Source organism: Megascapheus bottae, chromosome 5 (genome assembly GCF_031878675.1).
Source record: "Megascapheus bottae isolate mThoBot1 chromosome 5, mThoBot2.hap1, whole genome shotgun sequence".
NCBI classification, from domain to species: Eukaryota; Metazoa; Chordata; class Mammalia; order Rodentia; family Geomyidae; genus Megascapheus; species Megascapheus bottae.
Genome location: NC_143513.1, coordinates 64984868 through 65273225, shown reverse-complemented (window position 1 = coordinate 65273225; position 288358 = coordinate 64984868). Strand labels below are relative to the sequence as shown.

General features: G+C 35.6%; 1 pseudogene; it reads left to right on the top strand.

Moving 5' to 3' along the window:
* Nucleotides 1–145121: 145121 nt before the first annotated feature.
* Nucleotides 145122–146085, top strand: LOC150063525 (large ribosomal subunit protein uL6-like; annotated as a pseudogene).
* Nucleotides 146086–288358: the final 142273 nt, after the last annotated feature.

The window sequence follows — 288358 nt, the reverse complement described above, 5'->3', positions numbered from 1 at the left end:
TCCAAAATCTAGGGCATACTAAATCCACTAGCACAGCAATGTTCATTGCAGCATTATTCACCATAGCAAAGACATGGAACCAACCTAGATGTCCCTCAGTTTATGAGTGGATCAACAAGTTGTGGTATTTGTACACAATGGAATTCTATGCTGCTGTCAGAAAAAATGGCATCGACCCATTTGTTAGGAAATGGAAAGACTTAGAAAAAATCATATTAAGTGAAGTTAGCCAGACTCAAAGGAACTTAGGCTCAATGGTTTCCCTCCTTTGTCATAACCAGTAGAAACCTTGGGCTCTACTAGCAGAGATCTGCAATAGAGCAAAACCTTGATATATAAGGCCAGATAGTATGAAGCTAATTGAAAGGACCTCTAGGATACTCAAACAAAAGCCATATAATGAATGATTGTTGTCCTTAATGTACTATGTTATCTTTCATCTCCTTTGCTGTCTCTTGGGTATCTCATATTGTTACAGTATCTCACTTTGTTATCTGATATATTGAATTTATTTGTATTTGGTTATTTGAAATTTGATAGCGAAGTGGGGAAAACCAAGACGGGGGGGTGGGTGGTGGTTGGGGGGGGAGGGTGATGTGTACCAAGACATGAGAAATGGTATCAATGTATGTGAATTAATGCACCTTCTATCTGGCAAATATCATGTAACCCTTTTATTAATTACAATAAAAAATTATAAAAAAAAGAAAAGGCACAGCTATGAAAATCAAAGCCTGAGTTTGTGTAAACAATAAGAAACACTTGATGGGTCAAGTCATAGAGCATTTGTCTTGCAAGTTCAGTCTCCACTACTACCCAAAACAAACAAACAAATGAAAGAGAGAGAATAGTGAGATTTTGATCATGGCAATTTGAGAACGCTAGATCTAGGATGGAAATAATCATAATTGTGGGTCATTTTAAATATTAACAGAAAAATATAAAATAAACACCTAAAAAAGCTCCTCTTGAGGTTAGCATATGGCTTGAATAAAATAATTCCAAAAAAAGCATAAAACAATATTGCTACAAAAACTTCCTTGTTAATAGTTACTTTGAAACCACAGGAAAATCAACTAACTATTAATAGAATTTATGATAGAACTAGAGCAGATGGCTAGAGTTAAAACAAAACAACCAGGGAAAGAAAATACAAAGTTTAGTCACCATAATCCACTGTAATTCCTGCTTTAGAAGTAAACTATTGCTCAGATTATCAAGTCATTACACACACAAACAAACAAGGCTATGGAAGTATAAAAAAAGCAATATGAAAATAGTCCTGCATTTTATTACCTAAAATTTCCAATTTTAAACAAAAAAAATTTTGCAGAGAAAGAAGAAATTGTTACACAGATTCAGGAAAAAGGCAATGAAAAAGAAATTAAACTATCCCTATTCGCAGATGACATGATCCTCTACTTTAGTGACCCAACAAACTCCACTCCCAAACTTCTAGAATTAATAAACTATTTTAGCAAAGTGGCAGGATACAAAATTAACCTTCAGAAGTCAGTAGCCTTCTTGTACACCAACAATACACAAACAGAAGGCCACATCAAGAAAATGATCCCATTCGCAATAGCCCCCAATAAAATACTTAAGAATACACTTAACCAAAGATGTAAAGGAATTATTCAATGAAAATCCCCATCAAAATCCCAAAGACATTCTTTACGGAAATAGAAGCTAGAATCCACAAATTCATATGGAACAAGAAGACTTAGAATAGCCAAAACAATTCTAGGCAAAAAGAGCAATGCTGGTGATATTATAATACCAGACTTCAAATTCTACTATAGAGCCATAATAACAAAAACTGCTTGGTATTGGCACAAAAACAGACCAGAAGATCAGTAGAACAGAAGACCCAGAAATAGAACCACATACCTATAGTCAACTTGTATTTGACAAAGGAGCCAAAGATATACAATGGAATAAACACAGCCTATTTAATTATTGCAAAACTAGCTAACATACCAAAAGGATTCATCCCATTCAAGGAGGGTAAATGAGTAGACAATCATGCCCAGACACATTACCGTAAATAATAGAAAAACAAAATAAAAATTCTGCAATAACAAGAAACCATAACTTCTTCAATTTTGAGTAAGCCCCTATATGATTAACTGCAAGTTTCTATTTAGAGTTCACTGCCAGTTCTTTCTACATAATTAATTGCAGACCAGTACAGGCTGCACACAGGTTCTTTCTTGGGAAAAGGACAATGCAAAAAAAGAGAGCATAAGAATTAGATATTTTATATAACCAGTTTTCAACCATTAAATTTGAGCAAATAAAAAGGATTACCAGAGCGTAAATCATAAGTGCCACAAGGAACTCATACATCCCTCTATACATCTGAGAACTTTAGTGATGATAGAACTGTCAATATGAAGCCATAATCAGGTGTAGTGTATTACACATCTGTATTAACAATTCTTGAATGGTTGAGATACAAGGATACAGAGTTTGAAGCCTGATTGCCATGTGTATGAAGATGCTGTATAAAAAGAAAATCACAAATGGATGAATGAATGAAGAAAAGTTATAATAATGATTTTTCACTGTATGATAACTATAGGATTAAAGATTCTAGAGAATGAAAATGTTGTCACATGAAATAGTTACATAAAATCAGTAATTCCCATAACATTGATTAAAAAATATTAATGTGGTCCAAGAAAATAGAATAGTCCTTTTCCCTTGTATGTTTTGGCATTGTGTTCCATTATTTTTACATTCATTCATTTATTCATATTGATAATTATAGAACCATAATAGTCAAGCAATTGAAGATATTTTGTCATTATATAACTATTATTAAGCAATTAATATCTGATAAATGTATCTTAAAACTGACATTCAAATTGTCTATTCTCTAAGAGAATGGAGAATTGGCACATGGAAAGAATTTACTTTAAACATAAGACAAAGCCTGGGCATGGTGGCTCACGCTTGTAATTCTAGCTACTCAGGAGGCTGAGATCTGAGAATCAAGGTTCAAAGCCAGCGTTGGCAAAAAAGGACCTGAGACTCTTACCTCCAATTAACCCCTAGAAAATGGGAAGTGGGACTTGGCACAAGGGTAGGGTGGTAGCCCTGAGCTGGAGAGCTCAGGAATATTGCCCAAGCCAAGCTCAAGCCCCGTGACCCACAAAAACCAAAAGAAGATAAGACAAATCATTTTTATAATACTGGTGGTTTAAGTAACTGTACCAGGCACTTAATCAATTTCTATTCGTGAAAAATATCTAATGACTAGCACTAACTGTCTTCATAATTATTTATGAAATGTTTTGAATCTTGAAAAATATTCAAGGTAAGATTATAGCTGCTTGCTATATGTAAAGCTAAACCACATGACTATATTTAGAAACTGCTTTGTTGGATACCAGCTCTTTTGCACAACTACTTAAAGATAATAAAACTGTAAAAATAAATTTGAATACTTCATGAACACAACTCACAAATTACCAAAATCTTTAGCCATAAATAAATACCATCTACAATTATGAAAAGAATTCAGGGAAAGCTTCCATATTAGCTCAAGAAGACAGAGTAGAGCTGAATAATTATAATTAATGTTCATAGATTATATATAAATCTAAGATAACCCATCACAACCTTCAATTTAAGGTAATTTTTATAAATCATTTAAGCTTGTCATTTTAATTGAATTATTTACTCAGTACAGAGTAAATGTGTCTTCTCTCATTTAAAGAGGTAAGTCAAATACTATTGATTACTCATTGACCAAATTATCCCTAACTTTCAAATGAAATCAAGAACTATAATTGCAGTGCCCAAGGCATTACCAAGAAACAGATTCAAATTATGTGTGATTTAGATAAAGAAAATGAAACATTAAGTAAACCAAGAATGACCATAGAGAAATGAGGTATTCAAGTGGGTTGAGTCAGACTTCCTTCAGTCTTCTTCCTTTCTGCTGATGGACAATGCATTTTCCATTCTGTAGTCTTATTATTTACAACACAAAAAACCTACCAGGCTCTCACTTATTTTATTATATCTACAGCAGTCATGCAAAAAGGGACTGAAGTCAATTTCTGTTTAATCCAGACCGCTGTAAATACACTCCCTTGCTTGACAAGCAGCCTAGCTGTTGCTATCTCTTTCAGATGCTTTAAAATCCCCATATGTAACAGCTTGTGGGGATTTGGATAGAAACAGAATATAAAAGGCTGCATGTATACAAGAAGATGAGGTGAAATTACAACAAACCTAACAGACAAAATATAAACAAAAAAAAACTCTATCTCCAGAAAATATCATCTAGGAATCAGAATATATAAAGGGCATTGTTTGAATAAAATTTTCACAATACTATTACATCAAAATTTAATTCTGGTAGTATGTCTATAATAAAGGAATTTTTGCATAATTACATCTCTATTTTCAAACACTAAAATATAAACACTATTTAAAAATAACTTACGAAAGATATGGTATTACACATTGAATTTTGTTTTTAATGGATTTAGATGCAATTTTTCAGCATCTGTGCTAGTTTGACACATAAATATGTAGAAGTGCTTGGATTTTTACATGTATAGACAACATACAATAGGATACAAAGAGTTTAAGTAACATAGGATGACTGACTATGAGATTTCCAGATGTTTCTGGAGAAATAGAGACAGCTTCCCTATCCTTGGTATGTTCTCACTGCGATGGATCCCACTTCTCTCTTTATGATTGTCTCTGCTGAGTGATATGTAATCACTGAGGCTTGGCTGATTTCCATATATTAATCATTTCAGTACTTTTAATCAGTATTTGTCTTGTTTCTCCATGTTATATTCTTCACTGGGTTAATTCATTTACTATGTCTTCTTCTTAGGAGAATACTAACATATAAAATTGAGGAAGACAGTACTGTTCTCTCTCTCTCTCTCTCTCTCTCTCTCTCTCTCTCTCTCTCTCTCTCTCTCTCTCTCTCTCTCTCTCTCTTTCTCTCTCATTTTAGTCATGTGGCTTGATCTATGGGTCTGGGTGCTGTCCCTAAGCTTTTCAGCTCCAAACTCTACCACTTGAGCCACAGCACCACTTCCAGTTTTCTGATGATTAATTGGAGATAAGCGTCTCACAGACTTTCCTGCTTCTGCTGACTTTAAATTACAATCCTCAAGTCTCAGCCTCCTGAATGGTTAGGATTACAGGTGTGAGCCACCAGTACTTGGCTATTTTAATTTTTAATAAAATGTCTTTAGAGATCATGCTAGAGTTTTAGAAGTTCTACAAGTAGCTTTTGGCTACTTGAACTGACTTGTATTCATTTTATGTATAAAACAAATGTCTGTCATTTACCAAACATTCCAGATATTTCAGTGTTTGCTGAAGTGTTAGTATTTTTACTTCCATCATTATTCCAGTTTCCAGTTAGTGTCTCCTTCAATGTTTCTTTCCAGCAGGACCCTCTTTCTTTGTTTCTTCACCTATTTCTCCTGTGCCATCATATAGTACCTTTAATTATTGGCTGCTGTTTCATCCTAAGACATTGCTAAGGTGATTATTCTCTCATATGCAACACATAGGATCAAACTTTTGCCTCACTTGTCAAAACATGTTATTGGGCAATAGTCATTTCTAAAGAACTACTTAACTTTTAAAAGCAAATTGCACTATCAGAAATTTATTTTGGATCTAAAAGAATAAGGACTATTATTATTTTTTAACTTATAAGTACTTCAAGGTTGCTAGCAATTTTGTAAAGCAATATGCTTGTAAGTTATATGACATACCAAGGATTATTATATAGTGCTTGTGTTAAGGAAGAGTTAATGGAACAACTGAAAACACTGAATGTTAAACACTGGGAATTTTTAAGTAGTTTTTGGATTATACTAGGATTGAGTAGATAAAAATAAAAGAAATAAACAATCTTGGAGCTTGGGAGTGTGACCTAGTGTTAGTGCTTGCCTAGTTTGCATGCTGCCCTGGGTTTGATTTCTCAGTACCATATACACAGTAAATATAGGAAGTAGTGTTATGGTTTAAGTGGTAGAGTGCTAACTCTGAGAAAGCTCAAAGACAATGTCCAGGCCTTGAGTTCAAGCCTCATGAGTGGCCAAAAAGAAAACAAAAAGCGGGCTGGGAGTTTGGCCTAGTGGTAGAGTGCTTGCCTAGCATGCACGAAGACCTGGGTTCGATTCCTCGGTACCACATACGTAGAAAAAAGCCAGAAACGGTGCTGAGGCTCAAGTGGTAGAGCTCTAGCCTTGAGAAAATCCAAGGACAGTGCTCAGGCCCTGAGCTCAAGCCCAGGACTGGCAAAAAAAAAAAAAGAAAACAAAAAGCCCTTCCACTGATCACCAGAAGTATTAAAGGCAACACACACAAGTAGAAGAAAGAAGAACTTGAACAGACAGACAGGAAGACAGATGAAGAAATGTGAAATAAAAACATCATTTCTACTTCCTGAGTTTGGGAATTTAGTGATTCATGAATCTGGAATAGAAAAGTTATTTAAGACTTTCTCAAAACTAGAGTTAGAGAGGTAAGTTCATGTTCCATTTTCTGGATTCTTGTTGACTCTATTAAACATCTTTAAACCAAGTATGATGAGTTAGGTAAAGTTCATTGTATGTGCAGATTATTAAAACACACATAAAATATGGATGTCCATATGAAGTAGCAGTGTTCAGAAATATTTAAACCCCATATCACAATCCTATACTTCTATGAGATCAAATGTTGGTTACCTATATTCGTGATTTGCTCAGTATTCATGCTGTTCGATTGCACGTCTCCTCCAAACTGAAAATTGCTCAAGCATCTTATACAAAATGCTTCACTGTTTGCTTATGACCTGTGTACAGCCTCCTTGATACTTTAATCTCTAAAGTACTTCCAACAATAATTTTTCTCTCAATAGTTATACATTTTCCTTATGGAATAATAACAGAGGAAAATGTTGGTAAAGGGCTATGGGTATAATTTCCTTAGAGACAGTTGTAAGATACTGAATTTGAGCTCCTCTTCTACAAGAAAAAGGAAGAAAATGTGGTTGTGTATGATTGATGCAAATAATCCTTTTAAATGATTTCAATCCATGATTAATTAAATGTACAGAGGAGGAACCCATAGATATGGAGGGCACAGTCTATATGTATTGCCAAACATCATGCTATGAATTATAGTTACATGCAATTTTATGTCCTTTCTTAAAATAAATTTGAAGACATATTCCAGTGAAGCATGCAAGAAGTTCATATGGAAGGCTGATCTAACATGATATATAAAGAAAACTGGACAAAGAGAGCTTCCATGAAGTAGAGTCAGTCTAGCATTAGGTGACATGAGACTGGCTATGTAGAGTGGGATTTATAAACATATATACATAGTTTCAAAAATATATATGACATAAATGTATATTTGAATATATAAGCTACACACATAAATATACATGAGTACATATATGTGGGTTTATATATACAGAGTATTCATAAATATGTACAGATTTGTATGTACATGCATATATTTATAAAATATAGACACAAAAGACAAATTTAAAATCTTAGGGAAGAGAATGATGAGAAGCAAAGGAAATAAAATGTAACACGCATTATTCAAGTACTAGCAAGCTCATGGTTTGTTTCCTTGTTTCTTGTGTCCTTGCCTGCTGGGTTTATTTTCTTCATTCACAGCTGGTTTTTTCCCTCTCCTTTTTTGTGGTTAGGAAAGGGGGAAGTGGTCTGGGGCCAGGGGAGGGGTTTTGCCAAATCTGGCACAATTTGATTATTACCATCTATAATGTTAGGATTCACTGGATAAAATGACAATCCAATGATCTTATTATATTAAATAATCAAGTGATTGAAAGATTGATGACCAAAAATGGGTACAGCTTGGAATATAGAATGACTACAAAGGTAAAGTTAGCAAATTCACAGGCAAGAAATCTGGCTGGTAAGACCTTAATCAGATGATCAAAGTGGATACCATCAATTATTGAAGAATTCAAAATCAGGAGTTGCCTGATTAGAGGCAGTATGAATATAGCATCCCTTCTGTGATATTCCTGCCAGCAATTCATAACTTGAATCCAATTATGCAAAACATCACATGAAACCACATTAAGGGGAATTCTTTATAGTAACAGCCCTATAATCTTCAAAAATGTCAAAGTAATGGGAACCAAAGAAACACTGACTAACTTCAGAGAGAAGGAAAGTAAGGACACAAGGCCACTCAGGATTCTGAATTGGCTTCTTTTCTTATTAGGGACAGTTTGAGAATCAGGAAAAACATCAGGAGGCTCTTGATGGCAACATAACTTATATCTTCTTTCTGAAGGATCAATTAGGCAATCCTAAAATACTGTGATGGGCAATTAGCTGCTGTGAGAATTGTTTGGACCCTACTACAAATACAATAGTCTAATTGTGAGAAACTGAATAGGGTTATCACCATTGTTAATAAGTAGAAAGAGTAGAGGACAACATAAACCCAGCATATTCAGGATTTGGAAATTGCTTTGAGGCAAAAAAATACTTGAGATACATATCAATAATATATAGAGATTGATTATGCCAATATGGGACATTTGGTTTAAATGAATGGAGTCTTTTTTTTTTTAGCTAATACTGGGGCTTGAACTCAGGGTCTGAGCACTGTCCTTGGGCTTTCTCACAGAACCATTTCTGGCTTTTTCTGTGTATATGGTACCAAGGAATTGAACCCAGGGCTTTGTGCATGCTAGGCAAGCACCCTACCACTAGGCCACACTCCTGGCCCCAGTGGAGTCTTGAGAAAGAAAACATGTATTACTTCATACTTACCAATAAGGAGAATGTAGCATTCTGACTCTTCCAATACACAAAGAACCCTTCTTATACCTCTGTTATCCAGAGCTGGAAAGAATGGGTTCCAAGTTTGCTTCCATAAGAGATACTGGATTGGCCTAAAGCAATGGGAATTTCTCATTAATGAAGTTTATGGCAGAATTTACACATGTACATATAAGGACTAAGGAAAGCTCCTATAATGATACATATTTTCAAGTTTCTAGGACACATCACACATCATAGAATTATTTTAGGTACCATGTAAAATGTTATTAAAAGCAGTTAGAGTTTAATTGAGACTAAGGTTCACAAATTTCTATGATCCATCTTGGGTTTTGCTCTGCGTTTTCATAATCAACAGGTTTAGAAAGCAATTATTATATTCACATGAATTTTGATGATTTAAATTCAAAACAAATTGTATGTTAGGAATATAGTTATATTTATATATGTAATTGAAAAGTATGAGAATACATACTAATAGTCTATTTTATTTTACTTTATTTTTTTGCCAGCACTGGGGCTTGAATTCAGGGCCTAACCACTGTCCCTGGGCTTTCTCAAAGCTAGAACTCTACCACTTGAGCCACCACACCAATTCCAGCCTTTTCTGTGTATGTGGTACCAAAAAAATTGAACCTGGGTCTTCATGCACGCTAGGCAAGCACTCTAACTCTAGGCCAAACTCCTGGCCCACAGGTAGTTTATTTTAATATACATTGTCCTGTAAGCTCACTGAATAAAAAATTAAATCATTTTCATTTTATTTCTCAGACACTGCTCTTCAATTTCATTCTTAACTGCTGATTTTTTTTGTTTTAAATGCAGTTCATTTTTTCCCAAATCATGGTAGAGAGCATATATTTTAAAAAATGGCAAGAAAGTATTTTGAATTGTTTCACAACATAAGTGTGTCTTTGAAAGTTACTTTTAAATATGTATATAGATCTACCAGAACAAACAATATACAGCTTTTGGAATACTGAACTGCTTCTAAGTGTTTTCCTAATGCATGTTTGTTTCTACTCTACTATAACATATAGGTGAGAACTTTATTCTATAGAAAATTATTTGAGTTTAGTTTCTTCAACTATGGCTTTGACAATTTGTAGATCTGTGACTTCAGATCTGTGACTTTTCATTTGAGCCTTTGTGGTGAAAAATAATGATAACATAAATTCCTCGTGAGCCCTGGCCAGTGGCTCATGCCTATATCCTTGACACACACCTACAATCCTAGCTACTAGGGAGGCTGAGATCTGAGGCTTGTGGTTCAAAGCCAGCTCCAGCAGGAAATTCCTTGGGATTCTTATCTCTGTTGTCCACCTAAAAGTGTAAAGTAGTGATGGCTTAAGGGGTAGAGCAATAACCTTGAGCACAAAAGTTCAGATGCAGTGCCCTGGTCCTGAATTCAAACCTCAGGACCAACACAAAAGCAACATATAACAAAATCTTCCTCATGGAACTGTAACAATCGTATGATGTAGTTCAAATTATGATGCTGGCTGCAGAGTAAATGTGTAATTAATATCTGTGATTTGTCTCGTATTGCTGTTGTTATCTTCATATATGAGGGTTGGTTTTCTGAGCCTCTTTCTAAATTACCTGCCCTAGCTTTTTAATTAACATCCACTACGCTATTATATATTATGATCTACTTTCAATTAATTCTCAAATATGTCCTTTCCTTCCCCTCAGTGCTTTATGCCTTTGGGAAGGCTATGGTTCCCTATAGGTGTGAAATTTACCTCTTAACTCTAACTTGTAATTATCCCAAACTGACACCCTGTTTAATATCTCCACATATTCTCCCCAGGAGAACACTGAGTCAACATCATTTCACCATTATTGTATGACCTTATATCGATTTTGCATGAGTCACAGAAGCAAAAGCACAGAAAGGAAATCATAGCTGCCGCTTAACTGCCTCATGTATTAAATGGATTGATGTTTTTCTCCTAAGAGTTCTGATTTTTTATTGAAATAGGATGCATTAATTGTAAAATTCTGATCTTATTTTCTTAATTAAAAAGATAATTAAGGACTTGTTTCCCTGATATCATGTAACCCTTTTATTAATTACAATAAAAATATCAAAAAATAGTGCAAAATACTTCCTGCATTTAAGAACATTTACTGCCACAATTCTATGATTTTATTTAAGAAAATAATACATTAGACTTTGTTGAGGTTTTTTGTTAATTATAATTATAGGATAGATTTTTTTATCTAATTCTTAAGATGGAAGTCTTTATTATTTGGAAGTTGTTCATTACATAACATCTTTCAAACTCCTCAAATGAATTCCTTGTAGCTAACAGCCTTCCTTTATATCTGCCCTGGGTCTCTGCTACAGAGTACTTTTCTCTCTGGCTTATAGTACCATTGCTTCAGCTTTGGTTTACAATGACTTGAACTTTATACTTGGATGAATGGATAGTAAATTTAAAAATGGAGTTAATGTCAAGTTAATGGGTAGTAAGTTTCTCTCTCTCTCTCTCTCTCTCTCTCTCTCTCTCTCTCTCTCTCTCTCTCACACACACACACACACACACACACACACACACACATGCACACATACACACACATTAATTTAGGTTCAGGACTCTGTTAAAGTCATACAGTTGACTTGTTGTGTCTTGTATCAGACAAACATAGTGTCTAGAAGGTATGGCAAGGCCAAGATTGGAGATCATTGTGACAGCTACTTCTTCCAGCTACAAAAAAGGGGCAGAAAAAATGGAGCAGTAATTGAATCTCCAACTGAGCACTCTCTTTTACCAGAAGTAAACAATGTGAATGTTCCATAACTTGTGAAAATTCAATAGAGATTCGGACATTCCACCTCTCTTTCTTCTACGTGCATATTTATATCTTTCGATTCCCCAATATGTTCTTCTGCTAGATGATAATTTGGAGTTTTCAGGGAGTATTAATCCATGTAATAAAACATCTACCCATGGACAAAGATGATAACCTAGGCTAACATTAACGCGATCATTTCCAAGAGGTTAGTCTGGAATACCTCTAAAGACATAGAATGCTAAGGGAAATAATCTAACAAAATCTTTTGACTATCCCAGAATCAGATTCTGCTTTGTGTTTGTGGTAAGGTATGGCAAATTCCTCAAGACCACTGCTACTGAGCTTCCTAACACACCCAGGACTGGGACTGTCATCTGTCTCCCTCTCTATCAACTATCTAATCATCTATCTACATTGTTCAATGACACTCACAATTCTAATTCTTTTTAAAACCAAATAAAATTCTCCATAGGATACTACTCTGTAAGGAAAATGCTCTGTAAAGATTCTGCTGTAATTTTCTCACTCTGCCATGTTCCAGGGTGGCCCAGGCTGTCCTTTCTTTAAATTCTTTCCTGCCTATATGCACACAACAGTTTACTACAACCAAGGTAAAGGTAAACTTCAACCAGAGTGGCTGTCCCTAGACTTCAGTGAATAACTCAAAGGAGTATCTAGCTCTTGACCTCACCCATTTTTTTTTTTTTGGTGGGTCATGGGGCTTGAACCCTGGGCCTGGCCTCTGGCTACAAGCCATACCCCTGGACCTGGATATTGTCTCTGAGCTCTTCAGCTCAAGGCTACCATCCTACCCTAGAGCCCAGCCCCACGTCCCTTTTTCTAGTGATTAACTGGAGATAAAAGTCTCATGGTCTTTTGTGCCGGCACTCCTTTTGAACCTCGATCTTCAGATCTCAAGCTCCTGAGTAGCTGGGATTACAGGCTCCAGTCACCACACCAGGCAGCATTCATCTTTTTAAGAAGTAGAGAGTCAGGGTTATGGCCTATTGATAGAGTGCTTGCCTAGCATGGATGAACCACTGGGTTCCATTGCTTCTTACTACATACACAGAAAAGGCCAGATGTGGTGCTGTGAATCCAATGCACTAGCCTTGAGAAAGGTCAAGAGCTCTGCCTTGACCCCTGAGTCCAAGCTCCAGGACTGGGAAAAATAAGTAAATAAATGAACAAACTAATAAACAAACTAATAAATAAGACTGTTTTAGAAAAAAAATAACTTAAGGGCCAGGAATTTAGCCTAGTGGTAGAGTGCTTGCCTAGCATGCACGAGGCCCGGGGTTAGATCTTTTGGTACCACATACACAGAAAAAAGCCAGAAATTGTTCTGTGGCTCAAGTGGTAGAGCTTTAGCCTTGAGCAAGTCCAAGGACAGTGCTCAGGCTCTGAGTTCAAGCCCAGGACTGGCAAAAAAAAAGAACTGTAGTATCCACTTGATATCAGCTTTCTTACATTATAATTTCTAAGGTTTTACTCCCATCTCCTTGGCTATAATCTAAGAACTATGGAAAAGATGTAAAATGTACAGAGATAATTTTAGATGTGAAACACATTTTTGCCATCATTCTACAACACAGGTAAAATTCTTTTAGCTCTAGTTAAATGTGCCTTTCCTCTTTAATCACAAGGATGAGGGTTTCTTTAAGTATTTAATTTGTTTTCTTTCTCCTCTCAGCAATATTATCTACAATGCTTCTTAATGTCTTCAGTCCATGTTGTGGGGCACGTGTCATATAGTTAGATCACAAATAAAATCTGACATCTACAAGACAGTATATAATGACAAGTACCCAGTAGTACTCAGCACACTAGATATTTCTAGACCAGGGTTTATGTACTCAGTCAGGTTACCAGGTCTTCCTGCCGTGTACTCAGAGTAATTTACTTTCTAGGAAGCTTTGTTTCTCTCCAAGCATTTATTTCATGAGAACATCAAAGTGCCCTTTATAATTTAGGCTTAAACAAGGTCTCTAATTACATATCATTTTATGTAGTAATTATTGATACAATTATTTTGTTTTGTTTATCTGTAAAAAAAAAGATAGCTTGAAGGGGCATCCTAGCTCCTATTTTTTACCATGTCTAAGTTATATTGGTTGCATGATGCCATAAAGTAGAAAAGTAGAAGAAAAGAAAGAAATACTGAGAAGGAAAGAAAAAGCAAAGGAAAAAGGGAAATAAAGTACAAATAAGAAGGCTAAATATTATGATAGGGTGCAGAGGAAAACAAGTTCTATAATTTCAAAATCTGTCATCATGTGTTTTAAGATTCAACAACATATGTTAATACATCTAGTGTAGCCTACAAAATAATGGAACAGTTATTATCAAAGTAAAAACTTTCCTTTTATCAAGCTAAATATCACTACAGAATGAAAGCAGAATGCACCAACAGACATCTTAAAAGACAGAATCAATGAAATAAAGAGAAATAAAAGTCCAGGGTCTGTCAGATTCATATCATTCGTTGAAAAATGAATTAAAAACCCTGACTCCAAGTTTATTTAAATCAGGCGATTAACATTTAATCATTTAAAACTGAATAGTGTTTTATCTAACAATTATTAAAGCTGACAGTAAGACAGATGGGAGAACGTGTGTGGGCACATGTAAAAATAACATCAGATACTCCATCCCTACACATATCAGGAAATGTCTTTTTCTTGGATTCAGAGGCCATTTATCCCTTTGGCAATATGAAACAAAAGGTTATTGCTGTCAATCAATGTCACATTCTTGTATATGGATGACATACTTAGCAAACATGCCTCAGAGCTCTCTTAGAACATTCATTATGGTCATACTGAAGTACAGATTCCTTCTGATTTCATTCATAGTGATTAAAAATCTTCTGGACTAGAAATGCTTATGAAAAACTGTTAAATGATTGGAGTGTGGTTTTCCTGGCTTTTTCCTAAGATCAATATTTACAGTCACCCTTTGGAATTCTATATTGCACACATTAGAAATTATTTTAATAGCTGACTTCTTGAACTCCATTTTAATATACACAGTCATTACTGTTACTTATTCTTCTCCTCTTGTTCCCTAATTATTTATATTTTTCTAGGTTTGCCATTGCCAAAACTGAGAAATTCATTGAGTCTGCTCCATTTCCATCGTGGTAACTAAGAAATGCTTACAAATGTTTACATTTGCAGCTTATGGGAACTTATTTTCTCAGTCACAGTTAAGTATGCCAAATACATAAGCTGTCAAGTCAGAAAGCCATTTAAGTACACTGTAATTAAAACCCAAGATGCTATATAGTCTGCTATAAATAACCTCAGAGAAAAGACTTCATACTGGATATCTAGAAGCTACTGCTAAAGACATGAAAGTTCCTCCAGGATGGAGTAAGGATTATCAGGAAAGGTGATTACCCTTTTCCACAATGCTTCCAGTGCAGGTTTGGATGACTTCGCCTGGTTGTAAAAGTTATTCCTGGTTGTAACAGTTATAAAAGCATAATTTTAAAAATCAGTAAAGTACATTGTTTCTTAACATTTCTTAATTAACATATATTAAAACAGAATTATCACAGTCAGTCATGGTCAAATTAGTCTACTGGCTTAGGATTCTTTTGGGACTCATACCATGCAGAAGATGCCTGAAATTTTTAGGTTTCTGCCAGTAAACACAGGAATGAGAGCTTAGTGTCAACTGTTTTCATGAGAACAGATAATTCCAGTCCTCCAGAGAATTTCTGCTTAAATATAAGTTTTGTTGAAATATTCAGGAAAGTATTATTAATTCATTTAAGTAAGATATGAAACTGCAATCAACATAGAATGAGTGTTTTGGCAATTAGAAGTTGAAGGAATTTAAAGCACTACATCAATGTCTCTGTGGAATGAGATCACAATAGGGTAATAGCTGAGGAATCTAATATGTATGGAATATTGGAAGACTAGGGACTATATAGGTCCCTAGGTACAGAGCGTCACAAAATCCTTCCTTTCAGATGAAAGCACCTCAGTGCCTTTGCAACACTAATGCTCATCCTCACCACCCCCCACAAATCCTGTTTTGATGAAATTTCACTTTATGTTGCAAGTAGTTGGAATTAGCAGTCTGTCACATGAATAAAAAGATGAAAAGCTAAAAACAAGATAAGCTCTATCACTGTGAAAACTGCTTTTTTCCTTCCTGCTAAACACTGAGGTATTTTCATAGAAAAACACAGGACTGGCTGTTCAAAGGAAGCTTCTGCGACTTTTGAATGAGAAATGTGTGTTATTCATTGCAAGTAGGGATCAGGGAAAGGAAGCACATAGGTATATTTTATACAGCTAAACATTCTATTGGATCTGGCTACTTGAAGCTTTGGGACTGTATTAAGAAAAGTAATTGAATCTCTGCCACATCCACTCCAAGAGAGACAAAGGCTATGTGTTTAGTTCACTCTCAGCACAAGCCAGTCATGATTGGCAGGTGTCCTCACATAGGGTTCTGACAAGACACACGTTTCCTCCTCTTGTTAGCACCACTGTCCTTTGGGACTTTGAAGTCATTTTGCTCAGTGCTCACAGGGGGAAAGAGTATCTTAAAAGCAGTCTCTGTGGGCCTGTCTATGATGAAGACACTTCATCCTCATTTTGGTGCAATTTCTTTAGACAGTCACAGAACCACTAGACAGGAAACATGTTTCAGTTCTGTGGTCAGGATAGGAAACGTGTTTCAGTTCTGTGGTCAGGAGGAAAAGAAAATCAGTTTTGTCCAGCTATATCCAATTAGTCATAGGAGGAAATGTAAAATTGAAAGATTTTTTAAAATTGTGCATCATTATGAAATAAATATTGAGTCTTACAGGTTAATTAAAAATGGCACATTGGAAAGGACATGTATCAAAGATAAATTACTTCATAGAAATACATATTTTTAATATGAAGTTTCCTAGTCTTTTGCTATCTAGACCAGTGCTTTGGGGAAAAAAACTACTATTTCTTCTCTTAGTATCTAATTTGTAATAATTCTTACTCTTTATAAGCATGGAAAAGCAACCAAAAATAGAATTTTAATGTATTACTTAAATCTATTACAGGCTAGAGTGCTGCACTAGATGTTTACGATAAGGAAAATATTTCTTTTTTTTTTTTTTTTGCCAGTCCTGGGCTTGAGCTCAGGGCCTGAGCACTGTCCTTGGACTTTCTCAAGGCTAGAGCTCTACCACTTGAGCCTCAGCACCACTTCCAGCTTTTTTTTTTCTATATATGTGGTACCAAGGAATCGAACCCGGGTCTTCGTGCATGCTAGGCAAGCACTTTAACCACTAGGCCAAACTCCAGGCCTGGAAAATATTTCTTGCTAGTTTACATAATTACTTTTGAGTATGGTTTTACCATTAAAAGATATGCTATAACTCATCACTACATCATTATGACAACATAGTATTTAGATTGCATGCATGTCTTATGCTTATTTTTTGTTTCCTTCATTTGGTTACAGTACAAAAACAGTAGTATCTGTTACAATGTAGTATCACTTATTATGACAAAATTTAAAAGGAGTAGTTTAGAGAATGTTTTAAAACCTCAAGCTATCATTTTTTTTCTTAATCCGAAAACATAACAAATTGTATTTTAAACTAATGTAATTGAAAAATGAATAATTAGGTTACTACTTACTGAAAGCTATATACTTAAAATGTCCCCACAATGGCATAGGAGAGAACACAGAAACAACAAACTATCAGGAATGTGGGGAAAATTAGTGATTATCTCATGAATAATGTAATATTTCTCTTAATCATAGCTTACCTGAGTTATGTATTTCTGTTCCTATCAGTACTATTCTGTATGACATCAAAGAATAACAAAACTGGATCTAGACATTGAGAGATAGAAACCAGAGTACAGGTAATTGCCCAGTCTGAACAAGATGGTATTCCCTTTGTAAAACTTGTCTTCTTTGCTGATGACAGATTGTGACTACCACTACGTTCACAGGGATGCACTGAGGGTTAAATGTGAAACATTCCTGGATAAACAATTTAAGAAAAATCAGGGCTATAGAGCATGTCTATGTTACCTCATGAGATGAAGTTCATTTCATGTTCCAAGGTTTTCACATGCGTGCAATAATCCTTACCTTATAAGTACAAGACAAAGTAATGATAACAGAAGGATTTTATGGAGCTAACAGTGGTAACAACTCTAAGGTGTCATCAATTGCAAAATCCCATGTCTTATTTCCTTGCACCACAGATAAAATGACCTTAGGTTTAGGTTCCTGCCTGACACATTAGAGTGAAACCATGGTTATCTTTATGAAATCTTCAGTACCTTCCTAGGGTAAATAAATTTCAATCCCTGCTTATTCTAAACTATAAAAGAAGATTTCTGTTTTTTTCAGATAAGATGAGTTTTAGCTTGAGTAAATAACCTCAGCAAAACAAAGCATGTTGGTGCTTGGGAAATAAAGACAGTTAGAGGCAATCAATTTCTGCCCATCTTTCTTTTGCTCACCCACTTGACTTGAAATCATATATTGCTTCTCCCAAAATTAACAGTGAAGGCACTTTTGCAACTCAACAAGCAGTATGATATATACTCAATTCTTAGTCTATTAAAAAAGCTCATCATAAAAGATCTTCAAGGATGTTGCCATTTAAAATAACAGCATTTCCTAGTTAAGATCACAGATTTAAACACAAAGAGATAAAGAAATTTCTGATGAATTAGCTGTGAAAAGCTATCGTTAGCTATGTGCATGCATTTACTCATTTATTTTTCACAGTGTGTTCATTTGTTTCAAAAGCAGACAGACCAGTTTCAATGTTCATTGTAAGCTCGATTTGGTTTTACTTCCTTCCTATGTTTTCTTGGCAACTGTTTTTATGGAAATATAGCTGGTCATTAACACAGCTTTGTCTGCCTTGTAACTGTTGCTTTTTATGCAAAATAGACATTTGTAAAATAATTACAGATGGGAAATTATACCCAATAGAATTTTTTCTTCATTACAAAATCATCCTGCCCTGATTATTTTATATCCACTTCATTATAAGGAGACAACATAGGAAAAATAAAAAAGACTTCAGTAGTGATAGCAATCTTCAGATCCCTTGTTCTTTCAAACTTAAAAGTGAAGGGATATATTATATATATACATATATATACACACATACATATTCATACACAAACACATACATTTATATAAATATATGTGGCATAATTATAGAAAAGTCTAGATAAGTAAACCATTTTTGATTCATCATTTTACCACACAACCCATTTTTTAAAAAATAGCCTTCCTTGGCCATGTATGAGGCTCCTGATTAAACTCTCAGATATTACATTGTCATGGTGGACTTGGCAGCTAGTATTGAGAAGATGAAGCCTTATCAGAAAATAATGCTTAAAAAAATAAACTCATTTCCAAACAGGGTTTTTCTATGTAGCAGAAGCTGGTCTCAAACTTTCAGTTCTCTTGCCTCAACCTTTTCAGTGGAAAGAGTGCAGTCACATATACCACATTGCCTATTTATCACTGTATCCAGCTTTCCCTTTCATCTTTTGATGGGATGACCCTGGGCTGGATGCTCCTCTTAAGTACTGCACATTCATTCCTCACCCTTCCCCATCCTGCTGTGTCCCTCAGGATAGCATCCACTTCCTTTCTAATTCCCTCCTAAGTTTGCCCAGCTAGAAGCACATGAAGGTGATTTAAGAACAGGAAAAAAAGAGAAGTCAGGGAAAGAGCTTTTCAGGTCCATCACTACCCCTGCTGTGGTGAAATCATCTGCAGCCTGCTACTCCAGCCTCTAGACCAAGCTCAGCAGCCTCAGTTCTGTCATTCTTTGCTGATTCCAGAAACAAGCTTCTCTTCTCTTTCCTTCTCTTTATCTTTACTCAAGCCTAACCATGCAAATGGCTTCAAATTAGATTTGCCTATAGAATCTATCTTCATCTTTTCTTAGTTTACATTGTTCAACTTCCAACTGGATAGTTGCTTCATTTGCTTTGAAGGTAGTCTTTGTTTGGTTTCCATGGAAATGGACACACAGAAGGGATAAGATTTCTTGGATTACAAAATGATCCACATTAGACCAGAGGAGAATTTCATTTATAAAATCAACGTTGTCCCTTGGGCAAACAGCTAATATGTCAAAGAAATAAAACCATAGATAGGCCCTTTCCACTCCCTTTCAAAGGTTTTGTAGTGATTAGCAATATCGTTCCTAATGTTTTCCATATTTGATCACCCAGAATGTAAAACTGAGATAAGATTAAGAATTTGTTTGTTTATATTCTTTAGCTTATTTTGGTTTGTAGTATATTTTAGGGAGTTTCATAAAAACATTAAAAACTAAAAAATACAAAAGCACCAACAAGATGGAAGAAACTCTAACATGTAGGATACACAGAAGGGCTAGAGACAGTTGAATTTCTTCAATTATTGGAAGTGCTTACTCTTTTTTCTTGTTTAATTGTATTTTATAGTCAGGGTAACCCATAGAGGGGTTAAAATTACATTCCTCAGTGGGTGCATTACTTCTTGAACTTTGATACCCCTTTTCATGTTTTTCTCCCACTTTCCCTCCTACTCAATCATCTATGTTTTGTCTTTTGAGGAATCACCATACTGCTTTCCATAGCCGTTGAAGGAGTTTACACTCCCACCAACACTGCAGTAGTAATCCCTCCTGGCCACATCCCTGCCAGTGTCTGTAGTTATTACATTTCTTGATCATGGCCATTCTTTTTTCCATATATTTTTATCATAATTAATAGAAGGGTTACATTATATTCAGAAGCTAGAAAGTGCATTACTTCACAAACATTGATACCCTTTCTCATGTCTTGGTCCGCATTTCTGTCCCCCCACCTCCAACCCTCATCTTGTTTTCCCACCTTCCCTATCATATTTCAAATAACCAAATATACATATATCCAATATATCAGATAACAAAGTGAAATACTGTAACAATATGAGATAACCAAGGGACAGTGAAAGAGATGAGAGGTGACATGGTACATTAAGGATAACAATCACTATTATATGGCTTTTGTTTATATATCCTAGAGGTCCTTTCATTTAGCGTCATACTATATGGCGTTATGTATCCAGATTTTGTTCTACTGCAAATCTCTGCTAGGAGAGCCCAAGGTTTCTACTGATTATGACAAATGAAGGAAACATTGAACCTATGTTCCTTTGAGTCTGGCTTACTTCACTTAATATGATTTTTTTCTGTCTTTCCATTTCCTTACAAATGGGGCGATGTTGTTCTTTCTGACAGCAGCATAGAATTCCATTGTGTATAAATACCACATCTTGTTGATCCACTCATCAACTGAGGGACATCTAGGTTGGTTCCATATCTTTGCTATGGTAACTAGTGCTGCAATGAACAGCGTTGTGCTACTGGATTTAGTATGCCCTTGTTTCTGGAGGATTGGGTAAATGCAAAGTCATGGAATTGTTGGTTTAGTCTTTTGAGGAACTGCCATACTGCTTTCCATAGTGGTTGAATGAGTTTGCACTCCAACCAACAGTGTAGTAGTGATTCCTTCCTGGTCACACCCATACCAGCTATTGTTGTTATTAGATTTCTTGATAATGGCCATTCTAACTGGAATGAGGTGGAATCTCAAAGTTGTATTGCCTTGTATTTGTTTTATGACCAGAGAGCATTTCTTCATGTGTCTATTGACATTTTTTTGATGGGTCATAGGATTTGGACTCTGGGCTTGGGTGCTGTCCCTGAGCTCTTCAGCTCAAGGTTACCACCCTAGCCCTGTAGCCTCAACCCCACTTCCTATTTTCTAGTGATTAATTGGAGATAAAAGTCTCATATTCTTTAGTGCCCAGCCTGGCTTTGAACAATGATCCTCAGATCTCAACCTCCTGAGTAGCTAGGATTGCAAGAGTGAGACACCACCTGGCTATTGGCCATTCTTATTTCCTCTTCAGAGAAATCTATCTTTAAGTCTTTAGCCTACCTTTAATGGGATGGTTGTTTCTTTCAGGATTTGTTTTTGAGAGATTCAATTTTTTGAGTTGAAGGAATTGAAAAATTTCTTTTAATGTTACCCATTTCTTCTCTTCAGATTTGCAGAAAATATATAATCCTGCACACAGTAAATTCTATGTCTAAAATATGTAATGTACATCTGTAGACTATACATAAAAATGGTACATTTTTTTCATAACCAGGGTTCAACTGGGTTTTGAATTTGTATTTCAATGATGAGAAGACATTTATTACAGCTGGTTCACCTTTCCCATACAGACCTTAAGTAACCTAAATCTAGCAAGAAAGTAAACCATTTTACTTTTCCTGTGTGAAACGTATCTGTCGCAATTGGTCTAAATGGAGATCTGCACAAAGGTGTAATGACCAGAAATAGTTGTTTGAAGAATCTCTAACTCCTTCCCCATACCCTCATATCAAGATATTTCTAAGTTAGATAAATAATAATAAAAGGACAATGATAGAAGGATATAGACTTGATAGACAAATGACAGAGAGAATAAAGAAATATAGTGACATAGTGAAATATTGTTTTAAACCATTATAAAGTAGTGCCAGTGATATCAAAATAAATGATACCTTTACCACTTTCATGAGGCTAGAAAAATTCCATAACCCATATGAGAAAAACAGCATTTAAGTTCCTCAAAACACTAGAAATGGATTTATTATGTGTTCTTGATTATCATACTGTAAGCATGTGTCTGAAAGATACTTGAAGAGATATTTACCTCCTCATGTTCCTTACAATACTATTCATAATAGCCATGTTATTGTAATAATTTATTTGTTTATTGTTTGACTTTTTCTTCATTTTTTCTTGTTATATTTCCCCTTATTTTTTCTAAAATAAAAGTCTTAAGTGTGCACATTTACTCATTATGTTAATAGCTACATGCCAAGTACTTCAGGACTTTGCCTAGAAAATACTAGGTGCTCAAGAAATGCTTACTTGTTGAATAAGTGAAAGAGTGAATCCATGGAATAAAAATAGTTTCTTTGGGCCATTCACTTAAATAAAATTTCTCATGGCGACATTGAGGTTTTCCTTATAGAGTCATTAATTGTGTGACGAGTTCATTAACTTATAAAATCATGAAATGAGAGATATTAAGTTATTAAAGATAGGTTATTGGAAAGAATGCTGTACATACACATCGCATAGGTATATTTGAAAGATAAAAATTATTCAAAAGCAGACTTTTCAAAATTAAGACTTCAGTTTTCTTTAAAAGGGAACATATTGAAGGTTGCCTAGTTATTAACCTTGATTTACAGATCTATGCTTTAGTAAACAGAAAGGAAAAGCAAAGAAATCTTGCATTATTAAATATTTAAAATAAATAAATAACACTATTTAGATTTTCACATGCTATGTATCACTGAGGCAGCATTGTAATTTCAATTTGTAAAAATATTTCCCATCAGAAACATTAAGTCTACTTGTTTCCATATCCTGCTACATCATGAAAGGCTGTTAAGAGTTTTATGCAGTATTATATATCTAGATGTCATTTCTGTCTATATTCTATGTACTTTCCAAAGAAATCTGTAAATCTCATTTCCCTGCTGAAATCGTCAGGTCAGATGATGCAGTGTCATTTTTTTTTTTGCAAGTCCTGGGCTTTAGAGCTCAGGGCCTTAGCACTGTCCTTGGACTTTCTCAAGACTAGAGCTCTACCACTTGAGCCACAGCACCACTTCTGGCTTTTTTCTATGTATGTGGTACCAAGGAATTGAACCCAGGTTTTGTGCATGCTAGGCAAGCACTCTACCACTAGGCCAAACTCCTGACCCGATGCAGTGTCATTTTAACCTACCTTCTCAACTATACTTTTATAACCAAAAAGAACCTTCTAAGATCTTGTGTTCTTAAGGGAGTTTGAATTAAGAAACCAAAGAAAATTTTAACTACTTATAGGTTTTGAAATAGTTTATGATAAAGTTTACAAGATGTTTCTCCTCTCTTAGTTCCAATTTCTGGAAGATTAGGTTTCCTTTATTTAAATATATATATATATATATATGTATGAAAGCTTAGAGTTAGAGGCTCATGCCTGTTATAATCCTAACTACTAAGGAGGCTGAGGACTGAGAATCACTGTTACAAGTCTGTCTGTGTAGGAAAGTCTGTGAGACTCTTATCTCCAGTTAACTACCAGAAAACTGGAAGTGGTAGATTGCTCAAAGTGGTAGAACACTAGTCTTCAGGAAAAAGAATTCAAGGACTTCACAAACATTTATACCCTGGCACCTTCTATCTGGTGAATATAATGTAACCCTTCTATTAATCACAATAAAAAATTGTTTAATAAAAAAAGCATTCAAGGACAATATCCAGGCTCCGAGTTCAAGTCTATAACCAACAAAAAGAAATATCAATGTAATAAATTATCACATCTTCATAAATGTACACTGTCTCTTACTTTTTGGTATCTAGGAATCTCTTTATTTGAAACCAAACTAATTGTAACCAAAACATTATATTCCCCCTTCCCCTAAAAAACATTTTCATAGTTTCTCTGTGTATATTTAAAGGAAGAGTCCTTTTTTCCCCTCAGTGTTTTTCTCTTATCTCTACTATATTTGGAGAAACAAGCGTATAGAAGGTTTGTGATGCTCTTTTTCTTTAAAGTACGCATTAAGAAATTGAGTAATCAACAATAAATAGGAATCATCTTTATTTGTTACATCCTTCCAATTGAAAGTCATATTCCCTAAAAATTCAACTTTATGTAATAGGGACTACATACATTCATAGGAAGCTTACTGAAAAAAAATTGATTTTTGCAGAAATAAGATGTCTTAAATGTACCATAAAGATTATGTTCCACAGCACAGCATAACAATTAATTACTATTGAATTTACTGAAGCTAGTAATTTTATTCTAAACAAAAGCTTCAGCAGTGTGCATTTGCAGCTGGTAATTCTGCCAGCTCAACAAAGGTTTAAGGAGAAAAATCTTCATGCCAAGAAGATATATGTATAAAAGTAGTGTGAGCTATACAGGGCTGCTATTATAGAGATATAAGATTTAGCTCCTCAAAGCCCTGCTAATCACAGGCAATGACTTTAACAGAATAAGATAAATATCCTAACATATAAGTTAATAAGCCCAGTTTCAGTATTTTATGGTTACACAATATAACTTAAGTACCACTTATGAATTGTCATTATACTTGTTAATAAAGACAACTTTTGCTTTTAAAATTTCTTATTTTGAATTTTCATGATGATATCTATACATGCACACAAAATATTTTTAACAAATGTTATCTCCTACACCATATTCCATTAATTCTCTCCTACCTCCTTTTCCAAATAGCATTAGCCACGTTTATTCTGCTGTCATCATGAATATATATGACATATCTCTTTATGTTTTCATCCTTCACTTCCACTTGTTTCTTGTGTTCTGCTCCCTTTAGTCGCTTCTTAGTCTGCTTTATCCATTAATGTTCTATAACTATTACTGTTATTATCATCATATTATCTTCATCATCATTTTAGATCTATACTTTGGAAAAGAGAAGAAATGTGATATTCATCCTTGTAAGATTGACTTATCTTACTCAAAATGATAGGCAATATGATTTTATTTTCCTGCAAGTGACCTTTAATGTTTTTATAGAGTAGTAGTTCATCACGTGAGTGAGTGTGTGTGTGTGTGTGTGTGTGTGTGTATTTGTGTATATAATTTTCTTTATCCATTATTTGGCTATTGGGGATAATCCAATAATATAATGTGATGGCTGATTCCATGGTTTGTATGGAAGGCAATAAATATGAGTGTTCAGGTATATGCCTTATATATTGGTTCACTGTCCTTCAGATATATGTTCAAAACTTTTATGACAGGGTCATTAGGTTGATCGACCTTTAGTTTTCTGAGGAAATTCCATACCGATTTCCATAGTGATTTCAACAGTTCACAATCCCACTATTAGTGCACAAGAGTTACTTTTCCTTGTATGCATGCCAACATTTGTTATTATTTGATGGTTGATAATTTGTCTGGAGTGAAAGGGAATTTTAGTGTCATTTAAACTTTTATTTCCTTTATGGCTAAGATGTTGAATGTTTCTTAGCATACAATTGGCCATTTGTATTTCTTTTCTAAAGACTGTATAATTTACTTGTTCTTGTATTTATTGGATCATTAATTCTTTTGCTATTTAATGTTTTATTTTTTATTGTAAGTAACAGAAGAGTTACATTATATTCGCTAGATAGAAGGTGCGTTACTTAACAACCATTGCTACCCCTTCTCATGTTTTTGTCCCCATTTCCCTCCCTGACCCCCTCCCCTCAGCTTGTTTTTTCCCTTTCCTGTCCTATTTCAAATAAACAAATACACATATATACAATATATCAGATAACAAGCTAATATACAGTAACAATATGAGATAATCAAGGGACAACAAAAGAGATGAGAAATAACATAGTACATTTGTGAGTGGGCCAGTTTTGGGTCTTGAACTCAGGGCTTTTGCTTAAGGTAGCACTCTACCACTTGAGCCACCACTACATTTTCTGCTCTTTCTCCTTTTTCCCAGTAGTTGTTACTGGAGATAAGAATGCCAGGATTTTCCTGCTCTAGCTGGCTTAGAAAGGCAGTCCTCAGTTCTCAGCTTCCTGAGTAGCTAGGATTACAGGGTGAGACATTTGCTCATGGCAATTTTTATATTCTTGCTATCAATTCATCATCCACTGAATTGCTGATAAAATTTTCTCCTACTCTGTCATTTATCTCTTGAGTGCAAGAACTGTTTCCTTGATAAACACAAACATTTTCTATTTGATGCAATCCCATGTATTCTTACTCTTATTTCCTGAAAAATTGGAATCTTATTCAAAAAACAATCCGAGCTTATATTTTCTGGAGTTTTCTCTATGTATTTGTATAATAGTTTCAATTTTTCCACCTCTTCTAGCTTTAAAGCTTTAATTGATTTTTTTTTTACAGGGTGAGAAATACAAAGTTCAGTTTCAGTCTCCTATGAGTTGATACCAGTTTTTCTCACACCATTTGTGGAAAAGGCTGATTTTTCTCGAGTGTATTCTTTTGACTTCATTGAAAGATGTTTTTTTTTATTGGTAGAATGTTTTGAGATATAAAAGTAGCCACAGGATTTGAGTTTCTGGATAGGCCCAGGTGAATTCAGTATGCAAAATATGCTTAAAAACATAAACAAAAGTTGAAAATCTGTGAAACATCAGCACAATTCCCATGCAGCCTCACAGCCACCTTAACAAGCTGTTTCTAGAGGCATTTCAACAATATTCTCTCAGTTGCAATGTGTGCATCTTTGTTGCTCTTACTAGAAATTTCTGTGAACCTAAAATAGTGGAGGTCTTCCGGTTGGTTTTACTTCATCATTCGCCTGTGAATTCTCTGCCCTGAAATTTTCTAATTCTCCATTATCTTTTTCACTGAACCTTGATGATCTCTGTGTCAGTCAATATACAAAGCCAACATAAAGAGTGATGTTATGCTCAGATGAAAGTTCTTCATAACTTCCAGTTTATTTTTCTTTGGCCTACACCTTTTTCAAAATGTTGGTTTATGCTATTGTAATGAATGAGGAGAGGCAAGTGCAAGAAGTTAAAGATAGCACTGTATTAAAAAGGTAATTGTGTTTTTCATGACCTGAATTTTGACAGTTCATTAATGTGGATGCATATAGGTGTATATTCGAGAAGCATGAACTTGGCAAGTTAAAATAATCTCTCTAGGCATAAAAATCATATGAATGTACACACGTGGATTACATATTACACTAGATTCCATTAGTAGTTGAGTATGCCTTTTTAAAATGTTTTCTAAAAGACTGCCTTTAGCAGAATACTGTGTAAGAGTATCTGATAGCTTTCTTTGTCAATGTTTCTCAAGAAGAGAATATTTTATACAAATATATTTATTTTGTTACTTCTCTTGCCAAATATTTCCCTCTCCAGAGTGTCTATCCATATTTTCACCTACATCTCAATACTGTCAGTTTAATATAGCACACCATATTTTATCACTTGTCCTCCTATACCACACAGCATCAAATCTGCCTTTAATTTCATGATTCAACATGCCTTGCATTTGTCTCTCTTTTGTCTAGGTCCAATTGTAGTTGAGTCTTATTTCAAACTCCATCTCTCTATACCCTGACATTTTCACAATGCATGCTGGCTGGCACACTGTGTTACATGCTATTATCACTTAACACACATGAGCCAAGGTTGTCTACTCCACAGAAAACATTTGTTCAACAGACATGTTTTGCTTCCATATTTTTTATTTCTCCCTTTTATTCTCACTGTTTTAGATTCTTCAGGTTGGCAGCAGACTCTTTGTTATGCTTTTCTCACATCATTCCTCTCTTCAACACCACTCCTCAGTAGCTACCTACTGCTTGTGGAGGGAGTAAGTCAAGATTTCTCTGACTAATATTTTAGTGTTTGACAAATTCTGTCTCCACCATGGGTATGGAAAATGGTGTTTATTTACAGTTTAAAAACATGAACTATTCCTCAGGAAAGTCAGGGATCACAATCGTTTTGATGTGGTGTGTTTGTGTCAGGCTCTGTTTCTCTTTTGTCCAGTTCTCATTCCTTCATGAGCTCTCCCAAGACATTGTGTTCTGTTTTCCAAATATCTGCTCTAACACATACTTTCAATTGTACTCTTTCGGCATCACATTTAGCTGCGGGCTGCACATTTTTTTTTAAGTAATTGATTCCCTAGGAAGAATGCAACCTACCTCAGGGGTGAGGATTAGGCTGGGTACTCAAAGTATTATAGAGCTTTTTGCCTAGAAATTACCCTAGAGTCTGACTAGGTCAGCCTCTTCATCTGAAAGCTGAAAAATTGCAGACTGAAAGTAATCAGCTACAGAGTCCTTAGTAACAGAATTGGAAACAGTATTAATACATAGTGCATAGCAATACACCCTTTCTGTAACTTAGTCACTTAATTTTAAGTTGATATTTAGCTAATTCTCAGTAAAGAATGCTGATTTTCACAATGTAAAGTTTTAAAACTAATCTCTAAGTAGCCTGTTGTGACAGGAAACAAATATATATATATATATATATGGGGTAATATGTATTATTTACAAATAGTTCTGAAGTATTGAAAATAGTTCCCAATGAGAATGGAAATCAATTTTTTTCCAATGAGTAGGCTAGGATGCATAATGAATCAACTGGGACATATGAAAGAATGTACTTCATAAGAAGCAAGGAATATGAGATAACCAAGGGACAACAAAAGAGATGAGAAATAACATAGTACATTAAGAATAGCAATCACACATTATATGGCACTTGTTTCTAAATCCTGGTGGTCATTTCATTTAGCGTCATCCTATATGGCCTTATGTATATAGGTTTTCCCTGTTGTTACAGTATCTTACCTTGCCATGTGATATATTGTATATATGTTTATTAGTTTATTATGGGGGGAGGAAAATGAGGACAAAAACATGACATGTCTGTTAAGTAATGCACCTTCTATCTGGTGAATATAATGTAAGCCTTCTATTAATTACCATAAAATATATTAAAAAATAAAAAAAGAAGCTAGGAATAAAGAAGTGTATATGCAGACATATATGTTTATAGACCCAGCACTAGGAGAAGCTGAGTCAGCAGGCTCTCCAGTTTGAGGCAATCCTAGACTACATAGAAAAATATCATCTAGATAGACCCACAGACAGACAGACAGACAGACAGACAGAAAGACACACAGACAGAGAAGGAAGAAAGAAGGAAAGAAATGAAAAGAAGGAAGTGAGAACTGAAGGAAGAGAAGGAGGGAGTGAGGGATAAGGGAAGGAGAAAAGAAGGAAGGAGGAAAAATGAAAGGGAGTAAGCAAAGAAGGGAAAAGTAGAAAAGAGATCATTGGAAAATATGGAGAAAAGCATTCTGCAGCTTTAAAGCTGGAAAGTGCACTATATTTTCTTTCCACAATCATTGAAGCAAACTAATAAATTATTTGCTAACTTATCAAATTTGGAAAATAAAATGAAAATGCTAGTGTAGTGGTTCCAAATGAGTCCAAAATCAAAAGAATAATCAAGTAATCTTAGGCCCATTCGTATTGTATATAATGACTGGGTTATCAATAACCGTTTTAAATTGTTAAAGTATTATTAAAGCAATATTATTTCCCTTTTGAAATACTTACAAAGCCCCAGTCATACTGGAATGACGTTGTTTAAAGCAAATAGAATATATAAACATATATTTCAAATATGTTAAAGTGAAGAAAGAACATTTCTCATTGAACTACAGAAATAAAAATGAAAATGATGTTTTTCTGAATAGAAGGAAACCCAGAATTTTGCAAATAAAAATTAATTTTAGGACCAGGAGTTTGGTCTAGTGGTGAATGTTTGCCTAGCATGCAGGAAGACCCGGGTTCGATTCCTTGGTACCACATACATAGAAAAAAGCCAGAAGTGATGCTGAGGCTCAAGTGATAAAGCTCTAGACTTAAGAAAGTCCAAGGACAGTGCTCAGGCCCTGAGCTCAAGCCCAGGGCTGTCAAAAAATTTAATTTTAGCAGTGTTGTCACAGAGCTTTGACAGCTAATCAGAAGGTATGTACATTAACCAATGAGCACAATTTTGATATGGTAGAAACATTTGTAAATGTTAATTATGGTTGGAAATCTTCCATTCAGTTAATTGCACTTTATCTCGCAACTCATATGTAGAAATTGAAAAGGTACTCATGAGTTTTAAATTTTTGCTTAATTCACTAATTAATAAAATCCATTTTATGCACTTTTTGTATAGTTAGAATTTAAAAATAAAACTCCGTAAGAGGACTCCTATTTTGCATCTGTTAGAAGTACTTACAGTAATATATTCTCATGAATCTATTATTTTATTCATCATTTAAACTGTTATTAATGCACATGTGTGGGCTGGTCCTGTGGCATGGAATATATGCCTGGGTGCTACTCACCATCTTTGGTGCTCAGGATTAGCACTCTGCCACTTGATCCACAGTTCCATTTCTGTTTGTTGGTACTTAACTGAAGATAAGAGTTTCAAAGTCTGGGCCGGGAGTTTGGCCTAGTGGTAGAGTGCTTGCCTAGGATGCACGAAGACCTGGGTTTGATACCTCAGTACCACATACATAGAAAAAAGCCGGAAATGGTGCTGAGGCTCAAGTGGTAGAACTCTAACCTTGAGAAAGTCCAAGGACAGTGTTGCAGTGCTCAGGCCCTGAGCTCAAGCCCAGAACTGGCAAAAAAAAAAAAAAAAAAAAAAAAGATTTGCAAAGTCTTTCCTGCAGAGTGACAATCCTCACATTTATGCCTCCTGAGTACTGTCACCTGTGCAGGGCCAAGAATAAAAAAATAATTTGTTCTGTGGAGCATTCATATTATGATCATTTGCTTATTTGGAACAACTGAACTCTTAAATGTTTGAATTTTGTTTCAAATTGCGATTATTTTAGTCATTGTGAATACTCAGCCTATTAGCATCTCATAGCTTCATTTGAATTATTTGAATTCAAAACAGTTTAAGTGGGGAATTATTGATCTAAATTTGTTATTTATACTTCTCAAGGTCAAGAGTCAAAAAATGAGCATTACTATCTAAAAAGAAAGTTTAAGAAGAGCTAAAATCTATAGACTCTTTCAGAGATGATTTATAGTCTCATAATCGATTTGCAAAGGCCTAGCACCAAGCTTTTCTTTTCCCTTCCTGTCCTTTCTGAAAGGCACATTGGATACACAAATAATTTAGGTTAAATCCAGGGCGTTAAAGTCTTAATTCCATCACAGCACTAAATTCCCCTTTTCCATATACCTAACACAGTCACAAATTGTAATGATTAAGATAGGTGCAACTTTAAGGTACCACTGGAACCATGAAGAAAATAATAGTTCCATCATTTTCTGATCTGTACATACATTAATTTAATGCATCATGTTTCATTTTTAGATTGGTATCTCAGTATGAACTTTTATGTTCAAAGATCTTCAGGACAAACCTTGATGTTTGAATAAGATTTACTTATTTTTTAATTTATTTTCTCTGTTTTTCCCCTTATGGTGATCTCATGTGGTTACTGTATCTGACTTGTCACATGGTATATTGTATATCTGTTTATTTGTTTATTTGAAAACAGGAAAGGAGAAAACAAGATGATTGGAAAGGGGTTGAGGGAGGAAAAGGGGGACAAAAAAAGGAGAACAACTATCAAGTTTCGAGAAGAATCATACCCACAACTGGATGAATGTAACTCTAACCCCTCTATACATTACTCTGACAATAAAATGCAATAAAATGATTCTCTAGCGTCTTGCACAACTGAGGGAGATGCTGTACAAAAACCCTACCTTGTAGTCATTGGCCATTTTTAGAAGAATATTGAATCAAATCTTATTACACATTTCCATGGCATGTGAGCATCCAATAAGGAGGAATTTTTTTTCTACACACCCCCCACCATTTCCTGGCTACACAAATCATGCTATAAACGTCAAAACATGCTTCCTTCAATTCATTTTTTAAAGTTTCCTTTCCATGGTACTCAAATTTAACAACCAATGAGCCAAACAGTAAACCTAACTCTTATAGGCAAAAATAGCTTTCAAAATAATGGAATTTTGGTATTGACCTAATAAAATACCACTATATTGTAGGACATTTTTATGACATTATTTGTAATGTTGTATATCATATTTGACATTTACAATGCATAACTAGAAGAACAAATTTATTTTAAGTTTCAGCCTATATTGAATTTATATAGTTCAATTATGCTTAAAATCAGACATTATTGCTTAAGCACAACTGACAAAATAACTTTCACAATCATTTACAAAATCCAGAAGGAATATTACACAATAAATATTTTATATGTTAATATCCTTATGCTCTTTGTGAAAAATTGAAGTTAAAAATATTTCTGAATGTTTATTTACTAATGGATACATTGATTCTAAGACGATGTCAGAACATTTTCTTGATTTATATACTCCTTTAGGACAGTATCAATTATTTATTCAAATTTAAATATATGATCTTGGTTAAGCAAAATGGCTTGTGTTGGAGATCACTATAAATATAATAACAATTAGTATTTCTTGCATTTTAAGACCTAGAAATACATGGACATAGGCTTCAACACTTGCCATTTACTATATATGTAATTTCATAACTTCATTTTCTTACCCATAACACTCAAGAATACTGATACTTTTTAAGGACACTGAAGATTAACTGCTATGTAAGTTGAGTATGGGTGACTGGCATGTGTACACATAATTTATTTCAATTATGAATGGTAGCAATTTATAAGCTCAGAAAATTCTCTACATATTGTATCGGTCAATGGAAACCTGGCAACAGGTAATAACAACAAAAATCAGGAAAATATTTGGATTTTTTTCTATGTCTATGATAATGAGACTAGTTCTGGATTAGTATGCTTGTTATAAACAAATATAAAACAAAATAATGTGAACCTGTTTAGAAGTAATCTGTAGACTGTTGACTATTTTTACTAAATAAAAGAAAAATAAACATTATTCTCCTTTTTCCCCCCCTCTGAGTCTCTCATTATTCATTTAGTAGATTGCTTTGTTAAGGTATTAAATATTGAAAATGTTTGTTTTAACACTTGTTCTTTGGTGCCTAATTTTTACATCATTTTACTTCAGAATGGTGAGTATTAGCATCATAGAATTTCTGTGTCCAGAACATACTATATAATCATCTTTTTGCAGCTTTATTTTTAAAAACCATTTCCATGGACTTTTATCTGTGTATGTATCCTGTCAAACACATCAAGAAAATTATTTGAATTTCAGGAAATATAGTTTCCTCAGTTTGTACCTTGTTCATTCAGAGGTTTAATACATTGACTATACTGAGATTCTATACATTTCTTAATTAACTGCATAGATAAAGTAATATTAAAATACTTTACCAAGTTAATAACATTTCCCTGATATTCTCGCCCTTTTTGTCATTTGTCTTTCCTTCTAACTCTATTCCCACTGATTATGTAGTTCTTTATGTATGTTAACTTTTGTTTATGTATTACACATTGTAGCCACCTTTCAAAAGCTATATTCTATATTAATATATGACAATCATCAAGTGCTGTCCTAGTAGGATGTTCAACTGCAGGCATATCATAGCATCCTGTCTAGAGCAAAGTTTATTTGGCAATTCCTTAGGTTTCCTTACTTTGACTTTTTATTTAATTCTAGGGCAATTCCCTTCATTCAGGAATATACTTTTATTCCTAAAATGGAATCATTCATGAGGAAGGAAGCCTGAAATTCTAAGGTATTTCTTTTATCCTAATTATGCCAGAGTTCAGAAGTTTTAAAATATCTCTTTAAATGTTGTATTATATACTACTCTAAACAAATATTCATAACAAATTTCTTGATAATACTCAAAAAGGGAGGTAATGAATGGATAAATATACTTGTTATATAACAGAGATTATTCACTGAGAAAAATAAATGAGACATCAAACTGTAAAAATACATCAACAATTCTAAAAGGAATATTGATTGTCATTTGAAGAAAGCCAGCTGTCAATGGCTGAATATGGTACAATTCTAATTAGATAACATTCTAGAAAACAAAATATGACAATGGTTTAAAAGCTATGAAGCTAAACAAGAAAGAAATTAACAAATTCCAAAGAATTTATCATAAGAAGGGGTATGCATAGTCCTTATAAATTAAATGCAGGCTTTATTGTCAGATTGTAAAACTACTCAATATGAGATTAGTTATACAAAACTCAATGTACATGTCAAAATCTATTGATCTGTACTGGATAGCAAACTTTGATATATATATGACATATATGTGATACATATAATATATGTGACATATATGATATATTTATGATTTATATAATACCAAATAAATAGCTTTTTCTGTCGACTAGCAGACATTAGAAGCAGCTACATCCATAAAAATAAGCATAATAAACACAATATTCAGTTCTTAATTTTTAATATGTAAAAACATCATGTTCATCAGAATTTGGAGAAATTTTTGATGGAAGTCAGAATGTTAGAAAGTGTTATAATAAAACCAAGATATAAATAAAATATAATTGATAGATGTTAAAAAGAAACAAATCAATAGTCAGTAATGTCTAAGGCACCTACTTACTAATTATAATGTGGTAATTCTATTGGCATTTTGAAATTAAATTAGATACAACTAGGAAATCATAAGTAATATGTAACCATTAGTTAAAAACAATTCATTAATGTTAAGTTCCTAATTATACACAATACACTACATTATACTTAATTTTACCACATAAAACCTCAACCAGAAGAACTAGATATAAAGCCAAGAGTAGTGGCTCATGCCTGGAATCCTAGCTACTCAGGAGGCTGAGATCTGAGGGTCACGATTCAGAGCCAGCCCTAGCACTGAGACCCTTATCTACAATTAAACACCAGAAAATCAGAAATGGTGCTGTGGCTCAAGGGGTAGGGCAGTAGCCTTGAGCTGAAGAGCTTATGGACAACATCCAGGCTCAGAGATCAAGTCCCACAACCAACAAAAAAAAGAAAAAAGAAAAAGAAAAAGAAAAACTAAATATAGATTATAGGAAATCCTTCTGTTGCAGCTGAAATTGTTCTATAAACCTCAAATGTTCCAAAAATAATATGTTGAAAACATTTATGAATCTGATATTTTAATTTGCCTTTGAAAATATAATTTGTCATTGAGTATATTTTTGCATTGATTATCCATCTAATTTTTAAAGACTAGTGTGAGCCTCAATCTTTATCTCTCCTAAGTATGTGGCTGACATATATGTACATAAATGCAAAGATTCATTTGTTGAAACTGAATTTTAATTGTTTAATTATGCTAAGTTTCCTTACCCAACCAATGAAACAGAACACCTATCTAGAGAAGCCATGTACCTGAACAAAAATAGAAGCAAGAAAATTGATGTTTGGCATTACTGAAAAACAATGTTCTATTATTCATGAAACCATGCTAGTCATGATACTAGAGAAGAAATTTTTGACAGGTTAATTTTTTTCTCTTATGCAAATGCTTCCTCTGTTTATATCTTTTTCACATGCCAAGACAATTGCTACCTTCAGTATGGGCGGCAGGATAACACACGACCCTGTACCCATCCAATTGGAAATTTAGCCCATGGACGAGATGAAGAATTGGTTTCCATAGACTTGATTAGTATTTATCAGGAGAACAGATGTGGAATTTCTTTAGAGTGCTATGGTGTACAGTTCATGCATTTGATAGCAGACCTGATGATGCAAGGTTCAGTATGGTCTTTAATAATGTTGTCTGTAACTAGTCTGTTAGTATGTTGACCTCTCTGAAGAATTGCTTCTCTAATTGTCTTTTCCAACTGGAAGCCATTGCACATAGTCATGGCTACCATCTACTAAAAGCTAAGCCTTGGAAATGCTTATTGGAAATCTGCATTACACTGACACTACTACAACATGGTTGGGACATTTTTATAATTCTACTTATATGTAAATTAGAAATGCCAATGTCTTTGATCCTTGATCACATAAAGTGTTCTTTTTTTATTTGTTTATATTTATTTAAATAATTAAATATAATCTTTAAATATATTTAAATATTTATATAATCTGTCCATAATTGTATGCAATTTATGAATAAAGTACACCTTGATCAACGACTAATCTTTGAACAATGTTACCCATCACTCCCAACCCATTTCTTCTCTCATTCTTCTTAATTTTCCTGGATATGTATTGAACTTTTGATGTTCAGTCACACTGCTTTCAAACACAGGGTCAAGGACAGAGGAGAACCCTTGTTAATCTATTTACAGATACAGATCCTAAGAAAATGGCAAAATAGTAATCTGTGCTTTCTACAGTCTCACCGAAAATCTACATTTAGTTTTTGAGACAAGAGGTTAAGAGATTCTTCTTCTTTCACTGATAGGCCTTATTACCAGTTTTGAAAAACACATTCATAAAATTCTATGGAGAGTTTTAAGGTAATACATATATAGAGGATGAAACATTTTATCTTATGAAATTTAAGGAATGGGAATCTCAAATTAAAGTAAGCAAAGGTAAATTTGAATTGTGGTATTGCAAAATCAGGTTTGTTTTTGATGGATTGATTCTGATATTATTACAAAGGAAAAATGTGATAACTGATGTCTTTTCATGTACTGTGAAACAGAGCTACAATAAAAAATATTGATATTTTATGTCCCTAGTATATCAAGAATGTACTATATTTTCTTACAGAATTTATCTAACTGAGCTATTTAACTTCATAGGTTTTCCTGAGCTGCATCTTTTTTTAAAATCTTAACTATATACAAAATGTATCTGAAATATATACAAGGATATATGGTCACTTGCATTTTTTCAGCTCTTGGGATTTTTTTTGTCAGTCCTGGGGCTGGAAATGTGGTCCTGGGCACTGTCCCTGAGGCTCTTTGTGGTCGATATTAGTGCTCTACAACTTGAGCCACAGCATCACTTCTGGCTTTTTCTGAGTACTTTACTGGAGATGAGTTTCATGGACTTTTCTACCTGGGCTGGCTTTGTACTTTGATCTTCAGATCTCAGCCTTCTGAGCAGCTAGGATTACAACCATGAAATAACAGTACCTACTTTAGGAAGTTATTTTCTGACATAAATTGCTACTAAAATATGTATACAAATGTACATAATTACTGTTTTATTGAGATGCCGTGTTACTGACTTGGAAAATGTAAAACAGCTCCTTCCTTACCTACTGTCGTAGTTTGGAAATACCTGAAAGCTTTATGCAATGAAATTGCATTCTCATCATTTGGGACTGGAAGAATGCATTCTTACAGCAAGTGTACTGCTTATAAGTGAGGCCCTGGAGAAATTAGATGAAAATTATTAGGGTAGAGCCCCAGTGATTGAATATTAGAGGCTATATTAAGAAGGCGGGACAGAAAAACACACATATATCTCCATTCCTTGTCATTTGCCATCACCCTACAAAGTGTTGCATCTTTGCAAGTCTGTTGTGAGCGTTTATAAATTTTCTTTACAAATTAAGTCTGTAGTGTATTCAGGCTGTTCCTGAACCATGATCTCCCTTATCCTAGACTACTCTGTAGTTCAGCATGAGCCACTGTACCAAGTTAGCTTCAGAATTTTCATTTATACTATTGTTACCTCAAAGTGAAGGGAAACACACATCTTTTTTTCCAAGTTAACTATTATTGTAGAGTTGGTGTACAGAGGGGTGATAGCTACATAAATCAGGTAATCAGTAATAAGTACAACAATTTTTGAACCATGTCTCCCCTTCCGTTACTCTCTCCTGGTTATTCCCTCCTGAACCTACTCATAAGATATCCAGCTCATTTTCCGCATATATTTGTTCATCCATGTTTCACCTTTTATGTGCTCTCCCTTGCCCTCCCAAATATAAACAAGCAAACAAGACAAAATGAAATGAAAACAAAAACAGCAGCAATGGCAACTAAAAATGTCTCTTGCTTCTTTTCCTTGAAGTTCATTTCATATAATACTATTTTATATGATCATCTGCTTATAGCTTTTGAACCTTTTTCAACCACCCACCACTCCTTTGCATAGACATTCACACACTAAACCACACATCTTGGTTCCATTAATCTTTCCTCTAAGACACAGTCTTGTTTATGTAAGAAAAGCTTATTAATATAAATGATTAATAACATTCTGACATCATTTATTCTAAACCATGCCACAAAATGCCAAGTGCCTCTGTGCCTCATTTCTAGCCCCCAGCATGATGGCTATCCAAGGTACATTGCCTGGATCCACATTTGATAGTGGTATTCAAGAGACCTCCAATATGTTAAAAGAGACATAGTGTGAGTTACTAAGCTTTATTTTTGTTATCAGTGGGTTAGAACATGGTTGCTTCAAGCTGTCGTCTAAGAGAAGTCTAGAAAAAGAGGTTCTATGCAAGGGCTGATGTTTGAAGCTGGAAGATTTTCAACAACAGCAAAGGAGATGAACTTGATTAGAAGGAAGTGAACAGGGCAATCAGACTTGGAAGAGCTGGACTTAAATTATGGTCTCTCAGAGAAGTTCATTGAAAGCTATGGGGAAGGTAAGTACCAGGGACTGTTGAAAGAGCAAAGTTGGAGTCAACAGCACTAGCCCTTGCTAAGAGAGAGCTGAGATTAAAGAGAAAGAGGCTTCTCCAAATACCTTGATAATTTCTATCAGTGCACAGAACAATGAAGAATTTGAGATTGGAGATTCAGCTCAGCGGAAGAGCCCTTGCCTGGCAAGTGCAAGGCCCTGAGTTCAGTCCTCAGCTCTTGAAAATAAAAAAAATGAAAAAAAGAATTTTAGTGGCATGCATACACCTGGGCTTTGCTCTCCCAAAGGAGAAAATTATATTACAACTTACATCAAATATGAAGAGATACCTCTGTCATTTGTTGGTTTAGTTATAACAATGCCAACCTCAGCTGTTCAGAAATGTCCAAGTTGCTGGTGGGAATTTGTAGAGGGACTTGCATCACCTGAATTGAGCTTAGTCTGAAAGGCTAATTCCCTGAGTGATTTGCAACAACCTTGACTTTCTTTCTGTTGGGAAGGAAATGTAGCCTTACTGTCTTTTTTTCCCACAGGCCTGTGTGTTTTGCGTGAACATCCTGGGGACACATGCATGTATGTGTGTGTACATGTATGTATGCATGCCTGTGTCCATCATCTATTAATTATCATCCATCTACCATGTATACTTTCAATCCTGAATACAAAAACAACCTAAAGTTTTCAGAGAATAATTTTAGAAAAAAATCTGAACTATTTTTTTTAAATTACCTAAATTTGATAGAGATTTGATATTCCAATTTACTGATTACCTCTCCTCCATTTTGATTTTAAAATTGGAGTAGGGCCTATTTGAATTTCAGTGATGTGGGAGAGAAAGTACTTTCTGAAGGGGGAAATAAAGCAGGGAAGATTGAGCACTAAATCTCTTAGTTCCGTGTTGCCTTGGCAACACCAATGGCCAGCTTCCAAATGTGCCCATGAAAGAAATCCTGAGGGCATCTGAAAGAGTGCAGAACAGAAACTACACAGGAGAGAAAAGAGGAAGATAAAACATACTGATAGGCTTTCAAGGTGTTTTGGTAAAAAGGAAGTTATTATCTCACCATTTCAGACAAACCCAGTGCTAAAATGATTAAGGTTGACCATTCCTTCCTGTCGGTTTAGCAGAAGGATTATCTGTTATGTGCTAGCCACAATGTTAATCTGAGAAAACAGGAGTTGTGTTAAAGATGTGTTTTCATTTCAAAGCAGTAATAGCTTATCTAGGATGTAGGCCTCCATGAGATGTGTGTTTGTGTTTGTATGTAAATGTTCCTTGTGTATTTTTACCTGTATGATGGAATTAAGTAGGTATTATCTTTGAGGGATCTGCCTGTCAAGAAAAATTGACAAAATGTTGTCAATTATTCAGAATCATCATATCTCACCAGTGCCCCAATAATCCCTTCTAAAGATTTCTTCTTACTGTATCCAAATTCAATCAGTCAGATATCACTCCATGCTGACATTGCCTTCTTAAAGTCAAATATTTTATCTTTAAGGTAAGGTGACACTTTAATTATTAGATGAATTCTAAGAAAATTCATGATTGAAATATGGAAAAGAGTAATGTGCTGCAATCGTGTATGAAAGATAGACAGGAGGTGGATAGATAAATATATGGTAAACAGTGAGCTAGATGACAGACAAATAATAGATGACTGATAGATGATAAATGAATAAAATATGATTGTAACATTGAATTAAAGGAAGATAGAAAACTGAGAAAACAAGGAATGATGGAGGATGAGTAATATTCAAATACATTGGTCTATATATATTCTAGATAAGGAAAAATCTTTTTTTAATCTACTACATTCAACAATACTAATATAGAAGAGATAAACTTAAGTCCTCTAAATTATACATAGTCATTTACATCCCAGAAATAATTTCAGTTTTTAACTAAAACTAAAAAGACATAGGATTCTTTTTACATATATTTTTATTGTAATTAATAGAAGAGTTACATTATATTCACCAGGTAAAAGGGGCATTACTTCACAAACATTGATACCCTTTCTTATGTTTTGGTCCCCATTTCTCTCCCTCCACCCCCATCCTCATCTTGTTTTCCCCCCTTCCCTATCCTATTTCAAATAACCAAATAAACATATATACTATATATCAGATAACAAAGTAAGATACTGTAACAATATGAGATAACAAAGGGACAGCAAGAGATGAGAAATAACATAGTACATTAAGGACAACAATCATACATTTTATGGCTTTTGTTTCTATATCCTGAAAGTCCTTTCATTTAGCAAAAAATGTAGGATTCTTTTTTTTTTTTTTTTTGCCAGTCCTGGGCTTGAGCTCAGGGCCTGAGCACTGTCCTTGGACTTTCTCAAGGCTAGAGCTCTACCACTTGAGCCTCAGCACCACTTCTGACTTTTTTTCTATATGTGGTACCGAGGAATCGAACCCGGGTCTTCATGCATGCTAGGCAAGCACTTTAACCACTAGGCCAAACTCCCGGCCCCAAGATGTGGGATTCTTAAGGAAAATATTTTAGCTCATAAGATGAGCCAAAAACCAGTAATCAAGAATGAAAACAAGTGTTAATGAATGCTTTATAACTTCAATCCAATAAAGAATAAGGTTATTTATCTATAACACATCAGATACTGTTCACCCCTTTGAAATGGCTAATTGAAGACTTAGGATTAAGAAGAAAATCTTGATCATGTATTGTTTATTGTGACAGAGACACATTATAAACAATAATAAAATAATCATTCCAGGCCCCACAAGCAATGTGAAGCCATCAGAAATCAAAGCTCAGAGAGTCTAGGAATGTTACTTTGACAGAGCACTTGAGAAAGGTCTTACTGAATAGTGACATGTGAGCAGAGAGCTAACAAGAGTTCATTAAATGTTCTAGCTCCTTAGAGCATTTAATGGTAGAATATCTGAAATAAGTATTGGCAAGCAGTATCAAGTGCAAAAGCACTGAGATTGGATTATACTTCTCAAGGTCAGAGACTGGAACTGGAAGAGAAGAAGGGAATGGAACTCTGTGGGATGAAATGCTGCCCTCTAGATTTGAACCGCCAGATTTCCTTCCTGCTATCCCCAAGGAATGTGACCTGTACAGATTGTCCGGGTTTCTTTGTTCTTCCTTCCTTCTTTCTTGTCTCTCATTTTCTCCATTAACAAAAAGTGGGGGTAGAGTGAAGGGAAAGTTATTTCGTCTTCCAACTCCTTCCTTTTAGGATGAAGAATGATGTTGACTGTCTTTTTCAACCACAAGCTACTGTTCCTCAATTACTGTCCCACCTTGTTTTTTTAGCTCTCTCCGTGGGTTCTGGTAAGTCACTCTCATTTCTGCAACCATTCTCAATGACTCCTGCTTGATAGTTATGAATACTTCACTGATCTCCAAAATCCAGATGCCTCTGTCAAAGGGAGCAAGTTAATAAATTTGAGGTGTTTATCAGGTGCCTGTCACAAAAAATTGTTACATGTCATATGAAATATAGTACCTGTGCATAGAGTATTATTTTCATAATACTATTAACATCTGTTAACAAGTTAATGTGAATATTAATGTGTTATCACTGACCAAATTTACAGAAATATATCTGTGCATAAACACACATAAATGGATCCATGTCTGTGTATATAACACTTAATTTTCTGAAATTAAGATAATAGCCATAGAAATGATTACACTAAGGATAGTAGAGAATATATTGAAATACAGTTAGTGTGAATAAGCCAAAACTAATTATTGGAAAGCCAATACTTTACACTGGATAATTATCTTACCCAAAATGTATATATTAAGATCTCTATTACTTCATATTGTGGTATTTGAAATGAACCTTAGAGATGGGACTAGATCATGACAGCGTAGCCCTCCATGAACAAAACTTGTGGCCTTATAAAAGAGACTCAAAGAATAAACTTGCTCTTTCTTCTATGTAAGGCTATGATTCAAATATAGCTGCCTATGGACTAGGCAGTCCTTCATTAGGCACCCTTCAGTTTCTAGAGAATTAGAAGAAGGAATACTCTGTTGTTTAAAGGTCACTCACCTACTTGATGGTATTATTTCTAGTAGTTCAAATAGATTGAGGCAGACATCTGTCCTATAAGAACTACATAGCAACTGAAAGAAAGCACCATGACAGTAAACATAATTTTGGGAGAGGGTCTGCCTTCTTTGCTCTTTCTGGAATGTTTTGGGGTCTCTTGTTAGCTATTTATATAGGGATCAAAGGAAGTATATAAGTTTTCATCAGCTACACTGCCATTTTTTCTGGATGTTGCAGTTCAAAATTCTGCTTATTCCATTGACAACTGAGAAATTAAATGGTATTTATTCTTTCTGGTCATCTTATTTCTTAGATATTTAAGACATTTGGCTATTTGTTTTTATCATGATTAATGGTCAGCATAGTGCATTTCTTGGTGTTTACCATGACTTAGCTAAAAAGATGAGAGCCACAAAGGTTTTTAACTTGCAGTTCTGGTATCAACCCTTGCTTTTACTTCTTGAGCTATTAGAGACCTACTCAGAAACTTCTTGTCTATTACTAGATCTTGGAGTATTTTTCCTATGTTTTCCTCTTGTTTTATAATTCAAAATCTCACCGTTATTTATTTAATTATATTGAGTTGATTTTGTGCCAGAGGAGGACCTAGTTTCGGTCTTCTACGTATGGAGGCCAAGTTTTCCAAGTACCCCTTATTAAAGAGGCAATCATTTTTACAATATATTTTTGAGAAAATTTGTCATGGAATCATGGTGTCTGTAATACTAGACCAAGTAAATCAATGACTGGGCTCAATGGTACATGGATGTTCTCTCACCTATGGGGGAAGCAGAATGGCTATGGGGAGTGGCACACTGTTGTTATCCCTGGCTTAATGACACAGGGAAGCACAACGAGAAGATCAAACCACATATACAGTGAGACTCCATTTTTGAAACAACCAGAATAAAAAGAAGCTGGAGAAGTCGCTCAAGTGATAGAGTACTGACTTGCTGAGCAAGTCAAAGCCATGGAGTTCAATTCCCAGTACTACAAATAAAGAAGAAACTTGAATTTTATTCCTACTTTTTACTTTTCCTCTCTCTCTCCCTTTCCTTTCTTTTCCTTTCCTTTCCTTCTCTTTCTTTTCTCTTTCTGTTAAAGTTATAATAAATGAGATTCTACCCCTGGTTACTTTTTCATCTAGTTCATTGATAAGGAGCTGATTTTCATATGTTGATTGTATATATAGCTACTTTACTGAAAGGGTTCATTAAAAATAAGATAATTCAACACTTCTACACAGCAAGAAAAACAAAGAAATCAAGAGAATGAAGGAACTGACTATGGAATGTGAGAAGATGTTTGACAGGGCATTATCATCTAGAATATTTGAAGAACTAAAAATGTTAATTAAGGAACAGAAGAGAAATAATCCAATTAATAAAATATGCAAATGAACATACCAGACATTTTAAATTTAAAAATTAAAACAGCCAATAAATACATTTAGCATTTCAACAGGTTTGCTAAAGACATTTAGCAAACCAAAAAGGCGTTAACATTCCATCTTACTCAATTCAGACTGACTGTCATTTCAAGATGCACATTGCACACATGTAAACTGAAACCCTTTTGCAGAGTTACTTTAATAATAAGATAATAATAATAATAATAATAATAATAATACCACTCTCATCAGGAAAATAGAACCCACAAACACTGGCGAAGATGCAGGGCAAATGAGAACGTTTTCCTCTGATAGAGTGACTATAACTTTGTCTAATCACTATGAAATCCAGAATGAATATTTCTGAAAAAAGTAAATATAGAAGTTCTACCCAATCTAGCTATTCTTTTGATTATATACTCAAAATAAATCAAATTCAACTCATTTTATAGACATCTAATGTTAAATTTTATTGCTTACACTGTCCCTAATAGCCAAATTATCAAATAAACTTAGTTGGTAACAAGCCATAACTAAAATTTTATTCCACCATAGCAAATGAATTATGTCATTTACAGGAAAATGATTAGAATTTGAGATCATAGTGTTAAGTGAAAGAGATCAGCACTACAAAGAAAATTATTATGTTTTCTTTCATACATGGAATATAGATAGGATGAATCTCCTTATGAATAAGGATGGAGGAAGTTCAAAAAGAAAGCCAAAAAGCATAATGGAGGAGTTGAATATAAACAAGGCATCTTATGTGCATACATAAAATATCATAATGAAATCCTTTACTGGGCAATTCATATGTTATAGAAACAAAAATGATCAGATGTATTGGAAGTGATGTTTTGCCTAAAATACCTTAATTTCAAGTAGATACACACAAATACTTCAATTTCATGTAGATATGTAAATGTCGTATTGAAGTAATGATACACTGGAAAAAAGAGCATATGGTTTGGAAAGCTGAGAAAAGCAAAGTAATTGAGTGATCTGGAACTATACATATGGCTAGGCTCAGATGGCTGTGAATCAGACATTGAGTCACTGAGGAACAGAGCGCTGAAAATTATTTCAATATAAAAAGGACTATGCTAATATCAGTGAGACAAGAATCAAAGCTCATGATTCTTAGTCACCAAGGCAGCAATGCCTTGGATACATACAAAGGTTGGCACAAGGATAAATTCATGTTCAATATTTATGTAAGAGATGTTTTCATATTAAATTGATACATATACAACAGATTTAATGTCTGTCATAAGCCAAAAATAAGATTAGTCACTGCATTTAGGCAGTGGAGGGAGAAGCAATTAGCAAAGAGACATTTTGACTATTTCTAATCAAGCAACTAATGAAATAGTTTTACTTACAATGAATCATATTTAATTGAGACAGGTGCCAGTGTCTCACATCTGTAATCATAGGTACAAAAAGAGGCTGAGATCTGAGGACCTTGGCTCAAAGTCAGCCGTGGCAGGAAACTGTGTGACTTTTATCTCCAATAAACTACTCAAAAAAGCCAGAAGTGGCACTGTGGATCAAGTGGTAAAGTGCTCTCCTTGAGCAAAAGAATCTCAGGGACAGTTCCTAAGCAGAGTTCATGACCTAAGACCTGCCCCACCCCCCAAAAAAATATATATATATTTCACCTACAACTGTTTTGCCTTTAGACACTATCATTACGACAATAAATGTGTCCCTAAATTATTTTAATTACATTCAATAAATACATTTTAATTCCATTTTGATTAGTCCTTTAGTAAACATGATTCATTCAGGGCTTATGTTGAGCTGGGGGTCAATGAAAGTTGTTTGTTTATCATACCACAGACATGGTTCATTAAATGGCTGTAGAATTACACTTCTGAGCATAAAAATAATATGGATGAAGTCATCAAGATGGCATGTTTAACACAGGTGTGATCAATTGAAAGATTTTTTTAAAAAGAAATTTCACACAAACCCTAACAAATAGTGAACATACGGACTTAGCCACATGTTGCTGTCCTAAACAGAGATTTGTAGTTTAATGAAGTTATTAATTTTTCAACACATCATTCACTTTATACTAGACAAATGATATACCACAATTATAGTACGATGACTCCCTAAGGGGGGAAAATGAAGGAACAATTAATTAAGCAATTTTTTAAATATGCTAACACACTCTAATGAGTTTACTGACTTTAACTATAAAGAGAGATACGAAGTCGAAAAGAATATTACAGTATAATATTATGTCTATTTTGGATTTTATTATATGGTATCCTGGTTTTAACAGAATAATAAATAGAGGAATGAAATAAATAGTCCACAAACAATGAAGTATGAAGGAGAATTATAACTATGCAGTTGTTTTTGTCATGAAAGCAAGAATCCTACTAAGGGGGAACGTTTGTTCACCCAAGAAAAATGCCTTGTATGCTGGGAGTTGTTGGATACCATCTGTAATTCTAGGTAATCCTAGCTACTCAGGAGTCTGAGGTTGTTTCAGGGACATCCTTTTTCATTAATTTCACCTTAATCTTTATGATTTCTTTGTGCCTTTGGAGTTAGTGTTACTTTTCTAACAATCAAAGGGTATCTTTAGTTACTTCTTGGAGCTCCATCTGTGTTTTTCATCAGTTGATATGCATAATAGGCAACATAGAATATCAATGCTACTGACTTAGCATTGATAAAAAAAAACTTGTAATTTACGTTGAATCCCAGCACAGTCATAATTTCTTGAAAAGCATCATATGCAATTAGGAGAGAATGAGACATACATTTAGTAACCAAATTATAAAACCATACCCTTACAAGTTCAGGTAATATTTTCAATGTGAGCACATATCTGTTATCAAATGGTCACAAACGGTCAAGAAGACATAATTGACAATAGTTTCTTTGAAAAGTATAATTGAGAATATTAGGATACAGTAAAGAAACATACAATTATTACTGAATCAGTGACTTAGTGATTACTTAAAATATAAACAGGTGACCAAACTAAAGACCTACATGAGTCAGACAAAGTAAATTACAAAAAGTTAAGGCATTTGAAATTAGCTGAGAAACAAAATGGCTATAAAAGGAGGTTGAATAAAACATCAACAGCCTAAAAGTAGACTGATAAAAATAAAATAGGTCAACAACACTAAATTTAGAAATTAGGGAAAAAGTGCTCAGCCACTAGAAGTCTTTCCCTAATAGTGAAGATGACTACAGTAAAGAAATTGGAAACATACATACATTTATTTATTTATTTGTTTGTTTGTTTGTTTGTTTGTTTTGATGCATGAGCTAGAGTTTGAATTCAGGCCTTGGATGGTGTCTCTGAGCTGTTTTGCTCTATCACTTAAGCCACAGCTCCACTTCTGGTTGTTTTCATAGTTATTTGGACATAAAATTCTCATGGACTTTCTTATATGAATTGACTTTGAATCATAATTCTCATATCTAAGGCTCCTGAGTAGTTAGGTTTTTTGGCATGAGTCACAAGTGCCTGGCTTGCGAACATTTTAATAAAATATAACTCCTAGATTGATAAAAATCAAACAGATCAACAATTTTAAATTTAGAAATTAGGGGGGAAATGCTCAACTATTTTGCATTTCCCACAACAATTTCCCACAAGTTTCAAAAGACGTCTTGTCAGTTCTGTATAACACAAGCATACCCTTACCACCTGATCTAACAAATCACCTCTCCTCCAAGTATTTACCAGATGGGATTGAGAGCACACTTACACCAGGATCACTGTGGAGATTTTTGTAACAACTTTATATGTAATAGTCCACAACAGGAAAGAGTCGATATGTCCAAAACAGAAATGAGTTATATATAAAATGAAAACAAAACTAAAATATTCTCTAACACTGGTTGTGGATGGCTGAATAATTTTACTGCCTAGTAGCACAGAGAAACTTCTTCTATTGATGAAATGTGCCTTGTCATGACTGCAATAGTGCAGCTATATGACAGAGATAAATTTTTATAACCCCTTGGATGATTCTACTTTCTTTCTGAGTGGATTTTACTATGTGTAAATTATACACTAATAAACTTACTTTTGAAGATGAGGACTTCAAGTGAATTACTAAACATTTGATTAAAAGATGTTAAGATATGGCTTAGAAAGGGATTTAAAGATTTATACTCCTTATAATAATGAGATGAAGCCAACCACGATGCCCCAGGCTTGTAATCCTAGCTACTGAGCTTCTTAACAGAGTTGAGGAACTCTTAGTTCAAGGCCAGATTCATTGGAAGGAAATTTGGGAGACATCATTTCAACAAATGTCTGGGCATAGTGGTGTATACCTGTGATTCAGGCTTTAAGGAAAGAACAATCACAGCCATGTCCTCTCAGAAAACTCCTTCTCAACATTAACCAATGCCAAAAGAGGATGGCAGCATGTCTCAAGTGGTACAGCACATGCCTATGGCCCACAGACTTTGTGATCCAGTCACAATACCTCCTAATTACCATTAATAATAATAATAATATTAGATCATAACTTAGGAAACTGAGCACTCCAGGTATTTAGCAGCCTTAGAAGAAACTAAAACCAAAGGAAACAGAAGCTATGGGAAAACAGATTGTATGTCTGTACAACAAAAAGTTACCACATGAACTAAAGTAGCTTATTATATGAACTAGAAATGACCTAATCTCTGAATTAGGATGAAAAAAACTATTTGAGATAATACATAGGGTCTATTATATTATTTAGTTAGCTTTATTAAGGGGTCAGTCTAAGACTTGTTCTATTCTGTAAATCTAAATACAGGAATAGAAATAAGAGATGATATTTTAGTTTCCATGAAAGATAATAAAAATGAGAAAAGTATTACATACATATTATATTTATAGTTCTGGAATTTTGTCAAGAAAATTGACGTTTTCTTCATAGTGTACACAGATGAAAAAACAATCATTTAATGCCACTTTAATAAACTACTAATTACTATTTATTAAGTCTTTTCCTGAATATCTAGGATTTAGCCTGAGGCTCTTGTGCTTGCTAGCACTCACTCACTTGCCACTTCAATACCCCACCCTCAATTCATTATGAATATTTTAGATATTACTGGGAAGATTAACCTAGACTTTACTCCCCCTACTCATGCTTTTTTTGTTTGGTTTGTTATTGTTGTTGCTGTTGTAGGGCTCCATATTCCAGGGCCTGGAGCTGTCTCAGAGCTTTTGCTCAAGACTAGCACTCTACCACTTTGAGCCAGAGTGCCACTTCTGGTTGTTGAGTAGTTTAGTAGAGAAGGATCTTATGGGACTTTCTACCATGGATGGCTTTTAACCACCATCCTCAGATCATAGCTTCCTGAGTAGCCAGGATTACAGGCAAGAGCCACTAGCACCCAGCTTACTTATACTTTTTGAATATCTGGAAAGATAGGCATGTGGTAACTTGACTCGCCTTTTCTTGGGTGAGATGGAGTTTTGCACAATTTTCCAAAGCTGGTCTCTAATCATGATCATCTATTTTATCCTCCCACATAGATAGGATTACATTGCGTAAGCCACTGGCACCTAGCTCATATATTAGTACTATAAGATATATTTTTCTTCCACTACCTTTTTGGTGAAGATCCTGGGGACCAAACTCAGGGCCTTAAATAAATGAATATTTATAACTTGTGAGTCTTATACGAGGTTTATAGTTGCTTCTCTGATTTGTGGTACTCCTAGTGTTTTAACTGGTGGTACTGAAGAATTAATTGTTATTTAGTATCTCTGGTTTAGGATTTTAATAATGGAGTGAAGATGCTCCAGAAATTGTAACATTTACCATCATCATTAAAGGATTATACTCTTTAGAATTCAGGAAACAAGTGATGCAGACTGCTGTTTGCTTGGAAAATATTTGTTTACTTATAAGCAGCTTCTCCATGATACTGAATAGGAATTCCAAAAATGTTTAGAAAATCTATCTAATAAATATGTACCTACCAAAAGCATGCACTTTACAAGAAGAAATCAAGAACTTTGATAATTATGCAGAAATATCTCAATACATGGGAAAATATTAAAAAAAGGTTAAAAGTATTGTTTAGTTTTTAACCATGTACCCCTCAGTACATGACTGGATCAAAAAGATGTGGTATTTGAACCCAGTAGAATTCTATGCTGCCATCAGAAAGAATGGCATCGTTCCGTTCATAAGGAAATGGAAAGACTTGGAAAAAATCATACTGAGTGAAGTAACCAGACCTAAGGGAACATAGGCTCAATGGTTTCCCTCAGTCTCTGCTGTCTTGTGTCTCCAGGCATGTTTCAGTAGTTGAAGAATGTTAAAGTAGTTGGAGATATTAAAGGCTGTAAACACCTCAGTTGAGCTTCAGATGGGGGTTTTCTCAGGCTGTACACTAAGCTGATACATGGGCTGGCTTTCTACTCCAGAGAAATTTGTTATGCATTTCTTTTCCCACTTCATTGTATGAAGTCATAATATTTGTCTTTAATGTAATAGAAAATCTTAGTACTTTAAAGAAAGATATCAAGATTACACAAAATATTATATCCTGCAAAAATATTATTGAATGCTGCTGATAGATTCTGTGGATTTTAATATATCATCTTCTAATTTTAATTGAAAACTTGAAAGCTTATTTTGAAAATGTTTAGCATCTCATACTTTATTTATTATCTTCCATTGACTATATGCCATCCCTTCCACCAGGCAACATTAAAAGTAAGGAATTTAAAACTTCTAGGATTTTTTTTATTCTATTAAATGGTGCTTTCTATGGTTAATAGAAATATACCTTCACACTTCTTTCCACTTAGACATTCCTTTGGCCCTATGCAACATATTGAGTACAGAATCTTCTTGATATTAACATGGAAGATACAGGAGGGAATTCTGTAGAGGAACTGAAGATATGACTAAAGTCATGTCACCAAGGTACTTTTTGTGATATGTAGATAGCTTTGCTAAAAGTCAACTTTAATTCCCCAATCTCTTCATGCATGATTCCTCTATTTACTAGCTTAGTTGTTTGCATTTATTCTTGCTAATTTAGTACTAACTTTTAACCTGTGTCAAATTCAGAAACTGCTAACCCTGATTCTCTGAAATCTATCACCCTAAGGATGCCTGACATTTCAAGCCACTTGCTTATATCTATACAAATATGTTCTATTGAACTTTTCACACTGAGGACAGTTAAAGGTCTTTATTTTGAAAGATATTTCAGTGGTTAAAATGCCAACAGAGAAGTTTACTGTTTCTAAGAAGCAGTATAAAATTTCACAATATTATATATTGGGAGGGGAAGGGAGGGATGAGTAATTATGAGCCCTTGGACCTTTAATTAAATATAGATTGTTTATTAGGCCCTAAGTCACATGTCTATTATACAACCACAATAAACATCATGCTCAAGCACAGTGCCAGTGGCTCATACCTATAATCCTAGCTACTCAGGAGGCTGAGATCCGAAGATGCAGTTCAAAGCCAGCCTGGGCACTAAAGTCTATGAGACTCATCTCCAATTAAGCAACAGAAAACCAGAAATGACTCTGTGGCTCGATGGGGTAGAGCATTAGCCTTAAGCTGAAGAGCTTAGGGACAGTGCCGAGGCCACCCCACAGCTGACCAATAAAAAGAAAAAGGAAAAGAAATGAAGTCATGTTGAACCACACTGGTTTTATTCATATGAGTAGTCTTCTGTTGCTACTGTGGAGCAACACGGGCATGGGGAGGGACACCTAGGGCCAGCCTGAAGTCCCCTGGAGCCGAAGGAGATAGTATCAATAACCCAGCCCTCCCCCAATTACCGGGGAAGAAAAAACACTGAGCCAGGAGCTGTGTCAGCCATGAAAGCGCAGCAGATCTCTCTCTTTTATTGCGTCAGGCAATTAGTTATATACTGTGAGGGAAAGAGAAGGTGGGAACTGGGAAGCTAGCCAATAGGAAGAGGCCCACCCCACCGTGCCATCACTAAGGGTCCAGGGCAAACTTTTACTGGGCCGGACAAGTGCAGGAAAGCCCAAGACCTGAGCCGCTGCTGGGGGGCGGGGCTCAATCGAATCATGTACACAGAGATGCCTTAAGAGAGATATGCAAGGAGCACGAGGAATGCCTGGCCAAAGCCCTTTAATGGCCTCTGAGCCGGAATGATGATCAGGCCTCAGAGATGAAGGTCAGGCCCCAACAGTCTTCCCTTAATTCTTACAAAATATTTAAATCATGAATTAATTAATAAAAGTATTTTAAAGAACTAAAATATAGGCAAGCAACCATGTATCAACAATTGTGCCAATCTCTCAGTAATAGAAATTTTGACAAAAAGAAGAGTATAAAATTAAACTATGTGATATAATGGTAGAGATGAAAAAAGGGAAATTGGAGAAAACAATGGAAGGAATGATATTAATCGAGGTACACTAGACTCATAATCTCAGTTATAGAATTGTAACCACTTTGAATAACTGCTTAATTAAAAAAATAAAAGAAACAGGTCACGGTTCCTAGAACAAGTAACCACGCTAATGAATATTTTCTCTTCTTTTTTTTCCCAGTAACTTGATTCATGCAATGAGTTTTAGTTTTCATGTCTAGCAAAGAAAGGGAAAAGGAATGACTATAACATACATTTATGTATGCATAAATGTATGTTAAGAAACCTCTTTGCACAAATTACTAGAAGTTATTTAAAATAAAATACTGTATCAAAACCTTTTCATGCAATATATATATATATATATACTAAATTTCAAGCTCATTTTTATCTTTACTTAAGAAAGCAAATTCCACAACTTGTTGTCTCATCTGAACTGGGATGAATATAAACAAATAAAAAAGCAAATCAAGCATATAAATAGATATTCAGGGGCCGGGAGTTTGGCCTAGTGGTTAAAGTGCTTGCCTAGCATGCATGAAGACCCGGGTTCAATTCCTCCGTACCACATACATAGAAAAAAAAGCCAGAAGTGGTGCTGAGGCTCAAGTGGTAGAGCTCTAGCCTTGAGAAAGTCCAAGGACAGTGCTCAGGCCCTGAGCTCAAGCCCAGGACTGGCAAAATAAATAAATAGATAGATAGATAGATAGATAGATAGATAGATAGATAGATAGATAGATATTCAACTCAGACATCCATTCAATAAATATCAATAAGCAATACAACATTCTTGAAGACTTAGCCATAACATTATTATGTGACGGTATCCTATCCAGCGTCATAATGAAGCAAAATTAAGCTTTTTAGAGGCTTAAGGTTTAAAGGTTTAAAGGTTTAACGCACACATAGGTTAAACCCTTGGAATTTGAAGAGGTTTTGTCAGCTTTACAAATGACAATTAGAACTCAGGAAAGGGAATGAAGTCAGAAAAGCAGATGAGAATTCCTCTTATTCTGAAAGCATTAATGTTTTGCATCTTCACAAGTATTTCCTTTCCTGCTGAGGAAAGAGGCTCAGAACAAAGCGAAATAAAATTTAATCTAATATGTACTGTAAGCATCTTAGTCAAGGAGACAGTACCATTTTATTTCCAATAAGAAATGTTTCCAGGTTTGCCAGCTAGAAGCGAAATATTGGAGCTGAATTGTGATTTTGATTCTGTCTTCTGACACATTTCATTAGTATGCTAAGAATTATGCTGTCATCCATTTTAGGTAGGCATTTAATTAGATTTGTCTTAAGAAAAAAAACCCATAAGTGACAGGAAGACAGCTGCTTACTTACCTTGGAAATGACATTCCATGTTTCCCCAGTAAATTCCACTACTGCAGCTGTCTGATAATTTTTACTCTTTTAAGGAAATGATTTGTAAGAACTAGACAAGTGATCAGCCTTGAGCCCACACCGAATATAACAGGATTTGGGAAAGACTGGGCAAAGGAACACAGGGAAAGTTATATCAACACTGAAGAAAAGGTCATGTGCTTGTGATTTCTGCTGCTCAGGTTGGACTTCATTATGATATTAATATATCTCTCTCAAAGCAAGAAATGAAGTGAGCTAAATTTTGAAGTACTTATGGGAAAAGTTACAGCTTCAGCTAATTTGTAGGTATTGAAACTTAGCATGCTATGTTTGTGACATTATATTTGTTCCTCTTGGTTCTAAAAATTACTCTACACGGCCTGGGATGTTCATTTATTTTCTATGGTCACCTTTACACGGCCTTTAATTTAGAGGAAATGCCCTGATTTGCTACGAGATTTATTTCTAGAGGAATAGAAGTAACAAAGAGATGAAGAAATACTTCAAAAGTTCTAATAGTAAATGGAAATTATATTTTTTCTATGTCTTTTTACTACTGTAAGTTCAGGATTACGACTAGGAATGTTATTCAAAGTTTTTAGACAACACATATGATTGTTTAATTGCCCTGGTGAAAGGTAGAATCAGTAAGGAATACAGGGAGCTAGTGTGAATGACCAGGGTTAACTTAGATGAACAGATATGGATGTAAATAAATAAAGCAGACAAAATACTCAACTATGGAATAACTGCTTGGAAGCATGTTATTGAAGGAAACAATGTTTGGAAAAAATCAATGGTTATTTCAAATAGAAAAGGTTTTAAAATTTTGAGAACCTATAGCAGAGGTAAAAGTTTACTAATAATAAACTTTCAGCTGGATCACAGACAAACAATAACACACATACACACACACACACACACACTCACACACACTCACACACACACACACACACACACACACACACACACACACAGAAATCTGTTCCCAGTAGAGTTTAAAAGTAAAAGCTAAAAACAAAGAAGAGAATTCTTTAGAGCCTAGAGGGATGAACATGGCCCCAAAGAGCTATCAAACAGCCTAAGAAACAATGCATTAGTGACTTGTGTCTCCTATCACTTTGGTGACAATGACTGCTTCTGCTGGACCCAAGCCAGAAGGATTCCTTAGTTGCTGAATGGCCTGGCATCTTTCTGCATATGCTGAAGACGAGCTACTAACCATCCCTGGGGATGTTTTAAAACTTGATGTTCTAAACACATCCTTGTTTGCAGTCAGCTGTGTTTCCTCTAACTTCTCTGAATTCCAAATAGTTTAAAAAAACAGCTGCTTAACCAGCACACACAGGAAGCAACCTCAATGAGTTCACCACACGGATGGGCAGAGACCTGTACCATTTCAGAAAAGCAATAATAGAAAGTGAAGCCAAAGACAGTTGATCCATCTTGCTCACTTCCTTGTTTCCTCTTGCAAGCTAAATTATCAGTGCTTACTCAGGAATTACTCCCACACATAGTTTAGGAAAGATTTCAGCCTAGAGAGTGGATGTAAGGGCATTACGTTTCTCCCTAAGATTAGAGACTCTTCTCTCCATTTCTACCTTCTTGCTTTTTTTCAGCCCATTGGTTTTAATAATTAGTACTAATAACAATGGCGTCTAATGTTTCTCTGCAGTATTAACACTTTATAAGGCTTCTCACTTGTTCTCCAGTCGTACGGCCTCTTTGATAATGTTCCAATGTCACTGTCAGGCAGCTTGGCGTTTATGGTCTTAAAGTCTCTGAAGTACATGTTGCAAAACTATATTTATTTATTACCCTAACACTTAATCAAATATGTTTAGCTGTATGCTCTGAAATATTTCACTGGCAAAATATTGAGGATCAAGATACCAATAGAGTATTTACTCCAAATAGTGAAATGCCACTATTAAAATATGCTAAATATGAATTGTGTATTGCCTCATACTAGAATATTCCAGGTCAAATTAAAAATCAGAACTCAGTAAATGTCCTTCTTAAAAAAAAAACTTACAAAGAAAGTAAACCTTGGAATTAAATCTACAGAAGTTACGTGCAAAAGTTTCCATTGCTTTATAAAAATGTAATTATGCTTTGACATAGCCAGATAAAATTCATTCTCATATCTGGATATTACTGAGATTTCTTCCCAACTACTACCAAGGCTGTGATTCTCTAGAACAACAAGCCCAACCTTAGATATTGAAGTTCTCTTAAAGGGCCGGGAACATGGCCTGCAGTAAAGTGCTGGCCTAGCATACAAACCCAGTCCTGGGTTTGATTGCTCAGTACCACATACACAGGGAAAAAAAAAAAGCTGAAAGTGTTGCTGTGGCTCAAAAAGCAGTAGAACTCTATCCTTGAGAAAGCCCCAGGCCAATGCCTACACCATGAGTTGAAGCTCCAGGACTGACCAAAAAAAAAAGTTCTCTTAAATAAAGAAAACTTAGAATAGTCCAAATCTTTAATCTTTCCACTAAATATTTTAGTATTTAAACTGACATCTTAGGATATTCTCAAAGTTTCTAAGTAATAACATAATATGTTTGAATTTTAGGAGGTTAAGTCCATAGAAAAAGACCCAAATATCAGAAGGAAAACCAACACACACACACTCCCGAGCACACACACTCAGATGTAGAAATGGAGCTTAATTTGAAATCCTGTGGTTTTTTTTTTTATCTTTTTTCAATGTTAAACTTAGCAACAACAACAAAAACTAAATTGCTGAATCCAATAATCAGGACACAGGGAAAATGAGAACTCTACTCAAGTGTAAAAAATCTTGGCACTGTTGGAGGAGAGAGTAAAAAAGTGCAGCTCTGTGCTTTGCATGCATTCTTCTACCAGTCTTACCAACTGGACCAGGGAATCCTATCTTGAAGAACTGTTGTTTTTGAACTACCTTTGTCTACCTTGTAAATTCTAGCATTTCAAAATAGAAACAGTTCTTTCCCAATCATAATGGATAGAGGAAAAATTACTAATGAAAAGAAAAACACTGTGACAGAAGTTGGTAGTTCAATAGGCCCCTTTCCAGGAGCTTAGGTCCTTTTTCAGAGAGTTCATCCTTAAGGTGCATTGGGGCAGGCAGTAAATAGAGCATCTGGCCTATTTGGTGCGGGCAGTACATAGTCAGCCTCCTCTTCCCCCTTTATCTTGACCGGCACTCCATCAGGACAGTTACAACCACATAAGGCAACAAGACCCCTTAAAGTGACCTGTAGTCTGGGCAGCTTCACGTGAAAGACCCGGGGAGACCCACACCCAAGGACACACACACGGACCACTGGATGCAATAGGCAAGAGGATTTTATTCGGGCATATGCTCGGGCTCCCAAGTCCACTTGACCATGAGATCCACAAGGTTCGGGTCAGTGTTTGGGCTCAGGCTTCCCAGGTACACGTGACCTCGAGATCCGTGGGGTTCGGGTCAGTGGCTGAGAGCCCTGATCTGTCTCGGGAGTGACTTTTTATACAGTTCTACAGTCTGTTATAGCATAGCCCGCGCTTTTACAGCCAATAAGTTTAAAGCATTACAGCAAGGTCTGCACGCAGGCAGCCAATCCTTGTGAAACAAATTATACATTTTGACCAATTATCATTTAGATAGAGTACAATAGAGTGTACGTGCTGAGTTACACATCTCCAGCCCTTGGTATGGAAAACAACCCTTATTTAAGTTAACACATGTTGTTTGTTCTTATCAAGGCCCAGGATGCTGGTCAGCTGCAGGATTTAGATAACAGGCCGTGGGCAGTTGCCCTTTACCCTAATCCCAGGCCTCAAGGAGGAGGAGGGGTCTTCCAAGCAACCTCCCAGGGAAAGTGTTACATAGTGGGGTTTAAACAATTTGTACAGAGGCCAGAAACAGCTTGGTCAGGCACAGAAGTCTGCTCCTTAACTATATGGGCTAGCAGGGTCTTCGCGCTGAGTAGCACATTCTGATGGGCCCGCGGTCCTGGGGAAAATGACCCTTGTTTTGTTATAGAATTAGCTCCTTTCAAGGCCTGGATAGTTGTCGATTACAGATAGCAGAGCAAACAGGACGTTACAGATAACAGAACAAGCAGGACGTGGCCTAAGCTTGTAAAAACTACTACCATGGGGAAGGGGCAGGGTCGGGTTTTACACAAGTCCCTGCCCAATTATGAGAGGTACGGGCATTAGTGAGGCGTGCTTACAAACTATTAAAAAGCGCCCCCATTCTGAAGCAGCAACCGTCTTATTCATGTAAGCTGCCCAGGGTATAGAGATGAAAAATAACTACCCCCAGATCCAAAATTATTCCCCATCAGTAAGCAGAATAAAAATCTCCAAGGACCCAGAGGCTGCACAAACAGGAACTTCTGAGCCCTAGTCAGCCATTGTTCACACAGGTGTCCATAAGCTCCAGGAACCAACCTATTTTGTGTCAAAATTAGACTGCACGTATAGCATTGTATAGCCTTTGTTTCCCAAACCATAAAACTACTCTCTGGCAGTTGAATGGGACCCGGCATCATGAGAACTTCCCATTGGTTTCCACCAGCCTGGGAAGCTCCCCAATCCCCATCTTATCTCATCTGACCACCTGATGGGTGTAAATCTGTGACATTTGCCTTAGAAAAGACTGTGTAAACCCTGACTGTCAGCCTCTCCCCCAACCTCACAGCATCACTGCTTTGAGGTCTGAGTGGGCAAGTTGCTTGCTGGCTCCCTTAATCTATGGCCAACTGGCCACAGTTCCTTAGTTAGCAAAAGCATGAGTTAAACTTTAAGATGACAGCACTATGGTTCTGACCTGGGGTCTTTCACACGCACTTACCTGCTAACTTGGACAGCAATCATAAGCCCTAGCCTGCCGTGTTGAAGTCCTTGTATCACAGGACCACACCAAAGTTCTCATCCCCTACTACTTCTAGGTTGTAAAGATCACCTAAGATGTTGCCTGGATCTTTCTCACCTCTGTGAGAAGGGGTCATGCCATTCCCTCTTGCTGGCAATAATCTTGCTTTGTTGTAGGTGCCAGGCTGGTGTTTTGGCTGGGTCTAATGGAATTGCTAAAAGAGATAGAACTTTCTTAAGGGTATATCACAGCATGCCATTGAAAATAAACTCATCACGTCTGGCACTGACCTGTGCAGGTTTCTTCTTTTAACCTTTGTGGTTATAGTGAAGCAGAAGCTCTCGCTTCATGACTCAGGTTTGTGTAACCACACCTGCCTACACCAAACAAAGGTATTTTGAGAAAAAGGTGCAGTACCCTAACCTTGGACATCAGAACCAGTTCAACATTGGACAAGCAAATTAAATATGATGTTCTAGTCCTCTCCACAACAAAACTGCTGAGATTATTTGGAAATCACATAGGAAATACCTAGTAAAATCAGCCACAAAATATCAGCTAGTATCATGTTTGCTTCCTGGAGAAGATCTGTTCCAAAACTACCACAAGACTTTGTGGGGATATATGTACTTTATGGAGGTATACTTAAAATTAGAAGCAAAAGTTTGAGTTACACTATTCAGTAAATTCCCATTTTGCTCACCTCAATAAAATGCCATTTTCTAACTTGCTTAACAACCCAGAACCAATGTGACACTTGTACTAGTAAGATTTTCTGCAGACTCAGCCCAGATACATGTGAGGAGGTTTCTGTCACAGCAAATCTGGAAAACACATTAACTTTTGAAATGAATTCTCATAAATGAATACAATGGGCCACTCTGTGTTTGAAAGGCAGTTTGAAGTTATACTGTAAAGAGAAGTAATTATTAGTACAAAATTATATGTGGAGAATCATTTGTATAAATTGAGACCATATGTAATCATAGGATAAAGTAGAATATAATTTTAAATTGTAGAATTTCAAATGATATTTTATCAGCTACATATGAGAAGAAACAGGTTGAGAGACCTTCATACCATTTTAATTTTAACTATATTTTTCTGTAATTTTCTTTTGGTTTTTTTTTTTGTGTGTGTTTATGGGGCTTGAACTCTGGGTCTGGGTGCTGTCCCTGAGCTCTTCAGCTCAAGGCTAACACTCTACCATTTGAGATACAGTGGCATTTCCAATTTTCTGGTGGTTGATTGGAGATAACAGCCTCGCAGATTTTCATGCCTGGGCTGGCTTTGAGCAGTCATCCTCAGATCACAGCCTCCTGAGTATCTAGGATTACAGGTGTGAGCCACCAGCACCCAGATTCTTGTAAATTTTTTTTACTGCATGAATATATTATTTTTAAAAATAGAAGCAGAGAGATTCCTGAAGATGGCGCTGAGACAATAGGGACGCTGCCTAGCTCTCTCCCACAAAAAGAGAGAACTAGGGAGTCCCACCAGCCAACTACCTTAAGAAATCCACAACAACAAACTCAAGAAGCAACAGAGAAGGACTCAAACCGGAAAAGAAATCCAGATAAAGCTTACATCCAACTTTCCCAAAGAATTCAGAATGCGAGGACCCCTCCCCCACCCCTAGCCGCCGGCTCCAAGCTGCGAAAAGCAGCGGCAGAGGGCGCCGTGCCTGGCAGCCCCGACCGCCGCCACAGAAACCAGCATAGGACTGGGCCAGCAATCCACAGAAGTAGCGGAACCCAGATATGGAACCAGAACAGCAAGCAGGGGAATGCAGACGCAGACCACAGGCAGTGGCGGAGATCTGAGGGGCGTGAATGATTCTCCAACACTGTGGAGTACCCACTGCCAACGCAGAGGAGTGAGTAGCCCAGCAGTTCCCCAAACCAATCGGGAAAGCACAGCTGGTGCCAATCTACAGAACTTAACTCAGACCCCTCCACCCCGCCTGAGAAAGACTGGCAGGATCAGGGGGACAAGGAATTTAGAATCCTGTCCCTTCTCTCAACAGCCCCCTCCCCCGGGCCATTGACTGGAAACTGACAGGCGGGCGGCTCTAAGACCCAGCACCCCACTAAGGGAGGTGAGGTGTCCCAGCCCCCACCTGCCCAACAGCCTCCTCCCTCAGGCCTCGGACTGGAGGACTTGAGACTGACAGGCGGGCAGGCCCTAAAAATCAGCACCCCACCAAAGTGGGCGGAGCTGTCCCTGCTAGCACCTGCCCAACAGGATCCTCTCACAGGCCTTTGACTGGAGACTGACAGGCTGGCGGGCGCTAAGATCCAGCACCCCACCAAAGGGGTCGTGGGTGTCCCAACTCACACGCCCAACAGGTTCCTCTCCCAGGCCACTGGGTCTGGAGAGTGGGAGGCACTGAGACCTTGCCTTACAACAGCGGGTGGGGTCTGTGGGAGTGTGAGAACCAGCATCTGTCCTACTCAAATCTTGAGCCAGGCACCCTCCAGCTGGGAATCCTGAGCAAGACAGCACCGAGGGGCCCCCCACAGTCACAGACTCCTGGCCAAAGCACTGGAAGCACAGCAGGGAACTGAAGGGCCGACCAGTAGCTGAGCTCATCTTCTGAGAACCAGAAAGGCACGGCTCCACCCTTGGAGCTCATGTCCTCAGCTGGGCCCCGTCCCTGGGAACAGAGAGGACACCAGCTGGCCTACCTGAGAGTCCCTGGAAACTCCCAAACTCCAGACCCTTGACCAGGGGCCGTCCCTGTAAGCAGCGCAGGAAAACCAACCATCCGCCCAGCCCGCTGAGACTGAAGCTCGCAGATCCATCCCACGGCCGACTGTGAGGCCACTGGTTGGGCTGAGAGCTAGTCCTACAGAGGCACACACCCTCTGAGAACAGGCCGAACACCTGCAAAAACTGCAAACTCTGACCTAGTCAGCAGAGGAATCAATTTGGCTGAGAACCAACAGTCCCAATCCAAGTAAAGACCTTTACCTACCGACCACAGAGCGAACTACAACAACAGTTCTCAATGCCTAGAAGAGCACAAAGAGGAATTACGACATACATAAATAATCAAAGTCCCACACAAAGCCCAAAGGGAAATAAGAGCAAAGGGACGAGAGAGATGTCACCATCCCAAAAAATGACACCTGAAGAGACACGAAATATGACTCAAATCAAGGAGCTGATTTTGGAAATGAAGGCTGAATTCCAAAAACAAAAGCAAGAAATTTCCAAGGAACTCTTCGAATTCAAAAGAGAAGTGGAAGAAAAGTTCAATACCCTCTCAGCAGACATGATCAGCTCAGTGTCCACACTTCAAGCAAAAATGGAGGCATTAAGCAGCAGATTGACTGAGATGGAGAATAGAACATCAGGAAGATAAAACACAAGAGCTGGAACAGAGAATCGTCACCTTGGAAAAATCAGTCAGAATCCACCAGAGAGAACTCCAGGAACTGGCAGATGCAGCAAAGAAGTCTAATCTTCATATAATAGGGATTGATGAGGGGGCCGAATTTCAGGACAAAGGAATGCAACCCTTATTCACCAAAATCATAGCAGAGAACTTCCCCAACCTCAAAAGGGAAAATACATTATTGAAGGTTTAAGGACTCCAAACAGGCAAGATCCTAGAAGGAACTCATCTAGACATATCATAGTAAAGACACTAGACCCGAATACCAAGGAATTGATCTTAAATGCTGCAAAAAACAAAGAAGGAGCTATACTACAATGGGATAAAAATTCGAATCACAGCAGATCTCTCCATGCAAACTCTAAATGCAAGAAAAGCTTGGAAAAACATCATTGATGTCCTGAAGACCAACAACTGCGAACCCAGACTGATATATCCAGCAAAACTAGCATTTACATTTGAAGGAGAAACAAGAATATTTCACTCCAAAGAGAAGTTTTATGAATACATGCACACTAAACCAGCGTTACAAAAAATATTAGTTAATCGAGAACAAATTGTAGAACATCAAGAACCCCCATCAAGAAGCGAATATCTGGGCCGGGAGTTTGGACTAGTGGTTAAAGTGCTTGCCTAACATGCATGAAGACCCGGGTTCGATTCCTCGGTACCACATATAGGAAAAAGCTGGAAGTGGTGCTGAGGCTCAAGTGGTAGAGCTCTAGCCTTGAGAAAGTCCAAGGACAGTGCTCAGGCCCTGAGCTCAAGCCCAGGACTGGCAAAAAAAAAAAAAGAAGCGAATATCTATAATTCACTAAACACAAAAGGAGAAAAAAGAGAGAGAGAAAGAAACTTAGAAGTAAAAATAAATAATGACAATGGACACTGACCACTTGTCTATAATTTCCCTAAAGGTGAATGGGCTGAACAATCCAATCAAAAGACACAGAGCAGCAGGCTGGATTAAGAAACACCACCCATCCATATGTTGCCTCCAAGAGACACACTTCACTGCCAAAGACAGGAACAAATTCCAAGTGAAAGGATGGAAACGAATTTTCCACTTCAATGCACTAAGCAAAAAAGCAGGAGTAGCAATCTTAATCTCTGATAAAATTAACTTCTCAGTAAAATCAGTACATAAAGATAGAGACGGCCATTACATATTAGTAAAGGGTACAATCCATGCCCATAATATTACAGTTATAAATATTTACTCCCCCAACACGGGAGCACATAAATTCGTCAAACAAACTCTCTTAGAATTACAGAACAAGATAGACTCAAACACAATCATAGTGGGAGACCTCAATACACCACTCTCAACAAATGACAGATCAACTCAACAAAAGTTAAGCAAAGATACCATCAACTTAAACAACACCATAGCCCAGCTGGGCTTAACAGATATACACAGAGTCTTCCATCCAAGGGCAAAACTTTTTACATTTTTCTCAGCAGCACATGGAACACACTCCAAAATAGATCATATGATAGTTCATACAGAAAACTTAAGCAGATACAAGAGGACTGATATAATCCCATGCATTCTATCAGACCACAGTGAAGTCAGACTAATTCTAAAAAATGCAGTCAAAGTTAAAAAACATTCAATCACTTGGAAACTGAACAACACACTTCTGATTAACTCCTGGGTAACAGATCAGGTCAGAAATGAAATTAAAAACTTCCTTGAATGTAATGACAATCAAGAAACATCACAAAGGAACTTATGGGACACAGCAAAGGCAATTCTAAGAGGCAAATTTACTGTACTAGGAGCCCATATTAAAAAGAAAGAAGAAGACCATGTAAATAACCTAAAAAAAAACCTGAAACACCTAGAGGAGCAAGAAAAAGTTAACTCTAAAACAACTAGAAGGACAGACATAACAAAAATAAAATCAGAAATATCAGAGATTGGAATAAGATCTACTATACAAAAAATTGATAAATCAAAATTTGGTTCTTTGAAAGAGTCAACCAAATAGACGGACCCCTGGCAAGATTAATCAAAAAAAGGAAAGGGGAGACTCAAATAAACAAGATTAGAAACCCCATGGGAACAATTACAACTGATTCCCAAGAAATTCATCCATAATGAATAGGTACTACCAGAACCTATATTCAAAGATACAAGAAAATCTAGTAGAAATGGATGATTTCTTAAATAAATATAGGCTACCCACACTGAACAACGATGTGGTAAACAAATTGAACAAACCAATCTCTTACAGTGAAATTGTGGAAGCAATCAGGGAAATGCCAACCAAAATGAGCCCAGGTCCAGATGGATTCACTGCGGAATTCTACAAGACATTTAAAGGTGAAATGACACCTGTACTCTTGAAACTCTTCCGAGAAATAGAAACAGAAGGAGCAATACCAAACTCATTTTATGAAGCTAATATTACTCTCATCCCCAAACCAGGGAAAGATCCAACAAGAAAAGAAAACTACAGACCTATCTCTCTAATAAACACAGATGCAAAACTCCTCAATAAAATATTGGCCAACAGAATCCAGAAACAAATTTAAAAAATCATACACTATGATCAAGTAGGCTTCATCCCACAGATGCAAGGCTGGTTTAACATTTGCAAATCAATCAATGTAATACATTACATTAAGAGAGCTAAGGAATAGAATCATATGATAATTTCTCTGGATGAGGAAAATGCATTTGACAAAATACAACATCCATTCATGTTGAAAGCAATAGAAAAAATAGGAATAAGAGGTACATTCCTCAAAATAATGAAAGCCATATATGAAAAACCTACAGCCAGTATTATATTAAATGGTGAAAGATTGGAACCATTCACCTTAAAATCAGGAACTAGACAAGGATGCCCACTCTCTCCACTTCTCTTCAATATACTGCTGGAACCCTTAGCCAGAGCAATAAGGCAAGAAAAGGACATCAAAGGGATCCACATAGGGAAAGAAGAAATTAAACTCTCCCTATTCACAGATGACATGATCCTCTACTTGAGTGACTCAACAAACTCCACTCCCAAACTTCTAGAATTAATAAACTACTTTAACAAAGTGGCAGGATACAAAATTAAACTTCAGAAGTCAGTAGCCTTCTTGTACATCAACAATACACAAACCGAAGGCCAAATCAAGAAAATGATCCCATTCACAATAGCCCCCAAGAGAATAAAATACTTAGGAATATACTTAACCAAAGATGTAAAGGAATTATTCACTGAAAACTAAAAGCCTAATGGAAGAAATTAAAGAGGACACTAGGAAATGGAAAGACATCCCATGCTCATGGCTAGGGAGAACCAACATAGTGAAAATGGCTATACTGCCAAAATTGATATAAATTCAATGCAATCCCCATCAAAATCCCAAAGACATTCTTTACGGAAATAGAAGATATAATTCAAAGATTCATATGGAGCAAGAAAAGACATAGCCAAAACAATTCTAGGCAAAAAGAGCAATGCTGGTGGTATTACAATACCAGACTTCAAACTCTACTATAGAGCCAAAATAACAAAAACTGCTTGGTATTGGCACAAAAACAGACCAGAAGATCAGTGGAACAGAATCGAAGACCCAGAAATAGAACCACATACCTATAGTCAACTTGTATTTGACAAAGGAGCCAAAGATATACAGTGGAACAAACACAGTCTATTCAATTATTGATGCTGGCAAACTGGGCAGCCACATGCAGAAAACTAAAAATTGACCCTAGCCTGTCGTCATGCACAAGCATTCACTCAAAGTGGATCAAAGACCTCAATGTCAGACTGGAAACCGTGAAACTGCTACATGATAAAGTAGGAGAGATACTGGAACTCATAGGCATAGGCAAAAGATTCCTGAACAGAATCCCAGGGTCACAACCGATTGTAGAGAGACTCGATAAATGGGATTACCTAAAAATAAAAAGTTTCTGTACAGATAAAAACATAGTTGCAAAAGTAGAGAGACAGCCAACCAACTGGGAAAAGATATTCACCAACAATACATCTGACAAATGCTTAATATCCAGTATTTACAGGGAACTCAAGAAACTAATCCCCCCCCCCAAACCCAACAAAACATTCACTAAATGGGCAAGGGAACTAAAGAGAGACTTATCAGAAGAAGAGATTAAAATGGCAGAAAAGCATATGAGAAAATGTTCATCATCCATGGTCATAAAGGAAATGCAAATAAAAACAACCCTACGATACCACCTTACCCCAACAAGAATGGCCAAGATTTTGAACTCAGACAATGACAGTTGCTGGTGGGGTTGTGGAGAAAAAGGAACCCTACTACACTGCTGGTGGGAATGCAGACTAGTTCAGTCACTCTGGAAAGCAGTGTGGAGTTTTCTTGAAGAACTGAAAATAGACCTTCCCTATGATCCTGCCATACCACTTCTGGGCATCTATCCTAAACATTATGACCCAAGATATTACAAGGACACCTGCTCAGCTATGTTCATCTCTGCACTATTCACAATAGCCAGGCGATGGAAACAATGCAGATGCCCTACTGCAGATGAATGGATACAGAAAATGTGGTATATATACACAATGGAATTCTACACAGCCAACAGACAAGATAAAATAATGGCATTCGCAGGGAAATGGTTGAACCTAGACGAATCATGTTGAGTGAGACAAGTCAAGACCTAAGGAACAAAAGGCACATGGTATCCTTAATATGCGGCCATTAAATCCAAAGAGTACAAGAGCGAGGACTCAATAACTGCATACCCAAAGTTATGGCCATGGTAATGGAAATATAAACATAACTATATAGACATAAAAACCTATGACTCTATAGACATAATGTTTTATTTCTTAAATTAAGATTTCTATGACATACAAACCCTTAGCCTAATTTTTATTAAGTTCTAAATACTAAGTCCCAGTGATTGTAAATAGAGATTCCCTCCTTGAACAATTGTAATTTAAACTTGTCATTTAAAATATGATGTAAAAATCAACATTAATAAATTCTTAAAAAAATAGAAGCAGATTCTCCTCTGATGGAATTACAAGCTATGCCTTAAAATGTAACTTTAATATGGAGGATTGTTTACTTAAAATAATGTTTGTGGTGCAGAATAGGGTAGGGAATTATCTGGGATAACATTCCTCATCTGAGGAACATGATAGTTTCTTACAGGGAATGTTTGTTTCCTTTTCCCCTAAATGATAAAATAGAATTAATTCTTCCTAAATTGATTGGACAGAACAAGCACTATGGTGTGATGAGAGCAGTTGTCAAATCTTCCCCAACTCCCTGAAAAACTGCTAGCCCTATTTGAAAACCTAACAGCATTGGGGCCGGGAGTTTGGCCTAGTTGTTAAAGTGCTTGCCTAGCATGCATGAATACCCGGGTTCAATTCCTTGGTACCACATACATAGAAAAAAGCCAGAAGTGGTGCTGAGGCTCAAGTGGTAGAGCTCTAGCCTTGAGAAAGTCCAAGGACAGTGCTCAGGCCCTGAGCTCAAGCCCAGGACTGGCAAAAAAACCAAAAAACAAAAAACAAAACACCTAACAGCACTCATGTGATCCATGGAATAGTTTAGTTTCACACAGGAAATGAAAAATAACTGAAATTATGACTTTTGAAAAATATCAAAGATTTTTCCGCTTCATAATTGTCTTCTGGTGAATAAGTTTCTTGGACTTTTGGATAAATTGCAGGCTTATCCAACCTTGAACATTCAGTATATTTTCAATTTCTTTCAAAGAAAGCACCAATATGCTGCTTAAGTAGCTTTTTATAGTCCCATGCGGTATGAGGCACATAACTTCAATGGTAAATCTCAAATTTTACTATATTGCTACATCTGTAGTTAATGAATAATGTATATGAAAATTTTAAAAAATTTCTGCATAACCCATGAATTTTATATCTACTCTTTTATTTATGAATATGCAAGCTTGCTTGCAATTTTGTATCACTGCTATTGAAAATAAAAGTGATTACAATATGAGTATGAAATATAACAAAGCAAAATTTTAGATGATTTTTTTAAATTTCATATTAGTGATGTTCTATATTTCTCCAAAAGTTTTAGATAAGGTTGAATTTAACTTCAAAAATAATATCAAACCTCCAATTTATTAACAATGTTACCACAATGACGTACCTATATAAGCATAAAATACATTAAGTAAAAGGGTATTCAATAAATTTGAATTGTAGTTTTACTGGGCTCATAGTTTATTCAGTCATATGATCATTGCAAAGATATACAATTTAGAGCTGGGTGCTAGTAACTCATGAACATAATCTTATCTATTTAGGAGGCTGAGCTCTGAGGATCCTGGTTCAAAATCAGTTCAGACAGGAAAATCCATAAGATTCTGATCTTCAGTTTAGTAACAAAAAACAAACAGAAAGCAAAACAAAACGAAAGAAAAACTCAATAGCAGCATAAAACCATAAGTGGAGCGGTGGCTTTAAAGGCAGAGCACTAACCTTGAGCACAAAAGCGCAGGGACAAAACCCAGGTCCTGAGTTCAAGCACCAGGAGTGGCACACTCAAAAAAATAATAACATGGTTTAGAACTGTTCTTAGGAACATGTTTATGGTAACTTAGTTGCCTAATGGTGGATCTGCATGCCATAAAATAATATTGCATTTGTAATAATCCCCACACCAAATGTATTTTGCAATTACTAAACAAATAATACTACGTATTTCCATCCTTTACCAGTGTAATTAATTTAACCCTTATTAATTTGAACATCTCATGAAATTTATTATATTGAAACAAATCTTTATACATCAATAATTCAGCATTATTTTCAAAAGAAACTACAATGGGCATAACTAACTTTGCAAATGAATATTTTAATGCATTTCTTTAATTTTCTAACATAAGGCTTTGGAGTTAATGTTTACTTAGACAGTTTTTCCATACTGAAAGAGTTGGAAGTTTTCAGGTATTTAAAACTGGACATAATTTCCACCAAGAATATATTAGGATGCCCAGGTAATTTCAGGTTTAATTACCATTTTTTTTCTTCAACTCAAGGCTATTGCTCTACAACTTGAGCCACAGCACCATTTCTGGTTTTCTGGTGGTTAATTGGAGATGAGTCTCATGGACTTTAGTACACAGGCTGGGTTTGAAAGGCGATCCTTAGGTCTCAGCCTCTTGAATAGCTAACATGAGAGGCATGAGCCATTGCACCCAGTGTTAAACTCTTTTAAAGGAGCTTTTGAAGCAGAATACTGCCACATAGATCCTCAAGCTACAAGCAGCATGGGAAAATACTAAAATGAATAGATTTTTCTAATCACTTGGCTAATAATATTAAAAGTTATCAACTAATATCAAATACTGAACTTTCCCCTTGCAATTATTTTAATTTTTAAAGTATTTATAAGATTTAAAAGAATGATATGGGGCCAGGAGTTAGCCCTAGTGGTAGAGTGCTTGCCTAGCATGTATGAAGACCTGGATTCAATTCCTTGGTACCACATACATAGGAAAAAAGCCAGAAATGGTGCTGAGGCTAAAGTGGTAGAGCTCTACCCTTGAGGAAAAAAAACCTATGGGCAGTTCTCAGGCCTGAGTCCAAGCCCAGGACTGGCAAAAATAAAAGAGCATTATATTAAACATATTTATTAATTAAAGGTAGATTTTTGTGGTCTGTGTGTTTAATGTCTCCTCAACATTTCTTAGCCATAGATTACCTGCTTATTGACACCAAAGTAGAGAATATTAATAATAACTGAATTTAAATGAGAGCAAAAAAAACCCATGTTTGAGTTTGGTAAATCAGTTATCACTTCAGTTAGATCCTGATTAGCAGAACTACCAAAAAATAATGCAAACTTCATAGTTAACAGTTTGGAGAAGATAGCTTAAGGTATCAGAATTTGAAAATATAACACTAAATTAACACATATACATAGAAATATGTGCTATATATATGTATATACATGCTTATAAATGGATGTCTATTAATAGAAAGAGATGAATGTGCACATATGCATATATAATATTTATATTCATTCATAATAGATACATACGTATGTATATCATAAGTACCTATTTTAAGAATTATGTAGAGAAAAATATCTAGAATATAGTACAAACATTTAAGTGAAAAGGGGGCATTAAACAGGGGATATTCATTTTTGCTTTATATACATATAAACTTTAGGGGAAATTTGCTAAAGAAATCCTAATTTTCTTCTTCCTCTTCTTCTTCTTCTTCTTCTTCTTCTTCTTCTTCTTCTTCTTCTTCTTCTTCTTCTTTCTTTTGTATTTTCAGGAAAATAAAAGTCATAAATCCAAATTGAATCTAAACTCTAGTAGTTTTCTTCAGATTGATATCAATTTTACCATACTCTGTAGAGAAAACTCAAGTAATAATTTTCAAGTGTAGATTGTGCCCAACATATTAGAGATCATCAAATGACAGATCTAAGAATTTGAATCTAAACTCTATTAGTTTTCTTTAGAGATACATCAATTCTTTTCCAGGTCTTTCCATTCCTAATGAATGTGGCAATGCCATTCTTTCTGATGATGGCAGCATAGAATTCCATTGTGCATATATACCACATCTTCTTGTTCCAGTCATCTACTGAGGGGCATTAAGGTCAGTTCCCTATCTTAGCTAAATAAATAATGCTTCATTGCTAGTAGCTTTAGTGTGCTCTTACTTGTGATCATTTGCATAATTGCCCAGGAGTGGTATTGTTGGGTTGTAGGGGAATCTCCATAATACCAGAGTTTGTACTCCCATCAGCAGTGTAGTAGTGTCCCATTTTGGTTACATCCCAGACAGAATGTTATTATTTATTTTCTTGATAATGGCCATTCTAACTGGAGTGAAGGGCTATTTCAGTGTCATTTTGATTTGCATTACTTTTATGGCCAGAGCCAAGGCAGATAATTTTTAAATTATGTGTATTATAAGTATCAGAGAGAGCATGCAAACACCTCTTTGTTTAATTCCGAATGAAATATGAAGAGCCTAAGGATACAAATAAGGAGAAGCCATGGCAAATGAGAAGAGCCAAATTAGAAGGAAGTATCTAACATTAAATGCAAACAAAATTTAATTTGTGTTAATTGCACATCTCTGAGCACAGAGGACTTAAAATGTCATGTTTGTAGTCTCATTTAAAAGGGATATTTAGCTTTAAAAATACATAGTGCAGGGCCTGGAGTTTGGCGTAGTGGCAGAGTGCTGGCCTAGCATGCACGAAGACCTGGGTTCGATTCCTCGGTACCACATACATAGAAAAAAGCTGGAAGTGGTGCTGAGGCTCAAGTGGTAGAGCTCTAGCCTTGAGAAAGTCCAAGGACAGTGCTCAGGCCCTGAGCTCAAGCCCAGGACTGGCAAAAAAAAAAAATACATAGTGCAACTGACACTGGAGAACCTTTGGTTTTATCCTTCTTCCTAGTTATACTTTTAAAAGATTCAAACTATTTAATTATATTCCTTTGGTAATGTGTCATAAGAACTAATTGAGGCCAAGCATGTGAAAATTGACATTCATTTTTATTACTAACATTATATATATATATATATATATCACTGCTGTTTTTCTGTAGTAAGACATTGATTCTTTTTATCCTTTAGAGGTCAAGCTTACAAAGCTAACAGAATGGAAAGCACTCAGGTCTCACTTTATGCCAATGCTGGTGAATTCAAATGATGACCATAGAACATTATTAAGCTCCATTTATGTATTGTAGTCTTACAATGAATTGAATTATAACCTTTATGTTTAAACAAACACATGAGAAAATCCCTACTCCCCCAAAACTTAACTTATAATGATAAATCTCTGCACTTCTACAGTTACCATGATGCCAATCTTGTTCACCATTTTCATTTCTTACTTATCTGATGCAATTAACATGCTGTAATTGAAAATTATCTATTGTGGGTTTGGGGCATGTTAAAGGACATAGCCTCATTCAGACTGGATTATGAAAAGAGCAAGAGTGTTAAGTCTGATTCAATAAAAAATAAATGTATGTTGCTGTGCCACCACAAATAAATGAGAAAATTCTCTGAAGCTCCTTTCTGATATAAATAGAAAACAAACAAACATGTTTTCCTCATTTCAGAGACTACAGTATATTTCAATCTCAGCTACCTGCTTTAGCACTAATGCCCAGTCAGGCAGCAGAGTGGCAACTGCACTTATTCCTGGGTTGAGTTCCCATTGACCCCTGGCTGTCCTACAGCTTCCTACAGGCTTGGGAAGGAGCCATTTAGTGAATTCAATGAAGAGCTAATGGAGCCTGACCTTGAATTCTTTAAGTCTCTAATAATAAGCTCATGGTTTTCTTCCAACAGACAATGTTGGCTTTCATTTTTATTCCTTTAAAGACATTTTAGAGTCTTTAATTTTTCCCATTAAAATCATGATTGCTCCATAAGCTAAAATGCAATTGTCAGAATGTTTACAACTACCAATACATCCATTTTAATTACATTTTGATGGCCATGGAAATGACCTAGTTTGTGGATCCATTGGAAAGACTGTAAGGTAAAAACTGGAGCTATAAATTAATTTTTTTCTTGACTCCTCTAACAGAGGTTCAGGATGCTTCTTCAGGCTACTGATCAGCAATGTCAATCACACTCTGGCTAACTGTCCTTCAAATGTGTTCAATCCTTCCGGACATTTCCTGAGTAAATGCCTAGAGGTCGCTGGGGTAGGGCTCAGAAATCATCACATAAGGCCTTTCCCCAGTCTTCTGCTTTAATCACTGTGTTCTATGCTGAGCATTAAACTAGTGATATCACTGTGGACGTTTCCTTTAACACTCAGATCTTCATTATTTTCTCTAATGGTTTTGGATCATTCAGGATATACATTATCTATCTTAATCCCTGCTATCTGGACTCTAGCCTTTGTTTATCCAGCTTCAGACTTCATGATTTTGCATGGTATTTCACCCTGGTGCCTTGGGAATATCCTCCTGGCCATTTGCTAACCAATGCCCCTGTTTGTTCCCACCTAGTGGAACAAATCCTGTAACAGAAATTACTGCAGCCCTCTAGGACCTCAAGAGGCACTTGTCTCTTCTGTGAGGGCTTGAATACAGTTTACGAGTTTCTGCCAGGATATCCTGGGTAATTTTTGTCTCCCACTATGATGATAATGATAGGTGTTGTGGAACTTGTGGTGATAAGTAGACAGGAAATTAAAGATGCTTCCCTTGGAAACATGGATGTCCTGTAATCCTCCTGACCCCCTGGTTAGTTTCTGCAGGAATATTAATATAAAGCAGCAAGCCTAACCACACCCTCTCTCTGTTTTCCTTGCTTATTATGTGACCAATCTGATTGTTATTGTTGTTTGTATTCATGTAATCTTACTGGTATGCCATCTATCAAATAACATAGATCTTTGGCCTATACAATTCTTTCGGAATTTTCAGAGCTATATCATCACTTTCTTTTTAGATCACCTAGCATCAGGTATGGTGTTACTGTTTTAAAGATGTACTAAGACATCTTTGAAAACATTCATATTATTGCTTCACCAGAGTTATTCAAAATTGCACAAAGCAAAAAACAGCCATGGTCTGCAACTGGAAACTGCATAACAGTGAAATACTAGTTTTTAATAAACAGAAATTTAATACCGACAAGCACAATAACATAGGTGACACTCAGACACTTAAGTAAAAGAAGTGTTTTTCATTTTATGTTTTTGGTTTGTTTTTTTTTCTGTCGGTCATGGGACTTGAATTCTGGGCCTGGGCATTGTTCCTGAGCTTTTCAGCTCAAGGTTACCATCCTACCCCTTGAGCCACAGCACCACTTCCAATTTTCTGGTGGTTTAATTGGAGATAAGAATCTTATGGACTTCAGCACCCAGGCTGGCTTTGAACTGTGATCCTCAGATCTCAGCCTCCTGGGTAGCTCGGATTATAAGCATGAGCCACCAAGCTTGGATAAGAAGATCGTTTTAAAAGCCTATAAATTATATGATTTCACTTAACACAATTCATCCATGAGCATTAAAAACACAGACTTTCAGTGGTTTCTAAGGTTAGGAGAAATTTGGGGGAAAATTTGCCCACAAAGAAATTTCATACTTTGGCATCTTGATTGTATGTAGACATTGTATAACCCTGTACTTATAAAACTGTATGTTGTGCACAGAAGTAAATAATACTATACAGGAGCTGTAAAATCCTCATGTATAAGTTAAGTGTCACATTTGTAATGAATTAATAACAAAATATTCAGGCCATCCACATACTTTGGAAAGAGATAAACTCCCTAATTGAATAGAAGCTCATGCTCATAACACTGATTACTGAACCTGTTCAAATAAATAGAATGTGGAGCTATTAATAATATCAGCTTAGAGAATGTCAACACTTAAATCTCTTTTCTATTCAGCATTTTTTTTAAATGGGAGGATTATCATCAGTGAATATAGCAAACTACTCCGGCTGCTTTGTAAGTGATCCTCTGTTAATTACTTCTACTATTTTCTCCATGGCATTCTTCCCTAACATCTGAGAGATCACCAAAATATTTGAACTACAGACATTAAAAAGGAGAATTATCTTTATAGCCCAGCTTTTATTCCTTTATGTTCATGCTTTCTTCTCAGAAATCTCTTAATACCTAGCCAATTTTCTACTTCTAATTAATCAATTATCACTACTTGTTTGTAAGGTGACTTCATGTTCTGTCAATGCTGCTCAATGCCTTTACAGGATCTCCTTGTTCAAATTTTTAAAGCTTTGGCATTTTAACCACTATAAACTCTTAATTTGGAATCACAACGTCTCCATCTTGAGTTTATCTATCATCTCATTCATTTGTAGGATGTAATGGGGGAAATTAAATTTTAAAAAGCAATGATATGGCAAGAGAATATTTAATAAGAATTGCATATTTCCTTTAGACAGTTGAGGAAAAAATCAAATCTTAACATAAATTTCAGTCCTGCCCTCAGAAGGATATTAGTATAAAAAGATACTTAATTTGACTTTACTATTCTATTAACAGTGTTTGTGGAAAAGTCCCTCTTTCCTAATAATGCTTCCAGTCAGTAAGAGTTTCATAGTAAACCACACATATCACATATCATATTCTGTCCAGTGAAGAAACTATTAAGCAATAAAATATCTTGTTCTCTTCTGAAGATGAAGCTGGAATATTAAAGGAAAATGAGTCTAGCCAGTTGCTAGCCAATTGCCATTCTCAGAAAGAAGGCTTAGTCATACCTGATTTCTGGTCAGGGATGTCTGATTCCATGACAAAAATCAGAATTGTTGGTTACTCTGAGTACTTTATTTAGAATAAAATCATGGAGGGGAAAGATAAGTCCTATAGTAATTTAATAGAATTTTATAGCTACTATTTATTAAAAATAATTAATCCCAGCATTTGAAGTACAGTGTAACTCTCTAGTACTTCCTAAATGTCAGATATTCTTTTGAATGGTGCATATTTCTCATACCCTTCAATCCTAAACACATACCTTCAATTAACAAATGGAATAGAGACCTGAAATATGAAATTGTTTTCTCAAATCCCCATTGGCAGAAATATTTTAAGAATTCTAGGGCTTTAACTATGGAGCCCTAAAATTAGGGAAAGGAGAATGACTAAAGCAAGAAAGCTATTACGGTTTCAGTTCTTTGGCTTCAACTGAATCTATCTAATGGACATGAGCTGGTTTGAAGATTATTTAACTGACAAAAACAGTTTCTCACATATTCTCAACTAAACATTGATTCATTTCTACCAATGGAATTTGGAAAACAAATTTCTGATTTTTCTTTTCTTTTTTGTTCTTTCTTTTTGTTTTGACAAATAATCATCTTGCTTTCGGCATCTACAACTTATTATAGAAACATACCTTCTGCCAAACAGATGAATGATGTTTTGTTTTATCCCAAGGCCTTGGGGGATTATAGGCATTTTGATTGCTATTATTTTATGGTGTTTATTTCTAGAATTTTCTGCTTGTTTGAGGCTAACATCCTAGTCATTAGCCACACTCCACAATATAAATTGTGCATTCAAATTTCTGAACTTTCCCTTTGCATATAAATACTTTACTGTTTTCGATGACAATATAATCAATCACATTTTCATTGGAAGAACCCAAGTACTAAAACTTTTCTCCCTTTGAGGATGGTGATCTAATCATTGTATAGTAGACAATTAAATTATTGGTGTGAGAGAAAATATTGTATTAGTACAAGACACTCAACAATACTTTTGACAGATTAGAAAGGCACCTCACATGATTTTTAAACTTTATTTGGTTAGGCAAACACAGCTTGGCTTTGATCCGTGGACAAATTATTTTTAAATATAGGTGCACTTCTAAACTATAGATTTATCCTTAAAGTAAATATCAATATATTTCAATTGTTAAAATATATCCATTAGCTTTATATTTTTATGTATATGTTGTTTATTCCTATCAGTGTTCCAAAATTCATGCAGAACTTAACTATGAATGCAGAAAGCTAAAACTATTATTTTGTATATTTTAAGAAAACCTGTGTTCACTATGTACATATAAAAGTAAAAATGGCAATTTATTTTGTAGAGTGATGAAACAAATTACTTTGATAACAATGGAAGAGCACTCAAATGGAGTTAAAAGGGTTAAGATAAACACTTCCCTTAACAAAGACCAACAAATTCATCTATACAAAACAAGTGCTTCAGCATAAAGTCAGGCATTGTGGTTCCTGCCTGAAATTCCTTCAAAGCTGAAAGTGGAAACTAGAGAACTGTGAATTCATGCCCAGCCCATTCAGTGTGAAATGGAATGAAGCTATGTATCAAAAACAATGGGAATGGCGCTGTGGCTCCAGGAGGAGGACGGTAGCCTTGAGCTGAAGAGCTCAGGGACAACACCCAGGCCAAGAGTTCAAGCCCAACAACTGACAAAACAAAAAAAGGAAAAGAAAATGGCTACCAGAATAGCCTGAGTGGTAAAATGCTTCCCCACAATCTGATTGTGTTTTGTTTTTAATTAAGAATTAGCTACTCTCTTACATAATATCATCAAAGGTGATAAAGAAACAGACACCACTTTTACCCATATTCCCTTCTATTTTTCTTTCTTTATCATAATGGCCATGTGATGCTATCAACTATATTGTCAGCTTTAGAAACTTTAAGGTGTTTTCTTAAACATGAATGTATTAGCACACTCTTTTTTAGGTGCTTCCTGTAATTTCTGTGAAAAGGGACAGATATCAACTTAGCCTTCACTTAGGAAGTTTCCTTTGTCTGAGGCATACTGAACAGTTTCTCCCTCTTGTGTTCCTTTTCCCTAATGAGTTCACTGAGGTAATTAAGTTAAAACTGAACTAAGCAAATGTTTTATTTTTCTAGCACTGCCACTATCATTTCCTAATTTGTAACAGACTCCAAACAGAATTGCAAAGGCACAAAAGTATACCAGTTCTTGGGCTTCCTTTCCTTTTAAACAATTCTTTTTTGGGGGATCCTTCATTGACAGCAACAGGAGGCCTAAAACTTGAAGCTATGACCAGAAGACAATCAATTTCAATGGAAGTAAATGTGCAAATCAGAATGTCAGTGAAAGACGTACACATACAATGTAACAAAATACAGTTTTTCCCAAAAGGATGTGCAGTTTATTTCTCCAAAAGGGAAGGAAAGAAATGATAAGAATGAAAATTTCATTATTCACCTCCATATTAATTGAAACTAGTGATAGTGTATGAATACATTTACAAGAATATTTAATAAATGTGATTTAATTTGTCCAAGGACAATTGTTGTAGCAGTGCTTTTGGAAATAGAAATGTGATCATTGGCATTTCACAAAGGCCGAGACTGAAGCCAGAAATATTCAAATTGCCAGCTAAAGATTAGGCTGAAATGTAGACACAGAGGCAGGATTAATTAAGACCCAAGTCTCCTGATGGAAAAAGCACAGTGATTTTTTGATATAACATTCTTTCAATTATTCTAGGGGAAACGTGTGTTTCAAAGACTTTAATGAAATTCTCTGGAAGTATCTGTTTTACATTTGAACCTATTGTCAATACATTCGGATGACTTCTTTTGTTATCGGCAGTTTATAACGGAACAATGCCCCCAAAACATACATGAGCTCTTTTCTTCGTGCCAAGATGCTGTACTGAGGTTATCATGATTCAATCTCCCTCCAAATGGAGACCTGGAGACTTACAATGTTTCGGATCGATGCGGTGCACATTAGCCAGAGTACAGGCTTGGTCGAAGCCGTTGGTCTCCCACTGAGATCACATTTCCTTGAGTTCACTTTATATATTCCTCCTGATGTCTGTGGCTGAGGGACAATATTTGACTCTACTCATAACCAATGTACATTTCTTCTGAACTTCTGTTTTATCCTGTCTCTATCTATATCAAAAAGCCACTGTTCCCTAAAGGAAAGTCAGTGCCAAGATTCATCATACGGATCAATATGCCTACCTTCTTTATTCAAGGACTACAATTCACTGCAATATCTTGTCAGCATCGCCAGGCTCTATGGCATCTTGTCTTTAATTCCACTCAACAATCTTGCTGTCTACAACAATCGGAACCCTGTAGCTTCTCTACCTCGAGGACCATTGTAAAGATTTCTGGATCTCGCCACACATTGTTTTATTTCCAGAATTCGTTCTCAATAATTAAGAAATGAAAACTTCCATCGGAGCAGCAGCCAGAAAAGAGGGAGGCTAGTGATAAAACTTCATCACAGGAGCCATGTCGTGACCCTGTCTAGGCATCTCACCTATAAAAGGCATATCATCTCTCACATCTCAAAGGAGATGTCTTTGATTGGCACAAATAACCTAATCTTGTAAGTGGTTGGAATGAGGAAATTACTCAGCTGGGGGTGAAAGGAGGTACAGTGGTTATCTTTTATGGGCCAAACATTCCAGGAAAATAGGTTGAGTTGTTAATGGTTCTCTGGCCCATACTATCTGTCTGCTTTAGTTCTCTAAAAGTGTATTTTTAAAACCAATGATTAAGTTACCTTTCAATGATAATTTATTAATACTTTATAATTTTTTAGTCTTTCTGTAATTGTATGCTTTAAAAAACGCATTGTGTACCAAAATCAACTCCAAATGGACCAAAGACCTGATAAAGGATAAGAGATATTACCAGGGTTCCGAGGCACAGGATGAAACTTCCTAAACAATGATCCAGAAACACAACAAGTTCAAGGCTGTATAAGTGGGATTGCAATTAACTGCAGACCCTCTGCATAGCAAAGTTATGCAACAGATAAGGGCCTCATATAAAAATATACCTAGAACTCAAAAATGTAAACTCCCAATAAAAATTCTAAAATAAATTAATAAGTAGGCTAAAGAAGTAAATGAGACTTCTCTGAAGAGAAAAATAGGAAAAGCCAATAGACACTGGAAGAAATTGTCAGTATCTCTGGCCATAAAGGAAGTGTAAATCAAAAACACATTGAGAATTGACCTAATCCCAGTTGGAATGACCTTTATCAAGAAAACAAAAAATATTAAATGCTGGTAGGCATGTGGCCAAAAGGGAATGCTACTATATTGCTGTTGGGAATATAAACTGGATCAACCACTCTGGAAAGCAGTATGGAGTCTCCTCAACAGACTAAATATAGAGCTCCCCTATGACCCAGCAATCCCACCCCTAGACATTTACCCAAATGATCACAAACAAGGCCACACTAAAGCTACCAGATACCAGCACAACCATGCTCATTGCAACATTATTCACCATACCTAAGATATGGAGGCAATCCAGATGGTCCTCAGTAGATGAATGATATGTATATATCACAAAAGGAATTCTATGTACACAATGAAATTCTGTGCTTCCACCAGAATGAAATGGCCCCATTCATAAGGAAATGGCAAGGCTTGGAAAAAAATTGTATTAAGTGAAGAAAGCCAGACTCAAAGAAAAATCATAGTCTCCATGGTTTTCCTCATTTGTAATAATTAGTATATGCCTGGAATTATCCTAGCAGAGGATCACAATAGCTCCCATATACATCTGACCATATAAAATGATGCTAAGTGAAATGAACTCCAAGATACGGAAACAAGAGGTGTTGTTATTGTTGTTGTTTCTGATGTACTTTGTAAAGGAATTTCTTTCTTCTTTTATTTATTTTCCTTTGGTTTCTCCACTGATGTCACTGGTTTTTATTTTGTACCCTGTGTCTTGTGTATATGTTTATCTGATTTGGGGCAGGGAAGAGGAGTAACAAAATGGAGAGACAAAGGACAAAGGATGAATCAATGCAACAGCAATAGTCACATGATATTATATTGGAAATGAACTTTACAAATTTGGAGGATGGAGGAGTGGTAGTAAAAGTGGGAGAAAAAAAAAGAGAAGGGAATAACATTTTCCACAAGGAATGTACTTATATTGTCTTACTTATATAACTGTAACCCATCTATACAACATCTTTCTAATAAAATTAAAATTAAAAAGCTAAAAGAATTATATATTTACTCATTGTCATTCACTTACTTAAAGCAACATATAAACCAAATATCAACAAGAATAAGATTGCCCTAACCTTTATTTAATATGGTTACTTATTTATCTTAATTGGAGCTGCTAGACTCTATCATTTTTAAACTAATAGAAGTTTTATAGCATGCAAATCCTGCTTTAAAATCCCATTAAATAAGTACCTAGGAGAATTAATAGATTTTTGGCAGTGGAGTTGGAATGAATGTCTGTTTTCTGACTGTAGCAAAAGGTGGCCTGCCTGTGCACTGGCCCATGTGTATTCACTGAGTTGGAATAAAATCGATATGCCACAACCATGGGTCAAAATGGTTATATTAATTGCTGCGCTGTAGCTATTCAACTAACTTTTAGTATTGGAGATGATTTTAATGCATGTACTTTAGGTTTTATGCTTCTGTGTAACATGGTCTAGATAATTCTTTTTAGAAATAGTAGTGCTGTCCACATCTGTGCAGTAACTGTAGGTAGACTACAGAAATGTATGTTACTGTGTCCACATAAAATCATTCACAAAGTCTATACACCAACATCACTTCATGGTGGTAACTTTGACTGCTTTATAAGAAGTGTACACATCTTAAAACAGAGCGACAGGAGCACTGTTCAACTTCCATGCTGAACCCTGAATGTGTATATTCGATTAAGCATTATTGAAACACACATAAACACAAACACACACACACACACACACACACACACACACACAAAATAACATGATTCTTACTACTAACAAAGCTGGATTGAGAACCATTGAAAAGCTTTAAAATTCAATCACATTTTATAGAAAATATGCACGGCATTTTGAAATTGTGAGAATCAGTCAACAAATGTGCTATTGGATTGAACATCTTTACCCTTTTAATTGTTTTTATTTGCAGACTTGTTAAAATAATTTAATTTCTTTTTATTATCACAATTTTTAAAGTATTATGTCTTTTCTGCCAATCTTAAAAGATCATATCAAGAGTCAATAGTCTGAAAATTATTGGCTATATAATATTTATGTAATGGAAACATTTTCATGCATATTTATTATTCTTCATTGTTAAAACAACGAATTGCATTTACTTTTTAGTTATTTATTGAAAAGATACTACATAGCAGGCATTATCTAAGATTGTGATGAAATACAACTATGAACTAAATAGAAAATTCTCATCTTACATAATAATAAAGGCATATTAATAAAGTGACAACAGAAACATAACGTTAAAAATCTTCTAAAATCTTACCTAATGCAGAAAAATAAGAATGGATGAACTTCTAAAGCAGTTGAGTACATCTATAAACAGGATTTTCAGGTATTATCTCTGTAAGGAAGTTGGACAAACACTCTTACTTGCAATTGAAGTCATTCTGAATATCTAAAGACATTTAGACTTCTATTCCTCCCTGACTATGACACTATAATATTGAAAAAATAAAAAGATGAAGAAGAGAATCAAACAAAGGTTTTGAATTTTGGGGTTTTTAAAAAATAATGTCATAAACTACCATGCAGATTTCTTGTGAATTTTTATAAATATGATAATTAAGCTGATTATAAATTTAATCTTAAGTGTGTTTAACATTTTTTGCAATACAAATATTGTCAGAGATAAAAGAGCACCATGTGATTTAAGACGTAAGTGATGAAGAGGAGCCAGAAAGAGGACAAATTGTTACAAAAGTAGAGAAGGAGGCAAATACAAATGGAAAACAGTTTATCCAGACCTTATGGATTGTATGCAAGATACCTCACATTTGAAGGTGCAAATGAAGATAAAGATGAGATTTGATAACATTAAGGAATGCTGGCTTTGTGAAAATGAAGTACCGAATTCATTTTAAGAATACTCACCTCACTGGATGTTTTCATCTACATCTGTCCTCTTATTGGCATTTTAAGGAAGCCACACTAGTTAGATGGCAGAAGGTGAAGAAGCAAAAGTAAACAACCAGGTAATCTATTTATTAGTGGAGCTTGCAGACGTCTGGGCAATGGATAATTGACTTGAAACCAATTTAAAAGAGCAGAACTGAACAGATTTGAAATATATTTCCTAGTTCCAGAAGACTATTTACTGAATTGAGTATATATGTGAAGGAAAGGAAAGAATACAGTGTGACCCCTTCATTCTAGTTGAAATGTAAATACAATTAAATCAAAGGTTAGATATAGGAAGTGTGTGTAACTATTATCTAAAATGTATGTGTTCAGTATGAAAGAAGTAAAAGATCGGCTTATAGAATTTAAACATTTTGCTATACAAAAGGATATTATTAAATACCTACTCTAAATTTAATTTTATGTCTCTGTTTAGGTATTACAGATATGTGTGAGATACAACCATTTCCCAGAGGTACTCTTGACCTTGAGAAATTGTTACATACATCTATCTCCTGAAATATGTTGAATGTCCTAAAAAAGTACAAAACTTACATATATTCTATATTTCTAAATGTCTTGAGTAACCTCATAGTAAATCATATTTATTTTACTTCATTACTCCCAGAGTACCAAGGAAACTGTCAAATATACAATAAAACATGAAATGCTCAGTGAAGTTTGGAAATTTAGATGTGTATATTTAACACATCTTTACCTCCAGAGTCAGCAAAGCAATGTCTGAGTACAAACATCTTTAAATAGGATCCTTTTTTCTATGGCAAACCTCATGATAAACATCTGAAGATGAAAGAGCTTCATCTCACTGGTAACTATCACAAATTAGGAGGAACCAACAGACATAATTCCTCCATCCACTGAACAAGGAACATGAGCATGGACCAATAACTAAGATGTGTAAGTTTGATAATTAGATAATAGAAAACATAATGAAGCTTTTCTGCATATAAATTATAATACTTCCTTCCAAGAGTTGATTCTTTCCTTGAATGGCATCAATGTACAGCTTTTCATAGCCATGCCTTTGCATCCCACAGAGACCACAATAACCAGCACAGCTGTCCTTCAAAACAAGAATGCAGCCAAGTATGCAAATATACTCTTCTGCTGAGAGAGGACAAGCAAGTGACCTAAAACTCTGGCCAACTGGCAATTGACATGCTGGCTTGTTCACTGATTTTATTTTCTTTAGTTTGCTGGTAGAAGAGATAAGAATTTTCTTGGAATTCAGCAACACACAAGCATACACACATACACAATACAACATGCTACATGTGTACATATGTATATCTACCTACATACATTGTGCGTGGAGGTGCAAAAAATTATGAGTAAGGAGGATGACTTGATGTTAATTTTTCTGAAATAAAGACTTGAAATTCATCATCTCTGCCCATTCCACCACCACAGTTCATGGTTATCATTGTACTTGACCACAATGGGGAAGCAAGGATAAACTGTCAACCCAAGGAAAGAAATTTAAAATTTTGAAAATTCAAAGTTTTCATATTTTTGTGTGACATGCATGCTCTCCCCTTTAACTTTACAGAAATGTTTTAGTCCTAATGAGCAGAGCAGTAAATAAACAGAGTATACTCCCAAAGAAAATGATAATAACTTCCCTTATTTTCCAATACTCTAGTGTCTTTTAAGAGTGATGTCATTTGTCATGGTTTTAAGTTCTTGGTTTTTATTATATGCCATTCGCCTTTCCTTTATCTTAACATTTCATATCGTCCCTTCATACAGTACATAAGAGACATTTTAGAGATGCACTTTGCACGACTTTTAGACAAGCTGAAATGCCTAAAGCACCAAACTCCTTTTGGTAGATATATAATGGGCTATTTTAATTTCTATCCTCAAGCACTTCACCAAAAGATTCAAAATGCCACAGGAATTAATCTATTTATGAAATGTACTTTTCACACAGACCCATTTAGGGATATCCCTGGATGCATAAATGGACAGGCTTTTGTTGGTACTTTCATTATAGGGCAAAAGTCTATTTTTTCACCAAACTATCTCTTAAAAAAGTAAAAATTCTCTATATTCCTGTAATCAATTACTATAAAAAATCACCACTTAAAAAATCAACTATTTACTACCAAAATCAAATAGCAACAATAAAACAGGAGCCCTGGGTTAGTCATAGCCCACAGAACTAAAAGCTAGAAGAATAAGTCTTCATTGTGCATGTACTTGGTATGATGACCTCAAAATTCTATCTATCTCTTCTAAGGAGTTTTCTCATCTTTTTTTCATTCTCAGTTTTATTCATTTCCTCCTTTCCCCCCTACATATCACGTGGAAACAGTTGGTAAGTGCAATGGAGAAACTATAGCCCGCAATGGACATTGGAAGTACAGAGGATTGATTTCTATTTCATTCTGGCTGATCAAGGAAGTCTTAACATATTGAGAAGGTGACAGTTGAGCAGACCTGAGGGAGTGAAAGTGTTATTGGTAAAAATGAATCCTTGAAGTGAGAAACTTCATGTGTGTCAGAAGCAGAAAGTAAGTGAAGCTAGAGTTTAATGAGGTGAGCAAAGTGTGTGAGCAAATGATTGAAAGAATATCTAAATGGAGTGATGCCATTCTTTCTGATGGAAGTGTATATATAACACACTTTCCTGATCCATTCATCTAAATGAGTTTGTAAGGAAATGGAAAGATGTGGAGAAAATCATATTAACTTTACAACTTAACAAGGGGGGGTGGGCAGAGGGAAAGTAGGAGAAAAACAAAATAATGTGTACATAATGGATATTTAAGAATATTTTTCAGGTGGGGGGAAGGAAAGGGGTAAAAAAAACCATGAAAAGTAATGTACCCACTACTTTAGGAATGGAGTTATAGCCCCTCTTTACATTACCCCAACAATAAAATACAATTTAAAAAACAGAAATAAAAAAGAATATTTTTCTTCTGTCACTGGTCTACTTTTAAAATGAAGGCAACCCCAAACTTCATAATCAAACAGTATCTTGGTGCCATTCATGAGACAAAAAATCAGACCTGGGAACAGTAGTGTCAAAAATTATAAGTTTGAATGAGATGATTCTTGTTGAATATATCATATTGAAATTCTCGAACTCTTCCTAGCAGGTAAATTTTTCAAATAAAATCTCTAAGGAGAAAATACATCCAGAGGAACAAGAAAAGCTTGGGGAATTTGGGAAAATCATGCCTTTGGGAACTGAAGAAAAAATAATTGACAGATCCATAGAGAATGGAGAAATGAAAGGCAAAAAGCAAGCTGAGTTTATAAATTGGTGAATGGTTACACACTAGTAAATACTTGATTCCCAATGTTTAATTTTGACCATACAAAGCAGATGCAACTACACTGGAAACCTAATCAAATGTACTCTCATAAATCACTCTGCAGACAAACTTTTGCACAGGATGTATGCTAGCAGGTTTCAGGTAAATTATGAATGAGATATTTTTTTTCCATTCAGGGTGGACATATTCCCAACTATTTTTCTTAGGAAAGAAGTAGTAGGCAGAATGTTTTCCTCATGATCTTGGCCCATTTATTTTCTTTTTATCCATTTTAATGCTTAGGTTAAAGCATAACATTTAGCTGAATGTTAATGTTCACACTTACCATGAAAGCCTAAAGTGTATTCTTAATGGAAATGAAATTCTTAAATCATGCTACTTTATGATCCATGATTTCAGAGTTTCATTCCAATTAACTATATGGATAAAGCTATAATTATTGTCAGTTTGCCTTTTCTATCTATAGTTTTACCTCACCTGAAAAGGCTTAATGAGTTTATTGGGTAATTTGGGACATGAAATCTAGCTCATCCAGCTTCTTTATCTTACATGAAGTTCTAAATGCAACATTTCACCTTCAGTGTTTGGGTATGTAATGGATAACACAGTTAATCCATCTTTCCCTGATGATAATTCTGGCCTTTACTTAAAAGGTGTCATCATTTAAATGCTATAAATCTAACAAGTACATGCTAATTTTTCCCTAAGTTGATGTCAAAGCAGCTTGAGAGTTTCTATTACCATCTGTGAAAAGCAAAGGAGCATACCTCTGTTCCTCTCTTCCTAATGGGTAAATGAATGGGTTTATGTACAGTTCAGGCAGATATGGGAGCCAAATCTACCTCTTAAGAATCTCCGCTTCCTTTCAGAGAGTGTTAATTCTGAGGCAATTACAGTGTGGCAGGCAGAAAGCACAGGTAAAACCACAGCTGTGCTCCTCTAAGTGCTGCCTGTAAACAATGGAAATAAGAAAGAAGTTTCCCTTATCTTACAAAATGAAAATGTCAGCAAGTCATTTCTGCTCTTTCCTGATGGGAACGCCCTGCAGACAGCAAATGGATGCTTTGCACATTGGCACACTGTAAAACACAACATGGCCTTATTTGCTTCTTATAATGATGTGCCAAGATGGGATTCTCTTACACTTCTTTTGGGGATTGTGGTCAGCATTTTTACTTGTGAAATATGTCACCTTTTTCATTACGTAGAAAATCTTATGTTTTGCTGATGGACGTTATATTTACCTAAACTAGTATAAAACTTGTGTTAAAAGTCATGAACACACAATTAATAAAATAAATGTTATTTATGAGAATTACTTTTATAATATTATGAAAATAGATGCCCTTTAAGCTTTGAGTGCTATCAAAATTATTTTTTAAAAAAATATTTGAAAGATCAAACACCTTAACCTTGCTCTAAATATTTTTATTTTTTGAGGGTACTGAGGTTTGAAGTCAGAGCCCCATACTTTCTCTACTATGACCCTCAGCCCTTTTGGCTATTTACGGATAGAGTTTCACATCTTGGCTCGGGCAGGTCTACACTAAATTTCTAACATAGCTGAATTATACATATCTTGTCATATCCTTGTAGAGCTTGTTTTTGTTGGGATGTCCCCTTGTTAACTTTTTGCCCAAGCTGGCTGTGAACCAAAACCCTGCCAATTTTCACTGAGTGATGTACATCTCACTTTTAGATCAAGGAATATATTCTGTAAATGTGAAGATTAGAAGATTCTGAAGTAGCTAAGATTTAATATGTGCAGACAATAGGAAAAAATAGTGGTGTGTCCCAAAAATAATTAGCAAATTTTTCTCTTTCACCTAAATAAAAATGTTTTTCACATTTTAAGTCATTTGAAAACCCTTGACATTTATAAATGCAATGCACTAATTATTAATTTGAGCAGTGGTTAACATCCATTGAAAAGACTTGGCAGTAAAAATAACAGTATGCTCACTTAGCTGTTTACCTCCCAGTTATTATTGTTACATTAACAAAATGTTGAACATCTATCTCCATTACATCTACAGACAAAATGGATAAGAAACTGAAATTTGAGGATTAATGCTGAAGACTTGATGATCTGAAGTCGTTCTATGATACAATGTTGCACACTCTCTTGTTTTAAAACTTTTGATCTGGTAATCAGTAGCATGAGAATAAGCTTTTCATTTTAAAAAAACATGAGTTTTTCATTCGTTCTCCAATATGTTCACATTCTCTTTTCCAAGGGAACGTCCTCATAACAACAGAACAGAATTACTTGTGCCTTTATGAGTTTTCTTTGAGCTTCTGATAAGTCTGAAGATTTTAAATCTTGGTAACAGAAATAAGTCTTAGCAGTTTACTCAATATGAAATCCAAAATGAATACTATGTACCAGATCACTCAATGACCAAGTAATGAGTGACTTGAATAGATAGGATGCAGCTAGAGAGAATCAAATGAGTGAGACTCCTCCTAACTATTCCAGTGAGTAATTATGCTGTTTAGCATGTTATAAAAGCTAAGACATTCTGGCACTGCTCATTCTCTTGAGTATTTTCAAAAGTAAATTCCTGATTTGACATCTCTCCTCCTCCAACTATGTTGTTTACAATCAAATAAATGCCTGAGTCACTATAAAATATTTTTTTGAAAACTTTAAAAATACCTTTTCCTAGATTGGAAGTCAGAAGATGGCACCAAGACAATAGAGATCCATCGTAGCTCTTTCCCACAAAAAGAATCAGGGAATCCCACAAGCCAACTACCTTAAGAAACCCCAAACTACAAATTCAAGAAGCAATGGAGAAGTACACAAACTGGAAAAGTAATCCAGATAATGCTTACATCCAACGTTCTCAAAGAAGCTGAAACGCAAGGACCCCTCACAGCTAGCTCCAAGGCCCAAAAGCCAGGTCCAGGAAAAAGACCCTCCAACACTGCAGAGCAGCTCGCAGCCAAACCCCAATGAGTAAGTAGTCCATCCGGTTACCCAAACCCATCAGGAAAGCAGAGCTGGTGGTGAGCTACAGAACTTACCCCAGACCCCTCCCAGCCTGCCCATAAAAGACTGGCAAGTGCAGGGGGGCAAGAAATTCAGAATCCTGCCCCTTCCCCTAAAACACCCCTCCCCCAGGCCATTGACTGGTGGGGTGCTAAGACGCAGCACCCCACCAAAGGCCCTGTTCCCACCTGTCCAACAGCCTCCTCTCCCAGGTCACTGAAACTAAAGAATGAGAGGCACTAAGACCCTGCCTTCCCAAGGTGGGTGGGGGTGTGCTTGAGTCTGCTAGCCAGTATATGACTGACCCAAACCTAAGTGGGGTGCCCTCCTAAAGGGAGGCACCAAGGGCCCCCCACAGAGTTACAGAAAGATTCTCAGCCAAAGCAACTGAAACACAGCAGGGAACTGAAGGACAGACACTTTGCAAGCCAGAAAGGCTCCTCAGCTGGGCCCTGCTCCTGGGAACAGAGCAGAGTCCAGTCGGGCTGGTTTAGCTGAGAGCTCCCGGACTGAATAAGATCCACTATACACAAAATTAATAAATCAAAAAGATGGTTCTTTGAAAGAGTCAACAAAATTGACAGACCCATGGAAAGATTAATCAAAAAAAGGAGAGGGGAGACCCAAATAAGATTAGAGACCCCACAGGAACAATCACAACTGATATCCAAGAAATTCAGTCCATTATGAATAAGTACTAACAGGACCTATATTAAAAGAAACAAGAAAATCTAGTAGAAATGGATGATTTATTAAATAAATATAGCCTACCCACACTGAACAATGAAGAGGTAATCAAACTGAGCAAACCAATCTTTTACAATGAAATTGCGGAACCAATCAGGGAAACGCCAACCAAAAAGAGCCCAGGTCCAGATGGTTTCACTGTGGAATTCTACAAGATGTTTAAAGATGAAGTAACACCTATACTCTTGAAACTCTTCTGAGAAATAGAAGCAGAAGGACTAAAATCAAACTCATTTTATGAAGCTAATATTACTCTCATCCCCCAAACAGAAAAAGACCCAACAAAAAAATAAAAATACAGACCTATCTCTCTAATGAACACAGATGCAAAAACTCCTCAGGAAAATACTATCCAACAGAATCCAGAAACAAATTTAAAAAATTATACACTATAGTCAAGTAGGCTTCATCCCACAGATGCAAGGCTGGTTTAACATTCACAAATCAATCAATGCAATGCATCTATTGAGAGCTAAGGATAATAATCATATGATAATTTCTTTGGACACAGAGAAGGCATTTGATAAAATACAACATCCATTCATGTTGAAAGCACTAGAAAAAAATTGGAATAAAGGGTACATTTCTTAAAATAATTAAAGCCATATATAACAAACCTACAGCCAGTATTATACTGAATGGTGAAAGACTGAAACCATTTACCTTAAAATCAGGAACTAGACAGGGATGCCCACTCTTTCCAGAGCAATAGGCAAGAGAAGGACATCAAAGGGATCCACATAGGGAAAGAAGAAATTAAACTCTCCCTATTCACAGATGACATGATCCTCTACCTGAGTGACCCAAAGAGCTCCACTCCCAAACTCCTAGAATTAACAAACCACTTTAGTAAAGTGGCAGGATAGGAAATTAACCTTCAAAAGTCAGTAGCCTTCTTGTACACCAACAATACACAAACAGAAGCTCAAATCAAGTAAATGATCCCATTTGCAATAGCCACCAAAAGAATAAAATACTTATGAATAAACTTAACCAAAGATGTAAAGGAACTATTTAATGAAAACAATAAAAGCCTAACAAAAGAAATTAAAGAGGGCACCAGGAAATAGAAAGACATCCCATGCTCATGGGTAGGGAGAACATTATAGTGAAAATGATGATACTGCCAAAATTGGTATACAAATTCAATGCAATCCCCATCAAAATCCCAAAGACATTCTTTACTGAAATAGAAGATACAATCCAAAGGTTCATATGGAAAAAGAAAAGACCTAGAATAGCCAAAACAATTCTAGGCAAAAAGAGCAATGCTGGTGGTATTATAATGCCAGACTTCAAACTCTACTATAGAGCCATAATAACAAAAACAGCATGGTATTGGCACAAAAATAGACCAAAAGATTAATGGAACAGAATAGAAGATCCAGAAACAGAACCACATACCTATAGTCAACATGTATTTCACAAAGGAGCCAAAGATATACAGTGGAACAAACACAGCCTAATCAATTATTGATGCTGGCAAAACTGGCGCCCAACATGGGGCCCGGGAGCCCGTGAGGCTGAGGAACCCTGTCTTCCAGGAGGAAACTTGGATTCAAGTGATTGTGTGACTGGCTCGGAGCTGCCCACCTGAGACATCAGTTTCGGTCAGCACTGAGGAGTGAAGATGGCGCAAGGTACGTGACTGGCCATGGGACAGGTATCATCGTCACAGGAATTGTCCATCTCAGATTTAAAAGAGGCCCTCAAGACACGAGGAACTCGGGTTAAAAAGAAAGACTTAAAGGCGTTTTTCGATCACGTAGAAGAATTATGTCCTTGGAACAATATATGAGGTTAAATGGCAAGGAGTTGGGGACTGTTTAAATGATTAAGAAGATTCATGTTTTTATAAGAATTTTCATGTAACTATTGCAATTGTGGTCAACTAAGGAACATTTTCTGCTTGAAACTGTATTGATTTTAAATGATGTGTGAGATGTTTCACCATTTTCAGGCACTGTGTAATTCTATTGTAATAAACTAGCAGGTATCTTTGTAATTATAAATAGTGCATGCTTGGCCATGTACACTGTAAATAGCCTTTACCAAATGTGTTTGACAAGGACCATAATTAACATCACTTAGTGAATTGTGGTAAAGAAAAAGCCATGATTTATTTGATGTGATTGGCTTAATTGTTTTTATGTGAATAAAATGATCATTGATCTTAAAGATTGCTTTTTTACAATTCCCCTACACGCTGATGATCGCATTTATTTTGCCTTCAGTCTCCATCCTGTTAATTTTCAGGGACCTATGCAAAGATTCCATTGGAAAGTCTTGCCTTAAGGAATGGCCAATAGCCCAACCCTTTGTCAAAAATTTGTTGCACAGGCAGTGGATCCAATTCGTTTATGCTGGCCACACATTTATATTTTGCATTATATGGATGATATTTTGTTGACGGCTCAGGACAGGTCAGATCTACAAAACTGTTTTGTGGAACTTTCTAAAGCCTTTCTTAACCTTGGCTTGCAAATAACTCCTGATAAAGTCCAGTTACAAGATCCCTTTCCATATTTGGGTTTAAAATTACAGCAGGAATTAGTTTTAACACCTCGCATTCAAATTTGTGTTGACTGCCTCCCTACCCTTAATGACTTCCAAAAACTTCTAGGAGATATTGAATGGCTCAGGCCTTATTTAAAATTGACTAATAATATTCTTTTGCCTCTCAATGACATTCAGATATGGTGTTGTGGCATTCTATGATGACTGCATCAGTTATGAAAAAAACTGGCATAGAACTGCTCCCCCAATTCTAGGGGCCACAGTCTAATCGCATGACCCCCTGTGGGTGGAGCAGTGGCCTATTGGCGGGAAAAACAGTTGGAGCTATTAAAATTAATAAGGGTCGGGCAGGATAAGTTTCAAATACAGGTTTCTTCATGATCTCCCTGCAGGAAATATGCCCATGGGAGCCACCCAAGCAGGGCTCCCAAGTCTTTCATCAATTCCTAATAATTTGTATATTTATGCTATTGAGATAATAGATTGCTTTTTTCTAGAAACAGTGGTTTTCCTTTAACAACCTTTTTTGGAAAAGACTCCCAGGTTTAAAGCAAAGGCCTCTGGAGGTAAGTAAGAGTTGGCCGACCACCCTCTATGTCTGTTTAAAATATGCACTGTGCACCAAAAAAGCTGGATGCAGCAAGCTCTCTAAGGCTGGGTGGTCAAGGGATGCCTTGTCCCCGTTCTGGATTTCTTGTCAGTAACAGGGCATGCCTGAGAGTCTCACTGGCAAGACATGTCTAAATAAGTTGCTTGGTGAGAGCGTTCATCTAAGTTCATGTTGTTGTGTTAAATGTATCCGACTGAGTCCCATTTTCTGTTGTAAGTCAATGTCCGGTTCTGTTTGAGAGTAGGTTAGGATGGCTTCTGCCGGCCAGCTACCAGGGATTGGAAATTTCCATAGGGGAAGTGCCCCCTGAGTTCTCCTGATTTTAGGGCTCCATGGTCTTTCTGTCACTCTGGTAGTTTAAGGCCAGGCATGCCATCAGAAGTTTAGGAGTTTCTTAAAAGTCTCTGCTTTTCATGTTCTTGTTTTTCGTTGGGTATCTATTTATTTCTGGAAAACACAAGTTTTGTCCCCACCTGGGGTAGGTCTAGGGCCTGGTATGGCACCTCTCATTTGGCTGCAGTTGAGGTGAGCCGAGGCCAGACAAAGCAGCTGACGGCTTAGTCTAGTTTCCATTTTCCTAACAACCTGCTGAAGTGACAGTGTGGAGACAGTTGATGGCAGGACACAGACTTCAGTCTTAGTTCTCCTAGGTTTAAGACTCCCACCCAACTTTCATCTGCAAAAAGTAATATATCTGATATCAGAAATAAGCTCTGGAAGAATTAATTTCAGCTATGTTGCCTTGTTAGAAAGCTTTGTTTTAAAAGCCTGGTTGTCACCTCCAAGAATAAGCTTGGCAAAAAAAAAACCCTAGTGATACTAAAATTTCCAAAAAATAAATGGCCGGTATTAATTTTGCGTGCTTCAAGATCTTTGAGTATGAATGTGTGTGTGTGAATGGGTATGAGTGAACATGTTCAAGGTTAAATTTTCAGCATACTGTATAAAACAATGGATGAGCTCATATTTGAAACACAAAGGCAGTTGGGTAAATCTAAGTCTAAACTTCAAGAAAATTTTTAGGTGTGACTGTTTTACAATGTCTCAAAGGATTATTGCATTGTTTTAAAGAGGGACTGGAAAAAGTATTTTTCTAAAGTAGAAAAAAGTATTTTCTAAATAAAATCTGCATTTAAAAATCTGGTATTGTGTTGTGATTCAGAGGCAGTCCACACAGAAAGTTTGTGAGACTCTTCCTTCTAATTAACCAGCAAAAAGAAAGTAGAGCTATGGCTTATGTGGTAGAATACCAGCTTTGAGCAAAGAAGCTAAGGACAGTGACCAGACCCTGAGTCTAAGCCTCAGTACCAGCACACACACACAGACACACACAGACACACACAGACACAGACACACAGACACAGACACAGACACACACACACACACACACACACACACACACATACACACACAAAGAAATAAAATTAACTTGAGCCTCAGCACCACTTCCAGTTTTTTTTCTATGAATGTGGTACCAAGGAATAGAACCTGGGTCTTCATGCATGCCAGGCAAGCACTCTACCAGTAGGCCAAACTCCTGGCCAATATTTCTGAAATAATAATGATTTCAAATTTAAAATGACTGTGTTTAAATTTGTTAATCCTATTCCAGTTTTAGCATATGTCAAAGAACAACACAAATGAAGACAAGAGGGTGGAATGCTGTATATTTTTCTGATTTAAAGTTTATTAGAAATAAGCAAGTCTATGCTAAAAGTAAAAATACATATTTTTATAAATGAACTGGAAAATCAATAATAATATTTGCAACACTAAAAAAATCTGGTATTGTAATGCATAGAGCTGTTTACATTGTAAACATTGTAACTGTTTAGCACAGAGGTATTAGGGAATTTGGAATTCATTACCTTGAGTTACAATTTGGAGATAAGTATCAGAATTTGTTTATCAATGTCAGAGGGGATGTGATTAGTGTTTCTTAAACTGCCCCCTAAAATGTATTAAATTGGGGAAAAGAGTTTTTAAAGGAATGTTTAAAAGTTTATCTCCATGTGATTTGGTTTCATGCTACTAGATTGCAATTGGACGTATTTTAGAAAAAGAAGGAAACTAAGTCCAGATTTAGACCTTTGGTGTACTAAGGATGTTTGTAGTTCTTGCATTAAGGAAAACCTATTTGAGTTTAAACTGTTGTTGGAGTTCTAGGCAGTAACCTAGACTGCCAAAAAAAAAAAAAAAACATGCCTCTGCTAAAAGGAGGCCTGGAGGCAAGGGGGGTTTCTTGGGGCCCTTAAAGGTTTTTCAAATGCAAATAAAGGCTAAAGTGTTAATTGTTTAAGCAAATATCAGTAAACATTTTAAAGAACATTGGAAATGGGTTTCTGAACAAAATTTGAAAGTGAAGTTGTCCTAAATGTTTGTTTCAAGAGAGAGAAAGAAAAAAAGGAAAATTAGGACTACCAAAATGATTGCTTAATTGCTATTTAGCCTGCTCTTGTAAGTCTCCTTATAGCAATTTCCAGCTGGCCCATGGAGAAGGATAGCAATCCTTATTCAGATGTAACTCTGGCTTTTACCAGGTTCTAGGTAAGATCATGCTTAGAAACTATTTCTGTGTTGACCACCTTGTTGCTTTAATTGGAGTAACATGGCCTTTTGTAGGACTCATTGATCTGAAAGCTGCAGTTTCAAGCCAGCCCGGGTAAAGCAAAGTCCCTGTGAGATTGTGGTGTCTAATCTGCCAGCAGAATGCTGGGGCAGTTTCTTTGGAGCTCAAAGTGGCAGAATGCTAGCCTTGAGCTGGAGAGTTGAGGAACAGTACCCAGGCCCGAGTTCAAGTCCAGCAACCAACAAAGTGAAATGGCAATGGGATGGTTATCCCTTTGTGGAGAGACACTACTGAGACAAAAGAAATAAAGCATCCAGATGCCAAAAGCCTCTGCTTGGATGGCAGAGATGGTGTCAGATCCTAGAGTCACTCATGCTTGGCCACTCAAAATGAATCAGGGCCGGGAGGTCATAGAACAGTTTGTAAGCATGCCTTACTAATGCCCGTGCCTTTCATAATTACAGCAAGAACTTGTCAATCATTTCTCATAGTGGGTAGTTTTAAGTCCTAACTGAGAGAATTTTGATCTGACACCAGCCACAAATTCAGGAAAGTTTGTGGATCTGAGGCTTGTGTCCCTATTGATCTGTTTAGATCTGACAACTGAAGCATAGTTAGAGTCGCAGGGATTAAGTTCCCCAAACAATCAGGAAAATGCCTTTGCAAATGGGTGCTAAGTAAGCTACACTGTTGTAGCCAAAGAAAAAGTTTGTGCAGTTGTTAAATGCTTTATATTATCTCCAATTTGGAGTAAAATATCATTCCTGATATGTAATCTTGGCAATCTCTTGGTAAAATAGGCTAAGTTTTTAGGGTCCCTAGCTAGAAACAGATAAGATAATGTAGATCCAGAGCAAGAGACAACACAAGGGTCTTACAACATGGACCCTACAATACTCCAGGTACTGCCTAGATGTATTTCTAAACACTTTGTGTAGGAAAGAGGAGACAATATAAGACCTAGTAGTATAATGTGTTGATAGGATTTCATAATGAGTCCAAATACCCCAGACAAAAGAGCTACATACACAGTGACAAGACTTAGGAAATCTTTAAGATATACCCGTAGGCTTTTTTTTTTAAATCTCAATGCTGATTTAAGTAAACCTGAACTAAAAGTCTTGAAGAGTTTCACTAGAAAGGATTTTCTGGAGTACACTGGGAGGGATGGGGTAGAGAATTCACATCAAATATTCTAGGGAGGGATGCTAAGTTAACTAACCTAAAGGCTGCTCGAGACCCCTAAAAATGCTTAAAAGGAACTGTCATGGAATACAAATAATCTTGTACTTTACCTGCCACTAAAGCAGACATTCTTGAAAAAGAATTACCATCCAACAAACCCTGATTTATTCTAACATAAAATTCACATAAATTCTAAGAAACATGATGGAAGATCTGCACATAAAATAGATAATGTAAACACGAGGCTGAACCTGGTATATCTAATTAGCAACAATATCCATCAAAACATAAACCTGGCATATATAGACATGTAAGAAAGAAAAAAGAACCAGCAGAACTCTCAGAGATGAAAATTGTATTATCTATATTATGACCACAATGGACGGGTTGAAAATAGATTAGACATTGAAGAATAAAAATCACTGAAAAACACTGAGTGTATTAATCTTAAGCCAACCAACAACTGTGTAGTTAAAATTCTATAAATAGTGCAGCAGTAAAATCTAAACCTGAAGTAACAGTATCCAAAAGATTCCAAACTTGGATAAAGTATCACTACATAGATCTAAACTTTCAGATCCCATAAGTCTGGGGCGTAGCTCAGTAGCAAAGCACTTGCCTAGCAAGTGAAACAAACATCACACACACAGACACACACACATGCACACACACAGAGTTCAAATTTCTGATCCTCAAAATTTGGATGATATGTGAGTGAGTTAAACTTGAAGAGAACCGTTATAAAGCACACTATAACAAATTGCTATAAAATGCAACTACAAAGAGAATGCTCTCAGAGACACCAATGATAAGGAACTTCACTTGTAACAAAATAAACAAATGTAAGAATTGCAACAGATTGTTCATCATAAAATGTGTGAACCATAAATTCAGTGACATGTAAAACATGCTGGAGGGGAAAATGGCCAATTTAAAATTGTATCATCAGCAAAAATACATTCCAAAATAAATGTAAAGTAAGAATTTTGTGACTGGCAGCAGTGTCTTGTCTGTCTGTGACCCTTCCAGAATAATGAGGACTTGGAAAAATCTCCATCATTTCCTGGGGGCTGAGGACTACCTCCAGTGTGAGGTAGAATATACTGAGGACATTGAGCAGGTGTAAAGCACACTACAAGTAGGGAAAAAGCAGTTCTAGAGCCTCCAGGAAACTCAGAAAAGCCTTGTATTGTTTTGTAGTCTAAGGGACACTCCCTGGTGTTTCCATGCCTAGTATTAGAATTTCCTGGACTCTTGGAAACATTTGTTAATTTTGCTAGAGGCTCAGCCACGTTCCTGTCAGACATGAGCCTCAGTGTTTAATAATGATAGTTCTCAGGTTCTGACTTGAGACCAAAAATTCTTGAGGCCACACTTCTCGCCAGTGTTCTCCTGAAAGAAGCAGTTTCTAGTCCTTTTTATTTATCTCTTTAGAAAAATAATATGAATGACTGGCATCCTGAAGATATCTATTTTCCTCTTCCAGGCCATAGATATGCCTCGGTGTATGTTGGTACAGGCTTACTTTACTGAAGTATCAGACAGCTCATGGGCATTTCCTTTGTGTCTCCAAAAGGTCGAAATAGAATTAAGAATAAGGGCCAAAATTCCACTACTAGGCATTTACCCAGTTGTCCAGAAACAAGGACATACTAAATCCACTAGCACAACAATGTTCATTGCAGCACTATTTACCATAGCAAAGAGATGGAACCAACCCAGATGTCCCTCAGTTGATGAGTGGATCAACAAGATGTGGTATTTATACACAATGGAATTCTGTGCTGCTGTCAGAAAGAACGACATCTCCCCATTTGTAAGGAAATGGAAAGACTTAGAAAAAATCATATTAAGTGAAGTAAGCCAGACTCAAAGGATCATAGGCTCAATGGTTTTCCTCATTTGCCATAATCAGTAGAAACCTTGGACTGACTCTTCTAGCTGAGATTTGCAATAGAGCAAAACCTAGATACATAAGGTCATATAGTATGTCGCTAAATGAAAGGACTTCTAGGATATAGACACAAAAGCCATATAATGAGTGATTGTTGTCCTTAATGTAGTATGTTATCTCTCATCTCTTTTGCTGTCCCTTGGTTATATCATATTGTTACAGTATTTCACTTTATCTGATATATTGAATATATGTGTATTTGGGTATTTGAAATTGGATAGGAAAGGGAGGAAAACAAGATGAGGGTGGGGGTGGGGGGAGGGAAATGGGGACCAATACATGAGAAAGGGTATCAATGTATGTGAAGTAATGCACCTTCCATCTGGCGAATGTAATGTAACCCTTCTATTAATTACAATAAAAATATATGAAAGAAAAAAAAGAATAAGGACCAATAAATGAAGTACCTGACCAGCACTAATCAGAAGTGCCTAGGTCCTGGGGAAAGATAAAAGAAAAATTGGAATCTTTACAGATTGGAAAAGAACTAAGGATGCATGATTGGTAAATGCCTGGTAGAATCCTGAGCTGGTTCTAAGGACAACACAATTCATAAAAAGAAAACCAAAGACACACAGACAAGTGTAGTGTTTCTTTAGCTAGCAACTTATCTCCATGTGAACTTCAGAATTTGGATAAATGTGCTTTGCTTGCGCAAAATGCTAAAATTAGGAGCTTCTCAACAAATAGAGTATTGGCATTCTATATCTCCAACACTTTCATAAATCTAAAGTTATTTTAAAAATAAGATTTAAAAGCACCATCATTAAGGAAATTCATAGTTACTAGCAGAAGCTATTTGTGGTATATGTCTGGTTCAGATAGGTACCAATCTCTGACAACTCAATAATTGGTCTCATAAGACATACTTTCAAATAAAATTGAGACAAAACTTTGAACAGACATTTTTATAAATAATGTGAGTGAATGAAAAATTTACCCATTTGTATAATGTCATTAGGAAAATGCAAATTATCATCATAGTGCATCACTCTATGGCTGAAATTAATAAGGCTGGTGTTATTAAGTGTTGTTTCTTCTGGGAATGCAAAATGTTGCACCTAATTTTGGAAAATTTTTAAATAAAAATGTGTTGCATTTATCATATGATTTATTGAGCTAACTCATAGAACACCTAACAAATAAAAAAGAGATTTATTCCAAGAGTGGTATTTAGGTTTCCATGTCAATTTTATTCATAACAAATAAAAACAGAACCCAAATACCAACTGACTGGAGACTGGTAGATAAAGGATTCTTCATGAATAAAAAAAAGTCGTTGTACATCGAAGAATTTAATACACTCAATAACCAAATGGAAACAAATAACACAAAATAGTCAGTTGCTGAGACAGTCTACTAAACAAAAAGCCTCCCGCCAAATTGTTTATGCCAATGTGGTTCCTACACATACAGACACACACACACACACACACACACACACACACACACAACTCTAGGAGAAATAAACCACTAGAGGTAGGAAAATAAGTCAGTTGTCACCAGAAGCCAGGAGGGTGCAGGACAGTGGAACAGAACAGGAACAATATTTAACAAACTTGTATATTTTAATGCACACATAGACCTCAATAGCACTGTTTATCTTTCTAAATTGCTTGGCTTCTGGCATTTCTGCTTTTATTCTCAAGAAAGAAAAAAATATATTCTACCTCCCCTTTTCTACAGCTAATTTATGCCAGGTCAAAGGAGTAAGAAACTTATTTCCCTGGTACCTGCTTATATCTCTTTAGAACTACTGAAAGAGAATTTCAATAACGCAAATGTTGTTGATCTGTCATGGACTCTTGTGTCTATTAAGGTAAATATTATTCCTCACTTATAATCCCATCTCTCTCTAGGAGAAAAGAGGAATCATGTAAGGCTTCTCCAATGACATAACTATAATATTGATTAGAATACTAATGTTCTTGAGAAATCAAAAATTGATTTTTATCTTTTTAAATTTTATTTATTTATTTTTAGTCCATCATTTGACTTGAAGTCAGGACCTGGGCACTGTTCCTGAGCTTTTGTGCAAAACACTCGTGCTCTACCACTTTGAACCACTGAACTACATCCAGTTTTCTGGTGGTTACTTGTAGATTAGAGTCTCATGGACTTTCTGACCTGGGCTGGATTCAAACTACTATGCTCAGATCTCAGCCTCCTGAGTAGCTAAGATTACAGGTGTGAGCAATGGGAGCTGGGCTGAATTACATCATTTTATCCTTTACAGTTTGAACACTGAGGTGCTCTTAAAAGAGAAGCTCTAAATTAGCTTTTATAATATCAGTTTAAATAAAATGAAGGTAACTTTTGAAAATCAAGAACTCTCTTACTTCCCTACCAAATAGAAACAATCCCTTATCCTTTATAGTTATTTCTTCCCACTGACTATACAAAATTAAGATTAGATTTCCTAGGAGCTATCCATTTCCACTACTGAAGAATTGCCATCCAGGGCACTGTGGAATGAACTAATCTATAAAACATCATAAGAATATCATTACATTTGAGATAGTATTAAAAAATCAACTTAATTTTAATATTAATCATGAATATGAGAAATATAATTCTAATTTTCAAAAGTATAACCCATGTTGAGCTCAAAAATGGAAAACCTGGAAATCTTTTACATGAAGACTTATTCATTCTAAAACCTATTAACAGATTTCTGCATATGATGGATATATGAATATACATCTATGCATATATAGAGAGTGAGCAATATAGATCATATAGAAGATGGATGGGGATAATTCCTGAGTTTTTCATTGAGATTCCAGATTCCTCTACAATCACTTATGTGTTGTCTCCGTTCATGATTCTCAAAACTGTTATTATATGAAACCTCTTACCCATCTTTCTTACATGGATGTCTATGTTATTTGGAAATGAATGTTATTGATGCAACGAGAACCATGGAAATAGCTCTCTACAGAGCCAATTGGAAAGGTTCTCACACACATAAACACATATACAAAAAGCAAGTGCATACAGATCTTTCTTTTTTTTTCTTTTTGATCACTAAGTGTTGCAAGGAAGTTTATAAAATCTCATAGATTCACTCTCTTTCTATTAAAATAAAACCAGCTTTTAGCTAAGAGTCTCAGATTGATGAATTTGCTTAATTAGAGAACACACCAGGAACAGACTGGCACCCTTTCATTTTGAGGATAATTTCTCCCTTGACTTCAACAGTGTTTCTGTGGTGGGAACTACCAATAATTGTGCCTAATAACTCTAATGGTGTTTCGGGACAGTAAAATCGGAAAAGTAAATGTATTCCTCTGTGGCATTTTAAAGCTGAGGACTGAATTAAGATATTAAATGTCCCTTGTACAGCAAAGCTCAACATATCGCAGCCTGAGTTATCAATGCCACCTTCTCCACCATGAAGACTTGAGTGGTAAGCTGTAAAAAATGCCCTTGTGATGAGAGGAAACACAAAGATGAGATTGTAGACAGAGGAAGAGCAATACTGGAACATTTCAGATCCTTTGTGCAGTCATTCCTGATAGGAGCTAAGGCTTTGTGATTCTTAGAGTGTCATTAGGTAAGCTGCAAATTCCTCTCTGAGCATGGTACAATAGGGTTTCTGGTATTTTTTCTCCAAATAAGTCCTGACTGGATATTTTGATGAATGTTGTCTCCCCGTGTCTCTGTATCAGTGTCTCTGTCTTTCTCTGTGTATCTTTGTCTCTCTCTTTAGCTTCATATAACTGATTCCCAATCCCTGGTTGATGATATCCCATTCTGATATTCTCTGCACTGTATAGGGAAAATCAGGTTTTTGAAGTTGAAGAATTTGTCTCTACTCATAGTTTGTATTTTAACAACTTCTGCTAGATATTGGCACACTTTTTAGCCTCTATTTTGAGGCTAATATTTTAGGAGCAAAAAAAAATTGTAGTATATAAATATAATATATAAATCCTAAATAAAAGCTAAATCATTGCTCAGCAGTTTAAACTTACCTGAAAAAGTCCAAATAATTGTACTGTCTTTCTTTTTAGCAGTTCATGGTATTTCATATAACTACATGGTCATTATTACAGTTATTCAAAAATACTTTCTGAACATCCTCATGTTCACAGTGAAAATGCATTATGACTCAAACCTTTCATGATCATGGAAAACCATCCTTCACCATGGTGCTTCAACTTTGGATTTATTACCTACTTTATCTCACTTGGACAACTGTACATGTTATAAAAACACTCACTATCTTTAGCATAGTTGAATTCATCAGAACCAGATTAAGTCAAAGTTAACCTACAATGTATCACACAAGAACTGAAAAAAATCTCATAATCTAAACAAATATTTTTAACCCCAATGAGAGTAGTACTTTCTAAAATAAACACTGAATAATCTAACCTGGTTAAAGTTCAGTGCTCTATAGTTATTCAGACTACAGTTATCCAGACTATATTATAGAGAAAAATGTAAAAAAAATAGTATTCATGTTAAATATGGATTCTGTAAAAAATAAAAAGCAAAAAGATGAACTCAACAGTTCAAAAAGTTTTATTTTGGCTATAAACGTGGGATGGGCAACCAAAACATCTTTAGTCTAGCTGAAGAGGCAGTGTCACGCCTCCCTTACAACTGGGGTCCTCTTTTATTAGGCAGATAAAGTGAAGTTAAGCAGGGCAGATGGAAGCAGAGTGAGTCGGAGGTGTGGTGGGAAAGCAATCTTATCTTGAATAGAGGGTTTCAAGGTTTCAGGAGTATAGCATCTGCCAGGGGCCTCAGTGGAGATATAGCCTTGGTCTCAGGGTCTCTTCCAAGATCACAGAACACATTGGTTCAAGGGGGGAAAAGGAGTGATGATGATTCATCAGGTTTGCAGCAAAGAGAGTTCAAAGACAGGTGTCAAAGAAGAAGATTAGTGCTTTTGGTATAAATTATTTTCTATCCAATTCTACATGAATTTAATCACAACCTCCATGTAAATATTTGGTAGCTTTCCCATTTTGATATATAAAGTAATGGAAAATCCATTGTTTTGTTGGCCAAAAGCATTTGTAGTGTGAACAGCTCCTTAAATATTAAAAAAAACCTTTACCACCAAATATTGCCTTGACATCAGTGGCCTCAGATGTAAACCCTGAATTTAATCAAAATATCTGAGTCTTAGTGTGTGTGCTTAACCCAGAAAATACAGGATCTGACAAAAGGAGTGTCACTACTGAAATTGGTTTTTTACATATGCAAATGTATTTTCTCTAAATAATGAAAATAATGGTTCATGAATAAGGAGAATAAAGAGGAAAGGAGTGAGGAGGAGAGATTACATTCAACAAACTAGTCCCATCTTAGTGTAAATATCATGTACCTGATAGAAACTGAATTATTCAGCATGGTTGAATCATAAGGAAAGAATTAACATAGAGTAATCCTGAAAGAGTGTGTCAGGGATTTTATTGTGGGTTGTGGTGTCAACCTCAAATCCTCGTTAATATAAAAGCCAATATCTTTGATTTTACTTGCCATACCATCAGCCAGCTAGTTTGTCAAGAATCGCTAATTAATATGCTTATGCTAGAGTTAATGGTATAATTGTAAACCTATAATTAAGACTGTAGTATATAATTAATGCTAACATTTCAACCATAGATTACAGCTGACAAATTTCTGACTAAATGAATGAACTGAATTTAACAAACATTTATCTACAACTCTAGTAATTAGATGAAAATTATGGGACAATGACAAATCAGTTCCAAAGGCAAATGGGCAATCTCTTGAAAACAAGAAGAATTCAAACGCCCATTTTAATAATGGTCAAATACAACACATGTTTCACATAAATCACAGATAATGAGATGTTGTAATCTATTCATAGTTTAATGCAGGAGTTAGAAAAACTTTTTATTTATTTATTTATTACCAGTCTTGGGCTTGAGCTCAGGGCCTAAGCACTGTCCTTGGACTTTCACAAGGCTAGCACTCTACCACTTGAACCTCAGCACCACTTCCAATTATTTTTTTCAGTGTATGTGGTACTGAGGAATCGAACCTGGGTCTTCATGTATGCTAGGCAAGCACTCTACCACTAAGCCAAACTCCTGGCCCCAGAATAATTTTTTTCTATAAAGTCCTAGCTACAAAATAAATTCAGCTTGGTAGAGACTGGAGAGAGTCTCCGTTATGCCTTTCTTTATGATGAGAAAATGGTCATCCATAGGACAGAAAAAAATGAGTGTGGCTGCATTCCAGTGAATTTTAATGACTCAAGTGCAGATAACTGAAGACTGAATTTTTACCCAATTATACCTCTCTGATTATATTTTATAGTGAATTTCTTTTAAGTTGTAGCAATTTATAATCTAGTTGCAGCAAAACAGGAAAATGCAATGTAAAAAATGGCTTTAAATCTCTAAATTTTTTGTGCAGTGCATACTGAATGTGTGATAAATATGTACACATGATAATAAGTAATTTTCTAGGACTTACGTGAACAATTATTTATCATAAGCTTGCCTGTAATCCCAGCTATTCAGAAGGTGGAGGCACATAGATTGCCAGTCAGAAAGTAGACATCTCAAAATTAGGGAGATCCTGTCTCACAAAGCAAAATACAAAAATCAAAAGGGCTGGAGGTATGGTTCAAGTGACTGAACATCTTCCTGGTGTGTGCAGGACTCTGGGTTTAATGCTCAATAGTGAAAAAAATAAACAAACAAATTGACAAACAGTATAGTTACCAAATTATTTGTGGCAACGAACAAGGGGAAATAGAAGAACACACACATAGATATTAAATTTTGACAAATTTGTTTCACATGGGGTATACTGTTTTTCAGAACAGGTCTAACAAATTTTTGATTGTTCAAAATAATACATATTTCTTCGGTCACAGTTCTGGAGATGAAAATCCTGAGGTCAAAGTATTGCTAGAGATTCTTCCACAGTTTCTAGGGAAGAATTCTTACTACTCTCCACCTTCTTTTGTCTCTCAGCAATTTGGAACCTTTACAACTCTATGACTCCCAGAAACTACAACTGAGTTTCAGTAAGTGCCTGTACTTCTCTTCTTAAAGAACATCAGTCCTTACATATAGGCTCACATTGCATCCAGAGTGATTTCATCATGGTATTTTTAGCTCTGAATATCTTGAAAGAGTCTATCTCCTAATAAGGACAGAGATCCTAGATGGACGAATGTAGTGAGGAATGGACACTAATTCATCATTACAATATCTATTACTTAGATTTTGTTTATTTTAAAATTTGCATCACTTTTTATTCAAGTGTATGTTGATGACTTCTGCAATTTCTTCCAAGTAGAACTACTTTGCTTTTTACTGTAAAAGATGAAATACAAAGCTGCTAATTTCTGAACTAATTTTTTTTCATTGAAGAACTTATAACCACTCCACACATTAGCAGAACTAGAGGTGTAAATAATATAGTGAAATATGTAGTATGAATTTCTTGAATATTCAATGAAATATAGAAAAAACCTCCACTGAAGACTTTGGAAATGAAGCTATATGAGAAGTCTGAAATTCTTCTGGATGCTAGTGGCTCACATCTGTAATCTTAGTTTCTTAGGAGGCTGAAATCTGAGGGTTATTGTTCAAAGCCAGCTCAGGCAGGAGAATTCATAAGACTCATCTCCAGTTAATAATCAGAAACCTGAAGTAATACTATGGCTCAAAGTGGTAGAGAGCTACTCTTGAGGCAAAAGCTCAAGGACAGCACCCAAAATGTAAATTCAAGTCCCATGACTAACAATAATAACAAAGAAAGTCTGAAATTCCATAACTTGGATTACACAAGTTGTAGAGTTAAATTGTTAAACTATCCATTTTATAGTCTGTTGCTAACAGTCTTTACCTCTGGCATCCTCCGTAGATGATTGGATCAAGAAGATGTAGTACTTATACACAATAGAATTCTATACTGGCATCAAAAAGAATGACATTGCCCCATTTGTAAAGAAATGGAAAGAGTTGGGGAAAAAATCATATTAAGTGAAGTAAACCAGACTCAAAGGAACATAGGCTCAATGTGTCCTAGCAGAGGATTACAACAGCTCCAAACCTAGATACATAAGGTCATATAGGATGAGACTAAATGAAAAGATCTCTAGGATATGGAAACAAGAGCTTTATCTTGAGTGATTGTTGTTCTTAATGTACTATATTATTTCTCTTCTCCTTTGTTGCCCTTTGGTTAAGCTCATAATGTTACAGTACCTGACTTTGTTACCTAGTATATTGTATATATGTTTATTTGTTTGTTGAAATAGGAAACAGAAAGGGGGAAAAGAAGATGACTGGGAGGGGATGGAGAAAGGGAAATGGGGACAAAAACATGAGGAGGGGTACCAATGTGTGAAAAGTAATGCATCTACTATCTGGTGAATGTAACTGTAACCCCTCTATACATTAACTTGATAATAAAAAATAAAATAAAAAACAAAACGAAATCTCTGGTATGATGGTGGAGTGGTGGCTCATGCCTGTAATCCTAGTGACTCAGGAGGCTGAAATCTGGGATCAAGGTTCAAAGCCAGCTAGGACACAAAAAGACCTGAGACTCTTATCTCCAATTAACCTCCAGAAAAAAATAGGAAGTGTTCTTGGATCAAGGGTAGGGCATTAGCCTTGAGCAGAAAAGCTCAGGGACAACACCCAGGCCCATGGTTGGGGCAGTAGCCTTGAGCTGAAGAGTTCAGGGACATCTCCCAGACCAAGTTCAAGCCCCATGACCCCAACCCGCCCCCGTCACACACACACACAACCTTCTGACATGAGAACTTTGGGAAATGATTCAACGTTGATTGCTTTCCATGAGTTTTAGTTTTTGTAAAGACAGAAATAAGAATTCAAATCAAACTTTAGACCATGTAAACATTAAAACTGGTTTCAAAATATGGAAAACTTGAAATAAGAATGATTTTTATTACTTACTAAAATTGTCAATGTATTTCATCCTATAAAACACAGAAGAAACATTTGGGCATTTGGATATTTAAATTTCTTTTTTTAAGATTGTATAACATTGATTTTTAGATCATATTTCAAATGTCATGTTTTTTCCATATAGTTTTATTGTAATTAATAGAAGGGTTACATTATATTTGCCAGATAGAAGGTGCATTACTTCACATACATTGATATCCTTTCTCATGACTTGGTCCCCATTTCCCTCCCCGACCCCTCTTGTTTCTCCCCCTTCCCTATCCAATTTCAAATAATCAAATATAAATATATCCAATATATCAGATAACCAAGTGAGATTCTGTAACAATATGAGATAACCAAGGACAGCAAAAGACATGAGAGATAACTTACTACATTAAGGACAACAATCACTCATTATATGGCTTTGTTTCTATATCCTAGAGGTCTTTTCATTTAGCGTCATACTATATGACCTTATGGTTCTAGGTTTTGCTCTATGGCAAATCTCTGCTAATAGAGCCCAAGGTTTCTCCTGATTATGACAAATGAGGGAAACCATTGAGCCTAAGTTCCTTTGAGTCTGGCTTACTTCACTTAATATGATTTTTTTCTAAGTCTTTCCATTTCCTTACAAATGGGGCGATATCATTCTTTCTGACAGCAGCATAGAATTCCATTGTGTACAAAAACCACATCTTGTTGATCCACTCATCAACTGAGGGACATCTAGGTTGGTTCCATATCTTTGCTATGGTAAATAGTGCTGCAATGAACATTGTTGTGCTACTGAATTTAGTATGCTCTCATTTCTGGACAATTGGGTAAATGCCTAGTAGAGGAATTGCTGGGTCACAAGGGAGCTCTATGTTTAGTCTTTTGAGGAACTGCCATACTGCTTTCCATAGGGGTTGAATGAGTTTGCACTCCCACCAACAGTGTAGTAGTGATCCCTCCTGGCCACATCCCCTCCAGGAACTCTTGTTATTAGACTTCTTGATCCTGGCCATTCTAACTGAAATGAGGTGGAATCTTAGAGTTGTTTTGATTTGCATTTCTTTTATGGCCAGAGATGTTGAGCATTTCTTCACGTGTCTATAGGCCATTCTTATTTCTTCTTCAGAGAAGACTCTCTTTAAGTCTTTGGCCCATCTTTAAATGGGATGGTTGTTTCTTTGGAGATTAGTTTTGGATTGATTCAATTTTTTGAATTGTTGATATATTTTAGATATGAGGCCTTTGTCTGTTGTATGGTTGGTGAAGATTTTCTCCCATTCTGTAGCTTTCCTAATTAATTTACTAGCTATGTCCGTTGCCATACAAAAGCTCTGCAGTTTAATGCAGTCCCATTTATCCAGCCTTTCTCTGATTTCTTGTGATTCTTGGTCCTTATTAAGAAAGTTTCAACCTGTGCCAAGGAGGCCTAGTGTATCTCCTATTCCTTCTTGTAAAGTTTTCAGAGTGTCAGCTTTTACCTCGAGGTCTTTGATCCATTTGGAGTTAATTCTAGTGCAGGGTGACAAAGAAGGATCCAACTTTAGTTTTCTGCAGGTGCTTAACCAGTTCTGCCAGCACAACTTGTTGAAGAGGCTGTCTTTCTTCCATTCTATTTTTTGGCTCCCTAGTCAAAGATTAGGTGGCCATAGGTCTGTGGTTTAATATCTGGGTCCTCAGTTCTATTCCATTGGTCCTCAGGCCTGTTCTTGTGCTGTACCAAGCTGTTTTGATAATTATAGCTCTGTAATAGAGTCTAAAGTTTGGAATTGAAATTCCTCCTGCGCTGTTCTTTCTGCTAAGAAGTGTTTTTGCTATATGGGGTCTTTTATTATTCCATTTTGGATTGCCTCTTCTATTTCTTTAAAGATTGACATTGAAATATTGATGGGTATTGCATTGAATTTGCAGATAGCTGGTATTCTGCCTTTTTCCTCTCTGACTCTCAAATGTCATGTTTAACAAACAAGTATTCAAGAAGGGAATCTATATGCAATCACTGGCACTTAGTTTTTAAAACATAATCAAAATTATGCTGAGGATTTTTATGTCATAGATACATATTAATTAATGTAATAAAATATTATGTCTATAGAGTATGTAGCCCATCATAGATTTTTATGTCTGTGTAGTTATGTTCATATCTCCAAGATCATATCTATAACCTTGTGTACCCAAATATTGAGTCATTGCTCTTGTACTGTTTGAATCTAATATCCACATATTAATGAGATTATGTCCCTTTTGTTCCTTTGGTCTTGAATTGTCTCACTCAACATGATTCACCCTGGTTTCATCCACTTCCCTGCAAATGCCATTATTTTATCTTGTCTGTTGGCTATGTAGAATTCCATTATATATATATATATATATCACATTTTTTTATATCCATTCATATGCAGTAGGGCATCTGGGTTGTTCTATCGCTTGGCTATTATGGATAGTGCAGAGATGAACGTAGCTGAGCAGGTGTCCTTATTATATCCTGGGTTATGATGCTCAGGGTAGATGCCTAGGAGTGGTATGGAGGGATCGTAGGGAAGGTCTATTTTCAGTTTTGTTTTGTTTTAAAGAAACTCCCAAGCTGCCTTCCAGTGTGGCGGAACTAGTTTACATTCGCACCAGCATTGCAGTAGGGTTCCTCTTTCTCTATTTCCTCCTGCCCCCCAGCATTTGTCATTGTCTGAGTTCATAATATTGGCCATTCTAATCAGAGTAAGGTGATATCTTAGAGTTGTTTTCATTTGCATTTCCTTTATGACCATGGATGGTGAGCATTTTCTCATATGTTTCCTTGCCATTTTAACCTTTTCTTTTGGTAGGTCTCTCTTTAGTTCCCTTCCCCATTTAGTGATTGATTTGTTGGGTTTGGAGGGCATTAGTTTCTTGAGTTCTCTGGAAATACTGGATAGTAAGCATTTATCTGATGTAGTATTGGTAAATATCTTTTCCCAGTTGGTTGGCTGTGCAGAATTTTTTGTTTTATTTTTAGGTAATTCCACTTATCAAGTCTCTTTCCAATCTGTTGTGTCCCTGGGCCTCTGTTCAAGAAGTTTTTGCCTGTGCCTATGAGTTCCAGTATCTCTCTTACAATGTTGTGTAGCAGTTTCAAGGTTTCAGGCCTGATATTGAGGTTTTTGATCCATTTTGAGTTAATGTTTGTATATGGTGACAGGCTGGGATCCATTTTTGGTTTTCTGCATGTGGCTGCCCAGTTTTCCCAGCCCCAATAATTGAATAGGTTATGTTTGTTCTACTGTATATTTAAATTTCTTCATGCCATTATTTCTGATAACATTTGTCTTTATTTTAGCATATAGTCATAACCTAAATAAACTAATATTCTCAGTGTTTAAAAACCTTGTAGTTTCAGATACCAAGTTAACACTGAAAAACATAATAGTTAAGCATAGCCTTATACATTTATTACTCCCTTTCTTAAAGTATCAAATGTAATTTTTATATTTCAAAATCAAATAAGCAAAATGCTGTCATTAGAGCCAATGTATATTTCCTAAAAAAATCAAACTTGAGAGTAAGGATGGGAGGGTTAGAAATTGGAGAGAATAATAGAAGAGGTCACATTGGTTAATAAACATTTTACTCATAACCTGATTTATGAAATTGTAACCTCTTTATACAGCCACTTAATGGTAGTAAAATAACAACAATAACAGTAAACAAATAAGCAGAGCAACAGATATTTTAAAAAATCTGTTTAAAGTTTTCAGCATCTGAAACATTCATTTATAATTGGATGAGATTTACCCAAAACTACCCAGAAATGAAATAAGCATAGGCTCATTGTCTACTTGCAGTTTGATTGCATGTATATATCACAGTTTTAAGGAGGAGAGATGGGACAAATTGAATGTGTAGAAGATAGGAGTTAAGATTTGACAACAGACCTCACTGTAGTGAGGATATTTAATCAAACCTATTCTCATGGATGTTCCTGCTGCTTCAATGGACAGGACAAATTTACTTACTTATTCAACCTAATTTCTAATGTGGGAAGTTAAGTTGTATTCTTTCTTTTATGACAGATCCTATTCATAAACATGCAAACTTATTTTTAATTTGTTTTCCTTTAAATTTTCACCAGCACTTCTATTGCTTTCATCTCATAAGCACAGTTTTAGTTTCACTTAGTGTGTGTGTGTGTGTGTGTGTGTGTGTGTGTGTGTGTGTGCTTAATATTATTGTCTCAGAGAGAGAAGATAGAAACAAAAGGTTAAAACAGTAAGAACTGGCAACAAAGTTCTAGTCATTATAGTTTATAAAAGCCCTTCTATTTTAGTGTCTCTTTAGTCTTACCTACAGCAAAGCTAGCAAAGTAACTAAGAGAAGAGAAATAATTTTTGAAGAATTTTTATATTTGTCATCTTGGGACAGTAAGGGATAAAACTTAATGTATAATTTTTTTACATAAATAGCCATGTTCATAATGGACTTTTGCACAAGATTGAGGATAACCATTTAAAATTTATCAAAAACTTACATTATAGAGTCACAAAATTGCTTGCATAAGTGGCAGTAAAACTGTGCGGAACCTCTCAGATATTAATCATAACTAAATGGTTTTAAGGGTCATAGAGTAATAGTATCACCATTTATTCATGTCCCATCCCTAAGTAAACTTTTAATACAATAGCAATTGCACAGTAGAGACAACCAGAGCAAGAAACGGAGACACCCTATTATCACAAATTTGATGTTGCAAAATCACATAGACCCTCTGAATTTTAGACCATGACCATATGGTTTCTGTGAGATTGCAGAGGGGTGAGGGAAGAGCCTGCTAGTACTCCTACATATGTTTACATTTAATAAGAGTCATTGTCTTATTATCAAATGATAAAGGAGATTTGTAGCTACTTTATGTGAATTACTCTTGCTTATACAAGAAGCCCACTTTCTTTTCTTTTTTTTTTTACATTTCTTTCTTTTCTTTTTTTTTTCAAATATTTTTATTGTAATTAATAAAAGGGTTACATGATATTTGCCAGATAGAAGGTGCATTAATTCACATACATTGATACCCTTTCACATGTCTTGGTACCCGTTTCCCTCCCCCCCCACACCCCCCACCCGTCTTGGTTTTCCCCCCTTCCCTATGAAATTTCAAATATCCAAATACAAATAAATTCAATATATCAGATAACAAAGTGAGATACTATACCAATATGAGATAACCAAGGGATAGCAAAGGAGATGAGAGACAACATACTACATTAAGGACAACAATCATTCATTATATGGAAGCCCACTTTCTTATATATTGTTCCTCAATTACTTAAACATTATAAGGTTTCACTGATGGTTGTGACAGTAATATCATCAATAATCACAAGATGGACAGATAATAGATGACCTAATTATTTCAACTGTTCAATGGTTCTAAAACTTGCACTCAAGGGTTTGGGCTTGGTATGCAGCTGTTCTTCCTCTTCAGTCACACCTCCTACTGCATTCCAACTTCCTGAAAATAAAGTCTTGAACTTTGTTCATGTTAATTCAAAGGGGTTATCCCTTTGAAAGATATCAGGTAATTGAAGCATAATAAATCTTTTCTATGCAAGGGATGCAATTGTTCATACTATGATCCATTGATATGCTTTAGAATGGAAATAACTTCTCTTCTATAATGATAAATTTATTATAATACACCCATTACCTGACAAATGCAACTACTCTATACATTACCCTGACAATAAAAACAAATATTGAAAGTCATAAAGAACTCATAGGTGAGACTTGAAAATTTAGTAAATAAGGTTTTCATCAGGGAAAAATAAAAAAGGACATGCAATTATACAATTATACCACACTGGAAACTATGACACTAAGATGAGAAATGTAAGAAAGAAGACAAAAAATTCTGTCCCAATATAAATGCACAGGTATTTGTAACCCTGGATGCTTATGTCCTCATGAGAAAGGCAGTAATTGAACAGTCTTCCACTTTCATGGAAATTTGACAGCTACAAAATTTGTCTCCGACACTGATGCAGAGGAAGGTGAAAGAGTTACAATGAATTGAAAAAAAAACAGAAATTTTTGACACTAGCCAAAAGGTGACATTTCAAATTAGTAGGTTGTGAGTTCATTCAAAATGGATATGAGAATTTGCTATACATGTACTGTTAGTGGTTGTTTGTGCTACTAATTGTCCTCCTCATCATCATAATTAAAATTCACTAAGTATTTATCCTGGGTCAGATATTCTGGTGCCTATCAATCTCTTCAGGTATCTATTTTCTGCAATTTACAGATAAGTAAATTAAGGCTGTAACAGTCTCCCATAGCATTACTGCAAATATCAGATGAGCTGCCCTGAGATCAGATGGTATTCAGCTTGAATCCCAGGCTTTCTCTCCTTGTCCATGAGTAAAAATGACCTCGGTCAAACACATTAGCCTTTTAAACTCTTGTTTAATTGTATAAAATCAGTTTTGGTTCTTAAAACTGCACTATCTTTATTGTAGATAATTTTTATCATTGCTACAATAGAATGGTAGTGTAATACCTTAAACAATAGAATGTGTTTGCCTATAAAATTTTATTTATATAGCTGTTAAAAGCCAAAGTTTTCCTGGCTTCAAATATATGATCCAATGGATAAATAATTAAATCACAGAGTGACTTAAATGTAAACAGAAGCATTTAAAAGAATCCTACTCCAATACTCCACAGGATATTCTAGTCATCAGACTATATCACATAAAGCCAGACATAATGGTCAGATACTGACAAAGGGAAAATTTAGGATATTGCATTTGGATTTAACTTCTCATCCTAAAAGATATTATCTAATGCTGGTGGATTAGACGGCTTCCGGGATTTACCTTCTCATTCTAAAGGATATTATCTAATTCTGGTGGGTTAGACAACTTCCTTCCATTTGTTCCTGCCTTTCTTTACCTATGAAAGAAATGACAAAAGCAAGGGATCCATTTCAATTGCTGGGCACCCCTAATTCTTCTTAACAGCACTCACGTTCGCATGGAAGCCCTAGGCAGACATTGGTTCTCCTTCCATAAAACTTCATTTCAGCAATCCCTCTCATTGGTATAGCAAACTTCCCTTTCCATCCAGCATTCACATCATGTGTCATAGGCATTTCAAGAAACCATTCGTTCATCTCCAGCTTTTTGTGTTGGTTCTTTGTTGCTCAGTTGAGGATCATCTACTCAACAGAAACCTTTAAAGTCAACGTCTGGGGATGTGTCTGTACACTGCAGATAAATAGAAGGGAGGCAAGGAGTTGTTCTCCCAAATTATACTCCCAGTAGGGTTGGGGGCAGAAACTGATGAACTTCGGGCACCATGGCATCTGTAATCTCTACACAGGGACCAATTTGCAAACCATCTGCCACCGGAGACGTGTGCTACTTGAAGTCGTAGTGGAGATATTTCGGTTCTGACAGTCAGGGTTTCAGCTATGCTGTGAGAGAAATTCTCCTTACACAGACACTGCCAGGCCAATGAACACTCTGGGAATGGGCAATCTGGGGGCCCCAGGTTGCAGCAGCTAGAATAATTGTGACATGGGGGGAGGGTTTCTCTTCTTTTGGAGATCTCAGAAGGGTGTTTATTTCATATTAATTTCTTGTGGACAGGTGCCTCCTTCAAAAGTAAGTTATTTCCAAGCCTTTTATCCCTAAACGAAGATGATTAGAACTTGTTCTTTCCAAAGGTACGACACAGTGTGTCTGTAAGTGACAGCTTGACAGAAAATTGCAGTCATCAGGGTGCAGTGCTGTAGAGTTTTTATTTCTGTTTAATTCAAATTAAATCTGCTTCAAAATATATGGTGAACAAGGGTGGTTAATGCCAGGAATGCCATTAAGGCTTCTGTTCAGCGTTTCTGTGGATCTTTTATTAAAATGAGAATGACAACATCTGCACAACCAGTGTGTCCTCTCCATTCCCTCCTACTCCATCAACAACTGGACTAGCAAGCCAGAGTACTGAAATAGAAGGGCACCACTCCAAAAAGTTATGTCTTGTTTGCAAAAGAATACACAAAGCTCTCAGTCACTCTAAGACTGGCTGTGTGCAAAGAAGCCTGGCACTTGGTTAAATTGCTACATATGCATTTTAAAAATGAGCAAAGCCCTGAATTTATTTGCTCCCTCTCTCTTTTCAAAATGCTGGGGTCTTAGTAATTATCTTGCTGACTTCTCTTAAGATGAAAGGATGTGGTTGCTTTCTAAATTTTTTCTCCTAACAGTTCATAAGTCATTCTGCCCATTTTATTGGTGGCAATCAATTCTTTCTGTCTATAAATTGTGACTCCCTTTCTTCTCTCACTGCTCAAGATCCTATTTAAAGCAACATTTTTCTTATTTATTCTTGTCTCTCTTCCCTTACATCTATCTTTTTACTATTTTTAAAATTCCTTTTATTTTCAGAAGAAAATTTTTTACTTTGTTAAGGGGAGCAGGGACTGTTAAGGGGAGCAGAGACTGGCTCCATCCCTAATGCCTAAGAGTTCCCCACCCCATTGTGGAAGGTCAACAATGGTACAGCCCAGCCACCTTTGCCCTTCTAGGGAGGGGCAACCTTCTCCCCACCTCCCATGAGGAGGGATATGCACTTGGGTGGAGACCTGCTTTGTGTGGAGACCTTCCCAATTTGCACGCCAACTCTAACTAAGGTGATAGGTAAATTCAAACATTGGGCTGTAACCCCATTGGCTACCTGTGTGTGGCTGGAGCTGGCTATGGTCCCTCTGTGTATGTAACTATCCCATTGGCCACCTGTGTGGCCAGGTTTGACCGCATGGTTTTTGCCCTTAAAAACCCAGCATAAGGGCTGCTTGGGGTCACAGTGACAGCTCCTGAGTCTGCACTGTGTCCCTGGCTGGTCAGTTCACCATCTACTTCCCCAATAAATTCCCCTTTTTATATGAGACTGTCTCTGTGTGGTGGACTCTGGTGGGACGTGGAATCCCCACCTGGAGGGTTGTGGAATCCCCTCCTCTTGACCCCATAACAACTTCCCCATTGCCATTACTACAAACTTAGTGGTTTAAAAGAGTTCAAATCTAGAGCCCTAAAGGCCTGTTGATTCTTATGTTGATTCCAAGGAAAAACACTTCGTCTTCCCTCTCCTTATAAAGTTATGTACCACATTATATGCCTTAGTACATAACGCTTCTCTTTCCAGCAGAAATAGCATCCCTCTGACATTGGCTCCCAAGAGAATCTTTTGATTCCTTTGAGCTGATCCATAAAGTCCTTCACAGCTCAAGATACTGAATTTAATCACATCGGCAAGGAAGTCTTTATCATGTAAGAGCTACAGATTCTAGGGACTAAGGTATAGACAGCTTGATAGGGAAATTATTGTATATACCAGGAGGCACTAAGTGATACCAGCAGAAGTAGGTTCTCTTCTTGAGGTGCTTAACATGTCAAAAAAAGGAAGAGATAGACCAACAAGTAATTGCTAGAGAGGGTAAGATGCTGTGGTCCATAAGATCGAGGAAAATGCTTCAGGGGACAGAGGAGTCAAGAAGCACAACAACTTCTACTCATAGTTATCAGAGGTTTTCCTTTTACTTATTGTGTTAAAAATATTTTCATTGTTTACAAAACATACTCCAATTTATAGTTGCTGACTAAATCAAGAAAAAGAGTTTGGGAGCATTAAAGCAGTTTCCGGCAACTGTTCTTGGGCCATTGAAGTTAACTGCCAAGGTAAGCATTACATCATTAAGAAAGACATGATTTTACAACTGCACATAGGTCTGAAAAAATCTAAAGCATTTATTGAAATTGTCTCAGGATTGTATATGTAGCCTTTCTAGTATTAATCATTTCATCAGTCATTTTGAGATGTATTCATGAGAAACATTTTTTTTAAGAAGGAGTATACATTTTTAACAAATGAAAACTTGTATGTAGCTCCCCTCAGATTTTCTAGAGAATTAAGCAGAGGTCTGAGTACATTTTAAAACACTTATGCAATTAATGTATATATTCCTCTATTCCCAGACTCCTGGACCCCATTCATTCTTTTTTTTCTGGTCTCCCTTTACTGTTTGAGCACATCTTTTTCACTCTAAGGGCCTGGAGTAAGATAAACTGGGAGGCAAAAATTTCAGGATAAAAATCAGCGTGACAATTTAGGGATTTAACATAGCTGTATGTTAAACATTCATATTTGGAAGAAACAAGAAAGAGTCTAACCTTTCATTCTTGACAAGATATAGGACTTTTAGAGAATTAATCTACATAGAGTGCTTGAAATACTGTTTGACTGAGTAAATGTTATTTTCTTTATTATCCAGAAAATTTAAGAGCATCGGATACAGCTCTGTGATAAAGGACTTAACCACCTTTCAAATAAGAGTGTAGATCTCATGGGATTATCAAGCTGTATAGTATGCTGTATCTTAATGTATGCCAACCAATGGGTAAAAAAAATGGCAGTGAATCCTATAGAAAGAAAACATAATTTCATCCATATCGAGCTCTAAAGAGTAAAATTGTGCTCAATAAATGACATTCATGTTTTGAATAGCCATTAATAACTTTGGAAACCAGAAATGTGTGACAGAAAGCTGACAAATCCAATCTTTTTATTCTTCTTTTTATTGAATTTTATTTGTCAGGTAGTGGGTACATTACTTCTCAAACATCGATATGCCTTGTCATGTTTTATCTCCCTTTCCCACTCTCAATAATCTTACTTTTCCCCTTCCCTATTTCAAATAAACAAATATACAAATATACAATATACCAGATCTAACTCCAAATAATTACTTTCCTGTTTGGGAACAAGCAATTTGATTCTCAATGTATATCTTATAAAGAACATTTTGAAGGTAATTCTTATAAAGTCAATGTAAAGCTATTGTTATTATTTTATGTAAAACAATTTTCCTAAGAGTTGAACAGTTCGTCATAAACCCCTGCTTATAATGGGAAAATAGTACTATAAACAATATTTGCATGAAAATTGACATCTTGATAAACTGGATATCATCACTAGGTGTGTATACCTTCTAGTTTTCTTCATAAAATGAGGCAAAACTTTTTTTATGAAAACTTGAGAGCTCAATAGACTATATAAATGTAAAAATCATTTGTAAGACTATTAATATAATTCCTGCAACTCATGCTGTTGATACTCACATTTTTTTCATATCAAAGCAGCAATACAAACATTACCCATTTCCAAGTCAAAGGGAAATACAAATTTACAAATGTATCAAGGAAACAAATTAAAAATGTTCTCAGTTAATGGAAAGAGTAGTAATATGCCCTTTAAATCATCAAATAGTGTATGTTCACATAAGCAAACAAGGACAAGCCATAAGTCATGTTCATCCTCGAATCTAGCATAAAAATCTGTCCTTTCCAGCTGAAGGCATTACCAGTCCATAACACCCTGATCCTTACCTTACACACACACACACACAAACACACACACACACACACACACACAACATATGTATGTTATATACATACATATATACATACTTATAACAAACATGTTAAAAGGCATATACATACATATAACAAACACATTAACACACTCAGAACCTTAGAGATTATCTACACATAGAAATGACAAAATTTTTGACAGGGTAGATGTGTTGGATGTCTATTACCTGTTGTATCTTGATCTTTAGATATCTGATAGTCGCGATAGAAAAATAATCATCTTTCAAAGATCACAATATTCTAACTCCACAAACCGATGTTCATATACTACCTGAAAATACACTTGATAGATATTATTAAATATGGAAAATTCGTTATGGACAATACAATATCTCAATTAATCACAGCTCTCCTTAAAGTTAAGATAGGGACACAGGTAAGACAGAGTGAAAACAGGTAGGTGAAGATGGAAACAGGCATGAGGGTTATGTGAGAACTAAAATTCGTTTAGCCATTGTTTGTTTTGAAGAAGAAAAAGGCTAAAAGCAATGAAATTTGGATCCTTTTTAAAGACATAAAGTCAAGTAAACGCTAGAAGAAAATAGGATCTCATTGCCTTACTTTTAGTTTGATAAAGTTCACTTTGTTGTTATTGTTTGTTGGGCACTTCCACTGAGCTCTTCAGCTCAGGGCTGGTACTCTACCACCTGAGCCACAGCACCACTTCCGGTTTTCTGGTGGTTAATTGGAGATGAGTCTCACAGACTTTCATGCTCAGTCTGGCTTTGAACAGATATCCTCATATCTCAGCCTCCTGAGTAGATATGATTATAGGCTTGAGCCACAAGTTCCAGCCTGATAAAGTTCACTTTTTTTTTTTTACCTCTGAGCACCGAAACTGTAATAAAAATGTGCTATATTATGCCACTGATTTTATGGAAACCACCATTTTAAATCCTTCTCCCTGAGATATTTTGTTCATTTGCACACACTTAATTACAATTTTAGTTCATTTAAATATTTCAGCTTCTAGTGTTGTACTGGTAACATTAATTTGGTTTGTACATTCAAGCTTGAACTTCAAATAGCCTTTCATGATCAAATGATTTTTAATGCTGATTTTATAGTATATTTTTCTCTAATATGTTCTTTTAATATTTTCCATAATATTGAATTAATATTATATACTTTTATAACATGAGCCAATATTGCTTGTGACTTAGTATTAGTCATATATGATTTCAAGTCATCTCAAAAATATTTCACATCATATCCTTTTACATTTTGCTTGATAGTTGACAAGCAACTGCCTGATCCAACCCTTAAGTACCTAATTTTGTAGGTTCTCTCTATCCCTCTAAATTTGTCCTTGATAATAACGGCAATCAACACATGCTCTTGGTGCTGCAAGTTCTATCTTCTTCCCCAGTGGCACAGGTTTGTTAGGTGCTCACATACCTTCCACAATGTCAGTACCACATCTGCTGTTCAGGAGTTTTCACTGAACAGCATATATTTTATTTTTCCAATTCTAGGTCCTCACTTATTTCTTCCCTGCCTGTGAAGCTCTCAACAAATGCCACACATTTCAACATCCTGTGTAGTTTATGTCTTTATTACTGAAAATACTAGATTAAGACACAACATAAACTATTTTAACCTGCTTCATTATATCCAGAATGAGGGTTAATGTCTTTTTCCAGATGAAAAGGTATCCACAGACTAATTAGAAGTTGTTACTTTCTGAGTTGGTCTCATTTTGGTGTCAATCTCACTTTTGAAATCTCATATTTGGATATTGCTGGCTACTATGGCAGAGAGAGGACAAAATTCAATGAATCTCATGTTAATTCTCAAGTCTCACAACATCAAAGAGTCCCTTCAGCTCATTTGTCATTGTCCAGAGCCATCTCCATACCCTCCTGGTAGTGAGATTTCAGCAAACTAGATTTACATATATCTGATGGACAATTCCTGTGACTAACAAGTACACAATTTGAATAAAAGCTGTAACAAAGGTATGTTTCATTTTTTCAGTGAAAATTATAGACAGACTTTCTAAGTGATCCTTTAGGCATAATTCATAACTGCATGCTATCACTATTAAAGTGTGTAGTGTTCTGAAATGGTGGGCACAAAAATAGTTTCCTTGTCCTGTAAGGCAGAAACATTTAATGATAAATCCATTATTCTATCCATGCTTGACTTCCTTTCAGTATAGCTAGTCCCACAGCCCAAGCAGTTTAAAGGAAGTCATTAAAAAACATCATCTTTATGCCTTGTGATAGTGATATAAAAATGGCAGTTTATCATATAATGTTACCAATGCTTTAGAAAATGAGAGTGTAGAATTCAGGGTTACTTCATTTGCTTGTAGCTGTATGTCTTGTGAGGAGGCACAAAGAAGCAGGAGTATGATTAAAGCTTAGTTGTGGAAGCAAAGGCAATGGGATTCCTTTCCAAGAAGTGAAAAAGAAACCTAATGGTACATTCCAGGCCTGTTTTGTAGTTCCTATTCTGAAGCCAAGAGGCAATGCCTCTCCCAAAAAGACTTCACACAAGAATTGTGGCCAACCCACTGACAGTGTAGGGTAGGGAGAAACAGTTTCATGTTTGAGGTCCTCTGCCATGGAACAGTATGGAAAGTTCTTGAACGTTTACAGCAGGGGCCTACACGTAACATTGTCTTCAGACTGCCCTGTGGTTTAACCCTAAAATTACACAGTGTCCCTGACATTAAAAATTAGACAGTGATAACAGAAAGGCAAGTAATTAAGTTACAGAAAATACAAAAAGTCACTATGATCAATAATTTATATTAAATTACATCTTTTATCGCATCTTTCAAGCCATTTTATAGGCATGTGGGAAGGAGAGCAGAGCATTTTCTAAATGACAAGCTGTCAGAATCACAAAGGAAAAAATTCTATGAGCAGCACCCAACCTGAGATCACCACAGACTGCTAGACTTATTAAAAATCCATGATTCTATAAAGCTTGTAAGACACAGAGAGGGTAATGAACTAATGACAAGAACCTATAGTGAGCGATTACTCCTGAAACGATACCTTAGTGACCCTCAAATAAATGCTTAATTTGTTTCTTGGCAGGATAACATCCTTGGAAGGCCTTAGGTGATATGGTCAAAGTAACAGAAGCAAAAAATTGCTTTTTAATAGCTACATAATGAAGCTTGCAGGATTTAAAACCATTGAAATAAGTAACTATTTCTCACTGGTAGTTTTTTTCTACTCTAAATTCAAATAGCAGTGTGACTTAAATTTTTTGTCATCTTGTGAAATGTATTTCTCTTCACACTTGTTGGAATGTGCAAATAATTTTAAATTAAGCTATGACAACTAGTTAATACATTTCAGATCCTTAAACACAATAGCATGTTAATTTAATATTTCATAAGTCCTGGTTTTAGGTAAAACAATGTTTCTATTCCTAAATTAATTATATTTGTAATTATCCTCTATGACCACATTTTTTTCTCAGTACGATTCATTGTGAAAGAATCTAGATACGTAGGGGAGCATCACTTCAACAATTTAATGTTTATGGAGAGTTACAAAAGAGCATTACACAAATTTATTTGTTACATGTTGATAGTTTGCCATGTATAATTATGCTCATTGTTTATCTATTTCTGCTTCAGAAAAAATCCAGAAATTTGAATTAATTACACAATTAGGTTTCAATGGGAATATTAGAAAGGTCTGTTTGGCAGAATCTTTTTCAAACACAAATTTCCCTTCTTTCCTACTGTGCATGCATAAGAATCCACATGTCCTGCTGTTTTCAAGAAAGTTCACAAAGAATCAATATCATGTGGAAATCTGATCTTTTCTGATCAATTTCACTGAATATCATTAAAGTTTTTGCAGCTGTATTTGAACTAGCTTTTTTAACATTTATGTATTTTTTAAAATTTTACTTTGGTAGTATATGTGGGACTTGACAATCGACAGAAGAGTATGAATACAGTATCGCTTGGTCAATGTCACCCCATTTACATTTTTACCCACCCATCCCATATCACAGAAAAGAATTTTTTGCCAATTAACAAAGCAAATGATGTATACAATGTATCTTGATCTGGTCATCTCTTCAACATCCTTTCCCTCCCATTTCACCACCCCTTGTTTTTCTCAGTTCTGAGGCTTATATAATCTAAGCCAGCTTTTAGGTTTTATCTTGTGCCCACCTTTGCTTTGACTTTGCCACTTAGAAATTCCCTTTTATTCAAGAGCCAGTATCACTCTTTTTTTCTTTTTGATCCATTACTTTCTCACCTCAAATACTGTGATACAGGTCCATCAGCTCAAGGCTGAGGTGCTCTCTATCTTGAGAAGGGAATTCAAGCAAAAAAATAAGAAATGTCAGTACCTGCTGTAACCAAAATGATAACTCAGTGTAGATGTCACTTCTCAATCCCATGTCTGTGATTGGAATCCAATAACCTAAACAAGCATTTCAGAACACCAATTCCCATTGTAATATAAGGCAATCTAAGGTTAGAAGGCCAAGGGGTAGACTTGGCACATCTCATTAATTTAGGATGTATCACATGAGAAAAGTGAAGTGAAAGTAAGAGGAAAAGTTGGAGGTGATGCATTTAAAGCAATTCATAATTAACTCAAAGATGGAAAGTTCAAGATTCCTTGGGCACAGATTGTCTCACTTTTAAGTGAATGAGTGGCAAGATACATTCCAGAGTGAAGATGAAATTAGTTTCCATTTTCTGCATGTACATAACCAATTTTGCCAGTAGCATTTGTTGAAGAGCCTGTCTTTCTTCCAACCTGTGTTTTTGATTGCTTTGTCAAAGACTAGATGGCTATAAAACTATAGTTCATTTCTGGGTATACTCCTCCTTTGCATTGGTCATCAGGCTTGTTTTTATGCCAGTATCAAGCTGTTTTCATTACTTTGGCTTTGTACCAGAGTTTGAAGTTTGCTGTGGTTAGTCCCACACCCATGGTCCTCCACTCTTAACAACTTTTGTTGTTCAAGGTCTTTCCTTATTGCATATAAATTTTTGGATTGCTTTATCTCACTCATTGAAGGATGTTGGGAATGGCTTTTGCTAGTATTGACATTTTCACGATTTAATTCTTCCAACCCACAAGGATGGAATGTGTTTCTATTTCCTTAGATCTTCTTTGGTTTCTTTATTTTTTAAGTTCTTGTAATAGAGGTCCTTCACTTCTTTGGTTAAGTTAATTTCTAATTATTTTTTTCTGAGGTTATTACAAATGAGATTGCCTTCCTTCTGTCAGTCTTGATCGTCTCATTGTTGCCATACAGAAAAGCCACTGATTCTTGTGGGTTGATTTTATAACTTGTTACTTTGCCAAAGTTTAGGTTCATCTCTAATAGCTTGGTGAGGAGTCTGTAGGGTTCTCTAAGTACAGGATCATATCATCTACAAAAAGGCATAGTTTTAGTTTTTCCTTCTATATTTGGATCCCCCCCTATGTTTTTCTCTTTTGTTATTGCTCCGGTTAGGAATGCCAGTATTATATTGAAGAGGAGTGGGGAGAGTGCATATATCCATTTCATTCATGATTTTACAGGACACTGGGGTGAGGGGGCACGGGAGGAGGTTGAACCACTAAGTATATCGTTGGCTATATATTTATCATAATTAGCCTTTATTATATTAAATGAAGTAAGCCAAACCCAGAGCAATACAAACTGCATGGTTTTCTTGTTGTTTTAATAAAATTCCTATTAATCAGTAAGTAAACTGTTGAATATTATGCAAGTGGTTACAAATGAATCAACTGAAGTATAATAGACACTACGGAGTGCCCAAGTAATATAATTATTTAGAAGAATTGTCAGTGCCCCAAAAGTTCCAGGAAATGGGTACTTGCAAGTGGGGGGAGAAGCGACTAAAAGGAAGGGGTGGAAGAGTGGAGGAGGGAAGGGAAGAGAATGCAAGTAAGAATTCATTGTATATTCCACAGAATTGAGAAAAGTAAGGGAAGGGTTGAAGTGGTGACATAGATCACCATGCATTGTACATACAATCTGCTTTTTTAAATGACAAATTCAATAATCCAAAAATTAAGAAAAGAGAGGAAAGGAGTGAGTGAGAATGTTGAAAAGAGCAATATTGATCAAGATGCACTGAATTCATAAAATGTTTTGTTAAATGACAACTTCCTTGTACAACTATTTAAGATAATATTTTTGTGTGTATGTGTGTCAATTGTGGGGCTTGAACTCTGGGCCTGGCACTGTTCCTGTGCTCTTCAGTTCAAGGCCACCACTCTACCACTTGAGCCACAGCACCACTTCCAGGTAATAAAAATTTTGAAGAACAAATTAGAAATCATTTTTTGGTTAAAGCTCAAAACAGTCTTAAATTCATACTATTCATATATACAAAGTACATATAGATAAAATTTAATGTTATTTTCATTTATTATGATTTTTACTTAAATAATAGAGTACTATAATGACAAAATAGTAGAATGAGTATTTAATGACAAAGTAAGTAGGTACATGATAATGTCTAGGAACCAGTATATTCTACAATATTCCAAATTAAACTCTATTCTCTATTAATGCTAGCTCTCCAGATTAAAAAAGTTTAAAGTAGGTCTATCTATCCATTTATCTACCTATCTATCTATCTATCTATCTATCTATCTATCTATCTATCTATCACTTTCTGTCAAGTACATACATAGAATGGGCTCCCTTATGGAGATGTGGACAATTTCAGTCCAGGCAAGTCAATCTGAAATCAGGACACCAATGTCTTCACAGGAAAAATTTTCCCTTCTCAAACATTTTATTCTCCTTATGTTAGTACATGATACATATTCAACACTGAGCAGCAAATTTTTCTTTATTTATCTATCTCAAATGCTACTTATTCCTGAATGTTAAAATTACAGGACTACCTTTTAGAAATGCAGAGTAAAGTACCAAATATCTGGTACTCTTTTGGCCAGTTCCTATATAAAATGAATCCTCAAAACCTCCACAGAATGGTGTCTAAAATTTGAAATTATATCATACATTTTTCTGCGGGTTTAGCTCAACCACTTAATCATTGATCTATCTAAAAATATTTTTCTTGTTTTCCTTATACCTCAGAACTACTTTCCAAAACAGAATAGATGGTATTTCTTTTCTGCCTGAAACTTTTTTCCAGTGGAGCTTAAACCAAAACCAAACTAAATCCTACAAATACAAAATCAAAGGATACATTTTCTGTTTTACTGTAAACTCTTTCTGCAGTAACAGGGTTCAAACTCAGGGACTTGAGCTATGCCCCTAGTCTTTTTGTTTTGTGTTTAGTTTTTGAGACAGAGACTCCCTTAACTGTTCCTGGACTAGCTTCAAAAATACAATTCTCTGCTCCTGCTTTCTGAGTTGCTGAGACCACAGATATATGCTATTTCACGGTTTATAATTTAAATCTTCATCTTAGACAGGGAGGATGGCTAATGAAAATTATAATACAGACTACAGAGCAAGATTTATTCTATTTAGTTATGCTTTTTGTCTTCAACTTGCATAGTATATGTAATATGGTTGTATGAAAGAAGGTAGAGAGAAAGCAGGAGGAATGTTTGGACTTAAAGAGCTATTTATTTTGTGACCAATGTTGTAAGCATCTTCATTGCACAATCTATAATATATGTCACATTTATTTGATACATGTATGTACATATATATATATAAAATTCCTCCTCATGCAAAAAATATGAATATAGTAAAAGGGATATAGGTAAATCATGCAGAGTGTGAAATCAGGCTCTGTGCCTAGGGCCTTTAAAAATTGAGTTTCCCAGACTAAAGAACAGACCAGATGAGGGAAATTTCATTAACAAGAAAAAGCATTTTAGGGACTTTTAAGTCTTTCAGTAGTGTATAAAAGTTATTTAGAAACAAGGAACCACTTCTGCATCTCATTTACCTAACTGATGAGAGATAAATGAGCTAAGCATTTAATGCATAGCCCTGAGGTATTTTTTGTTCCTCAACCAGAGTCCAACTCTTCTAAAAGACAAGAGAATCATTAACTTTCTGCTGCCATAGGGCCAGCAGCAGTCACTAACCTTTCCAACTGCAAACAGTTTCCAAAATAGTAATAGAATAATTATAGGTCGTGATTCCCATCACTGATTCAGTGCATTTTTGTAAATCCAAACCAGAAAGGAAGGATAAGACTTTATAATGTGTAAAGAGGATACTATTATTTACCAAGAATGTCATTAAATTTCACTGTGGTAGTGTGAAAATAATTTATTCTGCTTCTTGGGAGGTCTTTTATATGAAACAACTGAGAAAAAAAATGTTAGGTAGATTATTTTGTGTTAGGCAAATGAATGCTTCATTCTGTTGAGAAGAAACATCACCACCATTTGGGCAAATTTGAAATTCAATTTGAAACTCTTGCCAAGACTAGAAAGTCTCTTGTTGACACATGAGCTAGCAATACAAAATGAGCAGAATTGTGTTTAATTTGAAGATATCAGAATAACTCAAGTACTAATATAAACATGTGGACATGTAAAAAAGCCTCCCCATATAATTAATATGTTAATTAAAAAGATAAGCAGCATACAGTCTGGAAGGAAATAATTTAAAGCTATGTATGTGTATGCATGTGTGAGTATATATATATATCTTATAGACATATAATGAATCATCAAATCCAATAATAAGAAAAAAACTCATATCTCTGGGCTTAGGTGGCTCACTCCTGTATTCACAGTTACTCAAAAGGCTAAGGTCTGAGGATTATGGTTCAATGCTGGCCTGAGAAGAAAAGTCCATAACACTCTTATCTTCAATTAACCATTAGAAGGCCAGAAGTGGAGCTGTGGCTCAAGTAGTAGAGCATGAGGCTTGAGGGAATTTGGGGAAAGGAAGATTAGGGACAACACCTACTAGTCCAAGACCCAGGACTAGTAAAACAAACAAACAAAAACCATAATAAAAAAGTGAGCTGGGCACCAATGGCTCATGCCTAAAATCCTAGCCATCCAGGAGGCTGAGATCTGAGGACTGAGGTTCAAAGCCAGCCTGGGACCTAAAGTCTGTGAGACTCTTTATCTCCAATTAACCACCAGAAAAATCAGAAGTGGTGCTGTAGCTCAAGTGACAGAGTGCTAGCCTTGAGCTGTAGAGCTCAAAGAAAGAGCCCAGGCCCAGAGTTCAAGCCCCACGACCAACCAAAAAGAAAGAAAGAAAGAAGGAAATAAATAAATAAATAAATGTGAGTAAATGAATGGTAGCAAAATCAGGTTGAATTGATGTGCAGTTTCTTACAAAGCTACACATTTCTGATCAAACAGCCTATTTTCCCTCAAAAATATCTATCCCAATGTATGACAATGTACCTCTGCATCTTCAGTGAAAAGATGCATAAATTTCTATAGCAACCTTTCTCATCATTTCTCAAAATCATCAGTAAGGCACAAGCAAATGGTAGAACATAGCTGTACATAAGATATAAGCTGGTAAATGAAGAGAGGCACTATCAATGCCCCCAAAACACATTGAAGACATATCAGTGTCGATTCTTAAGCCCAACAAACCTGTCTGTGAAGGCACACACTCTATGATTCTAATCACAACATTTTGGTTTTGGGGGAGGAGGGGTTGTTGCATTTCTGGAACTGTTTTATTTTATTTTTTAAATTTTGTTGTAACAGTGATGTACAATTAACATGATCCAGGTAATGAGTACATCTCCATTTGGACAATGTAGCCCCTTCCTTCATCCTCTCCCACTATTTTCCCTGACTTTCTTAACCCCCAAAGTTGTACATTTCACTGCCAAATTTGTTTACCCTTTGTCCCACCCTTTTTGAAAAGGCAAAATCATAGTCACTTATGAAGATCGTGGTCAGAGGTTATTGTGGAGGTCTAGATGAATAAGTGACATGGGAACTATTCTGTATTGCATCATTATAGATGATGAATTCACAAAATGAATGACATCGTGTGAAATGAAGAACTCAGTGAGAGGGATAAAAGGAGAACATAACAAACATAATGACAGTCCTAAGCCAGAGGCCATGTCCTGAAATCTACAATATGTGAAGTCTCTCCTTCCCTCCCCGCCCCATTTCAATTAAAGATAACAGTAGTGGTGAAGGGTAGAGAGATTCCTTAATGGGTTGATTCTCTATGGAAAGAGGGAGAAGAAGCACTTCCTCCCATCTTTCAGTATCAAATAGATACTTTTTAATAATTAATTGATTATTCATATACATCCCAGCCAAAAAGGTGGGTTGATCAGCTTGATCATTTATTCAGAATTAGTCATAATAAGAAAGATATTGTTTCCTGGGAGGTGGGAGGGATTTCAATTCTCCTCACAGGAAGTTTATCCATTTGCTCCATCTTTCCTGGAAACAAGGTGAAAGGTAAGGGCAGTAGAGAAAGGCTCAGAACAAAGAAGACAGATACAAAACAGAAGCAGAGATAGTGAGATTTCATCTTGCGCTCAATTACCCCTCGGATAGCTGCAAGCCTGAGTATAGTGCTTTGAGCAAAAGCACTTTCTAAGTTTCTGATATATCCATTGCTAAATCCATATGAAATCTATTTGTCCTCTGTTTTCACTATAAACATGTACTTTTGGATCAGGCCATTGACTTTTGCTAATAAATATGGTTTGACTTTCCTATTTACATGACAATCCAAACAGGACCCAGATATAATTCTTAAATTGTTATTTTCTGTGTGTGTGTGTGTGTGTGCGCGCGCGCGTGCACACACGCGTGCACATATGTGCATGCATGTCTGTATGTTTATGTGCTGGGGATTAACCTCAAAGCCTCCAGAATGCTAGGCAAGGGCTCCATGGCGTAAGTCATGCCTCAAGGTTTTTTGTTTTATTTTTGTGGAATCTCCCTTACTTTAACCAGTTGACCTTGAATTCATATCTTCACATTCTGAATCATGAGATTACCATGGTGTGTATAACTAAGCCTCGCAACTTGGCATTTTTAGTTTAGGAATTGTACTTTATTTGTTAATATTATTACCACATATTTAAAGATGAGGCTAGTTATTCTTTCTTCATTTCAAAAGACCAAACATGAATGGTGGATCTAGTGGTATACTCCTCGTAGGTAGTAGATAAAAAGAGAGTCTTTGAGATTTTATTTCTCCAAGCTGAACATTCAATATTAGCTACTAAAGAGTAAACCCTTGTATTATGTTTTTAAAACCAAGTACATAGAAATTGTTGATTATATTTACTAATTTTTACATTTATGAAAGGAGTTGAATCATGAGCCTTAAGTGTTTGTGCTGCAGCTTTCAACATTTGTGAAACATCTTACTAGATGAGAAATTGTTTCAAAGTGTACTGTAACTGGTTCTGTTGCAGTGAGTGACATGGTCCCCTAATTCTAGATCATAATTTGATCATATGCAAAAATGTCTTTAATTCCCCTCTATGTGAGGAGTAGTCATTCTTCTGAAGTCTTTGTATTTAACAGCGTTCACAGTGACTACTTTAGTGGCTGAGTATGCTTTAGATATTTCCATGCAGAAAAAAATAGATTGAACTTACAACCTGCTTTATTATAACTATGAATTTGATGTCAAGGAAGCATCCACTATTATCTTTCAAATATTTATTTAACAAATATCTCCTGTGATAATCCACTATTTTATCATCTGTGCAGCCACATATTTCCAAAGTGTAAGGCATGGATTCCTTTCTAGTAAGACAGAGGAAGAAGAGCTGGTTTATTCTACTCACTGATGATGTCCCTTGACTTTCATAGATGATTCTGACCACATAAACACAGGCTAGAAAGCTGGAGAGTTCTTAAACCAGAGGCAATGTCAGAACACTGCCCCCTCCACCTCATCTATTAGGATGCTGCAATGGATTTTTCCTGTCAGGAATTATCCTATGTGGCTCTCTGACCAGGAAATGAGAATATGTCATTGCAGAAGTATTAAGATTCCAGGGAAATGCCCAATTGCTGTTGTACCATGGTCCAAAGCAAAGGCAAGAGGCCAATTAACATCCAAGTGCTCATAATACAATGGGGATTTCATAAAGCTGAGTAAGATTATTCAGATTATATAATGCTGGAGTGCAAAATTACATCATGCATTTTAAGTTAGCTTCTAATTCTAAATCTAGGTTTCTTCTTTTTTAAATTTAAAGGAAGAGCAAACATTTGACCTTGGGCCATTTATTTTTCTAGAATAGATTACTCAGGATTGGAGTTTTTACATTTCATTTTTTGATAAATGAGTTATTTTTGACTAAAATCATTGGATAAATATCCTGTTCTGAGCATTTTTGTAAGTTAATAGATGAGTGAGAAATATTCTCCTCTCATGTAAAAAAATCCCTTTTTTTCCCAATTGTCATTTTTCTCACTTTTCAGATTTAAATTTAGAAATTCTCTATTGCAATTGTTTGGCTCTGCCGCTTTAGTCTCCTTTCCACAAATATTTTTATGACTTTTAACTCTTTCCAATATATATCTCTTCTCTGTCAGCATTCATTTTGTATTACCTCATTCATAGATTCACCTTCATAAAAATTTTTGCAGCTCCAGTTTCTAAAGCAAAGCAATTTATTCATATGGATCATCTTTATTTTTAGTCCTACCCACACATATAAAGAATTGAAATGTTTCTGGATGTTAGTGTAGCTGTGTTAGCTGTTACTCTGAGAGTAGGTTACAAGCATATGCAAACTGCATTTGGGTTGAAACAAGTCAGAGCAAGCTTTGGTCAGAACTGACTGCCATTGGAGACTTACAGGTGCTAAATGTGTAATGATTTGCCCTGAAGTATTTATTATGCCAGTAGCATGGTTCTGCTAGAAGTTATTTCCTAGCTTCAAGCATGTATCTGAGTTACTACCATAATCTAATCAGCTTTTTTAGTAGAAACTTTATATTTCTTTTATTATTATTTCTTTTTATATTTTCATTGTAATTAGTAAAAGGGTTACATGATATTTGCCAGATAGAAGGTGCATTAATTCACATACATTGATACCCTTTCACATGTCTTGGTACCCATTACCCTCCCCCCGTGTCCCCCACCTGTCTTGGTTTTCCCCCCTTCCCTATCAAATTTCAAATAACCAAATACAAATAAATTCAATATATCAGATAACAAAGTGAGATACTATAACAATATGAGATAACCAAGGGACAGCAAAGGAGATGAGAGACAACACAGTACATTAAGGACAACAATCATTCGTTATATGGCTTTTGTTTCAATATCCTGGAGGTCCTTTCAATTTTCTTCATACTATATGGCCTTATGTATCAAGATTTTGCTCTATTGCAGATCTCTGCTAGTAGAGCCCAAGGTTTCTACTGATTATGACGAATGAGGGAAACCATTGAGCCTAAGTTCCTTTGAGTCTGACTTACTTCACTTAATATGATTTTTTCTAAGTCTTTCCATTTCCTAACAAATGGGGTGATGTCATTCTTTCTGACAGCAGCATAGAATTCCATTGTGTACAAATACCACAACTTGTTGATCCACTCATCAACTGAGGGACATCTAGGTTGGTTCCATATCTTTGCTATGGTGAATAGTGCTGCAATGAACATTGTTGTGCTAGTGGATTTAGTATGCCCTTGTTTCTGAATGGTTGGGTAAATGCCAAGTAGTAGAATTGCTGGGTCATAGGGGAGTTCTATGTTTAGCCTTTTGAGGAACTGCCACACTGCTTTCCATAGTGGTTGAACGAGTTTGCACACCCACCAACAGTGTAGTAGTGATCCCTCCTGGCCACATCCCCTCCAGCATCTATTATTATTCGTTTTCCTGATCCTGGCCATTCTAACTGGAGTGAGGTGGAATCTTAGAGTTGTTTTGAGTTGCATTTCTTTTATGACCAGAGATGTTGAGCATTTCTTCATGTGTCTATAGGCCATTTATGTTTCTTCTTCAGAGAAGACTCTCTTTAAGTCTTTGGCCCATTTTTTAAGGGGATGGTTGTTACTTTGGAGATTAGTTTTGGATTGATTCAATTTTTTTTTGAATTGTTGATATATTTTAGATATGAGGCCTTTGTTCGTTGTTTGGTTGGTGAAGATCTTCTCCCACTCTGTAGGCTTCCTGATTAGTTTACTAGCTATGTCCTTTGCCATACAAAAGCTCTGCAGTTTAATGCAGTCCCACTTATCCAGCCTTTCTCTGATTTGTTGTGATTCTTGGTCCTTATAAAGAAAGTTTCTACCTGTGCCAAGGAGGCCTAGTGTATCTCCTTTTCTTTCCTGTAAAGTTTTCAGTGTGTCAGCTTTTACCTCGAGGTCTTTGATCCATTTGGAGTTAATTCTAGTGCAAGGTGACTTTATATTTCAAAGAGATTTAGGAAATACTTTACTTGTAACTACTCTATTTCCATTGTGGAGGAGTCCTGTCTCATTTATGGTGTGATCCAGGATACACGCAACTAGTATATTAAAGCTTTCCCAGTTCCTAGATTTATTTGAATAGAACTAATTATTACAAACCAAGAAAAATTCAACACAGAGATTAAAACATAATCTCTGAGGATAAAATGTGTTAGTTTCATACTACACCATCATGCCTTCTTAGTACCTTCTTGCACAAACTGTTGTCTTCCTATGTCTGTACTTAACTATAAGAGAAAAAAGAATTAATGCATATGATTTATAGAGTTCAACTAGAATTATTAAATGAAATGGCTTGTGTAGTCTTTAGAACAGCATCTAAGACCTAATTATTATTGCTTGAAGTCAGTACTAATAAGATACCACATTGATTTGTTTTACGTTTATGGCAAATGTAGAGTTAAAATACAGTGAATTAATTCACATAATGTTTATTGATTCATCAACAGAAGAAGAATTTGGCCTATGTAGTGCTTTTTTTTAACTTATTCACACTATTTTTGCACTTATCCACACTATTACAGTATGACTTCTGAAAAGCAATAGCCCTAGAGAATAGTTACAAAGATAATTCTTGATGCTTTTCAAACTTTGAAAAAAATAATTTTCTTCACATAATTTTTAATTAGCTAATTTCATGCCCAGTTTACAACCTGGCAGTTCTTTATAACCAATTAACTACACTGATTTTCAATTATTTTGTCAGATTCTCACTGTTTCCCCTTACCTGTTTACTCTGAGTGACATCATGCCTAAATAATGCAAGTAAGGTAGTAGCAGTCATTTTATATTCTTGTGAATTTACATTGGGATAATTCCTAAGTTATGATTTCAATAGCAAATAACAGAAAACTCAAGTCAAATTTCTCAAATCAAAAGATGTCCCTTTCTATTAAAAATTTAAAAATGGTGGAGTTAATTCAGGTTGGCTAAATGTTAAGGGTCTTTCTGTTTGCCTTCAGTGTGCATTTTGTAGATTAGCACCATTTCTAGAGATAGAATCTGCTGTAAAAAATTCATTTATTACCATTCATGTGATTCCTTTTTTAAAACTTCACAATACATATCACCTCATGTTTTAGTAGTCACGGTTAAGTCAGTTGCAACATGTGTTGGTTTCTTAACCAAGGTAGTGGATGGGAAAACTGAAGTAATTTGGACACAAGAAAGAGAAATAGACACATGAATCTACTATACTTCTATACCACTCCAAATACAGTTACTATAAAATGAATCATTCAAAAAAACTCACTGGCTTCCTTTTTCCCTCTCGTGCTCTCTTTAGGTTTAAAATTTGTGATCAGCTGAATGATTGTAGTTCAGGATATCTCATGGTTGTAGTCAGCCAAGGATTAGCAAGTGACTAAAATCATTGTATCTGTCCATCTGTCTGTTTCTCTCTCCTTTGTTCTGAGTGAGTTACTTTGTATTTTTCACAGTATGTCAGGCTCAAGTTTTGTTTTCTCATTTTTGCTAATGCTGGGGAAGGCACTCTGGGCCTGGGTTTTGTCCTTGAGCTTCTTTATGCTGAAGGCTAGAGCTTTACCATTTGAGCCACAGTGCCACTTCTGGCTTTTTTGAGTAGTTTATTGGTGATGAGACTCACAAAATTTACTGTCTAGGTTGACTTCAATTGCAATCCTGAAAGAGATGGGAGGAAGATGGCGGCAGTTCAGTGTGAGTCTTTCTGAGCTTTGGCCAAGAGACCAGTTCTAGCATCGTAGAGGAAAGTTCATACCCAAAGATCGAGCCTAAGTAAGCTTTAGCACCACAGAGATCTCAGTCAGAGAGGAGAAAGGCAGGAAACCAGCACAAGAAGACAGCCTGGTGCAGCGTTACCCACTCAGAGCCACCATGGAGACAAAGCCTCCCTCTGACACCTGAGCAGACAGCACTACTTAGCAGCGCAGACCTGCCAGCTCCAAACAGAGCCACACAGAGCCTGCATGAGCCCAGAGCCATCACCCAGCCATGGCGTGGACCTGCCAGCTTCACAGAACCAGAAAATCCAGCAATTTGGGAGTACCTCCATGGATGTTTCCACTTCTGCTCATGGAACACCATTGGGAAGGAATCCCCTTCCCCACCAGCCAACAGCAGCGCCATCCTGACTGCTGGCAAAGAACCTGCCAAACCACCTGGAGCCTGAGAAGTGGTACTGCCTACGCCATCATCCAAAAGGCCAAGGGTTTTCCCAGAGGCAGCCTAGCCTGACATACTCCAAGGCTGTAGCGGAAGTTCCTGCCTCTGGGAGGGGCGGCAGTCCTGGTAAACAAAGCCATTGATGGCTCACTAGCCTTTTTTTTTTTTCCTTACCAATCAAGCAAACTGATCAGAAAAACCAGAAAGCCAAATCTTAGGAGAAAAAGACATTTTAAAGTGTTTGGAACCCTAATTTAGTGGAGTCACAAGTTTCCTACCTTGTTCCCTCCCCCCAAAAAACTGAAGAATGCCCGCCTCTTTTTTAAGTACCTTTTTTCATTTCCATTTTTATGTGGTTTTTTTTTGCCATTTTATCTCCATACTTTTTTTAGTGTTATTATTCTTTCCATTTTTTTTCTTTTTCCGCTTTCTTTTGTCATTGTGGTCATTCCTAGAAACATAGTGACAGCACTGGGTACAGACTGGATACAAATGATATCTTTATTGAGACTCACCTGCTTTTTAATCTGATGGTTCTTAACCCTAGTATTTCTTATCTAAGAGCTCCCAATTATGTGGAATCTCCCCCCAACCTTTTTCCTTGTTTTTCTTTTTTTTTGTTTATTTTTACTTTTTTTAAAAAATTTTTATCATTGATCTCTCCCATATATACCTTACTCTTTTCTTTATAGATTATTCTTATTACTCTTCTTATTTTCATAAGTTTTATCTTATTTTTTCTAAATTTTGTACTCCACTATTTTACCTTTCTATCCCCTTAGGTCAGTTATCCTTATGCTATCTCTTTTCTTCATCACTATATTAATCTTACACTTCTACATTACTCTTTTCTTACCTTCCATCTTGCCTTTCCTACTATTTTTCTATCTCTGGTCCTCTGTTCATCCTTCAACTTTTATAATGCATGGATCTACAGTTGTTGAGCAGTACTGTATATCTAGGTGTTCAATTATACTGTAGGTCCAGAGGGACATAAATTCAATAGAGATTGGATTGTGGGGTTTCTTTTGGTCATAAAATGGTGATCGGTGGTGGTATTAGATTTGTCTGTAAGTGCACAAAAGGAGAGTGATAATACCAGTCTAAAATTGTGAACTTCTATTGTCTGGCCAGCTAAAGAGCTAGAGGTTGGTTATATCTAAAAAATTGTAATCTTATGCAGTATTAATCTTGCTCCCATTTTCAAATGAGCAGAATGAGAAACTCAAGAAAAAATGGCAAATCAAGGACTAGCATCTCCCACCCAATATAAATAGGCAATGGAGAAGTCAATGGCAAAACTAGAGGAGAGTCTTCTAAATTCTATACAAATGCAATTGATAAACATGATTAATGACAAGTTTGAAAACATACATAAAGAGACACGTGAGGAAACCATATTTAAATGAGATGAAGCCATAACGAAGGAAATACATGAACATGAGGATGCCATAAAGTAGGCCATAATAAAGGATTTACAAAGAAAAATGGATGAATTCATAGAAATCACAGAAAAAGCTGACCAAACACCAACAAATGTCCAATGAGAGTAAACTTGCTGAGCTAACCACTCAAATGGAAATCAAGGAGTTAAACAAGTCCATACACGATCAAAACTAGAGGTGAAAGGCATCAAAAATGAGTGATTGGAAGGTAGGAAGATGAAAAATAAAGTAGAAAATATTGATAGCAGGTTAGAAGAAAGAATCTCCAGGGTTGAAGATAACCTACTTGGTATAGAGAAAGAACAGAAAATGAGTCAAACCAAATCTAGGAAATATGAGAGAATGCTTCAGGAGGTCTAAGATACAATTAGGAAGCCTAATTTAAGGCTAATTGGTATTGAGGAGGGCCTGGAGAAAGAGGTCAATGGTATTGGAAATATACTTCAGTGAATCATCACAGAGAACTTCCTAAATATCTAGAAGGGCAGGCCCATCCAGATACAAGAAGCTTTTAGAACCTCAAACAGATGTGACCAGAAAAGGACATCCCCCATCCACATTACAATCCATATAGGATCAATAGAGACGAAAGAAAGGATCCTAAAAGCAGCCAGGGAGAAGAGAACAATCACCTACAAAGAAAACCAATCAGAAAAACACCAGATTTCTCAGGAGAGACCATTCAAGCAAGAAGAGATTGGAAGGATATATGTCATGCCCTTAAAGCAAGTAACTACCAACCAAGAATACCGTACCCATCTAAGGTCTCATTCATAACTGAGGGAACAATAAAAACCTTCCATTCCAAGGAAAAGTTGCAATATTATATAGCAACCAAACCAGCATTACAGAAAATTCTCAGAGATGTTCTACACATTGAACACCCACACAAACATGATATTGACAAAGAAATGGCACCTAAAAATCATACTAGCTAAATACCGCAAGAACTGTCAAGCCACAGGCAGTATGTTATTACATACTAATAAAGGGATCTCTTCTCCAGGAGGACATAACTATCCTAAATATCTACACACCTAATCCTGGGGTACCAAACTTCATGAAGCAAGCTTTACTTTCATTAAACCACACATAGATTGAAACACAGTGATTGTTGGTGACTTTAACACATTACTCTCACCTATGGATAGATCAATGAGGCTAAAACTCAGCAGAGAAATCTCAGAATTGAGCAACTATATAGACCAACTAGCTCTAACAGACATCTGCAGATTATTCCACCCAGCAACAACACAATATACATTTTTCTCAGCAGCACATGGAACCTTTTGCAAAATAGAGCACGTTTTAGGGCATAAAGCAAAGCTGTGCAGAATCAGAAGCACTGAAATTGTTCCATGCATTCTCTCAGATCACAAGGGCATCAAACTGGAACTGAACACCAATCTCCACCAACAAAAACCCTGTAACTCAAAGAGATTGAACAACTCATTGTTGAACTGCCAATGGGTTATCAAGGTGATCAGAACAGAAATTCAACAGTTTATGAAATTTACAAAATACCAGCTCCTTTGCGACATAGCTGAGGCAATACTCAGAGGACAATTTATAGCTCTGAGTGCTTACATTAACAAATTGGAAAAATCACAAACCTACAATTTAATGTCACAACTTAAGCTCTTGGAAAAAGAGCAACAAACCGACTTTAATCCCAGTAGAAGGAAGCAAATTATTAAAATCAAAGAAGAATTAAATGGAATCCAATAAAACTATACAAAGAAACAATAAAACAAGGAGTTGGTTCTTTGAAAAAATTAACAAAATTGATAGACCCTTAGCAAATCTTACCAAAAAAAGAAGGGAGCACACCCAAATAAACAAACACACAGATGAGAATGGTAATATCACGACAGAAATTACCAAGATCCAGAGCATCATGAGGGAATACTTTTCAAATCTTTATGCCAACAAATTTGAGAATCTAGAAGAAATGGATGAATTTCTAGCCCATATTAACATACGCACACTGAAGCAAGAAGACCTAATCCAACTAAACAGACCTATTTCAAGCACTGAAATAGAAATGGCAATAAGAGACCTTCCATCCAAGAAAAGTCCAGGGCCAGATGGATTCACAGCTGAATTCTATAAGGTCTTTAAAGCAGAACTAACACCAATACTCCTCAAGCCCTTCAATGAAATTGAAAATGAAGGTTCTTTACCAAACTCATTCTGTGAAGCCAGTATAACCCACATCCCCAAACCAGACAGAGATTCAGCAAAGTAAGAGAACTATAGATGCATTTCTTTGATGAATATTGATGCAAAACTTCACAACAAAATACTGGCCAACCGTTTTCAACAACTCATCAAAAAAAAATTATACACTATCACCAAATAGGATTCAATACAGGGATGCAAAGTAGGTTCAACATAACGCAAGTCAATACAATTCAACACATCATCAGGAGCAAGAACAAAATCATATGATTGATCATCAGATGCAGAAAAGCATTTGACAAGATCCAACACCCCTTTATGCTAAAAGCTCTGGAGAAACTAGGAATCCATGGAACATTCCTCAACTAGCACACAGCTAGCATTATGCTTAATGGCGAAAAGCTAAAGCCATTCCCTCTAAAATCAGGCACGAGACAAGGATGCCCACTCTCTCCACTACTCTTTAACATAGTATTAGAATTCCTAGCCAGAGCAATAAGGAAAGAAGCAAGCATAAAGGGGATCCAAAGAGGGAAAGAGGAAGTGAAACTTTCCCTCTTCGCAGACAACATGATTCTGTATTTAAAGAACCATGTAGACTTCACTCCCAAGCTGCTTGAGCTGATTCAAAACTTTGGCAAGGTAGCAGGGTATAAAATTAACTCTCAAAATGAACTGCTTCCTATCTGCCAACAATGAGAGGAACGAGGCAACAATCAGGAAAGCAAATCCTTTTGCAATAGTCTCAAAGAAAAATTTAACTAAGAATGTAAAGGACCTTTTTGATTTAAACTTTAAAACCCTGAAAAAGGAAACTAAAGCAGAACTGAGGAAATGGAAAAACCTCCCATTAACATCGTGAAAATGGCAATCTTGCCAAGAGCTATGTACAAATTCAATGCAATACCCGTCAATATCCCAATGTCATTCTTTAAAAAAATAGAAGAGGCAATCCAAAATTTCATAAGGAATAATAAGACATCCCGTATAGCAAAAAGAATTCTTAGCAGAATAAACAGCTCAGAAGGAATTTCAATACCGAACTTTAAACTCTATTACAGAGCTATAGTGACCAAAACACCTTGGTACTGGCACAAGTATAGGACCAGGGTGGGGGAGAGAAATGGGGACCAAGACATGAGGAAGGGTATCAATGTTTGTGAAGTAATGCACCTTCTATCTGGTGAATATAATGTAACCCTTCTATTAATTATGAAAAAAATATGGAAAAAATTGCAATCCTCCAATCTCAGGCTCCTGAGTAACTAAGATTACAGGTGTGAGCCATTGGTGCTGGGCAAGAGGTACACTGTACTAGTGTACAACTAACTAGTCAATTGATTAATTAATTGCCCATCCTGGGACTTGAACTCAGGGCCTGGGCACTGTCCCTGAGATTCTTTTACTCAAGACTAGCACTTTACCACTTGAGCCACAGCACCAATACTGGCTTTTTCTCTTTATGTCATACTGAGGAATCAAACCTAGGGTTTCATGCATGATAGGCAGGCACTCTACTACTAAGCCACATTCCCAGCCTCAATATGTATCCTTATAGTACTTCACTGAAAAGAATAGATTTCTTTTTTTTTAAATCCACACACTCTTGGATACAAATAAGTTACAAGTCTGTCCAGAATTAAAGAAAGGGTTATTGAGGACTAAAATGATTTTAAAAATGTACTTGAGATGTGACCTATTGTGTGACCATTCTTGGAAAATACAGTTTGTCACAGATGCCATATCCTTGTACATCGATGCAGAAATTACTCTGCTTACCCTACATAAATGATGGATTATAGGCAAAATGAGTGTGGGTAAAAACTCAGGCTTAGGTAATATCAGGGGGTACCATTCATTGAAAGAACCCTTGGAAAGTTCATAAACCCTTAAGTGGAAAAAAGTCATAAACAATTATCAGGAAGCATAAAAAAGAGGATGGGGAAAGTTAAAGAGAGAAGACAAAGGATTCTGAAATGAAAGCTGGATTTGTAGCAATGCCAACTGGCACATTTATTCTCTTTTCCTCTGGTGTTGGCTTGCTCCAAACCACTGTGAGTGCTATGGAAGGTTTATGACCCTGTCTCTGGAGGACCACAGTTCCTCCAGCCTCTTACTGCTGTCTACATTGCAGCACTTCGTCCATTAAAACTGCTCCCAAGCATTTGCAGATGTGACAAACTGCCTGAAGCTAAGCTTTAATGTAACTTTAGTTGTTTCTTTTTCCTCAATGCCATACAAATAGTACCCCAGATCTGAAAACCACTTTCAAGCAAGTTCAATACAGTTAAAGATAGCACGTGGCTAAAAAAAAAAGGGAGTTTGTGCTTGACTTTCTTTTTTTAACCAATGTCTGGATGACATCAATAACAAACATCGCGAGAAGTAGGTATGAGGGTGGCAACAGGTTTGAATTCTAATGAGGATGCTCCTCCTGGCTTGTGATGACTCAATTCTCACTGTATCCAAACATGTGAGAGAGATAGGTCTGGTTACTTCTGTCTCCTTAGTCAATGTCATTAAAGACATATAGAGTTCTACCTACCCCACTCCAGACATATTAAAGAAGATATGTTTTCATATTTGGGCACTTCAATGAATAAAAGTACTACTGACTTTGTTCACTACAATAGCAAGTCCCAAAGACTTTATAACTTAATCTCACTTTGCCTTTTAAATTTTACTTTTTAATCTTCCTTAATGTTAAGAATAATCTGCAGATATAGGGCTGAAGATGTAAACAGAAGAGTACATGATATGATTAGCATGTAGGTAGACCTGTGTTCAATTCTCAGAACACAAAAGAAAACTGAAGTAAATGAATTAAATATCAACATAATTGAAAAAATATCTGAAAGGTCATCAGTCAAAGATAGAACCAAGGGATCCACCAGTGGTTGAAAAAGAACAAAAAGTAAGACAGAAATAGAATATGCAGTGAGCTTAAGGGAAAGTAGAAATAATATAATATAGTGAGTGGCAAAGGACATGATCAAATTATTAAAACATCACATTAAGTATAAGGCAGTCACTGGGATTGAGGACTACAAGTGCATTTCCATCTTATTAAATTAGAGTTCATATCACAGCTCGTAAAGTAAGTTTAGTAGCAAGTGAGGAATGAAAGAGGCTTTTCATCACACTTGGCTGTTGTGGTGGAAAGAAAATGAAGGCTGCAGTTTGCAAGCAAGGCCATGCTCACAAGGTCTGTGTGACTGGGAATTCTCAGGACATGTGTGTAGATTGAAAACAGAAGTGATTCTTGTTAGTACACTTAGAACACATGAACCTGAACAGAGAAAGTGTCAGTTTCTCCTTTGAGGGAAGAAGCACAGTAATGATAAAGATTGTTGGAGAAGACAGATGGACTTTAATGGATTTCATGAGTATGATTGACATCAAATGGTTTTATGAAACTTGAAGGGAATATGATGTATCTATTGGTTGATAATTTAGACAGAAGGTCTCATGGGTTCAGTTCAAGTATGAACTTAGTTCAAACTAAATAAAAGCTACAATTCAAAAAATGAAATCACTGCATGTTAGTAGTGATTTCAAATATGAAAGTTCAAGAAATATTCTCAGTACTTTGAAAATTTTAAAAATATTTTATATTCTGTGATTAGCAATATTTTCCATTGAACCATAACTAACTTCCTTAAAATCTTTCTCCTCCTCTGTCCTACATCTCTGTATCCCTACTTCTTTCACTTGTTACTGTTCTTATTCATTCTTATGTAAATAAAATTAGTTATATATATATATATATTTCTCACTATTTGACCTAAATTCACTTGACTCTTTTTATAGGCTTTAAAACTTCATTGCAAAAGCCTAATGGCAGAGCTGAAATGCAAGAGTTGCATTAGAACTGAGTGGGAATAATAGTAATAGGAAAGTATGAAATATTCTTTATCACAAAAAAGGCCATAGGCAAAATTACATGAATGTTGGTAGCTTGGCCCTGTTATAGATGGGAAAAGAGGATGATAGAGAAAATATTTTTTCATTTTAGTAATTATAATCACTGAAATATTAATAATTCCTCATAGTAATTCAAGAACTTTGCTTTTAAAATTTTGAAATACACTTTCCTAGGCTTAGTAATCAAAAAATTTTCTCTTATTAAATCATCATGTTCTACCTCCTAAATCCTTCACTTCTGCTACTATTAGTGGATGATATGATTTTAGCTTCCTAAAGGTAACTATAAAGCAAATATCATTCACAAAAACAATGACAAGTTTCTTAAGCATATCATGTATGCCAAATTCCAAGCATTCATTCTTCAGAACTCTGTTATAGTGCTTAGTATTATCCTTTACAAATGAGAAAATGCTATCACACAAGTAAATTTAAAAGAAATAAAGTGTAAGTAGAATTGCTCTGTTACTACTACTATATGTGTCCATTAGGCAGAATATTGCTTCTCCCAACCAACATACATGTCTCTGTCATTATATGTTGTAAATATGTATTTTACAAGTGAAATAGGATTTTTTCACATGTGATTAAATATCTTAAGATAGAAAAACTATTCTGCATTTTTTTCCAGTTGAGCTCATTGTAATCACAGAATGCTTGGCAGATGGGAGACATGAACCTCACCTCAGAGACAAAGAAGATATAAGGTTTAAAATAACATCCAATGATCAATAAATGCTGGTGGTCCCTGAAGGCCCCATGTTATTGTTGGTGGTGCGGTGTAAAGGAAAGATCACACAGAAAACTCTCACTGTAAACAGCCAACCAATGTTTCTGGTCTTACTCTTCATCCTCCATCACTGGACACCTGATGACTGAAATAAATTCACCATACATGTAATATTTGTTTTCTCCTTATGTAATGTAATGTTTTCTCCTTAGTTCTATAAAGTAGCCAATATGTATTCGTATACTTACAAATTAAACGTTTCCTCTTTCCAGCTGACTATTGATACAGTTACTCTCACCGTTTTATCAATCCCTTTTACTTCTTTCTATGTTCAGAGTTCTCATATAAGCAGTTACAGTTTGGAAATGTTTGCAAATATATTATTGGGTTATTAACTGCTAATTCTTTGAACAAACAATTGTTGGACATTCACTATGAGTCAGATTGTTATCCAGGCCCTGAGAATGCAACAGTGAACAGATTAAATCCCTACTCACCAGGGACCTGTATTTTGTTAGGAATTATAGAGTGGAGGGGAGTAGAAAGGGGCCAGATTGCATCAGATGGTGAGAAGTAATGAGTATTATGGTGGAGTGAAATGCTAAAATGTGAGGGCATGATTGGAAACCTTCCATGACCAGGAGGGAACTGTTCTTGTATCAGTTCAATGAAGAGGTATTCCAGAAAGTGTGAGCACTGGAAATAACATCCTGATAGTAAGAAATCTTTTCAAACAAAGACTAGCGTGGATGAAATGTGACAGCTGAGTGAGAAAGATGCACAGGATGGGAAGAGTCTCTATGTGGACAGGTTATTAGAATCTTATAAGTCCTGGATGATGAATGTGGGTTTCAGTCTCCATGTAGTGCCCGTAAACTTAGAAGCATTTCTCAACTTTATCGGGGGTTCCTCCAAAATACCATTTTAATGTCTTCACATTATCCTGTCATATGGATATGCTAAGATTCAATTAATCATTCTCTTATGTGGACATGTAGGTCAAAAGACTTGGCCAACATTCAACTTGAATCAATTAGAAAACCGAACAGATCCACCTTTTTACTGCCTCAATCAAATGCTGGTTAGTAGCAATTAGTATGTACTGAAGATGATATATTACACTGGAAATCATAATCAGCTAAAAAATATGCATTATTTTCCCTGATATAATTTATTTTGACATGTGTGAAAAATTGTAGATGTTAAAATTTATCTCATGCATGTTTTTATCCATCCCCAGAGAACCATAACAAATCTAATAAATGATTAAACCAGAATAAATAATGTGACAACCTTAAATTTTATTTAAAATAAATAAAATATTCATTTTACAGAAGACCTTCAAAGGAGATCAGATAAGGGCCTGCTTAATAGCTCAGTGGTATGTCACATGCTTATCGAAGAAAGGGAAAAGAAGGGGAGGGGAAGGGATGAGGCTTAATAGTAGAGTGTTTGCCTAGTATACATGAAGCCCTGCGCTCAATTACTCAGTACCACATAAGTAAAATTAATAGTATGTTGAAGTTTTAATAGAATGAAAAGAGACACAAAAGGAACAAAGAAAATAAAATAAAAGTTATGTACCAGTTCTTTGCCCCTTCTACTGCAAGAATGAAGACCATTCTCAGCAATCTGATTGTCGCCATTCCAGAAAATGTCAACATCCCTCTGAAGGGACACACCCGGATCCCTCGAACGTGAAAGGGACCCTGGGAAGCCCGGCCTGGGGATTTCAACCACATCAACGTAGAACTCAGTCTCTGCAGAATGAAAAAGAAGAGGCTAGGGGTTGACAAATGGTGAGGAAACAGAAAGCAACTGGCCACCTTGAGCACTATCTCTAGTGCGGTATATAACAGGATTAAGGGTGTGACTCTGGGCTTCTGGCTCAGTGGTTTCCCTCATTTGTAATAATTAGTGCACATCTAGGACTCTCCTACAGAGGATTACAATAGCTCAAAACCTAGATTCATATGGTCATATAGGATGAGACTAAACGAAAGGAACTCTAGGATATGGAAATAAGAGCTTTATCTTGTGTGATTGTTGTTCTTAATGTACTATGCTCTTTCTCTCTTTTGTTGTCCTTTGGTTAATCTCATATTGTTGCTGTATCTGACTGTTACCTGGTATATTGTATATACATTTGATTATTTGAAATAGGATAGGGAAGAGGGAAAAACAAGATGATTTGGAGAGGGTGGGGGAATGGAAATGGGTAAAACCTACTATCTGGCAAATGTAGCTATAACCCCTCTATACATTACAATAAAATTTAAAAGATGAGGTCTGTGTATTCTCCCTTTCCATCAATGTCATTATTCGGGAGGATGGGTCTCTAGTTGAAATCCAAAACTTCTTGGGTGAGAACAGTTCAGATGAGGACAGGTGTTCCTCGTTCAGTATCTCAAGCCCAGAAAGAGGAACTAATCCTTGAAGGAAATGATATGGAACTTGTCTCAAATTTATCTGTTTGATACAACAAGTAACAACAGTTAAAAACAATGATATCAGAAAAATTTTGGAAGGTATCTAGGTTTCTGAAAAAGGAACAGTTCAACAGGCTGCTGAATAATATGTAAGTTAACTCACCTGAAGAAATACCATCAAGGACACTGAGAACCAGGTTGTGATACTTCAATGATGCAATAAAATAACTCTATTGAAAACAGAGTACCAATTCTGAGTGGTGATAGAAGTGACTCCTGGTCCTTGAACTCCATTGCACATTAGTTTGGCCCGTGGAACTAAAGCCCTGAAATCAATCCCTATCACCCCAAATAAACAAGAGTACTAAATAAGACTTTCACATTTATAGCAGAATCTGACCTCATTTTCAAAAAATTATGTTAATATGTTAGGTGCTGATTTGGCTAGTGAGTTTTGTCTTTGCATTCCTTCCAGATTGTTGAGGTTTGTGTTTTACCTGGGATAGTTCCCAGTTCCTCTTCCTGCTTTCAGCAGGATACCCTAGAGAAAGAAATGTCTGGCCATTATCCCCTGCATGACACAGAAAGCCTATGTATCCCTTCTCAGAATACTGATTTATAGGGCAATAAATTAAAATCTCAGAGTATCAGGGAAACTTACTGTGTTTTAAATGTCATTGTGTCCTTGATTCAGGGACTCAGGTGCAGGCCTATGCTATGAACTCATCACTAATGATTTCTAAACCACAATGGCAAACATCGCCCCGGCTATAGTAATTCACCTGTAAGTATATAGAGACTATTTATGAGGGTATTTTGGTGGGACTTTATTAAACTGTCCCTTAACTCTACGGGAGCATAGATATGTCAATGTATGATCTAAAGCAAAAATCTTGCTTGATATCTTGGCTCCAGGAACAAGAGCCCAGTCCACTCTTTGCTTTGGTTTCTTCTTGATGTTGCAGAGCATGGAAAGAATCTTTATATGACTAAAAGCTGTCATTCCCTATGGAGTGGGAAATGGCACATAAGGGGTTGTTTTAGTCTTTCAAAGATCCTGGTGGTTAGAATTTGGGAAGATTTCTCTTGTGGGAACTTCCCACAGACACACCTGCTGCACTGTCTCTGAGGATCAACATCTCTGCTTTCTGTAGAACAGAGCTGACAAGATGGATCATATATGACACTTATGTGGAAGTGCCCTAATCCCACCTAACTTTGACCACACTAAAAGCTCACTCAGAAAAATTACACTTTGCAGGACCAGACCTCAGGTCTGATCTTGGAACAAATGAGGTTTCCTGTGGGCTTGTTTGCTCTATGTTTTGTTGGTGCTGCTGGACCCTGTAATTGTTTCTGTTGCTGTTAACTTTTCTCCTGTTCTCTGTTCTATCAATTCTTTTTTCCCGTCACTCTTTATAGAACACTTCCATACTCTCCCCCCAGGAATCAATTTATTTGCACATGCATGCGTGTGTGTGTGTGTGTGTGTGTGTGTGTGTGTGTCAATATTGTAACATGAACTCAGGTCTTCAGACTGTTTCTTTGCTATTTATTTATTTATTTATTCATTTATTTATTTATTTTGCCAGTCCTGGCCTTGAGCTCAGGGCCTGAGCACTGTCCTTGGACTTTCTCAAGGTTAGAGCTCTACCACTTGAGCCTCAGCACCACTTCCAGCTTTTTTTCTATGTATGTGGTACCAAGGAATCAAACCTGGGTCTTTGTGCATGCTAGGCAAGCACTCTGCCACTAGGCTAAACTCCCAGCTCATTTCTTTGCTTTTTAGACCCAAGCTGATGTTCTACAGCTTGAGGTACATTTCTTTTCCTTTCTCTTCTTTCTTTCTTTCTTTCTTTCTTTCTTTCTTTCTTTCTTTCTTTCTTTCTTTCTTTCTTTCTTCTTTTCTTTTCTTTTCTTTTCTTTTTTGGTCATGGGGCTTGATCTCAGCCTGGATGCTGTCCCTGAGCTCTTCAGCTCAAGGCTACCACCCTATCCTTGAGCCAAATCCCACTTCCCTTCCCATTTTCTAGAGGTTAATTGGAGATAAGAGTCTCCAGTCCTTTTGTGCCTGGGCTGGCTTTGAACCGTGATCCTCTGTAGGGTTTAACATTTTGTTTCAAGAAAGAAGAAACAAGCATCTCTTTCTGCATAACTAAATCTCTCTAGGTACCTCTGGGTATGTGCTCAGCCATCAGTATACTTTAGAATCATTAGAACTAGAAGTAGCTCAGTCAGAAAAACTAAATCGGAAACTGACAGGGAATAAAATAGCAGACAAAATCCATGAAGTTGGACAGTCTCTTCTCCCTGCTCTGCACCCTCAGGTGGTTTCCCTGGCCTTCATTTCTCTTCTCTATAAACAAAGAATACATATGATTATTAGAAGATTAATTGCTTGTCACCAGTGAAGGGATCTATAGGTGTGATCAATAAATGGAAAGCTGCTTCCCTTATTTCAGTCATCAAATGTTGCTTTTTAACACCGTCCAAGCTTTGTAATGGCGATTGTATAGGTTCAGCTTTTATTGGATATTTAATGTAAGAAAGATCATTTTTCCTATTTTGAATTTTTCCTATCATTTAATATCTCTAAAACCCTATGAAACAGGTACATCTGTTACTTTTATTTACCTCAAAACTGAGGAAATTGTGGCACAGAATAACATCAGAAATAAATGGACTGGCCAGTTGTTTAGCTGAAACCTTTTGTTTGGTATAGTGGCATCTAAGAAAGATCAGGTTAGTAATTCAAAACTACATCTTACATATACCTGTTTAGAGACTGATTCCGGATAAGTGGAATTTGGCTCACTGGATTTTACTGATGGTCAATTCACACATCCTTTGAAGTAAATTATAATTCTTTTTACAGAAAATATAATATAAAACTGGAATAATAGATTTTCAAGTAAGTCCTTATTTATTCTCTATATTTGACACCCAGAGAAGTTTTTTGTCTCCATGGCTGATATATTTGCCAAGAGTTATGAATTTCTGTATCCTAGTATGATATTTGGGCACTCATCCACTGACAGACTGACAGTTTTGCCAAGTCTGATGAACAGAATATACATAATTAGTTACTAATACTCCCTTGAAATTTTTACCATGTGTTCAATATTGTCAGAAGCATTGATACTGATATATGCAAATTAGTATTTAAGGAAAAGGAAGAACAATCAATTGATATTTTTCAAACTTTCCTCAGGTAAAAGAAATGCATAGTCTGTTTTAACTGAAGAGTACAACAATATTTGAACTTAATCTTTCTTGTCTGGTCTTTGTAAGTCTATTGTAAAATACAGACAACTATAAGTTGTCCTAATCCAGAGAAAGCGAACCTGCAGGCAGCAGATGCAATGCTGATTGTGACATTGTACTCAAATGATGCTAGTACAGGCCTTTCAGAGACTAATAAAAATAGCTGAAAGTTTGTAACCCAGTTAATTTTTTATGTATACATGTTTGGGTGGTTTTCTTTTTTTTTTTTTGCCAGTCCTGGGGTGGAGCTCAGTGCCTGAGTACTTGACTTTTTCAAGGCTAGAGCTCTACAACTTGAGCCTCAGCACCTCTTCTGGCTTTTTTCTATGTATGTATGCACGCTTAGGCAAGCACTCTACCACTAGGCCAAACTCCCAGCCCATTTTCTTTACACAATAACAAATTCCAAATAAGTGTCTTATTTTGGGGTCTTAATGGAAAGCCTCATAAATGCCAAAGATTTTAAAGAAGCATTTAGCTTCTTTTGTATTCCTTTCCCTACGAAACCTTCTATAATTCATTTTAATGTGCTGGAATTCTGCTATTGCTTTAACCTTATGCCTTTATCCTCTACTACATCAAATTTTCCTTGATGGAATAATTGTAACAGTTAGTGTGAATAAGATCCTTAGTGTATTTCTCTAGTACAATTTCATGAGAGAAATCGAGGAATTATAACACAAAGAATGAATTGAATACAGAATAAAGGTTTCGCTCACTTTGCTTCTTCCTGAGGTCAGCCTGAGATACTATTAAAGTAAAAACAGAGCGCTGTGCCATGGAGCTTGTTGCCGCTGAATAGTAAGTCGAAAGAGCTGATCCTTCACTATGCAGGTATAAAGACACAGTGTGCCTTCTGATCTGTGCAACAAATTAGGTCAGAAACTTCAAATGTACATTCAGAAAATCAAAAAGTGATACTCTGAGAACCAGAAGTCTGACAAATTTTAAAAGACTGAGAGTAAGCTAATTTAGAACCAATACACACACACACCAATATTTACCAGAAAATATTTTACTATTATAAACTATAATAGGATATTTAACTGCAAATGTTTATTAAGAAATTGTGTTTAACTCAGAGCATCTGAAGATCAAAAATAATATTAAAATAGAGCATCTGAAGCTCAAAAATATTAAAAATGAAGAGATTGAACTAAACTAGCTATTAATCATGCTTATTTAGCAATGTCTAAAGGTACAAAATATAATAATTGGAAGATTTGAAAGGGGCTAAAATTAGCTTCTCAAGAAATAAATATTTTAAAATAAACATTAAAAATATTTTGTGAACATGCAAAGACATAAAAGAAAAATTAACATTGAGTAAAACTGCATTGGCTAAAATAAAAGATATTTATCAAGTAAAACAGAGGTACATTTATTGCAGAATGAAGGTATAAACATCTGACCATAATACCACAATCATGTAGTATAATTTGAAGTAACTCTATAGCCTATTCTGTGATTCAATAGATTTTTAAACAACATTCTCTTAAATAGAGCAGGATTAGAGGACAAAAAATAATACAGATAAAAACAATCTGAGTAGCATTATTATCACACAATACTAATTCATTAGCATAGAACCCTGTGCCAATAATGGAAGAATCCTCACTTCTTTCTCCTCTGTCTGGTAGACCCACCAAAATATATGTTAGATCAGAAAGCTTGAAAAGTGTGGAAATACTGTGATTATCCAGAATGGAATCTGCCTACAAAATACATACAATTGAAACTTTACAGTAATATGACACTACATATTGTTCAATATAAGTGGATATAGTGTATTGTATTATACTACTCTACCATAAAGGTACTCAGGAAAGAGAAAATGTCGATCAAATCTCAAAATAGAAGAGAAGAATTTTTAAGCCCAAATGTTTTTAATGATACTAGATTGAAGATTATTGGGATTATCTGTGATTTGCTTATGATTAATCTTCATTGCCTTAAAAAGTCCCAAAAAGTTGTGTTGCTGTTTATTTCAAATTCAAAATAGAGTTCTCAATAACTGTTTACAGCACAAATGCATACATGCATGACCCTAGACCATATTGCCAATTTACGATTATTCACTTTCTGTACATTTGCTTTGATAAGTGGCTTATCCCAAAGAAGCTCTAATTCTGACATATATATATGTATATATATATATATATATATATTTCCCTTGTTCACCGAAAATGTGTGTTCCAGTTTTTCTACCCTTTGGTTCTTATTCTTTTCCATAATTCAATACATTCATTAGATGGTAGGCTTTCATATATGGAGAATAGTTTTGACATTTTTATCTTGGTGTTATTATATAGGTTTATAAATTAGCTATCCCATGAAGGTTGTGAATTTCATAACTTTCAGAACTATTGTTTCTTCTCTGAAATTACATGTCTCTGTCAGCATAAAGCATGCTAAAAATATTTCCAGTGGCCCACAGCAACCTTCAACATGATATCTTTCATTATCTTCCAACAATATCCCTATTCTTGCTTTTGACTTTCTTTCTCATTTTTAACCATACACATTCATTAATCTGTAGCTTTATCATTTTAATTCTTTTTATTTTCATTTTGCTACATACATGTATGCATGCATGTATTTGTGTGCATGCATGTTTATATGTATATGTGTGCATATTTGCCTTTGTGTGTATATATGTATGTATTTTTGCCATACTAGGGCTTGACCCTAAGACCACATGCTTGAAAGGCCAGCAGTCTACCACTTGAGCAGGTTCCAAGTTCTGGTTTTATTTTTAAATAAAATCTAATATTCTCAGGTCTTATGAATTCATTGAAAGCATACATGATTTTTCCACAGTTTGGAGATTGTTGCCAACATAATCACAAGCCCAAGAGGTGAAGAAGAAGAACATCTTACTTGTGTTGAAGTTAAAACAATGAGAGAAACAAGCAGGAAGGAATCTTCTGAGAGGGTCACACTACATGTTCAGAAAAAGCATTGTGCATCTGCACAGGCATTGTCTCAGTTTCTGCCTGACTTACCAAAAACAGAAAATGAAGTGCATGGAACATGTAATTCTCCGTGTGGTTCAGTCAGCTACTAAACAGTGAGAGCAAATGAAAGTGACTTCCGTGCATAAAATTCAACCAAGGCCGTAAGGCACATGAGTATGTTTACTATTTTTGTGTTTCTAAGTCCACATTGGATTTCCTGAAGCCCAAGGCAAGAGGTCAGCAGAGTTTTCATTACTTCTAGGGCCTCTAGGGAAACCTTATCTCCTGTGCTTTTTCTGTTTCTGGAGGTTGTCTTTATTTCATTTGCTTATTTTTATTTCAGTTTATATATACTGAAATATTTTTTTTTACCATTTTCAGGAAGTGTTTCAAAGGAGTTGTCATTCAAGAAAACAGTTTATGAATACAGTGCATCTTGATCCATGTCACCCCTGTTATGCTCACACACTCTCCCAAACTACTCCAACTACTCAATTTTATTATTTTTTACTTTAGACACTGAATTTTTTGCCGTTTATCAAAACAGTTTATTTATACAATACAACTTGATTTGTGTCATCCTTTCAATATCTTTACTCTTTTTATTTATTCCTTCTCATTTATTTTTCTCCCCTCTTCCCTCCTTCATACTTGTATCCCTCTTGCCTTGGTCCCACACAACCCTCTTGCAAGCACTCTTTTTCCGATGCTTTTTTGGGAGAGCTTTGTCTTAGTCTTTCTAAAGAAGTATAGTATTTGTGTCTATTGTACTTCAATTAATTTGTTGTAACCCCTTGCATGCCAACTAGTGTGTTTACTTATAGATTATTATGAACATTGTAACTACCACAAATGGGGAAATCTATAAAATCTGCATTTCTCTGGATCTGGCTTACTTCACTTAATATAATTTTTACAAATCATCCAATTTCCTTAATGCACAGAATCCTATTCTGTGAATTTTTTTCTCTTCTCTTCTTTATTTTTTCTGTCATGGGCTTGAACTCTGGGCCTAGGCACTGTCCTGCACTCTACAATTTGAATCACAGTGCCACTTCCAGTTTTCTGGTGTTAATTGGAGAGAAGTGACTCTCAGGCTTTCCTTCCCATACTGGCTTTGAATTGTGATCCTCAGATCTCAGCCTCCTGAGTAGCTGAGATTACAGGTGTGAGCCACTGTTGCCTGGTTCTATTCTATGATGAATAAAGCCAAACATTGTCCCTCTAGCTTCTAATCTTTTCCAACAGCTTCTCTTGTGACTAATTTTCATTAAGAAGGATCATTATGATTTTGTTTGATCTATTCAGATATTGCAGAAAATTCTCCCCATCTGAAAATAGTTCATTTATTGCCAATTGATTTAGTTCAATTGCTTTTGCCATATAAACTTGTATATTTACAGGATTCCAGTGTTTAGAAAGGCAAAGATGTCATTGGAAGGCCTTTTTTTTCTACACACCCCAGAGCTACCTTCTTCGCGTACATTCAGAAACAACAATTCCAATCTTGTTTTTCCTTATCAATCAGTCTTACATTCCCAATTATCACCACTAATAGTTTCAATATTCAGAGTACTAAAGGGCATTTACTTGCCAGGAGAATGAATAATGTAAATGGTACCAGTAAGTGAGTGTAGGAACAAGACATTATTTTATCTTTCATTGCAGATAGCTTACATAGATACAAAATGGTTTTGTCTTACAGTTACTATTTCCACAGAATGGTTTTGTCTTACAGTTACTATTTCCATCCACTCAATTTTATCAACTTGTTTTTCCAAATAGGAGAATGTTTTCTAAATCGCATACATCGGTCATCTTACTTGCTGCTGTAAGAGACATTATGTGTTATGAACCACTGTTTAGGATTCAAAGTGATATATTTTCTCTTTCTAATAACTTGTCTCTGACTGGTATGTTCTAACCTTGCAGCAAAATTTTACAGGTTGCAGTGTTCTCCAATGCATTATTATGAATTTGAAGAGGATCCCTAAACCAAATTTAGATAGCATGTTTCCTTCATAATTCAACCAGTCAATTCTTCACATCAGATAAATACTGTTTGACCATATGAAATCTAACAGAAGCCAACACAAGTTTTGTTAAATGCTTGCTGTATTATATCTATGCACGGGCCATTACCCACCTTCAGTGCATCAAGCATGCTACACATTAGCACCAAACCTGATTCATCTAAATCAACTTGTAATTTATGTAGCTCATTGATGGATTTTTACTGCTATTGCTCCATAACATGTTTCAAGCATTTTGTTATTTAGAAAATTCTAATAAAATACAATCTTACTCAAACTGGGCACTCTTATCTATTACAATCAACATCATTATACAGCTTTGGTCTCACTTTTTTATTTTTCTGGATTTTAATCAATTCACAGAAATTGCGGACACAGATGATTTGAGCCACAAAGTTGTTGGAGACCATTATTTTCAGCCTCCTGAGGAAGTAAGATTATATGTTGGCACCTGGCAGCTCACTAATGAGTCAGTACTTGTTGACCAGGAAGTTTCTTTGCATTCCTTGGTTTTTTCTGTGCTTGTGAATAGAGTGGATTGCTAGATTTCTTTCAGGTTTGTTTGCTGCTTTGCAGATGACCTTTACTGTGATTGGCTGCTTAAGGATATAAATAGTGTGGGGTTTTTCGGGGAGGAGAGAGAGAGGACAGAGAGAAGACGGGGAAGAGAGGGAAGACGAAGAAGGGAGAAAAGACTGAGAAGGGAGAGGAGACAGGAGAGAGGCAGAGGAGAAAGAAGAGAGAAATAAACGACCTCTGCTTGCAGCGATTTGAGTCTGTGATCATTCCCAGTACTACTCCGAAGTGTCCTGTCGTTGCAGCGGGCAGCGACACAAAGTTCCTTTTTTCCTCTCCTCTCCTCTCCTCTCCTGTCCTCTCCCCTTATCTCTCCTCTCATTTGTCCACTCCTCTCCTGTCTTCTCTTTTCCTCTTTTCTCTTCTCCTCTCTTTCCCCTTTTCTTTTTTGTTGGTCCTAGGGCTTGAATTTAGGGCCGGTTGCATTTGTGCTCAAGGCTAGCACTCGAAAACTTCTGCCTTTTTGGGGGTAGTTAATTGTAGATAAGATTCTCATGGACTTTTCTGCTATGGACTTTTCTGAGCTTTGAATCACAGTCTTCAGATCTCATCCTCCTATGTGCCTAGGATTACAGGTGTGAGCCACCCTTACCTTGCACTCTTTCTTGATAGCACATGTACCAAACACATACCAAATACTTAAATCTCTTATGGTGTCATATTTTCTTTAATGCCCACCAACCTCTTGCATCAAATTATCTGAACGAGTCCTAAGGACAGTACAGGCACCTAGGTCACAATTGAATATGGACAGAAGGCCCTATAGCAAGAATTCTCAGGATACATCTCCTCACAATATTTGCAGCAGTTGGGTCTTCAAACTAACAAAAAAGCAATAAGACTTTGTCCTTTCTTTTCCCCACCCTCCATTGTTCAAATTATTTTAGATAAGTTGCTTCCTCTTGAAGTTAACCAAGAGAAGCTTTCTGGTCATCCACACTATCAAACATGGTAAAAATTAAAAATTAGATCTAGGCTCTATATGCATAAATATATGCTATGATTAAAAGTTTAGTAAGAGTTTTGCAACTAATATAGCAGACTGCTGAAAACAGCAGAGGTAGCTCTATGTCACTTCTTATTGGGTACACATTAATTATATAGCGATTATGAATTAGATTTCTTGGGTCAATTTCTGTACTAAAAACAACAAAATCATCACCCATTTAAGTCTGTGGCATGATAGTAAGAACAGAAGTTTCAGTGATGAACTTTTAAAATTCCAAGTAGTCATTTTAAGGAGAATAATATTGTACTCTAACTGGAAAAAGAACAGAAGTTACAGTGATGTACTTTTAAAATTCTAAGTAGACATTTTAAGGAAATTAATGTCGTCATACTCTAACTTCAAATAGCTTTCCTCCTATATGTTATGTCTGATTTAAGCACTGGGCATTGTTCTACATGACTGTAATCTCAGCTACTGGGAAAACAGAGGATTACAGTTTGAGAGTAGCACACAATATTTGTTTGTGATCATATTTCAAAACTGATGGTGCATGTGTGAAGTTCAAGCTTCTTGAGACAGAAGTAGGAGTATCATGGTCTAAGATGACCCAGAGAAAAGGCTGAGACCGTTCCTGAGGATTAAATTAAAAGCAAAGCACAGGGACTGTAGGTCAAGTAATAGGGCTATTTTCTAGCAAGTGCAAGGTCCTGGATTTAATCATCATAATGAAAAAAACTTAGACAATTCTTATCAAAAGTGCAATCAAGATATGTAATTGTTTAGAAAATTATTTTTCTTTACAAAGTTATCTCAGTTTAGTAATGATCTGCATCTGGCATCAGGCTCACGCCTGATGTTGTTTTTTCTATACGATTTTTTATTGTAATTAATGGAAGGATTACATTACATTCACTAGATAGAAGATGCATTACTTCACAAACATTGATACCCTTTCTTATGTTTTGGTCCCCATTTCCCTCCCCTCACCCCCACCCCTCATCTTGTTTTCCCCCCTTCTCTATCCTACTTCAAATAACCAGATAAACATATGTACAATATGTCAGATGACAAGGTAAAATGCTGTAACAATATGAGATAACCAAGGGACAGCAAAAGAGATGAGAGATGATATAGTACATTTAGGATAACAATCACTCACGCCTGATGTTTTTAAGCATGATTAATCAACATTTTCAAATATTTCAGTAAATTAAATAATATGAGTATTAAGCTGGGCACAGTGGCTCATGCCTGCCCCTAGCTACTCAGGAGGCTGAGATGTGAGGATCAAGGTTCAAAGCCAGCCCAGGCACTAAAGAATGTGAGACTCTTATCCACCAATTAATCAAAATAAAAGGGGAAGTGTGGCTGTGGCTCAAGGGGTAGGACAGTAGCCTTGAGCTGAAGAGCTCAGGGACAATGCCCAGGCCCAGAGTTCAAGCCCCATGACCCACAAAAAAAAAGTAAGAAATAAAGACAGGCAGGAAGGAAGGAAGGAAGGAAGAAAGAAAGGAAGGAAAAGAAAGAGAGAGAAAGAAGGGAGGAAAAGAGAAAGGACCCTATTTTTCAAAATCTTAAGCAATAAAAAATTTTTTACCTTCATATGAATGCACTTCATTGAAGTTGATCAAATTATCAAAAAGAGAGTTGGGATTGTGTGAGAAATGAAAGTGCTGTTGTAATTTTCACTCACACATTATGTGACTACTGATGCCATACTCTTCTCAAATAGAAACATATTCCATTAAGAAACAAACAACAAACATGATATTTTATTGCCCTTGAAAATAGGTCAGGTAATTTCATATATGCGTCCTTCAAATGACCTCTGGAAATTTAGCCCCAATTGTATGGGACAATAGAAATATCTAGCATTTGACTCTTCTCACAGTGCTATCTTACATTTCTGATTTTTGGTTACTTCACTCATGACCCATTCTCTTGCCAGCTAACACAGTTTGCAGTTTGCACACACTCTCATTTTAAGGGTGCTCTAACTTGTTTTCTCCTTTTGATCTTATATCCATGTAGTGTGAGAACTTTCTAATTGCATTGTGCAGGCAATGACCATGAAGCAATCTGAGAGAATAGGTTGCAAGTCCAACCAAGGCAGTGCTGAAACCATATACAACTAATTCTTTTGCTATTTGAAGTGACAATAAATGATAATGAATACGTCAGCAGACAATTGAATCAGCAAAGGAAAGAAAAGAAAAGGTAATGGAGGGAAGGACTTCCCTATAAAGCAATTGTTAAAAAGCAAAACATCTCAGGTTAGATTTTCAGAAACATTCCTCACACAGCCAAGTTTGTCTTGAATGTATTTCTTTTAAAATTTGTCAAACTGGTAGAAAAGTATACAGACAACTTGGAAACTGTTATAAAATTGCAATCGCTTGATAAAGATGCTATTAAGAAACAGCCAGGCTTTGAAGTAATAAAATATATTTAAATAATGAAAATATTCCAACTTTCACCAAAATACGCATGGTTGGAGAATTCATCACACCTCTTATTTTCTTTTTCTCTGTGTTGGAAAAATATGATAACCACTACACTATGGAAACCAAGTTTTGTTTTTCTCTGTGCCTTGGAAATTCATCTTATGAAACTGAAGATAGGAATAGTTGCAATAGTAAAGGAGAAATGAGAATTGTTTCCTCTGTAGTGCTTACATTCAGCACTTTGTGTAAAGACTTTGGGTTTTGCTGCCATTATGTTAAGAGAAAAGCAAAGGCCAGTTTTTTGCTAACAATGGTGTCGTTTTGAAGAGAATGTGGAGAGCAATTGCAAGGCGAATCCTTTGTGTGTTGAGCACTTAGAGATAGTCTATGCTTGTGTCTATAATGTTCAGGCCATAAATAAGACTGGGTTTAACAACGTGAAAAATTGAGTGTTACACATTGTGAAGTGTGAAAAGTGTTGGGTAAATGAGCTGCATAGCTGGCTGCTGTTTTCCGAATGAATGACTGGATGATGGATGCTGAGCTGAACCAACAATTTGAAAGTTAAGTATGAATAATTGACAAATTTGGATCAAGGTCTACACTTCTCACCAATGTGCTCCTGCCTGGGGAGAATATAGAAATTGTCTTTTGTTCACTATTATAAATGTTAAAGCAGTCTTTCGCAGTTAATCAGAAGAAGAGAGGCTGTTCTGGTATCTACCACAATCCTTGGGTGTTGTATTAACTTTCCTAATGCATGTATTAGTTGTTTATTTTGAAAAACCAACTTCTGCAGCCTTTATGCGTCAATCATTTACATTACTGGAGATTTTCAAACTACATTTTAGTTACCCATAAAAAATACTAAATTATTTTCCAAATCATCCAACCAATGTTACATAACTAGACACATATAGAAAGTTTGAAGAAACCAGCAGTTTCTGTCAGGATTTGCTTTTGTGCAGAAAGAATACAAGCAGAAACAAAGTGTAATCTCTACGGTATCAATATGTCATAAGGAGTTTCTGGATTGTACAATTACATATTTCTGCTTCCTCTTCCAGGCACATTATTTCATGTTGGGGGATCGATTTCCTGAATGGGTGAATCTTGCTTTCTCATTTTGCTAAGTGGCAAGGCTGGAGAATCAGTGGACATTGTCTTCCACAGTCTAAACAACCCAGGTCATTTTTTCATGTCAATTCAAGTTACTATTACTTTCTTTAGAATTAATCCTTCCTAGTGTCTGGTAAAATCAAATCTATAATGAAAATTCACCTTATACATAGTCCTCTTAATTCCTCAAATAAGACTGTTATAGACTACCATAGCCACTCACTCGCATACTCATACTAGAAAATTTTCCATTTCTAACAGATTCTCCATAATGTAAATTTCAAATCTGTAGTGTGCCAATCATCATTTATTTACCAATCATCTCAAGATCCTTAGTCCTTTGATTCTCTCTGTCTCTCTCTCTGTCGCTCTCTCTCTTTCTCTCTCTGTTTCTCTCTCTCTCTCTCTCTCTCTCTCTCTCTCTCTCTCTCTCTCTCTCTCTCTCTCTCTCTCTCTCTCTCTCTCTCTCCCTAGCTCATGAAAAAAAATCTATGTATTTCATTGCATTTTTACAGGCATTCATAACAATTGTGGCCTGAAATGCTACAAGGACACACAGAACAACTCCCTCGGCCACTTATTTAATTTAAGTAAACATTTCATTTATTCATTTATGTCTTATAATCACAAAATATGTCATGCCTACTCAATGAAATAAATATTATGTCACTGGGAAAATAAAAGTAAAGAAAATTTTCACATACTCTGTCACTATACAAACATTATGTGTTGCTCTATGTGAATTGAATATTGTTCTGGCTGATGTCCTACTTTCCAGACGTGAGATATACTCCATTATCAGCTGTTTGCCACTCCCACACATCCCAACAAATTGTCGCTGTCCTTGTATCTTGGATTTCCCTCCTATTCACTACCTTTTTCTTTGCTGTATCAATAGCAATATCTCTTCAATTAAAAAAGTTCTTCAGACACCATCTCCAACTCATTTCTCTCTTCTATATTACAATTATTTGTTCCTTCCGGTCAACTCTCCTGATTGTCTCCTATGCTCAAGATGAACTAAATCTCAGTTCCCTATAAATTGCAGTAATTGCAAACTAGTCTGTAAAAGAAATTTTTAATATAGGATTAATATCTCTCCTACTTCACCCTGTATTAAAACTTCAGGAATGGATACAAATGATCACTTCCTTTTAAAACCACCTTTTTCTCTTCCTTGCACGTGTGAAATGCTATAACCTCCTGGGCTTCCCCTGTCTATTAACCACTATTTTATCACAACTACGTTTGGCTATTTTTTTAGTCTCTTTGATATCTTAATGCTGGAATGTTTTGGAGATTTTACCTTTTTTCTTCATATTTTAGTAATTACTCCATTCAGTCTCAAAACTCATTTACATAGTGATGATCCTCAAATGTACATCTCAGCTCCTGCCTTTTCCATCAATTTCAGACTCATATAACCTAATAGAATCTTGAATTGGCTTCCCACACTTAATTCTCAAAATACTGAGCTCCTGGTAATTCCTCTAAATCCTGCTTATACCCAAACCTACCTCACAGCCGTTAAAAAGTCTGTCATTACTCAAAAACACCTTGATTTCATCCTTCATAGCTTCTGCATAAATACTTTTTAAATCATGTTCCCTATCTTTATGCAATATCCAAATATCTAAGTATATTTATTTAATTCCACTACTACAATCTTGTGTAAGTTATCACTTTTTTACTTGAATAAGTGGTATTCTTAGCAACAATGTCTGGTTCTACTCTCTTTGTCCAGCACCCTTTTTTTCCTTATAAAACGCCTGGTATATCCTATCTCTGCACTGTTGAAATGATCTCATAGTATTCAATTTTCCTGAGAGTAAACTAGCCACAAAGCCACAATCTATTTATTTCTGCTGCCACAGTTAAACATTGCTCTCTCAATAATCAATAGAATAAGATGACAGAAAATCTGTAAAGATATAGAAGATCTGAACAACTCTATTGACCAATTTGACCCAATTGACATATACAGGACCCTCTGCCCAACAATAACAGAATATTCATCTTTTTCAAATTTATATAAAACAATCACCAAGACAGACTGTATTCTAGGCCATAAAAACAAACCCTCTACAACTTATAAAGGACAACATAAAGGTTGTTCAGATAGAAATTAATATTCTCAAATATTTGGAAGTTAAATATTATTTCCAAGTACTTAGAAATTTTATTTAACTTGTTTCCTGAAATTAGTGCATACTTCAAATCGTATGAGAAAACACTTAAATATTTGGGGTTCTGCAAATGATAAATTCACAGAAGTAAGTGATTGTACTAGAAAAGTAAAATGTCTCAAATCATTTATCTAACTTCTGCCTGAAGAAACTATAAGAGATAGATTCAGTTTATCCCCTGTTGTCACTTTATCTGATTTTGCTACCTGATATATTATATATACATTTATTTGAATTGGGGAAGGGGAACAAAAAGAGGATGTGACAAAGGAGAAAGGGTGAACCAGTGCAACAGCGAGAATCATAAGATCATGTGTTGAAAATGAAATTTACAACTTGGGGGAGAGGGGGAAAGTGGGGGAAAATGTGGGAGAGGGTAACAATGTTCAAAAGTAATGTACTCACTACCTAATGTACATAACTTTAACCCCTCTGTTCATCAACCTGACAAAAAAATTAAAAGTAAAGTAAAAGAAAGAAACTATAAGAGGTAGACCAACTCAGAACTAAGTAAAGAAGGGCATGGTCAAGATAAGAATTACTGGTACAAAATTGGTAAAAAATATATATATATATAAAAGGTTATTCTCTGTAAATCTCTATAAAGATTAGGAATGAAGCAGAGTAGAGTAAAATAGACCTTAGGAACAGGAGTAAGATGACAAAATACTCTCTAACTTCTCTTCACACATTCAGTCAACTATATAAAACCTCTTTTAAGATACAGGTGGTCAATGTCACTCAAAAATTTAACAACTATTATTCTTCATCATTGAAAGAATTTCAGAAAAGAAAACCCCATACACTATTCTGACACAGCATAGACAGGGCCAATGGAGTGGAATAGAGCTTTCAGAAATAGAGCCACACTTAAAAATGACCAACTGATTACTGGTGCAAAGGGAACAAAATGAGGAAAATAGAGTCTTAAAAGATGGCACCAAAAATCAATTATAATTGAGGAAGAAAAGGCAAAAGCAAAACCAGAAGGCGATGCAGAGGAGGTGTAAGAGAAAAAGAAATTAAAGAAAAGGAGTCACAAACAATATGTTGTAATACAGAATCAACCCAAAATGAATTGTAGACAAAGTTCTAACATCAATAGGCTCAGAAAAAAGATAGACAAATTTTTGTCTTAAGTAAACATTTTTGCACAGACCAGACCACAAAATCATAATCTTTCCAAAAAGTGACAAGTGGAACATTCTCAGAATTAAAAAGTGTACTCTTGGAAAAATACTTCAAATGAAATTATAATCCAAGCTTAATAAGAAAGCAAACAAATTGTTTAAACCTTTATTTTATTGTCAAGGTGATATATAGAGGGGTTACAGTTACATATGTAAGGTACTGGGTACATTATTTCTTGAATATTATTACCCCTTCCCATGGTTTTCTCCCGCTTTACCTCTCCTAACACCCCCTCAAGTTGTAAAGGTGATTTGCAACACATTGTTTTGTGAATATTGATGTTACATTGGTTGACTCTTTGTCCTTACTCATCATTGGGGTTTTCCTTTTTCCTTCCCTAACTCAAATAAACAAATAAATGTATATATAATACACCAGGTATCAAAGTCACAATAACAACAGGGGATAAACTATAAGGGAAAAAACAAAAAAATAAAAGAGGAAAGAAATAACTTTACATACTACATTAAAAACAACAACCACAAAGATAAAACTCTTGTTTCCATATCATGGAATTTATTTCACTTAGCATCATCCTTTATGGCCATATGTATATAGCTATTTTGAGCTATTGTGATCTTCTGCTAGGAAAGTCCAAGGCATGTACTAATCATTACTAATGAGGTAAAACATGGCCTATGTGACATATACATCCCAGTTCCAATCTTCATCCAAATTGAAATAAAAAAGCTACAAAAATATTTTAGCTTTATTTATTCATGATTATGCAATTGCCTCTTTTATCTGAGCATAAACAGAATTGCCATACATTCATACAGTAACATTCTGTCAGCTATGGATAAACTCATAAAACAATATGGTGAATTATGCCAGGTGAAGAAAGTCATCTCCCAGTATTACATACAGCATAATCAATTTTGCTGGTATTTTGAAACAGAAAAAGCCACAAATATAAAATACAGATCAATGAATATTCTGGACTGGAAAGTAGAGGATAAATTAGTACCATAGAAAACTTGGAAGTTTTAGAGTAATGTCACAGCTGTTACATATATGTATTTGATTGTATTTCAGTTGAACTATACACATTTCAGGATTCACAGAATTTATAACTAAAAGAGTAGATTTTACTATAAGTAAATTTTATCCATTTTTTAAAGACATGCAAATGGACAGTGTATATAAAATCTTTTTCAGAGCCACTAGTCTTGAGACCAAATTGACTAGTGACAGCACTCAATTTTGTTAAGATTGTAGATCATCTGAAACTCTTACATACCATTAGTAAAAATAAAAAAAGTTCACATTTTCTTATGTAGCTAATGATGCACTATAACAGCATAAAAAGCTAATTACATCTGTTCAATAGAGCTATACAAATTACTATGGCACATTATTATCATTTACCCATTTAATAATAAAAAATGATTAAGTTACTCAGACATGTGCAAAGTCAAGAATTTCAAAGTTAGAGACAAAGGCCTCATATCTAAATATATATATCTACAGCTAAAACAAGAATGAATCTCTCCAAAATAAATTTTCAAAGAAACAACCATCCCATTAAAAGATGGGCTAAAGACTTAAAGAGAGATTCCTCTAAAAAGGAAATAAGAATGGCTTATAGACACATTAAGAAATGCTCCACATCTCTGGCCCTAAAAGAAATGCAAATCAAAGCAACATTGAGATTCCACCTCACTCCACTTAGAATGGCCATTATCAAGAAATCTAATAACAACAGATGCTGGAGAGGATGTGGCCAGGAGATATCACTACTACACTATTGGTGGGAACATAAATTCATTCAACCACTCTGGAAAATTGTGTGGAGATTCCTCAAGAGACTAAACATAGAGCTCCTCTATAACCCAGCAATTCCACTACTTGGCATTTACCCAAATGTCCAGAAACAAGGACATACATACTAAAGCCACTAGCATAGTGATGTTCATTGCAGCACTAATTACCTTAGTGAAGATATGGAATCAGCCAAACGCCCCTCAGTAGATGATGAGATCAAGAAGATGTGATACTTATACACAATGGAATTCTATACTGCCATCAAAAAGAATAACAATTTGTTAAGGAAAGGGAAAGACTTGGAAAATATCATATTAAGTGAAGTAAGCCAGACCCAAAGGAACATGGACTCAAGGGATTCCCTCATTGGTAATAATTAGTACACATCTAGGACTCTCCTAGCAGAGAATTACAATAGCTCAAAATCTAGATTCATAAGCCCATACAGAATGAGACTAAATGAAAGGATCTCTAGGATATGCAAATAAGAGATTTATCTTGTGTGATTGTTGCTCTTAATGTACTATGTTATTTCTCTTCTCTTGTGTTGCCTTTGGTTAATCTCATAGTTACTATACCTGACTGTGTTAACTGGTATATTGTATATATGTTTGTTTATTTGAAATAGGAAAGGGAAGGAGGGAAAACAAGATAATTGGGAGGGCATTGGGGGAGAGAAATGGGAAAAAACCATGAGAAGGGGTATCAATGTTTGAGAAGTAATGTACCTACTATCTGGCAAATGTAACTGTAACTTCTCTATACATTACAATAAAAATTTAAAAAATAAAGAATTTCAAAGTTAGAGACAGAATCCGAACATAAATCTACGTACAATATAATTTTACCTATATATATTAATAAATATCATTTTTGGTGATCCAAAGACTGAATGCTGGGTAAAGATTGACTGGAATGAGAAAAAAGGAACATAGTTGTGTGGCAGAATCGTTCCTTATCCTGATTAAGTTGTTGTTTATGTGAACTTAGATATGTGTCAAAACACTGAATTACAGATTTCATAGTTATTAAATTTTATCTCCAGTTTCAAAACTGAAAATCTCAGTGGAAGCTGCTATGATTCTTAAAAGTCTTTACGAAGTTTTCCCCAAAGATTCTCAGCCAGCATCATTCCGCCTGCTTACAAGCAGTGAAGTGGTAGGATCTCAAGAGCTTTACTAACACAAGGTGTAAATCTCTTGTTTGCCTGTTTATCTCACCACTGTGCCTCCATTTAAACAGTAAAGCAGTAAGGGCTTCCTTTTCCATGACTGCTCTGACTCATGTAACTTTTTTTTTCCTGTCAGTCTTGGGGCTTGAATTTGGGGCTTGCACACTGTTCCTGAGTTCTTCAGCTCAAGACTACTGCCCTACCCCTTGAGCCACAGGGGTTTCTAGAAAACAGCCTGTTTTCTAGTGGTTAATTGATGATAAGAGTCTCATGGACTTTCATGTCCAGGCTGGCTTTGATCATTGGTCCACAGATCTCAGCCTCCTGAGTAAGTATGATTACAGGAGTGTGCCACCAGCACCCAGTTTTGTGTAACTTTTTTTACTGGCAAATTCCAACCTAGAATGAAATAAAAATTATTAAAGAAAGATAGTGGCCCCTAATTCATACCAGAAAATCCAAGACACAAAATAGCATAGTAAGAATGAAGCAGGATTTTTTTCATATATTTTTATTGTGATTAATAGAAGGTTATATTCACCAGATAGAAGGTGCATTACTTCACATACATTGATACCCTCTCATGTCTTGGTCCCCATTTGCCTCTCCCCACTCCCACCCCTCATCTTGTTTCCCCCCCCTTCCCTATCCTATTTCAAATAACCAAATAAACATGTATACAATATATAAGATAACCAGGTGAAATACTGTAACCATATGAGATATCCAAGGGACAGCAAAAGAGATGAGAGATAACATAGTACATTAAGGACAACAATCACTTTTGTTTCTATATCCTGGAGGTCCTTTCATTTAATATCATACTATATGGCCTTATGTTTCTAGGTTTTGCTCTATTGTAAATCTCTGCTAGGAGAGCCTAAGGTTTCTACTGATTATGACAAATGAGGGAAACAACTGAGCCTGTATTCCTTTGAGTCTGGCTTACTTCACTTAATAAGATTTTTTCTAAATCTTTCTATTTCCTTACAAATGGGGCAATGTCATTCTTTCTGACAGCAACATAGAATTTCATTGTGTATAAAAATACCACATCTTGTTGATCCACTCATCAACTGAGGGGCATCTGGTTTTGAAATTATTTTTTAAATGTTGTAACCATTAGATGTTTTTAATTCTTTATTATAGATATTTTCCTTATATCATTGTATATTCCTGGTATCATTGTACTCAAGGGGATTTTCTTTACATTTCATGATGAGTTATATAATACAGAGATTTCAGAATCTTTCAAATTTCCACTAAGAAAAGACATAGCTCTAAACATATACTCCAGACATTAGAACAAGTTAAGAAATGTCAACAAAAGGTCAGAAGATAGATATTCATTACTTTAATAAAAACAGTTAAAGTAACTACCATGGAAATGTACATACCTTGAGTTTCAGCACATATTTCCACATATGGCACTTTTGCGTAGGTGATACAAAATGAAGAAACTGAGGAAACAAGAAAGCAAAGAGATCTCTGATCTCTTTTTTTCCTTTCTCCTTCCGATCAGGTCGAGAAACAATTTTCTAACTGATTATATCTAAGAAAAATACTAATATATGCTTTTTTATGAAAAGATCTGACCCTAGGCCTGGAGGTTGGCCCAGTGGTAGAGGGCTTGCCTAGCATGCAGGAAGACCTGGGTTCAATTCCTTGGTACCACATACACAGAAAAACCCAGAAGCGATGCTGTGGCTCATGTGGTAGAGCTCTAGCCTTGAGAATGTCCAAGGACAACACTCAAGCTCTGCACACTCCAGGACTGGCCAAAACAAAAAAGTTCTAACCCTCTCACCAGCAGCCAAGAAAATCTGAAGACTACTGAATCTCCAATCACCACTTATTGTCATTGCATCAAGCCCTTTGGGCTTCCAGTTACATTTCCGGATGATTTCCATAAAAACATAGGTCACCTTGTGTGTCTTTGAGTTTCCCATCTAAAAGTTCCCATTGTCATGTAAAACTAAAATAAATGTATATACTAGTCCCTAGTTAATTTGTTTTCCTTACAGAGATATCAGCCCTAAACCTTGCAGTAGGAGAGAACAAGATGCTACTTTCCCTCTACTTCAAACCTTCAAGAAGCAAGTTTGTGTCCCACGGAGTCCCTCAATTCAACATGTAGGTACCCTTTCTGAACATAGGAGAGTGAAGCATGCACACTATGGCACGATCCATTTGAAAAAGCTTCCAAAGGTGGAACTATAACTTGAGGAGTCTGTCCCAACTCCTGTTTCAATCAAACGATCTACCTCTACACACTGACGCTTGTGAGGCTGTTTAGTCTCTGGATAAAGTTATACAAAAGATCTCTGGACTAAGAAATGGGAGGAATAGAATGAAAGCAGCATGTTGCAATTTAAAGCTTTTGCTTCCAAAGGTAAGAGTATGGGGTTAGCAACTTTGATGACCCTGGAAAAATTAAGCACAAACTCATACTATATATGAGCTCATGGAATCAATTCTTGTTTTATTGTTTATTTAAATGTCTATGAATAGAATTAATGTCTGTTACTAAGCAATGACTCATCAAAGTAGTTAAAATAATGAAGTCACATGACAAGGTAAGCTGAGCTAGAAAACTTCAGTTTGAATTGTTCAGTGCCCATGTTAGAACTCTCAACGTTATAATAGACAAATTTGTTACTGACTCACCAAGAAGTGTTAACAAAAAATTATCAAGAATCACTTCATATTTCTGACTTAAAGTTTTTCTTAATAAAAATTATCAGCAAGATGTGAAATGTTCCAGCTTGTATAGAATACAAAGTTCCAAAAGATTTATCGCCTCAATGTGTTGATGTGAGATGTTTCATTACCATGACTCCCGCCAGAGATTATAAAAAGGAACATTATTTCTCCATGTCAGTCTGATCACAGAGGCTCTCACAGATATTGGAGCAGAGATAGTAAGCAAGCTGGGAGAGATTCATTTCACCCTTGTATTTCTAAGCTTTCAGCTTCAAACAACGAAATCTTTATTGTGCAGTAATTATATTTTGTCACTTTACATAATGATGTAGCTTGTTGCCTACTTTTGTTTACTAAATCACCTGGAGTTTGCAAATTATTCTTGCAATTATCTGATTTTCTATCTGATTGGGATAGTGTTTCTCTAACTGTGAGTGTGAATGCTTTGGGGAGATTACATCTCCTCCTGGGGATGTGAAAGTCAAACCAAAGAGAAGAGTCGTGCATTTCTTTGCTCACTAATTTGTCTCACCAATGGCAAAGAAAGCAAATAGGAATACTGGGCTAACTTATTTTGAATAAATTATATGATTTTTCTTCCTTATTGTATCAACAGATATTTATGTGTTTTCCTTGTATGCATTATATAGTTAAAGATGTAACTCATTTGGAACATTAATATTTGCTTCTTTGTTTTATCATCAAAATAGGAAGAACAAAGTGGGAGAAAAACATGGAAAGGGGTAACAATGTTAGTGAAGTAATATACACTACCTTATGAATGTAACTGTAACCCCTCACACATATTTCACCCTGACAATAAAATTAAAAAAACTAGATTTTCAAATCTTTGAAAATTAAGAATTATACTTGTTTTATAATATAACCTACATGTATTTTATGACAATCTATCCTTTGAGGTATTTTAATATTTGAATTTCTACTTGACCTGATAAGTCATTGTCCATATTTTTATTTTATATTAGTTTTCATCGCATGAACAATAGTATAAAGTACAGAATATTATTTATTCCAATGATTCCACAAGTTACTTATTTCCAGTTCCATCTTCAATGAGTCAGGATGCAAAGTTAGAAGTAATAATACCACTGAAGCATGAGCTTCTGGCCATGACCAGAATCTAAATATGTGAGACTTACTAACAACTCAATAGCCAATCTAGTCCCTAGAACAGGCATCTTTGATAATTTGCAAAGAAACTATTTATAAGAATGATACTCATTTCACCTGGCCATTTTAACCAGACATCAAGCTCATATATTCTTGATATGACATATATTATCAATTTAAAGACTTCTGTTGATTCCACCTCCATTTCATTTTTATATTTGTTTATTTCAAAGTGATCTTTATGATTTTTTACCTTGCTTCCAAATATAATCAATAAAATTAAGTTATAGAAATAATAATAGTTACATAAAACCATTAGGAACATCTTCATGATTCTGCTAATAATTTTGTCTTTAGATTTTCTGGAAAGTATATTTTTATTCCAATGATTGTATGCTCTGTTTTTGTTCAGTTTATCATTATTTTCTCTTTTATCACTGAAAAGCATATTGTTATGTACTACATCTTCCTGAGTTGAGAGGAAATGAAGTAGTTAATGTAGGTGTCTGCCCTCTTCACAAGCATATTAATGAAAATATTATAAATTAAGAAACAAGAGCATTCTGCCTATATTATTCAATGGTCTACTAAAGTATATTTACTTCCAGAGAACAATAAAGAAAATGAAATAATTAATGTAATATTGAAATGCTGGAATTTACTAAACTAAGAAACAAAATTGCTTCACAGATGATGAAGAGAATATCAATAAATGAATGAATAAATAAATATGTTTTGCTTAATACACTAGTAGTTTGTGAGAACTGTAGCCATGTGGGAATATGTAGCCTGTCTATACTGGATTAAATATAAACAAGCACTATGTTTCCGATAACCTGTCAACATGTCCCTAGCTTCTAGAGAATTTTAGAGACTTGGTACGTTTAATTGTAACAATATCTTCTAGAGATAACTAATAGTTTAAAACATGCAAATGTATATCATCCTGTGGATTTCATTTTTTATAATTACCCTTTACTAGCATCTTTGTGATAAGATATAGTTATTTGCACAGATGCTCTATAGCTGTGTCTAGCACTCAGCATTCATCATTTATGAGAAAATTCTGTACAACCAAAAATAGTCTGTTTTACAGGCTGTGGATCCATGTACAAAATAGTTCTAGACTCATTTTTCTCAGCCTACATGTCACTTGAGTGTTATCTGCCAAGATTATTCATTGCTTAGACATGTCATTTCATCATTTTGTTCTCAAAATTAAAAGGTATGCTCACTAAAACGTATCCTTCACTCAAGAAAAAACACTGCCAACGCATGAAAAACGAGCAAAGAAGAGCCTTTAGAAGAACCTTTATGGACCATTTGGAAATTAAATTAAACTAACAAAAAATATCTCAGTGAGCAATATTTATATATAGAGAGAGAGACATGAGTATGTCTATTGAAAATGTCAAGCAACAATGTCACTTTTGCCTTTTTAACCAGAAATCCCCGAACATTTTAACCCTTCTAAGAATATTTTAACATGAATGTGATTTAACAAAAAAACAATATATATATACACATGCATGTATATATATATATATTTGATTAAAAATCACTACGTCATTGCAAAACATCATAACTAGTTAAATGATCTAAAATATAAATCTCTGGATTTTTTGTAATCTGTATAAAAGGATTTGTGTATTGATACAAGAATGTACTGAATACTGGCCAGAAGTGGGGCTTAGTGGTAGAGTGCTTGCCTAGCATGCACGAAGCCCTGGGTTCTAGTCCATGGTAACACACAAAAAGAGTCGGAAGTGGTGCTGTGACTCAAGTAATAGAGTGCTACCCTGGAGAAAGCCCAAGGACAGTTTCCGAACTCTGAGTTCAAGCCCCAGGACTGGCAATAAATAAATAAATAAATAAATAAGAATTCAGTGAATACTTAGGCTCTTTTCTGTAACATTTTGATGTTCCTTTCAGATTTCAGGTTGCCTCTGGAATCTATGCTTTTGTTTCAGGCATTTCATAAACAGTGAAGTAATGGTGCTAGATGATACCTTACACCAGTACCTGTCCTTGTAAGTATGAGCTGTTAGCTAGCTGCCAAAAGGACAGAGAAGATACTATTTAGTTAGGTTTTCATTAAGAATTTGGTGAGCCCTAGCAGGGAATTTAGCCTAGTGGTAAAAGTGCTTGCCCAGCATTCACGAAGACCCAGGTTCAATTCCTTGGTACCACACATACATAGCAAAAAGCTGGAAGTGGTTCTGTGGCTCACGTGGTAGAGTTCTAGCCTTGAGAAAGTCCAAGGACAGTGCTCAGGCCCTGAGTTCAGTCCCCATAACTGGCAAAAAAAAAAAAATTGGTGAGCCCTGTCAAAGAGTAGTTCAACACTGGAGGACTAGTGGTCCATTGTAGATATAGCATCAGTGCAAGTTCTGTCCAAGATAATAACTTAGAAAGTCTGACAAAAACCCTTCCTACAATAGTAATGATGAGCTAGTCATGACCAACTTTTTTCACCTCTTCCAAACATAGTAGTGTCCATAGTCTGAGGCAAATATATCTAGATCATCATTTTTACTATTATGAGTATTGCCTCTTAGAAGAGATTTGTAAAAATTTCCAGTCAGATAAAGTATCCTTTCTCTTGGATGTGTACTTAGAACTAACATGGCAAGGTCACCAGGTTAACTCCATGTTTAGCCTTTTATGTAATTGACACATTGTTTCCCAGAGCAGTGGCACCATTTTACTTTCCAGTCAGGAAAATATGAAGAAATCTATTATATTTTTATTATAGTCCTCCTGGTTGATAAGTGATAGCCTATTTCATTTATATTTCCTTAATGATGACTAGTATTGAGCATTGATTCATATGTTTATTGATCACTCTCATATATGTTCTAGAAATATTTATTAAAATCCATTAGGACACAATCTGACCCATTCACTTTTGAAAAGATTATTAGACAAGAAAATATATTAGATAAGATTTAATTAGAATTTTGTAGCATGCAATTGAATTGTATATCTATAACAATAGTTAGGAACATATAATCAATTGGAAGATTAATCAGTTCAATGTAATTTGTCATAGAAGCAAATGTTATGCAATGACAATGTATGAATGAAAAACATATCCCTCAGATATTTGATGCCTTAAATTTTAGCTCTCTTCTACCTCTAACTCTAATCCATTGACATGTATGCCTATAAAAGGGTTTGTTCTTTCTTTTACATGTAATAATATTCTTAGCTTTCTAATACTTTAAATATTTTTAAATCTGATAATGATACTAGCAGCTAACTGTGTCTAAATATATATGTATATTAGTAAAAATGAATATTTTCTCTCATTTGTCATTCTATTTTATGAAAATAGCTAAATGAATACTCAAATCCCAGCACATTTACACTTTCAACTATTGCACTTAATTATTTCCTTCTGCCTAAACAAAACAACAACAAAAAGCAAAAGACAATTAAAGGTAGCATGAAGCACTTTCCACAATGGGCTTCTATTATAAGATGAGCTAAATCTAAGTGGTGAGCATTAGTGTTTACGAATAGCAAGTTTATTAATTCAACTTTAAGGGACAGGAGTTCATAGAGATTTTTAATGTATAATCTCAATGTTTATCTCAGCAAATAATCACAAAAATATATGTACTGATAGTGTCCATTCATTGTATGTGAAAATGAACATATACACTAAAGCCAATATCTAGTACAAAGATTTAAAGACATGAAACCCTGAGTATTTTTTAGTACGTCGAAGAATTAAGATATTCCTAATTAAGGTTACTTCAGTGATCATTTTGTGTAGGAAATCTACATGAGCTCATTTGAATGGAATAACGCTTCTCACAGATTTATTTTTCCTCCTAGATTAGATAATTGACAATGTTAGATTTAACACAAGCAAACTAAGCAACATTTTGGTAAGTTTATCTAACACTCCCTTGGGAAAAAAAGCTTTTCAAATTTGACAATAGCCCTGTTACACTTGTGAGGGTTCTGAAGTAAAATGGAAATATGAAGGTCACAGAATAGAAGCTCAAATTTTAAAAATGTGAAGTCTAAAAAGAAAACAGACTAGAGAATGACTCATCTATTCTAAAATCCCTGTGTCATCACAAAAATGAATCCAAACTTCCTGAAACCCTCAAGGATCCTCCCATTTCTGACAGGCAGAAACACAATTCTCATTTCTAAAACATTATCAGTAGTCATAACACTTCCTACACTGTGCTGAGACTAGTGATACAATCACTCTCCTTCTAGGTTAAAGTATTAAACCAAGAGCATAATCTCTCCTTAAGGCTCATTGAAAGATACCACATCATACAACACAAGTCAAAAGAGAGGTGTTTCTTTTCATAGCTTTTAAGTCTGCTAGTTGTGTTCTTTTCTTCAACTATATCTGAAAAAGTACAACATTCAAATATTTTTCTTGTCTCTATCTATTTGTACTCAGTTCTGGATTTAATTAACTAACTTGTTTGTGATTTGAGGCCTATTCAGAAGTTAAAATTAGACAAGTGGTGGCTCCTGACTGTTAACCTAGCTACTCCAGAGGCTGGTGTGATGAAAGAAAGAAAGAAAGAAAGAAAGAAAGAAAGAAAGAAAGAAAGAAAGAAAGAAAGAAAGAAAGAAAGAAAGAAAGAAAGAAAGAAAGAAAGAAAGAAAGAAAGAAAGAGAAAGAGAGAGAGAGAAGGAAAGAAAGAAAGAAAGAAAGAAAGAAAGAAAGAAAGAAAGAAAGAAAGAAAGAAAGAAAGAAAGGAAGGAAGGAAGGAAGGAAGGAAGGAAGAAGCAAAGCAATATCTTCGAGGTTGAGGTATGCCTCAAGTGATAGAGTGATAGTCTTGTACAAGAAAGCTCAAGGACAATCCCCAGGCCCTGTGTTTAAGCCTCAGGATTGGCATACATACAAAAAGAGAAGAAAAGAGTTAAGTGTGTCCATGGCAGTTTGTATTTGTTCTTACAGAATTTTAAAAATGCTTTGATCTTTCTTTTACAATCATAAATTTCAGAATATAATGTCTTCTGTGTCCTATTTCTGTATCTTTTTAACTTCTTTGCACTTACAACCATTTTTCTTCCTGGTAACTGGTCCTACTGCTCTCATGAGAGCCCTAATGGCTTTGAGACTTTATAAGTGCTCTGAGGACATGCCAGAAACTTCAGAGGACCATTCAAACTTGGGCTGACGTCATGCTCTACTTGTGACCATTTCAAATGACCTGCACCAGATGTGGAAAGCATCACTCTAAGCAAGACTTGAGATGATCCTGCTTCCCTTGTGTTATCCTCACATAGGCACACTTCCCCCCGTGGTCCAGTAAAAGATCTGAGATAGGAGCAAAGGCGGCCCTTTCACAGGCCAGAGCAATGGCTGTGAGCATAGAGACTTTGGCCATACCCCCTTCCTGACTATATCACCAGGTTGCAGAGCTCAGTCATTAAGCCAGCCAGCAAATACTTTTACAGTACTTCCACCTGATATGGCACCATTAGGACCAATCAAAGGCTTGTCTCCTACGCTTACTTTCCTATGTTTCATCTTCATCATGATGCTATGGAAGGAAGGCAGTAGAAGCTACAGTATCATGTAGTGGCCCAGAAGGCAGCAGTATCGAATCCTGAGGGTAACAGTCCTGAGGAGAGGACAGCTGAAAGAGTTCAAGACAGCAGTGGGGCAGAAATGATGGGGAGAAGAGGCAGCAAAAATAGAGGATGATGAAAGTAGAGTGAAAAAAGTTATTTTCAAGCTAACAAAACCTGTGGAACTCTTCCAGGGATTTCTATGGAAGCTTAAATGAAGGTCACTAATTTACAGCATCATTTTTAATTGCTAGGTCATATTTATGGAGGAAATGTGATAATATTCTATAATCCCATATAGCTATAAATTCTAAAATATTAAATAATTTGGTGGTACACTTTTTATATGGATACTTAATCACTGATATAATTATATTTTTAGGTATGTTAGTAAAAGTAGAATTTTTGAGCAAAGGATAAGCACAGGTTTAGATTTTGATATTCATTGTCAAATTGTAACACAAAGCTAACTTTTAATTAAACTCACGTAGGCAATGAAGTAGAATATCCATTTCTTTCATTTTAATATTGTTGCTTTTGAACCTTTGCATAGAAGAGAGATTGTATTAGTAGAAGAAATAAAACTTAATATAACCTTTCTATACTTAGTGGCTATTTCTATTTTTTCTTTGAAAATCCTTTACGTTTTCTTACCTGCTTCATTAACATTTCTTTCTCAAAGTACAGAAAATCCCTCTTTGCATGATAATATGAATTCTTCATTGTACATATGTACAATACTCTCTGGTTTCTCATTTAACTATTAATTGAGCTTATACTTAAAAGAATTTTACTATGATAGTCTTAACTATTTCCACTTAGATGGATAGTAGTCAGGCAAGAGTTTTGTTATGAGTTAGGACTCATTACTCCTGCCAACCTAAGAAACTTAGATATTTCCTCAGAAGTCCTTTAATTTTGAAGGTTAAGGTAAATGTAAATATTATCTTTGCACCATTAGTAGCAATTATGTAAAAATGAAGTTCATGTTTGAAGGGCTTTGTCATGTGGAGGTGACATTAATATTGACTGATTAGAAGATGTTTTCTAGAACTTTAACACTATATTTTGAAACTATTATTTTAGTAATATTATTTTCCAACAGAAGTTTCTATCTATCTTTCTAATTATGACCTTGTTATAAAGTGTTTGTCCTCCTGTGCAAATAAACACTGTTATCTGCTTAGGTACCATCATCATGTCATTATTTGATCAAGTTGAATGAGGAGAACATAAGTATATACTTTCCTCTTTCCCCTTTTAGATATGCAAGAAATATTTTTATTTTTATTTTTTTAATATTTTTATTGTAATTAATAAAAGGGTTATATGATATTTGCCAGATAGAAGGTGCATTAATTCACATACATTGATACCCTTTCACATGTCTTGGTCCCCATTACCCTCCACCCCCATCTTGGTTTTCCCCCTTCCCTATCCAATTTTAAATAACCAAATACAAATATATCCAATATATCAGATAACAAAGTGAGATACTGTAACAATATGATATAACCAAGGGACAGCAAAAGAGATGAGAGATAACATAGTACATTAAGGACAACAATCATTCATTATATGGCTTTTGTTTCAATATCCTGGAGGTCCTTTCAATTAGCTTCATATTTTTTTTACATTGTAATTAATAGAAGTGTTACATTATATTCACCAGATAGAAGGTGCATTGCTTCACAAGCGTTGATACTGCTTCTCATAATTTTTTTGGCTTTTTAAAAAATTTTTTATTGTAATTAATAAAACGGTACATGATATTTGCCAGATAGAAGGTGCATTAATTCACATACATTGGTACCCTTTCACATGTCTTGGTACCCATTACCCTCCCCCCTACCCCCCCACCCGTCTTGGTTTTCCCCTCTTCCCTATCAAATTTCAAATAACCAAATACAAATAAATTCAATATATCAGATAACAAAGTGTCTCCTCCCATCCCCACCCCTTATCTTGTTTTCCCCCCTCCCTATCCTATTTCAAATAAATAAACACATATATAATATACAAACTAACAAGGTAAGAATATTTTTCTTTTTGCTCTTCCTCTTTCCTTCTCCCTTCACCCTTTTGGAAAGATGAGGAGCTAGGTAATTGAAGATGTGTGATTGAAAGGAGGACAAGATTAAGCCACATAGAGGTCCAGCTCCTTTGTGCTTCATCTCAAGGCATGCTGTGGGCCAGACAACTAAAAGACCTTTTTAATAAGACATCTCATGGAAGACTCAGCTAAAACTGAACCACAGACTTAACTGGCCTAGGAGATGGCACATCCTGCTGAAAAGAAACGCTGGACATGTATCCTTGTAAATTTGTTCCTGCTTGGCTAAATTTCCCAGTACAGCATTCTTCATTAAAAGTACAGAGACCTTCTATCACAGAGAGACAGTAGATTTGGAGTAAGAAGAAATCAATAGAACGGTTCAGGTGGCTCTTTAAACAGTGGCTCTCTATGGACAACAAGAAAATCATGTTAGGCACTGTCTCTATTCGACCATGACTCTGGATTCTGGTGACTCCATGGAAGCACATACTGGAAACACAGAGAAACTATCTGGCTGGCCTGGTTCTTCTGAAGGTGATAGCTCAAACTACATAGTGGAGGTGGTGCAGAGAATCATCAGCTTCATAATGGCAGCTCCCACTCTTTCAGCATAAGCCAGCAATGGTGATTAGAGAAGAAAAGAAAGACATGGCGGAAAAGTACCAGCTTAAAGAGGAAGATTTTCATGACTCTTGTTACCCAGAATCTGGCAAATGGAGTCAGTATGCATGTCATGGGGCATTTTGCTATAGAACTTGGAGTTAACACTCTTAATAAAAGTCTTGAGAAGGAACTGCAAACAGCTAGTAGGGAGTAAGGAAAATTTAAGATGCTGGAGGTGAAGATGTATTCAGGAAGCCAAAGCCTCCACAGGAACTTTTCTTGAAAAAGGATGCTCAGAGCTTGGGAAGGCCCACTTCACCAAAAGGAAAAGAAGAAACAAAACAACAGCAACAACAAAATCCCAGCAAACCCTGGAGCAGTGACTGATGGTCCAACTGTGAGAAATACTGGAGAAACTCAGAAACCCAGTGTTCACTTGGGACACATCACCAAGCTACTGGCAACTCAAAAGTCCAGCAGAGCCCATGGTCTTTGGTAAAGACAGTTGTGCTCTGCCTGGCAGTTAAGCAGTCTTGGGACTTCCTGCTGAGCATCAAATACTGATGTTCACCATGAGCTTACAGTCTAGGGCCCTTCTTTTCCACAAGGTCTTCTGATGAGAGTAAAGCTGCCACATCTGGCTTACATATTGAAACATATGTACACAGGAGTGTGGGAGAGGAAGAGAGAAGGAGAAAGACAGGGAAAGAGAGAGAAAGAGGGAGGAGAGGGAGGGAGGACGGAGAGAAAGAGAAACAGAGAGAGAGGGATCTGTTTTTTCTGGTTTAACTATTTTGAGTATTATATTGGTTTAACTTTATGTTGGGTCTCTTCTGTAAATCATTCCAGTATATTATTTTTATCATTATGGTATATGTTATTGTTCTAGTATAAACTCAACCTTACTCCAATTTAATTTTGGAATTTGATTCAAAAGCTTTTTTTAACTGACACTGCTATATCTGAGACCTATTAATATTTAGTCTTCTTTCTTGGGCCATCAGATACAGTTCACATTGCCTATATTTTAGATCTTTATTGGAAAAGGATCCTCTGGTTTGGGTTCCAATATCAATATATGCTAGGGTAGGTTCAATTATTCTCCACTGACAGACCAAGATGAGTGGCTTGAGACTACATGTATTTACTTCCTTTTTCCAGGTCCTGCAGAAGTCCATTCAGGCTAGAAGGACTTCCATGAGCTCATGGACCCATGCATGAGTGGTGGCACTCTTCAGATGACTGTCATTACTATTCACAGAGACCCACCTGGTTCCCTGGTCTAGAAAATGTAAAGGACCAATTGAAAGAGTTCATGAACATGCTGCTTGTGACAATAGAATTTTTTTGAATTCTCAGTAAACTAAACTTACTCTACAATCCCATCTTTATCCTTGGAGCAGAATTTTGTATGTATCATAATGCATGTTTACATCTGAAGAGCTAATGTTGCAGGAGCTATCTCTCAAATGTGGTTTACTTCTGTGTAGTCAAGAGACCTTTTCATATTGTAATGTGTGATTTTAGCCACATCAGAACTGTATCTTTTTTAAAATATTTTTATTGTAATTAATAAAAGGGTTACATGATATTTGCCAGAGAGAAGGTGCATTAATTCACATACATTGATACCCTTTCACATGTCTTGGTACCCATTACTCTCCCCCCTACCTCTATCCCTCATCTTGTTTTCCCCCATTCCCTATCCAATTTCAAATAACCAAATACAAATATATCCAATATATCAGATAACAAAGTGAGATACTGCAACAATATGATACAACCAAAGGACAGCAAAAGAAATGAGAGATAACATAGTACATTAAGGACAACAATCATTCATTATATGGCTTTTGTTTCAATATCGTGGAGGTCCTTTCAATTAGCTTCATACTATATGGCCTTATGTATCAATGTTTTGCTCTATTGCAAATCTCTGCTAGGAGAGCCCAAGGTTTCTATTGGTTATGACAAATGAGGGAAACCATTAAGTCTAAGTTCCTTTGAGTATGGCTTACTTCACTTAATATAATTTTTTCTAAGTCTTACCATTTCCTAACAAATGGGTCGATGTCGTTTTTCTGACAGCAGCATAGAATTCCATTGTGTACAAATACCACATCTTGTTGAACCACTCATCAACTGAGGGACATCTAGGTTGGTTCCATTTCTTTGCTATGGTGAATAATGCTGCAATGAACATTGTTGTCCTAGTGGATTTAGTATGCCCTAGTTTCTGGATGGTTGGGTAAATGCCAAGTAGTGGAATTGCTGTGTCATAGGGGAGCTCTATGTTTAGCCTTTTGAGGCATTGCCATATGCTTTCCATAGTGGTTGAACGAGTTTGCACTCCCACCAACAGTGTAGTAGTGATCCCTCCTGGCCACATCCCCTCCAGCATCTGTTGTTATTAGTTTTCCTGATCCTGGCCATGCTAACTGGAGTGAGGTGGAATCTTAGAGTTGTTTTGAGTTGCATTTGTTTTATGACCAGAGATGTTGAGCATTTCTTCATGTGTCTATAGGCCATTTTTGTTTCTTCTTCAGAGAAGACTCTCTTTAAGTCTTTGGCCCATTTTTTAATGGGATGGTTGTTACTTTGGAGGTTAGTTTTGGAGTGATTCAATTTTTTGAGTTGTTGATATATTTTAGATATGAGGCCTTTGTCTGTTGTATGGTTACTGAAGTAGTTCTCCCACTCTGTAGGCTTCCTAATTAATTTACTGGCTATGTCCTTTGCGATACAAAAGCTCTGCAGTTTAATGCAGTTCCACATATCCAGCTTTTCTCTGATTTGTTGTGATTCTTGGTCCTTATTAAGAAAGTTTCAACCTGTGCCAAGGCAGCCTAGTGCATCACCTATTCCTTCTTGTAAAGTTTTCAGTGTGTCAGCTCTTACCTCCAGGTCTTTGATCCATATGGAGTTAATTCTAGTGCAGGGTGACAAAGAAGGATCCAACTTTAGTTTTCTGCGGGTACTTAACCAGTTCTGTCAGTACAACTTGTTGAAGAGGCTATCTTTCTTCCATTCTATATTTTGGCTCCCTTGTCAAAGATTAGGTGGCCATAGGTCTGTGGTTTAATATCTGGGTCCTCAGTTCTATTCCATTGGTCTTCAGGCCTGTTCTTGTGTCAGTACCAAGCTGTTTTGATAATTATAGCTCTGTAATAGAGTCTAAAGTTTGGTATTGAAATTCCTCCTGCGCTGTTCTTTCTGCTAAGAAGTGTTTTTGCTGTACGGGGTCTTTTATTATTCCATATGAAATTTTGGATTGCCTCTTCTATTTCTTTAAAGAATGAAATTGGGATATTGATGGGTATTGCATTGAATTTATAGATAGCTCTTGGCAAGATTGTCATTTTCACAATGTTGATTCTTCCAATCCAGGAGCATGGGAGGTTTTTCCATTTCCTTAGTTCTGCTTTAATTTTCTTTTTCAGGGTTTTAAAGTTTTCATCAAAAAGGTCCTTTACATTCTTAGTTAAGCTAATTCCTAGGTACTTTATTTTCTTTGAGGCAATTGCAAAAGGAGTTCCTTTCCTGATTGTTGCCTCGTTCCTCTCACTGTTGGTGTAGAGAAAGACAGTTGATTTTTGAGGGTTAATTTTATAGCCTGCTACCCTTCCAAAGTTTTGAATCAGCTCAAGGAGCTTAGGAGTAGAGTCTATAGGATTCTTTAAATACAGAATCATGTCATCTGCAAAGAGGGATAGTTTTACTTCCTCTTTCCCTACTTGAATCCCCTTTATGCTTGCTTCTTGCCTTATTGCACTGGCTAGGAATTCGAATACTATATTAAAGAGGAGTGGAGAGAGTGGGCATCCTTCTCTTGTTCCTGATTTTAGAGGGAATGTCTTTAGCTTTTCGCCATTAAGTATAATACTAGCTGTGGGTTTCTCATACACAGCCTTTACTATATTGAGGAATGTTCCATGGATTCCTAGTTTCACCAGAGCTTTTAACATAAAGGGGTGTTGGGTCTTGTCAAATGCCTTTTCCGCATCTATTGAGACAATCATGTGATTTTTGTCCTTGCTCCTGTTGATGTGTAGAATTATATTAATTGATTTGTGTATGTTGAACCAGCTTTGCCTCCCTGTGATGAATCCTGTTTGATCATAGTGTATAATTTTTTTGATAAGTTGTTGTAGACGGTTGGCCAGTATTTTGTTGAGAAGCTTTGCATCGATGTTCATCAAAGAAATAGGTCTATAGTTCTCTTTCTTTTTTTTATTGTAATTAGTAAAAGGGTTACATGATATTTGCCAGATAGAAGGTACATTAATTCACATACATTGATACCCTTCCCCATGTCTTGGTACCCATTTCCCTCCCCCCCCACACCTCCCACCCGTCTTGGTTTTCCCCCCTTCCCTATCAAATTTCAAATATCCAAATACAAATAAATTTAATATATCAGATAACAAAGTGAGATATTATAACAATATGAGATAACCAAGGGATAGCAAAGGAGATGAGAGATAACATAGTACATTAAGGACAACAATCATTTGTTGTATGGCTTTTGTTTCAATATCCTGGAGGTCCTTTCAATTAGCTTCACATTATATGGCCTTATGTATAAAGATTTTGCTCTATTGCAGATCTCTGCTAGTAGAGCCCAAGGTTTCTACTGATTATGACGAATGAGGGAAACCATTGAGCCTAAGTTCCCTTGAGTCTGGCTTACTTCACTTAATATGATTTTTTCTAAGTCTTTCCATTTCCTAACAAATGGTGTGATGTCATTCTTTCTGACAGCAGCATAGAATTCCATTCTGTACAAATACCACAACTTGTTGATCCACTCATCAACTGAGGGACATCTAGGTTGGTTCCATATCTTTGCTATGGTGAATAATGCTGCAATGAACATTGTTGTGCTAGTGGATTTAGTATGTCCTTGTTTCTGGATGGTTGGGTAAATGCCAAGTAGTGGAATTGCTGGGTCATAGGGGAGTTCTATGTTTAGCCTTTTGAGGAACTGCCACACTGCTTTCCATAGTGGTTGAGAAGTTTTGCATGGATGTTCATCAAAGAAATAGGTCTATAGTTCTCTTTCTTTGATGAATCTCTGTCTGGTTTGGGGATGAGGGTTATACTGGCTTCATAGAATGAGTTTGGTAAAGAACCTTCATTTTCAATTTCGTTGAAGAGCTTGAGGAGTATTGGTGTGAGCTCTGTTTTGAAGACCTTATAGAATTCTGCTGTGATTCCATCTGGCCCTGGGCTTTTCTTAGGTGGAAGTTCTGTTATTGCCATTTCTATTTCAGTGCTTGAAATAGGACTGTTTAGTTGGGATAGTTCTTCTTGGTTCAGTGTGGGTATGTTAATATTGGCTAGGAGTTGATCGATTCCTTCTAGATTGTCAAATTTTTTGGCATAAAGGTTTGAGAAGTATTCCCTCATGATACTCTGGATCTTGGTAATTTCTGTCGTGATATTACCATTTCGTCTGTGATTTTGTTTATTTCAGTGTGCTCTCTTCTTTTTTTAGTAAGATTTGTTAAGGGTTTGTCAATTTTGTTAATTCTTTCAAAGAACCAACTCCTTGTTTTGTTGATTATTTCTATAGTTTTTTTTGGATTCCAATTCATTTAATTATTGCTTTGATTTTTAATAATTTGCTTCCTCCTACTGGGATTTAGGGTTGGTTTGTTGCTCCTTTCCCAGGAGTTTAAAGTGACACATTAACTTGTTGGTTTGCGATTTTTCCAACTTGTTGTTGTAGGCACGCAGCGCTATAAATTTTCCTCTGAGTACTGCCTTTGCCGTGTCCCAAAGGAGCTGGTATTTTGTGTGCTCCTTATTATTAAAGTTCATAAACTGTTGGATTTCTGTTCTGATCTCTTCGATGACCCATTGATGATTCAACAATGTGTTGTTCAATCTCCATGAGTTACAGGGTTTTCGTTGGTGGAGATGTGTGTTCAGTTCCAATTTGATGCCTTTGTGGTCTGAGAGCATGCAGGGAATAATTTCAGTGTTTCTGAATCTGTCCAGGTTTGTTTTATGGCCTAAGATGTGGTGTATTTTGGAAAATATTCCATGTGCTGCTGAAAAATATGTATATTGTGTTGTTGCTGGGTGGAATATTCTGCAGATATCTGTTAGATCTAGTTGGTCTATATAGTTGTTCAATTCTAAGGTTTCTCTGTTGAGTTTTTGCCTTGTTGATCTGTCCAAAGATGAGAGTAGTGTGTTAAAGTCACCAACAATCACTGTGTTCGATCTATGTATGGTTTCAGTGAAAGTAAAGTTTGCTTGATGAAGTTCAGAGCTCCGGGATTGGGTGTGCAGATATTTAGGATCGTTATGTCTTCCTGGAGGAAAGATCCCTTTAGTAGTATGTAGTAACCTTCTTTGTCTTTGCTCACTAATTTTTGTTTGAAGTCTATTTTATCTGATATGAGGTGACAACTCCAGCCTGTTTATGGGGGCCATTAGCTTGATAGAGTTTATTCCAACCTCTCACTTTCAAAAAATGTTTGTTTTTCGGGGTAAGATGTGTCTCTTGAAGACAGCAGAACGATGGCCCTTGCTTTTTGATCCAACTAGACAGACAATACCATTTAATTGGAGAGTTAAGTCCATTGATATTAAGAGTTAGGTTTGAGAGATATTTATTAGTTCCTATCATTTTTAAAAGCTTTCTTTTAGGGCCTGTGTCTTGACAGTTCTTGTGGTACTTAGATGGTATGATGTTTAGGTGCCATTTCTTTCTCTGCATTGCATTTATGTTGGTTTTCTATGTGTAGAACATCTTTGAGAATTTTTTGTAATGTTGGTTTGGTTGCTACATATTGTTGCAGCTTTTCCCTGGAATGGAATGTTTTTATTGTTCCCTCAGTTATGAATGAGAGGTTAGCTGGGTACAGTATTCTTGGTTGGTAGTTATTTGACTTAAGGGCATGACCTATATGCTTCCAGTCACTTCTTGCTTGCATGGTCTCTGCTGAGAAATCTGGGGTTATTCTGATTGGTTTGCCTTTATAGGTGATTGATCCCTTCTCCGTGGCTGTCTTTAGGATCCTTTCTTTGGTCTCTATTGATCCAATTCGGATTATAATGTGGCGGTGGGATGTTCTTTTCTGGTCAGGTCTGTTTGGGGTTCTAAAAGCTTCTTGTATCTGGATGGGCCTGCCCTTCTGGATATTTGGGAAGTTCTCTGAGATGATTCCCTGAAGTATATTTCCAATACCATTGACCTCTTTCTCCAGACCCTCTTCAATACCAATTAGCCTTAAATTAGGCTTCCTAATTGTATCTTGGACCTCCTGAAGCACTCTCTCATATTTTCTAGATTTGGATTGACTCAATTTCTGTTCTTTCTCTATAACAACTAAATTATCTTCAGGTCTGGAAATTCTCTCTTCTGCATTGTCTAACCTACTATCAAAGCTATCTACTTTATTCTTCATCTCCCTTGCTTCTAGTTGCTCCTTTTTGATGTCTTGCATCTCTTCTTTTAGTTCATGTATAGATTTGTTTAGCTCCTTGATTTCCATTTGAGTTGTTAGCTCAGTAGCTTTATTTTCTTTGGACATTTGCTGGAGTTCAGTCATCTTTTTGTTTGTGGATTCTATGAATTCATCCATTTTTCTTTGAAAATCCTTTATTATGGCCTCCTTTGTGGCTTCTCCTTTTTCACTTATCACCTTGTTTATGGTTTCCTCTTGTTTAGCTATGGCTTCCTCCCTTATCTCTTTCTTTATATTTTCACATTTTTCATTAATGATGTTTATCAATTGCATTTGTATAGCACTTGGAAGACTCTCCTCTAGGTTTGCCAGTGACTGTTCCATTGTCTGTTTATATTGGGTGGGGGATGTTGTTTCTTGATTTGACATTTTTCTTGAGTTTCTTGTTCTGCCCATTTGAAAATAGGAGCAAGATTAATACTAAACACGATTATAGTTTTTCAGATATAACCAACCTAGACTTCTTTAGCTGGCAGATACTAGATGTTCACAAATTTTGATTGGTATTATCATTCTTTCTTTTATTGCACTTAAAGAGCAGTCTAATACAACCACTGATAACCGATCTATGACCAAAACAATAATCCTCTCAATCCAATCTCTATTGTATTTAAGTCCCTCTGGACCTAGTGTATAATCGAACACCTAGATGCTCAACAGCCATCAAGTGTAAATGCATGCATTATAAGGTTTGAAAGATGTATAGAGGACCAGAGATAGAAAAATAGTATGAGAGAGAACAGGGGAGGTACAAGAGGAATAATGTAGGAGTGTAAGATTATTATAGTAATGAAGAAAAAGTATAGCGTAAGGATAACTGACCTACGTTGGTAAGCAAGTAGCGTATTTGGGTACAAAGTTTGGAAAGTATTAGATAAAACTTATGTGTTGCTTCACGACTAGCTCTCAGCCCAACCAGTGGCCTCACAGTGGGCTGTGGAATGGATCTGTGAGCTTCAGTTTGGGTGTGCTGGGCAGATGGTTGGTTTCTTGTGCTGCTTCCAGGAGCAGGCCCCTGGGTCTGGGATTTGGGAGTTTCCAAGGGCTCTCAGCAGGACTAGCAGGTGTTCACTCTGTTCCCAGGGGCAGGGCCCAGCCAAGGATGTGGGCTCCAAGGGCGGAGCCGTGCCTTTCTGATTCTCAGAAGGCAAGCCTGGCTGCTGGTCGGCCATTCAGTTCCCTGCCTTGTCTCTGCTGCTCTGGCCAGGAGTCTGTGACTGTGTGGGGCCCCTAGATGCTTCTTGCTCAGGATTCCCAGCTGGAGGATGCCCGGCTTAAGATATGAGGGGGACAGATGCTGGCTCCTATTTTCTCGCACACCCCACCCGCTGTTGTAAGGCAGGGTCTCAGCGCCCCCCACTCTCCAGACCCAGAGGCCTGGGAGAGGAACCTGTTGGGGGGTTGGGACACCTCCACCTCCCCTAGTGGAGTGGTGGGTCTTAGCGACCGCCCGCCTGTCAGTCTCCAGTCAGAGACCTGGGAGAGGAGCCTGTTGGGCTGGTGGGAGCTGGGACAACTCCGCCTCCCTTGGTGGGGTGCTGGGTCTTAGTGTAGCCCGCCTGTTTGACTCCAGTCAGAGGCCTGAGAGAGGAGCCTGTTGGGCGGGTGGGAGGAGGGACACCTCCACCTCCTTTGGTGGGGTGCTGGGTCTTAGCGACTGCCCGCCTGTCAGTCTCCAGTCAATGGCCTGGGGGAGAAGGCTGTTGGGGGGAGGGACAGGATTCTAAATTCCTTGCCCCCCTGCTCCTGCCAGTCTTTCTCAGGCAGGGAGGAGGGGTCTGAGTTAAGTTCTATTGCTTGGCACCATCTCTGCTTTCCTGATGGGTTTGGGGACCCGCTGCGCTACTCACTCCTCTGCGTTTGGCTGTGGGTGCTCCACGGTGTTGGGGAATCATTCACTCTGCTGCTTGCTGTTCTGATTCTGCGTCTGGGTTTCACTGCTTCTGCGGCTCGCTGGCCTGGTCCTATGCTGGTTTCTGCAGTGGTCGGGGCCACCCAGCCCAGCGCCCTCCGCCAAGGCTTTTTGCAGCTCAGAGCCAGTGAGGGGTAGGGGAGGGGTCCTCGCATTCCGAATTATTTGAGAAAGTTGGATGTAAGCTTTATCTGGATTTCTTTTCCAGTTTGAGTCCTTCTCCATTGCTTCTTGAGTTTGTTGTTGTGGATTTCTTAAGGTAATTGGCTCGTGGGACTCCCTGGTTGTCTCTTTTTGTGAGAGAGAGCTAGGCAGCGTCTCTATTTTCTCGGCACCATCTTCCCAGAATTGTATCTTATTGCATCAGGGAAAACATTATGGAATCTAAAGAAAGTTGTGTGGTGTTCAGTGCAATTGAGGGAAAGAATTTGACAGGAATTTCTGTAAGAATTTATATATTCTGTGGTTTAAATACTACATAATATTATCATGCAGGCCCCAAACTTAAAATCCATGAATATGACTCTTAAGAGAAAAATGATCAGGGTAGCCTGCATACACACTGCAGAAGCACTATCATAAGAGCCATGAAAGAGAACTCAAAGGCTATTTTTGATTTGAAAGGCAAAAATGTTTAGATTATTAACATTTTGAGAATCAATATCATAGGATAATAAACTAGTTATTTTTCCTAAATATATTTTGCAAAACAATTAGCTATACTCTTAGAAACTAAATAATTGTAATTCAATTTATTGTTTTGATATTTATTGAAAATTGATAAATTTATATATAATTTAAATATACATATATTTTCAAAGAAATACTTAAAAATTTAAAGTTTAAGGCTTTGATGGAGTTCAGAACAAATCAAGTTAATTAGAAAATATATCATCCTGTACCCTAAACTGCTGTAAAATACAGTGTTCAGTTGGAAGTAGCATGTGCCTTGAGAGATCATCTCCAAAAGAGTCTCAAAAAAATAAATTTATAATCAATGTATATAAGATTACAGTAGCTCATGCCTATAATCCTTGCTATTCAGGAGGCTGAGATCTGATTGTGGTTCAAAGCCAGCCCTGTCACAAAAGACCACAAGTCTCTTATTTCTAATTAATCACTAGAAAATGGGAAGTGGGGCTGTGGCTCAAGAGGTAAGGTGGTAGCTGTTAACTGAAGAGCTCAGGAACAGCACTCAGGCCAATAGTTAAAGCCCCAGGACCCCCACATACAAAAAATCAATTTATAAGCAATTTTACTTGGTAGTGATTCTTAACCACATGGGTCCATAGAAAGTTAGAAAAATAATATTAATATTTTTAAATGCCTTGTGACTTATGAAAATTATACTACTTTGGTAATGAACTTCTCTATTTTTCACCTATGTATACACGATCATTTTTTAAATTTATGGTTGCAATGCCACACATTTCAATCAGTACAAACCTAAAAAACATGTAATGAGACTTAAAGATTTAAATATTTGTGATCCAATGCTATACTAGCAATCCCAACACTGGAAACAATATTTCCAATAAAAGGAACTATAATTTTTCAGGCAAAAATTAAGGAGACTGCAAAATCTATAGAGTTTGATCCCCAACTGCAACACTGTAATTGCTACTTATAATGAAATTGGGCATTATTTTGATTAGTGTGAATGTTCAATATGGAGTTAAGGTTCATTATAGAAAATAATATCATTTCACATCTAAGTATACCATAAAAATAGTGTATATGTATATATATACATATATAATATACATATATATAATATAATGGTAAATTCAGGTTTAATAAAATTTGCCAAGAGAGCACAAATGTAATTCTTTAGCCAAAATTAACTTATGAAGCGGAGAAGCAAATGGCTGTCTCATTTGGGGCTCATTACCAGCTCTGCTTTTGGCTCAGAGATGAAAATACAAGGGCAGAGCTTTCCATTACATTCAGTGTCAGAATATTCAACCTCAGTAGACTTATACAAGGGAGAAAGAAGGTACTTAAAGGACAGAAGAAAATATAGAATTTTTGGTCCACATTCTGTCTTCTAGATGTTTAATGCTGGGTCAGAAATCTTGCTATCTTACTGATATGTGATCCTAATGGGCAGAAATTTCAGCCATTTCTCCTAGGGGTGTCATGTCTAATGAGTGCCAGGGCTCATTAAAGGTTCATTACTAGCTCTGAACTCTTTTTTTTTCTTTGGATTTCTATTAATGACAGATGAAGCAGTGAACTACCTTGGGAGAAAACTTGAGCTGCTTTTCTATATTCTTAATTCATTAGCTTGAGGATCCCCAAAGGCACAGCCTTAGATTAAGGTTTATGAAACTAGTTATGTGATTCCAGAAAGTTGATAGTTAGAAGAGTTTAAAAGGAAAATGAAACAATAACATCTCAACTATCCACAGGTATTAAATCTTGCAGAATATTGTGGTTTATGGAAAACATCTCAGAATTTGCAATCCAGAGAACAATAGGAAGTATTCTTTCTCCACTAGTTTCAATTCCTTATTGGTCAAGAATAACTCCATAAGCCTTGACATTTCACTCTGTTTTCTATCCATGAGTATTCATAAAACCTAAGAATTCCTACCCTATGTTCTCTACTCCTAGAATAGAACTGTAGAAAGTCTTTGCCCAAAAGGAGACACTTTTGGATAACACCTCCGGATAGAAATGTGTATGCTATTTTGTCTTCAGAAGAATCAGCCAAAAGCAAGATTGGAGTTTTTTCTCAAGTGGTAGATCACCAGATGAGCAAGTGTGAGTCCTTGATATGGTACAAAGAAAGTAAGAAAGAGACAGGAGGGAGGGAAAGAGGGAGGGATGAGGAAAGAAAGAAAGGAAGGCAGGGAGGAAGGGAGGGAAAAGGGAAGAAGGAAGGAAGGAAAGAAGGAAGGAAGGAAGGAAGGAAGGAAGGAAGGAAGGAAGGAAGGAAGGAAGGAAGGAAGGAAGGAAAAGAAGGAAAAAAGAAGGAAGAAGAAAAAAAGAAAGAAGGAAGGAAGAAAAGAAAGAAAAGAAGGAATAAACAAAACAAAGAAAGGAAAAGTAAAGGAAACAAAAGAAGGGCACCTAAATGGATTTGATATAATGACAAGAAGTGCCCAAACACTGATTTCTATCAAGTACTTGATCAGAATTTAAAATACTGGAGTAACATGAAAGGAAAAAGGGTAGATGTTAAAGTACTACTTCAAATACATGATTTAATTATTTTGCCACTAACTCTTACATATTTTCTTTGATATCTGATAAATGACATTCCCAAACGGCCTTAATAATTACTATAATAGTTAAAGAATATTCAATGTTTATGTCTTAAAATTCCCTCAGATATAAATAGATATATAGAGAATGCCATTGTTAAACTGCATTATTGGAAAATAAAGCATTATGGATATATTACTAGCCTGGCTCGTTGACAACTGAAATATGCATGCAGGGATATACTCAGAGGTGATCACCCTCCCATCTGATGTAGTAGAAAGAATATAAGACTTGTTTCTAGAAGTAGTAGCTTTGAATGCTAGGCTTATTTCATTGTTATTGTATAACCTTGGATTAGTCTTGGGAGTCTGTGTTCATAAAATTCAACCAATAAAACTTTCTTGAAAATGATGCTGTTGATAAAGGGGTCAAAGAAGATAATGTGCTAGATTTTGTCCCTCTGGACCATTTACCTCATTCTTTATGGTCTCTTCCATGACTTGGGGATTTCAGAGATGGCCTTATATTTGCCCTTCATCTAGGACTAAGAACATTCATGCAACTTTGCCAGAAACTGGTTAGTTCCAACATACTAAACCTATATTCGTAACAAATTAGTTCAGGGATTCTATAACTATGCTTCTCAACAAAGTATATTTTTATGTACATTTTAATCTACAGCATGTCTCTAGTTATTGCTCTTTTCTTAACAGGTAATTTCTTATCAATGACAACTTGTTCCATTTAAACAAGGGAATCATAACTTCATCTTCACTGCTATACTTCTATTAAGACTTTAGCTGACAATTATCTTGTTAACATAATAAGTATGTAAATTTTTGGTTTTTCTGTTAGTATCTGACCTTGATTTGACTTTGTTAGTTTTTAAAATAAATAAAGGCATCTAAAGAAATTTTATTATCTTAAGTACTACTCAGCTAACCATATTCATGATATCCACATTTTCCTGAATCCTAAAATTGAAATTCTTCTATAGGGCCAAACTTATACTCCCTGGGTAGATAAGATTTCTTTGAACCATCAAGTAATAATTATTTAGACATACAAGATATAAATATATAAATTCTTATATATTTGAAATATAAATTTTTTTCAATCAAGCATTTATAATCTATACTGCATTATTTATCTCAGTAACATACATTCAATGAGACCTCATTAAAATGTGTAAAGTTCTCTCTAATTTCTTTTCCAAATAGAATTAAGCCAGAGGGAAAAACACGTTTTCCTAAAACTTCACAGGGAAGAAAAACCCAAAATGTCCAAGACTTGTGAGAAATGTGCTTTAGTAATAAGTTTCAATTATATATTAAGAAAAGGCCTTTAGCTGGTGAATTGAAAATAGAGTAACATGAGTTAAAAATGTAGACTGAAAGTTGATTTTGTACTAAAAGTATCATCTAGTATGCTTGGGTACACAGCAGAAAGATCTAGACTCTTCTAAATGGTAATGTTAAATAATGGCTCTGCTTATACATATGTATTTTACTCATGACTATATATACGTATACATATATATAACATTATTAGGTTGTTATGGCTCTATCAAAATAAATTGTTCACCTGAGCTAACCCTGTAAGTTGATGGGATGGTCTCTTGAAGAACAATGCAAATGAGATTGTAGGAGGCTTATTTTTCGTTATAACAGAAAACATATCCTATGTGCCACTTACTCCTTCTGCCCATATTTTGCCATAAACAAGGTAAAACCTGTGACCAGCAGGCTTTGTCATTGTGATTAACACTTTTCCTTATCACTCACATGGATAGCTAGAGGATGGCATGAGCCATCATGCACATTTGATCTCATAGGCAGAAAAGTGCTTGGCTATCAAAACTGCTTGAGGTACTAAAAATACATAGGAATAAACTTACCCAAGGAAGTAAAGCCTTCAATCATAAAATCTACATAACTTTGAAGAAAGACTTTAGAAAAAAATCAAAAGATGGAGAGACCTACTATATTCCCAAACTGACAGAATTAATGTGAAAATGACAGTGCTACTGAAAGCAATCTATACATTAAATATAGTACCCATCAAAATCCCAACGTTGTTCTTTTCAGAAATAAATAATGTATCTTAGAAATTTAAAAACCATGAATAGCAAAATAGCAGAAAGAATGAAAAACCCTGATTAACAGAAACAATCCCAGAGATATCACAATCTTGGCTTCAAAATTATACACAGCCATGGTAACCCAAACAGAATGGTACACAAAGACAATAGGGAAGAGAATAAAACTCTGTGAAATAAAAGCACAAGGCTACAGCCAACTGATCTATGATAAAGCACAGAATGAAGACAAGATAATCTATTCAACAAATAGTCCTGGGAAACTACATGCCAGATGCTGATCTTGTTCAGTGTAAAAATTACCTTCAGGCTGGGAGTTTGGTAGAATGCTTCTTGCCTATCATGCACTAAGACCTGGGTTCGATTCCTCGGTACCACATACATAGAAAAAAAGCAAGAAGTAGTGCTATGGCTCAAGTGGTAGAGCTCTAGCCTTGAGAAAACCCAAGGACAGCGCTCGGGCACTGAGCCCAAGCCCAGGACTAACAAAAAAAAGAAAGAAAGGAAGAAAGGAAGAAAGGAAGAAAGGAAGAAAGAAAGAAAGAAAGAAAGAAAGAAAGATCACCTCCAAATGTTTTGAAAGTACTCCAGGAAAAACTCTGAAAAGTATAGACATAGGTAATTATTTACTGTAAATGTTAAGGAAATAGGAGCAAGAATTGAGAATTGTGACTGCATCAAAGCAAAATGCTTCTTTATATCAAAGGAAACAATTGCTAGAATCAAGCACAAACCCACAGAATGGAAGGACAAAAGATTCATGTTTCAACTGCGCACAGTGCTAAACAAACTAAGGAGCAAATGGATAAATAACTCAAACAATAAATAGGCAAATGAATTGAGGAAAAGGAAATAGCTGATAGATCCATGAACAAGAAACAATCAACCATTTTAGCCATCAAAGAAGAATGACAATCATAAACAACAATAACACTAACAAATGCTGTGGAGTATGCCAGAAAAGTCAACCCCTTATATACTGATGGTGGGCATGTAAAGCCATATCATCTCCATGAACAGCAAAATGGAAGTTCCTCAAAAAACAAAAATTAAGCCTACCTTGTAAACCTACAATACCACTATGGTATATATCCATAGTGTAAACCAATGTACAAGAAAAATATCTGCAGCCTGATATTGATGGTATCTCTGTTCACAATAGTCAAATTGTAAAATCAGCTGAAGCATAAAACAAATATATTAGAAAGCATAAACATACATATTCATGTATAGTCATATATGTATATAGACATACATGTACTTGTACATCTTGGAAGCCCAAGACCAGGGTCTTGACAGATGTAGTTTATGGTGAGGCCTGTCTTTCTGGTTTGCAGATAGCTGTCTTTTTGTTGGATCTGTACATACATGTCTACTTAGAAGCAGGGCAATCAAATTGTGAGGATTCCACCTTCAATCTCTCACCTAAAGTTAAGTATTTCCTAATAGTATCCCATTGGTGGCTAGAGATTCCACATATTAATTGGAGGTGAAGTGATTAATGGAGTTATGCAATCCATTAAAATGGCCTTTAATATTTTAGAAGATTCATGGCTTGAAAAATATTTGTGATTAGTATCCAAGTAAAATATTTTCCTGTTCATGCAGTTTTTCTGTGACTGCTTATATGTATGAAAGGATTATTTATTCTTTGTCATACCTTTTAATTTGAAATTTGTCCAACTATTTTAGAAGCTACAAGTTATTATGATATACATGTATATAATCTTTACTTAAATTTACCAATTTTTAATGTGCTTTTCTTCCTGTTGCTCATTTATCTGCCTCAATCTTTGTCAATAGGCAGAGACAATCAAGAAGTATATATTTTTTCTTTGTGATTTCTTATTTATTAAAGTCATCCAAGAAAGCTGTGGAATATAGCTCATTTCTTTTTTAAATAAATTTTATTTCTATGTATAGAGGGATTATAGCTCATTCTTAAAGGTTATTTATAAAGGAAAGAGGAAGAAATTAATATTGATCTTCTTAAGACTAAAAGGAAGTTGTTCAAGGTGTTTAGACTTATTATTTTGTGAAATAAAAATCAAGGCACAGAAAGCTTACTTGGCTTAGTTAAAGATACACAGCCACATTGTACCAAATATCACATTGCATTTCTAAACTTCTGAGTCATTGTGATAATTTTCTTAAGGACAATTGTATAACTTATTGAAAGTTACTACCAGTGGTGCTTGTTATGTTAATAAGCTACAATTTGTCCCTGGTTAAAATATTTTGAAATCCTGCTGCCTTCTTTTTTTTTTTTTTGCCAGTCCTGGGCTTGGGCTCAGGGTCTGATCACTGTCCTTGGGTTTTCTCAAGGCTAGAGCTCTACCAATTTATCCAAAGCACCACTTCTGGCTTTTTTATATGTATGTGGTACCAAGGAATTGAACCTGGGTCTTTGTGCATGCTAACCAAGCACTGTACTACCACTAGGCCAAACTCCCAGCCCCTGCTGCCTTCTTTTTGTTTGTGGTATTAATTTAAACTAGGGGTCTCCAGATATGGGCCTCCCATTGTGTTCATGTTTGGTGGTCTCCACTTGAGCTATATCTTTTACCTGCTTTTGGATGTTTATTTGGAATCTCATGCATTTTTCTGCCCAAGCTGGCTTTAAACCAGAGTTCTTAGATCTCAGTATCCTGGGTATCAAGGATACAAGTCTTAGTCATTACTGTTTGGCTTCAAACTGCTTTCTGAGAGATAAAGGAAGCCTCTAGTCAAATCACGACAAGCAATTCTCCATTTCTTGCAATTAGAAAATAACTCCTAGAAATATGATATAAAGGAACTTCAGGAATAAAATCTGTTTGCTTCTACAGTTCTTCCCACTGTAAAGTTAGAAACTATGTATATACAAAAGTTCAGATGTTTTGAAAGTATAAATACTTTCTTCAAGGGATTTAAACTAATAATTTTACCAGAAAGATAAGTTAATTTTTAATGCTGAAAAGCTATAAAAAGATAAGAATCCGGTTTCACATTTCTGCATGTGAATATCCAGTTTTCCCAGTACCATTTGTTGAAGGGGCTATCTTTCTTCAAGCAGGTATTTTTGGCTTTGTTATCAAATATGAGATGTCTATAGGCCTATGAGTTCATTTCTGGTTCTTCTTTGCCATGGTTCTTGGCTTTGTTTTTTTGTGTGTGTCAGGATTAAGCTCTTTTCATTATCATTGCTCTGTAGAAGTGTGGAGCACTTCACATCAGGGAAATGGAAACCTATGCTGTAGAAAAGGAGGCCTAACTCGTGGTCCAGTGCTCTTTTCCTGGTTTTGGGACTGCACCTGGCTGAGATGGTGCCTGCCACCTGGTTGGAAGTCGTGGCTATGGATTGTGATCTAAAGTAAGGCCACCTCTGGTATAGGCCCTGAAACCTTCTGCCTTCTCAGACAGCACATGATTCCCCTCTTTACCCATAGTAAGAGTATCTCCCCCGCCCTGCCCATCTTTGGGCTGATAGGCTCCTGCATCCTATATTAGCTGAATGGACTTCTTCAATAAATGAGTTCCTGCCTTGATGGGTATCCCTGATGCATCTGATTATCCTCCAGCGAGGAGGGCTGGGTGCCTGCAGGCGGTCAGTAGGCCCTTTCCTTTCTTGGCTCATCCTGGTCAGGGCTTGATCTCCCTCTCCCTCCTGCAGGTCGGGAGGGACCAAGGACTAAAAACCCCGACATAGTAGTTTGAAATTGACTATTGTTATACCTCCAGCAAGGCTTTTCCTGTTTAGGATTGCTTTTCACAATTCAGGATCTTTGTTCCTCTATAGGAATTTTTGGATTCTCTTTTCTATCTCATTGAAGAAGGATGTTGGGATATTGCACTGAATTTGTGGATTGCTTTAAAAGTACTGCCGTTTTTATGATACTAATTCTGCCAGTCCAGGAGCATAGAAAATCTTTCCACTTCTTATGTCTCCTTTGATTTTCTTCTCCAAATTTAAACTGAATCCTTATGCATCACCTTTCATAAGTATCAATTCAAAATGGATCAAAGACTTCAGCATGAGTCTTAAAATCATGAAATTATTACTGGAAAAAGTAAAAGGAACAGTAGAAATATTTGGCCAGGGTAGAAAGTTTCTGAGTAAAGATTCAGAAGCACAGAAAACAAAAGAAAGATTTGATAAATGGAATTGCATCAAAGTGAAAAGTTACTTCATAGCAAAGACTAGCCAGTAAACTGAAAGTCATACACCAGACAATGGTCTAATATTATAATATAAAGAAAGATTTAAAAATTAAGGCCCCATCCTCTAAAATCAGGAACGGGACAGGATGCTTACTCTCTCCATTTCTCTTTAACACAGTATTAGAATTCCTAGCCAGAGCAATAAGGAAAGAAGCAAGCATAAAGGAGATCCAAATAGGGAAAGAGGAAGTGAAACTTTCCCTCTTTGCAGATGACATAATTGTATATTTAAAGAACCCTATACTCCACTGCCAAGCACACTGAGCTGATTCAAAACTTTGTCAAGGTAGCAGTGTATAAAATTAACCTTCAAAAATCACCTGCCTTCAATGAGAGGAATGAGGCAACAATCAGGAAAGCAACTCCTTTTGCAATAGCTTCAAAGAAAATAAAGTACCTAGGAATTAGCTTAACTAAGAATGTAAAGGACCTTTTTGATGAAAACTTTAAAACCCTGAAAAAGGAAATTAAAGCAGAACTGAGGAAATGGAAAAACCTCCCATGCTCCTGGATTGGAAGAATTAACATCGTGAAAATGGCAAGGGCTATCTACAAATTCAATGCAATACCCATCAATATCCCAATGTCATTCTTTAAAGAAATAGATGAGGCAATCCAAAATTTCATAAGGAATAATGAAACACCCCGTAGAGCAAAAATAATTCTTAGCAGAAAGAACAGTGCAGGAGGAATTACAATACCAAACTTTAGACTCTATTACAGAGCTATAGGGACCAAAAACCTTAGTACTGTCACAAGAACAGGCCTGAGGACCAATGGAGTAGAATGGAGGACTGAGATATTAACCCACAGAGCTATGGCCACCTAATTTTTGATAAGGGAGCAAAAAAAAATAGAATGGAAGAAAGACAGCTTCTTAAACAAGTGGTGATGTCAGGAGTGGTTAAGCACCTGCAGAAAACCAAAGTTGGACCCTTCTTTGTCATGCTGCACCAGGATTAACTCCAAATGAATCAAAGAACTGGAAGTAAACGCAGATACACTGAAAACTTTAAAAGAAGGAATAGGAGACAAACTAGGTCTCCTTGGCACAGGTTGAAACATTCTTAATAAGGACCAAGAATCACAACAAATCAGAGAAAGTCTGGATAAGTGGGACTGCATTAGACTGCAGAGCTTCTATATGGCAAAGGACATAGCTAGTAAATTAATTAGGAAGCCTACAGAATGGGAGAAGTTCTTCACTAACCATACAACAAATAAAGGCCTCATATCTAAAAATATATCAACAGCTCAAAAAATTGAATCACTCCAAAACTAATCTCCAAAGTAACAACCATCCCATTAAAAAAATGGGCCAAAGACTTAAAGAGAGTCTTCTCTGAAGAAGAAACAAAAATGGCCTATAGACACATGAAGAAATGCTCAACATCTCTGGTCATAAAACAAATGCAAATCAAAACAACTCTAAGATTCCACCTCACCCAGGAAAAAGAAACTAATACTAATAACAACAGATACTGGAGAGGATGAGGCCAGGAGGGATCTCTACTACACTGTTGGTGGGAGTGCAAACTCGTTCAACCACTATGGAAAACAGCATGGTGACTCCTCAAAAGACTAAACATAGAACTACCTTATGACCCAGCAATTCCACTCCTTGACATTTAACCAATTGTCCAGAAACAAGGGCATACTAAATCCACTAGCACAATGATGTTCACTGCAGCACTATTTATCATAGCAAAGATATGGAACCAACCTAGATGCCCCTCAGTTGATGAGTGGATGAACAAGATGTGGTATTTGTACACAATGGAATTCTATGCTGCTTTCAGAAAAAATGACATCAACCCATTTGTAAGGAAATGGAAAGACTTAGAAAAAAATCATATTAAGTGAAGGAAGCCAGACTCAAAGGAACTTAGGCTCAATGGTTTCCCTCATTTGTCATAATCATGAGAAACCTTGGGCTCTATTAGAAGAGATTTACATTTAATTACTGAATCAAATATAGATTGCAAGACCAGCTTTCTGAAAATGACTACGTGTTCACAAATAGTGGTCAAATAGAAATATAGAGGACATGGCAGGATTCTTTGACTCAGCTGATAGTATTGTTTTGGATTTCTGGCTTAAAATATTTATGAAAAAATAGAGATAAGATGCGTTACATACAGGATTTAGAAATAAAAATTATAATGTAATTTAGAGCTTGGGATAAGGAAATAATTATAAAAGGTGTTAATACATAACCAAAATAATCCTTTTAGTGGAGAACTGGTGCAATATGAGTATTAGAAATTCTCATATAAAATTATCCATTCGTATTTAAAACTCTAATATGTTTGCTTATTTACTTTTTATTATATATATTTAAATATTTTAAGTTTATTTATGTTCATTAATTCATCATGTTTTACTTATAACAAAAACTCACTTATATCTAACACTGTTGGTTACTAAAGTTGAGTTTTTAATGAACGTTCTCAGGAGTAACTGTCCAGAACAAAAACAATTATCTCACCTTATATGCTTAACAAGACACATAACTAGGGTATCAATTGCCCACCAAAATCATTATTGAGATTTATTAAGAAACCAGTTAAAAAAATGAAAGGAAATCATCATAATTTAAACAACAACACTATCTACCTAAGAAGTAAATATTTGCTGCACATTATTTGCCTTGAAAAAAATTCAATAATCATTGAATTCTCTGATTCCGTTTTGTTTCTTGGAGCACATAAATCGAGTGAATCGAAATGACTCTTGGCTGTCATGAATGAAAACCTCAGAATTAGAAGCAGCAATATTTTGTAACAACTTAAAAATCAACTTCCAGTGCAACCATTTTCTTTGCCTGGATTTCTAAGACCTTTGTTCACTCCTGTTTTAAACTGTTTCCTTTAGAACTTCATTATGTTTCTTGGGAGACTATTTTACACTCTATTAGTTGCAGTCAATTTTATCACATCATTTGAAGTATAAACATTCACAGTCCTTTGCATCTGTTGAAGGTATTTCTCTTCCTTCTTGGTATTTAATAACCCAAAGCCTGGCACTTGAATTAGGGGATAATTTTACTTCTGTGTCATTAAAGAAAACCTCTATTTGCCAATTTCAAATGGCATTCTATGAAGTAAATGTGGAAAGTAGCATTATCTAGTGGTATCTGGAAAACTGTCTATATCTTGGAAATAAAGCAAATATTATGAGCTATACATCCTCATTTTTATCAAGAGGCAATAACTACCCTAGTACTGTGCAGGAAAATGCTCATAGCTCACTATTAAAATATGGGTACTTAAACTTTTTAACTTGTAGGTTTTATATAAAAAGATGACAGCATAGTTTATCTGCTAGGATAGATAATCTCCAAGACTTATGAACTACTGGATATTAAACAGTTTTAATACACAACTTAGCAATATTACTCTCTTTTTCAATACATTATGTAGAAAAAAACTTTAACTTCTAAAACATTTTGTAGAAGTCGTGGCACCTTTCTGAGATCTTGTGAAAGTTATTTAACACATATTTATTTTAAGTATACCAAAGAATCATGATTTCACTTTCTGAAGATAGGTATTTTAACCCATTCAATGACTAAAATTCCTAAAATAGTATGACTAGTAAGTCAATATTAAGAATTCTTGCTAAGAAATCCCAACATTGGCCAACTCTATTATTAGTGGTAAAAAAGCAATAATTTGATTGAATTTCTTAGTCCCCTTAGAAATACTAATTTATTTTTCTAAGATATTGGTCTTCAAATACTCTACACAAGACAACTTGATAAATGAATTGTGTTTTAAAAATTATTTCAACGAAGTTGTATAATACCAATCAGTGCACTTTTCCTCCTAAGACATCATAAAAATTATTGTATGTTATCATTTATGGACATTTTTTAAAGGTTTAACACAAGCCAATACCAATACACGTAATTAAATGAAACTCCCAAATTCAACATTCAAGATTTTTCTAACTACCTTATCAGATAGACTTTTGTTATTATCCATATCAAGGAAGTTTCATGTATTAATTACAAATATTATACTGCTTCTCATGCAGCCAATCAAGGAAAGAATAAATAAATGGGATTGCATGAAACCAAAATATTTCTGCTACAGGTAAGGTAATAACAGAGCCTACAGAATGGGGGAACTTTCCCTGCTATACATCAGACAGAGGCCTACTACCTATTATAGAAGAGAGCTTCATTAAACCATGAAAAAAATCAACTCAATTATTAAATGGTCAAAAGGTACTCCTACAAAAATATAAATTAAAAAATTACATGAGTAAATGTAAACTTTCGAGGTAAATTCAAAACTACCAGTGTAAGATATCCCACATTACTGGGAGTTCATGTAAACATAAAATTTAGTTTTCTAAGAAAAGTTGCTTTCATTGTTCAAACATTATCCATATGCTAATGTGAAATGTTTTTAGGCTTCTTCAAGAAACATGATGCATTTGGATTATTTGTGTAAGGTGAAACCATTAAAGAAAAATCATCTGTTTGATTTCTGGCTCAATGTTTCAGGAAAATCATTCCTAGAGGCCTAGAGATACAAAATACACTAAAAATATCCCTATTCCATTTCAAAGATATATGTGTTATAACTCAATGAAAACCATTTTCTTTAACTACTTTCCCAGTAACAGCTAATCACCCAAACCTCACAAAAATGAGTCTCATAATTAATAAGGCTTTTAGATACATGGCTGCTATTAAGACTCTTAGCTTACCCCCAGATATCCTAGCTCATTAGATTCCTGTTGCATGGGGAAAAAAAATCTAGCAGCTAATGCAATCATATTCTAAGCCCTGAATTATCTTACATAAATGATTTATTAGAGAAGTAGTGCCTTTCTTCTCTAAGCAAAATAAATGAAGGGAAGCAATGTTTTTTCTTTAGAAATGGTTGAAAGTCTACTTTCTTCTGTGTGTTACGTTATAGCACTATATATTATGCCATGAGTTGATGGGTGATAACAAATAACAGCAAGATTAATTTTATTTATGGACACAAAAATATGAAAATCATCACAATTTGTGTTGAAAAATGACAGAAGCCAAGAAAAGAACTTGTACCTCAGAGTTAATGAAAAGACCATCAAAATAGTTGCTGGGTTAGGCTCCAGTAGCTTCATGCCTGTAATTCTAACTACTAAGGAAAATTAGACTAGGATTGAGGCTTGAGGACAGCCTCAGTACAAAAGAAAAATGGTTATATATGCTTATACAACTTGAAACTACATTTGAAGCTTCACATAGATGAATTATGTCTAGTTATGTGACAAGGTAGAAGAAAGTTTCTGTCTCGAAAATAACCAAATAAGAGTGAACATGGAGAGAAGAAGTTAAAGCACCTGCCTAGGAAAGATAGAGCCATAACTTTGAACTTTGAACAACAAAAAATTAAAATGGTGTTTATAACCTATTTCTTTAATAAATAGTAGCATGTACACAGAATTATGTTCAAATCACAGGTACAGTATAAGTATAATTACTACCAAAATCAAGAAAAATGTCACTACTAATATCAGCTGCTTCAGAGGCAAATGGAGAGGCTTGCAGTTTGAGGTTAAAAGAAGCAATAAATTACTTTAATAAATAGTAGATGCTACATTGTTATAATCCCAGCTATGGAAGAGGGATTGATTGATATCATAGCCAATCTGGGCAAAAATGTGAAACCCTATCAGAAAAATATCTGACAGTTAAAAGGCTTAAGAGGCAGAGAATCTACCTAGCAAACTCAAGAAACACAAGGCCCTGAGGTCAAGCTCCAGTACACAGAAGTTTTACAATACATACAGGTAAAACACACACACACACACACACACACACATTACAGAAGTGGTTACATTCTTCAAGTAACATTATAAAGGTAAATAATTTTTTCCTTAAGAATGTTTGAAAATCTTTCTCCCAAGTGGTACTTTGTAGCATTATTGGTGATATTATGAGTTGATAGGTAATATATATGGATATATATAAAATATACAATGTATATATTTCATATGTATATGTAATAAATACTCTCAGAAGCTTTTATCATGATTCTCTATCTTTGACTTTCAAGTAAATAAAACACATATTTCATATGGTTTCTTTCATTCAAAATACATTTGATTTACCAGTTATTTTATATTTATGTAATGCTTATCCTAATTTCCAGTTATTATATGCCATACTGTATCCACCCCCTTAATGAGAGATTTTCACTTTGGGATTCTTGAAAACAATGTTTCTATAACCAAATATAACCAAATGAGACTGCATCAAACTTAGAACCTTTGCAAAAAAAAGAAAAAAAGTTACCTGGACATTGGTCACTCTTGCCTGTGATCTTAGCTACACAGGAAGCTAAGATCTGAATATTGCAGTTCAAAGCCAGCCAGAGCAGGAAAGTCCCTGAGACTTTTTTTGTTTTTGGTTAGTTGTAGGGCTTGAACTCTGGGTCTGGGTGCTGTCCCTGAGATCTCCTGCTCAATGATGGTGCTCTACCAGCCACAGGGCCACTTCCAGTTTTATGGTGGCTAATTGGAGATAAGAGTCTCATTGACTGCAATCATCAGATCTCAGCCTCCTGAGTAGTTAAGATTACAAGCTTGAGCCACCAGCCTCAGGCTTCTGAGACTCTTTTTTTTTAATTTCAGATTTGTTTATAAATTACTGTTCCAGACAACACAACAGTAGACAGTCACTCCAAATTCCTACTATTTGTAAACCAGCAGTCAAGGAAAGCCTGTTTGGATAGAATAACATATAACAGAACTTCTTTAGTTTAGATCTTAGAAATTGCCATTCTATTCCCAATGAGTAAATTCTTCTCTGTGTGTGTCCAGATACTATTGCGTGAAGCTATAAAAGACATAATGGTCATACACATGAACATAAGAAATCTTTGTTTGAATCTATCAGCTTTCCTGAGACTCTTATCTCCAATTAACCCCCAGAAAACCAGAAGTGGAGCTGTGGCTCAAAGTGTTGGAGTGCTAGCCATTAGCAAGAATGCTCAGGGACTGTTACAATGCCCAAATTCCAACCCCATGACCAACAGAGAGAGAGAGAGAGAGAGAGAGAGAGAGAGAGAGAGAGAGAGAGAGAGAGAGAGAGAGAGAGAGAGAATGAGAGAGAGAGAGGGGGGAGGAGGGAGGGAGGAGAGAGAGAGAGAGAGAGAGAGAGAGAGAGAGAGAGAGAGAGAGAGAAAAGAAAGAAAGAAAGAAAGAAAGAAAGAAAGAAAGAAAGAAAGAAAGAAAGAAAGAAAGAAAGAAAGAAAGAAAGAGAGAAAGAGTGAGAGAGAGGCAGGGAGAGAGGGAGGGAGGGAGGGAGGGAGGGAGGGAGGGAGGAAGGAAGGAAGGAAGGAAGGAAGGAAGGAAGGAAGGAAGGAAGGAATAGAGGGAGGAAAAAAATCAGCCAACACTTGAAAAGACAAAGTGAAATGGGACAAATTTTTGCAAACTATGCTTCTAATAAGCCAGTATCTGAGAGCAAGGAATTTGGCCTAGTGGTAAAGTGTTTGCCTACCATTCATGAAGACCTTGGTTCAATTCCTCAGTACCACATACATAGAGAAAATCCAGAAGTGGTGCTGAGGCTCAAGTGGTAGAGCTCTAGCCTTGAGAAAGTCCACAGCCAGTGCTCAGGCCCTGAGCTCAAGCCCAGGACTGGCAAAAAAAAAAAGCCAATATGTAGAACTCACCACTCAAACACAGTGACCCTAGGCATCAGTGGCTCACATCTCTAATCCTAGCAACTCAGGAGATCTGTGGATCTCAGTACTATTCTCTGAGGTAAATTATCCTTTCTTTACTATTTCACTATCATATATTTACCATAAACCATAGTTAATATGCAAGTATAATCTTATGTCCATATTCTGTCTTATTAGAGTATGTGTCCATAATTATGTCAATCTTGGATTGAAATTTTCCTATTTAGGATGATCCTTTGTGATTCTAGGATTTTAGGAATTTAACATAGATTTAAACTTGTAAGTTTAAATAAAAGCAAATAATAGAACTTTGGCTGATACTGCTCTGAGACTTTTTTCTCAGCAAACTAGGGAATATCAGATAAAACTCTATAACAAATTTATTGAGAAAGAGCCAGAATCTTAAGCAACTGTGCATTGCCATTCTCATATCTTATTCAGAGGATGAGTTCACATAGCAGAGAAAAGATACCAAGTCAGACCATTTGGTTTCCTTTAGCTGGTGAAAATAAATATTCATTTCCACCACCTTGATTTGTTTCTTACCATCTTCAAGGAGCAATAAAACATAAACACAGTGCACAGGGCCCCATGAAGATGCACAGGAGCTAGGGTTTGGTCTCAAACCTGTCATTCCATGTGTAACTTCACAACTCACTGTCTCTTGATGGATATCATTTTCCTCAATAGTTAAATTATCCAGGTAGTTCCCATTGTTCTTAATACCATTTTTATGTGAAAAAAATAATCTCTTCTTCTACAAGAATTTTCAACCAAAATTATTTTGAATTTAAACATCAATGAATAGGGAGTTTCACATCCCCTACAAATTCAGAAACATGCAAGGGACACTGTTCTCATCTTAAAAATAAATATGACAAGCTAGATCAAGTATAATATGAGACACATAAAAGGTGAATGATGACAGCCAGGAAATGGACTCAGTCCTCTGAAAGGAAGAATCCTAGATACAGCTCAATAGTGGACAGGGGTCTGTGGTCATCACCTACTCCTTTCATACTGAGTACACCCATATCTGAAGAACAAGGATAAAAACAATGGTACACAAATGACACAGCTATTTGAAGAAAATGTCTAATGACTCTTATAGCCAAAGGAACCAAAATCAAAATAAAGCACATCTAAATCAATGTTAGATAATTCAAAGACACATACAAAATTTGTGTGCTTTCATTAATCTGTACTTTGATTATTTCAGGGAGGGGTTGTTCTACTCTGCAGGGCATAATTTTAGAAAACTAAAAAAAATACCATGCAATTAACTTTTTAAAATAAGTAATTCATGGAGAATTCCACTGCATAACAATTATGCACTATATTTATTAAGCCCGTACCGCTGTTCCTTTTGTAAAACTGTGTTGTTTGCAATGTCTAGGATTTTACATGATGCTTTGGTGAAGTAAATACTAAATAAGTTGTATTAATTGTTTGAAATATAACTGGACTTACTAAATCATGTTTTACTGATGTTGTGATTTGCAGTGATAAAACTGTGTTCTGGTAATTTTCTTAGGCCCATTGCAGCATATGTTGCTAAATGCCAGGGGCAAATCAATTAATGAGAAAATTAGCACATAGGTATTGGTTTATTCCATTATGGCTGCAGTCAAGGCTTTATGTTTATCTCAGATTTGAATTTCAAATGTTAAGGTTAATGCTATGCAAAACGTAATATTGATCCTTAATGATTTTACGCAAACACAATACTTATGAGGGTCTGTGCAAGGCAAGTGTGAATTCAGTGATTATTTCATCTTTCTCTTTCAAGTGGCAAGTGTACTGAGGAAAAAAACCCACTATCTAACATTCTTTTACCAGTGACTTTATCAAAAATAGCTTTTACATTCCCTTTGTTAGTTCCACGAATAGCAGCAGGTCTGAAGGACTGAGCACAGTCTATGCTAGCCTATTGTGCCTCAGTATTTTACAGAAGAAAAAAATCCCTGAACAATGGAAAGTTTGCTCAGTTGAAGGTCATCTTGCTTATTCAATTTACATTACACAGTGCAGGTTTCTAATAATAAAATTGATGCCACTTTACATTTTATAAATGACTTTGTCCTGTATAAATTAAAAGCATGAAATCTAGAAGCAGATTATATGAGGACAAATTCCAACTTTGTCACTGTGAACCTGTGGTGGTAGAGAGCTACCTAATCTCCCTAAACCCTGGGATTTTTTTCCCTCTGTAATGAGAATTTGTGTAGTGTCCTCTTCAGAGAGTGGTTGGGAGAATTAAATGAAACCCTGCAAGCACAGTAATTATTATAATGTTTGACACAATCACTCAATAAATATCTTGTAATTGTTCTGTTAGCAGCTCAATGATATAGTGATCACAGTCTTCATTGTCAATGATGAAGAAATATGAACAAAAAATAATTAGTCTTTCCCAAAGTCATGGATGTGGACAGTTAAGGATTAGAACTTGAATCCAGAAATTAGATATGTAATTCCTGAGTTATTCAGAATTCCCCACTACTACTCAAGACAGAGAAGGAATTTCAAAAGAGAGATATTTGGATTCATTGGATTGAGTATACAAGTTTGGTGGAACTACCCTGTTTAGTGATATTGTTCAGGTTTACTTTGGTATCTATATAAGCAAAACTATATATAATGTCAAGGACAAATACCTTAGGATTCTTTCTGCATTGTCCCCACACTTGTAAGTTAAATATACATTTGAGACACTGCATTTTTATTCACCTGAAGGAACACACACACACACACACACACACACACACACACACACACACACGGCACACATCCTTATTAAGACAAAGCAATCCAAAAAAATTGGGCAAGCAAATTTAAAAAACATATGGTATACTGAAAAAGCATTAAGAGTAAAGCTAACTACTACAATCATGCAAAATTCTGAGATTTCTAGCAAATTGGAAAGCAGAGAAGAAATAAAATCCAACCTGCAGGAAATTTTATACACACCTGTTCTGTAAGAAGACTAGTCCCTCCTTTAAAAAGCAGTCTTCACCACCAAAGCCCCTCTCAATTTCCCTAGCTGCCAACTTCAATTCTCATTTTACATAGTCTTTCCACTCTCTCCCAAAGTGTTGAAATAATTTCAGGGAAATAAAAGACATTTTTATTGGAGTATTGGCCAGAAAATAAATAACAACAACAAAAAAGTTCCTATAGTGGTTGTATGGATGGTTTTGAAGGATTATTCTGAGAACTGATTGGCAAACCGAAAGAAGTCTAATTTACCACCTTCAAATGAGACATTAAAGTATTTTTAATATACAAATCCAAAAGTATGACAGGTAACAGAAATTGAACCAGGTCATCCTTGTTAAAAAAATGAAAGCCAGGGCAAGGAGTGCTTGGAGTGCTTGCATGAAGGTCCCGGATTTGAGTCCTTGGTACCACATACATAGAAAAAAGCTGGAAGTAATGCTGTGGCTCAAGTGGTAGAGTTCTAGCCTTGAGAAAAGTCCAAGGACAGTGCTCAAGCCCTGAGGTCAAGCCCCACAACTGTCAAAAAAAAATGAAAGTCATTAGCAGATTTCACTGACTTATCAATGGTCTTACAAAGAGCAATTTGAACCTTAACAAGTAAATCTAATTTTGCACAGGCATTAGCTCTGATAAAGTAGATGCTTTTCTGAATGCATTTTTTAAATATCAGGGCCACAGAAAATGTTCCATTGTCTATTTTCCTCCTCCATGTTTTCTTTTCTTTTCCACAATTGTCTGAAAGCCAATAGATTAATTTTTTAAGAACTTAAATGCCAGCTAATCCAAGAGCTGGCTGTTGTGAATTTATTAAGGTAGCCAAATTCTCTAATATCATTATATAATTTTATTGCATTATAACATAGCAGAAAACTATCTTTCAGCCACAGAACCACAAACTCTATGCATGCAAAATCTTTCTGAATATTCAAAGTACAAGTATTGAAGAGCACCTGGCTCTATTTCTGGTCTTCTCAACTAAAAGGAAATAATATTAATTTGTAAGCAGGAGTTACATTCATGTAACACATATTTCAATCTGAAAGATTTACTATATATATATATAACAATTACACAGTTACTGTCCATGATATTATCATCAAAGTAATGGTATGTTTTTCTATCGGTATTTAAGAGCAATGTAATATTTCCTATACATGAAAAATACCACAACTATCCACACATAATAATTAAAATAATTTTCACCCTATTATTTTAACATGTATTCCCTGTATAAAAGATACTTGACGTCATTATCTGTAGAATGACATAAAATATGGAAAATCTGAATGGATTATAAGGATAGCTCTGTAAAAAGATGAATGCCAGTAAATTAATCATAAAATTAAGGTTTGGAAAGCCAATCACTATTGGCTGAAAATCTGAGGCTTATGCCTGTAATCCTAGCGACTCAGAAGGCTGAATTTTGAGGATCATGATTTAAAGTCAGCACAGGCCTCTGTAAGGCTCTTATCTCTAGTTAATAATGAGAAAAACTGAAAGTGGCTCTTTGGCTCATAGTGGTACAACACTAGCCTTGAGGGGAAAAAAACCTCAGAGGCAGCACCCAGTTCTGAGTTCAAGCTCCACAACAGATTTTTTTTTAAAAAAAAGATAAATGAAAATTGCTTACAATAGTTTAAAAAATAATGATAAGATTGTCTTTAGGCAGCAAAATTTCATTCATTTATTACTACAAGATCCATCCTGCTTACCTGTCTTCCTCACCAATACAATAACAGTAAATTTGTTTTATTTAACTTAACTTTCCTCTCTAGTACACAGGAATTTGATCACTAAGCAGCCAAAATCTGGGATGTTAACTGCAATATAAGATGGACCTAGTCTCCTCCCATCTTTATGCTTGTCTATCCTGGGGACTCAGACTATATCTGGAAGCATAACTCATGGAAAAAGGATGGTGTTGCAGCTCCAATCAGGGTATGCACAACCAAGCAGAATGAACTCTCTTAGAGCTTAGAAAGTGCATTTGAATTTTACTTATACACCACATCATTTTTTTTAATAAGGGAAACTGGGAGCTTTGATTGTTTCCTGCTATGTGATCAATCATTGCCATCCCCAACTCTGAATAAGAGTGGTAAGGACAAGTAGTTAGGAGGTGACAGATACATAAACTAAACAGTGGTCAATTCTTACTGAGCACCATTGTTAACTGGATAATTTTTAAAACTAGCTGTAGGGATGGGATTTATTTTTCTGCTAAGGCCATGTAGATAACTGTAACATCATCAAGGGGCCATAAAATGTTCCCAATACAGGCAGATCTCTACAGGTGGGAGTTAAGAAGCATATAATAAGCCTGTCCTGTCAGGTACCACACAAGTTTTCTCGCCTTATAACGCTACGGGCCAGTCATGCTCTGTTCTTGAAACTAAGTCCTTAAAATTTCCTTCTAGAGGCCTTAAAATTAAAGATCTCTTCACAGATATACAATCTCTTGAATTAAATTTCTTTTCTCAATGATATAGCTTATCTTAATAATACTGTTATACATATATAAGAATGTACCTTGCATGACAGCAAATAGCATATAAGGAGTGTAATAAGGCCACATGACAGCAAGCAACTGTTTACCAGAAAAGAAGAAAATGTATCTGAGTTTTTAAAACATGCTCACAATGCAAGTGGACTTGCTTCTGGGATTTTATACATACATTTAGAATATTTCTGCAGAAAATGTATCTTACTGAATGAGAGGATGACTCATTTCTCATTACGTAATCTTAGTTTACTTGGATATTTCTTCTTAACTCTTGATCGTTTCACAAGCGAATAGAAGCAGCTTACCACTTCCACCAGGCTAGTCCACAGGAATCCGGTTAAATCTTTTATCTCAGTATAGTTATTGAGGCAGCTTGGCAGTATTGTAATAAAAAACATAAAGCCCAATGGATGTTTCTGTTTGTGTATGCGCTTCCCTCAGCACAAGGCACTCTTAAGATTCTGTATTTTTGTCCCTTCCTTCTGCATTTATTTCTTGGATGTCTGATAATGGTTGTAAAATCCCAATGTACTTCCTGTCATTCATCAGGCTTTTCTCTGCTCCCAAAATAGGTAAGCATAGCATCTCTGTCACAATGAAATTGTATAACTTTATAAATATCAAGTATTACATTGCATATTAGAAACTAGAACAGTCGCTATGGATAATGTCCTTAAGTTTTCATAATATACTCGGTCTAGATTGGAGGTGAGCAAATTTTTTGACCTAAAAACCACGGAAAATTAACTCCACTAGGCATGGTTTCTAAACAGAGGTAACATTGCAAATGGGACATTATTGAAGATATTTTCCTGATACATACAATCATCATAAATAAAGGTCATCACAGCTTTTTAGACATCTTTACAGGAAAGGTCACAGCTTGTACAAGACAGTTCAGAATGTCAGTCTAAGGAAAGGAAAATGTGTTTACTATACTAATACCTTGATCATCTTCCCTAACTATGTTTCTCCCTTGCTTGGTATTTATGTTTTGTCTGTGCTCCAAGATGCCCTTTTGTCCTTTACAACTTACTGTCTTTGCCAGCAGTGGATAACTCCAAGGAGCTGAAGCCTAGCCTCCTCTCTGATTCACACATGTGGCTTTAATGGGGTTTATTTGCATTATTAAGACAAATGCTTGGTAAACCCATTACATTCAATGATGAAGTGTGTCCTATCTATAATTCATCTAAATTAGACAAAGAAACACATCTGAGAAATTTCCCTGTCCTTAATAGCTTTGGTGCTTCTATTCCTTTCTTCTCATATAAACTGGAAAATAAGATAAGGAGATTAGGGACGGAGATCTCCAACTGTTTCTCATACAAGAAGCATGTAGCCTTTCAGAATTTCCATGCAAGACACAAAGAGAAATACCTCCAGAACCCCATGAAATATTGTCCTGGAACTTTTTGTCAGTAACATCTTTAAACATTAATACTCATGAATACATTTTTGCAACATTTAATAATAAGCCACAGTAATGCTAGATATGTATCTATTGATTAGATAAGATCCTTTCATTCCTATTAAGCCTTGACAAACAACTTTACTTAGTATTATTCTCTCAAAACACAGCTGTAACATAGTAGACTGAATACTTCTATATAGAGTACTGATGTGAAAACTGAAGCCATGCACAGTCACCCATATGTGACTCCATTATAAACATCCAGCCTTTCTGTCTCCTCCACAAGCTGCAAAATGCATCTCTGAGTTCTGTCTACAGGAAGGCACAAAAGCATGCATCTGAGCCTTTTAAGCTTTTGCATGAATCTGTACCCCTCTGCCCATCTAAAAGAAATCAGCTGTCTTATATCTCGTTAATATTATCTATAAATGCCTCCTCTTTTCTGATTGTGTTCAGATGGATAGCTAAATAAAATCATCTATTCTGTGATTTTTTTTTACCGTAAAACAACCTCTTTGAATCTAGAGAACCAGAAGTCATTTTGCAACTGAACGTGTTGGCAGACAGGAGGATAGAAATGAAGTAAATTGCCTAATCAAAGGAATGGAGGTTTTCAGGCTCAACACTAAAGTTTTAATGACAGGGTCTCACTGGGGTCAGTCCTCTGATTATAAGCTATTTTCCTAATCCATTACCTAGTCTACATTTAATTCTGCCTAAATGAAACTGAGAATCATGTTCTGGTGAATTCTTTTGTTCAACTTCCTTTCTAGCTGTCTAAGTTACAAGGCCTGAAACAGGGTTCATTCTTTTACCATTTCTAACCACAAATCTATAAGGAAAAACAAGACATCAATCAAATTATATATTCCATAGACATATGAGTTTTGCTTAGCATAAACACTTCTGTCTTTTAATTTTGGCATTGATTAAAATTCTACCAATGTCAGAGCACATAAGTCTTAAACTTGACAGAAATTGTATTCTTGCTAGTTTTGAAACATAGGATGAAACCTTGGATAAGGATTTCCAAGTACATACAGGGACACAGACATTCTCAAAGGACTCTTGAGGGTACATGAATAGACACCTGAAGCCGAAGTAAAGTACATTTTCTTTTCTTTTCTTTTTCTTTGTTCCCCTAGGCTGTTTTAAACTTGGTAGTACTGGGGTTTCAATTGAGGGCCTCAAGATCTATTATGGTTCACCATTTGAGCCATACTTCCAACCCAGCTGTTTGTTCATTATTTTGGAGATAGAATTCTGAAAACTTTTCTGCCCTGGCTGCCTTTGAACTTCGGTCTTCTAGATCTTAGCTCCCCTAAACAGCTAGGATTATAGGAGTGAGCCACCAGCACCTGATCAGTATGTGCATTTTCAACAAAGCCATCTAATTATCCTGGAGCCTTCATTTTCTCAATTCTTTATTTTTGTTTGTTTGTTGGTTATGGGACTTGAACTCTAGACCTGGGCACTGTCCCTAAGCTCTTCACCTCAAGGCTACCGCCCTACCCCTAGACCTGGGCATGGTCCCTGAGCTCTTTTGCTCAAGGCTACTGCCCTACCCTTTGAGTCACAGCACCACTTCGGTTTTGTAGTGGTTAATTGGAGATAAGAGTCTCATGTTCTTTAGTGCTCAGATTGGCTTTGAACATGGTGCTGAGATCTCAGCCTCCTGAATAGCTAGGATCACAGGCATGAGCCACTGAACCAGGCCTCATCGATCTTTTCTGTCTCTCCATCCTACACCTACCACAATGACTGGTTAAGGTAAAAAAAAAAAAAGTAATTCAAAGCAACAAGTGAAAACTGAGCAGTCATAATGTTCCAGAGCTTTCTGGGCATAAAAAAATTCAAATAAATGTGCAGTCTCCTATGTAACCAAGTTGTGCTAAAATTTGAGGAATGAGTTACAATTTATAACCCTGTGCCTACTATATTTCCAAAAATCCAGAATCCAAATATTGAACACCAAAATATAAAAATACCAACTGTCTAGAATTTTAATAATCAAAATCCAAAGAGATTAAAACCCTGAGTGTTGAAATATTAACAGTGGAATCCCGAAAAACATCAGACTGACCATTATACAGAGCAACAATGAACACTTCAGTGCAAAAATCTGTTGTGTACCATTTTTTTCTGCCTTTTCATTGCTTCCAGCTGAAGAAATTCCAATTTTTAAGAGATTAAAGCTGAACAAGGCTGAAAAAGCTAGAAAGGTTGCCGACTGCTTCAAAAATAGTGACATAGACTATCGGGTTAAGAAGACTTGAAACTGTAGTAGTACAGATGATCAATATTATTCTGCCATGTCTGTGGTCTCATAGGGAAGTGAATGTGCCATTGGTTTCCACATCCCCAAATAACATAGGGGCATGGCACAAAGGACGGACAGGTCCATAGGGAATTCTTTCAGTGTACAGTGAATGGCAGAAGACTATCAAAGATAGCCATGCTATGTAGAAAACCAATGCTAACATATACTCCATGACAGCCATGTCCTTCAGAGAAATGATTCATTATAATATGAATCCTCATAACATTATCGATCTGGATAACTAGGAAAGCTTTCAGTCATGTGCATAAAATATCCCAGTCACTTTTTTATTGTTCTTTCTTTCTTTCTTTCTTTCTTTCTTTCTTTCTTTCTTTCTTTCTTAATTCTTTTTTGTGGGTCATAGGGCTTGAGCTCAGCCTGGTTGCTCTTCCTGAGCTCTTCAGCTCAAAGCTACCCCCCTACCCTTGAGCCCCACCTCCCATTTTCTAGAGGTTAATTGGAGATAAGAGTCTCAGATCCTTTTGTGCCTGGGCTGGCTTTGAACCTTGATCCTCAGATCTCAGCCTCCTGAATAGTTAGAATTACAGGCATGAGCCACCGTACCTGGCCCCCTGTCACTTTTTTTTATATTTAAACTCTTTGGGATTTTAGGGAAGTTTTTCTCTTTTCTTATTCTTACTTATTTATTTATTGTAGTTTTCCTTCCTACTGTTTATAATGAGCAGCCTTATTTTCCTAAATTATCATTAAGTAGTATTTTTGCTGTCATATGCTATATATTTATTTCATCTTCTTATCATGTCTATATGGAAGTGTAAGCTCTGCCAAGACTTCTTAGAGAGTTCCAATATATTTAATGCATGTCTTCAAAATTTTACTCTGTAAGTACTCAGTGTGGTCACATGTAAGCACTGTGTGTATAAGGTGAACACATGTGACTTTCTTAAATAAAAAAAATAATTTATCGTGTCCCAGTGTTTGCTCTTAATTTTAAAAATGTAATTCAATTTTTATTTTTTTTTACCATTCAATGTGTTTACTTGTCAATATATAGACACATGCTAGCTACCATAAGGGAGGGAAACCATGCAACCTATGGGTCTCACATACAGAAAGACGAAAAGAAGATATTCTTAGGAAAGGAACACAAAAGTGAAATACCTATAAGCATCTGATCATATGAAAATCTAATATAACTATAACTCCTCTGTACATCCACTTTATAATAACAATGAATATTTTATAGAAAACACACACACACACACACACACACACACACACACATATATGTTTGAGTTAACAATTCCTTGGGTCTTAAATCAGAACAGATTCAGAAAGGGGCCAAAAATTCTAAGTTTGGATTTCAAAGTATAAAGATCCTTTGTTTATTATCTTATGAGAGGCCATATTTTCGTGTGTGGTAGAGATAACCCGATTGCTTTTCTATGTCTACACACATACACACACACACACACACACACACACACACACAACTGACAGTGGACAGGGATCAAATATTTGTTTATAGTCTCACCAACCAATTTCCTATGATTTCTCCTAATTTCTTCACAGCCTTGAGCAACTGAGGTAGTTTTATTTTCTCTCCTGGTTTATTAGTTATTTTTCATCACCTGAAATAGCACTAGGGGAAAAATGGTAGGGAGAACCTTATTTCTGGTAGTATAGTTTCCTTCGAGCTAAAATGAAACCTATTGCTCAAGTCCCAGAGATAGCACAAACATAGAAACTTAATTTCCAGAGGTGACTCAAAGCAGGAGCTAATTCATTTTTAGACCTGTGGTGGTACAATGTAAAGAAGCCTGCCCGAAACTTAAAGTGACCCTTGAAAAAACTCAGTGTGTTTGATCTGAAAAAAAATATTAGGCTCCCTCTGGGACTTGGTTGCTTCCACCTTATACTTTTTATTGATACAATTTCTCAGCAGACAGAAACAGTAGAACAATTTTTAATCATAGCAAAAAACAGCAGTTGCATTAAAAAGTAAGTTATTTGTGAAACAGAAAGACGGCCTAGATTTATGGCAAAATAGCTGTAGGATGAAGATATTATTTTTCTGAACTATCAGCTGAAACCCATCTGCGTGCTACACTTTCTGATGTCTTAATTCTGAATCTTATTATCCAGGGCTCCCTGCAAAGGTCATCAAATGCACAAACAAAACTATTTGTTAGAGACAGAGATTAGGAAAAATATGCATGACTCACTGCCCATCTAGAAGAGCAGTATGTATAAATTCTCTTAAAACTATTATATATTAAAGCAATAAAGTCACTCAACCTAAAAAATCTGACTTCCTTTTTATCCAATTTCTATTAAGCTTATTCATCTCTTACCATGTATTTCACTTTCAAAATAAAAAAACTCCCCTAAAAAGAAATAGAAAAAATCATAAAGATGTCTTTATGACAAAAATTATTCAGATATATTTTTAGTTTCTAAGCACAGTTTGATTTTTTATAATATTTTTATTGTAATTAATAAAAGGGTTACATGATATTTGCCAGATAGAAGATGCATTAATTCACATACATTGATACCCTCTCACATGTCTTGGTCCCCATTACCCTCCTCCCACCCCCCATCTGGGTTTTCCCCCTTCCCTATCCAATTTCAAATATCCAAATACAAATATATCCAATATATCAGATAACAAAGTGAGATACTGTAACAATATGATATAACCAAAGGACAGCAAAAGAAATGAGAGATAACATAGTACCTTAACAACAGCAATCATTCATTATATGGCTTTTGTTTCAATATCCTGGAGGTCCTTTCAATTAGCTTCATATTAAATGGCCTTATGTATCAAGGTTTTGCTCTATTGCAAATGTCTGCTATGAGAGCCCAAGGTTTCTACTGATTATGACAAATGAGGGAAACCATTGAGCCTAAGTTCCCTTGAGTCTGGCTTACTTCACTTAATATGATTTTTTCTAAGTCTTTCCATTTCCTAACAAATGGGTCGATGTCATTTTTTCTGAAAGCAGCATAGAATTCCATTGTGTATAAATACCACATCTTGTTGATCCACTCATCAACTGAGGGACATCTAGGTTGGTTCCATATCTTTGCTATGGTGAATAATGCTGCAATGAACATTGTTGTGCTAGTGGATTTAGTATGCCCTAGTTTCTGGATGGTTGGGTAAATGCCAAGTAGTGGAATTGCTGGGTCATAGGGGAGCTCTATGTTTAGCCTTTTGAGGCATTGCCATACTGCTTTCCATAGTGGTTGAACGAGTTTGCACTCCCACCAACAGTGTAGTAGTTATCCCTCCTGTTATTAGTTTTCCTGATCCTGGCCATTCTAACTGGAGTGAGGTGGAATCTTAGCGTTGTTTTGATTTGCATTTCTTTTATGACCAGAGATGTTGAGCATTTCTTCATGTGTCTATAGGCCATTTTTGTTTCTTCTTCAGAGAACACTCTCTTTAAGTGTTTGGCCCATTTTTTAATGGGATGGTTGTTACTTTGGAGATTAGTTTTGGAGTGATTCAATTTTTTGAGCTGTTGATATATTTTAGATATGAGGCCTTTGTCCATTGTATGGTTGGTGAAGATCTTCTCCCACTCTGTAGGCTTCCTAATTCATTTACTAGCTTTGTCCTTTGCCATACAAAAGCTCTGCAGTTTAATGCAGTCCCACTCACCCACCCTTTCTCTGATTTGTTGTGATTCTTGGTCCTTATTAAGAAAGTTTCAACCTGTTCCAAGGCAGCCTAGTGTATCTCCTATTCCTTCTTGTAAAGTTTTCAGTGTGTCAGCTTTTACCTCCAGGTCTTTGATCCATTTGGAGTTAATTCTAGTGCAGGGTGACAAAGAAGGATCCAACTTTAGTTTTCTGCAGGTGCTTAACCAGTTCTGCCAGAACAACTTGTTGAAGAGGCTATCTTTCTTCCATTCTATTCTTGATAATGACAAAATATAACTTCTGCTGTTTTTACTTTTGCATTGTTATAATCAACATTTCTTTAATCAGTCCGAGGCCTCATATACTACTTATTACAATAGTTTTTGAAGTGGTCTCCTGGCCCTTTAATACATCTCAATCTAATTGATTCCAGCAAGTAACCACAGTAACTGAGAAAAAAATGTCATGAAAGATTTATATTTTCTTTATCCAGTGGATTGTATCAAAAAACTAATTTAGCTGAAATTGCCTGACACACAGTTCTTCCTAATCTTACCCTTCTCGTGTCTCCTACATGACAAATGCGTAGTACACACATAACCAGAAAAAGGATTTCTACTTCCAGACTGTGACAAAACAGGCACACATTTCCTTATTTCTTTTGTGGCACATAAGAATGTGAACACAAGAAGTATAAAACAGATAGCAGAGAACAAAACAACTAGAGAACTCCAGACCCAATGGATACCATGGCAGCAAGGCATGCTTATTATTATTATTATTATTATTATTATTATTATTATTTTCCCATTTATCCTAGAGCTGAAGGAACTAAGAAACCCAGGAAGACCTACAGACATAAAGGACGCTGCCCAACTACTGCTTGGATGAGAGAGTCTAGTAAAAGCAGAAAGTGTTTAAACACTAACTACTCTGTTCCAGTGGGTACCACAGAAGCCAAATGAGAGCCACGCCCTCTCCAAGTCAACAAAGGCTGAGTGAATTACCTTATATGCCCACATTTGTGTGAATAGACTGGAGCATTCTAACACATGGACCAATGATATCAGGAAAAGCCCAATTAAAACCTTCACTATCACTTAAGAAATAACAAATCCTGGTGAAAAACAAATGGAGAAACAGAGATCAATCTTCAAGCATCAACAGAGACTTGATGCTAAAAGTGAATTTCTACATCTATCAAGCTGATATGAGATGGCTTTCTAAAGGAACCGTAAAATAGAGGGTTTATTTATTTTGTGGATATTTACAAACTTTATAGTTTACATGGAAAAGTAAGAGACTAAGAATACCCAATATAATATTGGAGAAGCATAAAACTATAGTACTGACATGAGATGACTCTAATAGCATAAATTAGAGTTGACTAACTGTTGATAAAGGAGCAAAGCTAACTTGAAGGAGAAAAGATGGTCATATTAGTAAATTAGGCTGGAAAAACAAGATGATGACATGCAAAAATAAAAATCTAGGCCATATCAACAAAAATAAGTATAAACTGGTCACAGCACTTAAAGTAAAACAACAATAACAAAAAACATGTAACTTCCAAAACTAGGTACCTTGGGTTTGAAGATGCCTTTTCAAACACACTAAAAATATCATCAAGAAATAAAAAAAAGTATAGGTTAGACTTCAGTTAAATTAAAACTTGATTAAAAATAAAAAATAATACTGTGATTGGATGCTGGTGGCTCACACCTAGAATCCTAGCTGCTCAGAAGTCTGAGCTCAGTGGATCACAGTTTGAAGCCAGCTTAGCAGAAAAATCCAAAAGATTCTTCAACTAATTTCCAAAATAACAAAGGCCAGAAGTAGAGCTGTGGCTCAGGTGGTAGAGTAAAAACCTTGAGGAAACAAAACAAAATAAAATCGCCCTCCCTCAAAGACAATGCCCAGAACTAAAAGCAAAACAAGTCTGGTTGAATGGTTTAAAAAATAGAATGTCTACCTAACACCTAAGACCTGTATTCAAACTCTAATATCACCAAAACAAACAAGCCACCTAAAAAGACACACAGATGGTAAATTAGCATATGAAAAGATGTTCAGCATCATATGTCATGAAAGAATTACAAATCAATTTCAATAAGCCTATGTGCTTAATCAACGTCTGTAATCTCGGCTTTTGATGTATCTATCATAATTGCTAGCTACCTGGAAAACCCCAAAGCCTGGGAGAATGTGGAACAATGATGCCTTTCTGGAAGTAATGCAACATAGTACGGCAATTTTGAAAGGCAGTTTATGAAATGAAATACGTCTTACTATGAGATTCAATAGTGACACTCGCTGGAGCTTGTTCCGATGAGTTTTGTCCACACAAAGCCCTACAAGGGAGTAATAATTTAATGATACTATCCAAAAGTAAAACACAAATACCCTTCCACGAGATGATGCATATATTTGGCCACTTTTGTGCATTTCCAGATAATTGTGATGTGGGATGATCCATCCATACTCTATTATTGCATTTATGTAACATTCATGAGATGACGAGCTGTAAAACTGAAAAACAGATGAATGGCTGTCAGGGGTTGTCAGCACGGAAGTGGGTGTTGGTAAAAAAAGGGCATCTTGAGGACTCATGTGGTGATAGATGGTCTCTGAGCTTGTGAGCACCTGGCTGTGATTTTTTTTTGCTACTACTTAGCAACTTGGTCCCATGGGGAAAAACTGGAGAAATCATACATGAGATCTCTACTCCATCCCTAGATACTGCCATTCTACAGTGATCTCAAAATAAAAATAAATTGAAAACTAACTTATGAAAGAATGGTTATCACATTCATCCCGTAAATTGATGCAGCATGAAAATTTAGAATGCCGGGGTGATTCAGAATCATTTGGAAAGCCCCTTGGTTTCTGTAGGAACATCCTCTTTACAAAATAACTCATTGGGATAGGCTGATCTATTTACAAACTACCATTTGTGGTAAGTGGTCTTCTGAATAACCCACGTGATTATTACTTGGATTCTTGTTTGTGGCTGAAGGTTATATTGTTTAAAGGAATCTGTGAGTGGTTCTCCTGTTCTTATCACTCTCTAGTTATAAATGGTAATTTCACCCAGAATCTAATAGTAAAACCTTTCAGGGTATCCTTGCCATCTGATATATACTGACTGATTGCTTGTAGTTGCCTAAGGTTAGCAGCTTTTGTCATCCACGGATCTTTTCCGTGTCGTTTTTCATACATTCTTTTTGATAGAGCTATGTGATTCTGACTCCACTCCCAGTGTCCAATGATACCACTTAAGAATTTCATTAACACACAATAAATGGTCAACACAGAAAGAAAAAGGTAACCATAGAAGAACAAATCTTATTTCCCATTTTAGGTTGTGTAGAGAGCACAGAGATGGTTTCCTAAACTGTGACTGCACCAAGACATTTTAAAAATTAAAAATAGGCTGGATGGTGGTAGTTCACGTCTGCATTTCTAGCTACCCAGGAGTCTGGGATCTGAAGATTGCAGTTTGAATGTCTTGTGACTTTTATCTCTGTTTAATTATCCCAAAAGCCAAAACTGGAGACACGTCTCAAGTGAAAAAGTGATAGCCTTGCATGGAAAAAAAACCAAGCTCAAAGCACAGCATTCAAGGCCCCCCCAAAACTCTCTCTCTCTCTCTCTCTCTCTAGACAGACAGATAGATAGATGATAGACAGACAGATAATCCTTGCATACTAGGTCCTGTTGGATAGTGGCTAAAGACTAAGACAAAAATCACAGAGGATCCTTTCAGGTGACAACTGGCTCAGAGTTTTCTGTAGAGGTTTGCTACAAATGTCATTCTTTCTCTTTGCTCTTTACTCCTAGGTAGGTACTATCTTCAGGAAGCTAAAATATCACCTGATTTCTGTACCTATCCCCACTTTTGCAATATCCTTTTATTACATTCACAATTAGCTTCCTCCAACTTGCACGTAATTCCTTGCTGAAACTTCGTTGATAAGCCTTCTCCCCTATAAAGCTCAAACTTCCCATTTTCAGTCATCATTATAGGAAATGTGGGTGTTTTCCCCCTAAGAAAAGGAGATTTTTAAGTATAGCTTAATTTCTAATAGTTCTTCAGCTAGCAACCATGGGGAGTCAGGGAAAGGTAGAAATATGAGCTGTAAAAGCTGACAACTTCCAGCAATATTCCCCACCCAATGATGACAGCTGTGGCAGACCTGATGCTGACTCGTGATATGAGAAATTCTTTGCCGATCCAATTTCACAAGTGGTATGAAGTCCTTACAAAGTAAGGACTCCAGCATATTTTCTGTAGATGGTGACAGCCAAACAAGCATTGTCAAAGAGGCCAGATTTGGATGGAAGCCTAGAAAAAAATTCAAGCACATTCAACCTACCTTTAATATGATTATTTTCTGTATTTAAGGTTAGAATTTTCACTTTATGAGACCAGCTGGGTGGTATTTATCTCTCTGGTGGGATGTCTTCTCATTTCCATTTGACCCTGGACAAATCCCAGAGCTGCTGCTGGGTCACGCAGACTTCTCCCTGGAAGTGATTGATTCTGAGTTCATCTCCCTACTGGCTGTCCACATCCAAACACAGACCTTTCCTATCTTTTCTGCTTTCTGAATCCAAGTCACTGTTCTACATACAGCACAAATACAGCTCTTCCATGAATCTTCTACATTCTCTATCTGTCGAGTGCTCCTCTGTATTAGTACATATTTCATATTCATGGAAATGAGCAAACACTGTCATTCTAGAGTGAGTTTCTAGCTGCCAGAGATCTTTCTTGCCTACTGCCCAGAACAGTATATACAAACAAATAATAAATAGAGAAGTGGGTAAAAGAATGGATTTACTACTATCCTAGAAATAAATCATTTACAATATTTAGATTTTGCTTTCATAAAACCCTAGATGTGTGCTCCTTAATTTAAATGAGGGCTCATTTTCTGATCAAAAGTAAGTAAACATAGATCCATTCAATTAGGATGCATTTGTTGAGCACATATATTTGTTGTTACTGTTAGTGAGGTAAGATGGGTTTTGTATTGATATTATATGCACAAGAACATCAGTAAGCCAGGTACAGTGGCTCCTGCCTGTAATCTTAACTACTCAGGAGGATGAGATCTGAGAAATTTGGTTCAAAGCCAGCCCCGGAACAAAAGACCATGGTAGCCTTGACCTGAAGAGCTCAGGGACAACAGGCAGGGCCAGAGTTCAAGCCCCATGACTGACAAAAAACAAAAACAAAAGAACACAAATGATGTCAAAAAATTAGCACATACAAAGAGATTTTATTGTGATATTTTTCTATGTGCAATTAATAAATGCTTATCTAATCTTCCTACTCTGTACTTTATTAATTTTTTTTGTGGTTCATGGGGCTTGAACTCTGCCTGGGCTCTGTCCTTGAGCTTTTCAGCTCAAGGCTGCTGCCCTACCCTTGAGCCAAGCCCTATTTCCCCTTTTTTAGAGGTTAATTGGCGATAAGAGTCCAGGGTCCTTTTGTGCCATGGCTGGCTTTGAACCTTGATCTTCAGATCTCAGCCTCCTGAGTAGCTAGGATTACAGGTAAGAGCCATTGCACTGGGCCCTACTCTGTACTTTCTTATCTCCATCAATTTATTTGGTTTTATTATTCTGCTTAATTATTATCTTCTATCCTTATAGACACAAATGCATATGAAGTACCTAGTCATATTCCTACATATCCCCATTTCTCAACACATATTACTTTCACTGTTTTTCGTGCATACCATTTGGTGAAAATGAATAAATAGTGCCACAAACAGGAGGAAAACAAAGGACAAACTTTTATCTGACATAGATTTTAAAATATGACATAGTTGAAAATATATGCTTGGAAAATGTATTTAGATTTTACTTCCCTGCTATATATGTTAATAGCAAACTGCTCACTGAAGTCTTTGCAAAGCCTGAGAAGTAATACTATGAATGCACACATAAGAAATCAGCACACGGCATTCCTCAAAGCTGTAATATAGTTGAACAGGATGACGAAGGCTACTATTGTAAAATTGGCCTAATGACTCATAAATTTCAAAGACTTATTGGCTAACCAAGCCAATAACTCTCGCTTTCTCTTTCTCTCTCTTAAATACATAAATATAACTGCTTATTTTATTGGAATTTTCAATCCTGCTATTTCCCTATTTTGTGGTTGCCAAGCAACCCCAGCAACATTGTGGCCCTTGTGCTTATAAAGTTGGAGTCACCAAAATGTGTATGTTCATTTATTTATTGGAATAGAAACGATCCAGGTCCAAAATAAAATCTTTTCAATATGATAGTTGGCAGTAAGTGGTAAACATCTTTCCACTCTACTGCAATCACGTTTTTACCTGCAGAGGTAAAAAAGACCCCTAAGTAGCCCCTAACCATATATCACTACTTCAGTAATCATTTTGAAGGGGAATCATTTTGAATATATTAAGATAGATTTTAGCCATAGAAGTTCACAGAACTATATGTAGAGTGGAGTCCAGGGCCAGGACATATATAGGACAATAAGAAGTGTGAATTATTGCAATTGTATTACTCAGTGAGCAAACTAACCCATCAAGCTATATAAGTTGTCACCAAATGTACTGAGGCATTCTGTGTCACTCAGTTGAGGTAGGATGAAGGACACAGAGAAGGAGTCTGGCTCATAAAAGTCCTTGCAGCCACAAGATAATTGTGACGTATTTCACCATATTTATAGGTCACTCACAGTAACTGATCCAGAAGAAATGGTGTCTTCACATTGTCCTTGGCCTCTCATCCTAAAAAGAAGAAAGCATACATGATTGCAGTCATAGAGCCAAAAACTAATTAATATCTGCCACCAATAGCAATTCTGTTAGTATAGTAAGGAATAGTAATTTAAAGAGTTTATTTTTCAAGTGCTTTCAATAGTTTGATTTCAAATGTTTATTTTCAATAGTTTTCTAGTAAATTTATATATAATAGATTCTCAAAGACATTAGAGAATCAATGTATCACACAGAAGAAAATAGAGTGTACCACTCAACTACTCAGGGTTATGAGACAGAAATTACACATTTTACTCTCTATGGTTTGCTGGGTTTTGTCAGGTAAATTCAACTCATCTCATATTCCACATCAGCACCTGTATATTTTCAGGTTTCTTTTTTCATATATTTTTATTGTAATTAATAGAAGGGTTACATGATATTTGCCAGATAGCTGGTGCATTAAGTCCCATACATTGATACCCTTTCACATGTCTTGGTCCCCATTTCCCTCCCCCCACCCCCACCCCTCATCTTGTTCTCCCCCCTTCCCTATCCAATTTCAAATAACCAAATACAAATATATACAGATATATAAGGTAACAAAGTGAGATACTGTAACAATATGAGATAACCAAGGGACAGCAAAAGAGATGAGAGATAACATAGTACCTTAACAACAGCAATCATTCATTATATGGCTTATGTTTCTATATCCTAGAGATCCTTTCATTTAGCGTCCTACGATATGGCCTTTTGTATCAAGGTTTTGCTCTATTGCAGATCTCTGCTAAGGGAGCCCAAGGTTTCTACTGATTATGACAAGTGAGGGAAACCATTGAGCCTAAGTTCCTTTGAGTCTGGCTTACTTCACTTAGTATGATCTTTTCTAAGTCTTTCCCTTTCCTAACAAATGGGGCAATGTCATTCTTTCTGACAGCAGCATAGAATTCCATTGTGTACAAATACCACATCTTGTTGATCCACTCATCAACTGAGGGACATCTGGGTTGGTTCCATATCTTTGCTATGGTAAATAGTGCTGCAATGAACATTGTTGTGCTGGTAGCTCCCCTATGACCCAGCAATTCCACTACTTGGCATTTACCCAATCATCCAGAAACAGGTTTGGTTTTTTTTTGTTACTCTTCATCTGAGCTTCCCCCTTCCTTAAAACTTGTGTTAGAGAAAATGGCATTGTTTTATTATAATTTTACATTCCACTACTTTTATAAAAAAGAATGCAACATGTAAATTATGAGTGCAATGCATCTCAATCAACATCATCCACCTCCTCATTCTCCTTTATTTTGCCCAACTTTACTCATACTCTTCATTGCTCTACTTTCATTTTAAAATATATGCCTTTAATAGTATGAGCACACTTTCCCATCCTTTCTTTATTCACCTATACTTCTCCCTTTGGCTTCACCACCCCTCCCTTAACATCTCCAGTACCAAGTTGTTCAAAGGAATTACATCATTAAAATTCTCCCCTACGTAAACAATACTTGAGTTAATTCATTTTTATATGTTTGTATATGAACTACATATATATTTAATAAACTAAAATTTCCACATATGAAAAGGAACATGTCCTTTGTCTCTCCGGGCCTGACTTGCTTAGCATAATTTTCCTAGGTCTTTCCATTTCTTTGTAAAGATAAAATATCCTTTTACCTGATAAGAAATATATATTCCATCTATAATGCGTAAATATGTTTTGAGGATGTAAGTTTGCTTGTAGATCCTGGCATTGTTATAGACTCCCAAGTCAACCTCTTAAAATGTGGCTTCTTTGTATCATGCTGATCAATTATATATGTATTATATATACATAATATGTGTATATATAATATACATTATATACACAGGATTTATATGTATCCCATACTTATGTGTGCTGTATATTCAGGATGTATATACATAAGATGTATATATTAATACATTTACATATAATCACATTTTCTTGATTTAATTATCCATTGAATGGCACCAGATATGGTTCAATAACTTGACTATTATTACTAAGGCTACAGTGAACATGCTTTTGTAAGTGGTTTTAGAATATCCTATATTAAAAACATGTTATGTGACTAGAGTGAGCCCATTTTAGATTTTGTTAGTTTGGGTTTTGGGGGACAGTGCAATAAAGTTCATCAAATAGTAAAATCTTTGTTTCTATAAAAAGTAAATAAGGAATTCTTTTATTGATGAGTTCCACAAGGAGGCTATATAAGGCAAGACAGAACTATATTATTCCTAAAGTACAAATTATTATTCCATTTATTCATCTATTATTCTGCACAATAAGTTTAAGTGGTGTTTAATCAAATCTGTTGACTATATCTGCTGAGAATTTTTAGATATGTATGTGATATAGGGCATTCTCATACTATCATTTTTCATAACCTTTGTGACTAAACATTTTCTCATGAAGTGAAGAAAAGAGAAAGGAAAACAGCAAGCTACCCATGGTGTAGGCAGATCAGCTGTGGACAACGCAAGTACATGAACACGCACACAAGGACAGGGCTTAAATGTTGTCAGTACAGAACTGTGATGCTTATGCTGCATCAATACAGATTGTGGATACTGACATTCATCCTTTGGCCTTACCCTTTCATCTGACATTTTGCCTTTAACCTTTCCTTAGACCTCCAGTACCTTCCTATTTCTAATTCTTTTACTCCGGCTAACGGTCTTCCCTGGACTCTCTTCTTCCCATATCCTAATCTCGGCAACTGAATGAATTTGGATGCCATACATCAGGGCTTTCTGTTGTTCTGCATCTAAGCCTATGTGTAATGTTTTAATTCATTTTTGTAACTGGTATTTGTAGGTTTCACATATTTCTTCATTACAAGGGTGGGCATCATGTCATTTAATGCAATCTCTGGCTTCCAAGCTTCCCACACAGCTGGTTGTACCTATCAGTCATGTGTGCATGTGTGTGTGTGTGTGTGTGTGTGTGTGTGTGTGTGTGTGTGTGTGTGTGTGTGTATGGCAGAGGGCCTACAGCTCTTTTCTCTTCTTCCTGTTTATTTTTTATTTTGATTTTTTTAAATGTCCTTGTCTCCCACCTAGTTTCATATTCAGCAGTTCCTCTTTACCACATTTTCTAGATGCATAAATGAGGTTATGAGATGGTGAGGTTAATTAAATTCATAATTTCTGAGGATTTTTAGTGGATACTATCCTGTAACTATACTGTAACATATTCAGGTATTCTCAAAATATACTTCTCTGGTGACCAATATCATAAATATCAAAGTTTTATAGCCTATTTCCAACTAACCATGAAATCAGGTCTTTTCATGGGCAGTAACTGAGAAGAGGAAAGTGAAGCAGAATTTTTCCTGAAGGAAAGTAAAAGTCCCAATCTCCTATACAACTTAGTCAAGAAGATCAGATCCTCTTCTAGAAATTGCTACTTCACCCAATGCTTCCAAGGCATACTCTAAACTTGCAATCCATAAAGCCCCATTTAACAACTAACAACAAAAAGACAATATGAGGCGGAGAGTGGAAGCATTGTGGTTGGAGCCCATCTTGTGCAGAGAAGTTTGCAAGATCGTATCCTTAAAAAATAACTATCAAAAGACAGGGTTTGAATTGTGACTTAAGTGGTAGAGCTACAAACAGCCAAGGAGAAGGCCTGAATTTCAAACTTTATTACAGATGGTTAAAAGACTTCTGATACTTCATAACACCACAAATTAACAGTTGTTTTAAATTTAAGATTTTCAGACTGAGATTAAAGAGAATCTGGAGTCGAATTTTAAAATATTGTTATTACCTGAAATGTAAATTTGTGGAACAAGTAATTTACATCTTTAAAAATTGCCAGATTGGTGATGTGAAATACATTTTATTTTATACATACTGATGATATGAAATAATTTTGTTCTGAATCTCTTCTTAACTATATTAAAAAGCAACTCTCCATATTTAGAGATTGTGACAACATAAAATAAGAAAGAACACTATTTAATTACCATTTTCTACTGAATAAATTGAAAAGCTATCTTCAAATAATCCCTTTTTCTCTTTTTTACCCTTTGATAATATCTCGAAAAACAATCCAGGATAACAAATTTAAGCCTTATTATTTGTCTTTTGCCTTTTTTAAAATATGTTGCCAACTATATGAAGTGCCTTCATATAGTTGGACCATCTCACCTGGGCACAGTCATAGATACCCATCAACAACTATTCGAGAGGCAGAAATCAGGAGGAACACAATTATAACCCAACCAGGGCAAAAGAACATTGCAAAATGTTGACAGAAGAAAAATAAAACTTATGCTGATGGTTAAAGTCTATTGTGGTAGGTATAGCACAAAGCAAAACTGGAGTACTATGGCAGAGCCCAGTATGGAGAGAAGCAAAACCCTATCTCAAAAATAATCACACACACACACACACACACACACACACACACACATACACACACACACCTGAAAGTATAGAAGTGGTAGAACACTTGTTCTTCAAAACCAAGTCCTGAGATCAAATTCCACCATCACTAAAAACGATAATATGGTTTGCATGATCTATAAATTGTAGATATCCTATTGGCCCCATCTAATGTAACATAGGAGAAATCAACATTAACCATTTTAAGAGGTCCCCATGATAACTAGAAATGGAAATGTAGGCATGACAGTGGGTTTATCTACATCTGCATAGTGACTGGCTTTCATTACATTTAGTCAAGCAACTGAGCTATACAGGTCTATGTCCACATGTTTGAGTACCATCAGTCCAATATAAGTGTATTTTCTGTAAGCCATCCTAAGCATTGTGCTGGTTTAAGAATAAACAGCCTGGAACTGACCAGTCTGATAGCCCAAATTAATCATCTTAACATCACCCTAGAGAGATGCTATTAATCATCTCTTTATCAAAGAATTTTATACATCCGGAAATCTGCTCCCAACCACTCAGTTACTGTCTTCTTCACTGAGAGCCAAGATGAGCCTACCTGAGAAGGCATGCAAATATTCTCACTCTTGCATGTTGCACCTGTGGCTTCCAATTCACTCCTATCTCCTGTCTGCAGACCCCAGCTTGTATGGCTTCTCTTCTCCAGCATGCACCTAACAGTGCCGTTGTTCCATGATGCATTCACTCATAGATTCGCTGTTAATATCTAGCTCTTTCAAAATTGTTCCATTCATCACTTTCAAAGCAAAGCTCACTTCCATCTATTTATTTCTCCTGAAATATCAAATGTGGGTTGGGTCAATTTTTTCTCTTTCATTAAGCTTTCTGGCATTTATAGTTTATATATGATACTGATGCTCTTCTGGCATGCTGCAAGTGGCTTTGTTGTGCCTGGACTTCCTACTTCAGAATTGCTGTGGAAGATGTTAGGAATATCCTGAATATGAATTTTGCCTGCACTTATTGCAATAGGAACTGCTTTGTCCTGATAGATTTTAATGTGCATATGGCCTTCTTCTAATAGGCAGAGATATTTTCTCCTGCATGAAAAAGTAAAATCTCCCATGATGAATGATAATCACAAGATGAAGGGGCCAATAGTGAAAATTGTCATGAAATAAACATTTCCACCAGTTTAGCACTTCCCAGTCAGAAGGCTAGGTCAAAAATGAATCAAAGTTAACCTCTACAAATTTAAGAATCAATTCTTAAAATACACGTCCCATTCACAGAACATATTCTTCAGAGACATCCCCACATACTAACCAAATATTCTCCAACTTATTTTAGCCTGACAAGTTGAATATTTTGGTTTTATTTCTATAACTGGAAAGAAACCCTTACCTGCCTTCTCTCAACATATTAATAGTGTGAAAACTGTCTTGTCATTGCCTCACAAGAGTTCAGGATAAAGTTGTTCTTTAATCAAGTCATTGTGGACTGACTGGAGACTCTTTGTCAGGCTTTAGTGGTCTATCATGAAAGGAAAACCTCTCAAGTGGTATGTGATTAAAGTTGTCCTAACACAGAGTTGTGCAAAGAAGGGCATTAATAAAAAAAATATTTGGTAACAAATTCCTGGGACTAATTCCTGGGACTATTGAAGCTCATGATTACAGGGGAAGAATAGATTAAATCACCTAAGGTTTCCTGACTGGACATTGAGATATCACTGTTGAGTCATCAATGACAGTTGAGTGTGATTAGAATTCCAAGAAGATGATGGAAGGCTGCTAGAGGAAATAAGAGCAATGTATTAATCCAAGACCAGAGAAACAAAGGCAAGCTTTCCTGAAGAAGTCAGGTAAAATTAGAACATGAAAAGGAATTAGTCAAGTAAAGAGGTGGACAAAGACTTTTACTAATTCTCCGATACCTCTTTTAATAAACGAAGGCATCATCAGCTTAAAGGTACCAGTAGGGATCAATTTTGTGATACAGACACACAATTTTGTGAGCAGACTATAAGTGTCCCCTCCATCCAAACCTGAGTGTCATTGTTATTCACAAACTAATTAATTCCTGTTATAACCAGCTGCACAAATAGCAAGTGGTTCAAACTATGATATGCAATGTGGATAAGTACAGTTTTACATATAAGGAAGAGAAAACCAAGAAAGAGAATGCAATTTCCCCCACATTCTAGGATTTCTGAAGGATCTGACATTATTAGAAAACTCACCTAGTCCTCACAAAAGAAAAGATCCATGGCTATCAAAGCAGTTACAACTGCTCAAGATAGAAGTGACATTAGATTTTTAAAGTCAAAATGGAAGATTACTTAGCCAAAGGAGCAGGCTTTCAGTCCTTGCAGAATGTACTCAATTTACATCCCATATATATTTCTAAACAGAAAATCTCAAGCTCTCAAAAGAGCTATCTCTAAGAGAGATAGCAACAAACTCCTGGGATAACAGAAAGCAGAATATAAGCATATCATCTGAATGGTACAAACAGTGCTAACAAAAAGAATTTATAGACAACCACATGGCATCTACATTCAAAATTATATAAAAGAAGAAAAATAAACTTATTAATCTCATAAAAATCAAAAGACTGTAAAACAATCTAATACAGTAGTGTTGATGCACAAAATACTACCTATATTCGCATCACCAACTCTAATATCCTAATTTCACCTGTGTATATTAATAACTTCTCAGAGAAAAACAGAAGGATGAAAATGACATAGCAAATCTCTTTTTTTTTTTTTGCCAGTCCTGGGCTTGAGCTCAGGGCCTGAGCACTGTCCTTGGACTTTATCAAGGCTAGAGCTCTACCACTTGAGCCTCAGCACCACTTCCATTTTTTTTTCATGTATGTGGTACCAAGAATCGAACCCGGGTCTTCATGCATGCTAGGCAAGCACTTTAACCACCAGGCCAAACTCCTGGCCTGACATAGCAAATCTTAAACCACAAATGATAGCAAATTCTGGCTTCTTCAGCACCAATTCTCACAAACTTATTTTTCCAAATCATTTTAGTAAACTACATCATTCTGACCTAGTTATAAGATGTCAATAATATGTTTATTTTCTATCCTTGCTGTGTATATCTAACAGTAATTGGAAAATAAGTCTAAAAAAAGAGAAGTCATGACATGAATGGAGTTAAATCAATCCATTTTGTGCATAGTTGTTCTAAACATGTGTTTCTTCAGTTTGACCCAGTTTATAAGGTTACACATAAAATAACATTGATATAATTTTAGAAGTAAGTACACTTTAATCATATACTTATGTACCATAGAAATACCTTGGAAATAGAGAAAAGGGAAATGTTTGATGTATATGAATATAAAAATAGACAATTATGAGTAAGTAGGTAATTATGGCTGTTGCCAGCCTGTAGAATAACAAAAACACATCTCTGTGACTTTCAGAGGAGGCAGAGAGTCTGCTGAAGACTACAGAAAGAACATTACAGCAAATACACAGGAGGCATGATATCAAGGGAAAAGAGTACATAAGAGAAAATTTATTAAGAGCCATACAAAAAATGACCTGCTTTATACAAAATAGAACTAAGCTACCATAGGAAGCAGTAGAACTGCCATGGAATAAAATGCATACTGATCCTTTCAAACACGCATTCATCTGGATTCTCTCTGGATGGTTTTATATTAGAAAAATTAGAGTATATAATAGTTTTACTTTCTTTACATGTGCTATACAAGATTAGGCAACCTTTATTGCGAATGTGTGTATAGTGTGTGTGTGTGTGTGTGTGTGTGTGTGTGTGTGTGTGTGTGTGTGTGTGTGTCTGTGTGTGTGTGTGTCTGTGTGTCTGTGTGTGTGTGTGTGTACCGGTTCTAGGGCATAAACTTAGGACCTTGGCATTATCCCTGAGTTTTTATACTCAAGGCTAACAGTCTACCACTGTGTCATAGATCTACTTCCAACTTTTGGTACTTAATTAGAGATCAGAGTTAAAGCCGGATCCTCAGATCTCAGCCTCTTGAGTAGCTAGAATTACAGGCATGAGCCACCAGCAACCTGCATGACACTTATTCTTAAATATAAGATTTTTCTGTGAGAAAATATATTCATCTGGAAGAACTTTGCAAGAGTGATTTCTAGGTAAGTGTCATTTTTAAACTATTATGGATTGTGTGAGATTTATTTTTATAAGGTGTTTAATAACAAATTTTAGATTGGCATTTCATTGTAGATGGTTTAAAAGCTTTTCCTTTATTAGAAAGTAATTTCCCTGTTTAATTCTATGATTTCATAACAGTAACCTATTTGCTTCCTACATAATACTGTAGGAAAGAAGAAAATTATTAAATTAGAATTGGTGATTGGAAGATATTGATTTTTTTTACTTACAACACTCTGCTCAGGGTCCTCTCACTTGTAGGAGTGCTCCAATGTATATCTCTGGGGTTCTAGATTTTATGTACATGACATCAAAATGTAAAAGTCTAGCAAGAAAAAAATCCCCAGATCCCTCACATCACTCAACTGGAAGATGTTTTTCCTTGTTCCCTAACCTCTATCACATTTATTGTGTCCCTTAAATGACAGTGTTGGTCACTTTTGATAACCTTTGTCTGCTTATAAGCCCTGTACAAGGAAAAGAGCTTTTGGCATGTAAAGAAAAATCATTGAGGGAGGGGCATGGGGCAGGGAAATTCGGAGAAAAATATGAGAAGGGGTAGCAATGTTCAAGAAGTAATGTACCCACTACTGAAGAATGTAACTGTAACCCCTGTATACATTACCCCAACAATAAAATATATTTGAACACAAAAGCTCTGACCATACATACAATACAATTGCATTTGTGGGGGTTTTTGTTTGTTTTGTTGCTGTTTTTTTTTTGTTTTTGTGAACTATGGAACTTGAATGCAGGCCCCTAAGTCTCTTTGTGTTCGAAGTTAGAGCTCTACAACTTGACCCACAGTTCCATGTCTGGTTTTTGAGTAGTGAATTAGAGATAACAGTCTGCCCTGGTGGCTTTTGAACTGTGATCCTCAGATCTCAGCCTCTTGAGTAGATAGGATTTCAGACATGAGACCAGCTCCCAGCTCAGATATTTGTTTAATCTCCAGGAAAATGTAAGCTTGAAGAAATTTGCACATTCCTATCCTGATTATCTAAAGTAAATAAGAAAGGTTTTATCTTAATTAGGCAATTGATCAAAAAACCTTAAGTGATTTAAATAAATCTCAGTGACTTAGATATCTATGAAATGGATATAAAATAGAAATAACAGCTTACAAATTTCCTAAAAAAATCAACACCCAAGTTGAGGATCCGTTCTACACTCGTTTATTTTATTTTCGACTTTCATAACACAACAAATAAGTATACAATTTCCAACAAGTTGAATCTCGTTTAGCCTAATAAAATAACTAGGAACTTCAACTTTAAGGAAACTGTTAAAAGCAAAGAAATAGAAAGGAACAGAAATTATGAGAGACTGAGAGGAAAAGAATCCAAATGTTGCCCAAATCTTTGTTATTAAATCTAAAAATCCAACTTGAACTAATTTCATATGTAAAGTAGAAATTATGAGGCCAGGAATTTGGCCTAGTGGTAGGGTGCTTGCCTAGCATAAACGAAGACCCAGGTTCTATTCCTCAGTACCACATACATAGAAAAAGCCAGAAGTGGTGCTGTGGCTCCAGTGGTAGAGCACTACCCTTGAGAAAACCCAAGAACAGTGTTTAGGCTCTGAGTTCAAGGCCCAGGACTGGCAAAAAAAAAAGGAAAAGAAAAAAAGATATTATAGTGTAGTTCACTTGGCCATAATATGTCTGCTTTTTCACAAAACAGGAGATATTTACGTGTGGCCATTTGTAAATAGCTATTCTGCTCCTTTGCTCTAGTCATCTATCATTCAGTGAAATATCTTAACTGCTTAGTTTTAACTGCTATAGTCAAAAAATAAATCCTGTATTTGCTATGTAAATCCTCTATTCTTATTCTTATTCAAAATTGCCTTAGTTTTTATGCAGTCTGATTTTCCATAAACACTTTAGATATTTGTCAATTTCCTTACAAAAATCTTGATAGAATTTTAACTGCAGTATATTGGGAAAAATTGATTTCTTCAAAATATTGAATCTTCCATTCCCTTGACAAGATGTATTTGTCTATCAAGTTAGATTAAATTATTAGTTAGTCACAGACTATAATAGTACTTTCTCTTAAACTCTCTGCTTACTTAAGATTTAAAAACATAAATATTCAAATTATTTGTGTCCTTTGAGGCTAAGAATGTCCCATGAAATTGTGCTTGCTTAAGAAAACTAAAAAATATTTTTACATTCTTATTCAAGAGGAAAAAAGAAAATGTGGCTAATACTGTGTTTTCCTCTTTTTTTCTTAAGAAGTGATCCATTGCTGTGCAAATAAATATTGTTCCACAAAATACTGAAAACTAAAGTCAATTTCTACCTATTTCAAGCTATTGCCACATTAAAACAAAATCAGCACAAAGTATAAAGTTGTAATCTGAAATGATGAAAAATTCTGAAATATTTAATTATCTTTGAAATTCAAGTGTTCTTGAGTCTGTGTTTAATATTTAATAACCTGAAATCACATCAATGATACAGCAATGTGCTCCCCAAGAACCCTAAAATGAAAAACTTGGTGAATCCAATTAAATGTTCTTCATAAACAGAATCAATCATAAAATAGACAAAAAAATCAAAAAAGACACTATATGGGTACCAAGAAATAATTCAAATTACATTATGCCTTTCAAACTCTTTGTAAAAGCATAAACTTGAGTGCATTTGATGCTGTATTTGGCCATAGACTAAGATAAACTGCTATTTTCAAAATGACAACCCCCCTAGTCTAAATAAACTTGAAGCTTCTCAGAAAGTGATTAAGAAAATATAACTTATTTCTTGGTCAGTTGAAGCCTAATGCAACTGGATTCTGTTCTCCTAAAAAAAGGCTATATGAATTTCTGTAGAAAGACATCAGCAGGTCATTTAAAGCAATTATAAATTAGAAAATGCAAGCCTCCTTTAATGATTTCTGAATCAAGCAGGGGATGAAATACCTAAACTTATTCATGGTGGCTGTATATCCAGATTCTTGATTTGAACTTATACCTCACCTTTTGTGCCAATATACATATGTAACTATATTAATACACATTTATATCCATATATTTATATATGGATATATTTGCAAGGGTAATCCTTTTTCTGTAATTACAGTGTCCACTGGACAGAACCAACATCCAATATGAATGTATTAAAATTGTAACTTATTTTTCTTATTCACTTACCTGGTAGACACCAATCCTCTCATACTCTTCTATGGGCAGATAAACAGATGATAAACTAGTTCATGCATCCCCAGAGAGACTTTTTCAACCTCATAATCCATGTTACTTGGTTGCCCTGTTCTTTGGAGGCCTTAAAAGTCATGATTTTATGGTTTCCTGTTGATTTAGATTAGTCAGAATACACAGGACATTCTTTTCCAATGCTCTATGTACCATGTGGAAGTTGATGTCTATTTCAGTTAATTTTCAACAAACATGCCAAAGTATTAAAATAGGAAAGGATACTCTTTTTAGTAAATGACCCTGAGACAGTTGATTATTCCTGTTGAAAATGAACCTGAACCAGGATTTCATATCATGCATGAAAATTAACCTGAAATTAATTATAAAAACCTAAATGTCAAAGCTACAGCCCTAAAATATCTTGAGGTGAACTTGGGTGTAGAATTTCATGGCTTAGGGTTAAATATTTATTACTTAAACTAGGCAGAGAAAGCATAATTGTAAAATGTTAAAAACACTAACTTGTACTTTAAAATTAAAAGTATTGGTTGGGAGTTTGGCCTAGTGGTAGAGTGCTTGCCTTTCATGCTATGAAGAAATGGATAAGCAAACCTCAAAGAAAATACTTGTGAATTATGTAACTGAAAATTACTTACATTCATGATATGTAAATTGCAAAAGTAAAAGTAAACAGGTGTGAAAATGATTTGAACAGATAATTAACAAAAGAAGAAAATAGGGACAATATACCCCTGAAAAGGTGCACATAGGTTGACAGTTAAGAAAGATGAATTTAACTATGGAAAGCAATATGGCAATTCCTCAAAAGACTAAACATAGAGCTCCCCTATGACCTAGAAATTCCACTCCTTGGCATTTACATACTAAAGCCACTAGCACAAGGATGTTCACTGCAGCATTATTTACCATAGTTAAGATGTAGAACCAACCCAGATGCTCCTCAGTACATGAATGGATCAAGAAGATGGGGTATTTAGGGGCTGGGAGTTTGGCCTAATGGTAGAGTGCTTGCTTAGCACCTACGGAGACTTGGGTTCAGTTCCTCAGTACCACATACATTGGAAGAAAAAGAAAGAAATCGGTAAAGAAGATGTGCTATTTATACACAATGGAATTCTATGCTGCCATCTGAAAAAATAACATTTCCCCATTCATAAGGAAATGGAAAACTTGGGGGAAAAATCATATTAAGTAAAGTAAGCCAGACCCTGAGGAACATAGGCTCAATGGTTTCCCTTATTGATAATAAGTAGTCCACATCAAGGACTTCTATCTAAGGATTAGAGTAGCTCAAAACCTAGGTATATAAAGTCATACAGGATGAGACTAAATGAAAGGAACTCCAGGGTATGGAAACAAGAGCTTTATCTTGTGTGTGATTGTTGTTCTTAATGTACTATGTTATTTCTCTTTTCTTTTTTCCCTTTATGATTAATCTCATGTTGTTACTGTATTTTACTTTGTTATCTGGTATATTGTATCTATGTTTATTTGAAATAGGAAAAGGAATGGAGGAAAATAAAATGATTGGGAGGGGAATGGGACAAAAACATGAGAAGGGGTATCAATGTGTGAGAAGTAATGAACCTACTACCTGACAAATGTAACTGTAACCCCTCTATACATTATCCCAACAATTGAAAAAAGAAAAGATGAATTGAAATTAAATTAAGATATAAATTAACAGTAAACTGGTGATATTAAAATAACTGATAATAACAGAAAGGAATTCCCACAAAGAGAGTAATATTACACAAGTTCTGTGGGACATGTCTTTCTATTTCTAAGGCTGACATAATTTGGTATGTTATCTATCACTTCTTACCATAAGCCTTAATCTCAGCCTTCAGACAAACTTGAGCTTAATTAAGTCTTCATGGGACCTTGACTCATGATCACCAAAAATGATGCCATTGAAATAGTCTCTACAATAAACAAGTAAATGAGCTGTGGTATATTAGTAAAATATTACTTATCAGTAAGAAGAGTTAAAACACTTATAAAAACAGTAAGATAATGAATATTACAACCATATGATTATGTAAAATCTGCTGAACAAATTAGCCCATAACTTGTATGATTTTATTATTATCCAGACAACCTAGAAAATTTACCTATCAACTTTCCATCAGGTAATAATGGGGACTTTTCAATATTGATTTTTAAGAAGTACACTCTTTTGGAAGAAAATGTTCATGTTCTTAGAGAGGATATGTGGGAAATTTTTGTAGTACATGAAGTAGTAAATCCCAGTCTCATTCCTCTTAAGAGTTTAAGAAAAAAAGCAATTGTGTACATATGTGAGAACAACAGTGACTGAGACAGGAATAGAAGGAAAGAAGAAATGATAAAAGATAAAACAAATGGAGAAAAGTAGAAAAATTTATAAACGGCCTAAAAGGTCCATTGATGTTCCTGTTTCTATAGGTTTGAAATGGCATTGAAATCCAAAGTAGCATATGGTATAGAATTTTGGTCCATACATACAAACACTCTTTAATAGTAAGAGACTGATGAATAGCAATGGGAATTAATACAACTCATCCAAATTTTGACTGAGACATTTAAACATAGGACTGCTTATTCTTAGGAGCTAAGAGCACACAGGCCACTATGTGCAGTGTCCATGTAGGACTGGCAAAACTTCATTATTATCATTCTTGAAAACTATCCTCTTATGGCTTCTAGTTAATTTCCCCAATGTACTCATCATAGTTTGTTTTGGAAAACTATCAGTGCTGAAAACAATGACATGACTGCTGACAATCTGAATTTGCTTAGCGTACACCTCAGCACATTTTAAACTAATAGATCTTGTGACTAGAGGTGATAAGTTAATTAGATTTCAGGAGCAAATGGATATTGTGAACATGACTTCCCATTGTAAAAAGACCGAAAACAATGACTCTTGTGGATTGCTTAAAGGAAATGTCCCTTTATTAAATTTAACTGAACATTTCCAAGAAATCACTGTTTCAAGGAGAACAATCTGAGATTTCTTCAATGACATTGAAACAATACCTTTCCAGATAACTCACATTAAAAATAAAATAGTGGATTATGCCATATCTGGTTCACACTCTCAGTAGTTTAGAGAATGGGCATGGTTTTGTGAATCTCAAAAAATTAAGTAAATGTTTTGTACTTGTACATCTGTTCCCTCTTAGCAAAATTAAGAAAAGGAAAGAAAAACAAAGATTAGTACCATGGGAGTCACAAAGTGAAAAGTCAGTGTAAACAAAAGAAATGAAGACTGTCTGCATCCTGACACCAAATACAAGACAAGATGCCACCAGCTTCACAGTTTAGCAAGACATTCTATCTGGTGATACTGTATACAAAACAACTTACAAATTGCACTTCTCTTATTTTGATCACTAATGGAAAATATGACATAAACTTCAAATTTCTCAAGATATCACAACTACTTTGAATAAACAGACATCCGGTGCTTGAATATTTCCATCTGCTTGAACTCACAAAACCAAATGTTCAGTTGTGTTCTTGCTACAATCATCTGACTATATAAATCTGAGCACATCTGTGCTCAGTGGAGATTCCATACTGGGAACCATAGACATTTTCTGCCAAGATCCATTTCTTTAAAAAAAATTGCAGTTAAGAAATTTATGTAGCAAAATTTTGTCCTACTATAAGAAAGTAATACAACATTATGAACATAGATTATTTTTCCATATTTACTTAATAAATGTGTGCTGTTTTCCTACAACCATAACTTGTAATGCTTCAGTCATTCAATTCATTCAACAGGTTTCTACAGTGGGTCTTTCAAGCTGGTGAACAAGTTACTCACATACTTTAAAAAAAATAAATTTATATACAGAGGGATTACAGTTACATGAGTCAGGCAATGAGTACAATTCCTTTTGAACAGTGTCAACCAATTCCTCTCTCATTCTCATCCAAGTTTTTTGCTCCTGGTTTCCCTCCTGTGGATGTTGCATAGGAAATCATAAACAGTGACAGGAGGGAATAAACAGAAGAAAAAAAGAAAGAAGAAAAGAAAAACAAAAGATAACTGAAAACTGTACAATAGAAAAACTTCTTACTTCCATCTCTTGGAGTTCATTTTTATAAGCATCCTTTTGTATGATCACATTCATATAGCTATTAAGCCCTTGTGATCCTCTCCTCGGAATATCCCCTTTTGTTCTCATTGTGTGAATCTTTAAACAACTTCTTAATTAATCAGGCCCAGGTGTAATTCTTTGTCTTTTACTATCCTGGAAAGGATGTGGCCAAAAGGAAATGCTACTACATTGTTGGTGGTCTCACTTGTTCAACCACTCTGGAAAGCAGTGTGGAGGTTCCTCAAAAAACTAAACACTGTACTTCCCTATGACCCAGTAATCCCACTCCTCAGCATTTATCCAATTAACAACAAACCAGGCCACACTAAAGCCACCAGCATGTTCACGCTCATTGTGCAGTATTGTTTATCATAGCCAAGATATTGTATCAACGCAGATGCCCCCTGGTGGACTAATGGACCAAGAAAATGTGGTATAAATCCACAGTGGAATTCTATGCTTCCATCAGAAAGAATGACATTGCGTCATTCATAAGGAAATGAAAAGACTTGGAAAAAAAATATACTAAGTAAGGTAAGCCAGACCCAAAGAAACAGGATGCATGGTTTCCATCATTTGTAATAATTAGAATGTGCCTACAAATCTACAAGGTCAAATAAATTTTATATATTCTACGCAGCACTCACTTCTCACCTTTTGATAGTGCAGTGTGGTGTAAACCAATGCACTCCATGAACAGAAGGCAAAACTTGCTGCCTGGCCCTGGATGGATGTAGTTAAAAGAGTAGAGAAGATCCATAAAATAAAACTGTGACCACCCCCTTTCTGTCTCTCTGCCCATTTTACAGATAAGCAATTTCAACTTAAAGGAAATAATAACATCCTTTTCTCAAGGCTCTGGAATTAGAATTTGGTCAGTCTCGAACTTTAAGCTACAATAACAGTCTGTGGACTGATTTTGGTGTCTTGGTAAGAGAGACAACATTGATTGGAATGGAAGTAAATGGGATCTTATCTTCAGTTCTGGATGGTGAGTTCATCTTCCATGAATGACTCTATATGCAATTTTAATAATCTACCAGGTTTTATTCTCTGTAACTGTGTGTGTCCACAAACAAACATCTACCTACCCTCTTTCATTTGTGTGCCTTACCTTGCAAAGAAACAGTGGTTTTTCTTTTCACCTGTTAGAGGTTTTGCAACATACTCTGGGAGAGTCTTTTATCTGATACAATGAAAAGCTGTCTTCCTTGCTGTGACATGAATGGATAACAACCATCAAATTTTATCATTTGTTTAAGATGTTATATCACTTTAATGGAGATAAAGCATTTGACAGATAAATCAACCTATAGAGCCACTGTGGCTATAAGACTCAACACCATTTTTGTTTTGCTTTCCTTTAAAGTTTTTTTTTCAGTTACATTGATATGTGGGAATGTCAAAGCAACATTAAATAGTTTGTGTAAGCTATCAAATCATTGACAAATATCTAAATTCCATACAGGTTAAAAAGAGCTTTGTTTCCAAGTTTAAAAACTTTCAGGGCATGCAATGATTTTGATTAATTGTTAAATCATTAGAAATAATCAGCATCACACCGCAGAGGTTTTATATTGTTAAAGATCTTTACCTACAAAATCCCAATAGCTTTGTTATTGACATTTTTGATAACTTCACACATTTTATTGGTTTGTTTTGCTATGTCTCCTTTTGATTTTTTAACTTTTCCCTAGGTTCTGTGTCATACAGAATTATAAACCACGCTACAGAATTTGCACTCCACACAGAAAAAGGGCCATTGTAAAGGAAAGGGGATCTAAAATGATAAGTTCTAAGTACTAAAAGGTTTTAACTACTAAAAGGAATGTGAATAAAAGGATTTTTCCCATTCTTCTGCCTCTACCTAGAAATTTTTCTCACCCATTCTCATCTCTGTTCATTTACTATCTACCAGTGCCTTCTCACTTAATATCTACCCAGTCCTCTCTCAATTGAGTCATCACAGTCCCTAATGAAGTTAAATTTCCAATGGTAATCTGTCAGGACTATAAACTTTTTATGCTTGTTGCAGTTATAAATTACCTGCTGCATATTACAAGATTTTCTTAATGCCTACATCATCCTAGACAGTGAAACTCCTGAGGGCAGAAATAGCAGGGCTTACTCTTTCTTAATGGCTAGGTGAAATGCATAATAAAGATATGGCTTGGTATAATGAAATTATATGCATAATATGATTGATGTCCATAATATAGATATGAACCTATATATTGAAATAATCACAACTTCATAAAGGAGGGATGAGAATGACATGGGATAAATGAATTATTTCCCTCTGAAATGGCAGTGAGAAAGGAGGAGTCATGGCAGCCATAGAAATAGAGAACAGAACCATTTGGTGTCATTTTATACCAGCCCTCATCTCTCTTGTGATATTGAGAGAGAAGTCTTAATTCTCCCACAGAGATTTTGAGAAGTATGGTTGAGCATCATCTGTTCTTTCCTTCCCTAGACTTACCTCTCTAATCTAGTTTCATTATCACCTAAAACTAGATTGAAATGGTCAGGTAGAATTCCCCAAGCCATCCAATGACTTGGGAAAATTCTACCAAAATGCTAATAATGAGTCATTTAAAAAAAATTTAAAGCTAGATTATAATGTAGAAAGTTTGGAGCATATTTTTGTTAACATCTTAACTAGAATGAATATGGGTAAAGAATAAACTAAAGAAAATCCGCTAGAAAGTTATTGCTTTATCTCATCACCATGCCATAAAAGAAAAAGACAGGAAAGTGAGAAGCAGGATACTGACAACCATAAGGGAGATAAGAGGGGAAATAAAAAAATTTTAATGTACAGATTTCTAAGTATACACTAAGAAATACATGCCAGGTGGAGGTGTGAGTGGAGAGAGGAGATGCATAAGAGAAGAAAAAAAAACAAGGCTGAGGGCCGGGAGTTTTGCCTAGTGGTTAAAATGCTTGCCTAGCATGCATGAAGACTCGGGTTCAATTCCTTGGTACCACATACATAGAAAAAAAGCCGGAAGTGGTGCTGAGGCTCAAGTGGTACAGCTCTAGCCTTGAGAAAGTCCAAGGTCAGTGCTCAAGCCCTGAGCTCAAGCCCAGGACTGGCAAAAAAAAAAAAAAAAAAAAAAACCAAGGATGATTCTGAACTTTGTGATGTTTCTTAAGTTGGTCGTCATCATATCTATATCTATTAACAGGCATTTTAGATAATTCTTTCTATTCACTTTTAAAGTATTTTTCATGTACTAGACAATTTTGCATAAAATGCCTAGGTTTCAGGTGGCACGAGACAGCAGAACATCTAATAAAACTAGAAAAAATACTAAGACCATGTTACAATTTTCAGATACCAATCATTTCAAACTTCTAATTGGGAACACAGCCTGGGGTGTTTATTTAAAATGGACCCCATTCATTACTGTATGCTTTTAAATGAATCTTGTTTTAGTCTTGACATTTTAGCAAGCAGCTGGATGGAAACTTAGTTAATTGGTTCATTCTGCTGTGGAAGCAGGGCTACCAATTATAATATAGACTCTGCAAGTGTAAGGCAACAATCCTCTAAGGTATTTCTCTAGTTTACCTCTATTTATAATTACATATAAAATAGTGATGGCTCAAGATCATTGCTTCCAATTTGAATTAGTGTATTTGTGTTTAATGCAGAGTAACAATCACCTCACAGATCAGAGTTTGTTTATTTCTTTGTTTTGCTTGACTTGCGCAACAGCCAACCCACGGGATTAATGAAGGATGGTACTGCATAGCAATCCTATCCTCGGTCTGAGCTGAATCATGGCTATGCTGTTTAACAGTCCTCTGGCCATGAATACATTCCTTATGGCTCCAAAAGTCACTGTTTTCTAAGAGGAGCCTAGCAATGTCTAAAGAGTGATTGTGAAAACTTGATTATTAATTAATTAAATTCTATAAAATATCCAAGCGCATAGTATAGAGTTGATAGTGATTGGCCATTGCTATTTGTATGAATTAATGATTGATATTTTTTCTTAGATGCCATAATTATATAATTCCTCTAACTCTCCTCTAATATATCCCCATCTCCATCCTCACTACTTTCTGTTTATCGGTCTGTCTATCTATCTACCATTTATCTATCTTATTGATTCAATTTCTCTGAAGAATTGTAATAGCATCTTTTTGAAAATATACCTTTCTTTTTAGGTATCTTATCTTTGTGGTAGCTTAATTATCGAAATGGACACAATTCTATACCATTTGCTATATATATTCAGCAGTTTTGCCCTGTGAATTTGTAGCTCTCTCTTTGAGCCAGAGACATTAACATCCTAGAGTACAGGAGAGGTATCGATTGGTTATTTCCATGTCTTGGCCTCAGTAGCCCTGTATAAGCTTAACTTACATTCTTCCTTGAGAAAGACCAACCCAAGCTGGTGTAGAAACTCTGAGACTCAGCGACAAGATTATCCAGCTGACAAAATCCAAGGCTGGACAAACCTGCCCCAATAATAGAAATTGGATCCTTCTGTGCAAGTTAACAAAAACAACAAGCTAAGGACTGGTAAGAAAACATAAATGATTACAGTGACATATAAATTCAGCTTTTAGCAGCTTGATACATAATATTGTTTTGACAATAGATTATTTTACACTCCTAAACATCAGAAAAAAAAAACATGGTTGATGAAAGGAATGGAGTCAAAACTTTAAATCAGTGAAAGAAGATAGAAAGGACACAGCATAATACAAGTTACTGATTGGCCTCTTACAAAGTAAAAGAAAATATGATATTTAAATGTATAACATCAATACATACTTATTTAATTCTTATGAAAAAATTTTAAACCCAATCCAAAAAAAAAAAAAGCAAAGAAAGGGAATTCAAGTACATGATCCATGCTTGCACTTTGATTTATGTTTGGGTTTCACTAACTCCAGAAATTTGTTTGAATTCCTCTGTGATACTTCTGCTTCCAGCATAGATTTACTCATAATTCACAAAGCTTATATATTTCTTTACTATAAGTTGATTTATAGGTGGTTCCACCAATAACTTAGAGATGCAATTTCTAGAGTAATGATGAATTATTATTTAAAATTGTTTTTGGCTCCATTTGCTAGAAAATGAGAATTAAAATCAGTAATCTGAATGGCAAGAAAGGCAAAATACCTTCTAATAATGAAATCTGCCATCTGAAGAGTTGACAGAGTAATAACCCTTATATAAGTTTCAAGTGATATATTCCTTGGAAGACTGTTAAATATGGTATAATCAGAAAATATTAAAGAAATGAGCCAACCAAGGTAAAGGAATTGGCCTGCCTCCACACCCTTCAGAGACCAAAACTCTCTTCTAGAAATATCTACATCATGATAAAGTCTTATGAAATTATTACATGAGAAGAAAAGAAAGAATGCAAAACGTTGGAAAAAGAGAGTGTTCTCTTTGTGATAAAGATGATCTAAAGAACTGATAAACATAGGAATATTACCGTAGAGTGATCCTGGGAGAATCAGAGTGTTCAACTTAAAATAATTGCCATCAGCTTTGCTGAATGAAATGTCCTTATGCTGCTTGCTCCCCAAAGGAAAGAAAACATGTTTTGTTTTGTTTTCTGATCTAGAGGCTGCCAGTCATGCAGCAGTGAACAAGAGCCATCATATGAGTCACTTTTCCTTCAACTCTAATCTCTTTTCACAGTGACAAATGAATCACAGAAATCAATCTCAACTCTGACTCTGAAAATTTTTCCATGGGAATTTTTTTCTTTAAAGAGAAGACAAACATCCTCAACTTTCACACTAGAAAGCAGACAAAGTGGGTGTGTTAATAATATAGGGGACAGGTGGCCACCCAACTTGAATTCTGCTTAGTGTGACAGAAAGAGTTCAGGATTTGAAGACAGAAGAGATCTGTCTGAATTCTGTCCCATGGTCTATTAGCTGGATCACTGGATGAATTTGTCAACTTCTGCAGGACTTTGATCCTTCACTGGTTGAAAAGAGAGTATAATGATGTCTGTGTGACTATTGTCAGTCTTAAAAAGCATACTAACTTGTTTTTATTACATCCCTAACAAGAAACCCTGAACAGAAATCAAATGGGTACTATTAACTCCATGATAATTTTACTTTGTATCACTTGGTACCATAAAATATTTGAATTGTCCTCATTTTCTGCATGTGCTTAATTTAAGGACTATTTCCAAAATAAAATGACTTTCTATTTTTTTTTCACACAACTGCACCTGTTACTTTCTCCAAGCTTTAACCAAATATCTGATAGAAACAGTTTAAGGGCAGTTAATTTATTTCAGCTCTTGTTACCAGAGGTATCTATCAGTCTATTACAGAGGGGAGGGTGTGGTGAATTCCAGAGCAATTCAGAGCATGAAAATCAGGAATCAAAACAAAGGGAAAGAGATTTAAGAAAAATCTAGGGCAAGAGATAGCCCCAAGCTAGCTACTTCCTCCAACTAGGCCCATCCTCCTACCTTTTACCAATTCTCGTCCTGTCACCATATTATGAATATATTAAGGGACTGGAATATTCACTAGAAGCCAGTTTCTCACCTGTAATCATATCTACTCTGGAGGCTGAGATCTGAGGATCATAATTCAAAGCTAGCACCAGCAATAAATCCATAATTTACTATGTGAAGCTGTTTTTTTCCCCTTCTTTTCCCTTTATGGTTTATATCATATTGTTACTGTATCTGAATGTGTCACCTGCTATATTGTATATATGTTTATTTGTTTATTTGAAAAAGGAAGTTAAGGGAAAAATAAGATGAGTGGGGGGGGGGGGGAGGAAAAGTGGAAGAGAAACATGGGAATAGGTAACAATGTTCAAGAAGTAATGTACCCACAACTGGATGAATGTAACTGTAACCCCTCTGTACATCACCCCGACAATAAAAAATAAATTAATTTTTAAAAAGAAAAAAAAGACTCTGATTTCCAGCTAAGCACCAGAAAGCTGAAAGTACAGGTGAGGCTTGAGTAGAGCACTAACCTTGAGAAAACAACTCAGTGACAGCACCTGAGTTCTGACTTCAAGCTTCAGGGTACACACACACACACACACACACACACACACATGCGCACTTATTAGCTCACAGCCCTCTTGAACAAGTTATCTCTCAGAATGGCTCATAGGCACAAGTATGTTTTGCTGATACTCTAGACATTTTCTAGACTAATAAACTCAACAAGGAAGAAGAACCATCATAGCACCTTTCAGTTTTGATATTCTGCCCAGAAGAATTCAATAAGTGTAAATAGACAGCTATCCAGTTTGCCATTATGAATAAAGGACTGAAACAATGCTGAACTTTGCATTTCTATGGATTAAGAAGACAATGCTGAGCTCATACTGAAAACAACAAAATGAAATTGGAACCAGTGCCATTTCTGCTCATCTGTAAAGTTTGATGTGTGTGTAGCTCTTTCTTCTCTATAGAACCAGTGCATTGCCTTAGAGGTCACCTCAAGGCACTCATTTTGATTCCCAGTCATTTGTAAGAAGGAGCAAGATAATGCTGGATATCTCAATGGAACTTCAGCTGAAAATACTCTGGTCTGTCTACTTATTAGACGTAATTACTGTCAGGTCAAAAAAAAAAAAAAAACCTCTGAGTGCTTGCTGAGCTCCTGTTGCTACTCATTAGAAATTTCTGGAGCCAGGAGCAAAGCAGAGGGAAAAGGGTTTATTAAGGTTCATTTTTTATGCTGAACAAAAGTCCCATTATTAGCAGATACTGAGACATTTCCTTTGTGCTAAATGGGCTGACTTAAAAAAAAAACACCTGTCTTCAGGAACTGAAATGGACTCAGTAGTTGAAGGGTTTCTGCTCATCTGCAGAGCCTGATGGCAGACAGTGTCCTCTCCTCCACGGGATGAAGTGGATGAAATGAAGTCTGTCTTAGAGAGGAATTTCAATGGGACATTGTTAAATGGAAGCAAAGCCAGGCAGAAGCCAGTTTTTCTCTGCTCAATCCTATGAACTCCTAACATTATTAAATCTGAGTTTTGGCTTTTTTTTTTTTTGAAAAATTTTCAGGCTTGAAACAAAAGTCTGTGTACGTATGTGTGTGTGTGTGTGTGTGTGTGTGTATGTGTGTAAGTGTGTGTGTGTAAATCAACCTTTAAAAGTGTTCCAAATATTTTAAGGTGACATTAATTTAGATCTTGACAATGGAAGATGTTTTTTGGCCAACTTGTTCTTAAGATCTGAAAACAAAACTATACGAAAAAATTATCTTTTGTGCCCTTTCCCTCCAAATATACAGAAAACTTTTATTTTTAAGATACAAGCATTAAACCTAAGGTGAGTATATATTTAGGGAGCTGTCTAGCTCTGGGAATTATTTTTATTGTAATACTTGATAGTATTTATCTGCATTGCCGGACATACAGAGCTCTTACCTCATTAATATAGCACCATCTTCTGGCAATTACTAAGAGATGCAGTTGGTTTTATATAAAAAATACATGGTAATCATTGTTTAATTAATTGAAAATTTGATTCTTTGTACTAAATGTCTACATTTCCATTTGGCAGGGCTTTTCTTTGTTGTGTCTTACTGTTACATTAATTTTCAATTCGTTAATCTTGACTTGTATGCTTTTCTAAGGGTATTTGTATCATTGTCAGAATGCTACAACATAATTTTTGTGTGTGTGCCTGGATTGGGACTTGATCTCAACGCCTAGGTGCTGCTTCAGAACTCTTTTGCTCAAGACTAACACTCTACTACTTGAACTACTTGAACCACTCTGAAAATACTCTCGTCTGTCTACATATTAGATATGTATTAAATATGTAATTACAGACAGGTTAAAAACAAAAAAACGAAAAAAAGCCTCTGAGTGCTTGCTAAGCTCCTCATTAGAAATTTCTGGAGACAGGAGCAAAGCAGAGGGAAAAGCTCCACTTGTAGGCGCGCGCGCGCGCGTGCATGAGTGCGCATGAGTGCGTGTGTGTGTGTGTGTGTGTGTGTGTGTGTGTGTGTGTGTGTGTGTGTGTGTTGGTAGTTGATTGGCAATAAGAGTCTTACAGGGGGATTCTGGGAAGATGGTGGAGTACAGGGTAAGTCTCTCTGAGCTCTCGCCAAGATACCAGTTCTAGCCTTGTAGTGGAAAGTTTGTAGCTACAGAGAGACACCAAGTAAGCCATAATAGCAGAGATCTCAGCCAAAGAGGAAAAGGTCAGTCAGCCTGCTTAAGAAGACAGTTTTGAGTCCACCCTGGTCCCAGTGGAGATGGCGGCAGCGGCTGCCGCTCTCCATAACAGCTGCGCCAAGGCAAATGCACCAGAGCCTGAGCGCAGGGCACCTCACTTAGCTGCACAGACCAGTGACTACGAGCAGAAATCCTCATCCTGCGGCCTACAGACAGACGCAGACAACCCAGGGGTAGGGTGCGTGCCTCGCTAAAGGCATTCTCACTCCTCACAGAACAGCACTGGGAACGTGCCTCTCTTACCAGCCAACAGCAGTGCCATCTTGGCTACTGGCAAAGACCCTGCCAGACCAATTAACAAATAACTGGAGCCTGAGAAGTGGTGTAGACAGCGCCATTTCTCAAAACGACAAAGGAATCTGACCAGCGTCAGCTTAGCCTGGTGATGGGTTCCCTACCTAGGAGGGAAAAATTCCTCCCTGAGTGGGGCAGCTTTCCTGTCCCTATAAACAAAGCCAGAGGCGGCTCCACCCCTCAGCCACTCTCAGTTGTTTAGCTGTTCAGGCTAAAACAATAGTGGCTCCAGGCTGGGTAGGAGTTAGTTCTGAAGAGAGAAGCTATTGCTCCAGATAGAATACAACACTACCCACATTCAAGCTACCTAAAACGGCCAGCTTTCTCCTGTAGGACACATAAAGCTCAGTGCCTTGCCAGTAAATTAGCCTGGGTGGACAGTCACAAAGACCCCACCTGTAAGGCAGATCTTATTCTGCACACTCAAAACAAACTGATTGGAAAAACCAACTAAGCCAAAGGAAAACAGATCATCACCAGGAAATAAGAGACCCTGAAAAAAAAAGAGAGAGAGGGAGAGACTGTATCCTGAATTCAGGGGAGGCACGTTTCCCCCCCCAAAAAAAAAACTGAAGAATTTTTTTCTAATTATAATTTTTTACACTTTACTATTTTTTCATTATTTTCATTTTTGCTTGTTCCTTTTTTGCCCTTTTTTCTACCCCTTTTCCCCTTTTTTTTATATCATTGTGGATCTGTTCACTTCTAGAAATATAGTGCCAACATAGTGACAGATGTCCTCCATTGTATACATACTTAATTCAGATCATATTTTTATTTAATCAATCCCCTATTTTTCAATCTTAGTGTTTTTTAACTTTAGTATTGCTTCTTTCATTACACATAATTTGAAGGTGTTTTTTTTATTATTAATCTCTTTTATATATCTTTCATATAATCTTTTTATATTGTCTTTATTTTTTAAGCTTAAATGTTTTAATTTTTATGTTTTATTCAGTGTGTGTGTGTGTGTGTGTGTGTGTGTGTGTGTGTGTGTGTGTGTGATGGGTGAGGGGGGGTGGTCATGGGGCTTAAACTCTGTGCTTGAGTGCTGTCCCTGAGCTCTTTACGGCTACTGCTGTAGCCTCGGTCCACAACCCCACTTTCCATTTTCTAGAGGTTAATTGGAGATAAGGCTCAAGTTCGTTGGGGGTTTTTTTGTGTGTAAAACTTTCTTATTTATGTAAGAGTCTCAAGTTCTTTAGTGCCGAAGCTTTGAACCTCAATCCTCAAATCTCAGCCTCCTGAGTAGCTAGTAATCCAAGTGTCAGCCACAGCACCCGGCTTCATTCATTTTTTCTTTCTTTCACTTTAGGTCTCAGTTTTCTTCTCTCTATTCCTTTCCTTCCCTACATTACTCTTCTCTTATGCTCCCCCCATCCTGTCTTTCATTATACCTTTATATCTCTGATCCTTTGCTCCTTCTTAGATTTCCATAGTTCATGGATCTATGGTTGATTGTTGTTGAACAAAACTGTATATGTATTTAAGGAATTACACTGTAGATTCAGAGTGATTTAAATCTCATAGGGATTGGATTGTTTTGTTTTGTTTTGCCATAAAAGGAGAGAGAGAGAGAGATAGTGAAAATACCAGTTCTTATTTAAAATCATAATCTTATGTGATATAAATCTTGGTCCCAATTTCAAATGGGTAGAACAAGAAACTCAAGAAGAATGGCAAGTCAAGCAGCCACATCTCCCATGCAAAATAATCTGGTAACAAATCAGTATATGGAAAATCTAGAAGAGAGTCCTCAAAATGCTTTACAAATGCTGGTGGTAAACATGATCAAGGAAAAATTTGAAAGCATCAATAAAGATATACATGAACTCGATGAATCCAATCAAAAACTAATGGAAGAATTCATGGAATTCACGAACAGACAGATGAATGAATTCCAACAAAAGTCCAAAGAGAGTACAACCTCTGTGCTAAAGGACTTCAAAGAGAGTACTCAAATACAAATCAAGGAGGTAAAGGAGTCCTTACAAGATCTAAAACAAGAGATGCAAACCATCAAAAAAATGACAAACTAGAAGAAAAACTTTACAGGGAACAATAGGAGATACCCGAGGACTCCTTGGAACAGGTTGAAACTTTCTTAATAAAGGCTCAGAAACACAACAAATTAAAGAAAGGTGGGACGAGTGGGACTGCATTAAACTGCAGAGCTTCTGTATGGCAAAGGACATAGCTAGCAAGCTAAATAGAAAGCCCATAGAGTGGGAGAAGAGCTTCACTAACCAGATAAAAGACTAAGGCCTCATATCTAAAATATATATATGGCTAAAAAAAATTGATTCACTCCCAAACTAATCTTCAAAGAAACAACCATCCCACTAAAAGTTGGGCTAGCCAGGTGTGGTGGCTCATGCCTGTAATCCTAGCTACTCGGGTGGCTGAGATCTGAGGATCCAAGTTCAAAGCCAACCCAGGCACAAGAGGACCTGAAACTCTAGTTATCCTCTAGAAAATGGGAAGTGGAGCTTGGCTCAAGAATAGGGTGGTCGCCTTGAGCTGAAGAATTCAGGGACAGTGCACAGGCCAAATTCAAGCCCCACGACCCACAAAAAAAAAAAAAAAAAAAAAAAAAAAAAGTGGACTAAAGACTTAAAGAGAAACTTCTCTGAAGAGAAAAGAATGGAGTATAGACACATGAAGAAATGCTCCACATCTCTGGCCATAAAAGAAATGCAAATCAAAACAACTTTGAGATTCCACCTCACTCCAGTTAGAATGGCCATGATCAAGAAATCTAATAACAACAGATGCTGGCAGGGATGTGGCCAGGAGGGATCACTACTACACTGTTCGGTAAACTTTGTAAACTCTTTCAACCTGGGGAAAGCTGTATGGAGATGTCTCAAAAGACTAAACATAGAGCTCCCCTATGACCCAGCAATTCCACTACTTGGCATTTACCCAATGGTCCAGAAACCAGGACATACTAAAGCCACTAGTACAACGCTGTTCATTGCAGCACTATTTACCATAGCTAAGATATGGAAGCAACCCAGAGGCCCCTCAGTAGATGACTGGATCAACAAGATGTGGTATTAATACACAAGGGAATTCTATGCTGCCATCAGAAAGAATGGCATCACCCTATTTGTAAGGAAATGGAAAAAAAAACTTGGAAAAAATCATATTAAGTGAAGTAAGCCAGACCCAAAGGAACACAGACTCCATGGTTTCCCTCATTTATAATAATTAATGGACATCTAGGCTTAAAAGCTATGTACACATGGCCATATAGGATGACACTATGTGAAATACACTCTAGGATATGAATACAAGAGGTTTATCGTTGTGATTTTTGTTCTTAATGTACTATGTCGTTTGTTTTTCGAAGTGATTTCTTTTCTCTTTTTGTCCCCTTGTGGTTTATTTCATGTTGTTACTGTCTCTGACTTTGTTACATATACTATTGTATATATGTTTGTTTATTTGAAAAAGGGAAAGAAAGGGGAAAAACAAGATGATTGAGAGGGGGTGAGGGGAAGGAAAAGGAGACAGAAACATGAGAAGAGATATCAATGTTCAAGAAATTATGTACCACTACCTGAGAAATGTAACTGTAACCCCTTATATATTACCTTGACAATAAACTACACTTAAAAAAAAGTCACACAATCACTGCCTTTGAACTGTAATCAGCAGATCTCAGCTTCCTGGGTAGCTAGGAATACAGATGTAAATGGATGAGTGCCCAACTGCTACAACCAAACATATTAAATTACACTTACTTACAAAGTAAGTGTATGGAAAAATAATGGCATAGTACATATGTCATTATTATAATTTTATGTAGATATACACAACAATGTACTCAGATTATCAAAAAATAGTGAGTTTTTCTACTCTAAAAGAACATACTTTCAAAAAGATGTTATCTCTTCAGCATTCTCACCCCCATTCAGGCCACCATTTCCCTTATTACAACACATTTTTGTCAACATTTTGATTTCTCTATCACACTAACAGAGAAGATAATAATATTATGATGATACTAATACAGACCCTGGTTTAATTGCTAATGTGGGAAGAGGAAGGGAAAGAAGAAAGGAGAGAAAAAAGAATTGAGAAATGGAAGAAGAGACAGGAGAGAAGGTGAGGAGAAGGAGGAGGAGGAAAGAAATGAAATGGAGGTTCATGAACACATGCTGCTATCTTTGTGCTCTAATTCTTACATGGTAAAACTGGTAATGGAGGTAGAGACACCTTTCTATCCTCTCTATCTCAATATGATTTCCCAGTGTGATGTTAAAATTTACAGGAAGCAAATCAAATGTGGTGTCTGTTAGATGCCTAATACCCCCAGTAATTAGGAGGAAAAAGTAGAAGGACTGAAAATTTAAAGCTAGTTATCACAGTTAGTGAGACTCTCTCTTCAAAATATAAACAGAAGTTCTAGAAGTATAGTTGAAGTTGTAATGCACTTGCCCAGCAAGCTCAACCTTCTGCATTCAATCCTCAAGAGTTATACTTGAAAAAAAATGAAAAGAAAAGAACATGACAAGCCAGGTGCCCTGGCTCAAGCCTGTAATCCTAGCTACTCAGGAGGCTGAGATCTGAGGATTGAGGTGCAAAGCCAGCCTAGGCACTAAAGTCCATGAGACTCTTATCTCCAATTAACTACTAGAAAATCAGAAGTGGCACGGTGACTCAAGGGGTAGAGCAATTTCCTTGAAAGGAAGAGCTCAGGGACAGTGCCCAGGCCCAGAGTTCAAGCCCCATGACCAAAAAAAAAATTAGAGGAAAGTTTTTACATTGTTTTATATATTGCAGAGTTTTTATATGGTTTGATGCCAAAAGAATGATGTGCTGAAAATTTAATGCTCACCATGGGTAACTTTAAGAGGTAGGGTCCAGTGGGAGCTGATCAGGCCATTGCTGGAAGCTCTGGGAAAGGATCCATGCTGTCTTGCAGGAGTTCCAGCTCCCCAGGAAACACTCCCAAGGACATATCCTCATAAGAGAGCCTAAAGCCATCCCTGAATTCCCTGAATGCACTGCTGGCTGGTCACACAGGTTTCAACCCAGACTCCTTCCATCACCTTGTGAGCCAGTGAAATGTCCTCACAAGCTCTGGACACCCAGTCCTGACTTTTCAGCCTCCCAGACTGAGATACAAAGCAAGTCTCTGTTCCTTCCAAAGCATCTTTCTCAAGGTGTTGTTTTAACTGTATAAAATGATCTTTAGACATGGACTATAAAAATGAATAGAAAAGCTGGAGTCTTGGGTACAATTCTGATGTGGTAGCTAAAAACACCAACACTCTGTTTGAAGAAAGGACAAGAAATTGTTTATATTTTAACTTAAAGAGTCGCATAGAAGCTTCCATATGAAGAATGGCATTTATCTATCTCAAAAAAAAGAATAACTTTGAAAGGGGATGTTAATTCATTTCTATTAAAGTGTGGAAATAAATCATGCAATCAATGCATTCCGGGGTGGCAGAACACCTATTAAATACTAGGACAAATGAAGATATATTTATACCATTCTATTTTGACAATAAAACTTGCTATTACTATGACATCAAAAGTAAAAAATAAAATAAATAAATACATCTTAGGCCTACATAACATTGAGATTTGTCCCATGATGACTAGTGTCAGGCAGTATAAAAGGAAGTAGCACTTGACACATCAGGGTAGTGAAAACAAAAGAAATGGAATCTATAATCAAAAACAAAAAATATATATACTAAGAAAATTCAAGCCAGGCTCTGTGGCTCACGCCTGTAATCCTAGCTACTCAGGAGGCTGACATCTGAGGTCTGAGGTTCAAAGCCATCCCAGGCACAAAAGTCCATGAGACTTATCTCCAATTAACCACTAGAAAATCGGAAGTGGCACTGTGGCTCAAAGGATAGGGCGGTAGCTTTGAGCTGAAGAGCTCAGCGATAGCACCCAGGCCCAGAATTCAAGTCCCATGACCAACTAAAAATAATTCAAAAAGTCATATTCATAAATGCTTTATGTAGCATATCAGTCAGCAAATATTATGGATTAGAAAACAGAAGGTAAACTTTAAGGATAACAGTGAGGCAAATGATTTGGACACACATAACACCACCGTCTTTCCCATCTAACTATTTGATTGAAATCTGTGCAATCCACCTCTAGGCTGTTCAAGCATAACAAATGTTTCTCAAATACCTGTAATAGTTTGACTAAATCATGTTTTTTCCCTAATAGATATACATTTGCCTAAACAAAGTATCATATTTAATATGAATCTTATTTTTTTCTTGGATATCTAATTGTTTTCCTTTGTTCTGGAGACCCAGAACTGGACTATCATGCTCTCCACAGGATCCACACCATGGGACTTCATTATAAATGAAGCCTTGGCACAAGGAAATGTTTTTTGGTATTTCTAATAATAAATGCCTTTGGAGAGGGTCAAGCACCCATGCACTTCATTCCAAATTCTGCATTCTTTACAGCTCTGTGTGAGACTCCAGCCTTGCATCCTAAATAAGAAAGCAAACCCTTGAATTTTTTCTTATTTGAGTGGAAACCCTAAGAATTATTTTTAATATCACCATATAGTGTTATGGATTTTGAGTAGTTATTATATAACTGCACACTACTGTCTCATGAGATCTATGTACCAAATATAATAGCTGCCAGCCAAGTCGAATTCAAAGCCAATTTCAAATTCATTACTTCGCAGAGAGCTTTGAAATATGCTCATTTAAAAATGTGCTATATAATAGCAAACCCTGTACCACTCTTCTGTAATGTCAGTATAATGTTGCCAAGAGAGTGAAGCATGAATGTTGACACTTAATTATGGATATTAAATTCACTCTTGCATTTCAGATATATGTCAGATGTCACCACCTTTAAGAATTCATAAATGAGCAACTCCTTTCCTAGAGTCTGTGTAATATAAATTAGAGGATGAGCAATATCATGTTAAACCACTCTTCTTTGGTTACACACCTATGGATTTTTTTTTCATCCCAGAAGTTCTAGCTCACAGAAGTCTCCAAGTACTTTATCCAATGTGGTAATTTGGCTACCTCTAGGATATAATTTCCAGAATCAAGATGAAATGGATCAGAATAGATTATTACTTCCTGCTAATTGATGATTTCAATTGTTACACCTTAGAATCTGCAGCATTTTACTATGAAAAAATATATATCACATTTATGATTTATATTGCCAATTCATAATCCCTAACTCTTCACCACTATTTTATCATTCCTGAATAATTGCATGTTCTGACAGTTTCTATAAAGTATGCAGTATCAAGTAATAATTATTGACTATTCATCCAGTACTGTAAGCCAGCATAGCCCAAGGAAAAAAGATCCCACAAGATACATCACCAAACGCTATTTAGGCTTTTGTAATTTTGTTGTTAATTTGGATTTTGGCAGTAATTTTTCACTTTCATTGACATGTTCAAATGCATTCAGTGGTTCATTAGAAAGTGTTTCTATTGATTCTTTTAACAGAATTAACATAAGGGAAATTTTCTAGCAACAAAGAGTAGGTAGGACTTTGTTTTAGCATACTTTGATATTGGCAGTTCATTAAATTTGTTAAATTGATTTCATACTCTAACATGATGTTGTGTCATGTATATACATAATAGGGGTTTTCATATAGACAAAGCTAAAGTCAGTTGTCATACTGATTACTTGCTTATTTTCACCCATGTAATTAAGAGTTACATTTCTGTCAGAAGAGACTACTTCAGTGGTTGCTCTCAAAACCTTACACAGACAGCTATTACCTATGGCTTCTCAGTGAAATTACAAACACAAATCACTAAACTTTTATATACATTCTTCATTTTTTCACTCAGTCATGCAAAGAACCCAAAGGCATCCAACCTGCTAAGTTGCCTGAAAATATGGAACTGTCTCTCTAAATAATTTTTCTCTTGAAATACCTCAAGTATGACTTTGGTTTTATTATAGAGTTTACTTGAGGAAGTGAAAAAAAATAACATGCTTCACAACTGTTCCTACTAATCTAGGAATACCTTCTCTGGAGATAAGGATATAGCAGACACTTGATAAATACTTGTTACAGGAGACTGTCATTGCATAGTAAGTTCTAGTGGGAGAGAAATAGTTCTATACCACCAAATTCTACATTTGTATGTATAGTTATTTTCTTTCCTTAAGCATACCACTAAATGTAACAAAATGATAAGCAGATGGATTTAAAAATCAGTTTTCTTAAAAATGGCTGATTAACTTAGCAAGTACTTAATGAGAATCTGTGATCTGGTTATATTAGAAATACTGATAAAACAAAATAAACCTCTAATTTGAATGGTCATCCAGTTTTGTCAGAGAAATAACACAATAATATTTAAATATCTCATGTAGGATAATTTCATTCACATTAATTGATTTTATTAATGCTTTGTAATAACAGCTTCTGCTGTTAAAAATTTAGAGATTATGAATTTAAAGCAGGGTCTATGAGGCCCTTAATGCACCAGAAACCCATAGCTTATACGTGATAAACGCTAAATGAGACAAGAGGCAAGATAGGCAGCTCAAATTTCCTCTATTTTCTTTTCTTTTTCTTTTTTTTGGCCAGTCCTGGGCTTGAGCTCAATGCCTGAGCACTGTCCTTGGACTTTCTCAAGGCTAGAGCTCTACCACTTGAGCCTCAGCACCATTTCTGGCTTTTTCTGTGAATGTGGTACCGAGGAATTGAACCCGGGTCTTCGTGCATGGTAGGCAAGCACTCTACCACTAGGCTAAACTCCCGGCCCTTCCTCTATTTTCTTATAGATATGACTGTTCCATACTCAGGTAAATGTGAACTATATGAGGAAGTGCCAAGCACACGCTACTTCATGCTTGAGGATAAACTGACATGGAAGTTCTCTAAGCTCTATTTTCTTAGATGCATAGTGAAGGGCGTATAACTCCATGATTTCTTGGGCATGGGTCTGTGTGTTTATGAATTGCTAAGGAAATGGTTATTTCATATCCATGAAGATCTAAGGAAAAATTATTAGGTAAAGAGTTAAAAAATCCTAAGAACAAAACAGTAAAATCAGTCTCCAAGATTTACTGCTGTATCTAGTAGTATCATCAAGTTCTAAGTGAGACTTGTACATTGCTTAGAATAAAAGATTTCATCATAGGCACTCCAAGAATTATATACTTGGTCTTATGTTTCTACTGATCTGAATATGTGCTAGAAAATAACCTCACTCATCATGAGTCCATTGTCTTTCTAAACATTTAGGTAATGGAGAAATATCACTCTCCTAGCACATATTGCTTACAATACCATCTACAGAGAAGACTCTTGAAGCTTTGTAATATGGAGAATTATTTAGTGCAGTAGTTACAGATGCTAGTAATGAGAAGTGTTACTTTGGAACCAACTAGACTGTTTTTAAAGGATCCTCTATTACAGAATGGTTTTTAATCAGATTAAGGTTGTGGACAGAGGATTTATAATTTAGAAACCAGAAAATGCATCATAATATGCATTCTCTCATGTTCAGCAAAAAGAAACATACTCAAAAATCACCAAGGAAATTTTTATTGTAATAGAAGGGTTACAGTTATCTTCACTAGATAGAAAGTACATTACCTTGCACACATTGATACGCTTTCTCATGTTTTTGTCCCTATTTCCCTCCCCCCACCTCTCCCCTCATCTTGTTTTCCCCCCTTCCCTTTCCTATTTCAAATACACAAGAAAATGTGTATTTGTGAATGACCAAGGGACAACAAAAGAGCATAGTACATTAAGAACAACAATCACACACTATATGGCACTTGTTTCCATATCCTGGAGGTCCTTTCATTTAGCGTCATCCTATATGGCCTTATGTATCTAGGTTTTAAGATATTGTAATCTTCTGCTAGGAGAATCCAAGGAGAAACCATTGAGCCTATAGTTCCTTTGGGTCTTGCTTATTTCACTTAATATGATTTTTTCCAAGTCTTCCCATTTCCTTACAAATGAGGCGATGTCATTCTTTCTGACAGCAGCATAGAATTCCATTGTGTATAAATACCACATCTTGTTGATCCAATCATCTACTGAGGGGCATCTGGGTTGGTTCCATATCTTTGCTATGGTAAATAGTGCTGCAATGAATATCATAAAATGCATGTGAAATGAATATGAATTGTGATATATAATTTACTCTATCTCCAATTCATCCTTCCCTAATTAAGATATTTCACTTAAAGTTGTTATAATAACAACACAATTGTTAGTTACGTACAAGCTTCATTTTCAGACAAATAAAGGGATGAATACATGCAAATACTAGTCGGATATTTGTTAGCGTCAACAATAATAAGCTGGGAATTGTGAAGTAAAATCTTTTTAGTATATTAGATGAGACAAAATAATTCTCTCTCCCATTTTCTCTCTCTCTTCCCCCTCTGTCTTTCTCTCATCCTGCCTTCCTTGGTCCTCTCCTTGCTCTGATTAAATAATTTAATCAGTAATTGAAAAAAATACATGTACCATTGGAAATAACACAACTTCTACAGATAAATGAAAAGATTGGCCCAAATAAAACTAGTATAAAAAATGTTAACATTGAATCACTGTGGCAATGTCAGGTTTTCTTATATTTTTCTTCATGAATAAAGAGTAAAAACTTAAAGAGAAGTTGATATAAGGTTGTCATCTATTACAATATTTTAAGTATCTTTGTAATAACAATGGTCATATTGGCTCCTTAAAGTGGTTTTAATAATTAAGCCATTTACCTCTTCTTATAAATTGAAATAGTTACCAATGGATAAGTAACATTTTTGCTCTTACAACTTAATCTGTGTTGACATTTTAAGAAATGAAAACTAAGTTGGGTAGTGTTTTAAGGAATAAAAGTTCATGACTTCAAACATAAAGTGTCTTTATTCTTTTGAAAATTACTGTTTCTCAGTTATGATACAAATTTTTCTTTCTATAAAACTCAGAAGTGAAAATTCTGCAAGGCTGTGCTTTTATCTAAGAGGAAATAATTAGGTTAAGGAGAAGTTTATTAATGTGAATTTCAGTTAGACCTTTCATCATCACTTCACACTGGGTTCTAGACCTTGAAGCAAATCTCAGTTTTTCTTCCCTTAGACTCACTGGATTCTTTTCAAGAGCACTGGAAAACAAGCTAATGAGGGTAACACTTGTCTGAAAAGATGCAATAACAATCAATGTTGGGTTAATTACCATTTTCAAACATTATAAAATCATGAATCATTATTGGTAAGTATTAAGAAATTACAAATTTATCACTCATTTGAGAATGAAAATCAATAGACAATTTAAAATAGGGTGGATTCTGAGGCATGGGTACCTTGCCCACATTTTAATTATCTCCATCTTAATAGCATTCATGACAAATAAAAGCAGAAAAAGGTATTCTTAATCTCAAAGACTGCAAACACATACTCTATTTTTTTCTCATTTTTCCACACAACCAAACAAGAATCTCCAGAAAGATATCAGGATATGTTACAGAGTACATTTTTTAAATTTTACAAACATTTTAATCTCATTTTTCCTTTCATTTACATGAAAAAGTGGCATCTCTTAGATAGAACATGTTAATATACATAGATGCTCCAAATAAAACATCTCATGTCTGTTCAACAGAAATATAAGGCCACTGATGGGGCCGGGAGTTTGGCCTAGTAGTTAAAGTGCTTGCCTAGCATGCATGAAGACCAGGGTTCAATTCCTCGGTACCACATACAGAGAAAAAAGCCGGAAGTGGTGCTGAGGCTCAAGTGGTAGAGCTCTAGTCTTGAGAAAGTCCAAGGACAGTGCTCAGGCCCTGAGCTCAAGCCCAGGACTGGCAAAAAAAAAAAAAAGAAAGAAATATAAGGCCACTGAAATACAATGATTTCTCAGTTCACATATGAATGTGTTTGGGTAAAAATTGGTAGATAAACAAGTGTATTCTCACAAAGAAAATACCACACAATAAAACACAAACACAATTACATAAGCCAAATTATAACCCATCAATAGATGACAGAGAGATGCTTTTGACTATGTCTGCATGGTAGGTATGCAGTAAATATTCTGGGTTATTAGATAAATACACACAAAGCTTTTGGAAGGCTAACTGTGCATATTATAATCCCATTAATTCAAACATCATTTAAAATACCTATCAAAGTTCGTGCACTACGATTAATGCTGGTGTTACAAAGATGAAAAGCGGCATGATCCATTGAAACACCTAATGCATCCAGTCATTTCTTACTTCCATAGTGGTAGGTAGCCTTTGCTGTTTTACAAGTGGTCTTGTTTCCTGAAAATCAACAAAAGCCCAATGTGACATGATTTATCTCTACCTCAGCCTTATTCAAGCATGTAAAACTCATTTTTACTCTGAAATTTAGCAGTATGTTTATAGTTACAAATATATTTCTTTAAAACATTTCTCATCCATTTCTTTTTCAACAGCTGTTTCTTTTTTATCTTTATTATTTTATTCTTATTATTTTATTTATTTATTGTTATTTTATAGGTAGTATGTATTGGAGGACACAATAGGTATTGGTGTCACATTTTTTTCATGTGCTTAGGTGTACACTTTTTTAATTTATTTTATTGTAATTAATAGAAGGGTTACATTGTATTCACCAGATAGAAGATGCATTACTTCACAAACATTGATACCCTTTCTCATGACATGGTCCCCATTTCCCTCCCACCCTCCTCCCTGCTCTTTTTGATTCCCCCCTTCCCTATCCAATTTCAAATAACCAATTTGTTAAACAATCCAGGTTTGTTTTCTTGCCAATAAGGTTTACCCTACTTACTATTTAAATTCGTCTTATCTGAAGTGAACTTACCGCCAAAGAAGCATGTGTAATAGCTACACATTTACGCAATGTCCAGATCAAGTGTTTAAACTAAAGCGACTACGTCGTAAGGTAAGAAATTCCCAACTCTACAAGAGTTCGAAGAAATCTTTGAATTTAATTAATATTACTAGGAACTCAAAAACTGAATTCTTCATATATTAATTGCCCAATTAATAAAAGGGCAAAACAAATAGACACTTCACAGGCAAGACAAAGTGTATATGGTCAATAAGTGCATAAAGAAATGCATCACGCTTCATAAAGGAAAAGCAAACCAAAACCACACAGATTCCATCCTACTCCAACAGAATGGCTGCCATCATTCAAGAAGTAATGTACCTACTACCTGACGAATGTAACAGTAATCCCTCTATACATTAACCCGACAATAAAATACAATAAAAAATATGAACAACGGAGTTTGGCCTAGTGGTAGAGTCTTGGCCTAGCATGCACGAAGACCCAGGTTCAATTCCTCGATATGGCATACATAGAAAAAAGCCGGAAGTGGTGCTGAGGCTCAAGTGTAAGAGCTCTAGCCTTGAGAAAGTCCAAGGACAGTGTTCAGGCCCTGAGCTCAATCCCAAGACCGGCAAAAAAAATATGAACAATAAATCCTGGCAGAAGTATATGATATAACAATTAATCGGAATGTACTTTACTATAACTACTATGAAAATTTGTATGGATGCCTCATAAAGCTAAACATAGAACTGCAGTATTATCCCCCATGACACCATCTTTGGATAAGATATAGCAAAGACACCTACACCATTCACAGTAACCAGTTATGTAAAGAGCCCAGATGCCAGGCAAAGAATAAACAGATCAAAAAAGGTGATATATAATTCAATGTAATTTTATTCAGTCATCAAAAAAAATGAAGTCGTATGATTTTTAAGGGTAATGGATACATCTGAAGGGAAAAAAATCATACTGAGTGAAATAGGCCAGGCCTATGTTTTCACTCCTTTGTAGATCTTAGCTTCAAAATACAATCTTTCTAGTAACATACACAGCCCTCTGCATATATTCACTATGAAGACGATTGGAATATATAGAGAGAAATGAAACTCCTTGAACAAGTGACAAACGGTATGATAAAATGAATATCACAGAAGCTGGAACATGTTTTGAGTAATATGGCTAGTAGATGATTGGAAAAGCAACTAGGACAAATATCAGTATAATACTCAGTTACATGTGTGAAAAAAGTGACAACTTTGTTTTTACTGGTGAAGGAAGGGGAAGATGGAAAGGAAAAGCAATGGGAGGGATGACTGTGATCAAGATTCACAGCACATAAAAATGGACATGTTAATAAAAATGGACTTGTTAAGTGGGTGCTAGTGGCTCACATCTATAATCCTGGCTACTCAGGAGGCTGAGATCCAGAGGGTTATGGTTTGAAGCCAGTCCAAGCAGGAAAGTTAATGAGATTCTTATCTCCAATTAACCGCCAGAAAACCAGAAGTGGTAAAGTGCTAGCCTTCAGCAGAAAAGCTCAAGGGCAGTGCCCAGGCCTTGAGTTCAAGTCCCATGACCAATGACAACGATAAAAAAAAAATATGTGTAAAGCTGCAACTTCACTTCAAGACAAGTTGCAAAATAAAAAATATTTTAAAAGGAATTAATAAATAATTAGCTACCTAACCTGTGTATTAGTTCTCGGATTTTATTCCAAAACTCCTTATTGTTAAAAGTAACGAAAAGTTCTTTAATTTTTTTTTACTTCACTGCCCATCTTACAGCATGGTGCATCCAATATGATGTTCATCACTTCTATTTTAGACACTTTGGCATATAGACTCTTGATTGATGAATGTAATCATTTCATAACAGAAGTTTTGCTTTCCATTCTTCATTCTGTTGTGACCTGTTAATCATGCCCTAAACTGAGCAGAGGACATTTACCCTTCAGACTGCTCTAACACTATCAAGTTCAAATATATTTTATAAATTTTATTTGCAGTCCTCGGCTAAGCTAGTAATTAAGAAAATATGATTTTTGACAAGTTTCCATTTTCAGAATATAGTTTCTTCCAAGGCTATCTTCTTAGATTTTTTTTCATTTATGTTCTGTATACTGCGATACTTCTTTATTTTTTTCCATTTCAACTTGTTTTTGATTAGTCACACAATATACCTCTGTTTTACAGGTGAGGAAATTGTGCTTCAAGAAGCTAAATCATTCATTTTGGTCACATAGCCAATGAGTCCACAAACTAAAATGGGAGCAAGTGGAGTGATTTCAATCTAACCAAAAAACAATATTTATATCTGCCACCAGCCATCACAATGACTGAGAGTCTACCATTAGTAAATCACTCTGTTTGGTTGTAAAGATATCTTTTTCGTCTCAGAAATTTTATATGCTCTTATTCCTAAGAGAAGTAATACTTGAAGTTTCCACTTGTATAATTGAATACTTCGTAGATGTCTCCAGGGAAACTTTTCCTTTGGCATTGCTACACCTTGTACTTAGGTTCACAAAAAACTAAGATCTTATTGGTTCCAAGTTCACCAATATTTTGTGCTTCACTGTAAAAAGGCCAATTAGCTACAGAAACAATAATCTTCTTTCTGCAGAAATATTAATATGTGTAAACTGTGGTCCATATAATTACAAAGTAGCAAAGCTCTTTTGAACGGAAATAAAATAGCACAAAATGGAACTTTAAGTATTTTGAAAGAACAAGTTCAACTGCTTTATAATGAAGGTTATTGAAACGATTGGATATTTTTACTTATATTGGTTTGTGAAGCTGAATTAAGATAACATGTGTTATTGCAGATTTGGGACAAGCACAGTTATATTTAATGGAATATAATTACCTTGGTTGAAATAGTTATTAGCATTATTAGGAAAATACTGATTTAATATTTATTAAAGACTAAGTAGGGGAGATACTCTTCTATGATCCTTAAAATTTTAACTGAGACCAAATATGTCTGAGTTTAAGTGAATATATGAAATATAATTGTATCTTTTTCTCACTTATAAAGTGTTTCTGAGAATATTGTGTGTTTAACTTAGACACAATATCCTTGTCCCCAGAATAATGCCTCACTTCTAAGTAACATGGAAACTTACCTAACAACCCTCTTTTATAATCGTGCTGAATCATTTTCACATGATAAACAAGACTTAATTATCTGTGTGTGTGTGTGTGTGTGTGTGTGTGTGTGTGTGTGTGTGTGTGTGTGTGTGTGGTGTTGGTCCTGGGGCTTGAATTCAATCCCTGAGCATTTTTACTCAAGGCTATTGTCTATTGTTTGATTCAGAGCTACAATTCTGACTTTTTTCTTTTTGGGGTGGGATCACGTTTAATGGAAGGTTTTTTTTTCCTGCTTTTAAGTACTGTTTACTGTCTTTCAAAGCTAGGTGGACATCAAACAGATGGTAGCAAAAATATCATAAGCCTTGAAGTTGGAAGCTGGAGTTCAATTTGGATCACTTCTGCAGAATTTAACTTTTTCAGATGTAAATGATAAAGCCTAAATGAAATAACATAAGCATGGAATATTTGGTAGAGGAAAGGACTTAATGAATATTTCCAGCATAAATATACTTTGTCACATGGATATAATTTTGTCAGTGGAAAAGATGTGGGTGTTTAAGGTGTGGCTACCTTATGACAATTTCAAGTAGTAGAATGATTTAGAAAGGAAAGAACAGTGCCAGATTGGTTTGAAAAGTAAATAAATACATATAAATTCTGCAGAATGGAGATTTTATTTCCCAAACAGTATGCAAGATATTAGTATGTATATAACCCGTCACACAGGCACACACCTGTAATCCTAGCTACTCAGGAAGCTGAGTTCTGAAGATGGATGTTTAAAGCCAACTGAGGCACTGAAGTCCATGAGACTTTTATCTCCAATTAACCTCTAGAAAACAGGAAGTGGGGCTGGGGCTCAAGAGGTAGGTCGGTAGCCTTGAGCTGAAGAGCTCAGGGAAAGTGCTCAGGCCCAGAGTTCACCCAAGACCTACCAAAAAAAAAAAAAGGTCCTGACTCACTGAAATCTGAAATTACAGATTTGTTCACTATAACTGCATACTTTTTCCTTCTTTTCTCTTTCCCCTGCCATTTTTCTTTACATTTTCTTCCTATACCATGCTCCTATACCATGCTGAATACTTTTCTCCTTTCCACTTATTTTGTTTTCTCACCTCCAGGTTTGGATAAAAATCATATACACAAAATATAAATAGCTATGCCATTTTTAAGTTTGATTCCTATATTGGGGAATAACTAAGAACATCTTTGGTTTCATATTATGATCCACAGAAGTCTGCCTCTTTATAATTAACTGCCTTTGATTCCATGATTTGAAAAAACGTAGGCAAAATTCCGTTGTGGGAAATATGTTCTGATGAGCAACAACTTTTTAAAAATATTTACTGGTGCTTGAATTCAGTTTCTGAAAGTCTATTTTTTCTTAGCAATTAGACCTTTTGTCATAGTGTCAATTGAAGTTGGGATGGAATATGGAAATTGAAGATGGAAATACACTGATCCTTTATGCCATATTAGAAATGTATGTGAAAACATTTATTTGTCATTGTAATCTGAACTGTTGAGGATTTCTTGCTTTATTTTAGACTATTTCATGTACATTCATAAATAGCCACATTTGCTTTTTCTTTTCCAGTCCTGGGGATCAAACTCAGGGCCCAAGCACTGTCCCTGGGCTATTCCTCAAGGCTAACCCTCTACCATTTGAGCAACAGCGCCATTTCCAGGTTTTTTTTTCTATGTATATGGCCTAATAGGTCAAATTCCTGGCCCCAGTAGCCACATTTTCTTTTCCATATTTTAACTGCAACTTTATACAAACCATGTCTTTGTATTAATAATATAGACGAGGTGACATTGATCAATATGTATTCTACTTGTAACCTGACTCACAGGACTGTCACCTCTTTATTCAACTACCTAATGATAAATTTATATAAAAAAATAGAACAGAGACTAAGCACCAATGGTTTATGATTGTAATCCTAGCTACTCAGGAGGCTGAGATCTGGTGGCCACAGTTCAAAGCCAGTCTGGGCAGGATAGTCCAGGAGATTCTTACTTCTAATATCACTATAAAAGCTAGAAGTGGAGCTGTGGCTAAAGTGGCAATGTGCTAACCTTGAGCAAAATAAGCTCAAGATCAGAGCCCTTCCCTGAGTTCAAGCCCAAAGACTGGGAAAAAATAAAATAAAGAACATAGAAAATAATATCACATTTATCTAGTTAAAAGTGCATTGTGGAAAATTTTATTTAAAAAAAACCCAAAACTGTTTCTTTTTGCCTTGTTCTCAGTATTTCTAAACAGGGAGATCTGATCTAATAATTGGCTCAAGGAAATAAGTTTTATCACTAAAACAAAAAATGTAATATTCCAAATGTGTTTTTCTGATGTATAAGATTATCTCTGCAGTTTCTACAATTTTATACGAATAATTTCCCCAACATATCTGATCTACTTTTAGAAAAAGTATTGAAAATAGTACAGGTGTTAGTTTCTTTCAACACACTAAAATTTTCTTATAAAATGGCTTTATTTATCTAGCCTATAGTCCCTGCTCTGTTTTCTTCATATTTATATATTCAGTAGGAAGGTAGTAATAATACATAATAAACTGTTGTCATCTGGCAGATGAGCTAGTTATACATACCTAATGTTATATTTTAAGTACTTTACAATTAATATCAAATTACACTGATATAGTTTATTAAATGTATTATTCAGCATAAACTCTTCTGGGTTAATTCACTGCTATTTAACAGAACTTTTAATTTACATTTTTAGTAAAGGAGAATTTTTAATTTTGAGGAGCCCTACAGGAAGATGTCACCAATATTTTGCTTTAATGCAGATAGTTGTTAGCTTTTCATTTTTATTTTTCATAACATTTGTATTGTTAAAATGCTTATTCTTCCCAAATCAATTTATCATAATCCAGTGACATTTTTACCTAGAAAAAGCTATCCTAAAATTCATATGAAACTTCAAAATATCTCAAAATAAGACAAGGCTAAAAAAAATGAACAAAGCTCGAAATGACACACCCTACTTAAAACCTCAACTAATCAAACATCCTAATAGTGGCCTATAGATCAACATGAATACTCATGGATGGAATTTTAGAAAAAAGGAAGCACGAAATAAATTCATTAGTTTATGATTAGTTTGTTTGAAACAATGATGCCAAATATAGACTCAACAGAAAAGAAAGTCTCTTTGATTGGAGTGATGGAAAAACTATTTTCCACATAGATTGCTTTTTAAATAAATAATGAAGCATCTCATGTGGTCAGCTTTACAGTTGAGAAATTCTGAAGTAAAGCCTTACCTTACCTAAGTTACTACCTCAACTTACTCATCACTTTAATTGACAGGAATAACTGGATGGAAATGATTCTGTCTCTATGTTTTTTTTCCTAAACACTGTACCTAAGATACAGTAAAAAGGAAAATTGATCTCATAGAGTAAACAACAGTCTATTCCAGACATATGCTCTATAACAATTTTCAAATAGCAGCAAATCAAAAGCTTTGGAAGTACTGCGCATAGCTCAATCATCTATTTTACAAATGAAGAAACTAGATGTTTTATTCTTGGCCATAGAATTGAATTCTATATTGTTGACTTCTGTCAAGTAAAGGAAAGTGTTATTTAAAACTGATCTTTTCATGTTTTTAATTTATTACAAAACAAAAGTAACCTTTTCAGACTTAGGCTCATTGGCACCTGTATATCTTGAAAAATTTGGAAGATTGTAGGCCCAATATAAAATTAAAGTGAAGCTGGGTGCAGTGGCTCATGCCTGTAATCCCAGCTACTCAGGAGGCTGAGATCTGATGATCATGGTTCAAAGCCAGCCCAGGCACTAAAGTCTGTGAGATGCTTATCTCCAATTAACCACCAGAAAACAGGAAGTGATGTTGTGACTCAAGTAGCCTCAAACTGAAGAGCTCTGGGACAATGCCCAGGCCCAGAGTTCAAGCCCCTTGACAAATAATAATAATAATAATAATAATAATAATAATAATAATAATAATAATAAATTAAATTAAAGTGAATATAGTTTGTAAATGGAGCATTTTCAGCCAAAAGTAAAGGTATCTTTCAAAGACAAGGCAGGCATTTTATTAGATGCTGATTACCTGAACATGAATAAATGCAGTTATCTAATTGGAAAGCGCTAGCAGCTAGCAGTTGAGGGAAATGGCAGCTGTATTCTACTATACTGCTGTGTGAATAGGTGTAAGTATATAATGTCACCAAAATCCCAAAAGTACAGAGAGTATGTGCTGACCAAACTTACAAAACTTAAAGTCTTACCCATAGCCTCCCTCTCATTACCCTGACCTGGCTTGCCTTTTAAATAAATATTGTTGAAATCCTGGTATTTTCAAATTGATGTTTTTGAACTGACATTGTATGACATTTCATCAAACAACTTATTGAATCCATAATATATAGCACATTGATCCCTAGTATTCCCTTACCTAATAAATCCATCTTTACATTAAAGAAGATAAGAAACGGATCTTTTTTTGCAGTTGCCTTAGTTTTATTTATTTTAAAATTTTTCCATATATTTTTATTGCAATTAATAGAAGGGTTACATTATATGCACCAGATAGAAGGTGCATTACTTCATAAACATTGATACCCTTTCTCATGTTTTCGTCCCTATTTCCCTCCCCCGACCCCCGCCCCTCATCTTGAAGAACCGTTCTTATAACCTTTCTCTTATCAATTTTTATATTGATCACCTTTTAGACATATTTCACTATACTTCTCATGTGCTAATAGTTTCTTGAGTCACAAATTTAAATCTACTTTAAATCATACGACTCAAACTTGTGAGCTATAATTGTCTACTGTGGGAAAGCTTCAGTTATGCAAGACAGTGAACCACAAATTAATGTTGAATTGGGATTTCAAAATATTTTTATTAAAAGTGCAATAAAGTAACTCATATGTAAACTCCTATCTTGCTTAAGCTTTTATCTTAATAGCTTTCATCACATGCACAGATTGGCCATATTTTTAAGTATACAATGACAAAAATCATTACAATAAAAGACAAAGAGATAAGCTACTGAAAAGCCAAGCAATGCACTGAGTAATCTATAAAATTTTATTTGCATATAAATCATTCTGGAAATTAGAGACTTGCCTAGTAATACTAAATAACCAAACTAGTTTTCAAAATCTTCTTTGACATTTTGTAGTAACATGTTTTCTAATCCAAAGCATAATGCTTTTATATTTTCAAGCATCAAGTATATCTAAACATTTAATTCACAATTACAATTGTAAGAGTCATTCTATTTTCTATTGTAATATGTAAAATAAACTAGAAATGACTAAGAAAAACATGGCAACGATCAACTCTCAGCTTTTTAAAATTTAATTTTATTATCAGGGGTGATGTCGCACATATGTAAGGTAGTAAGTACAAATCTTCTCTAATATTGTTGCCCCCTGTATTTTTCTCCTACTTTTCCTCCCCAAGTTGTAAAGCACAAAGAGTGCCTTCTCTCATTATCTTGTTGCTCCTCATCTCTTTCCTAATTCAAAAACACACATACAATACACTAGGCACCAAAGTCAGATACAGTGATGACATGAGATGAAGCATAGAGGGGAAAAAAGAAAATAACTTCATATAGTACATTAAAAACAACCACCACAAAGAAAAACCTCCTGTTTTCATATCCTGGCATTCATTTCGCTTGTTAAAGCAGTTTTGGCTTTCTTTGCAGGTCCCACATGTGTACAGTGTTTGTGGATTCCCCAAGTCCAGACTGTGGCAGGTAATCTGATAATTCTCCTCTTGTAAGTATCTATCTTTGTGTCTAGTTCTTCTGGAAAACCTGGACCAAGTTCCTCTTGAGAATGATGGCTGCCCTAGGAGTATCAATCCTTTTTATCTATTCAAGCCTTGAACTGATTGGACATGGGCCATCTACATGGGTAAGGACATCTTGCTTTATTCATTCAGCTAATTAAAATGACTATCTCATCTAGAAATACCATTAGAAACACACCAAAAGTAGTGTTTCACCAAATAATTGGATATTATCTTATCAAGTCAATTTGGTTTATAAATTAGACCATCACAATAATGGGAGGAACAATTCAATGTCAGGATAAAATAATGCTAAAGTTATAAAGGCTTAATGATATAGCATCAAAATTGAGACATATGCTACTGTACTAAAAGACAGTAGGAAATTGTAAGTATTTTTCTGGGTAATGGACTTGAATTCAGTCTGGGCACTGTCCTTGAGCTCTTCAGCTCAAGGCTACTGTCCTACCCTTTAGCTAAACCCCACTTCCCATTCTCTAGAGGGAAACTGGAGATATGAGTCTCAGGTTCTTTTGTGTCTGGGCTGGCTTTGAACCTTGATCCTAAGATCTCAGCCTCCAGAGTAGCTAGGATTACAGGCATGCGCCACTATGCCTGGCAAAAATATTAGATTTTTAAAATATAATTTTCAAAAGATATGCTAAGCAGATAGGGAGCATGATCCATAGCAAAACAAATATATGCTACTTGGGGTATCTCAGGAACAACTTCTATACTAGGTAAATATATATATGTATCTATATATATATTTCAAATGCTGGATTATTTCTCTACATTAGTTGTATTGGGTAGAAATCATTCTAATTCCAGATTTTAGAAGCATCCTTCTAAACATTCATGAGTTCAGAAAATAATTCAGAATGAAAAGTAGAGAGCTATAAATATAAAATTAAAAAAGCAATTTTTGGTAAACAAAATAATGACTATCGGAAATTATAGTCAGGCACTGGTGGCTTCCAGCTGTAATCCTATCTACTCGGGAGGCTGAGTAGAAAGAAGGTGATTTGAAGCCAGCCTTGACAAAAATGCCTGTGAAAGTCCATTTCCAATTAATAGCAAAAGTAGATAGTTGGCTCAAATGATGAGTATCAGCTGTGAGCAAAAAATGGTGAGAATACAAGTCCCTGAGTTCAAGTCATGGTAATAGTATGTGCAAAAAATTATATATACTCTTATATGTGACTAGTGGAAGGGTGATTGAATATGTACACGCTATTAGTTTATACCAATAATGAATAATCTATATGTATATATATTCTTTTGTATATATGTATGTGTATGTTTTCTAATGAGATAGTATTTAGCTTTTAGAAAGATATTTATCATTTGTGACAAAGATGAATCTCAAGAACTGTCAGAAGTAAGCCAGTCACAAAAGAGACAAATTTCATAAATTCTCTTATATTTAGAATCTAAAAAAGCCAAGTCTTAGAGTTGCAAGGTGGTTACCAGAGGCCACTAGGCTTGGAATCTAAATACTGGTCCAAGAATACAACACTCCAGCCTAAAAGAATATGTTCTGGTGTTATATATAATAGTGACTTGTTAGCAATATATTATATATGACAAAATTACTAAAACAATTGGATTTTTAATATTCTTATCCTATGAATAAATGGATATGTGAAATTGTCTGATTTAATTGTTCAGCAGTTATTCCTACACGGAACATCAATCATCATGAACCTTATAAATATATACAATTATTATATGTCAATTAAAACAAAATGAAATTTACAAAGAAAGACTTCAGTAGAGCAATGGGAAAAGCCTAGTAAGAATGAAAACAAAATAAATAGACTAGGACTCTCCCTCTTTGCAATAATAACAGGGATTTTTAGGAGTCAATTTTTATGAAACAATTTATTTGTCATATTACTGTTTTATTCTAAGAGCTGCCTATTACTTACAATTCATTATTATTTGTAAATGTCTAGTCTCTGCAGGTGCTTTCGTTGGTCATGAAAAGATCAAACACTCACATTTAGAAACAGGATAAATGTGAAAAGGACTGAGGATTAGCTGTTCTGTTTTCCTTCTGAAAGGTTTTCCCTTGCCAAACCAATTAAGTAAACAAGCTGTAGTCTCAATTTGAAAAAATCAAAACAACACACAACAAAAACATACATTTGCAGCTCTACAAATAGATTTTTTCTTCTTTTACACATAAAAGGAAATGCTCTGAGGATTTAATTCCAACAAGACTTGGGCATTTGTTAAGCTACTTAATACTTGATACCTTTTTTTGTTTGTTTGTTTACACACAGAAACCTACAGCAGAACTACCCAGCAGCTGACAAGCTAGAAGTGTGTCCTTTAGATTCCATCTTAGTCACTCTTAGCTGGTAGCTTCTGGAATCATCAGAAAAAAATGCTGTCATTCCTTGTAGAATTCTAAAGTGCCCCCAGAAGAACTAGTGGGAATATTAATATAGTTACATGATAGTGATATCTTTTAAAGGAAAATAAATAAGAATTCACAGAATTTATATTGTTAACATCCAGCAACAATCCATAATAAGGACATAAACCATTGCTTCCAAGGGCTCAATACTGAAAATTCTTCACACAGACTTTACTCCAGTATGGAAGAATTTAAGCTTCAAAACATGTGTGGAATAGGTGCCAAACCAAAAACCAACAAATAAACAGAACGTAAAGAATCCTTTGAGGAAATAATGTATAATGGGATATTTACTAAATATCAGATCAAAGGCATCAGCCCACATGGATGTTTCAAAGAAAAGAAGTCTTCCAGTTCCTGGAACACCCAACAAAATAGATTCACTCCATTTGTGGGTTCATAAGATGGAAACTGAACAACCCTTCTCCCTGTCTTGCCTCCAGGTATCAGCATAAACAGTTACTTCATGTTAGAGCTCACTTTGTTTGATTTGAGAGCTCGGTTCAAAAATTCCTTCCTCAAGAAGTATTTTCCTGGCCGGGAGTTTGGCCTAGTGGTTAAAATGCTTGCCTAGCATGCACGAAGGCCCGGGTTCGATTCCTTGGTACCACATACATAGAAAAAAGCCGGAAGTGGTGCTGAGGCTCAAGTGGTAGAGCTCTAGCCTTGAGAAAGTCCAAGGACAGTGCTCAGGCCCTGAGCTCAAGCCCAGGACTGGCAAAAAAAAAAAAAGAAGTATTTTCCTGACTGTCCCAAATGTTAGATGCATACAGAAAAACTCTACACAAAATACCAGATTTATGCAAGGATGTATTAAGAAATCACAGTACTTAATGTGTTTAATATGTATTTCCTATATTGAGTCCATTTGTTTAATTTTTTTCCTTTACTAATTTTATAAACTGTATGAAAGTAGAATCTCTGGTTTTATTATTCATTATTATATTCCTGGGGATACAGGGAAAGCCTTATGTGCAGAGAGAACTGCAGCAATGCATGGAAGGAAATAGTAGATAGACTTAAATAGATCATGCATAACAAAGTTATGACGGAGGAAAATATTAACATTGGGTCAGTATTACCCAAATAAGAACAAGCCAGTGAATGTACTAGAAGACTGAGGAGGCTGGTGTACATAAATGAAACATAGCGGACTCTATGGGATGCGAATAATCACAACAAATTCTACCAGTAGACAAGCTATATTTCCTAAAAAGCAAACCCACAAGCAAAAGGAAAATTGTACCGGTTATTTTGTTATGAATTTTTAAAGCTGTTTGATGAACTCATCTATTTTGTGAAGAAAGTCTTCAGAGCACAAATATAAAAACTTAAGAACAAAAGTAGTGAGGCAATAGAGAAAGTGTTAGGAGTGAGGCTCAGGAGGCTGAGAACTGAGGATCGCAGTTCAAAGCTACCCCAGGTACTAAAGTCCATGAGACTCTTGTCTCCAATTAACCACTAGAAAACAGAAAGTGGAGCTGTGACTCCAGATGTAGGGCGGTGGCCTTGAGCTGAAGAGCTCAGGAATAATGCCCAGTCCCAGAGTACAGGCCCACAAGTGACAAAAGAAAGAAAGAAAGAAGAAAAGAAAGAAAGAAAGAAAGAAAGAAAGAAAGAAAGAAAGAAAGAAAGAAAGAAAGAAAGAAAAGAAAAAGTGTTACAAGTTAGAAAAGAAAAATACAAAAAAACTAATCAATTGCAGAAATAAAGATAGGATCTGAAGCACACAAAGGAGAACACAAAGTGCAGAAATATAGTAAGTGACAAAGAGAATGTGAATTTATTGGACATAAAGACATGGAGGTAGAGGCACCATTGGCAAGAATTACAGAACTGGAATAAAAATGAAAAAGAAGCTAATATGTACATACATACTCACTAAAGAAAAATAATGAAAAACAACACAAAAGCTTTGGGATATTTAATATACAATTCCAGAAATATGACAAAAGAGTTCACCTACTAGAAAACCACACCCTAAATTACAAAAAAAAAAAATGTAACACAGAATAAGTAACTCCACGAAAACCCTTAGGGATACTCAGCAGCCCAGAGATACATAGCAGGAGAATCACATTCCAGATGAGCCCCTTGGAAGAACGTGACCTTCAACTGAAAATAACCAATGGAAAAAGAAATTGGAGGAGTAGCTCAAGTAGTAGACTTAAGCTGTAAAACTAAGCATTCAATCTCCAGTACAAAACAACAACAAACAAAAAACACCCAAAGAATAAATATTTTGAATCACAGAATTGCATCATTCCTGTCCCCTGACTGGAAAAAATTTAACTTTGCATGCATAAAATCCTTTAAGATTTCCTCTGATGGCCTGTCATGCATGATAATGTTCAATCTTTGTTCACCCCAAGATCTATTACCTGACTTTCATTCTCAGTGAAATGTTGCCCTCAGTAAAGGACTGATGCTTCATATTTTTGTGTTGCTATTCTATTACCTTGAAGTCTTATTTTATAGCAAAATGTCACCTGCCAGTGATCATTACAGTTTTCAAGTTTATCTAAGGTTTTCTTTCTTTTTATCAGGTACTAGTAACACTGTCCTACATTTTTCTTAATATTGTTTTCTGTCTCTTTTCTCCTTTGGTATGCCTACTTCCATTAAAATGTCTTGCAGATCAAACTTTTTTTTTCTTTTTACATTCTTGACTCATTAAGCTCATAATGATTGACTTCCTCGAATATTCTATTTGCCCTTAGGCTATCATATAATTGCTATTCTTAGCTGTGCTTAATATGAGACAAAACTTTTTGCTATGTATTTCTAAGTTTGATTATTAAATTGAAGCCCTGAAATTTCATTATTTAGCCTCCAGTTTTCTACATGATTCTAAGGTTGTAGTTTGTCTCTTAATACAATCAAGTTGGTTCAGATATTTGATTCACTTTAGTGTCTAGAGTTCTTTCCTATGGGTTTTTCTTTAGGGCTTGTTCATTCTTTTCTTTTCCTTTCTTTTTTTTTTTTTTTTTGTCAGTCATGGGCACTGTCCCTAAGCTCTTCAACTCAAGGAGACCGCCCTACCCCTTGAGTCACAGCCCCACTTCCTCTTTTCTTTTTCTATATTTGATGGCTGGTAAAAAAAAAATTATATTCTAGCACTATGCTAAGTGCTGGAATCAGAAGAATTTCCGTAAATGCTTAGATGGTGTTAACCTGGGAGCTCTGCTTCCTACAGCTGGCACAAAGTTAATGCCTTTGTTATGATGAGATATCGTTTTAGACCTAAGAGTTTCTGTGTTTGTGTTAAGTGCATGTTTATGTGTAATTCTCCTGTTCTAAGATGTTTTTGAAATGATTTAAATAATTTTTGGTGTCATCTAAAGGTGTTTTAGAAGAACAAATCAATTCAAGGCCAACCCAGGAATTGGAGCTCTTGCTTTAACACGGTGGCAGTCTAGCACGTGGGCAAACAAAAGTTTTTCTTTTTTCCAAGTATCTAAAGCAACTATGGTAATCTTATTCTTGATTGTGTACTCTAAAGAACAAAGGTAAGAAGAAAAATCAGCTTTAGATAGAAAATTGGAAAATAGCTTCAGGATATATTTCAACTGTTGAGTGAAAACAGAGTAAGGAAGACATTTGGCAAGGAGAGCTACAGGAGCTTCCCTTAGGACTTATTTACTGACTTGGTTTTATATGTGCTTTTGCATGTACATATAATTTTCTGATAATTTCTTAAGATAACAATTTAGCTTTTTCTTGCATGTATAGATATTTTTTCTTATATAAAATTAAAAATCTTCCATATAAAAATAATTATACTCCAACAATATTGATTGTGTAAAATGTTTTATTATAGGCCTCAGATGATATCAACATCCTCCAAAGTTAATTACTCATTTGTTTCTGCCAAGGCTCTACAAACACAAGATTATCTTGATTCATCCTCAGGACTTGAAATGTCCTAGTGCTGCTGACGTCCAAATAAGGGCCTTTTCGCATCCAGATCACCTTTACTCTGCTTAGAGTCCTCTCTCTATTAAGTCATAGGCACTTACCATAGCCAGTCTTCCCTCAAAGGTCTTGTACTCCAATGTACTGCATTGGGAATCAAATTAGATTTGAATTCTTTCCTCACACACTTCACACGTAATAATTATAAGACTATATTATAAAATTACAGAAACAAATAGAATTGTGTGTGAAAATCAAAAGGAATTCACATAAAATATTAAGAGTAGAAAATGATTCAAAAGAGCCCTCACTGAAAAGATGAACTTCTCATACATTTTAAGTCTTTTTTAAAAAAAAGACCTCACCTGTCAGAAAAATAAATACATTCAAAAGAGAACCTTAGGTAAAGAATTATAATTATATTACACTATTTTATAAGCTATGGAAGTTCATTCCCACTAGAGTATGCAAACTTCTATAAGTAAAAAAGAAAACAATGAGATGGGCCAGGGGTTTGGCCTAGTGGTAGAGTATTTGCCTAGCATGCACGAAGACCTGGGTTCAATTCCTTGGTATCACATACATAGAAAAAAAGTCAAAAGTGGTGCTGTGGTTCAAGTGGCAGAGCTCTAACCTTGAAAAAGCCCAAGAACAGTGTTCAGGCCCTGAGTTCAAGCCCCAGAACTGGCAAAAAAAAAAATGAGAAATAGGTAACGATTAAAAGAAATTTCATGAAGCTTTTAAACATATTTAAAAATGCTCAAAGTTGCAACATAAAAAAGAATTAAACTGCTTTGATATGTCATTTTATGTAATCATTTCTTTCAAATGCATAAGTCAGAAGGATTATTTTCACTATAGAAGTTAGAAAACAGATTTGCTTATATAGTGCTGATGGCAATACATTACTTTAAATATTTTTGCTGATGGCAATACATTACTTTAAATATATTACTTTAAATATTTTTGGCAGTACTGAGAATTGAACTCAGGGTCCCTAGCTTGGTAGGCAAGGGCTCTCCTGCTTTAGCCATGACCTGCATGGGGCATGTGCTGGTTACTGATGTAAAGTGACTTATCACAATGGGACCATTAATTAACTATGACTTTGATAAATCTTCATTCAATGAAAATACAAATGAATCAGGTAAAATTTAGGGTATCATATATATGAATTATATGCCATTCACAGAAGCACACGTCTTCACCTGTTTTAGCTCCAGTCATGTTTGCCATTTCCACCCTTTCCCCTTTCTGCTCAGAAAACATCTGTCCTCTGCTCTACACTAACCAAACCCGTACCTCATCCTGCACTTTATCATTTTCCAATGGATGGAGTTTTACATGGTCTCTATTTTTTAAAAGCTTCCCTGAGAAGCCTGCCATACTGCTAGGACTAAGAGCCACAGTTATCACCTGTAAGTTTATAAGTAAGTATTCTCTCAGTATTGCTTCAAATTATATTTAGGTGTTCTAGAAACCAAAGAAATCAGAATGTGCACATTGTTTTCAAAAGTAAAAGAATTATCCTCTTGGTTTTTCCTTCAATACTTTTACTAGAAAAAAAAAAACATTTTTTTTCTGTCACTAAATATAGCAGTTCTACTTGTGGCACATGGATCCTATAATTTACAAATGTTTGTATGAGATATGTCTGGTAGATGGCCCTTTTATATGATACGTCCTCAAGACTGGGATATTAATCTTCTGAAAGAAGGCTGAAATGTTTACAATTGAACAAAAGCAACCACAGAATTGGCAGAAAATAAAACCTGAAGAATGGAATCCTGGTATCACCAAGGTTGCTATTGTTTCTTTACTTCCAGGGGATGCACCAAACACTTTCACTAAGCACTTACCTGTCTTCCTCTATGAAATCCTCACAAAATTACCAAGTTTATAGCATGACTATAGACATTTCACCATTCAAACATTTAAAGTAACTTGTTCAAGCCATATAGTCAATAAATAACAATAGAACTGAGATTTGATCCAAGGTATATAATCCCAACTTCATGAAGGTCAAACATGGTAACAATAAACACAGCGTAGGATGACTGAGTGTACATCCAAGACAGAAGAGATGATAAAATCTACAAACTTGCTCACACACATGCACTTAGTAATAACTATAGATTTAATCTTAGGATTCTCCCAAAAGTAAAATTTGGAACATAATATAAGTAAAGATCTGGCCATAAGGGCTTGGGCCTGTAATTTCAATAAGTGAGTGTCACAGCAAGAGGGATCACAGTCCCAGGCCAAATGTACTTAGTGAGATCCCCATCTTCATTACCCACCTCAAAAAAATAAAACTAAATAAAACTGGAAGAGGCATCAATTCACTATGTTCATCCTCTGGGTTTTTATAGGAAGCAGTATTATGTAAAAGCAAATGTTCTCTTGGATTATTTATTCAGGAGAGTTATCATTGGTCTCATCATTATATTCTAATTCACAATTTTCTATGAGATAAAAATTTCCTCAATGTTTCATCCATAAAAAACTGAAAGTATTAAGATTGTCAATTCGGGAGAAAAGTGAATGTGAGTTGATAAGTTCATTCCACTGGGTCCGAATTCAAGAGTTGAAAAGGAATTAATTCCAGTCTTTTGTTCCATGATATTGCACCAATCTCCCTGCAAGATAAGGAACATCTCACTAATTTATCGACTCTCAGGTTTTTGTGAAACTAGTATAGCAAAAGTTAGCTATAGCAAAGGTTGGCTATAAGTGCATTATTCCCAAATAGGAGCATTTTTTAATTAAAATTGATTTTTTGTTTCAATTGGTAGTATAGAGTATAGATCATCTGAACGTATTTCACACTGTGATTATCTGTTAAAGTGTTTTAACTTCATTATTATGTGTGTGTGTTTCTTTGTGTTTGTATATCTTCTGTTTCCATTGTTTTCTTATCTATTTTTCAATTTACACTATCTAAAGCAAATGCTTTAAGTGGTTTGGCTGGCTGATTTCAACAAGAAAAATTGTAAAACATATATTCCAGATATTTCTTGCCTCTTGAATATTTTAAATAGTTTTTTGACGAGATTATTCAAGGTTGTAGGGCAATTGTGTTATTAGGAACTGTCTAAATTAATTTTAGGTAAAGTGTAAAAATCAGACCTAATCATTTTGCAGAAACCAGAAATTTTCTCTATGATACATTTCTGCCTTATGGGCCAAGGTATTTGAATATATCTAGGTAAAAGTCAAAGAAATAAAAATATATTTGTACTGTCATGGTACTCTTAATTTCATACAACTCTAAACCAAAGAGGAGGTAGGAAGGGAAGAAAAGAGCCATTTAGTTCATCTACTTTGAGTTCAGAAATCTATGTCTATATTTTAGCCAAATAAAGCAGGGTGGTTTCATCTTTAATTCAGGCTTACTTGAAATTCATCAGCACCAGCTCCACCTGAAAGAAAAAAAAAAGCGGTTAGCAACAAAGGTAAAGATTCTCATGATTGGAAAGTTACTCTCCGTAGATTCTTACTTCTCTTTTATTATTCCAGTTACTAAAAATGACTAGTAGGAAAAGTGCATCTTTTTTTCTTCAAATAACTTGATAAAATTCAGTATGTGTATGTAATTAAGAGTTTCAGGTTTGCCAGCAATCTTAGTTAAAAGTGCCAGGAATCTTAGTTAAAAGAAGTTTATAAGAAGCAGAACAACATTCCGTCCATTTGCAAAGGCCTAAAATGTACAAGATGAAATGTCTTCTTTAATCCAATGATACAAGAAATGGCCAAATAGCTACTCAGTGCTGTGTGGAGACAGACATTGACAATCAAAGCCAGGGAGTTCTAATGAGAAGACTTAATTAAGACACACATCATCTTCAGAAGTAGTATGAGTACTTAATTCCTAGAAAATCACTGCCAAACTTAGCTCAGCTGTTCTAATTAATGAAGACTGGGAATTCAGAAAGTCAAGCTGTTAAAAACAAACAAAAAATGATGTTAAGAGTTACTATGAGGGTACCTGTCCACAGTTTACTATGGGGACTGTGAAGAGAGAGAGAGAGAGAGAGAGAGAGAGAGAGAGAGAGAGAGAGAGAGAGAGAGAGAGAGAGAGAGAGAGAGAGAGAGAGAGAGAGAGAGAGAGAGAGAGAGAGAGAGAGAGAGAGAGAGAGAGAGAGAGAGAGAGAGAGGGGGAGGGAGGGAGAGAGAGAGAGAGAGAGAGGGAGATTTTGGCAGGGACAAGATTGTAAATAATATGTCTTTAAATAGCCTGTGAAGGGCAAAGTCCTTCTGGAAACATCCTGACACCCTAGAACAACACAAACTTCAGAAACAAGCACTCAACATGCTCTGTTGAATAGTTTTGAATAGTTTTATTTAAATGGAGGGCATTGTCTTGGGTTGAGCCAAATCTTTCTCTTTGAAATTTTTCATTTATCTTGTAAATCTTGCTTTATGGTATTACCAGATTAGAATCCACTTGTTCCTATCGTTATCTCCAATAAGATTCTCTATTGTGTCTGTTGTCCCAAAAGAACCCTAATTCTAACCCTGGTACTGCCCTGGTCAGCCTCTGAGTAAAAATCAGTTCCCATGCTTTAATCTGTCCTAATTCAGTGTGTTGTGCAGTAAATGCATAACCTCCTATTCTTTGACTCTAAAATTCTGTAATTTCTACCCAAATTGCATCAACATTTTGTCAGTTACAATGTGCCTCTGAGGCCACTTTTGGGTTTGAAGTAAAATAAAACACCTACTTTTTTTTTTACAGCTTTTGAGCCATTTTTCTCTACATTTTGCCATTTGTCAGTTGGTTTTTATGTTAAATCTAAATTAGTTTCACATTTACTGAAAAAAAAAAGACTTTTCTGTATGTGACTAATGCATTCCTTTCATAAAGTAAACCCTCTTGCTGGTATTATTCACAAATCATTCACCCACAATTTTTAGTACCCATGAAATTAGTCATGATCTTCTTTACTCAAAATTCTTCAAACTCTTGCTTTCCAAAATACCCCAAATCCATAGACAATGCATCAATTTCTAAATCCTTCTTCATAAGACTACAGGCTGAACAGAGAGTAAAAGGATAGACAATGTCATTTATATCAATCTGTTCAGTTTATGGTTTTTACGTAAGCTGTTTTCTTTAACTAGTGATAACAAGGGGTTTTGATTTCATATATCAATTTATGTTCATAAACAACAGTGTATGGAGACTTCTGTAATGAATCCTTTTATAAGAAATAATTAAATGTTGTAATAATTAGTACACATCTAGGATTTTCCTAACAAAGAATCACAATAGCCCATCAGCTATGTGCATATGACCATATGAAATGGGGCTAAGTGAAATGAACTGCAGGATATGAAAGAAGGGGTTTATCTTTGTGGTTGTTGTTTCTAATGTACTATGTGAAGTTGTTTCTTTTCTCTTTACTTTTTAAATTTTTTTTCTTTTTCTTCTTTTTATTGTTTATCCCCTACTGCTACTGTATCTGATTTCAGTATTTGGTATATTGTATGTTTGGTATATGTTTATATGGTTATTTGAATTAGAGAAGGGAGGGGAACAACAAGATAATGAAACAAAAGATAAAGAATGAACTAATAGAACAGTAATGTTCACAAGACAATATGTTGGAAATGAACTTTACAATTTGGGAGAGGGTGAGGGGAGAGAAAATGGGAGAAAAACATGGGAAGGGATACAAATGTTCAAGAAATACTGTACTTACTACCTTGTGATTATAACTGTAACTCTTCTATACATCACCCTGGAAATAAAATTTAAAAATTAAATAAATAAGAAATAATTAAGTGTAACATTCATTCCTCAAATATTTGAGCATCATAAATTATCATGAAAGGCAGTCATGCACAAAAAATAACTTATGAGGTGATTATCACAAGTCCCTATTTAGAGATTCATAATTAAGATGGTCATAGAATCATTAACATTTCTGAAATCTTATTCAGGGCATGCATATGCAAATCTATAAATATGTAAACAAGGACACCTTTACCTGAATTGAGACTAATGAATGTTTCATGGATTCTTGAATGACATGAGTTTTCAGTGACAGTACTTTCTTTGATTTTAATGGTTGCACAGAAGACATGTTAGGAATTGCTTATTTAAATTTGTGTCTCTTTTATCATTTAATCAGTAAGAAATAAAGTGAAGCTTAAATGCAGTTCATTACTGAACATGTCAAGACATAGCCACTAAAAGTGTTTGCAATGTCTCACTAAAGACTGATGGTATTTTTAATTATACATATTTAGAGAAATATCCAAAGACAAATGTAATTTTTATGATAACCTAATCATTTAATTTTCTATTTATGACTAACATGGGGAGGAAGTGCGATGAACAGAATTACATAGGTACTATTCATGACTTTTTGGGCCTTGTGCTATATAATAAAAACATCCATAAATGCTGATAACTATGTGGCATATGGCTTTATAAACAGTAGACCAGACATTAAACTCAGAAATGGAAAACTGTAATTCTCATTTTGACTCTGCTATTTACTATGTGACCCTATTGATTTGACTTTCATTTACTCATTAAAATTATAAGACACACCTAGTAGGCATTCTGTACGCAACCCAATAATGGAAGACAATAGTTAACAAAGCCAAGTGTTTCTGTGAGTGCTATGAAATACTTTCACATTCTAGGCAAATCATCCATCTTTCAGCTGACACATAATTTCCCTTGTCACTGCATTTTTACTCCTAAAATTAAAAATAAATACATGGGTGTATTTCTAATATCTATCAAGGACTCTTGAGTTTTCATCTATAAAATACATACTATGATATACCTGTTGAAGATTATCAGTTGTTTATGTAAACTATGTCACAAACTGGCAACAAATTCTTTAAATCAACTGACTGTCTTTGCATATGGTATACAAAAAGTCATTATAATACTTACTGAGCCATGTAGGTTTCCATACAATAAGTATGTCCGTGTGTGTGTGTGTGTGTGTGTGTGTGTGTGTAGGCCAAGCTCCAGGCCCCCATGAGTATGTCCCTTTTAATTTCCATCCCATAATGAAGAGCAATCTCACAAAACTGTAAGTTTGAGTGTGAAAAGATGGCAATTTTCTCAAACTGATCCAAAGTTTGAGGCTGGAGCACCTGGATTATGATCTACAAACTGATTTATCTATTGCTCCCTTGCATGACAGTACATACATACATCATTTTCTAAATATTGCAAGATTTACAAATGAGATTAGGAAGTATTGCTCTTCAAAAATGCAGTTATGACGTACATACATAATGAAGCAAGTAAATTAAACTACAGAGGACAAACAGGAAAAAGTTAAGCTCAAACTCTAAAAAGTCTTTTAGATCATGAGAGAATTAATTTAGTATTGCCTGTTTAAAATTAGAACCAACATACCTGAAACTCTTTTGAGGAATAGAAAACTTAATATGAATATAGCATCAACTATGAAGTGCAATCAAGAGTATTATACCTAAAAAGGTACCACAATCTCAAATGGTTTTAACAAATAATTTTTGAATGGGATTTTGTAAGCTAAGAAACAATCATCAGACAAAGTCAAAATTCCTTGACATGGTCAAAAAAAAGGTTCTTAATCTAAATTCATCATATCTGTCAGTTTTGAGCACCCACATTTCAAGCAGTTATCTTCTGTTCACAGACCTCTCAAATGTTGGTGATGCATCATTAACTGGTACATTTGAATGTAGTTTTTATATTAAACTTTGTTTGTTCATTGTTTCACTTAATAATATCCTGATGAAGCTGGGTGCAGTGGCATGAGCCTGTAATCCTAGTCACTCAGGAGACTGAGATCTAAGGATCAAGGTTCAAAGCCAGCCTGGGCACAAAAGGATCTGAGACTCTTTATCTCCAATATAACCTCTAGAAAATGGGAAAAGGGGCTTGGCTCAATGGTAAGATGGTAGCTTTGAGCTGAAGAGCTCAGGGACAGTACCCATGACCCACAAAAAATAATAATAATATCCTGATGATAACTTCAATTACATTCTCTAATATTCAAAATAAATATAACTACTTTCTCCAAGTTCTCTGTCTTTTGCTGATATAACACTATTAAAACTATGTGTATAACCATATCACTTCCTGCAACAGTAGAGGGTCTATAGATTGATTTTATCAAGTAGCAGTAGGTTTCTTATAAGAATATCTTTTAAAGTTCTCAAAATCAAATTATAGCTGAGGTTCCTTGTCACAATGTGATGTCAACCTTGGAAAACACACTTCTGATTCCTTATGATATTAGCTCCAAACAGGGAAAGAAACATTTGTAATTATAGTGTCTATATTAAAAACCCCTGTTTAGTATGATTAATGACTAGATAGGTAGTGTGCTAGGTAATAAAAATTGAAATGAATAAGAAAAGGTCATTAGAGCTTTCCAATCAAAATTGCATCTGGCAGACTGTGCCTGCTGATAAAAAACCTTTAAATACAATAATTAGGAGACAGAGAATGGTAAGTTTAAAAATAAAAAAAAAGAAACAATGTGTCTGGTCATCTGTAGTTATGGCACCTTCCTAAAATTCATGTAGATTCGCGCAAAACCATAGCACAAAATAATGCTTTGCACAGAGTCATTATCAACAATGGTAAAATTAACAGATAAAAAATAGAGAAAGGCAGAAGAATGCAGTCATAAAATTCAACACATATACTACAAAATTAAGAAAACTGAGGGAAGAGATGAAATTCTTAATGTGAAAGTGGGCCGTATGTCAAGTACTGAATCAATCACTGTGGCCAAGACAATTAAATGAATTAATGAGGCAGACAGGTTATATCTTCATTCTCAGAAGACAGAAGAGCAAAAACTCCTCCATATTTAAGTCACATATGTTAAGAACAGACTCCCACATAGAAATAAATCACAGTGATAGAAGAAAGGTAAACATACTAAAAATAGAAGCAACACTGACCCACCATAGTATAAAAAAGGGGGAGAAAACCTCAAAAGTAGTATTAGCGTACACTTCCCTTAGTATTAGCTCTCACTTAAAAATATGATACTACATTACCAGGCATACTAAATAGGACAAACAATGTGTCTTCTTGTCTCACAGACTCCCTAGCTTAATCAAGAAATCACTAGGGAATTGTGAGCTACGTTTACAGTGGTAATAGTTTTAAGTATAGAAATTAATAAAAATCAATAGGAATTAACTAGAGACTCTGAGGAAATGGATTTAGCCTGTGGTAAAGCCCAAAAGTTCTCAATTCTAACTCTCAGAAAGTACTTGGGTGCTAGATCAAAAACCATTCTGAATAGCTAAACTTAAACAGGAAGTGCACTAATGACTCATCAATGAAAATACAAAGTAGGGAAGAATTTTTTTTAAATTTTGGTTCTCTTTTTTGTTTTTCTTTCCCAATAAATTGTGAATAGTTTTACTTTAAAAGGTCACAGTAGCCTTTCCTTAGTTATTATGGTCATTGGTAGTACCAAGAGGTTCCCCAAGATATCAATTGACTATCACACATATTTCTCTATGGCCAGACTATGAATCGGTATCCTGTATCCAGTAGTAGTCTGATGTCTACTTAACTACATATGTTAACATGCACCATGACAGTATAAACCATGGAATAAATAAGATTAAGCCAAAGTAAACATCTTTTGGAAACAATAGAGTTTAAGCAGTGTTGCTGCATAAATTATTTAGCTGGTTAGACTACTAAAATATGGAGCTTGTTGAGCTCACATTAATATCCTGGTTTTCCACATACAATGTGAACATCATATAACTAGATCAAAAGGACAAAAATGCTGAGTATTTATACAATAACCTTCTAGAGGTCTAGGTCCCTCTAAAAAGTTAATTATCTTTTTAAACCATTCAATATACAAGTAGGATAAATCAGACACCCTCTTGATCATTTTCCTCTAACATTTACCTAGTTGCAAAATAACCATTACTCCCATAGACCCCATACAGTCTTGCTCCCCCTAGCTGAGTTGTCATATACTTGACAAATTTCCATTGCACTTGCTCAGTGCCTTGTGCATGATGTTTCCAACTGTTAAAATGTAAAGTTATCTAAATATTGTCCAAGCTTATGAAACATGAGTGTGAAAATAAGTATGTAAGAACTAAATTGAATATAAAAACAAGCAAATTTAAATAGGAATGGCTTAAAGTTTGTGCTCATTAGGTATAAGATAACAAAAATGGGTGAATCAATATTTCTGAAAGATACATGAATATGTATTTCTTGCACTTTTACTCTGATTATAGGAAACCATGTTAATTATAAAAAGTATAATAACAATTACATGAAAAATGAATCTAAAAATTCATGAATAAAGCCTTCATCCAACCTCAAAATATTGAAGAATAAATACATGACTTTTTGTCTCACTTCATTATGTAAAGCCATGTGCTGTCACCAAATGGCATGTGTTCCAACAAGTCTTGCACTCCATTTTTTCATATATTTTTATTGTAATTAATAGAAGGGTTACATTATATTCACCAGATAGAAGGTGCATTACTTTATATACTTTGATACCATTTCTCATCTCATGGTCCCCATTTCCCTCCCTCCGACCCCCGCCGCTCGTGATTTCTTGTTTTCCAGGTATTATCATCTTAATGTCATCATGTGCCAATGTGATTGATAACCTTGGGGAATGATGTGGGGATTCGTTACTATGAATTACATTTAGGGAAAAAAATAAAACCTTCTTGAGTCATGGCTATGAACTTGTATTACTTTAAATTGTATTATTTTCTATGATCCATTTAATCACAGTTCTCCTGATTTTTCATCTTTGTGGGACCAGATTAAATATCTTTTGCAAGGCTAAAATATATTTACCTTTACCAGTGGTGGTAATAATTCCTTCTGTTTAAAATAAGACAGCAACTTGAGTGCATTTACAATAATCATCAAACAGCTTCCAAAATATGTTCCTGCCAAATTGGGTGATGCAGGAGGATATAACAAAACTCAGGAAAACCTCAGCTTTCAAGAGTTGCTCCACATTTAGGTAGAGCATTTTTAAATGAATAATTTTTATTGTGATTAACAGAAGGGTTACATTATATTCACCAGATAGAAGGTGCATAACTTCACAAACATTGATACCCTTTCCCAGGACATGGTCCCTATTTCCCTCCCACC